This window comes from Nyctereutes procyonoides, unplaced genomic scaffold (assembly GCF_905146905.1).
Source record: "Nyctereutes procyonoides isolate TBG_1078 unplaced genomic scaffold, NYPRO_anot_genome, whole genome shotgun sequence".
Classification (NCBI taxonomy): domain Eukaryota; kingdom Metazoa; phylum Chordata; class Mammalia; order Carnivora; family Canidae; genus Nyctereutes; species Nyctereutes procyonoides.
In genome coordinates, this window is record NW_026575044.1 from 39,054,668 (window position 1) to 39,298,460 (window position 243,793).

At 38.2% G+C, this 243,793-nt stretch overlaps 1 protein-coding gene and 1 long non-coding RNA gene across 4 annotated transcripts; one reads left to right on the forward strand and one right to left on the reverse strand.

Annotated features, from left to right (window-relative positions):
• Window positions 1-103,477: 103,477 nt before the first annotated feature.
• On the reverse strand, window positions 103,478-242,835 carry MIB1 (MIB E3 ubiquitin protein ligase 1). The gene is made up of 21 exons (XM_055323758.1): window positions 242,482-242,835; window positions 221,814-221,985; window positions 216,092-216,221; window positions 208,566-208,670; window positions 206,029-206,095; window positions 204,484-204,688; window positions 193,628-193,811; window positions 186,268-186,412; window positions 184,359-184,492; window positions 179,893-180,000; window positions 162,954-163,151; window positions 155,335-155,486; window positions 133,933-134,065; window positions 130,559-130,645; window positions 128,661-128,822; window positions 124,888-125,069; window positions 122,754-122,946; window positions 115,879-115,957; window positions 112,739-112,852; window positions 111,313-111,413; window positions 103,478-107,812 (listed from the first exon to the last, which is right to left on the reverse strand). The coding sequence occupies exons 1-21, from the start codon at window positions 242,708-242,710 to the stop codon at window positions 107,672-107,674; spliced, it is 3,021 nt and encodes a 1,006-aa protein (XP_055179733.1). The 5' UTR covers window positions 242,711-242,835; the 3' UTR covers window positions 103,478-107,671.
• LOC129508735 (uncharacterized) lies at window positions 141,983-147,705 on the forward strand. 3 transcript variants are annotated; one of them, XR_008664232.1, is made up of 3 exons: window positions 141,983-142,231; window positions 142,629-142,760; window positions 143,929-147,705. It is a non-coding gene; the product is annotated as an uncharacterized LOC129508735 (long non-coding RNA). The 3 variants fall into 3 exon arrangements; XR_008664233.1 differs by having other exon boundaries at window positions 141,989-142,263; XR_008664231.1 differs by having other exon boundaries at window positions 141,989-142,212.
• Window positions 242,836-243,793: the final 958 nt, after the last annotated feature.

The window sequence follows — 243,793 nt, forward strand, 5'->3', positions numbered from 1 at the left end:
GGGCTTATGGCGTCACAGATAAGGAGTGTGGACAGCAGCAACAGATGGGTGACCTTGTTCTGCCTATTAACTGCTTTCCTTCCCGTCTGCTTTTCCACACCCCACTCCCTGATTTCATTTTCTAGTCCAAGGTTTTAACACCAGGAGGGGAAGGAATAATTAGCACAGCCAAGCCTTGGGAAAATGCTGTTTCAGGGCAATCCGCATGTGCTTCTCTGGATCCACAGCCTTCCAGCAGCAGCGGACGCCCACAGGAGGAGCAAGGCAGCCAGCCCGGCTCCCGGGGGCAGGGGGTAAGGTGTCTGCAGGGCCAGGCCTGCTGTCTGGGCTGAGGCCCTCGGGGTCGCGTGAACCCAGGTGGCCGAGGAAGTGAGGGAGCTCTGCTAATTCTCAGCTGTGCTAATTCAATCCCATTCGACAAACATTTATTGAGCGTTTATTAATGCTAGGATTCAAAGTCAGAAGCTGAGGATTGGAAGAGAAGTGGTGATATTTGTCCCCACCACCCACCAAAGAACCAGTCTGTTGGTTTGGGTTGACAGAGCCCAACGGGTGACCTGCCTAGGTGTCCTGCCTGGGGATCAGAAGGAAATTCCTGGAATAAACTAAAGCGAGAAATGGGCCCAAGAACTGAAAACTGGAGGGACCACTTGGCCCCGGGAAACTGGCTCAGAAAATGAGAAGGAGCCACAGCAGGCGAGGACAGGGAGAGGCTTGGAGGACCCGATGTTGTTCCTTATTATAAATATTCCATCCCATTACCACCTTAAGGATGTCTGCAGTTCTCATCTTGTAGGTGCTAATTTGTGGCTTGAAAATATGTTTTCCTGAGATAAATGTCATGTGGTAGGGGGTGTGTGAGTGTGTGTGTGTTTGTGTGTGTGTGGTTACTGTGCTTGAACAGCTACTGCCTCTAACCAGTTCCATCTTTGACTTACACCTTGAGTTTATTCACCACACACTTCTATTAATTCTATGCATCGAACTGGAAACCCACTGTGTAGAGTTTTGACGTATTTCAGACATGAGACAACTTCACTGGCTTATTTATGAGGAGTGTGATCATACGATGTACCCTACAGGTATTGCTCTAAAAATAATCTATCTCATATGTAAATTACTTTCCAAGTCAACGCTGCAGTAAATCCCTGGAAATTTTCAAACAAGGGAGTTTCATTTATTTGGCATTATTAGTTTACAATCTGTTCCACACAAGCGCCTGCACAAAACCTTTGTTTTAGATAAAATGTGCTTTCAAAAATAGAGTGTGCTGTCTCCTCTCTGCCTTCTAAAATAGAGTGTGCTGAACATTTTCTCCATGACTCACGGTATCATTAATTATATAATGATAGCACTTCAACATTGTACAAAACAGTGCCTCCAAGTGCTATTGAAGTGCACTGAGCTGTTTCCCTTTACACTGACACTGAATTTATTATTTTTTAAATTTAAGCTTATATTTTTTAATAATTTTTTTCTTCTTTCCCCCAATGTTAAACTGTAACTTTTAAAAATTGCTTTTAGCATTCCAAATTTATCGCATCCACTTTGCTGCTGACACTGATAACGATGACAACAATACTAATATTAATAGCTATTTATTAGGCAGTTACCATGTTACCTGGCACCGTGCTAAGCACTTCAGGAATATTTCTTCATTTAATCCTTGTAAGATCCCTATGAAGCAGATACTATTATTACTGTACATTGACAGATGAGGACACAGGTTTAGAGAGATAAATTAACTTGCCCTTCTTCACACAGCTGGAGGCAGGAGAGGAAGTTACACTGTCCAAATTCAGAGTTCATGCTGTTTACCACTCTGCTGTACTGACTCCTACTGTGGCCTGGCCTACAAGCCAATTAAAACCAGTTACAAGTATTTCCAAACTAAGAGTTCCTAGGCTCCAACTGAGGATCTATGATGTTCTCCAGTTTGTAAAGTCCCTGAGCTTTCATGGATGTCCTTTCTTTTCTATCATCTTTGTCCCCAGCATACTTGAAATAGCTAAGATTGCTGATAAAGTGAAGCTGGCTACCTAAGGTGCTTTGTTTTATTTTTCTGGAAAAACACCTTGCTTTTATATAGCACTAATCCTAGAATTTGTTCAGAAACATACATATTGAGCACCTTATTTATCTTCACAACATCTCTGACATATACTTTTGTTAACAGGCATTATTATGGCAGCTTTACAACTTTTTTAAAAGATTTTATTTATTTATTTATTATTTATTTATTTATTTATTTATTTATTCATGAGAGACGTAGGAAGAGGGAGAAGCAGGCTCCCTGTAAGGACCCTGATGAGGGACTCTATCCCGGTCCCCAGGATCATGCCCTGAGCCAAAGGCAGACGCTCAAGCACTGAGCCACCCAGGTGTCCCAGCTTTACAGCTTTTAAAATGAAGTTAGGAACACCAAACACTGAAATGAGAATTCTCTGGGCACCTGGGTGGTTCAGTCAGTTAAGCATCTGCCTTTGGTTCAGATCATGATCTCAGGGTCCTGGGATTGAGCCCTGTGTCAGGCTCCCGGCTCAGTGGGGAGTCTGCTTCTTCCTCTCCCTCCCCCTGCTCATTGTCTCTCTCTCAAATAAATAAATAAAATCTGGAACACCTGAGTGACTCAGTGGTTGAGTGTCTGCCTTCGGCTCAGGTCATGATCCCAGAATCCTGGGATCGAGTCCTTCATTAGGCTTCCCATGGGGACCCTGCTTCTCCCTCTGCCTATGTCTCTGCCTGTCTCTCATGAATAAATAAAACCTTTAAAAATTGTTTTAATTTTAAAAATCTTTTTAAAAATTAAATAAATAAAAATCCATAAGAAGCATGGATGTGCATGCTGATCCCAACATTTCCTTGACCCATTGTCCCAACTGTAGGACCACTTGGCCCTCAGAAGCCCAAGACCTACTCAGATACCATTAGGCAAATATTTGCTCTCCTTTTCTGTTCTTTTTCACGGTTTTCCACTGCTTCCACACTGCTTGCTGACGTAGGAGGACCCATGCCAGGTGCCAGAGGCAGCTTTCTTCCCTCCCATTCCTTCATGCATCTAGCTGCTGTAGAATCAGAAGGGGATGCAGACTTGGTGCATCAGATGGCCTTATCTCTTCACCTTCTCAGCAAATGGCTATCCCATCCTTCCAGTCCTCAGGCTAAGCCCTTAAAGTCATTCCTGACTCCTCTCTTTCTCATATGCCACATCCAATCCATCAGAAAATCCTGTCAACCCTACCCCTCAAAATAAGTCCAGAATCTGATTCCCCCTCTCCATGCCCCTGCTCACTACCTGATTCAGGCCACCGTCACCCTCTTGGTTATGGCAATGCCCTCCCAGGTAGCTCCCCACTCCCAACCATGCCTCCTCATTCTACGCTCCAGACAGTAGCCAGAGCAACTCTGCTGCAAGCGAAGGCAGATTGTGTCACTCGTCCACTCAAAACCTTCCCATGGCCCCAGCTAAGCAGAACTACTGCCACAGGCCTTTTGAAGGCCTGCATGTCCCTCACCTGGTCTCCTCCATCCACTCTGTCACCCTGCCCTCTCCTGTCACATGGCCTTCTCTAGTAAGAGTGGTGTGTATGTCCTTCCAGAATTCAGGTTTTGGTTTTGTTGAATCTCAAGCTTTTGACCTGAAAAGGAACACTACAGTGCAGTACAAAGAGCTGCCCAGCGGGCCTCGGAGGCCTTGGCGGTGTTTGGCTTTCCTCCCACAGCCGGCAAAGGGGCCTAAGCAGCCCCACCCTGGGCACTGGACGGTTCCCTCCATCAAGCAGGTGTGCTCCACCCGCCAGCGCCTGCCCCTCCCCTGCAGGCCACAGCAAACACTGGTGGCGACAGTCAGGACACACTTTCTTTTCCTGTTTGCTGTAGGTGGCAGCATGCCCAGGGCTGGCCCAGCACTGGCATTTCAGGGAGAAATTCCTGGCTGAAGAGACACCTAGAGAAAAAAAGGAGGCATGGAAATCCCTACAGGTTTCAACAGTTATCCTCCAAGGCCCACTGGAAAGAGGGCAGGTTAACAGGAAGGCTTGAGGGCTAGCTCAAGCCCCAGCAAAGCCCAAGTCAGACAGCTGGGCGTCAGGAGGCGGGAGTCCTCTGTAGGCCAGCCCCCCGCTAGGGGTCAACATCTGGGTGCCCAGGCAGCCAAGGCCAAGTTCTTTCCCTTGCCTCACCACTTCTCAGTGTCCAGGGTCAAGGAAGGGTCAGCCAGCTGGCAGATCAGGGCTCCTCCAGTTTTCTATCAGCCACATCCCACAGCACCTACACACAGTAGACGTCCCAAGCATGCTTGCCTGGGAGAGGAGTGTGTCAGAGCCAGCCCTCTTCCTGGCCCCCTGCTCTGACCCCCTTTCCCTTTGATTAGGAACCCAGACCCCACTCCCAGGTATTCTTCAAACCCATTCCTCCCAGTATACAAATGACTACTTCCCCTCTGCCTTCCGTCCTTTTGGAGGGACAAAAGGGCCCTGCACCCAGAAAAGCTGTCTCCTGGAGTCAAGAGAATTCCTGGAATGGGCAGGGACCTCGCCTGAGAAAGAGAAAGGAGAAGTGTAGGTAAAGGCAGAGGGGAGCAAGGGGAAGATCAAAGAGAGCCTGGACAGGGTCAGGAGGAGGGAGTGCTGGCAGGGAGACAAATGAGGCTCCCCAAGGGGTCAGCCGAGGGACAGGCGTGCCTCGGCTCAAATGCACAGTGTTGGTGCAGAAGCGCTTGGGGAAGACGGGTCACCGCAGAGACAATAGATGGAAAAGATAAGAGAAGGTGTAAATTAATGGAGAAAAGGGCTGGCCAGAGATAAGGATATCTCCCTCTAATTAAAAACGTACAACCTCTCCATCTCCAAGGTTGGTGGTGTCCCAGACTGTCCTGAATCTGAGCTGGGGTGGGAGCTGAGGCCCAGAAGGGGCAGAAATTGGGCCAGTTAATGATTAGCTCCTCACTGACTCAGCTTCACCCTCAGACAAGAGGAGTTACCTGAGAGGAAGCAAGTGGCTCACCTAACTCAGGAAGAGCTGTTGGGAACTTCTTGCTTTTCACGGCATCCTCACTGCTGAGGTTGGCCGGGATAGGTCCTTTCCTGATGTCTCAGGTTTTTGTTGTTTGTTGGTTGTTTTTGTTTCTGGTCCTAATATTCTAAGCTCCGCCTCAAACTCTGATTGTACTTGAACTTGATCTTGCCGGTTCCACATCCAAAAAAGGGTGCCCGGTTCGCAATTTCTGGCCAGACTCATCTGCCTGCAGTCAGAGCTAGTTAACTCACAGAATGGGAGAGACAGTAGATTCTAGAGCCAGGCTGCCCGGGGCCATGTCCTGCCTTGTCCACTCACTACCCGTGTGACTTAGTACAAGATACTTGACTTCTCAGGACACCTGGGTGGCTTAGTGGCTGAGCATCTGCCTTCGGCTCAGGTTGTGGTCTTGGGGCCCTGGGATCAAGTCCCGCGTCAGGCTGCTTCTCCCTCTGCCTATGTCTGCCTCTCTCTGTGTGTCTCTCATGAATAAATAAATAAAATCTTAAAAAAAAATGATACTTGACTTCTCACAGGCTGTCGTGTGTGCCAAGCACATTGTAAGCACTCAATAAATGCTAAGCTATCCTCATCACCATCATTGTCAATTCAATCAGTAACATTTTATCCCCTCCATGGGAGCCACAGGCCCATTTCCTGACTGAGCATGTCAGAGCCCTCTCATTCCCTCAGCACTGATGCCTGTGGACATACCCTAGGATGGACGTTTCAGAGGATGAGACAAAGGAACAAATAGTTCAGTTGTAAGTTGTGGGGGCAGGAGGAGGTAACTCCAGACACCCATGAATACTGTCTGGAAATTCCTGAATCCTCTCTCCCTCCTCACATCCAGTCCTTCACCAATCCTGTCTGGTGTACCTCCAGAATAAACCCTGCCTCCATTCACTTTCTTCCACCTCCCTGCTGCCCCCTCCAGTCAAGGCCACCATGATTTCCTCCACTTAGACTGCTACACTAGCCCTCTGACTGCCCCCCCACTTCAACTCCTACCTGCATCCCTAATCTGTTGTTCATGCAGAATGCACAGTGATATTTGAAAAGCTATGACTACAGAAACTACATCATTCTCTTGCTAGAGTCCCCTCCCCTCCCCCAGCCCTCAATGGCTTTTCCCTGCACTTCAGATAAAATCTCAAGTTCTTAGCTTCGTTAAAAGACCCTGTATGACTGGCCCCTGCCCACCTGTACAATCTCACCCAGAGCCACGCTCCTCCTTGTCTACCACACTCCAGCTTCGCTGGCTTCCTTTCGGTTCTTCAAACACCCTTTCCTCCTCTTCAAAGGCCCAACTCCTTTTCAAGTCTTAGCGTCAATGGCATGTCTTCAGAAAAGCCTTCTCTGGTCACCCTCTCTAAATAACTCCCCAACTCCTCCCTTTGACTCTGCTTCACAGCATCATATTCATTTTGTCCACTGTGTTTATTTTTATAACTAGATATTTACTTGTTTTTTCTTTTTGTCTCTGTCATGATGCTGCACTAATGTGAAAAAAGAGGCTTTTGTGAAGGATGAAAAACTGAGGAACATGAATAATTTATATCTCTAGTATTGGGGATTCTGGGAAGAAAGAAGGAAAAGGAAGGAGACAGGAAGAGAAAGCCATCAATTCCAAAACCGTTATTCAAGATGGCAGAGTGAAGATATCTCCATTTGCTTCTCTTCTCAAAATATTTTTTAATTCAAAAACACTGAAAACAAGAAACGAACACAAAATTAGAAATCCAATGCAAGTAAAAGATATTTAACTTCAGACAAAAATAAAAGAAGGACAAAATTGATGGAAGATCAGTTAATATAGAGGATAGGAATAAAAGGGCAAACAGAGGGTTTGTTTGAAAATTTGTGTAAGAAGCAGTCACTTCCCTACCTCTACATTCCAGTCAGGCAACTACTTCTCACCATAGCCATCTCCATAATGAAACTAAAAAGTCATTCTCTGGAGAAGTTAAACAGAACATTCTACTTTCAAATACAAGGAATTTCAGAAATATATAAAAAAGAGAGGGAAGTGTTACGGGCTGAATTGTGCCCCTTCAGAATCCATATGTTGAAGTCCCAACCCCCAGTATTTCAAAATGAGGCCATGAGGGTGGGACCAATATGACTGGTGTTCTTTTTTTTAAATTTTTATTTATTTATGATAGTCACAGAGAGAGAGAGAGAGAGACGCAGAGACATAGGCAGAGGGAGAAGCAGGCTCCATGCACCGGGAGCCCGACGTGGGATTCGATCCCGGGTCTCCAGGATCGCGCCCTGGGCCAAAGGCAGGCACTCAGAGTTCCCATGACTGGTGTTCTTATAAGAAAAAAAAGAGACAGCAAGGATGTACATGCACAGAGGAAAGATCATGTGAGGACACTGGGAGAAGGCAGCCATCTGCAAGTCAAAGAGAGAAGCCTCAGAAAAAAACAAACTTACCAGTGCCTTGATCTTGAACTTCTAGCCCTCAGAACTGTGAGAAAATAAATTTTTATTGTTTAAGCCATCCAGCCTGTGTTATTTTCTTATGGCAGCTCTAGTAAACTAATACAGGGAGGGAGGAAATTATCCAAAAATTGATAATATAAGAAAACTTGAGGAGCATCTGGTTGGCTCAGTAGATAGGACGTGCAACTCTTGATCCCAGGGTCATGAGTTCAAGCCCCATGTTGGGCATAGAGCTTAAAAAACAAAGAACTAATGAACAAATGAATGAAAGAAAGAAAGAAAAGAGAGAGAAAAGAGAGAGAGAAGAAGGAAGGAAGGGAGATAAAGACAACTTGAAGGACAAACTAAGTCTCTGGATCCGAGCACAAAGAATGAAGACAAAAACACAGCATCACTAAATTTTACAAATAAATGAATAGAAGATTCTAAAAGCTTCCAGAAAGGAACTATAGGTCATACTTAAGGGGTCATGTGTAAGAATGGAACGAAACTTTTTGACACCATCATTGAATGCTAGAGGATAATGAGATAAGGTCCTCAAAATTCTAAGTACAAATTATTTTCTACTTGGAATTTTTATACCCAGTCAAGTAGCAATCAAATGTGAGAGTAAAATAAAAACATATTTTAGATGTTAAAGAGAATGGGGGGGGAATGTACCCCCTACACACTCTTTCTCAAGAAGATACTAGGGAATATGTTCCACAAAAATGAAGTAAGTCAAAAGAGTAAAACCTGATCCAGCAAGGAAAGAATCCAGCAGAAAAGAGAAGGAATGTAATCCCTAACATGACAGTGAAGGGGAGTTGCATGACACTAGCTGTATAACTGCAGATCAACCTGAGCAACCATTTCAGATTGAAACAGAAAGTCAAAGACTCCAGTGGAAAATGTCAACAAGCACTTAGATTTAAAAGTAAAGGAGCTACTGATGAATGAGGGAAACTTACCCACTTAAAGAAAACTAAGTAGATAAAATAAATCAACCATGATTATCTCCAGGAAAAACAAAATTTGAACAGGAAAGGAAATGTAATCAGAATGCAGAATTTGGTTTAGCCATAAATAGGATTTATAAATCCATAATAATTAAAATCTGAATATGAATGCAATTAGAATTGGGATATAATTATATTCTGAGAATAAAAGAAGGAGAGAGGAATTTAAATGAGTTATTATTTCATAAAAGGAAGCCAGTGGTTGCTGTCTAGAACAGATTAATCAAGTATATCCGTATTTTTTTAAAGATTTTATTTATTTATTCATGAGAGACACAGAGCGGGGGGCAGAAACATAGGCAGAGGGAGACGCAGGCTCCATGCAGGGAGTCCGATATGGGACTCGATCCCAGAACTCCAGGATCATGCCCTGGGCCAAAGGCAGGCACCAAACCGCTGAGCCACCCATGGAGCCCTCAAGTATATCCATATTATTTAGAAATATGAATATAGGAGACAACCTTCTATTTCACCATAATTGAATAATAAGTTTTTTTTTAATTTTTTTATTTATTTATGATAGGCACACAGTGAGAGAGAGGGAGAGGCAGAGACATAGGCAGAGGGTGAAGCAGGCTCCATGCACTGGGAGCCCGACATGGGATTCGATCCTGGGTCTCCAGGATCGCGCCCTGGGCCAAAGGCAGGCGCTAAACCGCTGCGCCACCCAGGGATCCCGAATAATAAGTTTTGGACTTAGTTTACAAACTTAAACAGCTATAACACTAAAGAAAATATATGAAGCAACTTTTTTAGGCATTGGACAATAGCATAAGGTCCTTGAGAGAGAGGAAATACACAAAGTGAGCTCCACATTCATCCCAGTTTTCTTATGGGAGTACTTCCTAAACCAAGGCAAAGGGAAATAGAGCCAAATAGAAAGGAACAGTCTTTCTGAGACTCTATAAATAGCTGCTCTAGCTTAAGAATAAGGGCTTAGCCAAACCTACTGTAACAAAGACTTAAACTAAGCTTTAATATAATCCAACAGGAAAGTAACTGCCTTCCAGAACAAAATCCAATGCATTTTAAAAGAAAACAACAAATCTAGAGTGTCATAGAGTGTATCATGTCCAGTAAACCATCATAAAATATCAGACATGTGTAGAAGCAGGAAAGTATGACACATAATCTGGGGGAAATCTATAGAAACAAACTCAGAGATGACACAGATGTTGGAATTGGCAGGCAAGCCCCTGAAAACCATTATTATAAATATTTTTAAACATTATAAATCCAAAGATGGATACAATGAGAGAGCAGATGGCAGGAATCAGAGCAGAAAAAAAGAAAATTATGAAAAATAACCAATCAAAACTTATAGAACTGAAAAGAAATTAATATCATTTTCAAAATGGAAACCACCAGATGAGCTTAACAGTACATTGGAAATTATTGAATATAGCATTAGTGAACTTGAAGATAGGTCAATAGAAACTATCAATACAGAACAGAGAGTGGGGGAAAAAAGACTAAAAAACTGGATAAAGCTTCAATGACCAGTAGGATAAATATTAAGTGATCTTACATACAAGTAATTGGAATCTCAGCTGTAGGAGAGAGAGAGAGAAACTTTTGATATGAAATGGCCAAAAATTCCTAAATTTAATGAAAATGTCAACCAACATATTGAAGAATCTTTACAAGCCCCAGCTGGGATAAAAACAAAAAAACCCATGCCTAAGCACATCATGATTAACCTGTGGCAAGCTAAAGATAAAAAGAAAATCTTAGGGGTACCTGGATGATGCAGTCAGTTAAGCACTTGACTCTTGGTTTTGGCTCAGGTTGCGATCTCAGGGTTGTGATCTCAGGGCCATGATCTCAGGGTCAAGAGATCAAGCCCCACATCAGGCTCCATGATCAGCACAGAGTCTGCTTAAGACTCTTTTTCCCTCTCCCTCTGCCCCTCTCTCCTATCTCTCTCTAATATAAATAAATAAAATCTTTACAAAAGAGAGAAAATCTTAAAGTCAGCTGGGGAGTAGGGTAGAATGATACATGATAAACAAGGGAACAATTTATCATAAGAAAAAGGTGAGGGGGGGTAGAAAAAAAAAATGAGCCAGGAAACAATAAAATGGCATAAAGTACTAAAAGACAAAACCTGACAATCCAGAATTTCATATCCAGTGAAAATATCCTTTTAAAGTATAGGTAAAATAAAGACATTTTCAGACAAACAAAAGCTGAGAAAATTCATGACCAGCAGACTTACACTACAAGAAACATAAAATCTTCAGGATGAAGGGAAATGATACCAGATAGAAATAGATTTAGACTGAGAAATGAAGAGCTCTGAAAATAGTAAATATAAAAGATTTTTATGTAGATAAACATAAAATACTTTCTTCCTAGCTTTTAAATTTCTTTAAAAGATAATTGGCCATTTAGTGCAAAAATAATGACAATGTTCTGTGAATATATAGCATGTGTAAAAGTAAATGCATGCTATTTTGTGTAGCAAATGTATGATAAAGAGCAAAGGATAGGAGGAATGTATGGAAGTTTATTACTATTCTAAGATTCTTACATTATAAATAAGGTGGGAAAATATTAATAAAGGTATGTATAAATTAATGTTGCATAGTAACCATTTAAAAATAAAGACATAAAAAAATAAAGACATAGCTAAAAATCCAATGGAGGAGACAAAAATGGGATTTTAAAATATGGATGGATAAGAATAACAAAGAATAAATGGAACAGTGGAAAACAAATAGCATACTATTAGGTTTAAATCCAACCAAATCAATAATTACATTAAATGTAACTAGGCTAACACTCCAATTAAAAGGCAGAGATTAACATACTGGATAGAAAAATCAAGATGAACTACATGCTGTTTACAAAATAGACAAAACATAGAAATATGATGTAAGTAGCAAAAGAAAGAGAATAAAAAGTAGAAAGTAATTCCTCTGAGAAGGGAAAAGGGAAAAGAAAAAAACTATTCGTTTTTATTTGGCTTTTTTCTTTAAGATTTATTTATTTGTTTGTTTGTTTGTTTATTTGAGAGAAAGAGAATGAACAGGAGGGAGGGGCAGAGGTAGAGGGAGAAACAGACTCCTGGCTGAGCAGGAAACCCTACATGGGACTCCTGGGATCATGACATGAGTTGAAATCAAGAATTGGTATCTTAACCCACTAAGCCACCCAGGTGTGCCCCAAAACCATTGGTTTTTAATATAAATCCTTTTAACACTATGAGTGCTCTCAAAACATTTTCTTTGTAATGCCTTGAAAAATGGTTTTAGCAACTGAAGAAATTGTTCTGAAAGCACTTTACAAGTTGGATCTTATTCTTTATGATTTCTTTTTTTTTTCCTTTATGACTTCTGGGGGCATTTTGAAATTGCAGTGAGGTACAAAAAGAGAATATGAAAACCATTCTACCCAGAAAGGCAGATGGATCATGATTATGATGCTATTTTGTGCAAGACCCTGGGTTAAGCATTACATTATATTATAAAAATATAAGACATAAGTTAAAGATACCCACTCTTTTCCCTTTTCCCTCAGTGACAGAGTACAATAAATTATTTTTCTGATCATTAAACAATGCAATAGATTGTTATATTAATGGCCCCCAAAGAATCATGTATCCCTGTATTTATATCCTTGTATGAGCTCCTTCTACATTGATTCTGTGCTTGGATATGTGGTTTGCTTTGGCCAATGGGACGTTAGCAAACATAAACAGGGGCTTGAGTGGTGCTTGTGCATTGAAACTTGAACTCTCCTTCTTGCTGCTTTTGGAACACGGTAGCTTATAAAGAAGCTCTAGATAGCCTGCTGGAGATACACAACCCAACCGACAACCACTACTAACCAGCAGACATAAGAGTGAAGCAGTTTTAAACAATCTAGCTTCAGCCAAGCTGGTGGTGAGTCAACCTAAGTGAGACCAGCAGCAGAACTGTCCTACTGGGCCCACCAAAAATTGCTGCTGCACAAGATCATGAGTAAATAAAACAGTGGCTGTGTTGTGTGAATAAATTTGGCAGGTTGGTTATGCCACAATGGTTAACTGATACAGCTGTGATGATCTGGCTGTCATAGGAGCATAACAGTATGCCTTGATGCCCCATCTTTTCTTTTAAAAGATGCTAAAGATTTCCCAGGCAGTTTGGAATCCAGACTATTTTCCTTCAACACCTAACATGATCTGAATAGTAGGATTCAGTCTGTGACTTAAATTTGTATTTTAAAATTTTATTTAACTTTTGAATAGGTAATGCATAAACATGTTGAAAAATCTAATAATTCTACATTAATTCAGACAAAGAAACAAAACCATTAGGACACTCACACACACACACACACACACACACAGGCTTTTTATATCCAATTGCAGGTGCCAGTTAAGTAATTGCTGTAAGCTATTGTCTTCACATCTGTTGCTACAGTTTGAAGTCCACGGGCAGATGAATGTAAAGTGGGGAGAGCAGGGATAACCATGAACCCAAGGATGTGCTAGAACCCATGAAGATGGACAGAATTACATATCAATTCTCACTGCCTCTGATGTTTATGTCCTGCAGGAAAGGCCAGTGCCCTCATCATACAACTAAACTCAGAATTCAGAGTTGGCCCAGAAGTCAGAAAACCTGAAAAAGGACCCATGGAAAGGTAAGCCATTGCAAACCTCAATGCTGCTTCACACCCCTAAGGGCAGCCACAGGTAAGCAACCCTATACTGAGCTACAAAATATCTTCTACTTCACTTCCACCCTCCAAAGTTCACATGGTAATCTCTTTGGGGGCCTCCTTGTACTGGACCATACAAAAAGAAAATTCTGGAAGATATATTTTTCTTCCTGAAATATTCTATGCATCTAAATTCACACATATATCTAGTACTTGGTGTATTTTACACAAAAGGTCACATACTATGCACATTGATCAGCATCTTCCTTTTTTCTTTTTTTTTTTTTTAGCTAAACAAAATATCTTGGAAAATTTTCCATATCAACATAGGAATATTTGCCCTTTTTTGCTTTAATAATTGCATAATATAATACAGTGTGGATGTACCATGATCTGTTTAACTAGACCCTTATCAATGGGCATCCAGATTTTTTTTTAATTTTTCTATTTTAGATATTCCTACAAAGCCTCACACGTGTATGAATATTCTTTTTTTTGAATATTCTTATAATTAATGTTCATTGTCAATCTGGTATGGTATCAACCCAAACAGGCCAAGATGAGAGACTAATGGAGCCAGGCAGTGTACCGGAGCTGCAGTTGCAATGAAATGCCTTTCAGATACCCAATCCACTTTAATGTCCACCATTTGTAAATAGATTTTACACCTTTTGTGCATTTGTGACTTTTTCTATCTCGGTTCTTGGTCACTGGCTGTGTCTAAGACCATTCTGTAAAGTAAGCTAACCAGCAATTTAGTATTTATGAGATTACCCTCTAAAATGCTCATCACTGAAAATATTCTTCATGATATAAATGTAATCATCAAAAACAAAGTAACAAGGGACATCTAGATATCTCAGTCAGTTAAGCATTTGACTTTTTTTTATTTTTTTTAAAATTTATTTATTTATGATAGTCAGAGAGAGAGAGAGAGAGAGAGAGACAGAGAGAGAGAGAGAGACAGAGGGAGAAGCAGGCTCCATGCAACGGGAGCCCGATATGGGATTTGATCCCGGGTCTCCAGGATCGCGCCCTGGGCCAAAGGCAGGCGCCAAACCACTGCGCCACCCAAGGATCCCAGCATTTGACTCTTGATCTCAGCTCAGGTCTTCATCTCAGGATCATGAGTTCAGTCCCACATCAGGCTCCACATTGCACATGGAGCCTACTCACACACACACACACACACACACACACACACACACCACAAAGTAACATGAAAATCTATTGACAGATAAAACAAGTGGTTGACAGAGCCATGAAATCATTTCTTGTTCCACCATCTTAAAGTTCCATTTTTCAATGGCAGACCTTGCAACTGCCAGGTGGAAGACAAGCTGTTTGAGCAAAGAAATGTGAGACCCACAGAGAAAGAGAGATTGGCCAGTTTCTTTTTCTAAGAACACTTTCATTGATTTTTTTCCATTATTGAGTGTTTGCTTAAAGGCCCTTTCACCCTTCATCCCCAAGGGTTTTATAAATATCACATTTGTTTCATTCATACTTTAAAGATCTGGCCTTTTCTGGAGAAGAAATATTTTTCTTTTAGGAGCCATTGTTTTAAAGCATAAGCATAGAATCTCTTCACTCATAGCATAATGGTGGGCAGGGGGGATAAGACACATACACAAAAGAAAAATATTGAGCCACTTGGAATAGTACATCTCAGAGTGGTTTGTTATATTGTCCTAAGAAAACCCCTCAAAAAAGTGAGACACTGAAGAGGACAACCTCTCTGTCCTGCAGCACTCCACCTAACCACCTTGAGCCTTTCCTGATCCTCCGGATTCTTTCTGTTTCCAACAGCCTGTGTCTCTAGGAGGCATTCACTGGACAGCATGGCAGAAGATTCACATTACAGAGTCGAGATTTTGCATCAGAAAGGAGAGAAGTCTCAAGAAATAGTGTGAAGTCCCTTTGGCCAGGACAAAATATAGACACATGAAAATAGCTATCTTGAGAGAACCTGATTAAAGTTGGATTGGAGAATCCCTGAAATGCCAGATTTGCAAGAAGAGTGTGAAGGTATCTGTGCAAGCATAGGCCCCCCAAAGTGGTTCATTTGGAAAATGCCTAATCAGGAAATAATGTTAACAGCCATTTTATAAATGGATACACTCCAATCTGGATGAGGAATATTAGAATTAGTTCTTGAGAGTGGCTGAGTTCCAGATCTGTGCTTAAGTGATCTAGTGAGCCGAGCTACTTAACAGAGCTCAAAAGATTTACAAACACATTTGGAGCTCAGCAGAGCCAAAAACCAGCGGTGCTCCCCAGTCCCAGGCTCGGGCTCCTTCATGGAAAGGCTGGAGCAAAACTGAACCCTTGGCCCCTGGCCATGTAATGAATCAACTAGAATGAAAATGCCTCATGAGCTGAGTCCAAACAAGCTCCCATTGGGGCCTCTAGACCGGCTCCTAATTAATAGGCTCTTGGCCCACAAGCAAGAGTAAAAATATTTGCAACAATAAAAGGAAGACAGTGATCACAATGGAGGAGGGGGCTAACAAAGAGAGAAAAAGGGAAAATTATGATGGGAAGATGGATCCAGGTCTAAAGTTAGCTGGCTGAGCAGTAACTCAAACCTTTATTTATTTGTTTAAGTCAGATGTGAATAACTACATAAATTTGATTCCCAGTTTGGAAATTCAGTCTATACAGCAGAATATGAGAAAACAACAATGTTGACAGGATTGAAAATTACAGACAAAGACCCATCAATTAATAGTTTGGGATTGTCAGCTTAATGCACTACTGGTGTAGGGATTGGAAGAATCCACACAGAGAAGGGAGACACCAGGCTGAGAACTCTTGCCCCGAGAAGATGGCTCCTGAGCCCCAAAACTCTAAGATTTCCAAAGCTCAGAAGTCTTCTCTTTGCTTTTAGAGGATGTAGGACCACAGACCAAACAGGGCTTCAATGGAGCTGTGGTCCAAAGGGCTGGCAGATTAGAAGTGGTGAAGCCAAGAGCACAGAAAACAAGAGACTAACTTAAAATAATCAGGAATAAGACTTCGGAAAGTTTAGAATCTTCCATTCATTTTTATAGTTGATATGTTTTCCTGTTGCCCATCTTTTAGAATAAATTTTAGCATACTCCGGCCTGATAAGGCCCTCATGTTCCAGAAAAATTTGTAATAAAGAACGTTAGTCTTCAGAGACAGCAGTACAGTCAGTACAGACAGCAATTCAGACTTCTATCAACAATTGGCTGGTGTTCTAAAAATGTGTAAGTTGATTTTTTGAAATCTATAACACTTCTTATAATAGAAATGGTGTTACAAATGGAAATTAGGTCCTTGCACTAGCTCATAAAGCCTATTTAATAAAGTTCCTAAATATCATGTGTTCATTTACAATGAAAAATATGTAATACTGGAAAAGACTTTTTGGCAGATGATGATGTTTTAACTATGGGTTATGCTTGAAGTAAAATTACTAGGCTACCCTGGGAGATTAACTTGCGAAAGTGTTTTCAAGGCAAAAGGTGTTCTGAATTCCATCTTACAACTTGGAACTTGGGGGAAAGCTATACACATAAACACACACACGCCATGTGTGCTGCCACAGAACACACCCACTCAGGGAATACTTCTTGTTCTGGGGGATTCTAGTGAGAAAAAAAGCTGGTGGTTCTCATATGTAGGATATTTCCATGTTTGGGTTTTTCAATTTGAAAAAAGCCTATTTAACTTTTTAAATGGTAAATTCATATCTTTTTTTACATTTCCTCTAAATTGTATATTATTGGCATGCCAACTAGGCTAATCTTTCCATCAGGAAGGATGCTGGGAATTGTGCCTCTCAAGGTGCTAGGTCCTACTCCCAACTTAGTTCCTTACCAGCCATTTGACTTTGGATGGGCACTCTCACTTCCCTGGACCTTAATTCACTCAAATTTAAAAAATGAAAACAGCAACATCTGAAACATCATCCCTGTGGAGCTACAGTGAGCACCAAATGAAATGAAAATACTACCCTGTTTTTGTGTAATATCTTGAGTTTTTAAAATGTGTTCACGTGTTTTACTCTCTTGCCAACTCTGGAAGAAAATGAACTCTTTAGACTTTAACATCCTCCATGAAGCCAAAATAGAAAAAAATATATATAATAGTCCCAAGATAACTTGGCAACTTACACAGCCAACCACCACACCTCAGGCTGTTCCCACTGTTTATTGCCCTAACACAAGCTGGTATCAGGGAAAACACTATTTTTTGTTTCTTCTTCATCCCTAGTGAAAGTTCATAAAGGAGACCAAATTTTTTTTTTTTTTTGTGGAGAGCCTTATGCAGCATATTATCCTCACTCAAACACCTTTACAAATAAGTCTCCCTACATCTCCAGTGACACCCACAGGCTGTAACCCAGTTATACCCATTCAGGTATTATACATGTTTAATGCATTCCTATCAAAGAGCCCCTCTCCCTTTTGCCTGGTGACAACCTACAGGGCTGCCCTATGTCCATGATACATTAATTTTTTGCCTGACTTTCTCTGTGGTCACTCTCAACTCACACTTCAATGGAGACACACCAACTACACAAAGAAGCCATGACTCAAACAGCAGTCAGTGAGACCACACTCATCAGTGTAGCCACTTAGTTAATCATAAATCATCTTTATTCTCTCTTAGTCCTTAAGACCAGAGTTCGCCCTTCCCAAAGAAAGTCCACGTCCTCCCTTTGAGTAATGGGTTTGACAACCTCAACTCAAACACAAGCCTGCCCGTGCACAGACTTATCAGGGCTGCTTGGAATGGACAAGGGAAGGTGCAGAGGCAGAGAACAATGGCGCCCTGACTGGACAGGCAGGCGTTATCAGCCTGCCATCGGAACAGGGCCAGCACTTGTTTTTCTTTCTGTTGAGTGTGCGAGCTGGTTCCAGTGTACAGTACCAGGTAGTGTAAAAGGCTGCTGCTGGGCCCCTCTGTTTGTGAGGGCTGTTGACATAAGGTGGGGTACAAGTGATGTAGGTTGATTTCTGCCCTATTTTTCTGATAGCCATAAATGAAACTCTCTTGGGCAGGCCCCTTTGCCCAGAGCTTGGCAGTTCTATCTTTTTTGGAGATGAAGGTATTGTGCATGTTAAGCAGAACTTTGTGCTCCTCTCCAGTGGAATGATGTGCAAGGTCACCGGACAGAGCACGTTACAAAGAAAAGGTGCTTTAGTGAAACATCACATACGACTGGTATCAAGGACAAAAGGAAGTCAGAACTTAAAAATGGCCACAAAACTCGAGCTTATGGCTCTTCAGCCAAATTGTCTTCTCATCATGAATCCTACTAGACAAAGGGCCTGACACCCTCCCTAGACTTTGGCTTTAAGGCTAAATTGTGCCTTAAAATATTCCTCATCCCCTATAGTAATTCACATGACCAGGGGATTTGTAAGGGTTCTTACTGGAAGCAGTTTGGATTTTTCTGCCTATATCCCCCTGGGAGTAATAAATATTCCAATGCATGAAAGATACTTTACAGCCCACCTCACCCAATTCAGGGCCTCTTGGGATACATTTTAGCAACAAACCTTATTCCTAGCCTAAAATTATTTTTCCTACCTCAACTTCCCATTCTATTACAGTTCAGTATTTGTCACTTACTTGAAATTCTTATTGAAAGGGGGTGAATCTTAAGACAAAAATAAAATACTTCTAGAAAGGAGCTTTAGTGTCTTTCTGGAAACAGATTTCAGACAATCTTAGGGGACGTTTTTTCAAACTGAAGACATGATAGAGGGATTTGGAAATGGAACCAGGTTTTAGCAACATTGTGAGATCAAGAGGGGTGTGATTTCTTTGAAACACAAATACAAATCCCAAATCCAGGCCTTTTCTGAGTTAACCTGGGCTTTGGTCTCAGGCTGAAATCCCAGCTCCTTCACTTACAAGTAGTTAAACTGGACAGGCGACTCCAACTTTCTGAGTTTTCATGTACCACCTGTGAATATGTACCTCATAGGCACAAAGATCCACGAGCATCAGTGGGTTCATGCTTGTGACTGCAACCAGCCGAGCGCACAGGTGTTCCTCTCCTGTTTCCTCCTCTGCCTTCAGACTACTCTTTTCCTTATCCTACAGCAATGCATTTTCCTCAAAATTTAAGTCTCTCCTGCTGTTGGAAAGTTCATGTTTTGTCACTTTGCTCTCATGAAAGATCTGCATTAGTACCTGTTATTACGAACCAAAAGAAGTCCAGAAGGTTTTCACTTTTACAAAAGGCAAAGCCAAAATAGGGTTCAGGGTTTATTTTGCAGGAAGCCATTATAAAGGTGGTGAACACCCCGAGTCATGAGCTCGCAGCAAGAGCAGCCCCGCCAGGCTTTCCCCAAACTACACTCAGCCTCTCAGGATCCAGCTGCCATAGCTTTGAACCGTGTCTAGGAACATCTGTGCCTTATCTCCATTTATTGCATGCATCCATTAGCAAGATGTGTCCTAAGGTATCAGAAAAGCTTTAGAGAGGTTATTTTTTGGTTCTGAGGGCACCTCCAATTTTTTCCATATAAATGAGTGGCAATTGTTTCTTCACTTTATGCCATTTTAGCTTACAAAAGTTTTCATAGGAACACTCTACATTTGGGGATCCAGGGAAACCAATATATCAGAGAATCAGACCAGGAAACAAGTAGCACGTATGTTGTCACCAAATGGAAAGAACATTTCTTTGTGTGCTGCTATTTTAACATGGCAGCTAAAGCAGTGGCTAAGGGAAGAATTTATGCAGCCAGTCAGTCTGTGTTCAAATTCCAGCTCCATTTACAAGCTCTGGGCCTTGGGCCAATTACTAATCTCCCTACACCGTAGTTTCTTTATCTACAAACTGGGGGTAGTCCTATGCCCATCGTATATATTTGAAAAATCAAATGAGATAATGCCTTGATGCTTGACACATGACAAGCACTCAATTAATGTTAGCTATGGCTGATATTTATCACATTGTCATTATGGTGGTGGTGATTATTGTTGACTTTATTGTTGTTATCATCACCATTATCCAGACTGATATCAACAAGAAATTTATTCAACTTCTTAAATCTCAAACTTACAATCTTCCTATTTATTAATAGTAGTATTAATAATGACCTTCCCCTTTCTGCCTCTTGCAGGTCATCACTGTGATGAAAGTATGTATTATTACTGAATTAAGAAGAAACCTGTGCTAGGCAATTTCCATGTGTGGATTCATTGAATCCTCATAACAACTTATGAACTCAGGTACTTTTATTTTTCCAATTCATAGCCATAAAGAAAAGGCATAGTGAGAAGAGATCATTTAACCTGGTCACACTGTAAGTGGCACCCATGAGAAATCCTGAATCTAGCTAGCTGGGCCTCAGGGACAAAAATGATCAGAACAACGATGATCCCCCAAATGATCCTTTCCAGCTCCAACATCAATTTTCTAAAGTGATCACAATTTTGCTTTATTACCACCTGCTGTATAAGTGAATATATTATATTGGATCTAGCCTAATGTGACTTGGATCAAAGCTGTTGTCACTTTCATAAAAGTTTTTGCTCTAGCAAATTCTGTGTAAAGACACTCATTGTCGCTTATGTCTCTCCTCTTTTTGCTCCCACAGCCTTGAAAAAAATGCTTCTCCACCTCAGGTTCCTCACCGTTTCTCTATCCTTTCCACCTTGTCAACTTCTGCCTCCTGCCCACAGTCCTCAACCGCTCCTCCCCCTCCCCGTACCTTTCCCAGGACTGCCTTATTCTACCTGCCACCAGATCCTAAAGGCTATTACTCTGAATGTTATCAAGAGCCAATTCCAACCAGCAACACTGCTCTGAGACAGTCACTTCAAAAAAGGCTACAAATCAAGAATGCATCAATTGCTGCTCTTATCCTCCCCAAATAGATCCATACACTTGATTATTCCTTCTTTGAGAACAGAGATTCCTGAATTTTAACATGCACAGGAATTATCTGGAAATCTTGTTAAATGCAGATCTGATTCAGGGCTCCAGGTTGGGGCCTGAGATTCTGCATTTCTACAAGCTCCCGGGGATGTTGCAGGTCCCTGCTGGTCCCTGACCACACACCTTATCTTGATTATGCCTCTCAACAACCCTTCAACGAAAGCATGGTGCTCACATTTTACAGATGAGAAATGGGCTAAGAGAGGTTAAGAGACAGACCCAAGGCCCTGAGCCAGTGAGTAATGAGAGAGGGATCTGAAATTTGTCAGACCTCTCTGACTCCATAAACAACAAAAAAAGAAAAAAGAAAAAGAAATGTGTATACATACATAGAGGTATGTGTGTGTGTATGTGTGTATAATGAAATTGAAGATATGTAATTGTCCATCTCATTTCATTATTTTTCCCCATCTCATTTCAATAGCATGGAATGCTCATCGGTGACAAGAGAAAACTTTCAGTCCTGCACATTGCCAGTGCTTAATAAATATTAAATCGATAGGTGTGAGTCGGAATGTATAGCGACCTATTACACAGGAAGCCTACTCCTTTCATTAGAAGCAGGCCCCATGGAGGCCTTTCCAGAAGTTTTTCCTGGAGAACCTACACTTTGCTTATGTTACTGATTAAACTTATTGGCTCTAATACCTTATTTTCCTCTAGCAACGCAACCCCATAGAGAACCTCGCAAAGACGGGCATTTCATAATTAATTTGAATTATGAGAATAAGAGTGTGAATAATAGGGATCATTCATGGTGAGTCACCGCCATCTCACAGAGTGGAGCAGGATGTTGTGAAGTCAGCAAGAAAGGATGGAGCCTTTGCTTCTCCAAAGGGAAAAACCCCTGTGCAGCAGCCATAAGCTGGTCCAAAGTGGACACCCAAAAGCCTATGGCAGCCAAAAGGCTTTGGGGCACTGTAATCTAGTTGGAATATGTGTGTAGGGTGGGAGGGACCCCTGCCCAGGAGACAGAGTAGAGAAATGGGGGTGGGGAGTCCCTGCCAGATGGCAGGCTGATGACCTTGGGGCCAGAGAGTGGTAGTCACACAGTAGGCACACACACGACTTAGAAGAGGCAGCAGGCAGAGAAATTAGTAGTAAACAGAGCATCTCCAGTCAGGAAAAGTGGCGTTGAACCCCTAGATTCACCATTTAACAGGTAAAAAAGGGGGGGAAGAATCACAGCTGTTTGAGCCTTGGGACTTTCTGTAACTTGGGCATAATAATTGTCTTTTGTAGTATTCGTTCTGTAAGCCCCAATTTAAAATAATAATAATAAATAAAAGAACTAGATGAAGGGGAAGCTAATGGCACAGAGGGGTGGGATGATGGGCAGCTGGGCACCTGCCAGGCTCGGAAGCACTAGCCATTTTCAACGTGGTGATTCACATCCTGGTCCCAAGGTTGGTCCAAGGGACACTCAGGCAGCTATCCCACATCCAGTATATCCCCAAGGGGTAAGGCGGAGAGAGGAGATACAATAATCTAGAACTTTTGTAGGGGGTGGCAACCTCTCCAGTGACAACCTTGTCCCAGGGCCTCCCTGGTGACCAGCCTGGAATTAGGGAGAAAGGAACCAAGTGAAAACAGACCCAAAGAGGCAGAGATGTCAGCACCTCTCCGCAGGCACCCAGCCATCACTCCCTGCCCAGGGCATTCCAGTAGGGACATGGAGGAAGAAGTACAGACAGAGGGACCAGCTCCTATGGGGCAGGACACTTCTTCTCTTCGTGGGACATGAGCCAGGGGTCCAAGGGAAGGATATTCAGTTTGTCTTTTTTGCTGACAGATTCGATGAACAAACAGCACAAGGCCTCCCAGAACAATAAGCCTAAAACATGGCCAGGCCAAAAAGGATGTGAGCCCAGTGCTTCTGCTCCTGCTCCTGAGTACAAGGACCAAAGGCCACTTGGGTGAAAGGTCTGTTGCCTAGCTGAGAGTGACCTTCTGGGGCCCAGTCCTTGCTCCTTCAGGGTGGATTTCAAAGACTGCTGCAGGTTTCAGGCTCAGGCCTTCAAAGATTCATTATTCAGTTAGAAGTCAGATTGTTTAGAAAACAAACATTTCCTGCATCTCCATCCAAGTGGGATACGTTTGCATAATGACCCTACTTATCATCACAACAACCCTGTCATTTAGGTATTTTTAATCCCTATTTTACAAATAAAGACATTAAGGCCCAGAGAATTTGTTCTCAGTTCCAGGATTCTATCCCCACTTTCCCTCCTGCCCTGCCCACCATTTTTTCTAAGAAGCCACAATCAAAGCTTTCTTGCTTCCCTTTTTTTTCATAGCCACAGGCAACATCTAGGAACTTGTACAGACTTGTCCCTTCCTGCTGGGTTTGCCCTTCAAGACACACACCTAGAATTACCTCTTCCAACTGTTCCCAGGCTATTCCCAAGGAGAAATATTACTGCTAATAGGAATATTGGTACACGACCACCACCTAATAAAAATGGCTTTCATGTATTGAGCATCTACTGTGTGCTCAGTGCATGAGATTAGGTATATAATCTCACTGAATTCTTCAATTATACCTAGTTTATAGATTAAGATATCGAAACACGGAAAGATAATCCTACTTACCCAAGCTCACAGGAGTAGCAAGTAGTGAAAGTGGGATTTCAACCCATGAACTTTGAATCCAGACACGCACTACTAAGCACAGCCCGAACTGTTCTCTCTGTTTCCTGTCTTCATCATAAATGACAGAATGACATTTTGGAAACGATCAAAGCAGGGAATAAACATATGACAAACTTGTCCCTGGGCCTTTCCATGGGAACTGGTATCATCATCTGCCCAGTTGCACCAGTCAGGTATCTGAGTCATTTTGATTCAGTATATCTTTACATATCAGCATATTTTCTGATAACTGTGAAACAGGCAGTGTCTCATTTAAACTAACCTGTGATTATTCTATGCAAAAGAATTTGAATCCATTAAAATGGTGATTATTTTTCCTGAGCTGTAGACATTAGTCTCTATTCAGGCTTTAGCCATGAAACATGTCGCACCAAATCTAATTCTCCGCTGACAAGCGTCCCTTCTCTGAACAAGTGAACTATCCAGCCTAAATAAATAGAAACTTTTATGACTGGCCACATTGTTTTCACTTCTAAACAAACCTACAGGAAAGAACGCCCATTACCAATATATTTGTCAATTGTAAATTGCCATCATTAAAACCAACAAAGTTTAAACCTTTCAAGTGTTTGGAGTTAAGAATTTGGGGAGTTGGGATGGGGGCTGGGAGAGGAGGTAGCAATTTTTAAAAGAGTACGGAAGGAAACTCCATCTAATATAAGAAAAAAAAATCTTGATCTTTAAAGGACCCATGTATACCTCGCTGAGAACAGAAGGATGCAAAATAAAATTGTTATTCTGAAATTTATCGGCATGATGTTTTTCATAGAGGGTAGGGGAAAGGAAAAGAAACTGATCACCAGCTCAGAGGCCCCCATTTGGCAATGGGGAGTGCGCACCTCATCTAAGTGATCCTCGCAGTGTGGCTCAAAGCCAGGAGTGTCCCTCACTGTCTTAGCCCCTCTCATGTCCCCAAGACTCACCCTCCGCGCCCTCTGCAAAATGCACAGATTGATAAAAAGACACTGTCTGACCCTCCAGCCCTCTCCCGCCAGCCTCACCTTGTTTACTTTTATCCATATTGCAAATATTCCCTTTACTTAGCTGAGACCTTTCATTTTAAAGTGTTTGAAGCCAGGCAGCCTTCCGGTGTCAAAGACCTGAAGTGCTAGAAGAAGCTACCGGCGTGGTCATGGTTTGACTTTGAAGAAGTTCTTTGGCTCATAGTTTAAGAAGCCCTCCAAGCCTAGGAGAATGGAGTCGCCAAATAGACTAAGAACAGGGACTGTTCTGTGCTGAGTGTGACAGCACTGTTTGCTCTGTGGTTCCCTGTGTCCGTGAAATGGTTGATACCCACCTCCTAGAGCAACAAAAGTAGCCGACCCGAAAGTCTGCACAAAACCAAGCTGCTCAGGAAATACATAAAGCCCTTTTCTCTGAAAGCAGGGTTTTAAAATACTCACCAAATACTCTTACAGATTTTTTTTAACTTTTCATGCTACGGAGATGTCACGACCATGTGAGAGGGCATTGCACTCTCTAAGAGGCTGCTCCACTAAGTCTCTTACAAAATACTTAGTTATAACTTTATTTTGAGGAAGTACAAGGGGCAAGCTCCAAAACCAATAGCCATCTTAAAAAATAAATAAGTAAAGATGACAAGCCTTTGGTCCACAAATAATCAGATCAGGAGGTTTTACAGATATTAACATTTCTATCCTTTCCTTAATGCTTGTTTATTTAGCTGAAGGCCTGTATGTGTGTTCATTAGCATATCAGAAGAGCCTTGTTTTTTAACTTGCACAGTGATGAATTCTATATTTTCATTATTTTGGGTGGAGGGATGGTGGTGTTCAAGTATGATATGGTGGAAAGAGGAAGCGTTTCAAAAACAGAAGGACCTGTCAACTTCATTCAAATTCTGATCTGACCATTTCGGTCTTCTTGGTCTGCGCAGATTAATCTCACCCCTCTGGACCACAGTCTATTTTTCTGCAAATTTGATGTAACAGGGTTGTAGTGGTGATAAAATAGCATATGTCAGGGCCTGCAGTGCAACAAGAGCCCCATACCTTTCCCAACCCTTCCTGCGGTAAGCATCCCTAAGAAGTGGTCACACCTGGTTTTGGAGTCTCCCAGCACCCGCAAGAATCTGGTTCACGTGAGAGGCCTGATCACTCAGGGTGGTGCGGCCAGGCCCAGCATTGCAGAGATTCCTTCTATTATTCCCAAATTCTTCTCATTTTTTTACCATTCTCTGTCCTTTTCCCCAGGTCAACGGAAAGGGTATGGTCTCCACAATAAAAAAAAGTCTTATTTTTTTTCCATGGGCCTGTTGAATACTCCCTAATTGCCCCTCTGCATCCCCCAGAAATGATGTAAGCACTCCTAAGGAATTCCTCACCAGCGTTCTTATCTTTCCTTGCTGAAACCGGGTTGGTCAGGACAACTATTTTTGCGGGATTGATAAAAACAAGATGTGAAAACAAACAAATGTCTATGTGTTTGTGCTGTCTTTGGATTGTTACGGTCAAATTAGAGACCGTTGGTTTTAAGTTACATATTCCTTGTATCCTATCCTCTGAGTGCCAGCATTGATAATCTGTGGACGATGTGGTCTGGCCTGGCGCCCTGGGCCCCGATGTGCCCACGGTCAATCCGGAAGGGCCACCCTTCCCCCTGGCTTTGCAATCAGGACGTTGACAACCACCCAGCCAGCTACCCGTCAAAATCCCCGTTGGTGACTCTCTCCCCCAGTGAGCTGCCTCCCTTCCCCCACTTTCCCAAATATCTCGGGCATCTCAAACAAACCAATTACACTCAGGTTGTTTAAACAAACAGCAGCACAATCCCCTGGCCCAGAGCCCCAGCCCAGGGATTCCCTCGGGTCCACTCTCACCACCTCCCACCCCCCACCCCAAACCTCTTTCAGGCGAGCGTAGCCTCAGCAGAGACAATGACTCTGCGTTAACGGTGGGCACTTTTGCGCGTCCAAATGTTTGCAGACACTTGGTAAAGTGTCCCAGGCCAAGTTTCCGAAGGACAATACCTCCACGCTGCGTTTGTTTAAGCAGGCAATCCCAGATAAGAGGGGGTTGCCTCCCCTCTCCAAAAGCCAAGAATGCGAGACAGAGCCTGGAGGCAATACTGTGGGAGGTTGGGGCAAATTCCACTGGAACAGGGAATACATGAGTCTCTCTCTCCACTCCCACTCTCCCTGCAAAGAATAGACTTATCTACAGAGAATGGGAAACCTGGGCATTGGGGGCGATTTTTTTTTCTTTTTTTAAGTATTTCCCAAATAAGACAACTGGGACAGGAAAGGTACAATTTTCAATTCTCCAGCTAGGCTGGACCATGGAGGTACAGAGATCCCTGAAGAAGGACTGACTAGACTTTCCCCATTGGGCAGCCCACAGCATGTGAAATCCCAGTCAATGCCCTACACCACACAGCTCCTGTTGGCCTGCTGAAAAGATAAAGAACCTATATAATCTCCCAGCCTTTCCCTGCCAAACCTGTAGGGACCAAGTGGCATTGTCTACCAAATGGGTATTGTCTACAATTCGTTTACTGACTCCACAAATATTTATAGATTATCTACTTAGACCAAATCCACAATAGTACAGAAGTCAGGAACAAAGGAGAAGACTAGATTCACATATCATAGAAAGTGCCATGCATCTCAAGAGAGGAGCAAACAAAGATGCTCAAAGTTCAGAGAAGAGATGACTTCTGGCTGAGAAGAAGCAAGCTGAACAGAGAAAGCTTTTCAAGGAAGGTACTACCGGACTCAATCCTTGAGTAGCTGCCATCGATGGAGATGGGAGCCAGCTCAGTGATCTGGCTGTGAACAGGCTCTTCCCCACATATTTCTAAGTCTTACTACTTCTCCTTGGCCCTTTATCCATTAAAATAAAACTTCTTATATTTCTGAGTCACAGACCTAGAAACTCTCAACTCCCTCCAGGAAAAGGAACATGTACCAAATATAGCACACAATTTCAGAGGATGCCCAGATTTATCCAGAAGCTTCAGATTAAGAATTCCAACAATTGAATGTTGGTGTTGGCAGACGCATTTTTGATAGGAGGCTTGAGAGGAAACAAAATCTCCATCTATCTACCCTTTACATTGTCACTCATTTTTTTTTAGTGACATAATATATGTGATCTACAAAACTCTAAAGGAAAAAAAAGAAGGGCTTCTTCACTTCCCATATCATTTGAAAAGCCCATTGATCTGAAAACAACACCTTGGGCGGAACCAGAGAGTCGCCTGGAAATGAAGCTGTTATACTTCATGTACAAAAGCCTGTCTGACCTTTTGTATTTTCTTTGCAAATTCTGAAGTAGGTTTTTCAAAAGACCAGAAACCTACACTCTGAAAGTGTCTTTCACAAAAGAATCTATATCAAACTTCCACATTTCTCTTCTAAAAATCTGAGAGCCATGAATCTAGGTGCAGAGATCGTGACTTAATGGCATTTCCTCAAAATAGGACAGTGAGCGGCTCCTAGCCTTGTTCAGGTCCGCACACGATACATACTGTGTGCATGAAAAGAAAATCAATAATTGAGGAGTAGTTGAGAGGCTTTATGATGGAACAAATAGGACATTTTATACTACAGTTCATTCCAGAACACTATGCATAATTAAAATAGATGTTTTAAAGATTAATTTGATTCACTACTTAAAATATACACACCAGGCAAGCTCATAATTTAAATATATTCAATTCCAAATCCCGATAACACTGAAAAATACTTTTTTTTAAAGATTTTATTTATTTATTCATGAGAAACAGAGAGAGAGGTAGAGACACAGGCAGAGGGAGAAGCAGGCTCCATGCAGGGAGCCTGATGTGGGGACTCTATCCCAGGTCTCCAGGATCATGCCTTGGGCTGAAGGTGGCGCTAAAACGCTGAGCCACCCAGGCTGCCGAGAAAAATACTTTTAATTGAACTTTTACGTTGTACATTCACATCCAGTTGTAAGACGTTGCAGAGAGATCCTGTGGATCTACCCAATTTCCCTGACTGGTAATATCTTGCAAAACCATGGCACAATCTCATGACCTGGATATCGACATTACTACAGTGAAGAAACAGAACGGGTCTATCACCAGGATCACTCCTGTCACTCCTGTAGAGCTACATGTATTTGTCTTCCATCTCACCACCTCCTAAATGCCTGGTAATTATTCATCTGTTCTTCATTTCAATAATTTTGTCATTTCAGGAATGTTATATAAATGGAATCCTACAGTATACAACCTGTTGGCTTTTTGGCTCTCTTTTCCCATTCAAATAATGCCCTTGAGATATCTCCAAGCTGTTACGTGTATCAATCATCTATTTCTTTTTATTGCTAAATTATATTCCTTGGTATGGATGTGCCACAGTTTGTTTAATCATTCACATGTTGAAGGACATCTGAGTTGAGTTGTTTCCAGTTTGGTGCTATTAGAAGTAAAGCCATTATGATCATCCACAAAAAGGTTTTTGTGTAGATACCAGTTTTCATTTCTCTGAGATAAATGCCCAGGAATGTAATTGAATGTAATTTCAATTTCACTGAAATGCCCATTTTCTAATTGGATTGTTTGATGTTCTTACTGTTGAGTTTTGAGCATTCTTTATATATATTAGATACTAGTCCTTGGTCAGATATGTACCTTGCAAATATCTTATCCCAGCCCCTAGTTTATTTCTTTAATCTCTTCACGTGGTCTGTCACAGAGTAAGTTTTCAATTTTAATGAAGTACACTCTATCATTTTTTTAATAGATCGTGTTTTTGGTATTAACTCAAGTCTTTATCTAGCCCTAGATCTTGAAGATTTTCTTCTATGTTTTTGCCTAAAATTTGTATTTTGTGTAGTCTATGATCAATTTTGACTTAATTTTGTGTAATGTGTGAGACTTGGGTTGAGGTTCATTTTTTTGCCTATGGAGTAGGCAAAACTTTAGACTTCTTATTAGATAAGGCTATTTTTCAAAGCAGCAACTGAATCTTGGATTTGAAAGTCTTTTTCATCTGCTGTGTTGAAACAAAAAATGCCATCGGTTCTAAACTAATTGTTTAATGTTATATCTTCCTGAACCAGTGAGACTGTCCTCCAAATGAGAAAGAATTAGTAGCTAAACAGAGCAATCCATGGGAAGGTAAGGGTCTTTACTTTGCCAAATATCAATTAAGGAGGGCCCTAATCCATACCCCCTACTTTCACCTATCAATCTTAAAGAGCTAAGTGCAAGAAAAAACAAAGTTTAGCATCTTCTCCAAAATAGTCCCCAGTTGGTAAAGATGGTAAAATTGTGGAAATATTTTCCAGGAAACCTGGTAAGATCCAGAAGAGGGATAGGGACAGGAAGAGTTTTCCTTTCCTTCAATTGGGTCCCCAATTTTGATGACCACAATTTTTGTAACAGTGATCTATTAACTCACAGTGGGTTCTGAAAATTCCTTGATTGATTCTGCAGCGCAGGTGAGCTAGCTCTGCACATCCTGTGATCTGTATTTCCAAAAAAACTGTTCATTAACTCCAATAAAACACAGAAGCCTGTGTCTCTACCCTTTACTGGATTACTCAGAGTGAGATGGGTGCTGATTCACTTCCAGAGGCTCTGATGAGCAGGCCAGGGATGTTTTCCCAGTGGAGACCCACCCCTCTGCCCCCAGCCCCTCCTGCTCTTCCCCTCCCAGGATAAACACAAAGCAGAGACCAAGCTCCCAGTGGGATGACCTATAAGTGACCCTTGGACTGACCTAACACTCTGGTCACTCTCACCGACAGATTTGTTTATCTTGGAACCTTGGAGCCTCTGCACCCAAAAGCTTCAGCTCTAGACTCCAAGTCCTCCCAGGCGAGTTGTCATTCACAGTTTAAGAGCGTGTGGGACAGTTGCATGATAGCCTGAGTTTATTTACCAAAATCAGATGTTTATGCTGCCCAGCAATGAGTAGGAGCCATGGGCTGCTGAACTTAGTAATTGAAGAGCCAGCTAAACTCCTTCATCAGGCATTACATTAGTTCTTACACTAGAGAATTATCAGTGGATCCTGACAGCACATCTCCTTCTTGGAGATTAAAGGTTCCAGGGTAATCCGAATTTGGCATCTCTAGAGGAGGGGTATGTGGTTAGGCCATTCTGCTAGAGCTTATTTCACTGAAACAATAAGGAGCACAGCCACAACTGGGGCTAGGGAGAAGTTTGGGATTCTAACCACGGTGGCTCACACTGTGACTTGTCTGACAGGACTACAGGCAAAGTTTACACGAGATAGTGATATCGTGATATTTACCTAAAGAAAAGATACAGATGCTGTCTCTAGTTTGAGCACTGGATGGAGTGATCAATAAACCCAAACTCAAAGATAGGTGGAAAAATTTTACTAAATCACTTTTTAATAAATATTATTTTCCCAGATATGATCATTCACAGAACCCTAACTGACATGCAGAATCTGTACTCCTGGTCATATTTCAGTGGTAATCCCAATGGGATTAAACCTTTTCAGAGGATTGAACTCATTCTTACTCAAGCCCATCCCTACAGTTTCTTTTGGGATATTGTTTTCCAAGGACTGAGTAAGGCAAACATGTGAGACCAAACCAAGAAAGACAACAAAGTTGATTACAGAAATGGGCTTTTTTCCCCCTCCCAGCAGAAAATTTCATTTAGATCTGGATCTTCAAGGAATGCTTTTATTTGGAAAACCAGATGAGGAGAGGGAGAACTATTCCTTCCGAGGGCAGTGCAGAAGGAGGGCTCGCCTCCCCTTTTATCCCATTAAGTCCTGCTGGTCAGTGACTGAGAAGGCCCCTCTATTATCAGCCTTGGCTTAAATAAACCTTCTGCCTCTGCACCCAGCCGCCTCCCTCCATGCTGCAGGCCCATCCATCACTGTCACCTTTGCAGAGTGGCTGCCATGACAGTTCATGATCATTAACCAGCCCTGGTGTGCTTTGTGTTAAAGTTAAGACACATCAAACGCAGAAAAGCCACAGTTCCTTAAAGTTACAGGAGACACGGATGCTCTAGGCAGACGTCTGCCAAACTTGACACACAGCTTTGACAAAAGGTGAAAATGAGCCCTGAGTAAAAATGCCTCAGTATCCCTTCTCACCCCCTGCCCCCACCCACTCTGGGAGTTGGAAGGGTCAGGGACCTGGGAAAAGGAGCAGTGTGCCAATAGGGTGCTAGAGCCCTGATAAAGAGAACGTGAGCAAAAGACACAGAAACTCGGCTTTCTAAATCATCATCACCCCAACTGCCGGGCAAAGGGGCCCCTTCTGTGCCAGGGCCCCCCTACCCCCACAACAGAAAGCCCACTCCCAGAGAGAATACTCACAGGAAATTATCTCCCTGCTATCCTTGGCATACTCATCTTCTGAACCATTTCATAAGCTTCTTACCCATAGGCCAAGTGTCTGAAAGGAATGTCTCTATTTCTCAAAGATGTATAATATGTAAATAACAGGGTGCATGAAAGACTTGTGTGTATTTGGGTGATCCTGCTTACATTTCATTATTTCTCTCTGGGCCCACTGTTTAATTAAGACATTTGCTTTTCTTATCATGACTTTTCTGCAACAAGGCCCAGCTTAGGGAAATGACCTTGAGAGGCAGTTTGAGAAAGCAAAGGAGTTGGCTCTGCCAGCCAGTATTTCAAAATTAAATAACAAAGAGAAATAAACAAGCAGTCCATAACCACCCTGCCACCAATATGAAGGAATATGCATGCAACTTTTCATTCAAATGGCACTTATTCAGTCCCTCCCATGTGTCCCAGGGTTATAAAGAGCAAAAAAAGAGGCTTATAGCTCTTAAGACAGACAAATATAATATTTACAATGGAGATAGGTACTGAGGAAGCAGAGAATGAAGAGGGTATCAGGACAGGATGCATCAAGGACTTCCAGCAGGTGTGGCCAACTGGCTGGGTCTTGAGGTATGAGCAAAAGTTCAACAGAGAAGGGGGAGGTACACAAAACAGCACAAAAAAGGTACAAAATTAATGATTGCTAGCATTTACTAAGCCTGTACTAAAGTCCAGGCAGTATGCCCCGCTTGTTATAGATCTGCACGGCAGCCATTGGCCACAGGTGGTATTGAACACTAGAAATGAGGTCGGTCTGAATTGAGATATACACATCTGTATAAAATAATAGACAATTTCTTTTTATATATATAATAAATTTATTTTGTATTGGTGTTCAATTTACCAACATACAGAATAACACCCAGTGCTCATCCCGTCAAGTGCCCCCCTCAGTGCCCATCACCCATCCACCCCCACCCCCTGCCCTCCTCCCCTACCGCCACCCCTAGTTCATTTCCCAGAGTTAGGAGTCTTTATGTTCAATAACAGACAATTTCAATAATAAAGTACAAAGAAAAGAATGTAGCATATCTCAGTAATAATTTTATATTGATCACATGTTGAAATAATATATTAGATATAACAGGTTAAATAAGATACATTATTAAAGTTAATTTCCCCTGTTTTTGTTTTTTCAAGTGGTTACTAAAAAAAAAAAAAAAAAAACACAAACATGGCTCATATTTGTGGCTCCTGCTCTATTTCTGTTGTTGTACAGACTGTCTTTAATCTTCCCAACAACCATATGAGTTTTGTGTCTTCACTTTTCAGATGAGAGAATGAAGGCCTGGGGACGTTCACTACCATGCCCCTTGCTGGTAGGCAGCAGGAAAGAGGTTTTCAAAGGTTCAGCTCCTGTGGGCAGTTCTCAGTGGGAAGCACGTAGACCTGGAAGTGGAGGAGAGGGGAGGGAGGATGAACTGACAGAGCAAAGCAATTTCATTTGCTGTATTTGTGTGTTTGTGTAGTTTAAAACTTCAAACAATATAAAGGAACAAAGTGGCACACAAGGGTCCCTCAACCCCAACCCATTTGCCATGGTTTTCTTGGTTTCCCTGGGCGGTGCTCAAGGTGTAACAATTATATATATTTGTACTATATGCATATATATGTCATACAACATATATATGTATGCATTATACACATAACAAGTGTATTTATATATTGATTTTGTGTGTGTGTGTACAAAATCTTCTGTCTTGTACAAATGGTGTGGCTCCTCTTTTAGCTATTTGTATATGGAACTAATGAAATTTTGCTTAAGAAAGGGTTCTTTTGCTTTAAAAACCCTTTTTTTTTAAAAAAAAAAAAGGTTTTATTTCTTTATTTTGAGAGAGAGACTGCAGGGGGAGAGGCAGAGGGGGAGGGAGACAGAGAGAATCCAAGCAGACTTCTCACTCTGAGCAGAGCCTGAGGCAGGGTTTCATCTCACAACCCTGAGATCATGACCCAAGCCAAAATCAAGAGTCGAATGCTTAACTACCTGAGCCGCCCAGTCACCCCTAAAACCCTTTTGAAGCTATTTATATAGTCTCTGAGGCCTCTCTGAGTGCAAAAATCCTTTGACTTTGGAGCATAACTTTATTGTTTGGTCTTGCTCTTCCACCATATTTTGGTCATTGGTTTGATTTATTTGGTGTGAAATTCTCTGCCAAGAATAAGGCCCTTCACTGCAGTGTTGCTCCTATGGGAAAATAAGATTTAGTTTATAATAAGTGACTCTCAAATATAGAGTTGTTCCTTCGAACAGAAAATGTTCAGTTGCATAGCATTCTTCCCAAATGTATTTATGAGTACACTGGAAATTGAAACACATTTTTTTTCACTTAAAAAGAAGAAGCAGGCTTCTGCTTTATCCTGTGTATCAATATGTTCAAATCCTAGCCCCTACTTTTTAATAGTGCAGTGGCCCTAGGTGCATTGTTTAACTTCTCTCTGTTAGTTTTCTCAAGGAAAACATAAGATAATATCTACCTCACAGGATTAGGAAAAATAAATGAATAGTACGTCTAAAGGTGCTTAGTTTAGCTCCCTAAATATAATAAACACTAAATAAATCTGATTTATTATCACTATTATTACTGTACTTCTATTTATTTATTTTTTTAAATTATTTATTTATTTATTCATAGAGACACACACACAGAGAGAGAGAGAGAGGCGCAGAGACACAGGCAGAGGGAGAAGCAGGCTCCACGCAGGGAGCCCAATGTGGGACTCGATCCCAGGTCTCCAGGATCACGCCTTAGGCTGCAGGCGGCGCTAAACCGCTGGGCCACCAGGGCTGCCCTGTACTTCTATTTATTGACCCTTACTAGGTACATGACATGTAATATGAGTAAATTTTATTATCCATCTCATAGTACTATTTTATGGATTAAATAAAAAAAAACATATTAAACCTTTCTAGTATGGGGCATTGTAAGCATTTAGTGTTCTACTATATCCTTAAAACTTGTATCTTGTAAACTATGACCTTTAAATTATGATAGCATGATGTTATAGCTGTATACTTGAAAGTGTAAAAATTAATCACATTATCAAGCTTAAATTCTTAATGTTATTCTAAATGGTTGCTACTCTATGGGAGCATTCAAGCATCATGTTCAGCTTTTTTTTTCTTTTAATAAGGATTTTTAAAAGACTTTATTTATTTATTTATTTATTTATTTATTTATTTATTTATTTATTCATGAGTGACACAGAGAGAGAGAGAGGCAGAGACCAGAGGGAGAAGTTGGCTCCCTGTGAGGAGCCCGATGCAAGACTTCATCTCAGAACGCCAGGATCAATCATGCCTTGAACCAAAGGCAGACAGATGCTTAACCACTGAGCCACCCAGGTGTCCCTCATGTTTGGCTTTCAAGCTTATAAAGGTGATACTTAATATATCAAATCAATACTTAATACACCAAAGAGTATACATGGCTTTTCCATGTCTCTCAAAGTCCTCATGCGTAGCATCTCCTTAATTAAAACCTTCATCATACCTAAGACCAGATCAATTCTGGATACTGTTTCACAGCTAGAGAAACTTCAATGCTACATCATCTATGGACATAATTTAAATCTTCAACAAGCTCCTCACCTAGACTTAGGAAAATCGTCCTCAAAACCTGGCTCTGGTTTGTAACTATGTCTAAAAAGCCTGCCTGTGGCTCATGGTGATCCAGAGCAGAAATGGAGTACTTCAGGAACAATAGGCCAATGGTCCCAGCAGGCCCTGAGGAGCCACTGCACGGCTCAGTGGCCTGTATGTCACTCTTGCTAAGGGTCATGTGGTGCAAAGTGGCTTACATAACTACTTCCTGACTTTGGGTATTATTATATTTTTATTTACCAACAGGGAAACGAATTACTGTATTTTCTACTGACTGTATTTTGAAAGGATAAACCTAGAGGCAAGAATCAACGGGCCGGGGTTGGAGACTCCTAAGATAAAGGGTCATTGGGCCAGTGCTGCCCCTGTTTTTACACCTGGCTGTGCCAAGAGATTGGGTCCAGGAGGGGGCTACTGGACTGTGGTTAGACAGCACTGAGGGTATTGGCCCAAAATCTTAATAAAATATTACCCTAAGGGAGACATAACTCTGTGGAAAGCATGACAAATGGACCTTGATGAAACCCTAAAAGGTGGAACAAGGGGAAAGATTCTTTTCTTTTCTGCTCTTATACTGCAAACACAGCCAAATGTGAACTTCAGGTGTCTTGAAAACAAACCCTGAGAAGCCTGTATCCAAAAGGAGAGACATCAAGTTCCTGAATGAGTGATAAGGCTTTTACTGACATTACGACATTCCCTTCTGGGGTCTCCCCCAGTGCCATTGTGGACTTACTGTGTTTGTACCTTTCGTCCCAAAGGGATTCTCACAAGTCCTAACAGCATCCCCCTGAGGCAGGTGAGGAGAAGTGCTCACAGTTTCCCAGCGTAAAGGCTCTGCTGGAGACCACAGGGCGAGTAAGAAGGCAAAGGGGAGACACTGCCCCTACTGTTGCCAAAGGGAATCACCAAGCCTCTGCCCAATACCAACCTGACCAGAGGGGAGAGGTTAACAGTCCGGAGGCAAGCCTTACCTCTGGGTGGTGGGCCCTCCTCTCAGAGCCATTCCTCCCACTGGACAGGCTCAGAGGAAACAAAGAAAGCCACTAAACATGTTGCTTCAGCACCTAGCCAATCACACCCACCATTACACACTTTTGATGAACCTAGAAATGGATATAACCATTTTGGAGGAAATTTGGCAGTGGCTACCAAAATGTGAACAGGTGTTTCTTTTGACTCGGCAATTCTAGAAATGCCCTCTTCCAGCATACTTACCAGAGGGTATAAGAATATCCCCTACAGCATTTATATTTACTGTCGCTTCTTTTTGTAAAAGCAAAACAACTAAAAACAATCTAAATGCTTATCAATAAAAGGATAAGCTTAAATAAATCATGATGCATATAAATCTATGCAGTTGTTAAAAGGATTGAAATTAATCTATACAGAAAGACAGGGGAAGATAGTTGAGATTGTTCTAAAAACAAATTCAAGACTAATAAATCATGCTTTGCCGCTCCTGCAGTTACACTATTTGCATGATAATAGAAGCCAAGGGTGCCTGGAGCAAAAAGAAGTGAGTCTTGGTGAATGGAATTTGCAGATATCCTGAAGCTACAATCAAGGCCTTGGCAGGGACAGACATTCCCACGGGAGACAGAAGTCACCCTGTGGAGGGAGCCACTGTTCTGCTGACCCTAAGTGAGGCTTCTTTGGTTTCTTGGGGGGTGAGGGACCAAGGCGGCCTCCGGAGAATAGGATCAGATTATGAGCAAAGCCTGATTGTGGTTCATAACACTTCATTGTCTCCTGTACCTGCTGTTATTTGGTTATTTTTAAGAGGGTAATTAGCACCCTCAAACCCACCATCCAAAATCAAAGCAAGTCACTGGATCATAACCCTCATCAATTCAGATGACCCCATCCTAGCCCTCTTTTTCCCCACCTGCACTCCTATTCACCATGCCCTCACTCTCCTAACTATATTGACTATATATAGGTTTTCTTTTAAATTTTTTTATTTATTTATTCATGAGAGACACACAGAGAGAGGCAGAAACATAAGCAGAGGGAGAAGCAGGCTCCCTGCAGGGAGCCCAATCAGGGACTCCATCCCAGCACCAGGGATCACGACCTGAGCCAAAGGCAGACCCTCAACCACTGAGCCACCCAGGCATCCTGACTATTTATGTTTTAAAGTATATACTTTTATTTTAGCTTTTGATTATAAAAATGGAGTGTTATGCTGTTTGTAATCTTTTGGAATTTATCACTTCACTTAATATAGCTAAGCTTCATTCACATTGCTGTATGTGGTTCATACATTTGACTGCTGTATAATATTTATTCATCTATTCTCATGGTGTTTCCAGTTCTTTGCTGTTGTGAATAGCACTGCTTGAACAGACTTGTGCATTACTATTACTGTTATTATATTATGCAAGGATTGTTTTTTGGCATATATCATGGAGTAGAATTGCTTGGTCATAAAGTTTATAAATGTTCCACATTAGTAAACAATGCCAAGCAGATTTTCAAAGTGGTTGTACCAATTTACACTCCCACTGCCCATGTGTTAGAGATCCTTTTTTGAGATTACCATCCTCTCCAACATTCGATTTTGTGAGACTTCCTAATTTTTGCCAATTGAAAGGATGTGAAATGTTGTCACAGTGGACTTGTTTTGCATTTTGCTGACCACTGAGAATACTGGTTATCTCTGTGTATGTATGTTGGCCACGTGTATCTTCTCTGTGAAACTCCCACTTGTGTCTTTTGCATCGAAAGTCTTTTATTAGATTGTTTGTGGCCTAAGTAAATCCTGTTGCTGTCTGACATGGAAATTCCAGGGAAACTTTTTTTAAAAGATCTATTTATTTGGGGTGGGGGTATGCAGAGGGAGAGACTCTCCAGCAGACTCCCTGCTGGGCGCAGAGCCCATGCAGGGCTCTGTCTCATGACCCTGAGATCCTGACCTGAACCAAAACCAAGAGTTGAAAGCTCAACCGACTGAGCCACCCAGTCATCCCCACTGCCAGGGGAAACATTTGTAAATACAACTCATTTTCACCTGCCAGGAGACAGAGCCCGAGGGATGCACAAAATTGTAAGAAGTTGGTCTTGATAGAGTTCAGCTGAAGTCTGAGCATGACATTCTGAGCAGCCAGGGACACGGGAGCTGAGTGGGGCTGGCAGATTAGGCCAGCTACACAAATTCTTCCCCTTTCCTGCCTCACTACCTACAGCGGCGGCAAATCCCCGGCGCCCTGTGCCAGGTGCTTCCCTGCACTTTCCACAGCACCCTGCCAGGAGCCCTCAGCACCTCAATGTTTAGTGACAGCAGAATAGCAAGTTCAGATTTCTATCCAAGTCATTTGGCAACCAAAGCAATAGCTTCAGCGCTGCTCTCCAGCCATTAGGAGAGGAATTTCCAGAGGTTTCTAAGTAGTGAGGGAAGAACAACACACAGAGACACAAATTTTCCTAGTCAGACACAGGAAACTGCTGGTCAAGTTCTTTTAAGAAAATAGATTGAAATTCAAGAGATAAGAAAATAGGAAGCATGGAGCACATCCCAGCTCTGCTCTGGACCACACCATTTTAAGCATCCCAAATCACCCTGACAGCCATTCAGCCTTTGCAGCTCATCCACACTTCCAGGAGCCCCACAGGGCCTCCTACACAGAGGCCCTCATTCGGATCTGAAGGGGTCACTTCCTGTTCTTCCCCACATCTCCTGTCCCAGTCTTGTCTACCAGCTGTCATCTTTCTTTAACTATCATTTAATTTCCTCCTAACAACCACATAGGTCTGGCTCCCCATCCCAGTCCTGCAGACTCCCATTCTCATTCCTCCCTGTTTTGCCAACACTTGACATCAGCCTGTCTTCTCTGGCCATAAGCGAGGGGAGGTCAGGGTAACCTGCCCTTGACTTAGTTCCTGTGCACTGTGTCAAAGGAACTCAAATGTTCTCACACACACACACACACACACACACACACACACAACCCAGAAAAAACAACAAAAAAAAGTTACTATGTGAGGTGATAGTGGGAGTCCTTTCACACTAACAAATCATCACACTGTACACTTTCTTTCTTCATTAATTCACTTATTTATTTTTAAAGATTTTATTTTTGAGTAATCCCTGACACAAACATGGGGCCCAAACCCACAACCCAGAGATCAAGAGTTGCATGCTCTACTGACCGAACCAGCCAGGTGCCCCACATTGCACACTTTAAATATATTACAATTTCATTTGTCAATCATACCTCAGTAAAGCTGAAAAAATTTTAAAAACAAAACAACGGCAGCCTCAGAGGGGACATGAGTCACTGAAAGGCAAAGGTAATGCTCAAATTTATGATGAAGTCTTTGGTTTTCTTAACTTTAAGTAGAAATTATAAAAGAAAATGCCTTGGAAGGGTGCTTGGGTGGATCAGTCAATGAAGTGTCTGCTTTCGGCTCTGGTCAAGATCCCAGGGTTCTGGGATTGAGCCCTGCATTGGGCTCCCTGCTTAGCAGGGAGTATGCATCTCCTTCTTCTGCTGCTTCTCCTCCTGCTTGTGCTCTCTCTCACTCACTCTCTTGCCCCCTCTCTCAAATAAATAGATAAAATCTTTTAAAAAGAAAGAAAGAAAGAAGAAAGAAAAGGAAAGGAAAGGAAGAAAGAAAGAAAGAAAGAAAGAAAGAAAGAAAGAAAGAAAGAAAGAAAAGAAAGGAAGGAAGAAGAAAGAAAGAGAAAGAAGAAAGGAAAGGAAAGGAAAAGAAAGGAAAGGAAAGGAAAGGAAAGGAAAGGAAAGGAAAGGAAAGGAAAGAAAGAAAGAAAGAAAGAAAGAAAGAAAGAAAAGAAAGAAAGAGAAAGAAAGGAAGGAAGGAAGGAAGGAAGAAGAAGAAGAAGAAGAAGAAAGAGAAAGAAGAAAAGAAAGAAAGAAAGAAAGAAAGAAAGAAAGAAAGAAAGAAAGAAAGAAGAAAATGCTTTGAGTAGTGGTGTGTGCGTGTGCCCACATGTGCTTTTTTATTGTAGTAAAATATACATAACATATAATTTACCATTTAATCATTTGTAAGTGTACAATTTAGTGGCATTAAGTACATTCACACTATTGTGCAACCATCACCACCATGCACCTCCAGAACTTTTTCATCATCCCTAACTGAAATTCTGTCCCCATGAAACACTAACTAACACTCTATTCTCACCTGCCCCAGCCCCGGGCAGCCACCATTTCCCTTTCTGTCTATGGATCTGACTCATCTATGGACTTCATGTAAGGGATTCAGACAATATCTGTGTCCTTTTGTGTCTGGCTCCTTTCACTTAACGAAATCTTTCCCAGATTCATTTATGTTGTAGCATGTATCAGAATTCCATTCCTTTTTAAAGCTGAATGATAATTCATTGTGCCTATCTACCATAACTTGTTTATCCATTCATCTATTGATGGACATTTGAGTTGTTTACATGTTTGTCTATTATGAGCAATACTGCTATGAACATGGTGTATAAGTATCTGTTTGATGAGTAGTGTTTTTAAACATTTAAAATTATGTTTTCCTCTAATGTACAAACTACTTAGTACCTATGAAAAGATAGTAAGAACTGTCCAACAGGTTAAGTCATCCCATTGCCATGAGGTCAGTTTTAGGATAGGAGCCAAGAACTATGCACTCTCTGGGTTCTGCACAGCTCCCATGGTGCTTGGCATCAGAAGACACATCCAATCAATGAGGACTGCTGGGGATGCAGGTGACACATTATGTGGGTGCCTGCCGAAGCTAGATTTCACAAAGAGCCAGTGAGACTCAGGTTATCAGTTCTTGTCATGGCCTGGCCTTGTCAAAGGGTTATTTAGCCCTTATTTTGATTAGTCAAGTACTTTATAATCCATTTACTAATAAATCTTTTTCATCATCAACAGCCATCACCACTTTGTGGAAATATAGTATTTAGGGAGGGAACCAATTGTATGTGGGGTTTATAAGCAAATATGGGTGCAGTGACAAAGACCAAACCTGCTTTGCTCTTGGGAAATAATGTTTCAATTTAGCCGGGCATAAATATCAAATTTGCTGTTCTGTTAGTGAAGCTATAGCACTGAGGCTGGCATGCAGCCCACTGTACCTGGTCATGGTATTAAGAACCCACCATCTAAAAGAATGGCATTAAAAGCCATGAGTCTGCTTTGACTCCTCTCTACACCCTCCCCCCAAATCCTTAGAGTTTAGAGCAAGGAGGTAGGAGGGCACTGGAGTAAGGAGTGCAACCATAACAGCTGATCCCCATTTGCTGAGCAACCTGCCCCAGCAACTCATAATACTGTCAAATAATGCCAGATATGGGGCTTTCAAATCCCCCTACAAACTGCAATTTTCCCAACCTTTTACAGCTCCTTGGCATATATGATTATACAGAACTTTAAATCCATTTTCTGAAATGAGCATCTATTATATTTTAAATGAAACAAATGTAATAACATTTTATCTGAATCCTTTTTAACATATAAAAATGACTTACATTAGTGATCCAATTAATTTCTATGCCACATATATTACATTATGCATTTTATAAGCTATTTCACAAATTTAAGAATCACTGTGCATACATTAGCTATACTTACATTGTTATTTTTCTTTTTTTTGCTACAATATTCCCATTACACATTTCCATATCATACATGGAACTAGTGAATTTTCTTATCAATTTTATTTATATATTTCTGACCTAAAAATTGGGCACCAGAGGTAGCAAGCGTCTGCCAGAAAGTTCACTTATACAAAAATTATGACCCATTCTTCCATTACCTGAATGGAAACTAAAAAAACAATAAAAGAGAACAAAGAACAGTAACAGAGAATCTGTACCTTGCAGATGATGAATAGCCAAATCTTAATGACCTTATTCAATACACTTATTTGTTCATTAAGCATTTATTCATGACTTTTTCAGCATGAGGCAAGTTACCAAGATGAGTAAGAACCTTGTCCCAAGGAACCTCACCATCCAGTGACTCTATATACCAGCAGTTAGCAAACTGGCCCATGGCCAAATCCACCTCACATCTTGTTTTTGTAAATTAAGTTTTACTGGAACACAGCCACATTCATTAGTTTATGTATTATTTGTGATAGTGTTCATGCTACAACAGCAAGGTAGAGTAGCTGCAACAAAGACCATATGGCCCTTAAATATAAAATAATTACTATTTAGCCCTTTACAAAAAAAGCTTGCAAATTCTTGTTCTTGAGGAAAGAGCTACCCTTAAATTTTTTAAAGTTCTGAGAAGACTTGGTCCCATTCCCAAATGCTCTGAAAATTCAGAGAAAATGTTCTTGCTACTCAAAGTGCCATCCACAGATCCACACCATCAGCATCAGGCAGGTACTTAGAAATGCAGAATTCCAGGTCCCATCCCAGGCCCTACTGAATCAGAGTCTGTGATTGAACAGAATTTCCAGGAGATTCATATATACATTAGAGCTTGAGAAGCACTGTTGTGTTAGCGTTCTCCAGAGAAACAGTACCAATAGGAGGTGTGTGTGTGTATATATATATAGAGAGAGATTTATTTCAAGAAATTGCATCACTTGATAGTGGGGGCTGGCAAGTCTGAAATCTGTAGAGCAGCAGGCAACCTAGAGATTCCAGCAGGAGTTGATGTTGCAGTCTTGAGTGGAAGGCAGTCTGGAAACAAGATTCTTTCTTTTTCTGGGGACCTCAATCTTTTCTCTTTAGGCCTTCAACTGATTGGATGAGGCCCACCCACATTATGGAGGGAAATCTGCTTTACTCAGAGTCTACTTACTCAACCATTAGTCACATCTAAAGAATATCTTCACAGTGATACTTGGACTGGTGTTTCACCAAACAACTAGGCACCATAGTCTAGCCGAGTTGATACATAAAATTAACCATCATACTTTTCTGGGTAGAAAACAGAGAATTTGAATCCTTATACCATTATAGATGGAAAACCTAGAGGTCAAGAGGACTAGGGATAGACCTGTGACCCCTATGTGAATTTGGAGAAAGTAGGTTCTCCATACCATCAAAATCCCCTCTTAGAATCTACCTCAGGCATGCATATTTCCTCCTATGCCCCATACCAAGTATTTCACATGTTAGAAAGAGATTAACACTGGATCCATATACACAAAGTCTTCAGGAAGTAACTAGAGTTAAATGAGATCATATGGATGGGATCCTGATTTGATAGGACTAGTGTCCTTGTAAGAAGAGGAAGAGACAACTAGGGATGTAGGTCCACAGGGAAAAGGCAATGTGAGGACATCATAGAGAGAAGATAGCTATCTACAAGCTGAGGAGCAAGTTCCTACCAGAAACCAAATCTTGCCAACATCTGGATCTTGGGTTTCTAGTCTCCAGAAACTGAGAGAAAATAAATTTGTTATTTAGGCTACTCAGTCTGTGATATTTTGTTATGGCAACCCTAATAGATTAATGTTCTACTGAAAGCGTGGTTCATGAGCCAGCAGCATTAGGATTGCCCGATAACTTGCTGGAAATACAGAATCTCAGACTCCATCCCCAATCATTGGAACCAGAATCTGAATTTTTACAAGGTCCCCAGGTGCTATGAGGAGCTCTCTTTTAGAGCACAGGCCAACTTTCAAGAGGATGGAGCACATTTGTCAGGTATTGATAAGAAAAATGGGGGAAGGGAAAAAGAGAGGAGTATGGTGGGGTGGAGAAGTTAAGAGGCTTTGCCTGGGGGCCTCTATCTCCTCAGGGAGGTCACACATCAATAGCTGGGGCACCTGGGTAGCTCAGTGGTTGAGCGTCTGCCTTTGGCTCAGGTCATGATCCTGGGGTCCTGGGATCAAGTCTTGCATCAAATTCCCTGCAGGGAGCCTGTTTTTCCCTCTGTTTATGTCTCTGCCTATGTCTCTGCCTCTCTCTGTGTGTGTCTCTCATGAGTAAATAAATAAAATCTTTTAAAAAATCAATAGCTAATGCCAGAGAGAGCCCTAGAATTCAAATAGTCAGCCCCAGAGGGCTTTTCTCTTTCTGATCCTAATGATTAGAATCACTGCTTTTCAGGACTGCAGGTGATCCTTCAGAAAATAGGTAGCTCACATCCTTGAGAGAGACACTATCCTTGACAGCCACTCAGTGGGGATAACAGGGCTTCCTCACTCCTAATCTAAAGCCCTATGCTATACTGTTTAATTCATCATAAATTCTAGCAAATAGTTACAATTCCAACAGTCCCATGAGTGGAGGGGTGTGTGTGTGTGTGTGTGTGTGTGTGTGTGTGTGTGAGGGTGTGTGTGTTTTTGTTTTTGTTTTTGTTTCTAAATGCAGAGAAGCCAGTCCTGAATAGGTCTTGGGAAAGGAGAGAAATCCGTCTGGGTCCCACGGACTGGAGGGGTGAACACACGCTCTAATATCAACCACATGTTCTTTGCACGTCTGATAGGGATCCTGCACTTCTCACTGCAAGTTTTCTACTAAAGGTTACCATATGCCATAGGAATGTTTCACCACCACGAATTGGCCATATAAGCGGAGAGCTTTAAATTACTGCATGGTCAGAGTGAGTTAATCTATGCCTTGATTATCTGTGTGTCTGGCTATCTAAAGACGTCCCTGGCATGGAACTGTAACTCATGACTGATTTGCTAATTTGAAATATAGATGTGTGCCTCCCTTCCTATCCCCCTCCTTGCACACACACACACACACACTCACACACTTCGATGTACATTACAGTGGAATTTGCAAATGGATTGAATATATTCTCAAATCTGTCCTCCTTTAATCCCTATAGATATATTGCTGCCTGGAAGTTGGGGAATTACCATGCAGCTGGAAGTCACAGAGAGGAAGCTTACAGAAGGAAAAAGGGGTTGGAGAAGATGGTGGAGAAGGGCAGATGAGAAGTAGGTGAAAATTAAGTAGCTGTTGCTTCAGTTGAAAACTCATGCTGCCTGGGAGCTGGACTGAAAAAAGGTTCTCAAATGGGCTATTCTATAGTCAAGTCTCAGCTTTGCCTCCCGGTGAGTGAGAGAACTGAGGCAAGTCATTTAATCTCTGGGTCTCAGTTTACTCACCTGCGAACATGGGAGCAATGACTTTCTTGAAGAATTCTTTCAAGAATTAAATGAAAAGATACAGAAAATGCACATGGTAAGCTTTTGGTCAATGGTGATTTTCTTTCTTTCCTTCCAACCTTCTTCTGAAACTGAGTTGATTTCCACACACGATGTTGGTGGGATGAGGTTCTTTTTGCCCTCCCAGTGGGAGAGACTCTGCATGGACTCATGAGATGTCTTCAGGGACACTGATTGTTTTTGCTTTGATTGTTCTCTTGAGCTACTTGGCATTTTTTTACAGTTATCAGAAAGCAGAATTACCACAAGTGATAAACAATGAAGATCAGTTAATAAAAAATAAAACCAAACAACAATAATATGACTGTTGCTAGTAAACTGAAAATGTAGGTGATCTTTGTAGCTGAATGTTTCATATACTTTGAACAGACATCCCAAGGTCTGGCTATTCCTGTTGACATACATTTAGAAGATAGCACTTGCAGACACCTTCAGAATCAGTAGGAGATTTTTTTTAATCCCAACAATATATTTTTAGAGGAGCCTTGGCAAATAGGGCCTCTCCAAGTAGAGCATGTTAAAATTTGCTCTATTATTTCAGGTGTCAAAGACACTTAGATGAGAAATAAAGTCCCTCCTTGCATAAAGATTCATGCTGGCTCTTGGTCAGCTTTGTGGCTCTCTGAGTGGAGGGGTGGTCTAACTGAACCAAGCTGGAGAAGAACGTGAGCCTGTTAGCCCATCCCTGGACTTCAGGACTTGGAAATCCAGAGCCTCTCTCATAAAGGAGCTGGAGTCAACAAAGAACCCAACGGAAATACACATGTGCCTCTTTCATCTACTTCTGCCAACTTGTTCCCTCAATCACCAGAACATAAAAGTAATACTATTCCTTGGACCCCTAACTACATGCCAGAAATATGTGTTAACTCATTCAACCCTCAACCCAGTCCTATGAGGTAGGAAATATTGTGTTTGTTACACAGGTTAAAAATTGAGACTCAGAGAAGTTAATAAACTTGCCCAAGCTCAGCCTGCAGTAAATGATGGCCTGGGAGTCAAATTCAAGTTTAGCAAGATGCCGCTGTTCCCCAGATCAGAGAGTTTTAGTTTATAACTGTTTTACAAATTTATTGTATTTTCCTGATCTTTCTTTTTCCTTCAGATAGGATGACATCTAGGATTCTTTCACCTAACTCAGAAGTGGCCTTTACTTAAATCAGAAGTATCAACGCCTTCACCTAAATCAGAAATGGCTACCCACTTTATGCTAAGGAGCTTTGGTGATCTTATTCCATTTTGTAAACATTCTTGCTTTTTTTTTTAATATCTACATTTCATCTTCTTGCTTTCACTTCCCCAATCTCACAAAGCTGCTGCTGTTGGTCACCGTCTGCTACAAATTCATTCATTTGTTTGAATGTCCACTGAGGGTCTGCTCTGAGTCAAGCACTGTGTTCTTCCCTGGAAAGACAAATATTAATCAGTTCCCATTCTCAAGGTGCTTCCAACCTGGTGAGGATGGCAGGCATGTAAACGGACTATTTCTATGGAGTTTTATACTCTCATGGCCACTATTATACACTTTTTAAAAAGATTTTTATTTATTTGTTTGAGAGAGAGACAGAGCCAGAGAGAGAAAGAGCACAAGCAGGGGGAGCAGTAGGGATTGAGGAAGCCCGAAGTGGGGTTCAATCCCAGGACCATGGAATCGTGACTCAAGCCAAAGGCAGATGCTTAACTGACTGAGCCACCTAAGTGCCCTATTATACACTTATATACACTCTTATACAGTTATGGTCAAAGCTAAAGAAACATAGAAGATCCAGAAATGACATCAGCTTGGAAGCATTGGTGAGTAGTTGGTTCATAATGGTCAAAAAAGTGATGCTCAGGTATCAAGGTAGGAGGCAAACATTTCAGTAGAAGGCATGATGAGAAGGCATGATAGGGCCTGGAGTATTTCAGGGATTAACTCTGTGACTTTGGGACATGGGGTGTAGAGGTACGCAGGTGAGGGGAGAAGTGTTGTCCAGGCCAAGTATGGAAGGTTCAGCTCTACACTGTGGGCAAGGAGGTGCCACAGGCTTTACAAGGGGAACACCATGATGAGTTTCTCCTCCTCCTCCCCCTCCCCCTCCCCCTTCTTCTTCTTCTTCTTCTTCTTCTTCTTCTTCTTCTTCTTCTTCTTCTTCTTCTTTTCTTCTTCTTTTAAATAGACTCCATGCCCAGCATGGAGCCCAATGTGGGGCTTGAAATCATGACCTCGAGATCAAGACCTGAGCTAAGATCAAGAGTTAGATACTTAACCAAATGAACTACCCAGGTGCCCTGAAATTCTTTTAGGAATATCCCCAGGTAGCCCTGAGAGCTCTTGCCAAGACAGGGAGGGATGAGAGAGAAATTGAAGACATGGCCATGCATTCATCCAGACACTGGATGGGCTTGCTTAGAGGGGATAAAGGTGGGGGACCGCATATGAAGACATTTCTAGTTAGCATTGGCAGGATGGACAGTGCCCTGAATGTGAAGGATTCAGGAGCTGTAAGGCCAATTCTGACATGTCTTACTTGGGAGTCTGGTGGATTGTGACAATATTGAATGAAATAAGGCATCTATAGGAAGAGTAGGTTTGGATGATTAGGGAATGGGGTAAAGATTGTGACATAGAAAAGAAAAAAAAAAGTAAGTACTGATGCCTGGGTTCTACTCACAGAGATCTTGGTATAATTTGTCTGGAGGATAGCCTGGACATTGGGATATTTTATTTAATCTTTTTAGGTGATTCTAATGAGAAACTGAGTTGAGAAGTACTATTATGAAAATTGAAAAAGAGAAAATGGAATTCTCAGAAACACCACAACTTAAAAGGCAAGAAGGATAGCCTACCTGTCCATTTAGAGGGTACTGATCAAATTAACTATGTGATTCAAAACTCAGCCCCAGGTTCCAGGTAAGGTGGATTAAGCACACTTATCCTGTCCCTCCCACTGAACGCAGTTGTAAATCCAGGGAGAATGCATGGCCAGCAGTTTGAGGTCTCTGTAAGGTAAATAGTAGCAGATGGATTGGACAGGAAGACCAGACGTCAAAGTACCTCTGAATCTATGCTGAGTTTACCTTACTATTAGCTTTGGTGTTGCCCAGTCTAGACTTAAGGTATCCTGAAACTGGAAGTGTACTCCAAGAAACTCTCTGGTTCTGGCTTAAGGAACAGAAAAGTGGTATTTTAATGTTCAAAGAGAATGGGAGAAAGTCTCAACACTTTCTGGGTTTTCTTGTGGCTGGAGGAGTAAAAAGGGTACCCCAGGAATCAGAAAGTACTGGGGACATTGTAGAGAAGGAAGAGTTTGGGGAAGTGACCTGATCAAGTTATTTATAAATCCATGGGTTCACCCCTAAGTGTATGAATCTGACTGTAAACAGTATACCAAAAGCTTCTAGATGGAACTATAAACGGAGATAGACCACCAACCCACATCCCACACTGGCCACCAGGTGGCACACATGCAGGACAGATCTAAAGAGCACTGCAGACTTTAAAAGTGGAGCTCACTGGGGAAACTACAGTTCACAGAAGGCTGATTGAAACTTACAGCCTGACCCCAGCCAGGTCAATTGCTTATTAAAGTAAAAAATCACTATTTTTCATTCGATGTAAATAAGACCCAGGGCTCATAATATTAAAAAGTGCCCAGAATCCAGAACAGAATTACTTGACATATAAAGAACCAGAAAAATCTCAACTTGCATGCTGATGATGTTGATGTTGGAATTTCCTGAAAAAGACTTTAAAGCAGCTATTATAATATGATCTAACAAGTAGGGACAAATCTCCTTTAAACAAATGGAAGATAGGCAGTCCCAGCAAAGAACAGGAAAATATAAATAAAATCAAATAGAAGTTTTAGAACTAAAGAATATTATAACTGAAACTTTTTAATAAGATTTTAAGTAATCTCTACACCTATCACAGGGCTCAAATCTACAACCCCAAGATCAAGAGTTTCTGTTCTCCCAATTGAGTCCGTAATAACTAAAATTTTAAAACTCACTGATGGGTTCAATGGCAGAATGGAGATGACATAAGAGTCAGTGAACGTAAAGACAGATTGGAGTCTGCTCAAAGATTTTATCTCTCTATATATATTCAACTGCCCCTTCTACTGCTCATACACACTTTCTTCCTGTATAAAAAATAAATAGATAAATCGCTAAAAAAAAAAAAAAACAGGAATCTCGGTGACAATATCAAAAAGCCTAACACTTGTGTCATTAGAATCCTAAAAATAGAAAAAGTACAATGTAGAAAACAATTTTTTTTAAAAGAAACACTGATTAAAAACTCCCCAGGATGCCTGGGTAGCTCAGCAGTTGAGCATCTGCCTTCAGCTCAGGGTGTGATCCTGGGGTCCCGGAACCGAGTCCCACAATTGGGCTCCCCAGAGGGAGACTGCTTCTCCCTCTGCCTGTGTCTATGCCCCTCTCTCTCTGTGGCCTCTCATGAATAAATAAATAAAATCTTGAAAAAAAAAACTCCCCAAATTTGGCAAAACATGTAAAACCTGCAGATTGGAGAAGCTCAGGAAATCATAAACAGGATAAACCTAAAAAAAAAAACAAACAACCAAAAACCCATGCCCAGAAACATAATCAAACTACTAAAAACTCGAGACAAAAATGAAATCTATGCAGGCAACTAGAAAGAAACAACATATCACTTATAAGGAGCAATGAAGCAATGACCCCAATAATTGCAGGCATCTCTTTCAGAAATGGAAGCCAAAAGAAAGGGGGAGAGCATTTTAACAACACTGAAAGGAAACAATGGTCAACCCACAATTCTATATCCAGTAAAAATATACTTCAGAAATGCAGGTACAATAAAGGTCTTAGAGCTAAGAAAGAATTTGTTGCCTACAGATCTCTAAAAGTATACTCTTCAAGCAGAACGGCAACGATACCAGGTGGAAACTTAGAATATCAGGAATGAAGGAAGAGTAACAGATATGGTGAATGCATGAGTAAATATAAGATACTTTTTTCTCTCAAGTTTTTCTTTTTTAAACAAGGATTTTATTTTACTTTATTTTTTTTTAATTTTTATTTATTTATGATAGTCACACAGAGAGAGAGAGAGGCAGAGACACAGGCAGAGGGAGAAGCAGGCTCCATGCACCGGGAGCCCGACGTGGGATTCGATCCCGGGTCTCCAGTATCGCGCCCTGGGCCAAAGGCAGGCGCCAAACCACTGCGCCACCCAGGGATCCCTCTCTCAAGTTTTTAAAACTCGGGAAGCCCAGGTGGCTCAGCGGTTTAGTGCCGCCTTCAGTCCTGAAGTGTCTGTGTGTCTGTCATGAATAAATAAATAAAATATTTTTTAAAAAAGTTTTTAAAACTCTACTTGATGGTTGAAAACCAAAGATATGACACGGGTACAATGTATATAGGTATAATACCGAAAACAACTATAAAATGAAGTCAGGAGAGTATAGGCACAATATGGTAAAGTTTCTACATTCCATTTGAAGTGGTAAAATACCATGAAAAGGTAAGGATGTATTTTGTAATTCCTAGAGCAATCACAAAAAAAAATTACACAAAGAAATATAGTAACACACACACACAGTCACATAGGCATACTAAAAAAATGAACTAGACTACTAAAAATATTCAAATAACCCAAAAGAAAACATGAGATGGAAAACAGAAGAACAAAAAACAGGGGAAAAAAAGCAGGCAATACATGGTAGGCTTAAATCCAAACATAAATAGTCTAAGCAAATCAATTGAAAGAGATTGGTAGGATGGATTTTTTTTTTAAATGATCCAATTATGTGCTGTTTTATTTTTTTAATATTTTATTTATTTATTCATGAGAGACACAGAGAGAGAGAGGCAGAGACACAGGCAGAGGGAGAAGCAGGCTTCATGCAGGGAGCCCGATGTGGGACTCCATCCCGGGTCCCCAGAATCACGTCCTGTGCCAAAGGGAGGTGCTCAACTGCTGAGCCACCCTGGCATCCCTAATTATGTGCTGTTTTAAAAGAAGATCACTTAGGAGGACGCCTGGGTGGCCCAGTGGTTGAGCGTCTATCTTCGGCTCACGGATGGAGTCCCACATCAGGCTCTCTGCAGGAAGCCTGTTTCTCCCTCTGACTGTGTCTCTGCCTCTCTCTCTCTCTCTGTCTCTCATGAATAAATAAATGAAACCTTAAAAAAAGAAACAAGAAAGAAAGTTACTTAGCATCTATCCCAGAAATATGAAAACTTAAGTCCACACAAAAACCTGTATGTTAATGATTATAGCAGTGTTGTTTACAATAGCTCCAAACTAGAAACAACTCCAAGGTCCTTCAGCCAGTGAATGGTTTAAAAACTCTGGTACATCCATCCATACCTTGGACTACTACTCAGCAAAGAAATGAGCTGCTGATACATACAAATTGGATAGGTCTTAAGGGAATTATGCTGAGTGAATAAAGCCCATCTCTAAAGGTTACATACTATATAATCATATTTATATAGCCCTCTTGAAATGACAATTGTAGAGATGGAGAGAGACTAATAGGAGCCAAGGGTTGGGGAGTAGGATGGGAAGGAGATGGCTATAGCATAAAGGGCCTTTGTGATGGAGCAGTTTTGTGTATTAACTGTGGTGGTGGTCACATGCATCTATATATGATAAAATTCCACAGAACTAAACACACACACACACACACACACACACACACACACACACACACCATTGCACATAAAACTGGTGAATCTGAAAAAAAGATCAGTGGATGGGGCAGCCCGGGTGGCTCAGTGGTTTAGCGCCGACTTCAGCCCAGGGTGTGATCCTGGAGACCCAGGATTGAGTCCCACATCGGGCTCCCAGCATGGAGCCTGCTTCTCCCTCTGCCTGTGTCTCTGCTTCTCTCTCTCTCTCTCTCTGTGTGTGTGTGTGTGTCTCATGAATAAATAAATAAAATATTTTTTAAAAAAAGATCAGTGGATGATATTGAAGTCAATTTTCTGGTTGTGTTATGTAAGATTGCAAGATGTTACCATTGGATGGAACTGGGTTAAGTCTATTAGTTTGCTAGGCTGCTGTAACTTTGTGGCTTAAATAATAGAAATTTATGGTGGCTTAAATAATAGAAATTTATGGTTTCCAAGCTCTGAAGACTAGAATCCAAAATCAAGTTGTCAACAAGGTTGGTTTCTTCTGAGGGCTGTGAGGGAGAATCAGTTCCAGGTCTCTTACAGATGTTGTCTTCTGTGTCTTCATATCGTTTTGCCTGTATGCGTGTCTCTGTGTTTACATTTTCCCCATTTATGAGGACACCAGTCATACTGGGTTAAGGACCACTCTAATGACCTCAGTTTAACTTGATTACTTCTACAAAGACCCAGTCTGGAGACATGTTCTGATGTCCTGCAGGGTCAACATATGAATTTTGTAGGGGACACAGCTCAAACTGTTAGAGGTATATGGATCTTTCTGTACTATTTCTTACAACTTGCCTGAATTTACAATTATTTTAAAATAAAAAGGGCTTAAAGAATAAAAAAAATAGGGGAAAGAGGAAAAAGATGAGAAGAATTGAAGTCCTATGAAACATTCTCTGAACATAATGGAATTAGACTGGAAATCAATAAGAGAAAAATGTCCAAATACTTTGAAATTAAGCAGCTTACTTCTACATAAACCTTTGGTGAAGGAAGAAGTCTCAGGAAAAATCAAAAAGATATATTGAGCTGCAAGATAATAAAAAAAACATACCATGTCAAAATTCATAAGATACAACTAAAGCAATGCTTAGAGAGAAATGTATAGCATTAAATGCTTATATTAAATAAACTATGCTATATATAAGCTGTGGCATATCATAGATATTAAAATATTGAAGCTATGGAGAGAATGTTAGTATGTATTATTGGATGTAAAACAGTAAAAATTATATAGACAGTTCTACCTTTGATGGGAAAGAGAAATAAAAGTGGAATAACTCACATCTGATTGTTTCTACATAAAGAACCACTGGTAGGATATGCAATGAACTAATTAAAGTAGCTATCTGTATGGGTAGAGGGAAACAGAGCAGAAAGGGCAGAGGTAGGAGTAAGATTTTTGAATGTATACTTTGTTTATTGCTTTCCATATTTTAAAAAATGGAGAGGAAATTCACATAAAATAAAATCAACCATTTTAAAGTGCAGAACTCAGTGGCATTTAGTACCTTCACAATATCATCCAATACCACCTTTACCAAGTTGCAAAACATTTCATCACCCCCAAAAGAAAACCTAGTACCCATTAAACAGTCATTCCTCATTCTCTTTTCCCTAGACCCTGGTAACCATCAACCTGCTTCCATTCCATCTCCAATATTCTGTATAAATGGAATCATACAATATTTGTTTTTTGTATGTATCTAGCTTCTTTCATTTAGCATGTTTTCAAGGTTCATCCACATGGTAGCATGCATCAATACTTAATTCCTTTCTATAATGGAATAGTATTCCATTGTACGTAAGTACCACATTTTGTTCATCCATTTCTCTGTTGATGGATCTTTTGGATACTGTGAATAATGCTGCTATGAACATTCTTGTACAAGTTTCTGTTAGAGTCCCTGCTCTCAATTATTTGGGATATATACATCTAGGAGAGTAGTTGCTGGATAATATGGCAATTCTATGTTTAACTTTTTGAGGAACCACCAAACCATTGTTTTCCACAGTGGCTGTACCATTCTACATCCTCATAGCATTATACTAGGGTTCCAATTTCTCTACACCCTTACCAAGATTTGTTATTTTCTGTATTTTTTGTCACAGCCATCCTAGTGGATATAAAGTGGCATCTCTTGGTTTTGATTTGTATTTCCCTAATAACTAATAATGTTGAGCATTTTCTCATGAGCCTATTGGTCATCTGGATATCTCCTTTGATATTCTTTTCTTTTTGTGAACTCTATGAAATATACTACCTATTAGAAACAAAAAGTAAATCAATTTTTAAAAGGCAAAAAGGTAAAAGGCAGAAGAGAAGGAGAAAATAGACCACTGTGGTAGAAAGAATTACAGTCCCCAAAGATGTCCACCTTCTAATTCTTGAAACTTGTAAATGTGTCACCTTACCTGGCAAAAAGGACTCTGCAGATGTGATTAGGTTAAGGATCGTATAATGGGAAGATAATCCTGGATTCTTGGGGTGAGATGATGTAATCACAATTGACCTCATAAGGGATAAGGCAGAAGGTCAGAGTCAGAAAAGGAGACATGATGATGCAAGCAGAGGTCAGAGAGAGACAGAGACAGAGGGACTCGAAGATGGAGGAAGGGGGTCACAAGCCAAGAAATACAGGTGGCTTCTAGAAGTGAAAAAAACAAAGACACGGGTTCTTCCCTGGAGCCTCCAGAAGGAATGCAGCCTGCTGATACATAAGATTTAAGACTTCTAACTTCCAGAATTATAAGGTAATGTATTTGTGTTGTTTTAAGGCACTGAGTTTGTGGTAATTTGTTACCACAGCCAGAGAAAACTAATACAACCATGAATGTCCTGCTCCCTCCAGAACAAAGCATCGCCTGAGCCTCCTCATCAATGCTTCCCTCTCAGGAAACACAGCTGAGTCTCACATGTCTTCTGAATCCTTGAAGGAAACAATGAACCACAGATGGCCAAGTTGCATTGTCCTACAAGATGTGAAAGATGTCGATAACAAAGCAACCCAAGATCTGTCTCCTACACATCTCCAGAGGGAACGGTGAGCTCTAGGTCTTGTTGGATAAATGTATATGACAGAAAGGACCCAAAAGTCTTGTAAGGACCATAAGAAATCATTACCCTCATGGAGATTGAGCAAGATCTGCGGAAACCAAAGCCAGTGAACTTCTTTTTTTATGCCCACTGGCCATGTTATCACCCTCAGGTGGCAACTGCAAGGCCAAGAAGTTTAAGAGCTGCCCTCCGTTTCATTCCATCTCTCTACCCTTTTGCCAGAGTTCAGCTGTAAATGGCAGCTCCTGCCCATCCACAGGTCATTCATCAGCAGATATGTCTGCATGTGGTTTTGTTTCACGTTCTTCTTCTTTCAAAGCCTTGAATATGCTTCACATCTAATGCAGGTAATATGTTCATTTCATGGAGTTGGCCCATGGAGGGTAACTCCACGTGATAAAAGACACACCAGGCTGGGTGGTGGGTCCAAATAGCTGATGGCCTATAAATTTTTTCCAGCTCTTTCTATCTCAGATGGATGAGGATATCACCATCACTATCACCACCTTCACAGAAAAGATAGCTTTGGATCTAGGCCAGCTCTGACATAAAAATCCACTTAGAACTTACTGAAGAAACACTTGAAGAATGTGAATCTATGACCAGGGGATAGGCCTGAATAAAACAATGTAATATTTCTTAGAACCCAAAAGATAATGGTTACTATTTACCCAGGTTGGGTTGTGGGGAGTACTCTGTATCTGCCCTAAGGAAACATTCTCTAGAATGTGGAATGTGGTTATTTTATAGGAACAGTAACAATATTTATTGGGCACCTGCTGCAGTACTCCTGTGATTCTCTCAGCAGCATGACTTCCTCTTCCAGACATGAAGTTTGGGCGGGATTTACTCACCCTCAGCTCAAGTTGTGAGCCCTCATTGGTTAGAGCCAATACCTCATTTCCTCCCCCTCGCAGTGATTGATTCAGGGATAAGCACCAATGCGGACCTCAGCCAATCGACATTTGGCATTTCATAGCACGGGCTTAAGGTGTGACAGCACATAAACAAAGGTAGCTTTATTAGTAGTAAGCTCAGAATTTTTGATCTGCAGTTGAGAGAGAAGCATTCCTTCTTTCTAGGATGAGGAAGCATACAATCCCATCCAGTGAGGGCATCCATCTTGCAAGAAGGGTGGAAGCAGTCTAGGATCAAGCCAATATTTTAAAGGGCCTTGGCAATAGGATGGGGCAGCTGGATTGAAACAACCCTGAAGGCTGCCATCTGAGTTTTCAATGACATAAAGCCATACACTCCTTTTTATTTAGGCCTGTGTGTGTTAGGGTTCTTTTTCTGCTTCCAGCTGACCCCATCTTAACTAACGCACTGTGTGTCAGGCACTGAGGGAGGGGCTTTCACACAATCTGTCTCAATTCTTCTTCACCATGGTGCAGTGATGGAGATTTTATCATCCTCTTTTTCCAGATGTCAGGTGTTCTCTCCAACTTCAAACTGTTGATGAGGGTGAAGTCACCATTTGGTCTCAGGTCTGCCCACCTCTCAGACCTCTGCTTTCTATCATGTTTTCTTGGCTTCTACTGTAATACCTATGGGCACAGTGTTTCAGGGTGACTCCCCAGTACCACTCTACAAAAATTCTACAGGTAAGTCCCAGGAGCGATTGTTTCTATCATCATAGAAGCTGCTGTATTCATATTTGGCATCTTGTTTCAGTAGATGGATATTGCTCATAAGTGTTGATGAATCACTATAAAAATAGCAAGTAATAAATCCCTTATTACAGAGGCACTGCAGGAAGATTGCAAAGCATTCTTGTTGGCATTTTAGTCAGCAGAACCTAACTCCAAGATCCCAAAGTACACCTCTGTCTAATTTGAATATAACTAACTTCATTTTTTTTAAGATTTTATTTTTAAGTAATCTCTCCACCCAGCGTGAGGCTCAAACTTACAACCTCAAGATCAAGAGTCACATGCTCTACCAACTGAGCCACGCAGGCTCCCCTACCTAACTCTAAATATAAACCTGCTACATAAGAAGTCATTTAAAATTGTTTTCCGGGATCCCTGGGTGGCACAGGGGTTTGGCGCCTGCCTTTGGCCCAGGGCACAATCCTGGAGACCCGGGATCGAATCCCACGTCGGGCTCCCGGTGCATGGAGCCTGCTTCTCCCTCTGCCTATGTCTCTGACTCTCTCTCTCTCTGTGTGTGACTATCATAAATAAAAAATTAAAAAAAAATAAAATAAAATTGTTTTCCCATTTGAATATTGGGAGTTCATGACATGAATATACTTAAATTTGGAGAAAATCTGTGAGTAGGATGAGACTTGGAGGAAAAATAACTTGAATAAAAGCTAAGGGCTCCGTTCTTTGCAACATGGGACCCTGCAATCAGACCACACTAGTGATGAAAACAGAGCTTTGTATAATGGGGGCTGATCCTGTCCTTGGATCATTTAGTCACAGTTCCTAATAGGAAAACAAATAAACAAAAAAAATCCCACTCTAAAATGCACACATGTACATATAATTCCTTGAACAACATCCAAGGAGTTTTTCAGCTTGCTCAGAAAGAAAATGGCTTCAGAGGACATTGATCCAAACCAAAAATCAGCTGTAAAGTACTCTTCAACAGCCCACTCCCAGCTTCCACTTGGCATCGCCACTGATAATTGTGCCTCATTTCATGATGCCTAACCCTATTTCAGACATTTTTATCTGATCCAAAGTGTCTTGTAGGTTGAATCCAAATCTGTATCTCCCCAAGAAATAGGCACGGAAGTTAGACAGACCTGAGTTCAAATGACTGTTCTAACAATACCTCCTGGGTGACCTTGGGCATTTCTCAAATTCCAGGTTCCCTCGATATAAAAATGTAGATGGTGGGACACCTGAGTGGCTCAGTGGTTGAGCCTCTGCCTTTGGTTCCGGTCATGATCCTGAGGTCCTGGGATCAAGTCCTGCATCAGACTCCCTGCGGGGAGCCTGCTTCTCCCTCTGCCTATGTCTCTGCCTCTCTCTCTGTGTCTCTCATAAATAGATAAAATACTTTTAAAAATGGAGGTAGTAATTCCTACCTCTGACCATTAACAGAAGGTTTAAAAGAGATAATACACATAAAATGCATGACAGCTATTCCTGATGCAATGAGCCTCAACAAGTGATAGCAATTATCAGCGATCATGGAGCACTCTCTTGAGGTTGAGGAGGGTTGCCAGAGGTAGTAAATAAAAATACAGAACACCCAATGAAATTTGAATTTCAGATAAATAACCAATAATTTTTAATGTAATTATGTTTCATGTAATATTTGGAGCATACTTACAGTAAAATATTACCCATTGTTTATCTGAAATTCCAGTTTCACTTTGCATCTGGTATTTTATCTGGTAACCCTGCTTTTGAGCCAGTGGGACCACCAAAGTTAAAGCAGGGGTGGGACAATGAGAGAACGAATCACAAATCATGAGGTCAGAGAGGGGAGACTATAAAGGAACAGAGATATGGCTGCAAACCCACAAACCATGTGCAAAGGCTTTCACCTCAGGGTACCTGTTGCCTACTGTGGAACCAGCCCCAGGGGCTTAAATGGATATTGAGCTGTATGGAGAAGTCCACAATTCACAATGGTTCATTGCCTTTCCCTTCAAAGATTTTTCCTCCTGGGGAAAAAAAAATCAATCTTAATGATCACTGCTTAAGTTGGATCACCATATAATTTACTATTTAGAACTCTTAATTAACTAAGGAAACTCCAGCACAAAAACTTATCAAGTGTCTGCTTTTTCCAGACTTTCATTCAACTTTTGAAATATTTATCAGGCACATGTATTGTCTCAGCTATAGTAATCATGGTGGAAAACATAAACTGAGGACAAAACAGGACCCCGCCTTCAAGGACTCAAGTCATTGTCTGGTGCAATGGTCTCCAACATTTTAAAAACTTATTCACCCCCTCAGTTAATAAAAACTGAGCAGATACCCCCAGTTTGTGCAAATGTATTTATATTTATCATTATGTGATTATTTATAGTAATCATATATAATCATATATATCCTATTATATAATAGTACATGATCTATTATATTTGTGCATATATGTAAGTACACAAAATATATAATAAAACACATTTACTTATTTATATTTATATACTTAAAAGAATACATTTTTTTTAAGAATACATTCTTGTATAAATAAAACATACATATAAGGGCACCTGGGTGGTTCGGTGATTTTGCTTCTGCCTTTGGCTCAGTCGTGATCCCAGGGTCCTGGGATCAAGTCCTGTATGGGGCTCCCTTCAGGGAACCTGCTTCTCCCTCTGCCTATGTCTCTGCCTCTCGCTGTATCTCTCAGGAATAAATAAAATATTAAACAAAACAAAACATATATATAAATAAACGTGAAAAGGAGATGATAAACAATATAAGTGTAAGTTATAGTATTTTCTTCCCTCTCCCCACCATCAACTCTTTTGCTTACCCACTGGCATGTTCCAGTCCCAATTTGGAAGACACTGGGCTAGTGGATAAGAAACACCTGTAAGCAAAGAATTTCCATACAGGGTGATAAGTCCCATAGTCGGGACATTAAAAGAAAACAAAAGAAGGAGTAATGGCGGCTATCAATGCACAGTAACCTCTTGGTGAGATGAAAGATACACAAAGCTTTGCCCACAGATGTGGAAGGCAGGGGGTGATATCCAGGCAAAGAAAACAGCCTTCTCAAAAATATGAAGGAGGGTAATATACCCAGAGAACCAGGAACCACTGGGTATGGTTTAAGGATATAGCATAGTTGGTAAAAGAAGAGTCAAATGCCATAAGAAGAGTAGGGTCCCGAGTATGCAATACAGATGTGGTCTAGCAAATGCTGTGAACCTGAACTGTGAAATGATTTGCTCACATTTATATACTGGAAAGACTACTCTGATAAATGAAATCTTAGAAAGTTGAATTAAAGCAATATATCACATAATAGATTATTACGTTCAATGAGCATTTATCCTAGGATTACCCAGGTGGTTTCATATTTAAAAATCTATTAACATGGAAACATTTTTAATAAAAAATATTCATCCCAATAGTTGCAAAAATCTATTCAATAGATTTCCAACTTGAAATACTAACACACTCTTTTTTTTTTTTTTTTAGAGAGAGTGAGAGAGCAGGGGAGGGGCAGAAGAAGGAGAGAGAGAATCCTAAACCAGCTCCATGCTCAGCAGCATGGAGCCTGACATGGGGCTCAAGCTCACAACCCAAAGATCATGATCCCAGCTGAAACCAAAAGCTAGATGCCTACCTGACTGCCACTTAGCCACCACCGCGCCCCACACACACTTTTTTTTTTAAAGATTTACTTATTTACTTGAGAGAGAGAGAGAACAGGAGGATGGGAAGGGACAGAGGGAGAGAGAGAATCCTGAGCAAACTCTCTGCTGAGCATGGAGCCCAACACAGGGCTCTATCCCCAGACCCCGAGATCAAGACCCCAGCCAAAACCAAGATTAGATGCTCAACTGACTGAGCCACCCAGATATCTCATCTTTTTTTTTTGAAGTATAATCAATCTACAATATTATATTTACGATAATCTTAAACAATAAAGACCATGTATCTTAAATACATAGCCAATATTTATTAAAAGTATATCCAGGGCCCCTGGGTGACTCAGTCCACTGAGTGACCAACTCTTGATTTCACCTCAGGTCATAATCTCAGTATCATGAGATTAAGCCCCGAGTTGGGCTCTGCACTCATAGAGGAATCTGCTTTTCTCTCTCTCTCTCTTTGCTCCTCTCCCTTGCCCCTCCTCACGTCTGGCATGACCCCCACCTCACCCAGTCTCTGAGGCCCTGTCTCCTAGGCCCCAACTCCCAGGCCCTGTCTGGTCTACGTCCCACTCATTCCTGGTTCACCCTGACTCCCTATTTGAAATCATCCCTTGTTGTGGCCATGGTTTGGAGTTTCAGGAACAATCTGTAGAAATGATTTCTATTCTCTCCTGGTCCCTGATCCTGAGGTTGTGAAGACCTTTGGAATTCTAATACTTACAGACACCTGGCCCATATGCCCCTGAGCAGGATTTCTGCATGTGCGATAGCAACAAGATGCATGTTAAAAGAGGCTGTTACTCCAGAAAAATACCATCTCCTCCCCTTCAGTAGCCATTCTTCACCTCAGCTAGGACACCTTGACATTTGGGGTGGAGGAAGTGGGATGACAGGAGGCAGATTGGGGAGCAGGTAACAGAGGCTAGAGGCGACTGGAGAAGGGGACTTATCTGTGATTTTCCCCAGGTGATTAGGTGTGGGCCTGCTCTGTAGGTGTGGTTGTCAGATCTCAGTGCCAGGCTCTCCTCTGGGATAATAATGAGCTGACACCTTGGGCTAAGGGGACAGCTCTTCAGAGGAAGTGGGGGAGGCAGCCCACTTCCCCAAGGAAGGAGCCTGAGTGACAGACACTTTTCAGAGAACTACCAACACCAATGTGCTCTCACAACCATCTTTCCCAGAGAAGGCCTCGAACTCTGGAATTGGGAGTCTGGAGAGAGGTGGGAAACCCAAGGCCTCTCATGAATTATGACCCGGAAAGGCTTGCCACTCTCCAGCCTTTCCCCCTCAGACACTGGCCTCATTGTTGACGAGGAATTTGGCAGTTACTCTAAAGTGGCTAAAATTTGGCACATCCGCCAAGGCCTTTCCTGGTCAGATCAGGTGACTGTTGCGGTGAGCTCCATCGAGAAAGAAAGGATTACGGGCCACCTCCCCACCCCTTGGAGGCAGGTGAGAGAAAATCCATTTAACTGACCAGCCACTGTCAGTTTACAAATAAAACATAAACTATAAAAGCTGTCTTTGTTCAACTGAGGCAGCCATCCTGGCGGGGAGGTCAGATTAGCAATTTGTCCTTTGTTTGAGGATTAGCAGAGCTTCATTGTTTTGATGTTTATTTACAATTTGCATCTTCTAGCAGTTTCCACCCAACTCAAGGCCCCAACTCCCCTGTGTCCCTGCTCATTTTACCTCTGCTGCCAAGGGGCTAACAAAGCTGGGTAAGAGCCTGCCCCACAGGAAACTCCTGCAAACCCCTCTTCCCTTTCCTTCTGCTCAGGCTCAAACTCCTTGGCCTGCTCTTGGCTGCAGAGTGAAAATTAAAGTCCTGGTGGAGGAGAAAAGACGGTTCATCCAGACAAAGGGACTCTTCTCCTCACCTGTAAATGTGCCATCTGTAACACAGAACTTCGAGGTCTCAATACTGTGAAATTCAGAGTGCTGTGGAATTCAGAGGCCAGTCGGTCCTCAGATGGTTGGGCAGGGCTCACCTCATTCTGCAGGACACGGTTTGAAACTTCTGGATTAAAATAAGGGGAGTCTTTATGCTTTCCGCTGGCTTTCCCAAATCAGGCTTTTCCTTTTCCTTATCCATCTTCCCAACGTGCCTTGTGTCCCACCAGATACTAACTCTGGCCCTCCTTCTATCCCCTTCCTTATTTTCTAAGCACCACCAGACATTCTGGAAAGACTTTTTAAATTTTTCATCGTGTTGTCTCACCACCTTTGGTAAGTCCTTGACAACTTGGCCTTCATTCAGTATTTTAGTTTTATTCTTCACTGACCTCCAGACAAAACTTTCAGCTCCTGTTAGCCTTAACTGCTTACTATCCTTAAGCAAGACTTGACAAGACCTACCTCCTTGTCCTGGTGCAGGCTGACCTTCACACTGAGGACACCAGCTTATCCACTGCAGCCAGCCCTAGGTCCACTTCAGCCTTTAGAGTCCAAAGCACCAAGTCTTCAAACTTGGCTATTCTGTGGCATCTTCCACAGACACTGTGTACACTGATGCTGGTGTGTGTGTGTGTGTGTGTGTGTGTGTGTGTGTGTGTGTGTTCGGGATTTACAGTTGTGAGCTCCTATTCTATAGGGCTTTGCCTGTTGAATCTTGGGCAGCCTAGGCTGACTGTATATCTCTCAAGATCCATGTTCCCTTGGCTTCTACCATGTACCCCAGGGGTAATATCATTGAAGCACTGTTTTCCCATTAGTCAGTTGGCTTGGGTGGGGTTATTCCTGGACCACGTTGGTACCATGAGTTTAAACCCCAACCACTTACGAGGCACCTATTGTTACATATTTTATTTCACCTCATTCCAAGCCAAGTTTCTCCTTGTCTTACTTTGCTGGAGGGCTATTTTCCCTTCTTGATTCAATCATTTCACTGGGAGTGTGGCCCCCTGGGTGTCCCAGAATTAGGCAGGTCTCAGATCCCCTCTGACTCGTGGGTAATAAAAGTCATGCCTCTAGGTTAGGGAGACCAGCACTCCTGTCCCAGGAGAGCCCCAACATTAACTTGAATGTCTAACATGTTGTTTTTCAGTTTCCTCTGTTTTCTTGTCTGTTTGTTTGTAACTTGGAGGTTTCCTTTACATTTTTATGAGCTCACTTATGCAATTTAAAATATTTGGGTTTTTTATCCAGAATTTTCAAGTGTTTTGTAGTGAGAAGGGGGCAGAGTTCAGACTCTTGTTTGCAATACATGTGTGATTATTTCTTCAATCACAGTATACATTCCCACATACGTTTCTTTGTATTACACAATCACCTCTAAAACTATGCCAAGCTCCTACCAAATGATCAACAAAAATTTGACAAATGAATGAAGAAATGAATGGCATTTATGCTATCTCCAGGAAGAAGGCCCTGCTTTAGAGTTCTGAGAATCCATCCTGACTTTCCCACTAACCAGCTCTATGACTTTGGACAAATCACTTCTCTGGACCTGATTTTCTCATGTGCAAATTGGAGATGCTCCTCCATCATAATAATGGGAGGATTCTTATGTATTTCGTGCAGTAACCTGGCTAGCTCTCAATTATCATGCAGGTCTGGAGGAGACACACTGAATGTTTTCTACTTAGTGATAAAGGCTAAGTTTGATCATTTAAAAAACCTCTTCTGTTATTAGTTAGAAAAGTCTTGCCAACACTTGCAGTTCTAGATTGGAACCAAAGAAACAAATACTTAGGAGTGCCTACTAAAGCTATCACATGCTTTTTAGTTCCCTCAAAAACCTGATCAATCGAGTGTCTTCTTTTCAGAGAACTTCAGAGAAATTAAACAACTTTCTAGGTTTTCCTAGTAAGGCAGAAAGAAGCATTTAAGCCTCGATCTATCTGACTTGTGTCAGATACCATAAGCTAATTACATGGTAGAAGGGCAAGTATCACGTACATCTGTAGCCTTAACTCCAGACAACTTGATTAAGTGATCATAGGAGCATGTATTTGAAGTAAAGACCAAAGTCTAACCCCCCAGTCTCCTCTGCCATCCCAAATCCCCACCAACCCCAGGCAGCCTAGTGTTCACAAATGCGCAGCTCCTTGAGCCATCCAGCAGTCCTGAAGACCTCCAAAGCTGTAATTGAGATGTTGTCCCAGCTTCCACTTTTTTTCGAGATGTTGTCAAGGATTTTGCCACCTATGACAGGAGACAAGAGGTCACTGAAGATGAGAAAAATAACAGGGGTCCATATATGCCCAAGTCCAGATTAAAAAGAAATCTACCTGAACTAACGTACCATATATTAGCCACATTCGCATGAGAAGATGTATTAGTAAACTGGGTAAGGGCAAGGCTTCAGATGCAGGCAGCCCTGGATTTTAATTCTGGCTCCACCACTTATTAGCAGAATGATCCAAATGAGTTACAGAGCCTTAGTTTCCTTACCTATAAAATGGGTATAAGGATATTCATCTCACAAGGTCACCGTAAGGAATAAAATAACATTTAAGTAAAATAACATGTGAGATGCTCTTACTACCACCTGACACTTAGTAAGCATTTAATAAATGGTAGCTATACTACCAATAATAATAGAAATTTTAAGAACTTTGCATAGATTTGTTCATAATTCTCAACATTCCTATGAAATAGAAACCATTATTTTGGTTTTACAAATGGAAAACTGAGGCACAGAGAGGTCAGGCAACTTGCCCAAGTTCCACATCTCATAAGCAGCAGAGATAGAATGTAAACAAATGTAGACAGTCCACACCTGCAGAATCCATACCATTGCTACACCACCTCTCTGTTCTCTTGTTGCCATTATCTTTATCATCATGTGTCAATACCATTAAACAATGGTGAAACTGAGGGAGGCAGAGAGAGATATAGACAGGAGAAGAAAACTAGAGCTCCATGTTCATCTGCTAGAGGGTCCTCAGATTAAGACAAGAGACCATAAGGTGGGGGTGAAAATCTGAGCACACCCAACCAAGCTTCCCAGAGTTCTGAGCCTCTAAAGCTAGGATGCCTACCTGTCCACAAATGAGATCTACACTCCAAAACAGATGAAACAGTCTACAGCCCTGAACAGGTTCATTCTTTGATCTCAGAAGCTAAGCAGGAGAGCACCTGGTTGGCTCAGTGATTGAGCATGTGCCTTTGGCTCAGGGTGTGATCCCAGGGTCCTGGGATGAGTCCTACATCGGGCTCCCCACAGGGAGCCTGCTTCTCCCTCTGCCTCTGTCTCTGCCTCTCTCTGTGGATCTCTCATGAATAAATAAATAAAATTAAAAAAAAAAAAGCTAAGCAGGGTGAGCCTTGGTTAGTACTTGGATGGGAGACAACCTAGTAATACTAGGTGCTATAGGCTTTAAAATAATAATAATAATAATAATAATAATAATAATAATAATAATAAAACAAGGACAGCCCGGGTGGCTCAGCAGTTTAGCGCCGCCTTCAGCCCAGGGCATGATCCTGGAGACTCAGGATCTAGTCCCACGTCGGGCTCCCTGCATGGAGCCTGCTTCTCCCTCTGCCTCTGTCTCTGCCTCTCTCTGTGTGTCTCTCATGAGTAAATAAATAAAATCCTTTAAATAAATAAAATAAAAAATAATAAAACCGTTCCATTAGGAAATAGTCCCCAAGTATGTGTGAGCAAATGTATCTTAGGTATTATATTAAGCACCACGTGAGGTTTCCAAAGATGTTTACCTAGGAGCTTCAACCTTAGAGGGGGAACATACCATCATCCATTAAAGCTAGTGCTTTAGAAAACGTCTTGGTGAAGACAGGATTCAGCTGGCCTTAAAAATGGGATGATCGATTGTGGACAAGTAAGAAATGTTCAGGTGGCACTTGGCAGGTTCCTTTTGTGCTCCCATCTCGCAGGCCTTATTTAAAAACACACACACACACATACACACACACATAAAACCAAAAAAACAACCTTTGGTTTACAGAATGGCCTGCTCAAGGCAGCTGTGGCAGGAGAATGACCCGAAGCCCATCCTAGGTCAGTCAAGTCACCTGGTCTGAAACAAAACAAATTTCTCACTTCCTTAAGAACATCACTGGGAAACACTAGGGTGAAAGGTTGATTTGGAAATAACTAGGTTTCTGGCCCTGGAATTTTTCTGACAAGATGGATTCAGGAAAAATAAATTAATCTGTGCAGCAGGGTCAGCTGTGGAATTGTGAAAGAATGCTGGCCTTCACTGCAGGAAGGGAAAGTGCTCCCAGGCCCTTCAATGAGGGCTCAGGGCTCCAGGAAACGCTGTGTCTTGGCCTCTGCCCCACCCCCTGGGCGCTGTGTCCTTTAACCGGGAGGGGGTGGGAAGGAGGGGACCCTCCCCACCCCCTCCCAGGTCTCCTGTGTCGCCCCAGACAGTGAATTCTCCTGTTTACTCTCACGGTGAAATCTTGGTCTTCTCTTAAGGTAGAAAGAATTAAGGTTGGAAATATTTTGTTTCAATAGATCTGAATGCAGATGCATCTTGGGAAATTCTAAAATTCAGCTTGAAGAAAATGGATTAAAATTATGCTTGATTAAAGCAAGAAAGTTGGACACTTTGAGAACCCCTCCTCCAGTGGTCATTCAATTTGTAAATATGTAATCACTTTATATTTCCTATGAACATCTATGTGTAATCAGTATCTTTACCTTCCCTGCAAAATGGTAAGAATTTTAGCACTCTCACCAATTCTTGCAGTACATTGATAACAGAAAAGATTTTGCTGATAGACCGCTTAGTATTTTATATTATGCAACACAGTAAAATCTTTCTTGAATTTTTTTTAACGTATTTTATTTATCTGAGAGAGAGTGAGAGAGATTGGGCACAAGCTGGGTGGGGAGCGAGAAGCAGATATTCCGCTGGGCAGAGAGCTGCTCCCAGTTCCATCCCAGGACCTGAGCCCAAGGCAGACTGAGCCACCCAGGCGCCCCTCTTTCTTGAATTAATTAAGAACTTTACTTCTTTGCTTACTAGCATTTTCTGTATCATGAGGTACAATAATACAGAAGTGTCAAATATACAATGACACATGAGTAGTTTTTTCTTTAGATTCATTTTTAATTTTCTTGCAGTACTTCCTTGGATTTTTTTTTTTCCTTTTCAAAATGGGCTTATGGGGAGTAAATAGGATTGGCATTGTCTTAGACCTCCTGTTAAGTTTTAATTATTTTAAAAATAAACTTTACTTTTTAGAACAGTTTTAGGTTTACAAAAAATCATGAGTATATTAGTTTCCATATATCCTGTGCCCACTTTCCCCTATTATTAACATCTAATATTAATGTTAACATTTGTTATAATTAATGAATCAATATTGATATATTATTAATAACTAAACTCTGTTTATATTCAGATTTCCTTAGTTTTAACTGATGTCTCCCCCCAAAAAAAGGCAAGGAAATTAAATTTAAAAAGTAGTAATTTAGAGTCTAAGAACTAGACTCCCCTTTCATTTTAATTCAGAAAGAGCCTCGGAAATGTGCAAAATGTTCATGTTTAACCATGTTTAAAATTCTATTTTTATTTATTTAGTACTGATTTCTTAACACCCAGTCTATTCAAGTCTAGCACCAGAAAACGGAAACTATATTTAAGGAAAATGAAAATCAACTACTTGCTCTGGAATGAAGATGCCCTCAGAACCATTCACTAAGCCCAACAGCCAGGCTGCTGTGAGGAGGATAATCACAATTCCTGAAGCAAAACCCAGGACCAGTCATCTGGCAGTGTGGCAGGAGAAGGGAACAATGAGTAATTCTCCTACCAGTTGCATCTACATTTACCCCTGGAATCTTCAGTAGAGACCAGAAGCCCCAGAGAAAAGAAAGGAAACCCAGAAAGAACAATAAGGATTTGGAGAAGCTAACTCATTTCCGTTGGAAAAGTCATTAGTGTGCAAGATAGAAAGTGTAATCCCTAAAATGCATCTGAATGACTAATTTAGTGAGATTAAAGAAAAAAAAAGATAGCCTATTGATTTATCTTTCAAATTTAGTAAATTACCCATCAGATTATTCAACACACTCCTGAACTGAAGAGTGAGGGTTAGTGGACACAAAGTTGGAAAGGAATACGTGGGCCCCTGTGGAAAGGTTCTCTCAGCTGGCTGAATGCACTGCTCCCCCAGGGAAGAAGGGACTGGAAGCCACAGCTACCTTACAACCCCAGATTCTCCAGATACTACAGCACAGCTCAGTGTGAATGCCAGAGTGGAACTGACAAAAAGCTGAAATTGGACAGATATATCTCACTGGGTAGTTTTTTTTTTTTTTTTCCTCATTGGTTCTTATATTTAAACAAGGATCTTTTTTTTTCATGGAGATAAAATTTGCATACACTAAAATTGACCCTTCTTCATGCACAGTTCTGTGACTTTTGCCAAATGTATCATGTAATCAGATTTCAATCAAAATAAAGAACAGCTCCATCAACCCAAAATCCTTCCCTAGACCCTTTCGTACACCAACACTCCTCCCTCTCCCCAGCTGTGGCAGCCACTGATCTGTTTTCTGTCCATACAATTTTACCTTTTCCAGAAAGTCATAAAAATGAGATCATATGGTCTATAGCTTTTAATGGTGGCTTTTTAAACTTAGCATCATGCCCTTGAGATTCAACAATGTTAGTGTCTATATCAGAAGTTAGTTTCTTTTTTCTTTCTCCTCCTCCTCCTCCTCCCCTCCTCCTCCTCCTCCTCCTTCTCCTCCTCTTCTCCTTCTTCTTCTTCTTCTTCTTCTTCTTCTGAGTCTACCAAGTCTGAATAATCTTTCACTAGTTGAGGAAATTTTGGGATTTTTTTTCCAGTTGGGGGCCAACGTTTACATAAAGGTTTTTGTGCGAATATAAGCTTTCACTTCACATGGTAAATACCTAGAAGTGTGATTGCTGAGATGTATGGTGAACCTTAAGTTTCACTTGGTGAGAAACTTCAGACTTGTGTTCCCCTCTGGTTGTACCAGTGTGCATTTCCCTCAACAGGGCATAGAAGTTTCAGTTGCTTCATCCTCATCAGCAGTTAGTAGTCAGGGAGGTTTGTTTTGGTCTCTAATGTGAGCCCTTCTAATAGCTGTGATACCTCTTTGTGGCTTTAACTTCCATTTCCCTGATGATAACTAATGATGATGAACATCTTTTCATGTGCTCATTTGCCAACATATATCTTCTTTAATAAAGTGTCTGAATCTTTTGCTCATTGTTTACTCAGTTTGTTCATTTTCTTATCATTGAGTTTTGAGACTCCTTTGCATATTCTGGATACAAATCCTTTACCACGCATGTGATTTGCAAATATTTTTCTCAGTCTGTAGCTTGTCCTCTCATTCCCTTAGCTGTGTGAAACAAGGATCTTTTTACTTCAAATCACACTAGGTTATGAAACAGAGCGAACAATTAGTCATAAAAGGGTGTGTAGTTTGTGTTTGCTTTACTACATTCATGATAGAGACCAGGAAAGTCGGTCAGCATGAATGGCCCTGGTTGTTCTTCTCTTTCCAGGGCAGCATCTTGCTCCCATTATGTCCAAGGATGCAGCACATGCACAAGCCCTGGTAGCTAGTGGACGCCCACTGGAGACTGTTGAGTGAATGAATGATGAATGAAGGGTGGGGCAACCAGGAGAGTACAATGGCCGATATAGGTGGAGAGAAAGGCAGGAGCCAGAACTTAACTACCAGGCTAAGAATTTTAAACCATATCCTGTGGCAATGGGAAGTGCCAAAGGATTTCAAGTAATGGAATAGAATTAGCATTTTTGGAAATGTCCTACTGAAAGTAGCATAGAGAATGGACAGATGGACAGGAAGAGGAGTGACACAAGCAGTGAGATTAATGAGAAGACCATTGAAATCTTCCGAGCATGAGGCGATAAATGGTTAAGATACAGATATAGCAGCAGGGGCCGAAAGCAAGGGGTAGATACAAAAGATATTAAGTTGACAGGATATCATTTTGTTCCCACATCATGTGTATTTGAAAACCTCTGACCAAGAATGAGAAAGAATGTTATGAGAAAGAATGCAACAATTTGGGTGGGTGGGGGGAGGGAACCCAATGTGTGTCATACAATTTTCCTCCTAGATCCCAAGCAAACTTAAACACATCTTCTCTTAAGTAGCCCCCCACTTGTCTTCACAGCTAAGTCTCTTTCCTTAAAAAAAAAAAATCCATTTGCTTTTTGTTTCCTCATCTCCATTTTATGCCTTTTGAGCTTGACATGTGAATGAATCACAATTAACTTTGAATTGGAAGCCCAAGTACATTCTACTAGGATAACAGCATTATCGAAATTAAGAAGGTAATTCAGTGATTCACATAGGATAGATTCAACAGGAATGTATGAAACAAGTAATCCCCTTTTTATGCTGCCTAATCAAATCCCGTAAGTCACTCTCCCCGCCCTTAACTGTTCAGTCAACAACTGCCCAAATACACACAAACATTGATATTTGAAGTATCAGGACTCAGAGTGTATATAGTCGGGATGTTGCCTTGCAGACATCTACTTTCAGTGGACTCTCCAAGAAAACAACAGAAAGTGTCAAGAGGTGGCTATTGCCCATAAGTAATCATATAATCATTTGCTACGACAGTAGGAAATCTTTAGGGAGACAATTATTATATTTCTAATTTAAGTGCCTTTGAGACAATGCCTTTGGCACCAGTCTTTTTCTGCCACCTATTGTTGATGGCCTGGTTCACTATCAAGATAACAACAGCTGGGAGGTTCTAGTCCTGGCACTGCTATTCATAACTCTGAAAAGTTACTTAATACCCCACCCCCACTGTCTCCATCTACAGATGAGATTGACCTAGAGCTGGATCATCTTTAAGGTTCCTGATTAAACAAGATTTTGGTTATAAACCTAACTTCGGAGGAAACCTCTTCATTTATTACCATTGATCTTAGTGAATTAGGGCAATAAATGTCTTTCTAAAGATTTAAAAGAGTGAATGCTCCTTTATTGTGCCAATGGGGCAAATCAATACTTTTGTTGATCCTTTACTATAATTAATCATCAGGAACAAAGAAAAAAATCTGGTGTCTGTTAACAAAGTCCCCTTTTTAAAAGAAATATCAGATGTATATTTGCATGCCAACCACAAATAAATATTTTGCTACCTAAAAGTCAAACAAAAGAACTCTATAATCATTCTTAAAATCTCTTCAGCCATCATTCCACCTCCATTACTTACTGAAGGAAATTTCCAAAGTCCCATCTAGAAGAAACTACAGCACACATGCACACACACACACACATACACACAAACTCAGAATAGTATGAACAATGTAACTTTTTTCCTCACAATACTCTCCAATTAAGAATTATTTTATAGGGTCTGTTCAATTTCCAGACTATAGAGATGTGATTTCAAGAGACATGATCATTAGACCAAAATCCCATTACAACTCTATTAAATACAGTTATATAGATACAGATAAATAGTTAGGTATAGTGATATTCAGATGTAGTTATATAGACTTTATAATAAGATTTCACCAGTACTTACCAGACAAAATCCAGGACCTGAATATTTATTTGACCTTAAGATGACATGTAGAAAAAATTTTAGAGTTATCCATGTCATATGGAGACACAAAACATTAAAAATTTTTATAGATTTATCTGTTCACTTTTTCCCCCTCTTATTATTTTCAGGTTTCCAACATTTCTTTAATAATTTTTCCCAACTCTAAAACTATATAAGTATTCTAAATTTTCTCCTAATATTTTTGTTTACATTTAAATCATTGTATCAGGAGCTTCTTTCTGCACATGATGTAACAAAGGAATAACACTTTTTGTCTTATGTGGAAATTGCTAGTTATGCAGTATTATTTATTACATAAATCATCTTGGGCATCCAGCTGCCTCAATAGGTGGAGCATGCAACTCTTGATCTCTGGGTTCTGAGTTTGAGCCCTATATTGGGTGTAGAGATTACTTAAGTAAAATCATTAGGGTGGCTCAGTGGTTCAGCGTATGCCTTCGGCTCAGGGTGTGATCTCAGGTCATGGGATTGACTCCTGCTTTGGGCTTCATGCAGGGAGCCTACTTCTCCCTCTGCCTATGACTCTGTCTCTCTCTCTACATCTCTCATGAATAAATAAATAAAATCTTTAAGAAAAAAAATGAAAAGAGTGAATTAATTTATAAATATCTGGACAGATAGCCATAAAGACTATGGTTTCTTTTGAAAAAAAAAAAAAACAAGTTGAGAATAATGATTTGATGGATAGAAACTTCTATAACAATATATTTGGGGGAAAATGTTTACATCAATGATTTTAGAGGTTAATGATAGGAGAGGAAGAATATTAACTTTATAGGTGCCTAAATTGCTTCATTTGCTGAAATAAGCAAATGTAAACTTTATGTATGTACATATGTATCATAAATAAAATATTATATTTTATTTTAAATAAAATGATGACAGATAAATTTATTTTTCATGCATCACCAAAGAGGTTGACAGCAATAGCCCACACTGTCCCATGTTAGAATAGCAACATGGGGGCAGCACTAATGTCCTGTTGGAATGAGGTACTGGTAAAAACGGATCTGGACTGACCCCATGGCTAGGATACTACCAACTGGTTTTACCCAGTGCCGCTTGTTTCTAAGAATTTAAAGAATAATTCTTGAAGCAGAGTTGCCTGGTGGAGATCATTCCTGGAAAAGGAACAATCAACAGTGGTTTTATGGTGCCTGGAGTTCTCTGCTCTGGAGTTTATTATTCCCCTCTCCCTAATACTTACAAAGAAGGACTTGTCCCAAGGTCTGGCCTTCATCCTTTACACCAAACACAATGCCAGAAAGAGCAGCTGTTATTCTCAGGTGAACACAAACTCATAAGCACAAATAAACAGATACCTGAGAAGAATTTCCTTAATTGACAAACAGTAAGCTAAACAATGCATACTAGGTAAAGCAGAATTGAAAAAAAAAATAGACCATTTAAAATGTGCATTGCATCTATACATAAGGAAATAATGGATTATATTAGAGCAATAAAGTAAGAATTAAATATCATAAGAAAAAAGTAGAAAAGTTAAATATAAAATGCATAAAAATTAAAAGAAGGAACACAATAGATTAAAAAAAATAACAGAGGAAAGAATCAGCAAAACTAGGTAGAAGAACTTTCTCAATAGGCAACAGGAAAAGATAAATACTACAAAAAAAGTTAAGAGATTTAAAAGATAGAATACATGTGAATATCTAATAAGAATATCAGAAGGAGAGAAATTGTTTTAATGAAAAGCAGGAAGAATGTCAAGAAATGATGAAGATAAATATACTAGAAATTTTAAAAAACCTAATTCACCAATCAAAAGATAGAGAATCTAGAAGTGGATTTTTAAAATAAAATTTAAATATATGTTGGCTACAAGAGAGCTACTTAAAACAAAAAGACACTGAAATATTAAAAAAAATAAAAAATAGATAAACCCATACTAAGAAAGTATGAACCAAGAAAAAATTGATGTAGCTATCTTAGCACTGAGAAAATAAAATTTAAGGGCAAAAAAAAAATCAGAAAAAGAAGGACAACATATACTGAAAAGGGGGAAATGAAAAGGAGATAAAGCCATCCAAAATGTAGGCACATAATAATACAATCTCAAAACAAATAAAGTAATAACTGACAGAATGATAAGGAAAAATACAGAAATTAACCATTATATATTGGAAATTTTAACACATCACTCTCAGGAATTAATAGGTAAAACAAAAAGAATATAAGATATATTGAAGATCAGAACAATATAGTTAACAACCACAAACTTTGATATATATATAACTCCACATTCAACAAACAGAAAACACATTCTTTTCATGTACATGTGGAACATTTGCAAAACCAGACTATTAGTTAGACCATTAGAGTGGCTTCAATAAATTCTGTCTCCAAATATAATATAATAAAATTACAAATGTGTTTCCTTAAAAGTAATATATATATTGAAACCAAAAAGCATAAGATAATGTTATGTTTTGCAATTAAATAACATTTTGAGCAACATTTCATTTAAGAGAAAATAAATATTTAGAATTAAATAATAATGAAGCATTATATGCCAAATTTTAGAGGACACAACTAAAGCAATACTAGAAGGAAATTTATATTTTTAAATACATTTATCAGAAAACAAGAAAGATTATAAGCACGTGAGATAGGAGTGCAACTCAAAAAACTGGAGAAAGTATAACAGAACAAATTCAAAGAATCAAGAAGAAAATGTAACCTTGATTCCAATATCAGATAAGGATATGATAAGGAAAGAAAAATTAGGAGTTCCTGGGTAGCTAAGTCAGTTAAGCCTCTGACTCTTGGTTTTGGCTTAGGTCATGATCTCAGGATCTTGAGATTAAGCCCCATGTCAGGCTCTATGCTCAGTGAGGAGTCTACTTGTCCTTCTCTCTCTGCTCCTCCCCAACCTCGAATAAGTAAATTTTTAAAATCTAAGAATGAAAAGAAAAGCAAAATTATAGGCCTCTCTCTTATGAACATAGTTGTAAAAATTTTTCTTATGAAAAATTATGAAGAACTATGTTCTCTTATGAACATAGTCGTAAAAAATTTTTTAAAGATTTTATTTATTTATTCATTTTAGAGAGAGTGTAAGCAGGGGAAGAAGCAGAGGGAGAGGAAGAAAGAATCTGAAGCAGACTCTGCACTAAGCACAGAGTGCTCGATCTCACAACTGGGAGATCATGACCTGAGCTGAAACCAAGAGTCAGATGCATAACTTTATAAATCCTCTCTGGAAGGTTTAAACTCTAATAAAGGAAGTACAAAAGGATCTGAATTAATAGGAAGATATTCCTTGCTCTTGGATGAATTTCCTGAATTCTCCTCCAAATTAATCTAAGCACTCAGTGCAATTCCAATTGGACTTTTTTTTAGGAATTCAATAAGCTTATTCAAAAATTTATATAGAAGTAGTCACTAAAATGGCTAACTGGCTTTATAAGAGATTGGAGAGAGGGACTTAGTCTAACTTATATTAAGATATACTGAAATTCCATTATAATAAATGCAGTGTAATATATTTATGAACAGACAAACTGACTAATGGGACAGAATTAGAGACTTCAGAGATAGACCCACACATACGTGGAAACTTAACATTTGATAAAGTTGGCGCCACAAATCAATGGTGGAAGGTCTGGATGTTCAGTAGATGCCTGGGGAAGACTTGCTGACTATAAGGAGAAAAAAGAAAATTCAATTCTCACCTAACACCAGAAACAAATGTGGACTCAAAATGATTACAAACCTAGGTATGAAAGGTAAAACTATAAAGTAGACAGAAGAAAATATAGGAGGAAATCTTTGTGACCCAGAGACAGATAGCTCCTTAAACAAAACTTCAAAAACATGAGCTATCAGGCAACTACAGAAAAATCAAACTTAATTACATCAAAATTAGGGATTTCTATTTATTTTTTTTAATTTTTATTTATTTATGATAGTCACAGAGAGAGAGAGAGAGAGAGAGAGAGAGAGGGAGGGAGAGACACAGGCAGAGGGAGAAGCAGACTCCATGCACCGGGAGCCTGATGTGGGATTCGATCCCGGGTCTCCAGGATCGCGCCCTGAGTCAAAGGCAGGCGCCAAACCGCTGCACCACCCAGGGATCCCTGGGATTTCTATTTAATAAAAGGTACTATAGACAAAATTAAAAGGAAGATGAAATGGGAAAAGATACTTGCAATGTCTAAAACCAACAAAGGATAAGTGTCTGTATATATGCATGAGATGATAGAAGTGAGGAATGTGGATGAAAGGAAGAATCAGATAATAAGAAATAGGACTGCCACAAACCTCTAGTGAAAATATGACATGATCTGAGAGTCATGGTTAACCTCATTCTGCATCTGAAATCCATGGGAAAAAAATACAGTTCACCAAATCTGAGACACTTTTTAATTGTAAGATGTCCCATTATTTTATGTTACTGAGGAAGAAAAATTACCAATTAAATGATAACACAATGCTTTCTTATCATGTAAATTTTAATATTATACTTTTACAAGTGCTTTTAAACCTAGTTGAAAAGATTTTTAAAATATTATCCTTGACATCTATAAAAAGAAAGGAAATATAAATGAAATAAATTGTTAAGGGTATTTCTAAAGCTCCTTTCCATATACTCAGAATCCAACTTTTTGAGTTACTTTTTAATTCAGACTCATCACTGCCTATGCCAAGCAGTTCCATTCTCATCCAGAGTGTTCACGATGTAACTTTTCTTAGAAGAGCCCATGAAATTGCTGACACTTGTGACTAAAAAGTGATGATTTCTTATGGTTCAACCTGATAAAAATGGTTCTTAATTACTTTTGGAAGCATCAAGAGATTGCAGTTGTCCTGTCATGCCACCAAGAATGCTACCCAAAGTCATTCATGTACAGGCAAGGAAAACACTCGTTGCAACTACCTGCTGGCCAAGAGCAACTGAAAGACAACCTGTGGATGATGAGTGGGGTTGTAATTTTGGAGGTGTTAAATGGGGGAAGGGAGTCTCTCTTAGAATCAATGAATACAGTAAAATGTTAATAATAAGTTGAAATAATCAATATAAATAATTTAAAAATAACATGAATAAGGAGGAATCATATTGTGGTTTGGAAGCATTCAGTAGAAGTTTCAAGTGTGGCAGATGCTGTCAGTGCCTCACCCATTACTCCCTGCACTCTGCTTTCCAGCATGTGTCTCCTACTATGTTCTGTATTCAGTCTGCTCCTGCTCACAGGGGAGGCCAAACTGTGGGGACCTAACACACCCCAGCTACAGGGAGTAGCTGTCAGTCAACAATGGATGGCAGTTAGGGAACAAGTATCTCAGCTTCCTCGACCTTCAAGGGAGTAACCCTGCAGCTGGTTCTTCATCTTCTCTGAGTTCCCCAGGGTGGTTGAGGTCCACTTGCCCCCACGAGTAGCTGGTTCAGACACATCCTAGAGTGACTTCCTTCTCTTCCCTTTGCTCCTTCTCCACATTCTGACTTGGCTTCCTGCACTCTCCTCCCAAATAAACCACTTGGACTCAAGTCCTTGTTTGAGGGTCTGTTTCTGGGGAGGTATAACCTAAGACAGTAAGCAAATCTCCAGGAACCTTGTAGCATTTGGCCATCACTTGACACAAAAAGATCATGAGCTTCCCTCTCCTACCCTCCCCAAGAGAACATCTTCTTCTTGCAAGCCTCCCATCCTCTCCATATAATCTATGCCCACTCCTCTCTTTGACTTCTCAGCTTCCGCCTCTCCTTCCCATTCTACCTCCCCCACCTTCCTATCCCTCCTCATATAAACTTGACTTTGCTTCTTTTCCCTCTAGAGCCTCTAAGATCTGCATTGTGGGATGCAGTGAGCAAAAAAAAAAAATCTCTATAAAGAGTTTCACCTCGGATGATAGAGAAGAGATGTGTTCACAAATTGTTTAAAAATCATTACATTTAATTAAATAACATTAAATGAACAAGCCATTCTATCCCTAAGGCACTCATGCTTAGTGGTCAACATACATCAGAGATGTTCAGACTGGGTCAGAATATAGGCAATGCCTGCGTGTAGCCTGCTGGCCAACAGCTCTCCTTAGGTGGTCAGGTAAAATTATCAGAAGGTACAGAGCTATGAAGATGTCAAAAGGCAACAGTGAGATATACAAATGGCCCACAAGCATATGAAAAGATGCTCAACATCATTAATCATTAAGGAAATGCAAATTAAAACCACAATGCCGCATGAGCTTAGTCACCTCCCCCTAGCATAGCAAAATATTACAGACTGGGTGGCTTATCAACAACAAATATTCATTTCACACTGTTCTAGAGGCTGGAAGGCCAAGAATCAGGGTGCCAGCAAGGCAGGTTTTGTTAAGGGTGCTTGTCTAGGCTGCGGACAGCTGATTTCTCGGTGTATCCATACAGGGTAGAAAGAGCAAGCTAGGTTTCTGGACTCCTTATAAGAATAAGGACACAGACCCCAAAACAAGGGCTTCACCCTCATAGCCCGATTACCTCTCAAAGGGCCCATCACACTGGGATTGTGGTTTCCACATTCGAATCAGCAGGGTGGACAAATAACTCAATAGCAGGTATCCTTTCACATCTATTAGGATGGTTACTTAAAAGAAACACACACACACAGAAAATAAGGAAGTGTTGTAAGGATGTAGAGAAATAAAAACAACAGTGCACTGTTGGTAAAGTTGTAAAATGGTGCAGTTGCTATAGAAAACACTGTGTTGGTTCCTCAAAAAACTAAAAAAAGAATGATAGTATGATCTAGCAGTCCCACTTCTGGGTACCCAAAATAATTGAAAACAGGGACTAGAACAGATATTTTGTACACTTGTGTTCGCAGCATTATTCACCATAGCTAAAACATGGAAGCAACACAAATACCCATCAATGAATGAATGGATAAATGAAATATGGCGTGTTCATACAATGAAATATTATCCAGCCTTAAAAAGAATGGAAATCCTATCACATGCTGCAACATGGATGATGGCCATTGAGACATTATGCTGAATGAAATAACCCAGTCATTGAAGGACAAACACTGCATGACACCACTTATGTGAGGAATCTAAAGTAGTCAAACTCATTGAAACAGAGTAAAATATTGCTTATCAGGGGCTGGAGGGGAGGGAGAAATCAGGAACTGTTGGTTAATGGATCTAGAGTTTCAGATTTGCAAAATGAAAAATTCTGGAGACAGGTGTGATATACTTAACAGTGTGATATACTTAACATTACTGAGCTGTATACTTAAAAATGGCTGAGGTGGTAAATGTTATGCGATGTGTATTTTACTGCAATTTAAAATAAAAATAAGGGGTGCCTGAGTGGCTGAGTGGTTGAGCGTCTGCCTTTGGTTCAGGGTGTGATCCCAGGGTCCTGGGATTGAGTCCAACATCAGGCTCCCCGGAGGGAGCCTGCTTCTCCCTCTGCCTATGTTTCTGCCTCTCTCTGTGTGCCTCTTATGAATAAATAAGTAAAATCTTTTTAATGAATAAAATAAAATAAAAATAAAAAACTAAGGTACCTTTTGAACTGGGAGTGTGGGGACAAGCAAGGGGCGAGGGTCAGCAGAAAAGTTAAAAACTTTTTTTTAAAGACTTTATTTATTTATTCATGAGAGACACAGAGACAGAGGCAGAGACACAGGTAGAGGGAGAAGCAGGCACCCTGTGAGGAGCCCAATGTGGGACTTGATCCCAGGACCCCGGATCACCACCTGAGCCAAAGGCAAATGCTCAACCACTGAGCCACCGAGGCACCCTTTAAAAACATTTCTTATCCTCTATTCTGCAATTCTTTCTTAGTATTAATAAATAGAAAAATAAATGAACCCCTGAGTTACTCCAGGCACAAGCTCTGGACAAGGTCTCAGCATAAAGCAATAACGAACACAGTACAAAAGCTCTTGTGAGCAGGGATGATTTCTTATGCTTGTTTTCTGCTCCCCAAAGCTCTAATTATCTAGTGCATAAAGGTAATATGGGCTAGTTTGCTTTTTTCCTCTCTTCCTAACAGAAGAGAAAAAACTCATAGAAAGGGAGATTATGTCAAACATATTTGGTTGGAAATCTCTTATTAAAAAAAAACCCACTAAAACAAATATCTTTTTTGTTATAATGATCTAGTAATATAAAAGGACACAAAATTAAAAGCACACAATGGCTTATTGCTGCACCTGAACCAAAGGTAATGTTTATCAAATTATTAAAGAAGCACTTATGATAACCTACGATATTAGAGATAGTGTTGTGTCTATGAAGCTTAATGTGTTGGTCTCAGGGGTACTGCCACAGAGACTCACCCTCACCCCCTCTTTGCTGGCACAAATGGATTTGACTACACAGATGAGCTTGTCCACAAGTGCCATATTTAACAAAAGAACAATATGTATTTATTCCCAAAATTTTGATTAAAAAATAAAATAAAACAAACATCTTTGCATTTCCATCCCACCAGGGAATAGAGTTTTAATGAACACACGAAGCAACTAGGTGACATCTTTATCAGCCCTCATAAACCTTGATTGAACACACAGCGATAAGGCCTGTTTAAACTATCCTCCTGATAACAGGCCTGGAGTCAGCACTGGCCTTAGCAACCAGCCCAGCAAAGAGGCCTCTCCAAAACCCAGAGTTCAGGCCCACTAGGGCCTAGGGAAGCTGCAAAAATCCTAAGCTCCAGGCAGCTGGTTTATTTGGGGGTGACAGCAAGGTGGTGGGTAGGTGGGTGCGGGCCAGTCACCCTGGCTTTCTTGGAAGGAGACTCTCTCCAACCAGTTTTGGCACCTGGGGGTGAGGAGCCTGGAGAGAAAAGGGTGTTTTAAGCCCTAGTGACCTTTAGCATTTACATCTGCAAACACAGAGGACTACAGAGCGGTGATTTTAAAGGATTTGGGAATGGCCAGCTCTGGTTTTCTTTCCACCAGCGTCATAAATGAATGAAAGGTACAGACATCTGAAAAGAGCTGGGAGCCATGGGACCTTTCTAATAAGCTGTGAGTCTCATTCCTGCAGCCCTTTCCTTTTATGCTCTAGCACCTCTGATCACTCACTTGCTACTTGGAATCCCAGCCCCATACCTCCTAGCCTTCGCAGTCCAGAACCCACAGCGTCCCCCACAGGCTGCAGCAGCCAGCACTGGTGGTGGGGTGGGGTGGGGGGGTGGTGGTGGTGGGGTTGGGGGGGGGAGGTGGGGAGGTGGGGAGGTCTTCTTGTGAACCATTGAAGACTTTGTCCAAGCAGCCTCACCCAGAGGATGTCACCCCCTCACCCTCGGAAGCAGGCTGAAGACCACCCTCACAGGCAGCAGCAGGAAGTGCTCTGGATCTCAGGAGCTGTCGCCCCTGGGCTGGCCCCAGCCCATTCCTACCAACTGGCCCTCTTTGGGTACAGCTTGTAACTTCCCTGGGTCTCGCTTTCTTCAACTGAAAGAAGAGATAGTTGGACTGAAAAGTCTTTCAGAAATCTTCCAGGCCTACAATTAAATGGGAAGCATTTGCCATTTTCCCCTAAACGCCCTCTCCCTCAATTTTTTGATAACATTTAATCACCAGAGTGGATTATCTTATAGGTCAGGATGAAGTATACACTAGGTCATTTCCTACATCACCAAGATTATCAGTTTTCGTAATAAGCTCCAACACATGGATGACAATAAAATTTCCCCTATTCCCCCTCTTTCCCCCTCATTAGACTTGCCCCCAATAAGGGCAAAGATGGGCCCCCAAAGATGCCTTCCTGAAAGTCAGTAACTATAGTTTTGGCAGAACAGTAGTGAAAGGAAGCTGTACCAGCTGGTAAATTCCACTGTGTCCTATGGAAAACACCTGGCCTGTATGTGTTCGAGGACTTGCATCTTCAGAGGAGGTTGCAAAGGAACTCAAGTTCTTTTGACCCAGGAGGCAAATAGGAAGATCATCTCTAGGGAAACTAGATTTGATACGCTATCTTTTGAGCTGTACCTGCCCATGTTCCTGGCCAGCAATTTCTCTTGAACATTTACATGGGATTTTATATTTAAAAAGAGGTTTCCCATCACTTTGCTGTAAATCTACATCCCCACAACGATAGTATGGTTAATATTATTTGTGATTTTTTCCCTATAAAGAAGGGATTTTTGCAATAAGGAGAGAGAAAAGGCAAGCAAAATGACAAACTAACAAACACTGAGGCAAATATTTTGGTTTTATTTTTTTTTAAAAGATTTTATTTATTTATTCATGAGAGACACACAGAGAGAGAGAGGCAGAGACACAGGCAGAGGGAGAAGCAGGCTCCATGCAGGGAGCCCGACGTGGGACTCGATCCCAGGTCTCCAGGATCAGGCCCTGGACTGAAGGCGGCACCAAACCGCTGAGCCACCCGGGCTGCCCAATATTTTGGTTTTATAGGTAATAATCTTACACACAGAAGTATACTGCATGTATTTTCCAAACCCATAAGTAGCACATGAGATGTGATGACCATGAATGTGCTTTTGAGGGGATGAGGCAAGAGAGCTGAAACCTCAACTGTCTGGAGCAACTTCATGTAGTCAACAAACCTATAGGAGGTCCTGGGATCCATTCCATAGAGTAGAGAAGCAGGGGCAATCAGCACGCTCATATACTGAACCATCATAATATTCGTGCATCAAAAGGGAAAAGAAGTAGACCTCAGTGGAGTACCAATTAATCTATACTATTTCCTTATATACCTCCTTGCATTCAGAGAGCCTACCTTTTTTTTTTCCTTAACCATTTCTAGATTTAGGGTGATGATATAATTTATCATCCAAACCAGAAAGTTGAAAAAAGGACCATATTAATAACTACAATTGGTATCTACTAGGTCTGGCCAAGGCAAGTAGGACCTCTGGTTGCTCTATGGCCACACCTGGGACATGATCCCTCTCCCTGAGATGCCATGGTTCCCACAACTCAACCTAGATTATTTTATCAGATTTTCCTTTTGTCTATCAAAGTGTAATATGTCCAGGTCTGGACTATTATAATTTTTATTTATTCCTTCCTTCAACAACTATTACTGATCTACCATGTGGGAGGCAATGTGGTATCTGCTGGTCCCCTACAGGAGCTGATAGTAGAGTCAGGCATAGGTCAGGATTAGAGTGCTGGCTTCTCCTTACATACAGTGCCTAGCTTTTCTGAGCTTCAGGTGCCCTGCTCCATCAAATGGTGATAATAATGTAACGACTACATAGGATCATCATGAGAGTTAAATGAGTCCATGTATGTTAAGTGCTTGGCACAGAGGAAGTACTATGTAGGGTTACTATAGTCAACAACAGCCAACTATTTCTGACTTAACCACTTCATTCATAGCGAATTTTCTCACTACAGATGTAGCTAAGAACACAAAACACTCATTCATTCAGCTCACTAAATGGCCACCAGATGAGGACACTAGGAAAGACACAAAGCGTAAACAATGTAAATCCATGCATCTTGGGAATTCCTAATTAGAAATGAAAAGGACTACATGAGTACTTTTAAAAACTTGTGCCTAGTAACTCTGACTATACATTAGAATTGTATGAAAAGCCTTTTTTTAATTTTTATTTATTTATTTGAGAGAGAGAGACAGACAGAGGGAGAAGCAGGCTCTATGCAGGGAGCCCGATGTGGGACTGGATCCTAGGTCTCCAGGATCACGCCCTGGGGTGAAGGTGGCACTAAACCGCTGAGCCACTCAGGCTGCCCTAAAACGCTTTTAAGAAAAAGCAGGGACTCTATCACTTAACAACCAAATGAGATCCTCTAGGAGTAAAGCAAATAACGCCGAACATTAATAAAAGTAGTGTTTCACCTGTCAGTGAATTGTCCGTGATTAAGCTGTGAGGTCTTTGCAAAAGCCAGTAACAAACTATCGGTTAAGATCTTTTTGAGCGTTTACTATGTGCCAGGTACTGTACCAAGAGCTCCATGGGTTGGTTTGGTCCACGACGGCCTTGTGGAGGAAGAGTTTGGGCTGGGGCTGTGAACGATTGAAAGGAAGAAGTAGGGCTGTTTGTGATGCAAAGGAGAGAGAGAGAGAGAGTCTCAGCCCTGCAGGTGGAGTGTGCATTTTTGGATTGAGGACAGATAGAAGAATGAACAAATTTCAAAGTAAAGAAAGTACTTTTATTTCATGTGTAGTTCACATGTCCTCTGTAGATATTACTGAAAAAGAACATTCACCCAAAAATCTTAAACTGTGAAATGTATGGCTTCAATAAGCATTAAGTAGAGGCCAACCTATATTCTGTCTTCATGGGGCTTTGTGTAACTGACTATATTCATAACATAGCTACAGTGAGACTCCATGGAAAATAAAACAAGAGTAGATCTGAGTAAATTCCTTCCACTTTGCCCTTCCTATCTCCTGACCTCTGCTCTGTTCCCTACAAAACCAGCAGTAAGTTCTCAGGGATCAGCCTGGAAGCACAATTTGGAATCTTACATTTGACTTTTGGATAAACAAGAATAAAAGAATCAACAATCAGAGAGAGACAGAGAGACAGAGAGAGACAGATGATTAGATTTTAAGTTATAAAGATAAAATTAAAGCATGGCCTCATGCAGTGCAGCCTCTCTCTCTAAGAGGAGTTATATGAACTAGGGTATTAGTTAGAAATGGAACAACTGTGAGAAAGCCAAGATTACGCAGGAAGGAAATAGACCCATCATGTCACACCATAGGATTTTTTTTTAAAGATTTTTATTTATTTATTCATGAGAGACACAGAGAGAGGGAGAGAGGCAGAGACACAGGCAGAGGGAGAAGCAGGCTCCACGTAGGGAGCCTGAAGTGGGACTTGGTCCCAGGTCTCCAGGATCACGCCCTGAGCCCAAGGCGGCACTAAACTGCTGAGCCACCGGGGCTGCCACACCACAGGATTTTTAAGATCAAAATTTTTTATTCAGCCTTATTCCAGAAAAACCCAAACCTTCTCCCCAACTCCACCCCCCCATCCCTTCCACACAAGGCTGGATTAGACAGGCCTTTCTTGATTTGTTAGGCAACAGACTTTGCAGGCTCCTACAATGTGTAAGACCCCATTCAAGGCAAAGGGTGGAGGAGAGACTTTTGGCCCCCTGGGAGACATTCTTTTAATTAAGGATTTGAATTTCTTCTACCACCTTTGGCTGTGGCAGCAATCTGCCTTTTTTTTTCTATCACCTCTCTTTGATTAAAGTATTGGGGTAATCTTCTGACAGTACAATCCTTCATTTATTGTGCAAAGTCTGTGCTAGTTCATAGATCATCTTGACGCCACTATTAATAAAGAACACTGGAATTTCACATCATAGACTATAATGTGTCTACATGATCCTCCCTTAAGCAACTTTATGGATTAACCATTACCAGCATCCCCATTTTACCTATAAGAAGACTAAGGGTCAGAGTTTAAGTGGATAACTGAAGGCCACTGGTAAATGTGGTACAAAGTTTCAATTCTAAATCCCATTTTTTACTCTATGCTCTTTGAGGGAGTATTCAATTTTTTCAACTCATGTTGAGGTGAGCAGGATGCAGAGAGAAGCCACATTTCAGAAAGTTCATTCTGTTACCATCTGTTGGTATCTTCTTAAATCTCTTAACACCAGCACTCACAACTCAGAAGCATCTAAAAACTCTGTGTGTTCATGCTTTCCTTCTGTCCCTTCCTAGCATGGAGAACTGTGTTGGCTCTGCTTGCTAATCTCTAATACTCAATCTGCCCAGGGTAGACCCTGCAGAGGTGAGGAATCACCTCTCCCCACACAATGATGAATTATCCCAGCCATGTAATGGGACTTCAAGAGCCAAAAGAATAAAATCCAACAAATTTAGTAATCCTGTAACAATAACCAAAAAAGCAAACTCCAAGGATTATCAAGGGTCAGGCCCAAGCATGGAGACACTCCAGACTCTTTGGTGTCTTGGGATTCCCATGGAGACCTTCAGCTGTCCTTGCTGACTTTTCAGTCTGTAATGTCTTACAGATTTCAGGGCTGGCCTCTGACAGCTCTGACATATCTGAACTAAGGCTAACCTCAGCTCGTTACTTGAAAGCCTGATAAGTTATACTGTACCTGTCAAAGCCTTTCTCCTCCGAGACTCTTTCCCCTCTCCGATGGGGCAACAACAATAACAAAAAAAAAAAAAGGAGAAGAAGAGGAAAATGTATCTTCTTCATTTGACTGGCATAACCTCCTGTGCATAAATTGCTATTATGTTATTCTAAATCTTAATTCATAACCAAAAGAAAATACAGACCACTTAGTCGGGGAGAAAACATTATCAACTCAATTTCCTCCAATTTATAAGAGCTGTTGGCCTCTCTTGGAATATAAATTCTGTCTTGGGTAGGAGAGAGCAGAAACAAGGTCCGCGTCGTCAGGAAATAAAGACATATCAATTTGCCCCTCCAAAACATCAACAAATTTCTCTCTAATGTCCCCCAGAGTGGAAGTCACTCCTGCATATTGTCACTCTCTGTCATCCATGAGAGAGAAACTTGAACGCTCACCCCAGTCCCAAAGGCCATTTTCGTGATTTTGCCCATTGTTAGCTTGGGTCAGTGTCCCATAAGGAACCCAGATGGCATCGTGCGGAATCTTCCTGAGAGGGCCCTGGAAGAAAGAAAGAACCCACTTCTCCACTCATCTGTCCCCAGTTCTGACCAGTGAGGAGATCTTACTTTAGATTACAGAACAGGAAGGAATTTGAGGACTTAGCCAGATCCAGTCAGCACTGCAACAAGAATCCATTAGTTAGATCAGCAAAGACTTAGAAAAAGAATACCTCAAACAGTTTCTACTCATTGCTGTCTGCTGCCATAAGGCCTTGGAAAGATACTTTGTTTTTTTGTCACAATTCTTTACCTACAAAAAAAAGGGGGGAGCTTATACCTTTCTTTCAAGAGTACAGAAACAGGAAGGAATTTTAAACATGATCACAATGTAAGAACTACATAAATGTCACATGACAAATGATAACTGCAAATGATTTATTTCTCAGCAAATAAAATTACTTCAACTAGGCAAAGGCAATTACTAAAAGAAACTTGTAAGGAGTGCTGCCAGGTTAGGTCGGCAGAAGTATATGGACATGCCAGGGACATGGGGCTTCAGATGACACCCCTGCCCTCTACTCAAGAGACCTCACTTTCAGAATATTTTATGTTTCTTATCTGAATATAGTCTCATTTTAAAATTTAAACACAAAGCTTTTTAAAGCACCCCTTTTGCTCTCTACTACCCCTATTTCCATCTCTAGTCCCCACCAGCCCTATCTCTCTTCCAAAATGTAACTTCTATTAGCTATTTGCTGTGTGTCCTGCTGGGCCACGTTCAGGGCATTTACATACATGTGTGTATATAGTACCAGACTTTTAAATATACAGTTTATTACTCAAGGATTAAGGTATTTGACCTGAGGCACTTAAATATTAATGTGAACCTCTGGATAAAAATTTAATCTCTGCAGCTGGCTAGTGCCCTTTACACAGTAGAAGCTAACTCCAGGGTAATTACAAAAGAAATCAGTACTAGAGTTAACTCTCAATTATCTGGGGACTCATTTTCAAGACTGGGAACTCCTGAGGCCTCCCTGCTTTTGCAAGCCTACTTGGGGACCCACATCTTGGCTATTTTACCTCTTATCAGCATCTCACCCAGAAAGCAAACTGGTTAGATTCAAAAGACTCCAACTATAAATTGTCTTTACTTGTTATCTCTTTCATTGTTGCATTCAAAAGCAGAGAATTCGGAAATTATTTTTTCTCTGATGATCTAAAATAAGATTTAGGTTTATCTGCAAATTTTACTTACTCACACCCCACAGCGCCTTCCTCTGCTGCCCGCAAACACCACAGATAATCAAGATTTGGCTTTGGCTGAGATTTATAAGGGAACGTATCTGGATTTCCCTCTCTGCCCTGGTCTGCTAATGTCCAGTTGGCTGATGTTCAGGGCAAGATGCCAGGCCTATATTTTGGGGAAGGATCATCCAGAGAGATAGGGGCGGATGTGATTTGGCAGCTCTGTGAGATCTGGCATGTGATTTTACGTGCTGTGGTGTTATGTTTCTTAAACTCAGTACATGCACTTAGAAGGCTGTTCATCATCATCACAGAATATCCAGGCAGCACCTACTTGGCACCAGAGGCACTCCGAATGACTTTTTAAAATAATATTTTAACAAGAGGCCCAGGAAATGCATAATAGAGTGGCACTGCTTGGTACTACTAGGTTATGCTGATACTGGCATTTTTATTGGAAATTAGGATATTTTCCTGTTTCTACAGTTAGATGGAATTCTAGAAAAAACAAAAGATACATTTTATTTTTTATAAATATTTTTATTTATTTGTTCATGAGAGACACACAGAGAGAGGCAGAGACATAGGCAGAGGGAGAAGCAGGCTCCCTGGAGGCATCCTGATGTGGGACTCAATCCCATGACCCCGGGATCACCACCTAAGCCGAAGGCAGACACTCAACCACTAAGCCACCCAGGTGCCCAGCTAAAATACATTTATAATTGTTTTTAATTTATTCAGTGAAGACTATGGCAAGCACATATTTTGAAATAAAACAATATTTCTTGAGCTAATAAAAATCAAGATGAAAAAAGAAATTAATATTAGAACATTGTTTTTGGTCTTTTTGCACTTCTCATTTTCTTGTATAATTCACATATGAAGAAGAACAATTTCTTTTTTCTTTTTTTTTTTTTTTTGAGAGAGAGAGAGTGGGGAGGAAGAGGGACAAAAGGAGAGGGAGAGAGAGAATCTTAAGCAGGCTCCATGCCCAGCACAGAGCCTGATGTGGGGCTCAACCCCACGACCCTGAGATCATGACCTGAGCCGAAATCAAGAGTCAGCCGCTTAACTGACTGAGCCACCCAGGCGTCCTAAGGAAGAAGTTTTTACCTTCTCTTCCGAACAAAGCTGTCTTGCCTGCCCCTTACAAACCTTTCCAGGAATATTGATTGTCCACTTGAGATTGGGATTTCTGATTTGTGACGATAGGTTCTGGCAGCAGGTTTTGGGAAGAGGTATCTCCATACCATATGGTGAAACCCTAGTGCTTCATATAGCCAAATATGTTATTGTGTTGCTGTCATCGGAACAGATGCCCATGAATCACTCAAGAGAATGGGGTCCCACATATTTTTAAAAGGATCTAACTGGAGTCAGTTTTGTCAAAAGAAGTCAGTAAATATAGAGCAAATGTGGCTCCTTGCCCCTTAAAAATCATCAGGTAGCTTACAAGGCTCAAGATACATCGATGGAGTATATGGTTCATCTTCTGATTTTGGACAAGAAGTTTGGTTAAGAAAAGTAAAAAGTAACACTGAGCTGTCGGGAAATCGCCTTGCAGGGGGCTGAATTTCCTCCCGTGTCAAAAGAAGGGGGAAGGCAGATGACCTCAAAGGCCTCTTCAGTACAAGAATTCTCAGGCTGCCAGCAGGGTTTTCCCTACTTGGCCTTTTTCCCAGCAATAAAGTTATTAGAAGATTAGGAGGGGAGAAGGGCGAGTGAAATGAGAGGTCAGCATGGTTGGGAGAAAATGATTCGCTTTACTCAGTATCTTGTCCCCACACCGAGCCCAGCGTCGCTCCCAGGAGTCGCTTTGAGGAAACAGAAGCAAGGCTGGCATGAGCCTCTCTGGGTGTGGGTCTGTAGCATTTTGACTAACTGGTAACTATTTTCCCTTCTTCGTCACTATTTAAGTTCCTAAGAAAATAATTTCTTTGACTAAAAAATAAATAATAATAGGTATCTCCCACACTGTTGTGGGATTAAACGCAATATTCATATTTGCTAAACCCGTAATAGGGTGATTGGCTATAGGAAATGATAAATGTTGCTTAGTCTTTGGGTTGCATTAGTGACTGACAGCTCCCTTTTTGTATATTCTCTTTAATTTATGAAGCAATTTCACTTAACCGAATCTTTCAACACATATTTAATGAGTGCTTGCTATCATGTGCCAGACACTTTTCTGAACACTAAGAATCCATTGGTGACTGGGAGAGTCAAAGGCCCTACCCTCAGAATTCATGTTCTAGTTGGGGGAGAAAAGTAATAAACAAGAAAATAGGATAGGGTAGGGGACGAGGGTAGGTAAGGATGGGGATCTGTTATACAATATAGGGTCATCTGGAAAGGCCTCTCTAGTCAGGAGACAATTGAACAGACACCTAAAAGAAGTGGGGGAGACGGGGTGAGCCCTGTGAATATTCATGAGAAGGGCATTCTAGAGGGAGGGAACAGCAAATGCTAAAGGCCCTGGGGTAGAAAGGTGTTCGGAACATTCAAAAAAGAGAAAGGAGCCCATGTGCCGCAGCCAGGGGACGGGAATGGAATTAGTGATGAGAAGGAGGATGCATTAGGCCTGGAGCATGGAAGAATTGTTGTTGTTATTGTTGTTGTTGTTTTGTCAGAGTGTGATGCAAAGCTTTTGGAGGGTCCTAAGCACAGTCACTAATGCAACCCGAAGGCTAAGTAACATTTATCATTTCCTATAGCCAATCACCCTATTACTCATATTAGCAAATATGAGTATCATGTTTAATCCCACAACAGTGTGGGAGATACCTATTATTATTTATTTTTTAGTCAGACATTTAGTCTGATTTACACATTAGAAAGCTCACTTTAGCAGTAATGTGAAGAATAGGCTGAAAGGGGACAGCAAGCAGCAGAGGCCAGACAGGTAAGACTATTGTCATAATCCGACAAGAGGGCGTGGCTTTGTCCAGGTAGCAGGAGAAGCAGGAAGAAGCAGTCAGATTCGATTTTCAAGGTACAGCCAACAGGATTTGCTGACAGGTTGGAGTTAAGGAAAGAGAAAAGGAAAAAAAAATCAATCAAAAGACGATGAACACTGAGCTTTTGGATCTGGCAATGAGAAGGTAGAGTTGCCTTTTATCGAGATGGCAAAGACATTAACTCACAACTTCTCTGTCAGGCAGATATCGTGAATATTCCCATTTTACAGATGAGGAAGATGAGACACAGAGAGATTACCCAGATAAAGGGATCCTTATTCATTTAAGACATAGATAAGAACCCAGCAAATGGCAAAGCCTCATAAGCTCAGATCTTAAATTGAGTTAGTAGAGTAAAAGATTTTAAGTTTCATAAAAATCAGATAATGCTACTCTATTTCTGAAGTTACTTGTTGGTGTTAGATGCCCACCCAGTGCCAGGAGAGAAGATAACTTTCTGGAAGTCTTGGCACTTCCAGCTCTCTGGACAGGACTACTCATCAATCATGGAAAAGGAATAGGAATAAACAGAGCTCCTTCCTAAAAATACCAAACCTGCTACTGAATCCCCACACAAGTTCCATCATTAGGCTAAGAGAGAAGAAAGTTTAGAAGCTCCATAGCTTGGGATAGGGGTAAATTTAGACAGTGCAGGGATTTATCTGGACAAGGACATCTACAGGGACAGGATTTTTTTTAATTGTAGTTGTTGTACAATATATTACTTTCAGGTGTACAACACAGTGATTCAATATTTATACACACTAAAAAACCACCCCAAGTCTAGTTACCATGTGTCACCATACAAAGTTATTACAGTGTTACTGAATAATATTCCCTATGCTGTACTTTTCATGCCCACAATTTATTTATTTTAGAACTAAAAGTTTGTACCTCTTAATCTCCTTCGCCTATTTTGTCTATCCCTTTTACTCCTCTCTCCTCTGGCAACCACCAGTTTGTTCTCTGTATTTTTTAGTCTGTTTCTGTTTTGTTTTATTTTTTCATTTGTTTCAGCTTTTTGGATTCCACATCTAAGTGAAATCATATGGTATATGTCTTTCTCTGTCCTACTTCACTTAGCATAATACCCCCTAGTTTCATCCATGTTATCCAAATGGCAAGGTCTCATTCTCTTTTTACAGCTAAGTAACATTCCTTGTATATATGTACCACATCTTCTTTATCCATTCATCTGTCAATGGACACTTGGGTTGCTTTTATATCTTGGCTATTGTAAGTAATGCTGCAATGGACATGGGAGTGAGCATCCTTTCAAATTGGTGTTTTCATTTTCTTCTTATCAATATTCCAAAGGTATGTTTGATATATTTATCAGAAGATTGCTAGATCCTATAGTAGGTCTATTTTTTTTAAAGATCTTATTTATGTATTTGAGAGAAAGAGTGCACACACAAACGGGGTAGGAGGGGCAGAGGGAGAGGGAGACGCAGGCTCTCCACTGAGCAGGGAGCCAGATGCAGGGCTCCATCCTAGAACCCCGAGATCACGACCTGAGTCAAAAGTAGGCACTTAACTGTGTGGTCCCTGTAGGTCTATTTTTAATTTTTAGAGGAATCTCCATACTGTTCTCCATAGTGGCTGCACCAATTTACAGGACAGGATTTGGGAGACAGAGAAGAGAACCTGCACAGAGAAAACTGAATTCCAGCAATCACCCAGAATCCTTGCATATATAAATTCCACAGCCTTTTGATGTCATGCATTCTGTGAACACTCCATGTCCAGAGGAGGAGAGAGAGGCCAGGGGTAGGGGTGGGGGATCTTGACTAAGGGCTCCCACAGCCTGTGAGGGCAGTGCCAGCACTGAACCCAGGTCAGGGGGAGACTTGAATCTGCTTTTCCTACTTTTCTCTATTGCCTCCCAGGACAGAAACAGGAGAAGTGAAGGGCAGAAGTGCCAACATGTAGCATGACCACCTGCATCATGGGGTTCTGAGTTGGGTCCGAGTCCCAGTGCCCTCACACCTGGCTACCTCACAAAGTAAGACATTGGGGATGGGAGTGGGGGGTCAGTAGCTAGATTTGGACTACCATCTTGTCAAAAGTCAAATTTTCTAACTAGTTTACTGGAGAAGAAAAGTTTCTTCAAATATCGAGCTGCAGAGTATCTAAGAGCCCATTAGCAAAGTCCAGGGGGGTGGGGGTGGGGCTCCATTTGAATTCTTCAGAAGATAATTCTACCTTCTCCACCCACTTAGGGAGTCTCCGGGCCAGCTCAGGGGAAGCTGCCAAGAGATTTGGTCCTCAGAAAGGAGACAGAACTGCATCAATCAAATTAGTATTTATTCAGTGCTGACGTGCCCAGAGCTGTGATAGGCCAGCAAGAAACCCTGGTCCCTGTCACCAATTTGTTTATAATCTCACTAAACAGAGACGGACTCACATAAAATGCTTTGTAAGCAATCCACTAAGATTTAACTGAAGGCCAGCCCAGAATGGGTACTTAACAAATATTTGTTGCGGGAATTGTTTGTGAAAATGTGTAGGAGTTCAGAGAGGAGAGAGCCCTGGGCCTTGGGGCTGCTGGGAAGGCTTCGTGGCTCAGGGTCGGAATGTGGGATGTGTGCTGGATAGAGAAGGTTGTAAGCCAAGGGAAAAGTATGAACAAAGCTTTTATCACTATTGAGTCTTGGGAAAAGTGGATAATTGACACAAGAAGGCGGTATAATCTTAAGTCCCAGTTGCACACTCACTTCTGTTGTGCTATGGATGCCCCCGGTCCTTCTTACTGATACAAAGACCCATGCTCCCGGCCACTCGAAAATACACTTTGTCCAAAGCAGAGATGGCAATTTTAGGAGGTGTAGAGGAACCCTGTGACTTGCCTGACTAGCACCAGAGGGATCCTGTCACAGAATGAAGGTGTTCTTGCCAGCGGTGGGCTTCGATCGTTTCTCTGCTGTGTGCTGCGACCAGTCAGTCTGGCTGGGGTGGGGCTGAGTTCCCTAAGGATATGTACAGAGGGATATACCTTAAAACCAAAGAAGCTTACGCTGCAGGGCTCTCATTATACCGGCCCCGTCCAATGCCTGGAAAGAGTCCAACAGTGTGTTCATTCGGTCATGGTGTTTGTAAAATAGGCAAATAGTATGTATTTTTGCTGCAATCAGGTAAGATTGCTTTCTGTTGCCATTTCTGCTTTTCTTCCACTTCTCTGTGTCAGGTGGCCATGGGGTAGCCACTCCATTTTTGAGATGACATAGATGAGGATATATTAAAGACACATTTACTTGGCATTTAGTTGGATACGTTGATGAGGCTTGCAGTTATCTCTGCGTATACTTAAGTTATCACAAAGCTATCCTAGCATAGACATGGCTTCCAGGAACATTCCCATCTCTCTTGCTCCTGGTGTTGTGGTGTAATGGAGCAGGGCCAAGGCAGTATCGCAATAGGCTTGTGTCTCGTGGTGCCCGGCACTTGCAGGACACTGGGTGTACACGAGAAAATGGCCTGAAATGAATGCAGCCAGAAACTAGCTTGTGACAAATTCCTCCAGTCGTCCACAGAAATGGAAAGCCAAAGATTGGGTTCTCATTAACAATAGTCAAAATGGACATTCTCTTCTGCCAAGATGTGAGGGGAGAGCATTAGATGTATCAGGCAGTTCTGTTAGGAAATATGCCTTTCACCCTAAATTTGGAGATGTTTGTGGTCTTTTTTCTAATTATGATTTGTTGTGATTTATTCTCTCATTCTAACTAAAACCTTACTTTCATGTCTACATTTTTATTTATAACTCTCATTGTTTTTCTAAAGAGGGTGTCCTAAATTATAGGAGCTCCCAGTCTCTACAAGATCTTGAGCCACTTCTTCAATGTCTGTATTAGCTTATACACCTGAAAATTTCTCTTGCAGAACCATGGAAGACACAGATTCCTGTTTCTCTGGCAGAGAGGCAGGATGTTACAATGACTACAGGCAGAGACACAGGCCAGACCGCCAGGGTTCAAATGCCACATAAAGCATAAACCACAGTGCTTTCAAAGGCACTTATGAAGTGTTAAACATATTATTGCTTTAGACATGTCATCTCTTGTTCTAAATACTTATTCAGATACTAGAATTACAAGATATAGAATTTTTAAAAATACTTTGTAATCATATTTTATAATTAGTATATATTTTAGCAATTAAATTTTTTTTATTTTAGCAATTTTTAACCAAAACATCACTAAACTAATAGTAGAGAATTGAGCCTTTGTGCTCACTGCATTTGTTTCACACCTGGTAGCATGAGGATAGAGTTCAGGTGTCAAGCAAACTCAATATGGAAAAAGAAGCATGATAGAGAAGAGACTATATGAAGGTCAGAGGTCCCTTCAGTAATGGAATGATCCTTACTGTCCAGCTGCCAACCCCTGGAGTGGTTTAACCAGGAAGGAATGGGTCTTTAATTCATTAAGAGGATTTTACTGACCTCTTGTGGGAGAGAGAGGTTGGTGCATCTGATGGAGATCCCGGTTTGGGGAACTTGTTTTCCTACAATTCTTCAGGGGAAAATTCAAGGAGTAGAAAGGTGAAGTAAGTTACTAACTGCCCAGGTTCTTCCCATTCAACTTGAAATTCTCATTTCCAGTTCCTTCTCACATCAGTTTTTTTTCTGACACACTTCAGAGCTTTCATCAAATGCAGGAGGTATTGCTGTCAGAAATATGGCCCTTTGGTTGTTTTAAAAAAGGAAGGTAGGAAGAAAGGAAGGAAAGGAGGGAGGAAGGAAAGATAAAAAGAAAACCAATTTTGGATCCTAACACAGCTACTACCTAAATTAAAGAGTGTGAGCAATGTTTTTAATCTTTCTGAGCTCCCCATCCTCATAGGTAAAATGAAACTCATAGTGCTAGTGATTGAATCAGATGTGTATCAAGTGCCTGTGCTTGCACACAGTAGGCGATAAATGAATGTTTGTTGCTATCATTAAACAGAATGATGTCATATTTACTCATTACCTTGATGCTTGTAGACAGTTCCTTCACACTCCTGCATAGAACATGCCTTTAAAGGGTGCCTGGTAGTTCAGTGGGTTAAGCTTCTGCCTTCAGCTCAGGTCATGGTCCCAGGGTCTTGGGATTGGCCTTGCATGGAGCTCTCTGCTCACTGGGGAGAATGCTTCTCCTCCCTCTGCCTTCTCCTCTGCCTACCTGTGTACTCTCTGTCAAATAAATAAATAGCATCTTTAAAAAAACATATTTTTAAAAAGAAAAAATGGGATCTTCTCTTCCAAGAACAATTCTCTTAGTTGAAGCCAGGTTTGACACAGTCTCTGACAATACACAGATAAAGAACACTTTTTATCCAGGATGCTTTGTTTCCCTGGTGCAAGCAAAATTCTCCAGGAGGGATGGGGTTGGAGGGGCACAGAGAACCCCACCACCCTCCTCCCCAGGGGAGCCAGCAGGACAGTCCTGGGCTCTGGTGTGTTTCTTCATTTCTCTTCCCATAGAAATGCGGAAGATCCCACTCAGGAGTAAGTGCTCTTTGTTATAACTGGAAGGAAACAATCCTTATTTTCTCAACCTGCAGTTTGAGGTGAAGAAGAAGAAGAAGGGAGAAGAAGAAGGGAGAAGGAGAAGGGAGAAGGAGGAGGAGGAGGAGGAGGAGGAGGAGGAGAAGGAGGAGAAGGAGGAGAAGGAGGAGAAGGAGGAGAAGGAGGAGAAGGAGAAGGAGGAGAAGGAGGAGAAGGAGGAGAAGGAGGAGAAGGAGGAGAAGGAGGAGAAGGAGAAGAAGAAGAAGAAGAAGAAGAAGAAGCCCTTAGCATTTTTAGGGGGATGGGTTCTCCCAAGCCTGGAGGTAACAAGATAGAGAGAAGGAGCTTTAAATAAGCGCATAAGCTGACTGCTTTTACCCTACAGATGGTACCGAGGGCTGGGCAATACCTCTTCACTCTTCTGTCCTTTTCTTCCCTGGAGGACGGGAGATGGGGGTTAACGGATAACAGGAACAATTAAACTGGAGAGACTGGGCTAGAGGGAACCAACCAGCCTGGCTTTGAATAATTTGGTCAGACCCCTGGAATGATTCTCATAACTTTCCAGGCAACCTTGACCTTCCAACTCATTAAGTAGCCCAGAACTCTGGGTAGCCCAGAATCATGACTTTATAGACCACCATCCCACCAAAGTGCCTAAGTTCTGCAATAATAACCTCCCCTAACTTTCCCTTTGTGTCTCTCTACAGAGCAATAGGGGGAAAAAGTTCTATAAAATATTATTAAAATGTGAGAGGTTAGGTGGAGCCTTCATGCATAGTCAGCACATTTGTGTTTTATTTTTTAAAAGATTTTACTTATGAGAGAGAGAGCACACACACAAGCAGGGGAGGGGCAGAAGGAGAGGGAGAAACAGACACCCCACTGAGCAGGGAGCCCACCAAGGGGCTCAATCCAAGGACCCTGGGATCATGACCCAGGCTGAAGGCAGCCACTTAACCAACTGAGCCACCTACTCACTCCGGCATATTTGTGTTTTAAAAAAGAAATGGGGTATCAATATATTCATGTGTGTATTTCCTAATATTAAGATAAAAATAATGGAGAATAAGCCGTATTATTTATATGGGGAATGGAGGGCTGATGGGACAGGGATGGAAGGCCGACTTCTTTGAATATATTTTCATAGAACTCACTTTGGAACAAGGTATACATTTTACATAATTTAAAATGAAATTCAATAAATGAATATTTATTCATTAGAAGCAATTCTAATATCCAAAAGCAAAAGTAAACCTGTATACCCACTTGGGAGCATAACTACACATAAAGAGTTATTTTAGGAGACTTAAAACACAGTAATTTGACAAAATATCCCCAGTGAGATATACTCTAACTACAAAAAATTTTTTTTGATGTTTTCAGAAACTGTTGTTGTTACCATTGTCTTTGTGTAACAAAGAAAACACATTTTTTCATGATTGACTAGAGATATAGATATAAGATCAGTGAGCTTAAATAGCCAGTAGTCTTGAATTTGAATTAGAAATTTCAGCTTGAACTCATCACGTATTTTTCCTCAAAAATGTTCCTGGGGCGACTGGATAGCTCAGTCAGTTGAGTGCCTGACTCTTGATTTCACCTCATGATCTCAGGGTGGTAAGAGACCGCCACAGCAGGCTCCACAACCAGCGTGACATCTGCTTGACATTTTCTCTCTCCATCTCCCTCTGCACCTCCCCCTACTCACTCTGTCTCTGAACAAATCTTAAAATCCTAGCCCTTTCCATTGAAAAGGGCAAGAAACAATGCTTTTGCCAATATCACAGTGCCTTGATTACTCTTGAAGTCGAGTGTTTGTTCTAGGACTTTGTTCTTCCTCAGTATAGTGTTGGCTATTCTGGGTCTTTTGCCTTGCCATATAAGCTTCAGGATCAGTTTATAGCAAGGTCACAAGATATAAAGTTAATATACAAAAGTTAACTGCTTCTGTATGTACGAACAATGAAAAATTAAACACAGTATCATTTACATTAGCACCAAAACCTCTAAAATCTTCGGGTATAAATATAAGAAAATATGTACAAGAACTATATGAGGGAAAGTATAAGACTCTCAGGAGAGAAAAAATCTAAATAGAGAAATATTCCATGTTCATAAAGACTCAATATTGTTAAGATTTCACTTCATCCCAACTGATCTTAAGTCTCAATCAAAATTCTAGCAAATTATTTTATGGGTATCAACACTCATTAGTTCCGCAAGTTTTGTCAATTCTTTGGAAATTTCTACATAAACAATCATGTCATCTGCAAATATAGTTTCAATTTTTCCTTTCCAATCTGCATACCTTTTATTTCCTTATTCTTGCCTTCGCCAGGACTTTAGTACAACACTGACCAGGAGTGGTAAAGAGTGGAAATCCTTGCTTCATTCCCAACTTTTTTTTTTTCGTGAGAGACATTAGGCAGAGAGAGAAGCAGGATTACGACCAGAGCCGAAGACAGAAGCTTGACCACTGAGCCACAATAGGTGCCCCCTCATTCCCAACTTTAAGGGGAAAGCATCTAATTTCTCACCATTACATTTGATGTCGGCCGTAGGATTTTTATAGAAGTTCTTCATCAAATTTTCTTCTATTTTGAGAATTTTCATCATTAATAATAAGTTTTCCTTTGTATCATAAATGGGGATTTTGTCCAATGGTTTTTCTCATTCTATTGATTTGGTCATAATTTTTCTTTATCATGTTGAAGTGACGGATTACATTAATTTTTGAATGTTGAACCAAATCAGTATATCTGGAATAAATCCCACTTGGTATACTGGTGTATAATTCTTTTTATTTATATACTACTGGATTCAATTTGCTAACATTTTGTTGCAAATTTTTAAATATATGTTCATGAGAGATATTGGCCTATAGTTTTCCTTTCTTGTAATGTCTTTGTCTGATTTGATAGTTAATTAAGGAAATGTTGGCTTCTACTTTCTGGAAGAGACTGTAGAGTTGGTATAATTTCTCTCCTCAATGTTTGTGCTAAAATTCACCAGTGAATCCATCTGGGCCTGCTGCTTTTGGTTTTGAAAGGCAATTAATTAATTATTCAATTTCTCTTTTTTTTTAAGATTCGTGAGAGACGGGGGGGGGGGGGGGGGGGGCAGAGACATGGGCAGAGGGAGAAGCAGACTCCATCCCGGGTCTCCAGGATCAGGCCCTGGGGGCTGAAGGTGGCACTGAACCGCTGAGTCACCCGGGCTGCCCTGATTAAATTTATTTTTATTATTATTATTTTTTTAATAATAATTTTTTGTTGGTGTTCAATTTGCCAATATACAGAATAACATCCAGTACTCATCCCGTCAAGTACCCCCCTCAGTGCCCGTCACCCATTCACCCCACCCCCCACCCTCCTCCCCTTCCACCATCCCTAGTTCCTTTCCCAGAGTTAGGAGTCTTTATGTTTTGTCTCCCTTTCTGATCAATTTGTTTAATAGATACAGGTATATTCAGATTATTTCACCTTGTGTGTGTTTTGGTATATATTGTCTTTTAAGGAATTGGTCAATTTCATCTAAGTTATCAAGTTTGTGGGCTAGAGTTGTTTACTGTCCTGTTAATATCCATGAGTCTAGTAATTTGAGTCCTTTTTTTTGTTAGATAACCTGCCTAGAGGTTTATCAATTTTATTGATCTTTTCAAAGAATCAGCTTTTGGTTTCCTTGATTTTTCTGTTGAACTCCTGTCTTCAATTTCACTGATTTTTGCTGTTTTATTATTTCTTTTCTTCCGGTTACTTTGGATTTAGTTTACTCTTCTTTTTCTAGTTTCCTAAGGTGGAAGCTTAGATTAACCATTTATAATTCTTTTCCTAATGTTTCTATTCAATGTTATAAATTGCCTTCTGAGCTGCTTTCATTGCATCCCACAAATTTTGACAATTGTATTTTCAAAACATTTTCATTATTTAGTTCAAAACATTTTTATAATTTCTCTTAAGACTTCTTTGACCCATGTTATTTGGAAATGTGTTGTTTGAACCCCCAAGAATTTTGGGGTTTTCTGACTAGCTTTCTGTCAGATCTCTGGCCTCCAGAGCCATAAGATCATAAGCTTCTGTTGTTTTAAGCCACTACATTCATGGTAATTTTTATGGCTGCAATAGGAAACCACTACAATACTCTTGTGCTATACATACATACTGAGAGCATATAATCTTTTTGAACCTCAGTATTTCTTCCGTATGGCTTGGCCATGGTCAGGGTTCTCTGATTTGGTTGCTTCCCTAGTTCCCTGTTAAATCAGGGTTAGTTAGCATCACCCGTAAAAGCTTTTTCCAATCTGTAGGTCAATGTTCCACTTAAGATGTTAATTGTTCTGTAGAAAGGAAGAAGAGAGAAGGGAGGGTAATACTCTTAAATATATATGAAAAGTAAAGAATATTTGACTCGAAAAATCAGCCTTTCAGAAAGCTGCCATATCTGAGAATGCAAGAACCTGATATAAAGAGGAACCTAAAGCATGAACACATTACATTTGATTAGAGCATTAGTGCAAAGGCAGCGTTACCTAACAGTTTCATTGCTATGTCACCTATTCAGTGATCAATGGGCTCTGTTCTGGATCTGTCCTATCCTTTCATAATATTGTCCTTATAAGGTTTATTTCTGTGAGTTTACCAACTAGTTTTGTTTTAAAGGGGAAAAAAAAAACTATTTGTCAAATGATCATTCTTCAGCAATTACCTGAAAATAATTTTTGGTGTCCTACTTTAATCCATGCCTTCATTCTATCTTATAAACTGTCACTACTCTGTAATGCACCATTTAAACGTTTTCACTGTCCGTAAATTTGGGAAATACTACACTATAAGACTAACAAATAATTTGAACTTCTGTGAAGGATGAATAAAAAATATGATCAGATTTTGATAAAAAATATAAATCAGACGTTCTGAAATGTCTTTATTTTAAAAACCTATACAGTTTCAATTTAATAAAAAATATTGCCATGAAACATCTAATTATACAGCAACAGAAATACAGTTAGAGGTTATCCAAAAATAAATTCACAATTTTAAAGTTGGAATACATATGCTTTTTTCAAATAAACAATTAAAATATTTTGTTTCAGATGGTTTTCCTTCTTAAACATTCCAGATACACATACTGAATCTTTTGAACTAGAACCAGACAACCTCTCAATGAGAAATAATTGCTTCTATTAACTTGAAAAAAATAACTCCAAACCATTCAATTACTGATTTAGTCACAAAACACTAAAAAAGCCAAAGAAATCATTGCTTTAAAATGTTTATCTTTTGAAAATGAAATCTACATCTGAATTATGAAGAGGAATAAACTTTATATAGAAAAATTGAGTCTTCCTAACTGGTTGACTGATTTTCTATCAAATTTATCCTATGGAGACTACTTTCACAATATCCTGTGAGTGTTAAAATATGAAAAGGTTCTTTGGCCCTTTAGATAGAGGTACCTTAAATGTAAACAACTGTAATGACAGCCTTCTAGATGTGGGCACCTATGTCTTATGTTGAGTTGAAGATGTATGTCCTTGTTTTTCAAAGACATGGTAATTTCCTTTCCGATAATAGGTTTGATATATTGAGATATGTTTTCAATACCTTAAAAATCAAAATTCATATGAATACTTTCAAAAGATCAGAGAAAAGCACTATATAATATTACAGTGTAAGTTTTATTAATGGTAAATGTTTGCACTTATTTTTAAAAGCTTAGCTCTTGCTAAGTGTTTTTTTTAACAAAAGCTAAATAAGCAAGAATCATTTGCCATACAGAAACTATATTCACGAGCAAGACTTTAATCAAGTGGGAGCTAAAAAACACTGGAAAAAATACAAAGCAAAACATTCCTATGAGTCATTTAAACTGCTTTCTATCACACTGAATATACTGTATTTAGGATGACAAGCATACTGAAATTAACAGAACAATTTTGTGGATTCAGGCTAAATAAGACTAGCATTACGAAGAACATGCAATCCATGATTTCCTTAAAAAAAAAATTTTTAAACCAAATCACTTAATAAAAGATCTTTTGTTCATGAGAGGAAGACAATCTGTGTTTACCAAACAGACTCTCCTTTCATATTAAAATAGCAAACTGTATGAACCCTAGCTCTTCTTCCCAGGTGCTACCTATACATGACTTTGCATAATGACTTATAGAATTACTTTTCTGGTAACAGTGTCATGGCCATAAATAATCAGTTTAAAAAAAAACAAATATCAAGTGCAAATCTAGAAAACTTCCTTTAAAGAATTACCCAAACCCAGCACACATGCAGTATTGCTATTAACACAAGCTAAGCAATACATCTTATAAACGTGTGTGTGATGATGCACCCACACTAAAGACAGTCTTCTAAAAAGTTTTAGTAGTGTTGCCAAGTTAATAATTCTTTCAAGGCACTGAAGAATTATGTAGATGGATTTTCCAAAATATAATTAACAATTGCTTAAACTGTTACAAAGCCCTGAGTCAGAACTTCCAATAGCTTCCTGAAATTATAGATTTCAGACAAAATGGCCTGTTTATTTTATAGAAAATTACATGACCATTTTGCATTTTGGAGGAAAGAAGTCACGTTTATGAAACAAAGTCATGTAGACTGTACAGGAAAAGCAAAAATATTCAGCAATATTACCTTTCTTACACATTTTGTAGATGTCAGTCATAACCTGTAGTTATGGATTTACACGCAAAATTGATGTGGCAAGTCACCCTTCCTGTACCTACTGCTTAAATCCTCAAAAACATAAAAATTCCAATTTGAACCTTGGGTTCTCATCTCTTCCTTAGTCACAAAAAAGAGTAAAAGCTGGAAAAGTAATACTCTGACAGAAAAGGAGGTAGAAAATGCCAATGTAGCAACTTATGATTTTAATTCATCAGCTCCACTAACTCGTTCATATTTTCACACTCTAGTTTCATCCTCTACTAACCATTTATTAGTAAACTGAGTCTCAATCTAAAGGGTTTTCCCCCTCACTATAGCAAAGCAATGTACACGAGACAGCATTAAATAGTTTTTCCTCAAATTTAATGTTTTAAAGAAGTACAACTGTGATTATTAATACTGCTATAGTTTTTTATATATGTGTGTATATATAAATGTTAAAGTTCCAAGGCTATTATATAATTATCAAGTAATATCAGTAAGCATTCCTATCATAATATTCAAGCAAATAAAATTAGGTTGTGTTTTTGAGAGGAAAAAAATATTTTGAGACTGTTTCAAGGAGACTTAAAGACAACTGACATTTTTAACAAGGCACACAGTCTGTGAAAATCTATTACCTTCCCAATTCACTACAAATTTAAAACTGATTCTAATGTCTAAAATGTGTTCCCCCCTCCTCTGGCTCCAAACGAAGTAACAAACCCTTCCAATTAACAGACATTTAATACCAACTCAAATTATGATTAATAACAGCTGGGAGGAAGGGAATAAATTCTGTCATCCCTCAATCTTAGGAACTTAAGGTTGACCATGACTTTAAATCTTGCAAACACAATTAAGATAATTCAAGTTGTTTCTTGATTTACATTTAATGAAAACTCTATTCAACTGGGGGGAGGAGAGTTAACGGGTATGGAATTCTGCAAGGTGAGAAAGTTCTAGATAGCTGTTTAACAACATGAATATACTTAACACTATTGACCTATATACTTAAAGATAGTGAAGATGGTAAATTTCATGTTGCATCTCTACCACAATAAAAAAATACAAAAAATTCTATTCCAAAATCTCAATTTTTACACAAACTATTTTACTATATCATTTTAGACACTCTGACAGGATAGGTGCTTTTTCCTTTGGACTTTTTTAAAGCCAGACATATTAAACCATATAGTTTACAAAGCAACTGTCAATTAAATGACATTAAAAACTGGTTGAAAGACCTGTTTTATTATTCAATCAAGTATACTCTCTCTGCTTACTGCTTTGATGAAATCTACATGATTTTCTCAAATCCCTTTTTTCTCTAAATTCAAACACTGACAGCAACTCCTTACTCTCTATCCTACCCCATCACTAAGTCTCTTAGTTTGTAAGTGTAAATAATTCCTAGCTGAAAAGGGTTCAAAATTTATAACAAACAAGAACATGACCCAGCAAGCTTTGAAATTCGAATTGGACAAATCTTAAAGCAGCATGCATTTCAATATGCTAAAATGCTCTTACAGGCTAAAGCCATCAAAGATACAAATTTAAGAATGGTATTTTCAACGTCATTAATTAATTATATGTCTCAGTAACCAGCTGGTCAATTTGCAATGTATAAAATTACAAACATCTTGTCCAATTATGATTTGGCCAGCTAAGCTAAACATTTGTCTAATATACTATTCTTACACTAATACAAAATGATCTCTTGAAAAGCCTTTTTGCTCCCAACAAAATTAAATACATATATAGTATAAGCAGTATGAATGTTAAACTATGTGAACAAAAACGATTAGAATAGCACCATCTGGTTAAGTTGTGTATGTGTTTCAGGCAACAAAGCTGATAGTCTTAGAGTAGAGGAGAAAATGTGGTAGGACTGAAGGGGCAAAGAGGGAATCCAAATGCTACTTAATGACAACTCTTCTGAAACATTGGGAAGAAATGTTATCAGTACCTTTGGATCCCTTCTTGACTACAGATTTCTTCAAATGTACAACTGCTGCACTATAGATTCTGTGTGTGCTAAGATCCTGATCATTTTTCAATGTTGTGTATCTAGCCTCTGAGGCCCAATAAATACTTTTTCGAATGAATGAATGCTATGTTTTTTGTTTTTTTTTTTTTTGTTTTTTTAATGAGTCTAGGAAAAGTAAAAGCTCTTCTGAGGCACATGATAATGAGCTGATGAGAAGGAAACATACCTAACTGGGAAAGTGCTGCTGAGAGACATATAAGAGGTAGCATTTTCATAGTTAGAAGAAAGTCACTTAACTCAGTTCTTATCTTAATCTCACTCAAAAACACAAAATAAATTTAAAATAATTTTTCAGATACTTGAAACACAAATAGACATCTATTCATTAAACAAATTTCAAAGTGGTACAAATATAGAAAATTCACAAGTACACAGCATTGCAATCATAGTGACCTTATGATTTTTTGTAATAGTTTATGTTATTGTATTTTTAATGTCGAAGATACAAACTAGTCTGGAAAAGGAAATTACCTTTTAGGGATGTAAGTTTAAGCACTGCAAGCTCCTAAGACAAAAAGGACTTAAGTAAAGTAGAGCTCTAGACCATAAAATTCACTTGATGGCCGAACCATGCATGAGTCAGCCAGGTGTTCCCTCCTCTCCAACTGATCTAGTGGAAAAGAGATGGGCTGCCTATGGCATGGAAGAAGAAAAAAAAAATCCTGACTTTTGCTATTTTCAAATCTAAAAGAAAATAGTCTGTTTCTTTAAGTGAACATCATGTCAGATGTTCTATCTTTCTATAACTTTAAAATATGGCTTAAAAAATAGCCTCAGTGGCCCTTTATTAGATAACTGAATCCATATAAGTTTTCAAATTTAAAATTTATAAAAATTTTACTGTTGTAAATTCTAAGTTATTCAGCTAAACACAGATATGGAATTACCAAGACTATAAAATGAGTTAGCAAAAGCTCACCACTGTTTTCATCAGGACTTGCAAAGGCAGCAGTCATTAAATTGCCAGGAATATTCTTAAATTGAGTTGTTGTAAAAAAACAAAACAAAACCAACCAAACAAAAAAAGAAAAAAAAAAAGAACCAGAATCAAAGAACGGAAAAATAAACAAGATAACTACATCCTTACGAATAAGCTTATACATAGTATATAGTAGACACCACTGTAAACAGGTGATATTTTTATAATCTAGCAGCAATGACCCCAAAACACTTATTTATATGTAGATTCATCCTAGATAAAGTAAGACTACTCATTCAGAGGGAAAAGATCCGATGCTCTAGAATCGGTTTGAGTTAAAAAAAAAAAAAAACAACAACAAACTACAGATAATCAGACATATTTCTGTTAATGTCCTGGTCACTCTAAAGTAAGTATTTATTATTAGGTTACTTACTATGTCTTGGATACTACTGGCAATTTAACTAACATCCTCAATATGTAGGTAGGTATAAGGAGAGTGTTTTCTTTACAAGCCTTAGCAACTGAAAGAAAATAGAAGTAGGGCTTATGATGAAGGTAGAACCAGTAACACTGTCAGAATGAACAGATAAGGACAAGAAAAAGATTGCTTCCTTGGGACAATGCATTATCCTTCTCAGATCACTGTGGGTACTATTCAGTACATGAGAGAAGTTACATGGGAACCTCAGAGACCCAAATAGGGCAACATTATTTCACTGGTCAGATCAAGCCTGGATAAGGAACCACAGGGAAAACTGAGGTATACTTTTCACAGACTTTTTTTTAAAGGCTGGGAAACAGAACAGTGTATAAATTAATATGTATGAAAGGCAACTTTTAATGGTCAGTTAATAGGTACTCGTTTACTGGCCACTTCCCCCACCTCAGTTCCCCAGTATGACTGCTTATTTTTCCTTTTCATGTCAATAATCTTGAAACTGGCGATTTGATTCAAGTTAAACAATTTTCCTTTTAAGTCTAGAAATTAGGCTAAATGCAAAGTCACTACTCTCATTTCATGCTTTCATTCAAAGAATTCAGAATCAGTCATTTGCAGAACTTTTTTCTTAAAAAGATAATCCTCTCTTCAATATTAACCATGTAAAACCTGTATTATAATTTGTCACATGATACATGTGACCTAATGGTTTGCCTTGCCCCATTCATTTGATGTATGACTGCTTTGAGTACCTATGTCAACCCACTGTGTAAAATCATGATTATTGAAGGATAGCTGATCATAAGGAACTACATTTGTTGAGGCCTAACAAATTTATAAACTAGAAGAAAAAATGCAACAAAAACCAAAAAACAGGAGATCCTTAAAGGATTTTTCCCTTAGAAGTGACAAGTAAATTGCCTATGAATTACATGGATTTGATGTTTCAAATTAAAAGAACCAAAAACAAAAAACACAACTTCAAACACTGTTTTATAGAGGTTTTTTGTTCTGGCACATTTACAGTCTAATTACACTCTAGAAAAAAACTATGGTATTAAAAATCAATTCATTAGACCCTCCAACTAGCTTAATAGATTACTAAGAGCTCGTGACCAAATACTTCAGCTATGAAAACACACTGAGGTTCTTAATACAAAAGAATCCTTCGTTCAATAGCCTTGCGACAAATAGGACATTCACTCATTCGGTCTCCGCAGAGCTGGCATGTTCCATGGCCACATAGGAAAATCATATTCTTCAGCCGATCCAAACACACAGGGCACATGGTCTGGAATGTGAGATAACAAAGTAATAAACGCTGAAACATTTCATATTTTGAAACTGTGACATGTAACAACTTTGTAACATTTTCTTTTGTTGTTTCAATCTTTTGTCAGTCTAAAGTTTTAAAACTTTTTTAATTAAAAAAATTTTAAATAGTTACAATGTCATCCCTATAAAATAGAAATATTGGTTGTACTGTCAGGACTATATCAAAGGCACTACAAATAAATACTATATAAAACAAAAAATGCCAATGCCAAAATCTACTAGGAAATGGATAAAAACAGCCACTTGCAGCCTAAGTCAGATTCCCCAACTCTGGGTACTATGCTATTCTTGTATGAAACTATGACCGTATTATCAGGACTATTGGAGAGAGAGGGAGCAATGTAGAGATGTCCGTAAAACCACAGGACACACACTATGATACGATCTCAGCCCTATTGTCATTCCTACTTTAAAAACAAGGAAACTGGGACGCCTGGGTGGCTCCGCGGCTGGGCACCTGCTTTCAGTTCAGGTCCTGATCCCAGGATCCAGGATTGAGTCCTGCATGGGGCTCCCTACAAGGAGCGTGTTTCTCCCTCTGCCTATGTCTCTGCCTCTCTCTCTCAGTCTGTGTCTCTCATGAATAAATAAATAAATCTTAAAACAACAACAACAACAACAAAAAACATGAAACTGAGACTTCATGGGGCTAATAAACCCTTCCCCACAGCAGGCCACAATGTGAACTGGGGTCCTATGCCTCAGGGCTCTCACTCCAAAACATGCTTCACTGGATAATTTTCAATGTAGAACCCCCTTATGTTAAAAACCATAAGTCTTGGTTACATATTAATAAATGTAACCTCATGAACTCAGAAAAATTAGAAGAATGTTAGGTATACTTTTGTAAAAACACCCTAAGAAAAAGCTCATATATTCATTCACAAAAGAACATTTTATGCTTTATAAAAATATTTTACCTTAATATATCACAATACTTTGTTCTAAATTATACTTTTCCCCAAATAACACAGAAATGAAATAATTTAAAAAGGAGGTCTAGATTAATAAACTAGGCCTAAAGCCTACAAGAAAATGTAATGATCAACTTCAACAAAACCGGAGATCACTGTGGTGGGCAGGGGGAAAGAACTGTAATCTTTATTGTTAACCCCAGCCTTCTAGTGCATGTGCTGCTGAAGCGAGCACAAACCCCAGCCTTCTAAATTTTCACACTTATCTAAAAGTTTGAGAAACAAAGCTGTAGAATATTACATATTTTTTTATTTTAAAAAAGCCAAACGAAGCACTGGGTGTTATGCTATTATGTTGGCATATTTAACTCCAATAAAAAATACATACAAAATAAGTAAATAAATAAATATTCTGGGGGGAAAAAAGCCAAACGTGCCTTCTAGTGCCATTTAAATAGTTTCTTTTGCATTAAATTTTCACGAGTTATATACAGTTAATTAATAGCTCTTATTTCCAAAAGTAAACATATCTATGCAGCCTAGGTTAAGTTTCTTTGAGATTAATATATACTTATTACTATGTGAAATTACACTGGAGTAATAAAAAGATTGGAGATTTAAATTTTAAAAAGGATTATTTAGCTGCTTTGTCTTGGTAACCTTGAAGGATTCCCTGTAAGAAATCCCATCAATCCTCAGAAAATGAATCTTCTTGTGACTGTTTAAATATTTTAGTAATGAAATATGGTCATGACGATTATTTACAGAAGACACTTCTTTGGAGTGCTAAACTTGGATAAAGGTAGAGCTGAATTTTTCAGGATCCATAGTAAGGCTCAGAAGCTGTCACTGTTCACTTTAAGAACAATTTTAATTCACAATTAGGGGATGAAATGGTTTTTTTTTTGCAGAAGATATATTCAAAAATCAGTTTTACCTTCCAATAAGTATCTTAGTGAAAAAGAAATGAGTTTCTAAGGAGCTTCAAGATTTTTGAAATGTTCTAATTTTATATTAGAATGAGCTAAATATGTTCCTATTTTTATGTTCCTACATAAGAACTGGAAAATCCATGTTTATCTTTACTTATTCATTACACAGTAAGTTTTACTGGTGCGAGATTTCAAAAGAAACCTAGCTCAGTCACAGAGTTGTCATCTTTTCAGATGAGTGTTTAAATTCCTAGTAAATATACATGTCTAATTCTAAATTACTGTATCTACCCATATTACTTATATCACAAGGGTCATTAGTTATCCTGACTCATTATTATGTCACTTTCTTATAAATTCAGTACAAAGACAAGAGAGATGATTAACAACTGTATGGCAACACTGATGTGATACCCAAACTATAGAAATAATACCCTGTGCTTCTCAATTCTTTGGATCTGATTTAATTGCTGGGACTAATGGTAAAGTGGGGACGAGGAGGCGGGGGACAGACTTTCTTACTATATATGTAAAAAGTTTTAACTAACTTCTTTATTTTACTGTTGCTGCTATTAAATATTGAGTAGATAAAAGCGCACATCTGTTGGCATGTATAAGTATGAAGAACAAGTTTAAAGGATAGAATGCTACCCTTTCTTTTGAAGCCCCTCCATATATCCTGTCGAATCTTTTCCATCTACCCCTCACTGATACCCACTATTCTAAATATTGCATTCTTCTTTCCTTTGCTTTTCTTTATGGGGTGGTGTGTGTGTGTGTGTGTGTGTGTGTGTGTGAGAGAGAGAGAGAGAGAGAGAGAGAGAGAGAGAGAGAATATATTTTCCTTTCTACTGAAGTATCACATCTATACAGAAATGTGCACAAATCATAAACGTACAGCTTGATAACAGTTCACAAACTGATCAGATGTATGTAATCAGCACTTTATGTACCTCTCTATAAAAAAACTTCCTCGTGCTCCCTTCCAGCCATCCCAGCCAAGAAAACTACTACGCTTGATTAAACACATCTGTACTTTTTTTTTTACAAGTTTGCATCCCAAAACAATATCTTACTTACTTATACTATCTATTATAATGACAAACTTTTCCAAAGTATTTTTAGTAATTTATATTCCCATCAGCAGTGTGTGAGTTATGCTGCTATGTATTCTAACACTTTGTATTGACAATTTCTAACGCTGAGTTTTCCATGCTGTCAGGTAGGTGAGAAAAGGCACCTCACTGTAGTTTTAGTTTTCATTTCTTCTTCTTTTTTAATGTAAGTTCTATGCCCAAAATGGGGCCTGGACTCACGACCCCAAGAGTCCTAACTGCTCTACTAAATGAGTCAGCCAGGTGCCCCAATTTTCATTTCTTGATTACTAATATGGTTGAATACTTTTCATGTTTATTGGTCACCTGTGTATTTCTTCTTTTAGAAAGTGCCTGATTAAATAAATCTTCAAATCATAATACTTTTTGCAAATATTCAAATATATAACTGACATCCTAATATGAACCTCACTTACTACATAAACGTTAGTTTTACAGGAAAATATTAAATCTCATTCTTTGAATCATCATTTACCATAAAGAAATCATTATTACCTGCTCTTTAATGTCCTGTAACTGCTGCTGCAGCTTTTGCACATCAGCATTGACATTGGTATTATCCTTGTCCTTTTGTAACACTGGAATATTTCCACTTGCTACAATATGAGTAAAATATTTTAATGTTATGACTTTTTTGACACATCAATGAATTTTTTATTTCTAAAATTATTACCACTTTATTAGAAACACAAGACTATTAATAAAATCCTCCTTAAAAATTTTTCTCATTCATGAACAATAAGATACATACACATTATACTCCTTCATTTATAGTCTTCAGAAAGAAATAAATTTGCACATTATTCTCTATTTATATTTAATTCAGCTAGACAACAATCAACACACAGATGTTTGGGTTTTCCAAGGCTCTACTTGGTTCCTTTAGCAAGCTCACAAATACATTTTATGCTTGTTTTCTCTGTTCTCATGTTGTACACAAACCCAAGGATGGAGGCAGCACAGCATTTTTAAGCTAGTTTTGGCAGCAGTAATTATAAAGTCTGTTAGGTGACATTTATGAGAACACACAAAAACCTAGGCTTCTTCCTTTATGCCCAACCCTCCTTGCTATTGATTGGAGAAGAGGAACTCCATGCAAGGAAAGCTGTGACCATCAGTGGGTCTGCTAAATGGAGGGAAATTTTTTTTTCCAACTTTTTTTTTGTTTTTTGTTTTGTTTTGTTTTGATTTTTTGTTTCCAACTTTTATTACTCTCTAGATTTTTACTTTTTTAACTCTAGTTAATTTGTCCCTGGGATTTTTATTCAACTCTACTGGTGATAAAGACCAAAAGCCCTGAGCAAAAGTGGTTACACTAAAGTTATTCCTCATGTGTACACAGAAAAAGAAATCAAAGATACAACCCAAGCTTGTATCTAGAGCAAAGATGAAAAATACTTTTATACAGCTATTGTATTAAAAAGGTTGAAAGTAAATAATTTACTTTTCACCTTTCTACTTCTTGAGTTATACTTCAGTATATGTACAGTTACTCTGTCCCAAATAAATACTATTCTATAGAATACTGACATGCACTAGGTAAAACCTGCTACACAAAGGAATGATGTGTTAATACTTGTGTAACTGAAAAAAAAATTGTAATATGCTGTTCTGCCAAGATACACTAAATTTAATCTTAAAAGAGCATATTTTCTTTAAGCAAGAATACAATGATTTTCTTTATATCATACATGGAAAGTTTCTTAAAAAATAAATGCTTATAGTTCTATGATCATAATGCAAGCTAGAAAAATGTAATTTCAAGTTTCCTGTAACAAGAGCAAAACCCCACCCATTCCTCTGTAGATTCAGGTCACATACCTTGTGCTTTACAAGGCAAAGGTGTACTACACGTAAGACAAATGTTCATGGAAGTTCCAAAGAGAAGGAAGTAAGAAAAAGCTCAAGAGAATACACTTACAGATGTCATCACTGGCATCTTCTGAACTTTTCCCTCCACAACACATAATGAAAGGCACTCTTCGTTCAACTACTGCCCGACACTGCACACACTTTTTCATCAGGCTAGCACAGTCTGGAAAATAACAATAGGATACTTCTTATAAGAGACAAAACAAATAAGAGGGTTGCCTTTCTCTGCTCATTTTTGTAACTCAAATTTCACACTGAGATAAACATTAAACAAATTCTATGCATACACGATTCTACCTTTGTAAAATGTTATCAACCTATGAATGTATATTCTCCACAGGCAACCTCTAGAAGAGAGAAGCCCACTGTTATGAAAATAATTTCATTTTCTAATACATTAGAATAAATTGTTAAAGAGATTTTTGTGTTTTCTTAAATAAAATACTTCAAGATCTTAAGGTTGAATATAAAGGAGGGAGATAATTTTCTTAGGTTTAGCTAATAAAGAACTATAAAATTGCTCACATTATTTTCTAAACATACTTTCTATTATGAATAGCTTGTCTCTAAAACTCCTAAAACATGTTGAAGAATTCTCTTCCTTCTCTATCAAGTTGATGTAATCTAATAAGGAAATGGTTTAATAATTACTTTTTTAATGTAGCAATCAAGAACATATAAAAAATGTGTCAAAATGGACTTTCTGATATTTATATATCAGAGGAATGCTCTCTCATTCCAAAAAAGAAATACCTAGGCACAATTACAGGTTGTGGACTGTTAATTCTACATCTAAAGTTGCTAATTACAAAATAACATATAGTGCTTCAATATATCCTTTCCCATTAGCATTTACTATAGAAGTATACTCCTTAGTCTATGTACCAAGTGTTTTTATCATTTAAAAAACATGGAAAATATATGACAACTGTGACAGGTATCTAGGGATAATTTATGAACAAACACTAAACTTTAATAAGGCACAAAACCACTGACATGGACAAGATAAGGCATATACTCCTACTAGTGTTTAGGACAGACAAGGAATATCAAGGTTGATCTCATGTCAAGGACTAAACAGAGATGGGTCTGATGCTGGCTTATGCATGATGCACTAGGTAGGAGTAGAAATCTCATTTGAGATTTGTCTTCAATCTGAAGGCAGATTTTTTTCTTAAATTTAAAGGATTAATTTAAATGCCTCAATACATAATCACAAATATCTCAAATTCTTTTAAGTTAGGTTGTTATATTTCTTCTATAAAATGTTTCTTCCTTCTGTCCAAAACAAATACAACCTCTCCTTCCTCTGTCCTGTCAAGGACATTTTATACTCTTCAAGGTTCCAATATTCTGCTTAACATTATTGGGATGGAAGTAATGGACTAAGTGCTTCACTGTACATTCCTAGAAAGAGGGGCATTTTCCACCTCAATTTTATCTTCCCAAGCAAATAAATGTTTAACAATGTGTCTGTACAATGGAGAAAACAATCTACTTCTTACAGTTTTTCTGAAGATCAATGAGGAAACACTAAAAGAGATTAAAATATCTGGTACAAGGGATGCCTGGGTGGCTTAGTCGGTTAAGGGTCTGACTCTTGATTTCGGCTCAGGTGATGATCTCAGGGTGATGAGATCGAGCCCCACACTGGGATCCGTGCTGGGTGTGGAGCCTGCTTAAGATTCTCTCTCTCCTTCTGCCCCTCCCTTGACAGTCATGCTCTCTTAAAAAAAAAAAAAAGTGTCTAGAGGCGCCTGGGTGGCTCAGGCAGTTAAGTATCTGCTTTTATCTCAGGTCATGATCCCAGGGTTCTAGATTGAGACCCACATCAAGCCCTCTGATCAGTGGGGAGCCTTTCTCCCTCCCCTGCTCCCCCTGCTTATTCACTTTCTTTCTGTCAAACAAATAAATAAAATCTTTATTTAAAAATGTCTGGTAAGAGTTCAGAACTTAATAAAAGCTGCTACTCTTGTTACATGTAAATACAAAGACAATGTAAAATCTTTGGGAAACTTCCCGGGAAAGTACTGCAGTAAGGCTTGAAAATATTATCAACTACTCATTATAACTAGCTTTTTAATTCTCTGTAGGTCTCAGTTAGGTCCATGACAAGGGCCAGCAAACTATAGCCTACAAACCAAACCCAATCAGGTGCTTGTTTTTGCTCATTTTTTTTTTCAGGAGGCTCCACACCCAAAGTACAGCCCTAGGCACAGGGGCTTGAACTTACAACCCTGAGATCGAGACCTGAACTGATATTAAGAGTCAGATGCTTACATGATTAACAGACTGAGCCATCCAGGCACCCCTACCCCATGCCTGTTTTGTAAGTAAAGTTTTAATGAAAAGCAGTCCCGCCTTTCATTGACATGTTGTCTATGGTTGTCTTTGCACTGTGACAGCAGAGTTAAATAACAGGAAAGAGTTAAGTGGGGTGCCTAAGTGGCTCAGTGGTTGAGCTTCTGCCTTTGGCTCAGGGTGTGATCCCAGAGCTCAGGATGGAGTCACGCATCAAGCCCCCCACAGAGAGCCTGCTTCTCTCTCTGCCTACGTCTCTGCCTCTGTGTGTCTCTCATGAATAAAATCTTAAAACAAAAACAAAAACAAAAAAAGACAAAGAAAGAGGCAAATGTTGAACAGTACATGAATTTGAAAAGAACAAGGGGAGATATAAAAAGCAAAGGCCTAAGAGATATTTTAAAACATCACTTGAACTTTAATATATTCTCCCAAAGAGACCTATCAGCTCTTCTGACATAAAGACGAAGAAAGGTTAACAAGGCCAGACATTATAGCCCCAAATAGTTGCTATAGGTGATTCAGTAGGAGGGGGAAGTTGCAGAAGAGGCGATATCACGGTGAAGATAAATGAAGATGTGCTACTTTATATGTGAAAAGGGCTAGACTAAAGGTTTCAAAATTCATTTTTGGAAATAAATTTCTATTGTGTTTGAGAAGAGATCATCTTGTGCTGATTCATATGAAATCAAAATGTGAATCGGTAGAACAAGGAGAGACATAGGTGACATTATACGTATAGTACAGAGGAAGACACAGAAAGTACTGGAGAGGCCCACCAATGTTTTATATTCATAGGTTATTAAAAAAAAAAAACCTCCAAGTTATAATTTGTTTCATTTTCTATTTTTATAAAAACACTGAGTAAGTTTTGTTTAGGCTACTTACTCTCACAAGCACACATGTGTCCACAGGGTTGAAAAAGAACAGCTGCTTTCTTGTCAGAGCATACCACACATTCTTCAATCTACAAAAAAGACATTATACCACAAGTGTGAACATCTACAGATAAATCTCATAACTCTAACAGTGCATTTTGTATCCAAGTGTATTTCCTCTATAAGGCAGCAGTCTCAGCACAGGAAGCAATATGCATTCCTCCTCTGTCCTCTACTCTCTTGGTTACTCATGTTTCCACCTTTATATACCCTGGCCCTTCACAGGTCCTATGTCAATGTTGATCTCGCTCTGTCCCAAAGAATGATAAAGAAAACTTCATTTCCTTTGTGGTGAGAAAGACCAGAAAAGACTTTAATTAAAAAAAAAAAAAACAAAAAACACTATTTCGACATAAAATTAAAAAAAGTATAAAAATAAGATAAGCTAGATTTCTAATATTAATAAAAAACCCAGCCAGATTCACAGAATGCTAGATCCCAAGTGGTATTTTTCTGTCTATCTACATCTGAGGAACTTTTCCGGGACTTGGTCAGTTCCCCCATGCTGGTGGGAGATCATGGCTTTAGGCTGCTCTTTCTACCTAATCTCTAAAGCCACAAGTCTTACACAACCTGTTCAGAATTTCCCTCAATTTTACCTCCTCTTCATCTCCACTTCATCTGAGTGTTGAGTGCATAGCTATTTCTTAACATTGGCTCTTGGCTTTTCTCACCCCCATCCTGTCCCACTGCCCTTGCTTCACATCCATCTGTCACCTGTTCTCCTTCTTTCTGATACACACTGACATTTACATTCACCCATATCTTGCGCCATTTAATATTACTGTACAAAAAGGATCACTCACCTATCATTTCACTTAAGTATTGCATACATGCTCTCTCTATGGGCTTTCCTAACTTATACCTTGCATGTACATAGAATTTCTGTAGCTGAGTAACAGGAGAAAACCGTTAAGACGTGGCTGGTCGAGATCTTTGTATTCCTGGATTCAAATTGCAGCTCCAATAATAACAAATTATCTAAAATATTGTTGGGCCACAGCTCTTTTTATCTGAATGATAAAGAATAACCTTTCTTCATGGGGTAGTAAAGGATAAATGAGATATTATGTGTGGAGTGTTTATTTCAAAATCAAACATAAAATCAGTGTCCAATGCATGATAATTCTCTTCTCCTCTCTATATAATGATGTGCTATTTCTTTAAAAGATTTCCTTTTTTTTCTTTAAAAGATTTCCAATGCAATTGTTTATACATCTCAATTGTAAATAAAGAGTTTAAAATAATCTAGCAAATTGATTTAAACAGTCATTTACTTACCAAATCCCCTAATATATATGAAGAAAATCTTTGTAGCCTTAGCTTTTTTCCCCTTTGAATTTTTTCCTCAGGTTATTTTTTTCCCCCCTCAGATTATATTCCCAGGAATGGAATTACTAAGTAAAGCATGTTTATTATAACGGCTCATAAATTTTTTTTTTATATAAATTAATTTTTATTGGTGTTCAATTTACCAACATACAGAATAACACCCAGTGCTCATCCCATCAAGTGTACCCCTCAGTGCCCGTCACCCATTCACCCCCACCCCCCGCCCTCCTCCCCCTCCACCACCCCTAGTTCATTTCCCAGAGTTAGAAGTCTTTATGTTCTGTCTCCCTTTCTGATATTTCTCACACATTTCTTCTCCCTTCCCTTATATTCCCTTTCACTATTATTCATATTCCCCAAATGAATGAGAACATACACTGTTTGTCCTTCTCCGGTTACTGTGGCCAAGTTCAAAAAGGGTGTTGCCTGAGTTCTCCTCTGGGATTTTCATGGAATCTTGTCTCACATTTAGATCTTTCATCTATTTTGAGTTTATCTTTGTGTATGGTGCAAGAGAGTGGTCCAGTTTCATTCTTCTGCATGTGGATGTCCAATTTTCCCAGCACCATTTATTGAAGAGACTGTCTTTCTTCCAGTGGATCGTCTTTCCTCCTTTATCGTATATTAGTTGACCATAAAGTTCAGGGTCCACTTCTGGGTTCTCTGTTCTGTTCCATTGATCTATATGTCTGTTTTTGTGCCAGTACCACACTGTCTTGATGACCACAGCTTTGTAGTACAACCTGAAATCTGGCATTGTGATGCCCCCAGATATGGTTTTCTTTTTTAAAATTCCCCTGGCTGTTTGGGGTCTTTTCTGATTCCACACAAATCTTAAAATAATTTGTTCTAAGTCTCTGAAGAAAGTCCATGGTATTTTGATAGGGATTGCATTATACGTGTAAATTGCCCTGGGTAACATTGACATTTTCACAATATTAATTCTGCCAATCCATGAGCATGGAATATTTTTCCATCTCTTTGTGTCTTCCTCAATTTCTTTCAGAAGTGTTCTATAGTTTTTAGGGTATATTTTGAGAACCATTTGAATGGTAAATGGTTCTCCACCCTTTTATTTTCAGGTTGTAGGTGTCCTTCCGTCTAAAATGAGTCTCTTGTAGACAGCAAATAGATGGGTCCTGCTTTTTTATCCAGTCTGAAACCCTGCGCCTTTTGATGGGGTCATTAAGCCCGTTCACGTTCAGAGTTACTATTGACAGATATGAGTTTTAGTGTCATCATGATATCTATTTAGTCCTTGTTTTTGTGGATTGTTCCACTGAACTTCTTCTTAAAGGGGAATTTTAAGAGTCCCCCTTAAAATTTCTTGCAGAGCTGGTTTGGAGGTCACATATTCTTTCAGTTCCTGCCTGTCTTGGAAGCTCTTTATCTCTCCTTCCATTTTGAATGAGAGCCTTGCTGGATAAAGTATTCTTGGTTGCATGTTCTTCTCATTTAGGACCCTGAATATATCCTGCCAGCCCTTTCTGGCCTGCCAGGTCTCTGTGGAGAGGTCTGCTGTTACCCTAATATTCCTCCCCATGAAAGTCAGGGACTTCTTGTCTCTTGCTGCTTTAAGGATCTTCTCTTTATCTTTGGAATTTGCAAGCTTCACTATTAAATGTCGAGGTGTTGAACGGTTTTTATTGATTTTAGGGGGGGGATCTCTCTATTTCCTGGATCTGAATGCCTGTTTCCCTTCCCAGATTGGGAAAGTTTTCAGCTAGGATTTGTTCAAATACATATTCTGGCCCTCTGGCCCTTTCGGCGCCCTCGGGAACCCCAATTAAACGTAGGTTTTTCTTCCTTAGGCTGTCATTTATTTCCCTTAATCTGTCTTCATGGTCCCTTAATTGTTTGTCTCTTTTTTCCTCAGTTTCCCTCTTTGCCATTAACTTGTCTTCTATGTCACTCACTCGTTCTTCCACCTCGTTAACCCTCGTCGTTAGGACTTCTAGTTTGGATTGCATCTCATTCAATTGATTTTTAATTTCTGCCTGATTGGATCTAAATTCTGCAGTCATGAAGTCTCGTGAGTCCTTAATGCTTTTTTCTAGAGCCACCAGTAGCTGTATAATAGTGCTTCTGAATTGGCTTTCTGACATTAAAGTGTAATCCAGATTTTGTAACTCTGTGGGAGAGAGGGCTGTTTCTGATTCTTTCTTTTGAGGTGAGGTTTTCCTTCTAGTCATTTTGCTCAGTGCAGAGTGGCCAAAAACAAGTTGTATTGGAACACGGGGCAGTATCACTGGTCCGTCCAGCTGGTCTTCTGGGGGAGGGGCCTGCTGTGCTGATTTTCAGGTGTTAGCACTTCGGGGAGCTGCTCTGCCCCTGCCTGCTGCAGGGCTCAGCGGGGGTTGTTTACCCCGTGAGGCCCCAGGAGGAACAGCCGCAGTTGCTATGGCAACTCTGGAAGCCTGGATTCAGCCTCCCCAGGAACTACAGGGCTCGGGGCTCGGGGCTCGGGGCTCTCGGCTCTCCGTCCGCAGGGCCTGGAGGCTCCGGGGCGGGGCCGCTGATCTGCTCAGCTCGGGGCAGGAGCATCCTCGCTGTCCTGGGCCCTCCCGGCCTCTGCCTGTCCCGGGGGGGAAGCGGGATCCTGGGCTGTGTCCCGGCGCCCTGTGCTCCGGGGCCTGCGCTGTTGGATTCGCGCTACCGCCCCGCAGCCCCCTCCGCGGAGCCGCCGCCCGAGCCCCCCCCCCCCCCCCCCCCCCGAGCTGCTCCGTGCGCGCTGCAGCCCTTAGGGAGCTCGGCGCACTCTCCGGGGGCGCAGGTGTCTGTTAGTGTCCCTGGGAGCCCGAGGGCATCCCCGCCCTCCTGGGTCCTGCTCTAACTCCCTGCGAGCCCCTTTCCCGCCCGGGAAGGTTGGTGCAGCTCCTGCTTCTCCGGGACGGGGCTCTCCTGTCCTGGGGACACTCGCCCCGGCCTCAGCCCGGCTCCTCGCGGGGCCCCTCCCCCTCGGAGGCCTTTTGTGTCTTTATTTCTTTTTCCCCGTCTTCCTACCTTGATAGAAGCGCGAACTCTTCTCACTGTAGCGTTCCAGCTGGTCTCTCTTTACATCTCAGGCCGAATTCGTAGATTTTCAGGATGATTTGAAGGTTATCTAGGTAATTTGGTGGGGACAGGAGATTTGGGGACCCTGCTCTTCCGCCATCTTGCCCCTCCTCCGGTTAATGGTAATTCATAATTTTTTATTTATATTTCTTTAATTTCTAAAGTGATGAGGCTTGTTTATTCCCCCTTCCTCTCTAAATACTAGTTTTGTAATTTGTTTCATCTTTAATGAAGATGTTCATTATCCTTTAACCACTTGGGGTCACTATTTCTTTATATTCAAAGGCTCTGCAGCTAGCCTGTCAGATCTATTTGGTGGGTATATTACTTTTTCTACTTTTCTCCAGGTTTGAAAATTTCATAATTTGAAAGTCAATGTGACAGCCCCCTAATTCTTGGAATTCAGAAGTGGTCTAAAAAGGAATGACAGCATATTCCTCCCTCTAGCTCTCTGTTGCATCAATCTTCCTTCTGTAGACACTTCTAAATTATGTCTGTGTATCATCACACAGGGGAAAGAAAAGGACTTAAGAATCAAGAGACCTGGGCAGCCCTGGTGGTGCAGCGGTTTAGCGCCGCCTGCAGCCCGGGGTGTGATCCTGGAGACCCGGGATAGTGTCCCACATCGGGTTCCCTGCATGGGGCCTGCTTCTCCCTCTGCCTGTGTCTCTTGCCACTCTCTCTCTCTTTCTATGTCTCTATGACTAAATAAATTTTTTAAAAATCTAAAAAGAAAAAAAAAAAAGAATCAAGAGACCTGCATTTAATATTCTGGGTATGCTTCTCTGAGCTTCAGTTTTTTCAACTGTGAATCCTAGAGCTGGACTAGATGACCAGTAAGGAGTTATTCTGTATCTAAGACTTTGCTGCTGGCAGGCAATGTGGGGCTCTCAACTCATTTTACATCTCTCTTAAAGCACCTACAACATCCTATATGGCAGAGTAGCTTTTAATCTAAGTCATAGTTTACCAGCAGATTACATATTTTTAAGAAGGGAATTATATACACTTCACTCTTGACTATAAAGCAAGTGCTCAATAAAGATTTGTTGAAATAATGCTTAATCTACACAAAAAGTTTCAAATCCAACAGCAGATTATACAGATCAATCGAAAAATAAGAGAATGGCTGAAATTCTTTCTGATGCAGTCCTAAACTGTTGTTTAGTGAGCAGGTAACTAAATCAAATTATAAGTACCAAGTAGAATGATCTTCATCAATTAAGTACAGATGACACAGATATAACACATATAAAATGCCAACAGAGTACCTGCAGACAGTTAAGTGTGAGTTCACCCTTCCCACCTTGACAAAGGGACTCAGCAGCTATGTGCCTAATGCTGCTACTCCAGGATCTCCTATCCAAAAATAACTTCCCTGTACTTTTTCTTGTGCCAAAAATTCTTCTTCTGGATCATAGAAAACATCCAGTCTTAGAAGGTTCCCTATGAAAATGTAAAAAGTCCTGGCAACATAACACCTTTTAAGTTACTGTCAGCTAATTCATTATAAGAATTAATGCTAGCTCCTTTCTAATTAATGAAGGTAAATGAATAGCTTAAGAAACATCAGGGGAAAATAAAGCAAATAAAAAGAAAGGAATAAAAAAAAGAGTACAAACTTCATAAGTGAAACCAAAAAAAACCAAACATATCTTCTGGTTTAAACTACTCACCTTAAAAGAAATCATTTGTAAGAAACTTGAATCTCATTTTACCCACACATACGAAAAAACTAAAAGGAAAATCAATTATTTCAGTACAAACCAAATGGGTAAGATGGTACAGTTATGATAAAGCACTAAGTTACACAGAAAAAGAATGAAACCGGAAACCCAGAAAATACTACTTCTCAAAAAGCAGAGTCAGACAAGATAAAAAGTTCAGAGTGGATACAGAATTGGCTTTAACAACAGGATGATCAGACTTTATTTGCCTCTTGGTAGGACACAATACAAAGTGAGTAGCATCATCTGTGAGAATTTCTTGCCAAAAATGTTTAAGCTGACTCTAAACAAGACATTAGATCTAACTTCCAATTTACAGGAAACACAGAGAATAAAGAAACAAACAACACCGTGATAAAACAAATCCAAAATGTGTGACATTTTCCCAAATGACGACAACAAAACAACTGGTCAAATATGAGTCCATGTACTCAAAAAAACAATAAAAAATGGAATTAAGTACATCTTTAGGTTATAAGAGCCTTTGACAGCAAAAGAGTAGATCAATTTTATTTTTAACTTCTATAGTTTACACTTAAATAAGGAAACTCAAAACTGTTCTCTTGATAAATATATAAATTATACATTCTTGTATTTAAATCATTCTTAGAAAGACTGAAATTTAATATATGGCATCATATAATCTTATTTATTATTTATAGTCTCAAAGAACTTCATAAAATGATAAATTATTGTATTAAAAATATATTACCTTTGTCCTGGACTGAACTTGTTCTTTACAGATGAGGCATTTCTTGACTCGTGGAGAACATAAAGAACAGGTAGCAATATGTCCACATGGGCCAAAAAGAGTATCTCTCTTCATATCTGAACACACCATGCACTCTTCCAAAGTTTCAGAATCATTACTAATCATAGAAGGACTTCGAGAACCCACCTGGCCACTAATAAAAGAAAATATTTATAATCAATCCTATCAGAATATTTATATTAATTAAAATGCTTTTAAAAAAATCGACGGCATCATTAGTATACATAAAACAGCTTTAGTTATGTTAAAAAAATTAAGCTGTAACATCCATATAAGAAATAGTATATGCTATAGTTTTCTATTTATATACACCTCTGCATCTTTATGTACTTCTAATACTATTCAGATTTCAAACTGAATAGCTCACCCAATGGAAAAGGGTGAATCTTCTTCTAACAGAGAAATCAAAAACATTACTCACAAAAAAATTAACATAAACACAGTTTCACTCAGAATCTGTTTTATCTATAACAGACCCAGCAGAGAAGGGCAGAGAAATAAAACAAAAATTCTACCTAGAGCCCACATTAGTTTCCCTAACTACAGGCAGAATGAAGCATCATCAAAGTCCATAACTGACATGGCACTGTGGAAAACATGCCATTGCAGCTGCTGTTCAGACATTTCTCTAAATGTATCCTTGGGGAGCAGAAAACTTTACTATGGAAAGACAGAACTCATCTATAAATAAATAGATACAGGGATCCCTGGGTGGCGCAGCGATTTAGCGCCTGCCTTTGGCCCAGGGCGCGATCCTGGAGACCCGGGATCGAATCCCACGTCGGGCTCCTGGTGCATGGAGCCTGCTTCTCCCTCTGCCTATGTCTCTGCCTCTCTCTCTCTCTCTCTGTGTGTGTGTGACTATCATAAATAAATAAAAATTTAAAAAAAATAGATACAAGACACAGAAGTACATATATAAGACCAACTACAGCTATAAAAAGAGGATACGATTTTACGATTTCTACCACAATCTTCAGAAACTCACGAATACCCATGCATGCACACCCAAAGGGACTTTATCTTATACACCGGTGTTAGTTATTACTGCAGAAATTATAGTGCATTCTATATTTTTTGATGCACACTGTCATTTTGAATAGGATTTTATGTTCCTTAAGGATACACTTAGAGAAATACATATACCTCATTATGTTAATTTCCCCATTAACACAGCTCTATGTATGGATTCCAAAGAGAAGCCATTTATCACTATACCCAAATTATAAAAGAGGCAAGAGAACACAAGATTAAAGGACAACTACTGAAATGTTCAGTGACAAGAACCAAGTATAAAGGGCAATAATAGATACACAGTACCATTTAGATTAAAAAAAAAATGTAACGAAATATACATCTTTGTATGTCTACAGTATCTCATAAGAAAATCAGTTGCATTATAAATAACTAAAATCACTGATATATTTTACTTTTAGAAAAGACAAGTATGAAATCATTTTTAGAGACAACTCTATCAGGAATTGGTTCTTTCTTTCTTTTTTTTAAATTCCTTTTTATTGAGTTCAATTTGCCAACATATAGCATTACACCCAGTGCTCATCCCATCAAGTGCCCCCCTCAGGAATTGGTTCTTTCATGTGTTCATTCTTTCAAATTCTTTCAATCCTTCAGTGATACTTAAGTGAATACCTGTCAGGCAATGTGCAGAGTGCTAGAATTACTAAATTATCACAGGGTTTTTGTAAGATACACCTTACTGGTGAGCATGTAAAAAAGTCTATTAAAAGTTTTAAATACATCTAACATTAATCACAGCAACTTCACTAGTAAGGCTTTTTCTTATAAATTCCTCTAATATGTAGGAGTACTGGAAGATCAAACTGGTTTAGAAAAGTTTCTTAGCATTTATTATGCATAAAGCATCATATTCAGTAATGTAGAAAATACCACATAAGAGACATAGTGCCTGTAGGAAAATTTTTAAGGAAGAAAGGGTCAACACAAAGATGATGAGCAAAGACAAAGACATTTTCAAGTAATCAAGTCCTCCATTATGAAACCACATGGTACTTTATACAGAGAGAATATTTTTATGATAATAAATGATACAAACCTGACTTTTTCCTTATGACACTTTGCCAGTGCTTTGCAGAGACTTGGATCAGGACAGAGATCAAGCGGCGATTGACCTTTCTTATTTCGAATGCTAAGATCAGCACCATTGGCAGCCAAAAAACAGGCAATAGACGCTGCACTCTTCTTCTCTGCCCCCTGGGTACCAAGTCCCATTATTAACTGAAATCAAATGAAAAGTCATGATTTTCTCCTTGAGAATCAATTCTCACCACCAAATATGTGTGTGCATGTATTATACAAAATAGACACATTATTATACAAAAATACATGTCTGGAAAGAACTAATGGCTTACACAGATATGGTGGGCCTTTATGAGTTGCAGTCCTAATATCTATTCCCCTCTTCACTCCAGTTTTCTCAGGTATATAGCTTGAGAACTCTCTAGTTTTACAGGTGGACCAAAGAAGGCTAAGGTCAGTCAGATATCCACCTCATCTATGTGATTAGTTCAGGGATGACAAAATCACGTCAATTAGGCCAATAAAACCCTAGAACAGGACTTCTGATTAACATATTGAGGAAATAGTAGTCCCTTCTCTATTTATTTATTCATTCATGAGACACACACACACACACACAGAGGCAGAGACATAGGCAGAGGGAGGAGTAGGCTTCCTGCAAGGAGCCCAATGTGGAACTTGATCCCAGGACCCCAGGATCATATCCTGAGCTGAAGGCAGATGCTCAACTGCTGAGCCACCCAGGCATCCCAGTAGTCCCTTCTCTACTCAATTTAGCTCTGGAGGTGCTAATAACGAACATGAAATAGTAAGATGAGAGATGAGAGAGAGATGAGGCTCAGTTTCTTGGTTCCAATACCAAGGAACTGAGCCAAAAAATGGAAGAGGAAATAAATCAGGTTCTGATGTCATATGAGCTACTGATTCAAACATGTTCTCAAACATCCATAGAGCATCTACAATGGACCAACTACTACTTTTAGCACTTTCCATGAATTCACTCATTTAATCTTTATAATAACTATATGGAGGTAATTATTCCACTCCTTTATAAAATGAGAAAGGAAGCACACAGGAGTTAAGAGAATTTACCAATGGTTATATAGAAAGGCAGCAATTCTCAAACACCTTGGTCTCAGAACCCCTTCACATTCTTAAAAATGATTCTAAAATTCACATGGAAAGGTGAAAGACTTAGAATACTCAAACGACTTTGAAAAAGGAGAAAAAAGTTGGAGGACTTTTACCTGAATTGAATGATTATTGTAAAGCTAAAGTAATAAAGACAGAGGGTTGGTATCACATAGTTAAAGACACAGATTAAAAGAAGAGAATACAGGATCCAGAAAGGCTCACATATATGGTTAACTGATTTGTAATAAAAGCACAACAGGCAACTCAGTAGAAAAGGTCTCTTCAACAAATGGTGGTCAAATAACTGGAACATCCATAAGACAAAAAATGAACTCGTATTCATACTTCATACCATATATAAAAATTAACTGAGGGACGCCTGGGTGGCTCAGTGGTTTAGTGTCTGACTTTGGCTTAAGGCGTGATCCTGGGGTCCTGGAATCAAGTCCCACATCGGGTTTCCTGCATGGAGCCTGCTTCTCCCTCTGCCTGTGTCTCTACCTCTCTCTCTCTTTCATGAGTAAATGAAATAAAATAAAAATTAACTCCAAATGAAACACAGTCTGATGTAAGACCTAAATGTGAGACAGAATCCAACAAAATCCTAGAGAACACAGGTAGCAAACTCTTTGATTTCGGCCACAGCAACTTCTTGCTAGACATGTCTCCAGAGTCAAGGGAAACAAAAACAAAAATGAACTACTAGGACTTCATGAGGACAAAAAGCTTTTGCACAGCAAGGGAAACCATCAACAAAACTAAACGGCAATCTACCAAATGGGAGAAGATACTTGCAAATGACAAAGGGCTAGAATCCAAAATCTATAAAGAATTCATCAAATTCAACATTCAAAAAATAAAAAATCCAGTTAAGAAATGAGTAGAAGACATGAACAGACATTTCTCTGAAGAAGACAAATGGCCAACAGACACATGAAAAAAAGGCTCAAATCAGGCATTATCAGGGAAATACAAATCAAAACCACAATGAGATACTACCTCACACCAGTCAGAATGGCTAAAATTAACAAGTCAAGAGACAAGAGTTGTTGGTGAGGATGTGGATAAAGACAGAACTCTCTTACACTGCTGGGGGGAATGCAAACTGGTACAGCCACTCTGGAAAAACAGTAGGAGGTTCCTCAAAAAGTTAAAAATACAACTACCCTATGACCCAGCAAGTGCACAACTAGATATCTATCCAAAGGATGCAAACATAGTGCAAAGGGGCACCTATACCCCAATATTTATAACAGCAATGTCCATAATAGCCAAGCTATGGAAAAAGCCCAGATGTCCATCGATGGAAAAATGGATAAAGATGATGCAGTGTGTATACAAACACAAACACACACACACACACACACACACACACACACACACACACACACACACGTAATATTACTCAGCCATCAATAAGAATGAAATCTTGCCACTTGAAATGGCCTGGCTAGAACTAGAGGGTATTATGCTAAGTGAAGTCAGTCAGTCAGAGAAAGACAAGTACTGTATGATTTCACTTATATGTAGAATTTAAAAAACAAAACTGATGAACACAGGTGAAAGGTAGGAAAAATAAAATAGGTTAAAAACAGAGAGAGACAAACCATAGGAGACTCTGAACTATTATAGAGAACAAACTGTGGATTGCTGGAGGGGAAAAGGGTAGAAGGATGGAATAAACTGGGTGATGGGCATTAAGGAGGGCACTTGATGTAAGGAGCACAGGTGTTATAGAAGACTGACAAATCACTAAATTCTACCCTGAAATTAATGATATACGATATGTTAACTTGATTTCAAAAGGAAAAAAAAAAGAATCATAGTTCTAAATGTAACAGCTAAAACTTAATAAACTTCTAGTACAAAAGAGGAGAAAACCTTAGTGAACCTGGGTTTAGCAAAGATTTTTCAGAAAGGACACAAAACACAAACAATGAAAGAAAAATTTATAAATCAGACTTCATCAAAATTAAGAATTTCTGGGGATACCTAGGTGGCTCAGCGGTTAAGTGCCTGCTTCAGCTCAGGGCGTGATCCTGAAGTTCCGGGACCGAGTCTACATCAGGCTCCCTGTATGGAGCCTGCTTCTCCCTCTGCCTATTCTCTGCCACCCGCCCTGTGTCTCTCATGAATAAATAAAATCTTAAAAAAAAAAAAATTAAGAATTTCTGCTCTTCCAAAAACACTATTGTAAGAATGAAAAGACAAGCCAGATGATGAGAAAGTATGTGCAAATCCCGTATCTGATACAGAATTTGAATTCAGACTCTTAAAACTCAATAGTAAGAAAACAGTTCAACAATGCACAAAAAATGTGAACAGATACCTCATCGAATACATACGACTGACAAGCAAGTGAAAAGATGTTCAATATCAATGACTGCTGAGTCATTAGGGAAATGTAAATCAAAACCCCAACATACCACTACACACCCATATAAATGGCTAAAGTTAAAAAAATAACCCAACAACTTTCAATAGAATTAGAAACAATATAGCCAGAATTAACTATTACTTAGTCCATAAACTAAGTTTCTACATATGCAGTTCTAATAAAATATTTTATCAGAAACAGATTAAATTAACCACAAATATAGATCTTGCATTAAAAGATACTTCCAGTAGTACAGAATTAAAGATTAATTTACTCACTGTGTTTTTGGATGGCTCCCATGCAGCATCTACCTTCCCCACATCTTGCATATCTTGGAGCTGACGCAGCTGAGACAAGGTATGATGCCTCAGAGCTTCATGCAAAGGAGTATCCCCATCCTTATCCTGAATATCTAATTTGGCACCTGCACGGACCAAAAGCTAAAAGAGAAAGACATCTTATTTTGCTAAGGTCTCTCTGGCTGATAAGAAATTACTACATATTTAAAGTAACAGAGACAAAATCAGAGAGGGAGACAAACCATAAGAGGCTCTTAACTATAGGAAATGAACTGAGGGTTACTGGAGGGGGAGGGGTTAGGGGATGGGGTGATGGATATTAAGGTGGACACTTGATGGAATGAGCACTGGGTGTTATATACAACTGATAAATCATTGAACTCCACCTCTGAAACTAATAATACACTATATGTTATTTAATTGAATTTAAATAAAATAAATTTTGATAAATAAAGTAACACTGACAGATCCCTGGCCCTACCTGAAGGTAGTGATCTCAGAGTCGTGGGTCTACTTAGAATTCATTCTCCCTCTCCCTGGACCCCTCCTTCCCCTGCTCGCTCTAGCTCTCTCTCTCAAAGGAATAAATAAAATTTGTAATAATAAATACATCTTTAAAAATTAAAAAGATTTTGTCAAGTAATTTCTACACCCAATGTGGGGCTCAAATCCACAACCCCAAAATCAAGAGTTTCATGCTCTACTGACTGAGCCAGCCATTATCCCCCCTTTTTCTCCTTTTAATTGCAGATATGTGAATTGGGATATTTTAAGTACTTCCAATAGGACCAAATCATAAATGTTCACAATTCTACTACTACTTAAAGATATTAACTTATTTCAAGCAAGTTATTTATTCTATTCTCTTTGTGGTTAATTTTCTCCAAATGTACAGTCATAAGGAAAGTCCAAAAATCACAGATAAATGAAAATATTTTTAGCAAGAGGAATTTTAGGTAACAATGTGAAGTGTGTGCTAAACTACTGAGGTATTGATATAACTCAAAAATATCTTAATAAATATAACTTTATATTTAAGACTTTACTTATAGTGCTTTATTGATTTTCCTAATCCTTTCTACAAATGCTGTCAGGGTTTTAAAAAAACACAACAGAAGACAATCTCAAGCATATGGTCTTACCTGTCTTGGCAAATTATCATTTGTTGGTGGTTTTCCTTTTTTTTACTTTGTTCCCAAAAGTTTACATAAAATGTCACTCTAGGACAGTGTTTCTCAAATTTGAACATGCATGAGAATTACCTGGAGGACTTGTTAAACCACAGATTGCTAGTTCCCACCCCTGGAGGTTCTGATTTGGTCGGTCTGAGGTGGGGCCCAAGAATTTTCTACCAAGGTCCCAGGTGATGCTGATGCTGCTGGTTCAGCTTCTAAACTTTAAGAATCACTGCTCTACAAAAAAATTTTAAACCGATAATCTTTCAAATATTTTCCCTGGAATATCAGATTAGTCAAATAAAAATATATATTTCAGTTTTTTTGGAATCTGTGCAGTAAACGTCCAACCTAAGCTTTTAATTATAGTTCACTCTCAATTACACAAATTAAGAGGAAATGTACTTTTTAAAAGCCAGTTTATATGTTACCATGAAATTCTCTGATTTAATATTTTGGGAAGTCGCAAGTCTGGCAACAAAATTATACAACAGACCTTGAATATCAGTTTTAAGATTTTTTTCCCCTATTATAAATTAAAAACTCTTTACCCAACTAATGCAAAATATTAGCCTAAAATCATAATTTTTACAACCAACTATGCTTTTTGAAAGATCTAACCATGTATAATTTTCAAGACCTTCTAGAAATCTATCTAAAAACATAATTATCAGGTAAGATTCTTCTTAGTAAATACTTTACCCTCACAATCTGGGTGTGCTGTCGTTCAACAGCAAGGTGTAGGGCAGTCTGTTGGTTCACATTCTGGATATCCAGATTAGCATTACCCTGAAAAAGAAGAATGAAGTTTACATACTCAAAATTTGACAACCCTGGACACTAAAACTGTAACTCTTCATTAGGAATAAACAACACAGAACACTGTTGACCACTCTCCTCCCTTCTAGCTACAGCAACATTGTTCTCATAACAGTAGCTGGCGATACAGCAAGAATTAGATGGGGCAATAAACTTTCTGAGACAGGACAGCAAGTTTACAATAATTACTTATTATGGTGACTCCATCTAGGAACAGTTAAAAAAACAAAGTTCAGTACAGAGCTCAAACACAGCTCCCTCTCAATCTCCATTATATAGCAACAGAGGTAATTACCTCCTTTTAATTGTAAATAATATTTCCTGAAGTTCTATTAGTGAGTCTTCATATTGGATTTAGATTTACTTTAATGACCTAATAAGGTCACCTCCTCTTGCTGCATGACTGAGCTCTTATTCAGTGAAAAGGAACTTCGCTGGAGGGTGAGAAGACAATGCTTAATTAGTACATAAAAATACTTACTAAAGGGAAAGCACAATGTCCTACCAGGGTCCTGGGATAGTCAAAGCACTATTTGAGAACAGTTGATGCCAAGGACAGAGGAAAGGAACTGAAAAGCAAAAGTCCTAAACTTATATAATGGCACAAGGGGACCTAGAGCTTCTAGAACTTAAGAGGCATTCTGCTATTTCACAATCATTTCCTCGGCTCTAACACAGTCATAGTGCAACTTATTTCACAGGGTCAATATGATGATGGGATTAAGGGTGGGCTGCCTCAAAATAATGCCACTTTGGCATATTGATTATTTTGAATTAAAGTTACTTAAGAAATAGCCAGAGCAAGGACACTCTGACCTTCCTTCGTTCCCCTGAAAGCAGAAAATAAATTCCCCATGTGAAGGCTATCCCTTCCTGCATCTGGAGGGTAGAGGGCATCCTTATTGCCAGATATAAGAAATTAAGGACCAAGAATTACTATCTAAACTTTGTTACTTCATTTATTTATTTTCTACCCCAAGTGCAAACCCCTTTGTGTATTCTCCACAAATTATTATTTGTTTAAAAGGTATAAAAAGTTGCCTCACTTTGGAGAGTCTCATATTTTTCTGAGCTCCCACGTATACAAAATTAAATGTGTTTTTCTCCTATTGTTATGTCTCATGTCAATTTAATTATTAGACCAGCCAAAGAACCTAGAACGGAAGAAAAAAATTTCCTCCTCTCCAGTAAAGATTCAGAAAAAAAGCATGTAAAACCACCCTATATACAATGTCTTGTGTAATAATTTTAAAAATTAAATTAAGAAAAGGGCTACAGATCCGTAAGATAAACTTTATCATTCTGTTTACATCTTAGAACCATTCATGCCCTCTGAATACAACTCTGAAACCCCACCTGTGCCCTTGCTTGGGGTATTAGGTAGAGTTGAAACTCCAATAATGCTATGACATATTCTGGAAGATTGGAGTTTCTGATTTGTTTTTATTATTTATATTTCTCTGGGTGTCATCAGGAAGAACTTGATCTCAGCTTGTTTTCTTACCATGCCTGTTCTCATTAAATGCACAAAGTGAGAGATTTTCTTTTTTAAGTTCCTGAACTTTTCCATCATTAGATTTTCCAAAGTAGTATTCACTGTACGGAGGTACTATAATTCCTTTATCTAGAGAGTAGTTCATGAACATCGGGCCCACTTCCAGTTTGAGGTTATTACACGTAAAGCTGCTAAAAATATTGTGCACTAAAGTATTTGTGAGGAAATATGTCCTCAGTTCTCTTGAGTACATACCTAGAAGGGGGGCTACCAGATTGCATAGTAAATACATGCATAATTTTATTAAAAACTGCCAAAACTTTCAAACTTTCAAAGTGGCTGCTCTAAAAAATACTAGCAATGTCTGAATTCTAATTGCTCCACATCCCAACCAACATTTGGTTAATCTTAGTCATTTTCATTGATAGTTAGTAGTAGTACTAGAAGCAGATTAGTATTATTTCACTGTGGTTGTAATTTCTAATATGTGATTATTGAAGCAAAATCACAGGAAATATGGTCAACATCAAAAAATAACTATTTCCATTTATTTGTAATATACAATTAGAAACTGAAAATTCAAACAATACAATTTACAACAGCATGAAAGAAACGAGTTAAGATAAATTTGGGGGGAAAAAAGGTTCAATCTAAAATGTGCAGTGCAACCAGAATGTCAAGACTTTTTAATGGAAACTAGTAATCCGATTCTAAAATTTATAGGGACATTCAAAAATCTAAAATATTGAAGTAACTCTCAGAAAAAAGAACAAAGAACAAAGTTGGAAGAGTTACTTTAACGGATCTCAAGACCTAACTAAAAACAATAATCAAGACAGTGTGACACTGGCATATCGTCAGTTATCTGTATTTTGCATTGAAAAGGAAATTATCACAATTAACAATACTTTAAGAATAGTAACCTTAATAATAAAGGCTTATTAGTCAATGGTACTGGTGACAGATGATAGCTACACTTGGGGTGAGCAGAGCATAATGAATAGCATCCCAATGGTCAAATCACTATGCTGCTGTACACCTGAAACTAATGAAACACTGTGTGTCAGCTATACTTCAATGTGATGCTAATTACACATAATGAACAATTTATTAAATGTTCCTGCTATTTCATCTTCTTAACTAGACTAAGTTCTGTGAATCAGAGATCACAGATAATTCTTTGGTAACTTCAGTGCTTCTATATGGCATATGCTTCATTGAAGTATTTAAAAACTAAAACATCATAGAACTATAGTAAATAAATTCCCCCAAAATCCAATCTCATAAAAATGTGGTGTCCTCTTATCTCAAAGATGAATCAAATGACTGAAGTGAACCTGCTGCTATCCAGTCACAGATTCCTGGAGTCCAGCAGTAGGCATGAACTGAATCCCCAAGTCCTGGCTGTAGCCTGGTGTTATCTGACAGCAACTGGCCACACTAGCTTAGATACCAACATAATGGTTCTTGGCCTTATGGCTGATGGATACTTCTAACAACAGTGGTAGCGATTCTGGAAAATCACTTATGCCTATTTCATGGAACCAATCTAGGAACACTGTAGAAGGGAATAAAATCGGGCTACACACACACAGACCACTACCCTCCATTTAAGAGTGTTAGGCAGAAGAATGAAGTGCACCATATCTGAATTTCCATAATCATGGGATTTTACTGTAACCTATCAATAGGTAGTTGATGAAGTAATAAACGAATGGCAACAGTCCAAAATTGTTAAAAATTATGGCACAGCTTTTCCTACCTGATGTACCAACAGTTCAGCCACTTCTACATGATTGTTAAGTGCAGCCAGATGTAAGGCAGTATAACCATCATCTTTCTTCTCATCCACAATCCATGGTCTTGGTAATTTAGACAGTAAAACACGCATTGCACTGAAAGTCAAGTTTACATGATTTTGAGATTTACATAATTTGATATTTAAATATTTCACTATTTTCTTTAGAAAAAATGTTCAAAGAAAACTTTTTTTTTCAAAGAAAACTTCTGAAATCAAATAAAAACATTCTTCTTTAAAGAAAATTATGCACTGAGAGAAACATGAATTGTATTTTTTTCTAAATCTCTAATGTGCAGCTTTTTGATGCTTTAGGAGGTAAAAAAACTATCACCATTTAGGGAATAGAATCAAACTAGAATAGGAGTGTTACAAAAGGAAAAACCTAATGAGAGAAAAAAAAAAAAAAACAAAGGAGAAAGAAATAGATCCAAACATGGACAATTTATGGTCTTGTGGAAACTCTTAGGTTCAACTTGAATATTATCTATTAATGAAAGAGTAAATAAAGAAAAGCCAGGTTAACAACAACAAAGTAGGAATAATAGTGATAAAAAGACAAATTTCACTTTTTAACTGGTAACTGGTAGATTATCATGAACTGTAGTTAAAAATCTGATATATATCATTTAGCAATGCTAAATCCAGTTGGTATCAAAACACACAAAATGGTAATTACATTATTTAAAATTTTGGGATCAATAACAACATATTTCCAGAGCAAGAAAGTTATTCTAAAGAACATCAAAAAGTAAAGCATAAAAGAGGAGGAGAAGTCATTATCAGAAGTGATGCTTCTTCAAAAAATAAACTATTGGGACTACATCAAAATAAACTTTGCACAGCAAAGGAAACTATCAACAAAACAAAAAGGCAACCTCCTCAATGGGAGAAGATATATGCAAATGATATATCTGAGAAGAGATTAATATCCAAAATATGTGAAGAATTTACACAACACCAAAAAAACCAATTTGATCAAAAAAATGGGCAGAGGACCTGAACATTTTTCCAAAGTCATACAGATGGCCAACAGACATATGAAAAGATGTTCAACATTACTAATCATCAGGGAAATGTAAATGAAAACCACAATGAGACATCACTTTATACCCGTCAGAATGGCTAAAATCAGAGACAAGAAATAACGTGTTGGTGAGGAGGTAGAGAAAAAGGAACCCTCTAGTGTACTGCTGGTGGGAATATAAATTTGTACGGCCAGTGTGGAAAAAAATATGTTCTTCAAAAAATTAAAAATAAAAGCATCATATGATCCAGTAAGTACACTCCTGTTTACTGCAACATTACTTACAAGAGCCAAGATATGGAAGCAATCCAAGTGTCCACTGACAGACAAAATGGATAAAGAAGATGTGGTATATATACACAATGGAATATTACCCAGCCATAAAAGAAAAAAAAGGATGAGGTCTTACCATCTGTGACAACAAGGATGGACCTAAAGGATATTATGCTAAGGGAAATGAGTCAGGTAGAGAATACTACATGATTTAACTTACATGTCAAATCTAAAAAACAAATGAATACACAAACAGCAGAATCAGACTTATAAATACAGAGAATAAACTGATGGTTGCCAGAAGGGAGGGGAGTAGTTAGAGAGGGGGAGATACGGGCTTCCAGTTACTGGATGAATGAGTCACAAGGGTCAAGGGTACAGCACAGAGAATATAGTCAATGATATTTAATAGCACTGTATGGGGACAGATGGCAGCTACACTTGCAGTGAGCACAGCATAACATATATAGATGTTCAACACTATGCTGCACATGTGAAGTACATCATATGTCAACTACACTCAACTAAAAAAAATTATTTTTAAAGAAATACCTAGCCCACTCCCAAAAAAGAAAAGTAAAATTAAAAGCAACTTTTCTTACCATATACCAGTAACTGCTTAACAGAAAGATTTTATGCAGAAAACTCCTAACTTCGAAAAATCCTCCCTTAATATATGTATCCACTATTTTGTTTAAGACTGAGAAAATGACTACTCCTATAAAGAGTGTTGGACTTGGCATGGACCTGATATACACATATTAGACATTAGGGGTTTTCCCACTCCTAACAAAAGACATAAAAACTGAAACACTTTTAAATTTGTGCCAACAAGGGGGTGGAGGGGAGCAAGCATAATTACAAGTATTAAGCTTTACATCCAAAAATTATTAAAAAGCCTTTCTCTGCCGTATTCAATTAATGTTTATGATAAATAAAATATAAAGGAACATGAAAAAATTATAATAAATAAAATTGTGCCAACAGAGTATTAAAAGACAAGAAATGATAATAAGACACATATTGGGATAGTTTTTTAGGTGATACATATGAAAGATAAATTTTGAAATAGAGAAATGTTACAAACATATGGAGAAATAGGCTGAAGATGTAGAATAAGAGTGTATAAATGAAACTGTAGGCCTATAAAATGAGAATAAGGCCTAACAAGACCCAGAACATATTTCTTTAACATAATGGTCTATGAATCCCATATAGGAAGCCCAAGAAATCTCAAAACAGTCTCTGGAAGATCCAAGTACTTTTTTTTTTTTTAATGATTTTATTTATTTATTCATGAGAGACACACACACACAAAAAGAGAGAGAGAGAGAGAGAGAGAGAGAGAGAGAGAGAGAGAAACAGAGACAGGCAGCGGGAGAAGCAGGCTCCATGCAGGGAGCCCGACACAGGACTCGATCCTGGGTCTCCAGGATCACATCCTGGGCTGAAGGCGGCACTAAACCGCTAAGCCACCCGGGCTGCCCAGATCCAAGAACTTCTAAAACTGTATTCAAATTTGGAAGTTTACAGCTTTTATCAGATTTTAAAATAGGTCTGTAACCCAAAGTATACAGAGAATCACAACTTAAACACAGCTTTTAGTGGTTGTTACTAAAGTCATAATCACTGCTTTGTGGTGACAAAATTATTTCAAAACCTATGGAAAAGTATGGACATATTTATATGTCCCAGAGAAATGCACATATCTATAGCTCTGCCTACAATTTTGAAAGAGTCTACAAACCCTTAAATCCCATTTGTGGATCTCACAGAAAGCTCAGGTTTCCTATTTTAGTTCGTTTACAGTAATTGTGAGTATTCTGATCTTCCTCCTTAGGTAGACTAAAATAAGATACTAGATATTGGGGTGCCTAGCTGGCTCAGTGGTAGACTATGTGACTCTTAATCTCAGGGTTGTAAGTTGGAGCCCCACATTGGGTGATTACTTAAAAATAAAATCTTTAAAAAACGAGAGATACTAGATACTATGTAACTTTGACTCAGATTCTTAACAGGGAAAAAAAACTGGTACCACATTGTACTACTGGATGTTTGGATTTGGCATAATCATGGTGCCAAAACATTATCAAGAACTCTACACATATGTATGTAAGAAATGACCATGTAAGAAATGAATTTATAAGGCTTTTATGATTCTTTTGGAGAGTTTAGAAGATATAAGCAATAAATCACGCAGAAAAAAACTTTTATTAAAAATAAAGTGAATTCATAAGATAGTAATGTAAACACTTATTGATTTAAACAAAAACTGATAGGATTATGTTGAGAGAAATGGTGTAAGAGACAATGTCAATAGTTTTAAAACTTCATTTCTCATGACATGACATCAGTAGATATTATCTACAATTGATAAATTAGGAAAACTGCAGGATAAGCTGGAAGTTACTGAATAGGGAGGGTATTGGGGGAAGCAAAGGGATGAAGAGGGATAAAGCAGAACACATTTTTTCATTATAAGCTTTGTAGTAGTATTTGACTTAGCTATGTATATATGTATCAGATTTTTAAAATTTAAGTCAAAACACTAGAATAATATTTAGGCTTACTATATTAACATCTTTTAACTTGCTACTTTAGTTCTTATAGCCAAACTATACAAATATGACGTAAGTTTTACATTATAAAGTGTGGTTCATGCTACTTTCACGAAGTTTTTTTTTTTTTTTTTAGTCACATTACTGAATATCCTTGAGAAGATGGTTCTTGTGAAACCATGTTTCCCACTATCTTCCATTCCTGTTTCAGAAGTACCTTCCCATATTATGCTGCCAATAACTCAGAGAAAAGAAAGAGAAAGAGGAGCAGTTTCCTTCTCTGAGCCTAAGCTATCCACTGACATGTGGATGTCCAAGCCATCATAACTTGTCCTTCTGGGCTTGTATTTCCTAAGTGAACAAGTGAGAGAAAGCTGAAGTCTCTCAGAAAGAAGAGCCATGGCTCAGAAGGTTAGTAAGGCATTTAAACAGAAATAGAGACTTATTTTTGAAAACCTACTCTCTCTACTATCTCATATCTCACTACCTTATGTCTTCTTGCCTTTTCCTCTCAGTACAAAATGTGTAAATGAACTGTCAGGGCAAAAGAAAGATGGTAATTCCAAGCTACTGTTACAAGTAACAAAAATGATCCCAGTCCCTTCTATATTACATTCTATAAAGTAAATCAAATCCTTATACTAAAATGCAAAATTCAGATTTTCAGAGATCATGTTTTCACTTCAGAACCAATCCATTCTGTTAATTAGTCCTACTTCTGTAGGGTGGACAGTCTGAGAAACCCATAATCCAACCAGGAAAGCCACTGTCAGCTAGCCCCTGCAGTGCTGTAGTTCCTGAAGAGGAGACTTATGCTACAAGCACTCAAGTCCACAGAGTTGCTGAGATCAGGGTGTGACCAGTTCGACGCATCAATAATTTGATTAAGTCAAAACTCTCACCTGTGGAGCACAGTGTATGAGATTTGGAGGTATTTTTCCTAATGCCCATACACTCTTCTTTATTTCTCAATCTAGTTGTTTTCCAAGAGGTTAAGGACATGGATGGTTTAAAGGTAAGATCTTACTACCAGTTAAGCAGGCATTTGTGAACAGTGCCAAAGAAGCATTAAGTTCCGGAACAACTAATAGTGGTGCCTAGCATAATCCCTGGCACATGGTAATACTCAAAACGTTTGCTGAATGATGAACAAATGAGTTCTAAGTTGAGGGGACAAGCAGCTGTCTACATTGGTATGTAGCAGTCAAATGGCACTGGGTCCATTTTTAGGGCCTGCCATGTTTTACAATCTTTCTTCAGAGACAGGCAATGTTTTCCAAATGAATCCAAGTAGCTGAAGTGTGGAGGCCTTACTATTAGAATTACTTAATGTAAAAACACATTAGAATCGCTGAATAGCACATATTAAGTGTTCAATAAATGCTTGCTAAATAAATTAATGAAACAATCCCTTAAATAATAAAGCCAGAATTCATAAAGGAATCTACTAAAAGTTGATCAATCCCAAGCAGAAGTTCTTTAGGGCATACTAAATGCAAACCAGTATGTGATATTCTACACATATTTTTGTTCGATACCCACCCCTATCTGAATGGATGCAGACAAGAAACCTGAGAGGATGTATACTCAAAATCTATCCATGGTAATCACTTTAATAAATGAATATGGCTGTTTTTTATTTTCTTTCACCTACTTTTAACTAGTGAATAGATGTTTTTAATTTTTTTAATGTGCTCCCCCCTCAACTTTTTTTGACAGTACCACAATTAAAAAGCTCATTAATGGGCAGCCCAGGTGGCGCAGCGGTTTAGTGCCGCCTGCAGCCCGGGGCGTGATCCTGGAGACCCTGGATCGAGCTGGATCGAGTCCCACGTCAGGCTCCCTGAATGGAACCTGCTTCTCCCTCTGCCTGTGTCTCTGCGCCTCTCTCTCTCTCTATGAATAAATAAAATCTTAAAAAAAAACTCATTAATTTAGCTTAATTTCATTAAGTGGAAATTTAGTAATGTAGCAGAATTTAGCTCAAAATGAAAAAGAGATATACAACAATTCAAGCTGCAGAAGAGTTGAATAGCTGAATACTCAAGTATTCTGATACTAAAGACAACCAAAATTATCTCTTAAATGACCAGTCAGTTCCTATTTCTCCTTCTATGTTATAGGCCAGGGTCCCATTTTAATTATCTTTATATCCCCTTTGTATGCCTAGTAAAAGGAGCTCAAAGTTCTGTTAACTGGAACGAAAGAAGAAACAATCATTTTTCTGAATATAATGGAGGCATTAGCAGCCTATTACATTTTTGGTATACTCTCAAGCCCCCAAGAATGGTAGGTAATTCCCTAACTGGTTTGTTTCATTATTAAAAACAAGAGCAGCAGCATACTGTTGTGGTAAAGAGCTTACAGTCTGAAGCCAAACTATTTGGGTTCAAATTCTGGCATTAGCAAACTAAATGGCTGGTGACTTGAGTAGGTTACTTAACTGTGATGCCTCGGTTTCTTCATCTATAAAACATGAGAAGAATCATAGATCTTATCTCAAAGAAGTTACTATGAAAATTGAAAAGGGCTTAGAAGAGTGCCCAGCACTTCATGTGTTTGCTTTAAAAACAAAACAACAACCTTTCACTGCTACAAAATGGTTTTAGGAAATAATGAGGTGATTTAGAAACCTGAAAATTAACCTATCTTAATCTGAGACATGTATCATCTCACAATATGTGTAAAAGTATTCCAATATCTAGTAAAGCTGGCTTTTCAAAACTGCCAAATGTCTACAGAAGCACTGCTTTAAAATAGCCATCCAAAATAATTCACCTGCTATGGTATTAAATGCTAAAGACAAAAAGAATGTCAAGGACAAACTTCCCTCATAGGAGAATGAACTTAAAAAACTGGTAACAGTTTTTCTTAATTTTTAACTGAATCAGTACTTACCAGAATACTGTATTTGAATTAAGAACAAGAACAAGGTATAGGTTTAGTTTAGGAAAGAAACCTGTTTGTTTGTTCTTGGGCATTTTTAGGTTTGTAAAATCCTAAAACTGTATCTCCATAAGTACGTTAGATTTGATGTAATAATATTCTTTTCTCCTTAGTTAAAAAAAAAAAAGCAAATTTCAACATTACACTTTATTGTGAATATGCTATAAAAATTTAGAGCAAAAGCATTTTTCCTTTGAAGCATATACTATTATGTGGCAACATTACAGATTAGATTAATGACTAATTTCAGTCTCTGGTAAAGTAGAAAGGATCATGCCTAAATGTTATTTCAGAAAATTTAAAAGGAATGGCAATGTCAAAGGAAGGAAAAAAATACTTCACATTTAAAAATGAAATAGAATTAATAAAAGTGCATTTTAATAGCTCTGTATGTAAATAGTTTCAATATAAAAGTACATGATTACTTAAAAGCATTTTAGACCGTTTCTCATCTAAGCACTACAAAAAATTAACTGAAACTGACACTGAATTAAAAGTTTTAAGTAGCATTTTTCCAAGATTTCATTTACATACTACTCTTTTCTTCCTTAATGATTTCTTTCCATCTTTAATACACAGGTTCCATTTACCATTTCTACATATTTTCCATTCAAATATTATTTCTTAAATTTAAAAAGCATGTTTAGCAACAACTAGCTCTAAAGATAACCCTGCAAAATCTCTTCAGGCCTTTAGTTATGTAAAATACCATCATTCATAATATATTTACCAACAAAAATTAGGTTATGAAATATATTTTGGCAACAGAAGGATTTTACTTGTTCCAGGTCTGTCTAAAGACTGTCTTGCAACTAGCCAGGGTAATATTTTTCCTCTTCTTTTTTTCTCTGCAGTGCTTCTAAGTATAGTGACAGCTGCATCAGGCTTTCCTAGTCTCAGCGCAAGCTCAGTGAAAATCTGGGAAATGCAAGTGGAAACATGAGAGACCGCTTTATTTGGCAGTGCTTTAAAAAAAAAAAAGGCAGAACAAATGGCAAAGCAGTGTTGTGGACCGCAGGATGAACAATCAATAGGCAGAAAGCAAGATAGAGGCTTCCTCAGCTTTTGGATCGACAATCGACAGCTGAGAGACTATTTTTTGCTATGGTTGACTAAATATGGTCAGGGAAGAGAGAGGCACAAGAGAGCCTGTTTGCCTGGGAGTGCATGTTTCAAATGCTTAGCTGCCTATAAAGCTGTAACAGTTTAGCCTGTGGCCACTGAGAGAAGAATATAAGTTAAACCTCTGTAGTGACCATGTGGAAGTCCTGACCTTGCTTGCAGACTTGACCTCTGGATATGACAAGGTGGCTTCAATACAGATCTACCAATTAATCCTGGAAACTAAAAACCAAAAACCAAAAAAATCAAAAAAACAACTTCACAGCAAGAAAGATACAGAATATTTCCTGAGAAGTCAGAAGAACCCAATGTATTCTGGTGGGCAAAGGAAAATAGGGTGAATGTTTACCGTTACTTGGGGGGAGTGAGGTGTGTTTTGGTTTTTGTCTGTCTTTTTTGGATTATAAAATTAACTTCCTCTACAACTTTCTCCCCTCTTCTGAAGCATTTCATCTGAAAAATAAGTGAGGTTCATTTTCTTGGCCATTATACCAACCCTCCTTGGTGGTTTAACTTTCTGTACAGCAGATACAAGGTACTCGTATCTGTGCAATACTGGTAATAGGATCTTCCAAATCAAATAGCCAAATTTCATTCAATTTTATTTTTTTAAGGTGAAGGGAAGGGAGAGGAAAAAGATGGCTTATTTGTTTTTGTTTGTTCATTTGTTTTTCAAATGTATCTTAAAAGGTGAGGTTCTGTATTCACTGATACGGTCCCCTTGCTTCCCTCAGCTCATGGAAAGAAGTGCTGAATCAGCGAATAGAGTGAAGGAACAATCAAGAGGAGATGGCTGCTGCTGATGTGACTATCTAGGTCATTATCTTTCTTCCTCCTGCAAATGCTGCATGGCACTAAGCTTACAGGTAATAGAGCACCACAAGGCCTGCACTTTTAAGGATGCTTATGACTTTCTGCATGCTTACCAATTACTGATGTGATAAATGCTTTTATTGTTAAAGTCTATCTGGGCATTACCTAATTTCATAGTTCAAGTAAACAGCTTATATAGCGTAAAAAGGAATGTTATTCAAGTATCTTGGCAGATAATTCTTGATCTCAAAAATGCATAAATCCATTATTGTCAATGACATCATTAAGGAGTTAGTCTTTCTTGTTTCAGATTAAATGATGATTTTGCATCCTTAGTAAATCACACTCTGCTCCCAAAGTATGCTACCTTTTAAAAACTATTAACTATTTCAAGATTTAGTCAACCAAGAGACTTGGCAGATTACAAAATAATTTTTAAAGCTAACTTTAAGTTGGTCACAAAATAAATTAGAATGTGCATGGTAAGTTACCCTAATGCTGCATTGCTGAAACTGCTGTAGTGCTGGGCCTTCTACTGCTACGTTCTGATTTGCTCTCTATGAACTGCACTAACTTTTTATTACAGGCTGCAGAAATTCTACTTTCCTTGCGGTTGTGTTTTCTCCTTTCCTAAATATGAACATTTCTTACGGTGTTCTTTTAAATTAACCTCTTAATACCACAAATGTTAAAGGCAACTCACCAACTATAATGTCTTATCAAGCTAAATGATCAAGCTCAAACCCCCGTGCTCATAGGCTAACACCTTTCAGTTCTTTTCAGTGAGACTTTAGAAAAGTTGACTATCTTGGTAGTTATCCTTTATATTAAAAAATAATAATCAAAAGAACCCAACTCCCCCAAATTACATATTTATCCAACTATTCGAATGTGTATTCAACCCAAACAAAAGCACCAAAATGCAAAGTTCAGTTAAGTAACTAATTAAGACAAAGGAAGGACAAAGAAGTTTTCAAAATAATCATGAATTCCTTATCGATGACCTTTAAAAAAAATAATTCATCATCTTTAAAAATTCAGTTTACTCACACTCTAAAAAGATCTAGTTTTTCTCCTTGTTCTTTCAACTTTACTTTTTTTTTTCTTTCAACTTTAGACACAATATCAGAATAAGTACTAATTGGTTAATTGGTTAAGTTTTGGTAAGATATATAGTCTGTAAAAAGAATGTGCACTGAGTTCATTACTATCTACTTGTAGGATCTAGAAGCAAACTACAAAATAAGAAGAAATTCGCTCTGAAGACTATGAAGAAACACTAGGCTGATCTTACAAGTTTCTGAAATATATTCTGTAAAAACTCCACTGATTTTATGAATCTCTGGCAAAAACAACCAGACCAGGACAAAGTTCAACAGATAACTGGTTAGTGTTTAGAAGTGTCTATGTCCACCAAGAACAAGGAGCCACAAATGGCACTAATGCCATGCTTCAGGTAAATCTGTTATAGTTTAGTCTTTGATAGTCTCTGCAAATGATCTACCACTGTTCTGTATCAGTAAGCTGTATGTTTTACTAACAAATGGGAAAAATAAAATATTTCATGTTTCTACAGCTAACAACTTAGTAAAACCTACTCAGAGTACATACTTCTTTATGTACCCATATGAACATACAATGCTATGGAATGTAAAGAAGTATGTATTTTTGGTAGGCAATAAACTGCCAGGAGGGAACTACACTGCAGCTAAAATAAGCCTTTGCTTCTTTCTATGTGAATGACTATCATACGGTAAATTAACCTAATATCTAAGAAATGACCTTTGGCGATACACCACAAAAATGTACCTCCTACTTTTAGATGGAAACTAAATGCTGCAAAGATTTCTACTTTGTGAAGAGAAAAAAGTTTAACTAAGGAGATTAAATATCAAAATTATCATGAAACTCTTTTTAAATCTTTTAAGTTTAAAATATACTATTGTTTTACATTTTTAAATTAAGTACTTACATGACTACAATTTGAATACAGAAAAGAAGCTAGTATTACCAGAACAAAAGAGGAAGGGATACACATGACCTATTTTCTGTCTCTACAATTGGATCTTAATTGAAATATATCATATTAGTAGGATCAACTGATTTGTTAAGATTAAAATATAACAAAAACTGATATCATTACATTTTAACAATTGTTCTTCATAGTTTAATAAATTTATAGTCTGCTAACAGAAGAATTTCTGAAGCAAGTTTTGTTTGTTGTTTTAGGCTTTCTGTTTTGAAAGCTATCATAGTTGTAATTCGAAAAGACTATCTTTTAAGTAACATTCTACTCTTCAAAAATAAAAAGTGGTGTTGTCTTCAAGTTAAATAGGTCCTTAGCCCAGTCTTTGTTTTAAATGCTGTTAGTACTTAAAGATTTATGCATGAAAAATGACAAAATTCTGGGCCTCAGTTGTAGGTTAACAGGGCACATTGCTAACAGATTGCCAAATATTTAAAAGAAATTAGTTTATTATATTATCCTTGAATTTGCTTTCTCCAAAGCAGTACATAAAATGAAAATGCTATAGTTAAGAAATCAATTTACACAGAATAATCATCTTTCACTGGTACTGGGCAACAGCAATTCAATTTTGACAAACATGATAGGCCCACCCACTATTTGTAGTGTGTTGGAGATACCAAAATACTTTTTTTATATCTTACACAAAATTTATTTTGTATAATATATACTTAATAAAACTCATAAATAATAAAGCTACTGGCAATACTTTACAAGCAGTACCTGTTTCAAGCTACTATGACAGATTCAGAAAAAAAGAAATACTAATATTCATATACTCTAATCATTCCTTATTACAAGTATTATTTCAACTGTAATATTCAGACATGTATAAAGAGCATAATGATATTTGAAAATTTTTATGTGTCCCAAGTTGAAGAGAATGTCCATAAGGTTAACAACTATGGTTATCACTGAAAATATGTATCTCAAAATTACAGGTTCCCCTACAAAACAACTCAAAAGGCATTACTATACTCATGTTTTATAACATTATAAAATTATAGAACATTGTAAAATTGTAGAACAATTATATTCATTATTTTATAGGCACAATAAAAATGTTTAATAATTACTTTAAAACATCCTGGTGACAAAGAATCTCACTGCTATAATGTTAAGAGTACATAATCCTCAGAAAATGAAATGACAACATCTGTTATTCATTTTAAGAGGCAAAATTATATACTGATTCTAGTGCCTACAAGTTAAATGAACATATCTAAGTATTTTCAATCATTCTAAAATGTCACATCCATCACTTAGATCAGCTGTTCATTTTTAACTGAGTACATAGTAAACTCTGGGCATCTGCTGACACTGGTGTAACTCAAACATTTCAACTGTCTCTCTGACAGGGATAACAGATGCTGACATTATCAAATGCTGTACTATTTTTTTTCCATGGCCTCTCCTTGCCCCGATATGGCCAGTATATGAAACTGAACTGTCATCCAAAAGCACACTTGAGCAACTGGATCTGCTAAACAGCTCCCATATAACTAGTAAAAATAGAAGCCAGTTTTATTGCTATCTTCAGCACTTAAGTCCAGGCAATTTAACACCTGTTTCATTTCTATTAGAATAAATGGAAAGAATTGTAGTTACATTAATTTCACCAGCAGCATACTTACCAACCAACAGATGCAGAATATACTTAATATGAGAACTGTCTGAATATTGCCTAAATTACTGTTGAGCTTCTCCTCATTTACTTCAAAACAATAACTTGTTTCTTTATTTTTCAAAGTTCTTACTTTATAGGCAAACTGTAATATCTCAAACTTTTATTTTTGCAAAATATCTTTATATTTCAAAAGATATCCCTTCCCTGATACTGAAACACAACACTAAAACCACATTATAACAAAAATTTGCTGTACTTACTTTTAAAATATTACTCATGTAGATTTTAATACTCAAATTCACTGATTATAGCTATGCACCACAAGTCCATGCATTATTAAGCTGATAATAGAAGGGACTGGGCAATCTGTACCCAAAATGATGGAGAATTCAGTCAGGGAAATAGACCTTAAAAAAAGGTTAATATACTAACCTATGATTAGTAACACTACATTAGCAAAAACAAAGAAAAAAGCTGGTATGTGTGGTAGTTCCTTTCAACAGAAGTCCAAGCAATACACCAAATATACATGTGATCTATTTATAAACCAAAGGGCAAAGGTACTTTCTTAAGGCCACTCATATTCCTCCACCCCCTCCCTGTCAGCAGTTTGCTATCAGTCCTCAAATATAATACTAAATAAAGGAGCAGTGGGAAGAAAGGTAGCACTACCAGTAAGTACTCTTCCCTAACCTATTAGCATACTTGCTTGGTTCACCACCTAACGATAAATACAAAATAGTACATAGAAATACATTAAGGTCTGTTTGTTCCTTTAAATGCTGGTTTTAAAACAGATTATTATCTACATTTAAAAATTATGCAAAGGTATACATTGATAATTCCTTAATGCGACAACAAAATGTTAATGTGCACAGACTTCTACTCTGTTCAAGTGGGAAATAGTAGGAAAAGTGTCTCAAAATAGAAAAGTTTATATGTAATGACTAAAGAGTACTGTCTCTAATATTTGTAGAAAATCCATAACCATAACTGTACAAATAAAGAGCATTTCAATTCTTTTGTATCCCAAACTAGCAGCACTGCAATGCTTTGCTAGAGCTGGTAAAATGGAACCAAATCGCCTCTTCAATGGATTTGGTCCCCTTCAACCAGCTGTAGCTATGCATTGATTACTACAGGACAGCCAACGTTTCCATTTATGAATTTCATCACATGTTGACTAATTTCAGTTTATTTAAATTATTCAGGCTGTGGTTTAAATCAAATAATTTGTTACTGTTAAGTCTCCTTGGGAGAACCATAGTGGTTAACAATGTTTATAAAAGGTTTTATGAAAAATGTGTAGATGACTTAAGGATTGCAAATAAAATATTTTTACTTATTTACAGTCTCGGTATTACATTTTTTTATCCTTCAAAAAAGAAATGGTAATGAAATGTAGCCTATGCTGCATAATAAAAAAAACAAACAAACACATTTCCTTCAAAGGAAGAAAATATTTGGGAAGGTCGCCCAAAACCTACGTGAAACCATAAAGGGAACACCACAGTGTGGTTCAGTTCACATGGACATGTACAGATTTTAAATTAAAGAAAAATATAACATTAAATATAATACTCTAGAAATGTTGGGTCATGATCCTAGGATTAGCATTTAATTTTACTGCTATTTACCTGAATATTGATAGATAAGGTGAAAAAGGAAATGAATGATTCTACAGAATATCTTATGGAGAGACTGAAACAGTTTCTAGTTCTTCCAACCCCAAAACAAAAATTTTTACCCTTCAGAAAAGAAAGGAAACGCTAAGTATCACTGCTTTTTACGATGTAGGTATTCCACCTCTCCATACTTGTTTCCTTATTTGTAAGATGAAGACCTCTTCTAATAATAACATCCTGTGACTCTCCTCATTGTCTTCTTTGTCCTTTGCAAATATATATATATGCACATAAGCCTCCTCTCTCAGTGGAGAGAAAAAAAATGACAAGGTATCCAACATTCTTCTATTTTTCTTACTGCCTGCAATACAACTACAGGTGATATAATGTTCTTTAACACATGGAAACAAGCATTTCAGTAATTAATGGGGAGTTACTGCCACCAAGTAGTAGTTTAAAAATACAATGTTCAAATAATCTTCAATAGAGCACTCCTCTACTTCAAAGTGAAGATCACCCCTTAAAAGGACGTAGGCAAAGGAAAGTATATATAGAAATAAATCTTATCACTTCATTCAAGTTATTAAGCCTTCATGCTCATATTAATCACATTTCAATTAATCACATTAAATATATTTATGTATTATAAAGCACATCATGTTTGAAGAGTGGATGCATGGCACATATAAGAGAAACTGGACACACTATAAGTATAGTAACATTTAATACACTCAGCTATGGCCTGGATTATCAAATCTTCATATATTCAACATAGTCTCATTTACCACGCCTTATTTCAGAATTTAAAAAGTTAAAGGTATCATACATTCTAAATGGAAAATTATGAGTTGTTCTCATATTCAGTGAGATTTAGTATGTCCTTTTGTGGGAATAAGCACATAAAAAATGCCTGTGAAGTTATCTTAGCACTAACCTAAAAACACAAGTATATCACATCATGTGGTTCACTCATATTTTCCTGTTACTTTTACTTTTCGTAAAAGTAAAATTTATATTAAAGAAAAACTTATATTAATATGTTTTACTTTAATGAGAAGTTTATATTTATATGAAAGAAAATTTATATTAAAGAAAAATTTGTGAATAACACTACATGAGGTTACATTATAATACTGTTAACAATACCTCCAAAATATCTATCTGATATCAGTATCTCCAAAATACTTGGCTGGTTTTTGGCCAGTTCTGCAGAGAATACCACTAATTTATTTTCATGCCTCTAAAGGAGATCTAAAAACTTAAGGACAGGGATCCCTGGGTGGCGCAGCGGTTTGGCGCCTGCCTTTGGCCCAGGGTGCGATCCTGGATACCCGGGATCGAATCCCACGTCGGACTCCCGGTGCATGGAGCCTGCTTCTCCCTCTGCCTGTGTCTCTGCCTCTCTCTCTCTCTCTCTCTCTCTCTGTGTGACTATCATAAATAAAAAAAAAATAAAATAAAATAAAAAATAAAAACTTAAGGACAGTCAAAAATGCAATATCCTCACAGAAAGTATCTAAGTAATGTGCCAATTAATGCTAATCCAACAAAATTAATTTTCATTTTCAACAACAGAAATGCTTCCTGCTCTTCATTTAAAACTGAAATTTCACCTGTTACAAAAAAGGTGAAATTTCACATATTACAAAAAAAGGTAATATAGGGGGATCCCTGGGTGGCTCAGCGGTTTGGCGCCCGGCCCAGGGTGTGATTCTGGGGTCTCAGGATCGGGTCCCGCATTGGGTTCACTGCACAGAGCCTGCTTCTCCCTCTGCCTGTGTCTTTGCCTCTCTCACTCTCTCTCTCTCTGTGTCTCTCATGAATAAATAAATTAAATCTTTTTTTTTTAAAAAAAGGCAATATAACTAAAGCCTAGGGAAAGTATCTCTAAATACTAAAAATAAGAAAAAGCATAGTCCTTGGTTAAGATTTCTGAAATAAAAAAAAAAACTATATTAAGATATATTGTAACTGCTATTCTAAATGCTCCAAATTTTATAAACCATGATACTAACATACTCAGTGTCTCAGAATGAAAAGCTTACATTGTCTCCCAGAATTCTGAAAGAAAAGAAATGGCTTTATAACTCTCTTAATGTCTGTATTTCATTTACTGTTATACCATGAGGAAACATTAAGATCAGCTTTGAAATCCAGAATCTGCATTGATTTGAGATTTTGAAATCTAGATTTCAAAGTATATTCTTCAAAAATACTGGACATCTAGACATATTTTTGAAAACCAGGGAAATTATATTTTCTTTTTAAAAAGTACAACCAATAAATAACTACTGTATTAACTTATTACTGAAAAATTATTACTGCTTACTAATGGCAAAGCTAAGAAATAGAATGCTACTTGAGTTCCACGTGTATACACATGTACATATAAATTTTGGAAACTTTTCCATATTGCAAACCATAATAATTTGAAATAATTGTAAGTAAATGTGCTGATATTAAGTTACATTCACAATGATGTAAATGATTTTCTGTAGAAATAATATGTGTATTCTAATAAAAGAAAAACCTCAAAATTAGCTAAAAATTACACTAACTGAAGTACCATGAATTGAAATTAAAATGGACTATACATGAAGTTCAACAATTAAGCCAAGTATACTAAGGAAGTATAACTGTAGTTTAAAACAAAGATTACAAAGAACAAATTAAAATGTCACAATCCAAGTTAACAGATTAAGTTATATGAGTTTTTAAAAAAGTTATATGAATTAAAAAGTGCTTATAAAGGGGAAAATGTTGGCACATATTAATCATATCTAATATTTTTTCAAAAATGTTAGTTTTATCAGGTTCCAGAAATAATAAATGAACTATATCTGGTTTTCTCAAATAAGTGTTAAGGCCAAGACTTTCTAAAAAAATTCTGAGTAGACCAAAAATGATTCTTTCTGTTTTTTGACAACACTGATCAGTACAAAGAAAGAAAAGCATATTTTGAGAAAAAAAATTATCTGATATGAAAAAAAGAACTCAAAACGATCTTAATTTGCAATTTCAATTGATATATAAGTTGTATTATCTTCTGGTACTCTTTCGTGTCCAATTAAAATCACACTCTTTACCTGGTAATCTAACATTACAACTGCATAAAATGTCTTAAGGAAATAGAAATAAAAAACAGTTATGTAGCTTTAACTAAACCACCACTTTGCTGCAGAATAAAAATGGCTTTTTTCCCTTTTTTTAATGCTACCTGACACCAATTATTTAATTGAAAGAATCACCATTATAAATTTTCAGAGGAATTCTCAAGATATATGCAAGAATTGAAGAAATGTAACTAGTATCCTCTCTCCTCTTTGTATAGTTTTATTAGCATTATTAAATATACTACCCCTATTCCCAGTAAAGTGAAATAATTCAAAATATTTAAAAGTTACTCATTTCCTAAACTCTTCAATTTTCAGTTTATCTTAAACTTTATGATTTAATATAAGCTAAATTCCCTCAATAAAATCTCTCTCTTTTAAAAAAAGATTTCATTTACTTATTTGAGGGTGGGGAGAGGGCACGAGCAGGAGGAGGGGCAGAGGGAGAGGAAGAAGCAGACTCCTTATTGAGCAGGGAGCCTGACATGGGGCTTGATCCCAGGACCCTGAGATCATGACCCAAGCTGAAGGCAGACACTTAACCGTCTGAGCCACCCAGGCGTCCAAATAAAATCTCTTTTGACTATTCTAATTTGAAATAATTGCTGTTTGAACGCCTAACAGTTTCTCTACAGAATCTGTAACTAGTCATATAACATCTTATATCTAGCACTGTCTTGACTGTCAAATTAAGACTAACATTTAACAAATCCGTATCACAAAGCATTGTGGGAGATACAGATGAATAGGAGCGCCCACAATTTTAACAGAAAGAAACACAGAAATACCACAGATACCACAGATAGAAAGTGCAGCAAAATAAGAAAAAAGAAGTATAGGGCAAATAGAAAATGATTCCATTGATGAGATCTAGGAGCTCTGAAAAAAAGACAGTCAAAATCAAGAAGAAAAGAGGATTAAGAGCATCCTGACAAAAGAAAATGCTTAAATAAAAGAAGAAAACAGACAAAATATTTTAGAAAAGGGGAACAGCATATAGCTAAAGAGCAAAGTAAGAAGAGGGAATTTAATTAATGGGAGATAAAGTTAGAAAGACAGGCTTAAGACACACCACAAGTAAGTATGAAAGCCAAGTTCAAGGTGTACAAATTTTATTCTATGTACAACAGGAAGCAACTAAAGATTTGGGAATAGGGGAGAGGAGCCATTATACCTATGCCTTTAGAATGTAAGTTGGTAACTGTATGAAAGTTAAATCAGAGATAAGACTAAAATCAGAAAGAACAATTAGAAAGATACTATAATAGTTTTAGTAAAAGTGGTGAGTAATTAGATTAGCAACAATGGGAATAGGAAGCATAGAATAGACTGGAAAAAGGCTAGTAGAATAAATGGAATTTGATAACTAACTATAAGTTAAGAATTAGTGAGAGAGTAGTCAAAGATAATCCTAAACTAAGAGGCAGCAAGGGGAATGATGGATATACATTCTTAATTAAATCATTCATTGTCCATGTGTTTGTCTTGAAACCGTAATACAGACCATAGTTCAGAAAAAATAATACAAGAAAGTTAAGAGCTATTATTCTTTTTTCTTTTTTAAGTAGGCTCCATGCCCAGTGTGCAGTTCCACACAAAGTTGAACTCACGACCCTGAGATCAAGACGTGAACAGAGATCAAGAGTCAGACACTTAACCAACTAAGCCACCCAGGTGCCCCCTAAGAGCTATTATTAAGTCAGATTCTTGGGGCGCCTGTGTGGCTCAGCGGTTGAGCGCCTCCCTCTGGCCCAGGACGTGATTCTGGAGTCACGGGATCCGCACAGGGAGCCTGCTTCTCTCATGAATAAAAAAAAAGATTTTATTTATTTATTCATGAAAGACACAGAGAGAGAGGCAGAGACACAGGCAAAGAGAGAAGTAAAGTAGGCTCCCTGCGGGAAGCCCGATGTGGGACTCAATCCCGGGACCCCAACCTGAGCCAAAGGCAGATGCTCAACCACTGAGCCATCCAGGTGCCCCTAAATAAATAAAATCTTAAAAAAAGGGATCCCTGGGTGGCGCAGCGGTTTAGCGCTTGCCTTTGGCCTAGGGCACGATCCTGGAGACCCGGGATCGAATCCCACGTCGGGCTCCCGGTGTATGGAGCCTGCTTCTCCCTCTGCCTGTGTCTCTGCCTCTCTTTCTCTCTCTGTGTGACTATCATAAATAATTAAAAATTTAAGAAAAAAAATCTTAAAAAAAAAAACCGTCAGATTCTTGCTCAACTTCTAGCTGCTTCATAAGTCAGCTATGTGATCTTGAATAAGTAAATTCATCTCTTTATAAGCTTCATATTCTTTTCTATAAAAAGAGGATATTAACACCTGCCTCAAAAAGCTGTTGAAAGGATTAAAGGAGATAATGCATGCAAACCACTTAGCAGAGGCCTTGCCTGGGTAAGTGCTATCTATCATCATCGTCTATCTGAGAGGCAGGAAACATATAATACTATTTTGTCACCTTCACAATGCCAAAAAGTATGAAGTGTTCAAATATTTATAATTTGGAAAACAAATCAAGACACAATCTAAAATATGGTCATTTATTTCCTCCCACATTATGTACCCATTTTTAGGGGCATCAACAAGCAATAGCAGGAAAATCCTTTTGTTCTCTGTGCTCACCCTCTAGTGGTGATCCTAAGAAGCTAAAAAATAGCAAAAACTACAATACACGATATAAAAATGCAATATGGAACCAGAAGACAAGAATATATGGGGATGTAATATAGTTAATATTGTATTGTATATTTCAAAGTTGGTAAGTGAGTAAATCTTATAAGTTCTTATCACAAAAAAAATTATTTGTAATCATATGTGGTGAAGGATGTTAACCAATCATTTCATAACATATTCATGTATCAAATCATTATATTATGCAATTGAAACTAACAATATCATATGTCAATTATATCTCACTTTTAAAAAAAGAATTCAGGATAGATTAAACTAAGTAAACTTCAGAGTGAACTGCTAGCTCCCTCAGTCAAGATACACAGACTTAATTCAACTATAAACAAAAGACATCTAATACAGAATTTTCTAAAATGCTTCTCAAGAGTTAAGCATTTATTATTCACAGAAAGCTCTAGATTAAAAAAAACTAAGTTTTCTTGTTCTGTGAGACTTTGCAGATCCTTAAAGTTCTTTGATTTCCCAGAAGCTTTTCTCAAACTATACTCAGCAGATACTGCTTTTTAGTGTACTAACACTATTGTTAACAGCTGGGGAATTACTACACTAGAAGATTATATAATTATATTATTAATAAGGAATTAGGTACTTAATTATTTAGCCACAAGTTAAAAAAAATAATAGGGTGGCTGGGGAGGGCCCAGTCGGTAAGTGCCTGACTCTTCACTTCAACTCAGGTCTTGATCTCAGGGTCTTGAGGTCAAGCCCCAAGTTGGGCACCACACTGGACACAGAGCCTACTTCAAAAACAAAACAAAACATGTAAATGGATAACATAAGATGAAAGGACACAGTGAGAATGATCTTTAAGAAACATAAACCTCAGGGATCCCTGGGTGGCTCAGCGGTTTAGCGCCTGTCTTTGGCCCAGGGCGCGATCCTGGAGTCCCGGGATTGAGTCCCACGTCAGGCTCCCAGCATGGAGCCTGCTTCTCCCTCCTCCTGTGTCTCTGGCTCTCTCTCTCTCTCTCTCTCTCTCTCTCTCTCTCTCTCTCTCTCTCTGTCTATCACAAATAAATAAATCTTTAAAAAAAAGAAAAGAAAAAGAAACATAAAACCTCAGGGATCCCTGTATGGCTCAGGGGTTTAGCCCCTGCCTTTGGCCCAGGGCATGATCCTAGAGTCCCAGGGTCAAGTCCCACATCAGGCTCCCTACATGGAGCCTGCTTCTCCATCTGCCTGTGTCTCTGCCCACCCCCCACCCACAGTGTGTCTCTCATGAATAAATAAAGTCTTTAAAAAAAAAAGGAAAGAAACTTCAAAATGGAATGTATTTTAATTAAATCTTTAAATATAAGTATTCTTGATACTTTATAACCATATTTAATATATTTCAAAGTCACCTCATAATACTTGTATTAATTTAATAAAAAATAAATAAAACTAATCTATTTGGTGAAGACATAACTTTCACAGCCTTTAAAATGATTTATAAAATACTAAAATAAGCCATTATTTCCTCATCAGTATCAGAAAGAGAACCAGTACTAGGAAACTATTTTTAAACTGCATATAAAATAGTAAAAGATGTGATCTTTACCTGGGATTTCCTCTTAGCGCAGCATGGTGTAGAGCATTAAATCCATTATTGTTTGTAATGGTAACATCTGCTCCAGCTTCTAGAAGAACTGCCAGAATGTCATCACGTTTCTTACTTATTGCATCATGAAGAGGAGTATCCCCTTCAGAATCCTTTTTTTAATTTGAAGAGACATTCATTAGTTCTTGCACCAAACATCACATGCAATATTAATATATATATATATATAATATATATATATATATACTTAACTACTAAACAGAAGATATATACTTAACTACTAAACAGAAGCCATATCCAAAAACCTTCAATAAAACATCCCGTCTTAAATTGTAAGATGCAGGCAAGAAATGTTAGCCTCATTATAGTAAATAAACTCATACTCAGTCTAGAACACAATAAACATGTAGCCTACCAAAGAAAAGGAAAAATAAAATTCAAAACGTGCTCAAATATGATTTAGCTAATTACAAAAATTAATGAAGTGAAAAAAGCTGCCCCCAAAATTCATTCCTACTACACCATATTCCTATTAGAACTGTTATGCCCTAAAATTTCAAAACAAAACTATACCAGTCTTGGGGCCATAGAGCAATGAATTAAAAATCAATAGTTTTCAACCTTGGCTGCACATTTAGAATCTGTAGGGGATGGGGCACCTGGGTGGCTCAGTTAAGCATCTGCCTTTGGTTCGAGTCATGATTCCAGGGCCCTCATAACAAATTCCTAACCCAAATTCAATCCAATCAGGCACTCTCAAGTCTGTCTAATGTCACTAAAAATTCAGTCTTCAACTTGAGATAGGCTCTTAATATGGCTGGAATAAGCTTCTATAAGCCCTGATCTGTCCTTCCTTCTTGTCCCCACGGTAGCTATTCCAAACATTTATCACTCTTCTTAATGATCTTTTGTAGACTTACTACTCCACATTCACTCTGAACAAATGACTATTTCCCATTTCAGACCAAAAACAATCAACAGGTATAAATTCTCTCTCCTTCAACAGATTAACACCCTCTAATTCCTCCTCCACCCTCCAATTCTATAATCCACTTAGAGGCTTTAAATTCTAAACCATGCCAGTTCCAAAATGCTGTACCTCAGAAATATCAATCTCCGATAACCATCTAGCTGAACAAAATCTCCAATTCTTTCAGTTCTCAAATCCTCAGTCCTATTGCTCCTATTTTATTTCTTCATTGCTTCTCTGATACCAATCCAATCTAATTCATCTGGTTGCTAAGACTGTGGATAGGAATTATCTCTTAGATGACTCTCGCCTCAAAAATTAGGTATTACTAGAGGAGTCCAAGAAGGTGGAGGAGTCCAAGACAGGAGAGGAATAGGAGACCTTAGCTTCCTCAGGTTCCAGGAATTCAGATAGACACCTATCAAATTATTCTGAACACTTGCCAACTCAACCAGAGATCTAAGAAAAGAATAGCTGCAACTCTACAAATAGTAAATCGACCACTTTCTTCAAGGTAGGAGGTAAATCCAAGGCGATATATGGGAAGACATATATCGCTTATATATAGACCTCGGTGGTCTATCTTGGCAGCCAGCATCGGAAAGTGATATAACAGCACAAAATGAGAACATCTAGATGTCTGCTCCAGTGAGGGATGTCCTGGCCTGAAAGGTGTTTAGGTGGCAAAGGATGGAATCCTAGGTGGGACACTGTGGTCTCAGGATCATCAGGGTCACAGGAAGACTGGAGGTGCCTGAGTGCAGAAGAGTTTCCCAGGCATCAGAGCGGAGAAGCCAGCTGACATCAGAGACCCCAGGAGTCAGATCTTAGCTCGGGGATGCCATAAACCACGAACCACAGAACAGTCAGGCAACCATTTCCTGAGGAGGGACCCAGCAAGCAGCAGAACCTCCATGAGAACCTCCTACAGAAGTCTGCAGGGTTTGGAGACTCAAAACAGGGTCATATGCCTGAGATAGAAACTCTCAGTCACAGGCTGGGTGAACAGTTTGGCCAGAGACCAAACAGACAGGAGTGATTGGCTGCTTTTCCTTGAGGGCACAATGAGGAGTGGGGCTGGGAGCTCTGGGCTCCAAGGCTGGAGACTGGAAGGCCCATTTTCATTCTTATCTTCTAAAGTGATGGGGAGGGGATCCCTGGGTGGCTCAGTGGCTCAGCGGTTTAGTGCCTGCCTTTGGCCCAGGGCGCAATCCTGGAGTCCTGGGACCGAGTCCCACGTTGGGCTCCCGGCATGGAGCCTGCTTCTCCCTCTGCCTGTGTCTCTGCCTCTCTCTATATATATCCAGGTCTATCATAAATAAATAAATAAATAAATCTTTAAAAAAAAAAATAAAGTGATGGGGAAAGCCTTCAGGGTACAAAAGCCACCTAGAGCAATCAGAGCACATAACTTAGCCTGGATCCCTATCAAGGGCAATACAACTGCACTAGGGTGGGGGTGAGGATGGGGGGTGGGAGACAAACACAGGATGAATGGGATGGACAGAAACAGAATCGGTACAGAATTTGAGAGATAAGTGATACCATAAACCAACATAACATTAGAATAATTGGGATCCCAAAAGAAGAGGAAAGGGGAGGCAGAAGGTATACTGAAGCAAATTATAGTGGAGAAGTTCCCTAATCTGAGGAAGGAAAGAGGCATTCAAGTCCAGGAGGCACAGAGAACCTCCTTTAAAATCAATAAAAATAGGTCAACAACCATAGTGAAACTTGCAAATCTCAGAAATAAAGAGAAAATCCTGAAAGCAGTTCAAGACAAGAGGTCCATAACCTACAAGGATAGAAACATTAGACTGGCAGAAGACTTATCCACAGAGACTTGGCAGGCCAGAAAAGACTGGCATGATATATTCGGGTGCTAAATGAAAAAACATGTAGCCAAGAATACTTTATCCAGCTAGGATATCATTCAAAATAGGAGAGATAAAAAGCTTTTGGGACAAACAGCAACTAAAAAAATTTGTGATCACTAAACCAGCCCTGCAAGATATATTAAAAGGGATCCTTTAAACGAAGAGAGCCCTCAAAAGTAACAAAGACCAGAAAGCAACAGAGACAATATACAGAAGCAGTGACTTTACAGGTAATACGATGGCCCTAAATGATTTCATCTCTTTCAATAATTACTCTGAATATAAATGGAGTAAACGCCTCAATCAAAAGGCACAGGCCATAAGATTGGATTAAAAAGCAAGACCCATAGATATGCTATCTGCAAGAGACTTATTTTAGATCCAAAGACATCTCCAGATTGAAAGTGAGGAAGCAGAAAACCATTTATCATGCTAATAGACATAAAAAAAAAAACTGTGGTGGCAATTGTTAAATCAGAAAAATGAGATTTTAAACCAAAGACTAATAAGAGATAAGGACATCGTTAAAGGGTTTATCTAACAAGAAGATCTAACAATTGTAAATATTTATGTCCCTCACATGGGAGCAGCCAATTATATAAACCAATTAATAACAAAACTAAAGAAACACATTGATAATAATACAACAATAGTATGAGACTTTAACACCCCATTCACTGCAGTGGACAGATCATCTAAACAGAAATTCAACAAGGAAACAAGGGCTTTGAATGACACACTGGACTAGATGAAGTTCAGAGATATATTCAGAGCATTTCATCCTAAAGCAGAATACACATCCTTCCCGAGTGCACATGGAACACTTTCCAGAATAGATCACATCCTAGATCACAAGTCAGGTCTCAACCAGTAACAAAAGACTGGGATCATTTCCTGCATATTTTCATATCATAAGGCTTTGAAACTGGAACTCAATCACAAGAGGAAATTTAGAAAGAACTCAAATACATGGAAACTAAAGAACATCCTACTGAAGAATGAATGGGTCAACCAGGAAATTAAAGAATTTTTTAAATTCATAGAAACAAATGAAAATGAAAACAGAACTGTTCAAAACCTTTGAGATCCAGCAAAGATGGTCCTAAGAGGAAAGTATACATTAATACAAGCCTCTCTCAAGAAAAAAAGAAAGGTTTCATATACACAACCTAACCTTACACCTAAAGGAGCTGGGGAAAGAACAGCAAACAAAGCATAAACTCAGCAAGAGAAGAGAATTAAAGATTAGAGCAGAACTCAATGAAATAGAAACTGACAGAACAGTAGAACAGATAAACGAAACTAGGAACTGGTTCTCTGAAAGAATAAGATCAATAAAACACTGGCCAGACTTACCAAAAAGAAAAGAGAAAGGATCCAAATAAATAAAATCATGAATGAAAGAGATCACAACCAACACCAAAGAAATACAAACAATTATAAGAACGTATTATGAGCAACGGTACGCCAACAAATTTGGCAATCTGGAAGAAATGGATGCATCCTAGAGACCTATAAACTGCCAAAACTGGAACAGGAAGAAATAGAAAACCTGAACTGACCCATAATCAGGAAGGAAGTTGATGCAGTAATCAAAAATCTCCCAACAAACAAGAGTCTAGGGCCGGATGGCTTCCCAGGGGAATTCTACCAAACATTAAAGAATTGTTATGTTTCTGAAGCTGTTTCAAAAAATAGAAATGGATGGAAAACTTCCAAACTCTTTCTATGAGGCCAGCATTACTTGATCCCAAAACCAGATAAAGATCTCACCAAAAAGAATTACAGACCAATATTCCTGATGAACATGGATGCAAAAATTCTCCCCAAAATACTAGCCAATAGGATCTAACGGTACATTAAAAAGATTATTCACCATGACCAAATGGGATTTATTCCTTAGCTGCAAGGGTGGCTTAAAATCCACAAATAAATCAATGTGATACACTTTTTTTAATAAAAGAAAGAATAAGAACCATATGATCTTCTCAATAGCTGCAGAAAAAGCATGTGACGAAGTACAGCATCCTTTCTTGGTTAAAACTCTTCACAGTGAAGAGACAGAGGGAACATATCTCGGTATCATAAAAGCCATATATGAAAAGCCCATAGTGAACATTATTCTCAATGGGGAAAAACTGAGAGCTGTTCCCCTAAGGTCAGGAACATAAAAGGGATGTCCATTATTACCACTGCCGTTCAACATAGTACTAGAAGTCCTAGCCTCAGCAACCAGACAACAAAAAGGAATAAAAGACATGTCAACTGGCAAAGAAAAAGTCAAACTCACACTCTTCACAGATGACATAATATTCTATGGGGAAAACCCAAAAGACTCCACCTCAAAATTGCTAGAACTCATGCAGAAATTCAGCAAAGTTGCAGGTTACAAAATCAATGCACAGAAATCAGTTCCATTTCTATACAGTAATGATGAGACAGAAGAAAGAGAAGTTAAGGAGCCAATTCCATTTGCAATTGCACCCCAAACCATAAGATACCTAGGAATAACCTAACCAAAGAAGCAAATAATCTATACTCAGAAAACTATAGAACATACATGAAATAAACTGAGGAATACACAAAGAAATGGAAAAACATTCCACACTCATGGACTGGAAGAACAAATATTGTTAAAATGTCTATGTTACCTGGAGCAACCTATACATTCAATGCAATTCCTATCAAAATACCAATTTTTTTCACAGAGCTTGAACAAATAACCCTAAAATTTGTATGGAACCAGAAAAGAACCCAAATAGCCAAAGGAGTATTGAAAACTAAAACTAGTGACATCACAATGCCAGACTTGAAGCTCTACTACAAAGCTGAAATCATCAAGACAGCAAGGTATTGGCACAAAAATAGACATAGATCAATGAAACAGAATGGAGAACCCGGAAATGGACCCTCAACTCTATGGTCAATTCATCTTCGACAAAGCAGGAAAGAACAGCCAATGGAAAAAAAACAAAACAAAACAAGTCTCTTCAACAAACGGTGTTGAGAAAATTGGACAGTCACATGCAGAAGAATGACACTGGACCATTTCCTCAAACCATACACAAAAATAGACTCAAAATAGATGAAAGATATAAATGTGAGACAGGAACCCATCAAAATTCTAGAGGAAAACACAGGCAGCAACCTCTGTGACCTTCATCACAGCAACTTCTAGCTAGACAAGTTCCAAAGATAAGGGAAACAAAGGTAAGAATGAACTATTAGGACTTCATCAAGATAAAAAGCTTTTGAACAGCAAAGGAAACAGTAGACAAAACCAAAAGACAATCGAGAGAATAGAAGATATTTATTAATGTCTTATCAGAAAAGGGCTAGTATCCAAAATCTATAAAGAACTCATCAAACTCAACATCCAAAAAACAATTTTAATCAGAAATGGGCAGAAGACATGAACAGATTTCTCCAAAGAAGACATACAAATACCAAAGGACACATGAAAAAATGCTCAACATCACCCAGCATCAGGAAAATACAAATCAAAACCACAATGAGATGCCACCCCACACCAGTCGACTAAAATGAACAAGTCAGGAAACAACAGTTGTTGGCAAGGATGCAGAGAAAGGGGAAGCCTCTTACACTACTGGTAGAAATGCAAGTTGGTGCAGCCACTCTGGAAAACAGTATGGAGGTTCCTCAAAAAGTTGAAAATAGAGCTACACTATGACCCAGCAAGTGCACTACTAGGTATCTATCCAAAGAATGCAAACATAGTGATCCAAAGGGGCACCTATACCCAACGTTTTTTAACAGCAATGTCTATAATAGCCAAACTATGGAAATAGCTAGGAGTCAATCAACAGATGAATAAAGAAGATGTAATACACACACACACACACACACACACACAAAATATGGAATATTACTCAACCATCAAAAAGAATGATATCTTGCCACTCGAAACAACCTGAATAGAACTAGAGGGTATTATGCTAAGTGAAAACATCAATCAGGTAAGACAATTATCATATAAACTTTTTCACATGTGGAATTTACAAAATAAAGTATCATATAGAAAGAGAAGAAAAAATAAAACAAGATGAAATCAGACAGGAAGACAAACCATAAGAGATTCCTAATCATAGGAAACAAACTGAGGGTTAAAAAGGGATGGGGTAACTAGGTGATGGACCTTAAGGAGGGTATGTGATGTAAAGAGCACTGGTTATTACATAAGACTGATAAATCACTGACCTCCACCTCTGAAATTAAGAATAGATAATATGTTAATTAATTGAACTTAAATTTTTAAAAAAATTTTAAAAATAGGTCCTACTGAAAATCAACTCTTCAATCCTATATATTTTCCAAAACAGAAAATCTTCCTAATGACTAGATCAAGACTCTAAGATAAATTAGGCTACAATTAAAATAATTTAGATAATTATAAAATAACTATCATGAAATGCAGCCCATTATACTTCCTTAAGCTGCTGAAGCTCACTGTCATGATCAGTAAAGTTGAATCAAATTAATTCAAGCTGGTATTTCTGCAAGGAAGTCTCTATCCCCACCCTCCAGTATAAAACCAATCCACTCACATTTTCCTTAAAAAGGCTTTTTTTTTTTTTTTAAAGGCTTTTCTAAGAAGAATAGCTGCCAATTTTATCACAGTCTATGCCTTTGGTATCATTTACAATGGCTAATCAAACAAAAACATGTGGATAACAAAGGAATGCTTACCATAGAACTCAATATTTCCCTTTAACAGAATCCTAGCAACACCAGCAGAATATACGTCATTTTACCTGGAGACTAGGATGACAGCCAAAGTCCAATAAAGTCTTCACAACCTGAAGATGGCCTTTATTGACAGCAATATGAAGTGGCGTCTGTCGCCGCTTGTTGCGAGCATTCAAGTCAGCACTGCCCCGGTGCAGTACTTCTATAACAGCACCTTCATCTCCAAAAGCTGCATGGTGAACGGCTCTATCTCCATCTTTATCCTAAACATCAGCATTTAAATATGAATTAGTGAGTGAATAAGAAAGAAAAATAAGACCTGAAGCTATAATTCATCAAGAACCAAATTAATGTGAGAAGAGAAAACACAATATGGAGCCCACTAGAAATTCACTTGAATAGTGATTAACTCCAAAGATAAATGATGAACCTGGAACAATACACTATGTCACATATATACTGGACCAATACTTATATCAGAAGTAGTCTGATCTTTCATTACTCCTAATTTACCAGGAATGATGGTAAGTCAATGCTAGGAAAACGTTAAATTATGACGCAACTATATATATTTTTATATTTGAACAATTTTACAAAGGCTTTCTAATGACATAAAAATTATATAAACATTAGTTGAATGACTACAAAAAAAAAAAGAAAGGATGCCAACTATGATCTCAATGAACTTTGAGAGAAATATAACATATTAACATTGGTGATATCTAGCTGGTGAGCATATACTTTTCTGTATATTCAAGAACAAAAAAAATTAAGTATACCTTAAAAGCTAAAAATGAAACACAAATCAGCATAACTTCATATATCTGAAATTCCAAAACTATTTCAGAAGAATCCAGCAAGTATGAGAATCCAGCAAGTATGCCTTACCTTTTATAATAGGTCTATTTTTGGAGATGAGAAGTAAAGAAAGACTCAATTGCTTAAAGTTTTTTAAAGTGTAAGAAACTTTTTTTTTTTTTTTAAGAGTGTATGTGTGTGAGCAGGGGCAAAGGATGCAGAAGGGGGAGAGAGAATCCCAAGTTGACTCTGCAGAGCCCAGTGTAGGGCTTAATCTCACAACCCTGAGATATGACCTGGGCTGAAATCAAGAGTCCAATGCTTAACTAAGCCATACAGGCACCCCTGTAGGAAACTACTTTTTAAAGGGAGATATAAAATGCCTGTAGTGCACCATGAAGATAATATATGTAGTGCACATCAAAAAAAAAAAAGTCCCATTACTTTGCTAGATACAGAGATGGATATTATAAGGATACTATATTCCAAACTACATCTCAAATTTTAACACCAGAAGTAAGCATGTTTTAAGCCTTTCTCTAGAACACTGGTTCCCAACCCACAGTCCTACCCCTTGTGGACTCTAGTTTTAGCAAGTGGTTTGAAATCCGTATAGTACTCAGGATTATGTGAACTACTTTTCACAGATGTAAATTAAAAACAAAACAACAGTTCATTCAAAACTGCTGAATTCAAAATATTTTCTCAGACAGATAGTTAAAGTAAAACCGCTCTTCTAGGAGTCCACAGCAATTTGACAACCATCCTTGAAAAGGTAGGAAACTGGGGATCCCTGGCTGGCTCAGTGGTTTAGCGCCTGCCATCAGCCCAGGGCGTGATCCTGGAGTCCCGGAATTGAGTCCCGAGTCCCGCATCTGGCTCTCTGCATGGAGCCTGCTTCTCCCTCTGCCTGTGTCTCTGCCTCTCTCTGTCTCTTTCATGAATAAGTAAATAAAATCTTAAAAAAAAAAAAAAAAAAAAAAAAAAGGAAAGAAAGAAAAGGTAGGAAACTATGACTCAGCAGTACTTCTTCCTAATAACCTAGCTAAGCCAAAGCAGGAGGTTTTGTTACCTGTCAACTTGAGCATCAAGGGAACTGGCACACTACGACATCAAAGATTTAAGATTCAACTCATGTGCCTTTGAGTAGCACTGTATTTAAACAACCCAGAGAAACAAGTTTTTTTACAAAAGAAAATTCTATGTTTATATGTACATGTGTGTGAGAGACAGATCAATCTCTCCAGTAGTATGTTTCAGAATCTTAGATTTAAGCTCTTCCTACCCTTCAATTTAGATGTTTTGTTACAATTTTTAAGCCAATCTAAGTGGTTCTTCTGTTAAAAGGAACATCAACTCCACTAACACTGAATAAAAACAGGAACTATTTATGAAATGTACCACATATTTATAGCTGTTAGAAAACTTACTGAAACACTGTTATGCAGGTCCTATTCAACAAATTATGTGGGGAAAAAAAACTAAGAAAAACCTCTAATATATATGTGTGTGTGTGTGTGTGTGTGTGTGTGTCAAAAAGATATACATGAGAAATAAAGAATTTGGAACATATATACACTAGAAAATAACAAATTTATTTCATTTTTCTTCCAAATATAAAACCTCAGCTGCACAAGGATCTTAATAGGTTTTGTTGCTTAGTTCTGAATCCATCTTAAGTATTTCAAATAAAACTAATTTTAAAAGTTCATTGTTATGACTCTGATGCTGGCACCAAATGAGAGTTGAGGGACAATATTACAGCTGACCTCAATAAAGTTATCTGATTTGTGCAGGGGCCTCAAATTAAATCTAAAACTGATCTTGGTTCTTTCTACCCTCTTATCCCCTTTTCTGTGAACTCTGCAAAATCTGCTCTCATTCTAATCCTCCCTAGCTCAGCTGATAGAACCACAGACCATATCAAAATCCTATCTGTAAGTCATACTCACCTACTTCTGTTCCTGAGCCACAATACATAAAAGAACCAAATTCTATGGCTGTTACTACTGAATTTAAGATCAGATCTCCTCTCTCTTCTCCGGTTCTACCACTCATTTAGGCCTTGATTCTCACTCACCTAGCTTATTGCCATTGCTTACCTCTGCCTCCACTTTATCTTACCCCAACCTATTCTTCACTCACACACACACACACACACACACACACACACACACACACACACACACACTTTTTAGTTTAGTTTAAAACTCTTTAATGTAACTCTACTATATACAGAACAAACTTCATTTAAATAAAGCCTACTTCTGTAGACCACATCTGCTGCCATTGTGGTCTCACATATAAAACCCTACCTTACCAACTTATTTGAAACCCTATGTTCATGCACAATTTATTTGACCTCGGACTTCAATGCTCTTATTCATCACCTTGTTGGCTTAGAATAGACATCCTTTATAATTCAGCTCAGGCAACTCCTCTCCTATGAACCCTCCCCTCTCACAAAATTAACTTATCTCTCTTATTATCACACAGTAGTATAATTATTTGTTTCCAAGCACATTCATCTTCAATATCTTTATTCCCAGAATGCACTATAGTACCTACGAGCTAGTAGGAACCAAAATGGGTATTGAGTTCAATTTTTTTTAAAGATTTATTTATTTATGATAGACATAGAGAGAGACAGAGAGAGAAAAAGAGAGAGAGAGAGAGAGAGAGAGAGAGAGAGAGAGGCAGACACAGGAGGAGGGAGAAGCAGGCTCCATGCCGGGAGCCCGATGTGGGACTCGACCCCGGGACTCCAGGACCACGCCCTGGGCCAAAGGCAGACGCCAAACCACTGGCCACCCAGGGATCCCCGTGAGTTCATTTTTTAATATGCCTTAGTTACAATCATGTTTTTAAAACGATTTTTTATTGTGGCAAAATACAAGTAACATACAATTTACCATCTTAACCATTTTTAAGTATAAAGTGATTATTAACCACTTTAATTATAAAGTGCTTATATTAAACACATTCATATTGTTATGCACCCATCACCAACATCCATCTCTAGAACTCTTCATTTTACAAAACTGAAACTATACATTTTACACAGTATTTCTCCATTGCCCTTCTCCCCAACCCCTAGAAACCATCATTCTACTTTCTATCTCTATGATTTTTGAATGCTCTAGGTACTTCACATAAATGGAAGCATACAGTACTTGCATTTTTGCAATTGGCATCATGTCCTCAAGATTCATCTACATTGTAACATGAGTCAGAATTTCCTTCCTTTCTAAAACTAAATAATATTCCATTGTATGTATACATCACATTTTGTTTGGCCATTCACACATTATGGACACTTGGGTTGTTTCCAGGCTTTAGCTATTGTAAATAATGCTATGAATATGGGTATACAATATTTCTTGGAGGCCCTACTTTCAACTCCTCTGGGTATATAACTCAGAAATAGAATTGCTGGATCATATAGTAATTCTATTTTTTAACATACCACAATACTGCTTTTCACAGCAGCTACTTTACATTCCCACCAACAGCCCAGAAGGGTTCGAATTTCTCTACATCCTCACCAAGTTATTTTGTTTTTTTTTTTTTTTTAATAGTAGCCATCTGACTAGGTGTGAGGTGATATTTCATTATGGTTTTGATTTGCATTTCCCTAATGATTTGTGATATTTAGCATCTTTTCATATGCTTATGAGCCATCTATATATATTCTTTGAGAAATGTCTACTCAAGTCCTTTGCTCAGTTGTGTATCAGGTTTTTGTAGTTGCTGAGTTTTAAGAATTCTCTGTATATTCTGAACATCAACCCATTATCAGACATACAATTTGCCAGTATTGTCTCACATTCTGTAAGTAGTCTTTTCATGGTTGATACTGTCCTTTGGTGCACAGTTTTTAATTTTCAGGAAATCCAATTTGTCTATTTCTTTTTTTGATGCCTGTGCCTTCAGTGTCATATCCAACAAATCATTGCCAAATCCAAATTTAGAAGCTTTGCCTTACGTTTTCTTCGAAGAATTTTATACTTTTGGCTTTTAAATTTAGGTCTTTGACCTACTGAGTTAATTTCCGTAGACAATGTTAGGTAAGGGTCCAACTTCATTCTTTTGTACATAGATAATCTTTTTTCCCAGCACCATTTATTGAAAAGACTGCCCTTTCATCCCCACTGAAGGTCTTGGCACCCCTGTCAAAAATTATTTGACCATGTATGCAAGGATATGTTACTGGACTCTTAATTCCATTCTGTGGGTTTATATATCTGTGTTTATTTTACGCCAGTACCAAACTGTTTTTATTGTTGTAGCTTTGCAGTAAGTTTTATGAGTTTTCTAAATTGGTTACTCTTTTTCAACATGGGTTTGGCTACCTGGAGGTACCTTGATAGGACATACTGAATTGTAAGGTGGATTTTTTCATTTCTGCAAAAAATATCACTGAGATTTTGACAAGGTTTGCACTGAATCTGTATATCAGTTTGGACAGTATTAATGTAACAACACAAATTCTTCCAATCCATGAACATGAAATATGTTTCCAGTTACTTATGTCTTCTTTAATTTCCTTCAGCAGTGTTTTATAGTTTTCACTGTACAAATCTTTCACCGCTTTGGTTAAATTAATTCCTAAGGTTTTATTGTTTTGTTTTGTTACTATTTTTGATGCTATTGTAAATGGAGTTGTTTTCTTAATATTCTCTATTGATTGTTGATGGTTAATGTACTGAAATGCAACTAGCTTTTGATTGACTTTCTACGTTGCTTTGCTGAGTATCTTAATTAGTTCTAAAAGTCTTGTAAGGAACTTTATGGTTTTCTACATATAGGATCATATAATCTGCAGAGATAATTTTATTTCTTCCTTTCCAATGTGAATGCCTTTTATTTCTTTATCTTGCCTAATTACTCTGGCTAGGACTTCCAGTACCATGTTGAATAGGAGTAGAAAAATGAGCATCCTTATCTTTTTCCTGATCCTAAAGAATAAGTTTTCAGTTTTTCATATATGACTTTTATTATGTAAAGATACTTCTATTCCTAGTTTGCTCTTTTTTGTTTATCATCATAAAAGGGCATTAAATTTAATCAAATGCTTTTTCTTCATCAACTGAGATGGTCACATAATTTTTCCCTTTTAGTTTGTTAGTGTGGTATATCACATTAATCCATTGTTTATGTATACTAAACCATCCTCCATTCCAGGAATAAATTTAAATTAATCATGGTGTATAATCCTTTAAATATGTAGAATTTGGTTAGTATTTTATTGAGGAATCTTACATCAGTATTCATAAAGGATATTGGTTTGCAGTTTTCTTATAGTATCTTTGGCTGTAATATTAGGGTAATGGTGGCTTCACAGACTGTTTCTCTTTCTTTGATATTTTGGAAAATTTTGAGAACAAATGTTGTTACTTCTTCTTTAAATGGTAAAATATATCAGTGAATCAATCAAGTCCAGGGCTTTTGTCAGGTGATTTTTTATTACTGATTCAATTTTCTTACTAGTTATAGGTATATTCAAATTTCTTATATTTTCATTTCAATCTTAGTAGGTTTTGTGTTTCTAGGTATTTGTCCAGTTCATGTAGGTTATGCTATTTGTTGGCATACAACTGTTTACAGTGCTCTCTTATAAACCTTTCTATTTCTGTAGTATTGGTATGTCCCCACTTTCATTTCTCAGTTTTAGTAATTTGAGTCTTTTTAAGTTGAGTCTTTTTTCTTAAACAGTCTAGCCAAATAAATGTTTATCAGTTCTGTTAATCAAAGAACCAACTTGTGGTTTCACTGATTTTCTCTATTGCTTTTCTATTCTCCATTTAACTCTGCTCAGATATTTATTATTTCATTCCTTCTGCTATCTTTGAATTTAATTTTTTTCTAGTTCCTTAAGTTGTCAAGTTAGGTTTATGATTTGCAATCAATTCTTTAAACGTAACCATTTATAGTTATAAATTTCCCCTTTGGCACTACTTTCACTATATCCCACAGGTTTGTTTGTTTTTAAGATCTTAATTGAGAGAGTGAGCATGATGGGGATGGAGGGTCAACAGGAGAAGGAGAAGCAGATTCCCCAGTGAGCAGGGAGCCTGACGCGGAGCTCAATCCCAGGGACCCGGGATCATGACCTGAGCCAAAGGCAGATGCTTGACTGAGTCACCCAGGTGCCCCCTCACAGATTTTGGTATCTTCTGCTTTTGTTTTCATCTCTAAGTATTGTCTCATTTCCCTCACAATTTCTTTGATCCATTCATTGCTTAAAAGTATGTTATTTCATTTCCACAAATGTGTGATTTTTCCAGTTTTTCTTGCATTATTGATTTCTAACTTGATTACACTGTGGTCAAAGAAAATACTTTGTAAGGCATCTACCTTTTTAAATCTAGTGAGATTTAATTTGTGACTTAATATACAGTCTACTGCAAAGAATATATCAGATACACTTGAGAAGAATGAATAAATGAATATGCTATTGTTAGGTATTGAGAGTAGGATACAAATTATGTAGAAGTCTCAAACTATTATTGTAAAAATGTCTTTTTTTCTTTGTCAATTTTTTTCATATATTTGTATGGTCTATTTTTAAGTATATAAATATTTATAATTGCTGTATCTTCCTGCTGTATTAACTTTTTATTAATATACAATGTCCTCCTTTGTCTCTTACAATCTTCATGATTTAACATCTGTTTTGTCTAGAATTGGTATAGCTATCCCTGCCCTCTTTTGGTTACTATATGCATTAATATCTTTTTCTATCCTTGCACTTTAAACCTATTTGTATCTATACATCTAAAGTGAGTCTCCTATACACAAATTATATTAGATCAATTTTTAATCCATTCTGCCAGTCTCTTATAGTTTAATCCACCTATATTTAAAGTAATTATTGATAAAGAGGGGTGCCTGGGTGGCTCAGTCAGTTAAGCATTTGCCTTCAATTTAGGTCATGATCTCAGGGTCCTGGGATCAAGCCCCACCTCTCCATTGGGCTCCTTGCTCAATGAAGAGTCTGCTTCTCCCTCTCCCTACGGCTCCCACTACTGATACTCTCTCTCAAATAAATAAAATCTTTAAAAATAACTACTGATAAGGAATAACTTACTTTTGTCATTTTTCTGTAAGTTTTCTTGATGCTGTATAGCTACTATTGCCTCATTTCCTACATTATTGTCATATTTAGTTGATATTTTGAAGTAAAAAAAAAAAACATTTTACTTAGCTTTAATAACACATAAAAACTCATTTACAGCTCCATCTGCAATCCTTTCAATTATTGTTATAAAATTACAACTTTGTACATTGTGTACTCAGAAACAAATAATTTTTTAAATCCATCAGTTCCAATCAATCAAACAATAAATCCATCAGTTCCTTAAACTATGTAGAAAACAAAATGTGGATTTACAAGCCAAAGCTACAATCCTGCTAATTTTAGACTAATAACTTTTTAAATATATTAGTCTCTTAAATCATGTGGGAAACAGAGGAATTATAAACCACTGTTAAAATAATGCTATCTTCTAAAACTGCCTACATATTTTACTTTTACTGACATTTTACTTCCTCATATGGCTTCAAGTTACTAGCTAATGTTCCTTCTTTCTTTAAAGATTTTATTTATTTATTTATTTATTTATTTATTTATTTATTTATTTGAGAGAGAGAGAGAGAGAGAGAGAGAGAGAGAGAGAGAGAGAGAGAGAGAGAGAAAGAGAGCACACCAGGGAGAGAGGGAGAAGCAGGCTTCTCATTGAGCAGGGAGCCCCATACAGATGCAGAGCTCAATCCCAGGACTCTCTGAGATCATGACCTGAACCAAAGGCAGATGCTTAACTGACTGACCCATCGAGGCACCCTGATCTAATATTCTTTCATTTCAACCTGCAGCCTCCCTTTGAGATTTCTTGCAAGACAGGTCTAGTGGTAACAAATTCCTTGAGTTTGGGGGAATGTTTTAACTTCTCTATCACTTTTGAAGGAGAGTTTCGCTAGATACAGGATTCTTAGTTGACAGGTTGTTTTTTTCTTTTTAAGCACTTTGAATACATCAGTTTGCCACAATCTTCTGGCCTCCAAAGTTTCTGCTGAAAATCTTACAAGGATCCCTTGTAAGTAACAAGTCACCTTTCTTGTTGCTTTCAACATTTTCTGCTCATGGCTTTTAGAAGATTATAATGTGCCCCAGTATGGGTCTGAGTTCACCCTACTTGGAATTCACTGTGCTTCTTGGATGTTTATAGTCAAGTCTTTCATCAAATTTGGGAAGTTTTTGGTCATAGTTCCTTTGAATAATCTGCCACTTCCCCTCTCCCCGACTCCACCCCACACAATCCTGTCTCCTTCTCAAACTGCCACAATGCATACAATGGTCCACATGATAGTGTCCCACATGTTTCCTAAGGTTCTATTCATTTTTTTTCCAATCTTTTTTCCTTCTATTCTCCAGACTCCATTAATTTTTATTGCCTTATCATACAGCTCACTGGTTCTTTCTTCTGTCTGGTTAAATCTGCCTTTGAATTCCTCCATGAATTTTTTTTTAAGATTTTATTTATTTATTCATGAGAGACACAGAGAGAGAAGCAGAGACATAGGCAGAAGGAGAAGCAGGCTCCCTGCAAGGAGCCCAATGTGGGACTCGATCCTGGAGCCCGGGATCATGCCCTGAGCCAAAGGCAGACAGACATTCAACCACTGAGCCACCCAGGCATCCCTCCTCCATGAATTTTTGATTTCAGGCTCTTGTACTTTCCAGCTTTAGAATTTCTTTTTGGTTTGTTCTTTAGTTATCTATGTCTTCATTGATTTTTCCATTTTGTTCATATATCATTTTCTTGGTTTCTTCTCTTTAGTTAGTTCTTGGGGCATCTTTAAGATAACTGTTTTACAGTCTTTGTCTTACAAGTCTACATCTGGTTTCTTTCCTCAAGTAGTTTCTGTTGGCTTATTTTTCTTCCTTTAAATGGATTATACTTTCCTATTTCTTTGTATGCCTTGTGATTTTTTTTTGTTGAAAGTTGGACATTTGATTCTAATAACATGGTAACTCTGGAAATTAGATTCTTCTCCTTTTGCAAGGTCTGCTGTTTGTTTTTGTTTTGTTTTTTATTATATTAGGCTGTCTTTGTGCTTACAGCCTGAGGTGTAAACTTAAGGTCTTTGCAATGACTAATTTCTCATATATGTGGTGGTTTCTGAATATCCTTAGTCTAATGCCAGGCTCCCACAAGGAGAAAAAGAAAAAAATGGGGGGGTGTAGATGTGGTACCAATTCTCAAACCTTCTGAAGTCACTTCAGCCAAGGGGAAATGGCTTACAACAATGGGAGGATACAACAATGGCTGCCCACCTCTGTATCTGCACCTTCATGATTAGAAGCAGCAATCAGTGATCAGAACACAGATCCCAGCATTGTAAAAAAAAAAAAAAGGGGGGGGGGGTCTGTTGCCCATTCTGGCCCTGCAAGCTGATCTGGGAACATAAACACAGCTGCCTGTCACTGGGCTAGAGAGTAAGGTATAGGTAGTTCCTGCTGAACTAAGAGCTAAAATTCACAAAAAAAAATTAACCACAATTAACCTCTAAGTCTTCCTTTGGACATAGGAAACTTCAATAGAATCCAGAGTTCTGACATAGTTCCATCAGAAAGAATTCTGTCAGGAATGCCTGAGTAGTTCAGTCAATTAAAGCATCTGCCTTCGGCTCTGGTCATGATCCCAGGATCCTGGGATCGAATCTCACATCGGGCTCCCTGCTCAGTGGGGAACCTGCTTCTTCCTCTCCCTCTTCTGCTCCCCTGCTTGTGCTCTCTCACTCTCTTGCTCATTCTTTCAAATAAGTAAATAGAGCAGCCCTTGTGGCCCAGGGGTTTAGCACCGCCTTCAGCCCGGGGTGTGATCCTGGAGACCTGGGATCAAGTCCATGTCGAGCTCCCTGCATGGAGCCTGCTTCTCCCTCTGTCTGTGTCTCTCCCTCTCCCTCCCTCCCTCTCTCTCTCTGTGTCTGTCATGAATAAATAAATCTTTAAAAAATAAATAAACAAATAAATAAATAAAATTTTTTGAAAAAAATCTTCAAAAGAAAGAATTCTGCCAGTCATTTTTTATTATCTAGGTAAGGAGATGAATTTCTATTTCATATGCTATATATTTCCAGAATCTTCTCAGTAACCACCATGATTTTTCACATCAATGGAATTAAACATTTCCTGAATATACTGACACTTTCAATAAATTTTATTTACTGACACTTTCAACTATTTTATTACTCCTAGATATAATAAATAATATTGTATTTCCTCTTCTTTTTCCTAAACCTCATGCAATTCATCAAGATCCTAAGTATTCTGAGCACACTAAAACTTCAATACCATTGTTTCGAAGTGGTGTATTCTGCTTGATTCATTCAATACATTCTGCTTGAGTGCCTACTACAAGCTCAGTATTGTTCTGGACAGTGAGGATATAGCAGTGGGCAAGTTAAAGTTCCTACTCTCATACAGTTTATATTCTAGTTGGGGAGACAGAACATTATAAACAAAATAAGTAAATAAAACGTAAATGCTAGGTAGTAAAAAGCCCAAAGAAAAAATATCACAGGTAAGAAGGATTAGATAGGACAGAACAGCGAAAGGATGGCCTCCCAGGATAGGTCTGATTTATTAACATGAATCCTCAGATGTACTACGTACATCAATTCCTAGAGCTATTTTGGAGGTTACTATCCTGATTCTTGTTTTTAAGAGAAGAATTTCCTTAAACTGACTAGTCTTGAAGCCTACTTGCCCTTTCCTTCTTAGTTTTACATTTACATAAAATATTCTACAGTTTTGCTTCCATCACTAGGTAAGAATCAGCAGAATGAATATGTTTCTTAAGAAATCATATTCTCTGCCTTCTGCCACTTGGAAAGAAACAATCAAACAAAAGCAGTAAGAACACCATAGATTCCCTTGGTGGTGTTGTATACTATAAATAGTATCTTAATTACTTACCATACTCCACACTCCAACCTTTTAAGTTATTATCATATATAAGGAAACTGAAGCTTACACCTATTAAACTTTTTGCCCAGTATCACTTTAGACAGCAACAATACCATTAAAACTTGGGTTTTCTCACAAAATTCAGTATTGTTCTCTACTATTAGTCCTCTTCTTCAAAACAGTTTTCATTAACCTTAAATGATAAAACTGCTCCAAGTTTCCTGACAACTGCAGTATATATTTGTACTGCATTTGAAAACTTATTGTTAAAGGACATACTTTTTTAAACTGATCTTCTATTCAATCTTCCACACTTTTTTTAATTATACTTCATCAGTGGGGGTGAGGGTGAATACTGAGTCCTTGCAGGATCCAAAATTAGCTCAACTATAAAAACATATGTAAGATCTCACAGTCCTATTAGCTCACCTATAAAAACATAGGTAAGATCTCACAGGTGCCTTTACCTATATAAGGAGGAAACAGAATGTGGGACGCCTACGTGGCTCAACAGCTGAGTGTCTGCCTTTGGCGTGGGGCATGATCCTCCACATCGGGCTTCCTGCATGGAGCCTGCTTCTCCCTCTGCCTGTGTCTCTGCCTCTCTGTGTGTCTTTCATGATTAATAAATAAAATCTTTATTTTTTTTTAATTTTTTAATTACTTATGATAGTCACACAGAGAGAGAGAGAGAGAGAGAGAGAGAGAGAGAGGCAGAGACACAGGCAGAAGGAGAAGCAGGCTCCATGCACCGGGAGCCCGATATGGGATTCGATCCCGGGTCTCCAGGATCGCGCCCTGGGCCAAAGGCAGGCGCCAAACCGCTGCGCCACCCAGGGATCCCTAAATAAAATCTTTAAAAAGAAAAAAAAAAGGAAACAATGTAATGTAATATAATCCTACATTATTTAGTAGGTCATACATGGAGATAACTTTCCAAAATAGCGGAGATCTCCCTAAGAAAAAGAAGTAGGAAAAAAAGATGTAATCTGGTATATTAGATATAATATACACCAATAATTTAGTTTAATAACAGCTTAAATCAACTAAAAAAAATGCAATAGTCATCTATAATAGGGGCAAGTAACCTTTTCTGTGAAGGACCAGAAAGTATTTTAGGTTTTACAAATCACACAGTCTTGTCACAGCTATTCAATTCTGCAGTTGTAACATGAAAGCAGCCATACACAATAAATAAATGACTGTGTTTTATTCCAATAATACTTGACAATATAAAATAGTTTTCAACCCCTAATCTATACTATCTTAAGCTTGCCTCCTAAAGCAGATGAAGAAATCTCATTACAGAATGAAATAACTAGAGAACAAAATGTATTATTCTCTTTATTCTTCAGCTAACCTCAAAACTTTTAATACAATTAGATTTTTTAAAATCACTGTTAATTATCATTGCTTTTATGTCTGGTAAAGCTATAATGAAGTTTAAGAAAAATAGCACTTATCTTTTAGGATATATACTAAAATATTTACAGATGAAATAAGGTATCTAATCTGCTTCAGTATAATTCAGTAGAGGGAATAGAGAGGGAGGAAGGTACAAATAAGCCAAAATTGGCCATGAAAATAACTGAAGTGGGGTGATGAATACAGGATTCATTATACTATTCTACTTTTATAAATATTTAAAACTTCCAATAATAAATTAATGATGACAAATCACTTTATAAAAAAGCCAGCAAATGATGAATCACAAATTTAAGTGCATTTTGTAAAAGGAAATATTTCCTCTATCTTTTAAACCAGGGTTTCTCAACTTTGGCACTATTTACAGTTTGGGCCAGATAGTTCTTTGTTGTGGGAGCTCTCCAGTGCACTATGAGATGTTTAGTAGCATCCTTCATTTCTACACCATAGATGTCAATAGTATTCCCACCACCACGCTCCCCACCAGTCGTGACAATTAAAAATTTCCAGACATTTCCTAATGTCCCCCTGTGGGACAAAAATGCTCCCAGTTGAGAACTACTATTCTAAAAAAACTATATTGCTATTTCTAATAAATTCTTAAAATCCAGAAAAATGATACTTAGATGATTTTTTTGTTTTAGCAATTAGGCTGTGAATTGTACTTATATTTTAACCTAATTTTTAAATGTAGTTTTTTTCTTTGCCAATTAGGAAGCTGTGTTATTTACTTAACCTGATGTATAAATATCCCTTTCTCACACTATTTCTACAAATTACATCTACAATGGTTTTTAATTTATTTTTTTAAATTTTTTATTTAAATCAATTTAGTTAGCATATACTATATTATTAACTTCGAGGGCAGAATTCAGTGATTCAACAGCTGCATAACACCCAGTGTAGTTTTTTCCTTTATAGATGTTATTTATTTAGTCATGAGAGACACACAGAGAGAGAGGCAAAGACACAGAGGGAGAAGCAGGCCCCTCAGAGGTAGCCTGATGTGGGACTCAATCCCAAGACTCCAGACTCAGGACCACACCCTGAGTCAAAGGGCAGAGGCACAACCCGAGCCATCCAGGCGTCCCACACCCAGTGTACTTTACATCAAGTGCCCATTATCCAATTAACCTATCTCACAACCTATGAGAAAAAAAAAACCTATTTTTTTTTTTAATCTTCACAAACCCAAGCTTTATTGACAGTCACAGGCCACCAGGACAAGCTCTGAGGTGCAGGGCCCCTGCCCTTTACCCACTTTCCTGGCTGGGGCAGCAAGGTGAGGCCACTCCCATGGTGCTGAGACAAGGGAGCAGGGCCTTTCTGGCAGCACCGGGATGGGGGGGCGGTGGCGACCTCAGGCCCTGAACAGAACTGACCCAGAGCCTGCACTCCGCAAGTCCTACATGAATATACTGCATGAGTGTAGTCCCTTTGACTACAATGGTTTTTAAAACCGAAAATGCACAAAATGGAAATCTGAATGAGGAGGTATGGATAAAGTCCAAATGTATCCCGCTGATCTAGTAACAGATCTAGTTTTCAAACTTTCTAAAAGAAATTTGCAAACACTTAGCTTACTGAGCCACACTTCACCTCCAATCTTAACAGATTTATAATAATCACTAACCATTTGTTTTGTATTTGAGTTCAGTAAAGGAACAGTGCCAACTTTGTCCCCAACACCACAGCTGCACCGCCATTGTGCACAACCTCTCATGTGAACAAAAGTCTTTAGAAACACAAATGGGCTAGAGTCTCATGTTGTCAGTTTTATCAATTAAATTCTGAATCAGAAAACATACTTTATAAAAAATCAGGCCAAAAATTTTGATTTTTGGCCTCTTGTGTTATTAGCTATAATCAATCAGAAGAGCTTTGGTATTTTAGGAGTTGTTGCTATTGTAGTTTCCAGATGCATTAAATAAAGAAATGAGATATCTGGGGTGTCTGGATGCTTAGTTAGTTTAGTATCTGCCTTCAGTTCCAGTCATGATCCCAGGGTCCTGAGACTGAGCCCCAGGTTGGGCTACCTGCTCAGCAGGAAGTCTGCTTCTCCCTCTCCCTCTACCCCTCCTCCCTGCTTATGCTTTCTCTGTCTCTCAAATAAATAAAAACTTAAAAAAAAAGGGCGAGGTGGAATTCAACTTAGGGAATTTCATTCCATTTCCCTAAGCCAGACTAAAATAACACAATAAAGTAATTTTCTTCTATTTACAATATACTATATTTAAATTAAGTCTTTCTTTCATTACCAAAAAAAATCTTGTAACATACACTGGTGTTTCTAAAATCATAACCAAGAAATATGTGACTTAAAAATTACTACTGTGAAAACAAAATCAAATCATAAAATTCATTCATAAAGACATTACAGTAATTAAACTATCATAGTTTATAGATATCTACCTACTAATTTAAAAATTCAAGTATTTTTAAGACAATAGAAAATTCCATCAAAAATTACTTATTTACAACCACAACACCAAAGATTATTTAGTAGCTATCCAACAAATCAAAATACATTCAATCTGAGAAAAAAAGCAAAAATAATAGAAGGCTTCTCTTTTCAAATATGTATCTTTAAAATTTTTTAATGAATAAAAACAGGCTGGTCCACTAATTTAGCCCTCAGAAATTCAAGTCCTTTAAGCTTCCTCAGATGGGAGTATCATTTGGACAAAATGACAACTTTCTATCTGGTCTAAATTTGATAGGATTTGACTTATTTCTAAATAATCTTCCACTTGACTACAACAAATGTGATTTTAATACATTTTTTCAATAATGAGGTTATAATTTACTATAATAAAGGAAGACATCCTTCACAACACACATAGAGATCCTCAACTGAAATTCCAATGACAGTAAAAAATATTCATTTCCCTTTTAAAAGACTATACTCTAAGGAGCACCTGGGTGGCTCAGCTGGTTGACCATCTGTCTGCCTTCAGCTCAGGTCATGATCCCAGTGTCAAGCCCCACATTGGAGCTCCTTGCTCAGCAGGGAGCTTGCCTCTCACTTTCCTTCTGCATATCACTGCCCCTGCTTGTGCTCTTTCTCTGTGTCAAATAAATAAAATCTTAAAAAAAAAAAAAAAGAATATACTCTAAATTAAATTAAGCATATATAGGGGTGCCTGGGTGGCTCAGTTGGTTAAGTGTCTGCTTATGATTCAGGTCATGATCCCAGAATCCTGGGATTGAGCCCCGCCATGTCTGACCCTGCTTCTCCCTCTCTCTCCTGCTCATGCTCTCTCTTGCTCACTACCTCTCTCTGTCAAATTAAAAATTAGTTAATAATTAAGCATATATACACACACATAATGATAAATACGTCCTGTAAAATTTTCAAAGATCTACATTTAGGTCAAGCAACAATAAGACTAAACAAATTCTAATTTACTGATTCCCTTATTAGAGGGAAAACAAAAAACAAAAAAAGGCCTCTGAGTGCCACTGATCAGTGAAAATCTTGACCTATATGATCTATATATTCCCCTTCCCTCAACTTCTTCAGAATGATTCTTGGATGAACACAACTGGGCTCCTAGCAGCAGGATGGTCCAACCATAGTAAAGGAAAACTCAACTCCTATCTTCTCTTAGGATTATGTCTACAATATTGAGAGATCAGAGAAAAACAAGAAATACTTCAAGTTACCTCTTGTCAAATTTTTCTTTTCAGTCAGAAGAGCCTTAGGTGATTATTAAATTTTAGGAATGAAACCAATTCATCTTATAATAAAGAAGTATTTCTAGGACATTGATTTTTACTTAAGTATTTCTCAAGCTTAATTTAATTACCTCCGCTTCTACATCCACGTTTTGCTTCAAAAGTAATTTCAAAATGTCAACATGTCCATTCTGACTAGCAGCTTGCATAGCTGTGTGACCAGCACATTGTCCATTTACCTAAATGAGAAGAAAGGATGAAGGATTGTCACAAATCACAAGAAGCCAATACAGTATAGGTTTAAATCCAGCACATTGAAAAAATAAATAAATCTAGCACACTGTATGATTCTTAGAAAATAATTTAGGTTGGTGTGCCGTATATCCTAGTATACAGATCACCAGAAACTTTTCTGTAATTTAGAGAAGGGAAACAGACATTTTTTCTTTTTTTTAAGATGAAAGTTCCATTGTTCAAAGAGCTATGAAACAACTGTTTTAGCCAATCTGCACAGCTGAAAAAAAAGAAAGGAACTGAGGGAGAAAAGTAAATTCTATTAGTTTTGTATATTTACTTCTATTTGAATTATTAAAGCTCAGAGTCTGTATTTCAATGAGAAAAAAGCAATGAAGTGAATGGAAAACTTTTGGAAAAGATATTGTCCACTATTTAAATAAATTCAATTCAACAAATATATTGAATATTGTCAGTAAATTATCATGAGGAATACATACATGAATTAGCAGGGTAGCTATACTTAACTATGACATTCTAAAGTAATAATTTCCAACCTTTTCTTCACTTCAGATGTTGTGTAAATGCATAATTTCCCCATGACATACTTAAGGCTAAGTATAATTCATTAAAGCCACCCCATTCACTCCCATCCATAAGACTGTAACAAGATGGGGGTACCTAGGCAGCTCAGTTGGTTAAGCAGCTGACATCGTCTTAGGTTATGATCTCAAGGTCCTGGGATACAACCCCGCATTGGGCTCCATGTTCAGTGGGCAGTCTACTTCTCCCTCTACCTCTGCCCCTCTACCCCACTGCTCACACGCATGCACTCGCTTTTAAGTAAGAAAGGGAAAGCTAACATTAGAAAACAATAAAAACACATGTCTGAAAAGGACAAAGCAGACTGACTTTATAGAGAAAAGGAATACAAAACCTGGGAACCTCACACGCAGTCAAAGCCTGCAAAAGCAAGTACATCAGAGGGTTAACATAAGAAAAACCCCAAACAGAAGTCTAATGTGAAATGGCCACACTCTAGGGCACTCTTCTCAAACTCAAGGACAGGACGTTGGCTGCCATGCTCCTAGTCCATAGACAGAAAAATGCCTTCCTCTCTTGAACAACTGAATAGTCATGGAGAAGAACAGACCTCTACATGACAGCATTTAAAGACCCCAAAAGCTCCACCACATGCAAGCACCATAATGCAAAGTCAGTCACTAAGTCCTATCCAAGCAAAAAGAACTACCAGTAAGCTTTTTAAGGTCTTATTCAGATATGAATGGTCAACCAAAGATCAGAGATTTGAGGAAGACCTCAAAAATTTTTAAAAACCACACACAAAACAACTCAAAAAAAGAAAAAAAAAAAGACACTGAAGAAACAAATGAGAGAAAAAAAGAAAACTTTTGAGAAACTTCAGTTAGAGATATTCAAGAATCCTTTTTATCTAAAAATCAAGAGGATGCTATGAAAAACAAGAAGCTAAAGGTAAAAAAAAATCCCATTAGAAGAGCCTGAAGTTGGGATCCCTGGGTGGCGCAGCGGTTTGGCGCCTGCCTTTGGCCCAGGGCGCGATCCTGGAGACCCGGGATCGAATCCCACGTCGGGCTCCCGGTGCATGGAGCCTGCTTCTCCCTCTGCCTGTGTCTCTGCCTCTCTCTCTCTCTGTGACTATCATAAATAAATAAAAAATTAAAAAAAATTAAAAAAAAAAAAAAAAGAAGAGCCTGAAGTTGAGCAAATATATAAGCAGGAGAACAGCTTTTCAGTATTGTGAGACTTAAAGACCATATCCTTTTTTTTTTAAAGACCATATCCTTATGTATTTATTTTCAGTACAATTATACCTCAATAAAACTTGTTTTAAAAAGTATATTCTTTTAAGTGTGTTTTAATTAAAGGTTGGATGAATACTTGTGTTCATTACCTTTCAACATTTTGCTAAAACAAGAGTAAAGTTTTATTTTCCTTGAAGCCTCAAACCACAAAGATAATTAGAACTAGAAAAACAACACACCCACACCCGGGTGCAAGCACCTATACAGGAAGCTAAAATGCAGCCCCTAAACCTCCTATGCGAAAAACCTAGAAGCAACCCTTCTACCAAGGAAGGTAGGTATTATGCTATCAAAAAGCTCAGGTACTGACTGGATACCTCTTGATACGGGGATAATGTGGTGGTTAGTGCTAAACACAAAAATATTGGCTGATAGTTTGTTTAAAAAGCATTTAGATCCCTGGATTCCCTTACTCTGCTCAGCTGAGCTAGTGGTCCACTCTGATGCTAGCAGAAGCCTTAAAGTTTATTCTCTGGAAAGAGTAAAATATTTCTAGCCTACAGAAACCAAGCACTGTTATCAGTGGGGCAAAGTACTAAAATCAGAAGTTTTATGTAAATATTTACATGCTGAATGCTGAGAATCCAGTCCCTCTTCCCTTATTCACTATTCCTGAGGTTGGCAGCCAGGTTTACACCTTCTCTGCAGGAGAATTAAGACCTTTCTGGGGAGTCAGACCAGACCAAGAAAAAAGACCTAATGGCCAATGCCAGAAGTAATCCAAGGAAAATCTAGACACAAACTGTATATATACCCTTCATAAAAATTAACCCAACACAAATCACAGACTTAAATGTAAAATACAAAACTATCACTCCTACAAAATCACAGATCGTATCTTTGATGTTGCATCTAAAAAGTCATCACCATATCCAAAGTCACTTATGTTTTCTCCTATGTTATCATCTTTCAGAAGTAGAAATGAACACATACACGACATGCCTGAATGTCTTGGAGATTAGACAACTATAGAAATTTTCAGAAGAATTAGTTATAGCAATATGGATTACAAACAAATAAGAAACCTTATGTCTGAAGTTAAGAGGGACTGATTAAGGAAAAACTACAAGTGAACTTCCTGGAATAAAGGAAATGTTCTACACCTAGTAGCGGTGTGAATTACGTGGATGTATGCATTTGTCAAAACTGACTGATCCATGTATTTCATTATATGTAAATTACACATCAATATTTTTAAGTAAAAGAACAATTATGAACATGAAGGAAGCAAATAGTTATATAGAAAAATACAACCTAGCACCATCCACTGGTCAGATATGAATGTCATTTAAGTAATAATATGCACAATTAATTTTAATCTTAACAAAGTTACCATACAACCTAACCACATTAAGAAGCTGAGAGAGGAATGTGTGTGTGCATGGAGGGAATGGGCTGGAAGTAGAAAAGAAAGCTGAATTCTCATCTTCACAGTTAAATTACCAAAAGATTACTCCTAAAACATAAAAATCAAGAAGAAAACAATATAACTATGTTATTGGAAGATGTGGAGGTAAACATTTGAAGAAAATCAAGTGAAAGAGGTGAAAATAGTTGCCCCTAAAGGATGAGTCAACAGAACTGAGATAGGAATGTTTTTCATAATGAACCTTGTATAATTATTTTTTGCCTTTAAATTCCCTTTAAAACTACATTTTAAATTTTAGTTTTAAAAAAACTAATTAAATGAAGAAAAAATTAAGTATAATAAAATGTAAATCTGCTTGAATATAAAAAATATTTAGTACTTTGATATCTGAAACAAATTATTTGTTTATTTGTTTGATTTGTTGATATATCTCACAATCATGAAACCACTGTGTTACGCTGCCACAAATGACATCTCCCTAATAACTGAAATGCCACATGAGCTCCTTGGAATATGATGTTGTGCCACTCCAATTACAATCTCTGGGCCAGCACTGAACATCCTATTGGTGCCAGTATGGTAGCAATAACAAAGCCAATGAATGACTAACTAGAACTAAAATGGCCCACCTAAAATATGGCTTGTGTGAATGATAAAATAAACTATTAAGATTTACAAAATGCATAACCTCTAGTTTATCTGCATTATAAACTAAAAATAGTCAACTTTCACTGGAAAAGGTTTAGATTAAATGTTTTGAGAAGAGGTATAGAACACTGCTTATAAAACTTATTAAAAGATATTTAAAAGACATGGTATGAGGACATTTCCATGAGAAATGGGAAAGGACAATGATCACTCAAAAACTTAAGTGTAAAAAAAAATAAAAATTTAAATGAAAAAAAACTTAAATGTAAATTTTGTCAATTATAAATTCAAAAGGTCACAGTGTTAAAATAAGAAAATCTCATTATCTTTTAGAAAAGTACTTGAAGAATGATGTCCAGTGTTGTCTTTAAAATACCTGAGAAAAACAAAGGAGGACTACATGAAGCACATGTGGAAAAATCCCAATAATTATTGAACTGTGTAATGTTCATTATACTATGCGATTTTTGTGTAGGCTTCAAATAATTTTTAAAATGCTCACATCCACATCTGGTCTTTTTAGCAAATCTTCCACTTTAGCAACATCCCCATTGGCAGCAGCTTTAACTAATTCTTCATTGAGGTCACCAGATTCTTGGGTTTCAAATAATTTCTTCAAGAGTTGAGAGAGTCTTTCTGTAAAACATCAGATAAAGTGGCTAATATAGGGAGAATCTCAAACCTTAATTACTAACAGACAAGCATTACTCACATATCTGTAATATATACTTTTCCTTTTTTATTATTGCTATCATTAACGTTATTTTTGTACTATACTACAGATATTACTCATGAAAGTTTTAATTACCATATAAACCTGCATTAAATTCTAACCTGTAGCATTCCCAGTTTTCTCCAATTAATGTATTTCAAGTTATAATTTCAGAAAAAGTAGAGCATTACATACAAATAACAATTCAAGATTTAGCAGTCATACCAAAGATAATCACAAATGAACACTCTTCCATGGGAGTATCAGAACAATACAAACTTCCTTTCAGGTTTTAACATACCATATTGATTCTTGGAGCTCAATGCTATAGACCATAGAAGAAATCAATAAATCAATGATTATGATTCAAAAGCAATGTAATCCCTATAATATGTGGGGAAATGTCTTAGGGACAAATCAACTTTCTGTTGAAAATGGTCATCTAAATGTTAACATACTTCAACAGGTGTCACCTGATTCGTACTGACTAAAACAAAAAAAGAACTAGGGATATATTTACACAGACTCTTTCATAAGATTTTTTTTTCTAAGTAGCATTAATCAGTAGAGAAACTACCCAGCAGTTCTATTCCTTAATTCTTGGATCTACTTAGTGGAAAGCAATCACAAAGTGAGGCAGAGGACCAACACCAAGTCCACATTATTTGATCAGGATATTAACTATGTCTCATTCTTTGAATTTGTAGGTAGTCAGCCCACTATGATGTCATCTAACCTCAAGGTAAGAAATAAATACCACCTGATTTAAATTTTAAGCACACTAGCAAATTACATCAGGAAAGAAGAGACAGCAACAGAGTAGTAGAAAGCAGTATAAAATTAGGTTGGCAGTCACCCAATGTTCTCCTTTTACTTTCTTAAAATTTAGTTATAGCTCTACTTTCTTTTCTGAATGACAATACACAGTAACTTATAATTTGTTCTAGTATGAATTGAGGCTCTGTATATAAAGCTGGAGCACAGGGAGAGAACACTGTCATGAGTCTACCCAATCGTCCACCTTATTTACATTTCAAAATGATTTTCTACTTATTATACATTTCTATATGTATAATAATTAGTACTAAATACTAAGAAAAAAATATGGCTGGTATATAAAAATATCCAGGAAGAAAGCCTTCTGCTAGCAATAATGTTGAAAATAAAAAGAGAAAAAAGCAGTCTAAGAAAGTCATGTTTCTTGGCAGAAGTTCCAACTAAAAAGTACAACACTGAATTTCAGTTATCTCAGATTTGATGTGGAAAGCCCTTGATATGGCACCCAAGAAAAAGTACCTATTTATGGAAATTTTCCAGAGTATACCTCAGCCAGAACAAAAACTATTCATTATATGAAAAAAAAAAAAAATCTTTAGCGAAAGTGTAAATGTTAGTGAACATTCAAGTGAGGTCATGTGATTTGGGAGAAAACTAAGAACACACATCATTAGCTGTACATGATAATCAAGGAATTAATGAAAGTTCTAATGTAAACCATATTACTTTTAGAGACCCAACAATACGAGATGCCTAGGTGGCTCAGTGGTTGAGCATCTTTGGCTCAGGGTGTGATCCTGGAGTCCCGGGATCAAGTACTGCATCGGGCTCCCTGCGGGGAACCTGCCTCTCTCTCTCTGTCTCTCATGAATAAATAAATAAAATCTTAAAAATAAATAAATACCCAACAACACAAACATACCACCAGATGCATTGCTAATGGCTGATCCTGCAGATGCCACCTTGGAAACTGCTGCTGGATTATATGTCCAAGATGTTCCACAAACTTCCACCTTTAAATCACTGTCTGAATAAATCTGTTGTACTCGGCCAACTTTACCTAAAGTCTTTCAAAAGAAAAAAAAAAAAAATCAGTTCATGTTCCCAAGTCTAAAGTACATACCATAAAGAAATCAATCATCAGTTCTTACATGTTTAAAGTATTAATTTTCCTTTGCTCCTAATGAAGAAATTGTTAAAGGACAACATATTCAAATGGGTTATTTGTTAGTTGCAAACTTTAAAGAGTATCTTTAAAAAATATTTTCATCAACAAAGCCACTATACTTCCACAAGAATATAAAATCAAAAATAAATAAATGAAAAACAAATGAGTCTATCATTCATAAGAAGTCACAATATTTTGCTTTTTGATAACCTTTTAACCTTTTAACCTCTAACCTTTTAACTCCATAATATCTTACACCTTGAGAATTTGTAAATCAAGTAGTCCAAAAGTCATCATCGATCTAGCCTAAAAAAATAAAATCTGATTTCTAAAACAAACTATACTTTAACCAAAAAGGGAATCAATATTCATTCCAAGACAAAAGAATATAGTACCATTATGTATGGGAAAAGAGGAAGCCTGGGTGGCTTACTTGGTTAAGCATCCAACTTGATTTCAACTCAGATCATGATCTCAGGGTTGTGGGATGGAGCCTTGCGTGGGGGCTCCGTGCTCAGCAGGGAGTCTGCTTGAGATTCTCTCCTTCTCCCTCTGTCCCTTCTCCCCATGCACTCTCTCTCTAAAATAAATAAATAGGGGATCCTTGGGTGGCTTAGTGGTTTAGCGCCTGCCTTCAGCCCCGGGCGTGATCCTGGAGTCCCAGGATCGACTCCCAGGATCAAGGCCCATGTCGAGCTCCCTGCATGGAGCCTGCTTCTCCCTCTGCCTTTGTCTCTGCCTCTCTCTCTGTCTGTGCCTCTCATGAATGAATGAATGAATGAATGAATGAATGAATGAATAAATAAATAAATAAATAAATAAATAAATAAATAAATACCTAATAAATAAATAAAACAAAATAAAATAGATTTTTTAAAAAATGTATTTATATTCTTGAGGGCAATTGGGTCCAGAACACAATCAACAGCAACTCTTAAAAACAAAACAAAAAAAACAGCAACTCTTACCATGTGGCAGGTACTGTTCTAAGAGCTTTAAACGAATTAACTCACCTAACATACATAACCCAGAGAGTAAAGTGCTTATCATTAGCCCCAATTTCAAATTCCAGTCTAAAACCCATTCTCTTAAGCACAACAGGAGAGCAAATCACAACACTAGAAAACTGGTAAAGAACAGTGATAAGATCTTACTTCCTAACACAAAGTAGACTGCCCCTCAGTGTTTTATCCTTTACCCTCTCCACAGCATTTGACCCCAAATACTTGAAACTATTCCCTTGATTTCCAGATGACAGTCTAACCTTTCTGCCTGTTCCTTCTCTTTCTCTACTCCCTGGCTTCTTGTCCTCTTTCAGATTCCTAAATCTATTCACTCACCCAAATTTTATTCCTTAGTTTTTTACTCTTCTTCCTTAAAAGTTTAATCCACTTTGACAACTATCACCTTATTTTGAAAAACTCCAAAATATACATATCTAACTTTATTTATCCCTCTCCCTGCCCTCTTACATCAATTTTAACTTCTAATTAGACATTTTCTCTTGAAATTTTCCATCATCTCAAACTCTGAGGCTGCATTCTTTGTTTTTTTCCCCTTAAATGCTTTTTGGGGTTTTTTTAAGATTTTATTTATTTATTCATGACAGACACAGAGAGAGAGAGAGAGAGAGAGAGAGAGAGACAGAGACAGAGACAGAGACAGAGACACAGGCAGAGGGAGAAGCAGGCTCCATGCAGGGAGCCCGACGTGGGACTCGATCCCGGGCCTCCAGGATCACACCCCGGGCTGAAGGTGGCACTAAACCGCTGAGCCAGAGGGGCTGCCCTCCCCTTAAATGTCTAATTGTGGAAAGTCTAAAACATACAAAAGTACACAATAGTATTTTGAATCTGTACCCATCAACTATTTTTAACAATTTTCAGCTCATGGCCAATCTTGTTTTCCCCTACCTATTCTCCCTTCCTGTATTATTAATCATGCAAACATTTTTTAAAAAACAAAACTACAATACTACTACCAACCCTTCCCAAATTATCAATTAATTCTGTTGATATCATAAAATACCAGCATTCAAATTTCCAATTGCCTCATAAATGGTAAATTTTTTCAGTCTGCTTAAATGAAGTTTCAAATAAAGTTTATACATATATTTTTCTTTCCCAGTTATTTGTTGAAGAAACAGGGTTATCTGTCCTATGAAGTTTCTTACAATCTCAATTTTGCTATTGGTATAATTAATAAGTTCATCTGTCTCTGCATTTGTTTGATAAGGAGCACTCCAAGTTGGCTGCTGGATCCTTTTAACATGATCTAGAAATCTTTAATAGCTTCATTGCTATCTGTTCTGAGGCTCATCTTGTTCACTTCCTGACAAAGAGCTAGAATTAGCCACTTCTCCAAGACTGTTTCTTTACAGAGGGAAAGGCTATTTCAAGACTGTAATCTGGGCACGAAGGCTGGTTACTGTTACTAGAATGGTTATTGTTTCTAGGTCTTTTCATGGGCAGAGCTAGGAAATAGTGATGGGAGGGTGTTTTGTCTTAAAGATAAAATAAATCATAAGTAAAAACACTTTTCCAATTCAAACTCAAGACTACAGGGTTTTTTGTAGCCTCTTTTATGTTACATATGTATCTCCTTTTCCTACTCTGATCATTCTGGCTCTCAAGGTCACCAGGGATAACAGAATTAAAATTACCATATAACTACTCACTTGTTTTTTTGTCATCTCACACATACAACAATCTCAGGATAATAATACTATCACAAACAATAAGATCTCTAAAAATTGTTAAAAATTGCTTTTTATATGCAGTTCTTTAGAGTTTTCTTAAAAAGACACAAAGATAAATTACTGTGTTTCAAAATCACTTGTACTTTTCTCTCTGTATGGTTATGCCAATAAGATACACATTTAGGTTTACTTACTTCATTTTACTTTCCACTTTAAGGAATTTAATTTTGCTTTATAATTACGTAAAATATTTATGTGGCTTCAAATAAAATCTATAAAACAAGACATATTCAAAGACATTTTCCTTCTACCTTTATTCCCTATACTACATTCCTTTTTAAGATATGAAACACAGTTTAAAAAAAAAAAACACGTTTTTTAACTTAATGGTTAATCCTTCCACCATTTGCTTTCTTTCCACATAAACTCTGCATTGTCCTAAATAGTTATATTTATAATAATATTAATATATAATTTATATACATATAAAACTTTATCCCTCTAAAAAAAAAAGAGTCAGAGTGATTGAGTGAGTCAACTCATTCCCCAGTATGTACAATACTGAAATTAGTCACTCATGGTCTTACCCTTACCTTCTTTCTCCTTCAAGATTTTGATTTAAAATAATAGTATTTAGTTCCAGTGAATAACTAAAAGGCAATCAGCTTACTAAACTTTCCATATGCTCCCTTCATTCCCACTCCATTTTTTGACAGTTGTACTTAATCTGTGTTGACAGAGCATATAACCATTATATAGACCCTACCCCTTCAACTATCATTTAATCTTAGTTCAACGAATACATACATATTTAATGATCACTATCAGCCCCTTCAGTTGATCTCTCTCCCGACATCTTGGCTGCCTGAGACATTTTCTAATAGATTAATCAGAAAAAGCTAATGGGAACAAGATTCTCTGAATTCTTAATTGTTCATATCAATTTGTAGGCTTTATACTTTATTTTTTTGGCTTTTTTTTTTTTGGCTTTATACTTTAAAGTCAGCTTGGTTATATATAAAACTCTTAGCTTTCAGTTTTGTTCCTTGAATACCTTAAATGTTATTTCATTTGAAATCATAAAGCACTGAGACCAGATTTTCTTTCCTTTATAAGTAAAACTTGACCTTTTTTCCTAGATATCAAAGAATTTTTTTCTTTTCCTGAAGATTCAGTTATTTTATCAGAATATGGTTCAGTGTTTTGTGTTCTCAGTTTTCCCAGGTATGCAATGGGTCCTTTTCATATTTAGCTTTAAATCTTTTAATTTGGGGACATTTTTTCTGGAATCATAAATTACTGCAGTTGTTTAATTCCTTTGCTTTGGCTTTTGTCTTTCCTTTTCCACAAGGACTCCTAATATACATCTATTAGATGCTCTATATCTGTCACTTTACCTGAAATACTTTCATCTTTTTTATTTTAAGTTTTTTCCCCCTTTTTACCTTTTGTTCTTCTTAGGGCATTACCTGTCATATTTATTTGATCTGTGTTGTGTCAAGCTTACTCATTTTTCTGAAATTATCTTCCTTTTCTTTTTAATTCTTTCCTAAGTTCTATTACCTCATTTCTAATCATGATCCATTTTCTTCATTCATCTTTTATCATTCTGTTAGCTCATTTTGAGTCATAAGATTTTAGTTTTTTGTGCATATCTTTCTAGTGTACTTCCATTTGTCTATAAAGAAGTTATGCTATTCCTTACTGTCTTTTTTTCAGTAATAACTGTGTATTGGGATCTGATTATGATCCCTTCCAACTTTTATCTTTCCTTTGCCCCGACTGTCTCTATCCTAAAAATTTAGTTTCTACTCTCAGCACTCTCTACTTAATGGAGGGCTCTACCCAGGAAGAGCACTATGGCTGGTTAGTTTTGAGTGTTTACAGACCCAGGTTGCTCCAACTCCTTCAAACTTTAGCATGGACCTATTACCCTCACCCCAAAATGTAGTTTGCAAGAACCCTCCCCGGGTCAGCTATCATTTCCACATAGTCTACCTACACTAGCTAATGAATACTTGTTAACTATGCTGGAGCACCCCTGTTCTCAGGGCCAGCCAATGCTCCATTCTCTCTGTTGCCAGACAAACAGCTGTTGACTTAGGAGCAGTGTTTTGTCACTAATCATTCATATTTTAGGGTTCGACAGGCTACTCTGTTACCTGGTTTTGATATAGATGTTTGTGGCTTTCTTTTTTTTTGGGTATGCTAATCTAGTTGTTGACTATTTTTCTCAGAATGATTTGGGAATATTAAAATTCTATGCCACCACCACTGGAATCCCAGAATTCTCCTCTAGATATAATCTACAGGTTTTGCTTATAGAGCAGCCTACTATGGGAGATAGATGACTTAGGCTTAGAAGTAAAACAGGGGATCCCTGGGTGGCTCAGCGGTTTGGCGCCTGCCTTTAGCCCAGGGCGCGATCCTGCAGTCCCGGGATCGAGTCCCGCGTCGAGCTCCCGGCATGGAGCCTGTTCTCCCTCTGCCTGTGTCTCTCTCTCTCCCTCTCTCTCTCTGTGTCCATCATAAATAAATAAATAAATAAATAAATAAATAAATAAATAAATAGATAGATAGATAGATAGATAGATAAATAAATAAATCTTTTAAAAAAAAAACAAAAAGAAGTAAAACAGATTTGGGTTCCAATTTCAGCTCAGAATCTTAGCTCTGATTTCCTCATCCTTAAAACAAAGAGGTCATACCACCACCTGTTTATAATATTCCTAGGACAAATAGTCTGCATATGTATATATGTGTGTACACATGTATATGTGTGTGCATGTATGTATATATTCATCATTTAGCACAGTTCTTACAATAACTGGGCACTCCAAACACATAAGCTGCTATATATATAAGATGTCACTGCTAAGGGGAAAAAACAAAAACACCTTGACCTAAAAAAAAAAAAAAAAAAAAAAAAAAAACCTTAAAATAGTGTATATAGCTCCTATGAAAGTACATCAAAAGATTACATTTAGGTAACACTATACTATAGTGAGGCTTAAAGACAATCAATACTTTTTTTTAACCAACTTTGATATCAAAAGCAAAAAAGATCATATACAAATTAATTTTTAGACAAAAATAAAGATTCTAAAATACAGCTCCTGTAAAACATACAGCTATCACTTAGTCGCTAACTAAAGCAAAAAAAATGTCAGCAGCATCTGCAAACTATGAAATGTCTTCAAATGAAAGCACCATAACAATAGATTTCTTTTTGTTTCATTCACTATTACATCCTTGAAGCCTAATAGCCACATTGTTTGTATGAAAATATCTGCTGAAGGAGTAAGGCATACATGAAGGAAGGGAGGGGGCACTGGAAAGGATGAGAGGGGGCAGAGGGTTAGATGAGCCAGGAGATGGGGCTAAACAGGAAGAGGAGCTGCTAACCAGGACAGAGCACTAGACAACACAGCAGGGTTGGTGGGATGAGACATGAAGATGGATGGGAGGGGAGGTATTTGGTACAAGGAGGAGGCAGTGAATGGGATGGGACTAGAGGAACAGGAGAGGACAAGTTCTGTGACTGGATGAGACAGAAGCAGGGGTAGCAAAGTGGAGGATTAAATAGGAGGACACAGCAAAGTGAGAGGAAATGGGATATAGGGCAAGTAAGTATGGGAGGACAGCAGGAAGAACAGAAGAGCAAGGTATAGATGGAGAAAGAGGATGGATGCAAAGTGGGAAGAACAAATTTTTCTCTTGTTGCTGAAGATTTGGTGAAAAATGTATTGAATAAATTACATATTAAACTGTAACTCTTTGGGAGCAAAGCCACCTCAGAAGGCACACATTCAGAGTTGTTCTTTCACTCTCTGAGTTTTAGAGAGGCAGACCGCCAAGTGAGGAAAGCAGCAGTGGTCTAGCACTGCTAGTAACTGGATGAGCACGCACCTCTCATTCTGGGGTTAAGTATCAGGAAAGTCTCCGTTGCCTTCTACCTACATTTCAATCTCCACTAACAAGTCTTGCAAAAACTATTAACTGTAGCCATATTTGGACCTTCCTGGGCTAATTTAACTGGAATAAATTAGAAAATAAAAGGCATTAAGTATGCCTAGCTGCCAGTGAAGAATTCTCCAAGGAGTATGCTAATTTAGTTTCCAAAATTAAGGTATTTTTTTAAAAACTACTAAAGCGGGATCCCTGGGTGGCGCAGCGGTTTGGCGCCTGCCTTTGGCCCAGGGCGCGATTCTGGAGACCCCGGATCGAATCCCATGTTGGGCTCCCAGTGCATGGAGCCTGCTTCTCCCTCTGCCTATGTCTCTGCCTCTCTCTCTCTCTCTCTCTGTGACTATCATAAAATAAATTAAAAAAAATTTAAAAACTACTAAAGCATAATATAATTCCTAGTCTAAAACTATATTATTCCGAGTCTTAAACTATTTTAGATATACTTACTGGGAGCATAGCTTCAGCCCATTCTCCATGTCCTCTCTGTAGAAGTTTGATTCTTTCCAGATCATAACAAACTTGTACAAGATCACCCACTTGAAACTGTGAGGTACCTCCTTCTGCACCCTGAGCAGCATCTCCACTTCGGACAATGTTTGCTTTAGTGAGAACAGCAGGATTGAAGGTCCACCTAAAAATCAAGCCAAAACTCAAAATGGGTAAGTTTACTTAATTTTAATACAACCTTCTTAAATACTGAAGGGAAAAAAATCCTGTAACACATCAACAGAGTAAAGCAATCCTTTGCAATGACATCCTGAATTGTATGTATTTCTTTTTATAATTTTATTATCTGAATTTAAGAAAAGGCTTAGCTGCAATAAAATGATATACTTCTGTCTAGTTTAACTTGCATGTTTTAAAAATTGTTATAAGGGTGCTTGGGTGGCTCAGGTAAGCATCTGCCTTCAACTCAGGTCATGATCTCAGGGTCCTGCAATCAAGCCTGCACCGGGCTCCCTACTCATCGAGGGGTCTGCTTCTCCCTCTCCTTCTGGCCCTCAACTCCCAAACCTCCCTGCTGCTCCTGCTCTGTCTCACTCTCTCTCAAATAAATACAAATATTTTTAAAAATTGTTATACAATACACACTCATTGTTAAATACTAAAACATTTCAGAAACATAAAGTGAAAGTGAAATTTCTACTTCATACAAACAGACCTGGATCAGCATTCCCTATCCCACTACTAACCACTATTAATATCATCGTGGTGCCAACCACACTTCAATTAAAAAAAAAAAGTCTAATGAAATCAGGACAAAAATATCCCACTGTGGGGATCCCTGGATGGCGCAGCGGTTTGGCGCCTGCCTTTGGCCCAGGGCGCGATCCTGGAGACCCAGGGTCGAATCCCACATCGGGCTCCTGGTGCATGGAGCCTGCTTCTCCCTCTGCCTGTGTCTCTGCCCCTCTCTCTCTCTCTATGACTATCATAAATAAAATAATAAAAAAAAAATCCCACTGTGTATCCCTGAGATTTTCTTTTAGTGAGCTAATATTTATAATGTAGACAGACAGTTGTTTCCTTTTTCACAAACAAGAGATTTTATAAGTATCTCTTCTTCAGTGTCGTAGATATAAATCAACTTTTTTCAATTCAGTGGCTACAGTAGTCCATTGCAACGTTATACACTAATGCATTTAGCCATTCTCCTACTATCATTTAGTATTTTCAAGGAATGCCTAGGTGGTTTAGCGGTCGCACAGCTGCCTTCAGCTCAGGTCGTGATCCCAGGATCCAGGATCGAGTCCCACATCGGGCTCCTAAGAAGAGCCTGCTTCTCCCTCTGCCTATGTCTCTGCCTCTCTCTCTCTCATGAATAAATAAATAAATCTTTTAAAAAATAAATAAATAGGGGATCCCTGGGTGGCTCAGTGGTTTGGCGCCTGCCTTTGGCCCAGGGCGCGATCCTGGAGTCCCGGGATCGAGTCCCACGTTGGGCTCCCAGCATGGAGCCTGCTTCTCCCTCCTCCTGTGTCTCTGTCTCTCTATGTCTATCATAAGTAAGTAAGTAAGTAAGTAAGTAAGTAAGTAAATAAATAAATAAATAAATAAATAGTCAATAAATAAATAACAAATAAATAATAAAGTATTTTCACTATTACAAACAATACTTTAAAGAACATCCCTATATGTACATCTTTGTGCACATGGGGTCAGTGTTTCATTAGTGATTCTTAAAAAGCCACCGGATCACAGTATGCATTTGTTTATAATTTCGATAGAGCCAAATTGCCCTAGAGAGTGACCATTTCACCATACCATTAATAATCTCAAGGGTAAAAACTGTATCTAGTTTTAACTGGTCACACATGGGCATTTCACATAATTGTAATCACCGTCTCAAAACAAATCTGAATTCTGATTTCTTCTTTGCTGCACATAAGCATTTTTCTATGTTGCTACCATCTTTATAACCATCATTTTATGGACTACTTAATATTTTATAAAATAGACGTACCACAACATATAACACATTTCCCCCAGTCTTATTATGTCACTCCATAGAAGAAAGGTTCCCCAAATAAGCTTTTACGATATGGCATATTATTCCTCCTCCCCTTAATTCAAATGGTCATTAGCATATAAATAACTCTGAGAGATTATAACATATAAAAACTTATTAAGTTCCCATAATCAAGTAAACTTTTATTTCTAAAGCAACCACAAAGAGAAAGAAGTGCCTCTACCAGTTAAGAATAAAAATCAGATATGCCAGGCGCCTGAGTGGTTTAGTCAGTTAAGCACCTGCCTTCGGCTCAGGTCATGATCCCAGAGTCCTGGGATCAAGCAGCGGGTTGGGCTCCCTGCTCAGTGGGGAGCCTGCTTCTCTCTCTCTCCCTCTGCCCCTTCCCCTGCTCACATTCTCTCACACTCTGCTCTCTTTTTCAAATAAATAAAATCCTTAAAAAATATATCAGATATGCAAACATTCCTTTTTAGCCTTACAATCACAGAGCTTTTTCCCCTGTTCCCAATACTCCAACATTTATTAGACCTATTACAGCCTGAACACACCACTACTTCTTCCAGTCCTTCCCTCTGTCTACGGTGCTTCCCTCCCTGATGGACATGGACTCCATCTTTTAAACTTGCTCCAAAGGTAACTTTCTCTCACTGAAGTTTCTTTTGATTTGCCTCACTGAAATTAGCACTCTTCTTTTGCACCTTCAGAATACCCCGAATACTCATCTATCATGACTACTCACAACATTTTAATGCAGTTATTTCTGGTTTTGTCTACCCAAACCAAAAGGGAAACCCCTTCAAAGCAGGGGACCACAGGGTGGGTGCCTGAATGAGTCAGTCAGTTTAGCGCCTGACTTCAGCTCAGGCTCATGATCTTGGGGTCCTGGGATTGAGCCCCATGTCAGGCTCCCTACTCAGAGGGGAGCCTGTTTCTCCCTGTCCTCCCCACTCATGCTCTTGGTCATACCTCTTTGTGTATCTCTCTCAGGTAAATATCTTTAAGAAGAAAAAAGCAACAAAAAAAAATTATTTTCTAGAATTCAAATATCAAGTCACTATTAACACTATTAACACATTGCCTGAGAAAGAATTTTGACCAAGAATTTGGCAAGTAATAATCCCAATTTAACATTTCCAAACAACAAACAAGGTAACACAAAATGTTAGTAAAAAGTAACACTAAATGTTTACACACTAATCTGAATTTAAGATTGTTTCCTTCCCTATTTATTAACAGCTTTGAGATCTAATTCCTATACCATGCAATTCACTAATTTAAAGTGTTAAACTCAGGGGTTTTAGTATATTCAGTCTTGTACACCCGAGTATTATCTAATTTCATTTTCATCACCACAAAGACACTCCAAAACATTAGTTGTTGATCCACATTTACCCCTCACCGCAGCCCTTAACTAGTAATATATTTCATTTCTACATTTTTGTCTATTCTGGATATTTTATATAAATCACATAATCCGTGACCTTTTTTGACTGGCTTCTTTCAGTAAGCATAATACTTTCAAGATTTATCTATGTTGCAGCACATGTCAGTATTCCATTCTTTTTTATAGCTGAATAATAGTCCATTATATTGATACATATTTTGTTTATCCATTCATCAGTTAATTGACATGTGGGTTGTTCCATATTTTGGCTGTTATGAATAATGCTTTTATAAACATTCACATATAGGTTTTTGTGTGGACACATGTTTTCAGTTATCTTGAGTATAAACCTAAGTGTGGACCAGCTGGATCATATGCTAACTCTAACATTTTGAGGATCTACCAAACTGTTTTCCAAAGCATCAAGACCACTTCACATTCCTACTATCAATGTATAAGGATATGGTTCTAATTTCTCCACACCCTCACCAACACTTTAATTATATACTTTTTTTAATTCTAGCCATTCTAGTTTGTGAAGTGGTATTTCATTGTGGTTTTAAATTACATTTCCCCAGTAACTAATAATGTTGAGCATATTTTTATAGGTGTTAACTCCTACCTCCTACTGTGACTGTATTAAGAAATTGGACCTTTAAGGAAATAATTAAGATTAAATGAGGTCATAAAGGTGGGGCACTAATCCACCAGGACTGAGGTCTTTGTAACAAGAGGAACAGATGTGGGAAATGTCTTTCTCTGAGCATGTACAGAGAAGAGGCCATGTGAGGACATAGTAGGAAGGCAACCTACTACAAGCCAGGAAGTAGTCTCAACAGAAACCAACCCTGATGGAACTTTGAACTTGGACTTCCAGCCTCCAGAATGGTAAGAAAATTAATTTCTGTTGTTTAAGCCACTCAATCTGTAGTATTTTGTTACAGCAACTTTAGCAAACTAACACAATGCACTTAATGGTCATCTCCATATTTTTTTTTCATCTCCATATTTTCTTTGGAAAAATGTCTATTCAAATCCTTTGCCCATTTTTTAAATGAGTTGTTTTTTATTGATAAATTATAAGAGTTCTTTATATATTCTAGATACAATTTCCAAATCGGACACATGATTTGCAAATATTTTTTTCCTATTCCATGGTGGTCTTTTCACTTTCTTGATAGTTTCCTTCAAACACAAAATTTCCAATTTTGATGATATCTAATTTACTCACTTTTTCTTTGATTGTTTTGCTTTGGAGGTCACATGTGAGAAACTATCATCTAATCCAAGGTCACATAGATTTATACTTATGTTTTGTTCTAGAAATTTTATAGTTTTAGTTCTTACATTTAGGCCTGTGATTCATTTTTTATGTCCTATTTCTATATGGTGTGTAGCAGGGGTCCAATTTCATGCTTTCCATGTTGATAACTAACTGACTCAACACCGTTTTCTTTTCATTGCAGCTTTATTTATTTATTTGAGGTATAACTGACATACAACATTATATTAGTATAAGGTGTACAACATAATGATCAGATAGATATTTGTATGAATTTAAGGTGTACAACATAATGATCAGATATTTGTATGAGTATACCTCATTTTATTGCACTGCATAGATACGATGTTTTTATAAATCAAAGGTTTGTGGCAACCTTGTGGGAGCAAGGCTATTGATGCCATTATTCCAACAGCATTTGTTCAATCCCTATCTATCACATTTTAGTAATTCTCAGTTTTCAAAATTTTTCATTATATTTGTTATGATGATCTGTGACCAGTGATCTTTGTTTTTGTTTGTTCTTTTGTTGTGATCAGTGATCTTCAATATTACTGCCATTGACTCGGGGAACCACAAACCATACCCATATATTACAGAGAAGTTAACCTATAAATGTTTGTGTTTGCCTGCTACAAAAACCAGAAGTTTATCATCTTTCTCTCTCCTCCAGTCTCCCTATTGTCTGAGAACAATACTGAAATTAGGCCAATTAATTACCCTACGATGGCCTCTAAGTGTTCACATGCAATGAAGAAAGTCTTATTGCTGAAACGGAGAAAGTTTGAGTAGTTTGGATAGAAGATCAAACCAGCCGCAATATCCCGTTAAGGTAAAGCCTAACCTGAGCAAAACCCTGATTCTCTAATTCTGTGAAGGCTGAGAGAGGAAGCTGCAGGAGAAAAGTCTAAAGCTAGCAAAGTGTGGTTCATGAGGTTTAAGGAAAGAAGCCATCTCCATGAGATCAAAATGCAAGGTGAAGCTGCAAGTACTGTTACAGAAGTAGCAGCAAGAGGGGCACCTGGATGGCTCAGTGGTTGAGCGTCTGCCTTCAGCTCTGGTCGTGATCCTAGGATCCTGGATCGAGTCCTGCACAGGCTCCTCACAGGAGCCTCCCCTGGAGCCTGCCTCTCCCCCTGCCTATATCTCTGCCTCTCTTTTTCTGTGTCTCTCATGAATAAACCTATAAAATCTTTAAAAAGAAAAAAAAAAGTTGCAGTAAGTGATCCAGAAGATCTTGGTAAGGTAATTCATGCTAAACAACAGATTTTCAATATAGACAAAACAGCCTTCTATTGGAAGAAGATGCTATCCAGACTTCTCACAGCTAAAGAGAAGTACCAATGCTTCAAAGCTTTTAAGGACACACTGACTTTCTTGTTAGGGGCTAATGCAGCTGGTGGCGTTAGCTGAAGCCAATGTCATTGACCATTCTGAAAATTTGGGCCCTGAAGAATTATGCTAAATCTACTCTGCCTGTGCTCTATAAAAGGAATAATAAAAAAAATAAATTTTAAAAAAATTTTAAAAAAGGAATACTAAAGCCTGGATGATTGCATGTTTGTTTACAATATGGCTGACTGAATATTGTAAGCCCACTGATGAAACCTACTACTCAGGGGAAAAAAAAAATCCCTTAGAAATTTTATTGCACTGACAATGCATATGGCCAACCCCATTGTAATGGAGATGTACAAGGAGATGAATGCTGTTTTCATGCCTGCTAATATAATGTCCATCCTGCAGACCATGGATTAAGGAATACTTTTGGCTTTCAAATCTTAGAATTTAAAAAATACATTTTGGGGGGCACCTAGGTGGCTCATTTGGTTAAGTGTCCAACTCTTGATTTTGCCTCAAATCATGATCCCAGGGTTGTAAGACTGAGGCCTACATTGGGCACCCTGCCAACATGGAGTCTATTTGGATTCTCTGTCTCCCTGTGCCCCTGTCCCCTCCCCTCATCCTCTCTCCCTCTAAAATAAGTAAATCTTCAAAAATAAAATATAAATAAAAATTAAATGAAAAATAAATAAAAATAAAAGTACATTTTTGTAAGGCTGTATCTATCATAGTGATTCCTCCAATGGAATTTGGCAAAGTAAATCAAAAATCTTTGGGAAAGGATCTGCCATTCTAAATGCCATTAAGAACATTCGTGATTCATGCAAAGAGGTCAAAATATCAATTGTAGTAACAGGAATTTGGAGGAAGTGGAGTCAAACCCTCATGGATGATTTTGAGGGGTTCAAGACTTCTCTTGAGGTATGGAAGGAAGTCACTAGAGATGTGGTGGAAATAGCAAGAGAACTAGAATTAGAAGTGGAACCTGAAGATGTGACTGCATTGCTGCAATCTCATGATAAAACTTTCACAAATGAGGAGTTGTTTCTTATGGATGAGCAAAGAAAGTGGCTTCTTGAGAAGGAATTAATTCCTGGTAAAGATGATGTGAAGACTGTTGAAATGACAACAAAGGATTTAGAAATTACATAAATTTGGTTTACAGGGCAAAAGCAGGCTTTGGGAAGACTAATTCCAACTCTGAAAGAAGTTCTACTGTGGGTCAAACAGCACTGCATGCCACAGAGTCAATCAGTGCAGCAAACGTCATTGCTGTCATAAGAAACTGCCAAAGCCACAGCAATCTTCAGCAACTACCACCCTGATCAGGCAGCAGCCATAGACGTTAACGTGAGCACCAAAAGATTACAACTCACAGAAAGCTCAGATCCTAATTAGACTTTTTTAGCAATTAAGTATTTAAAGTATAATCGCACATTTAATAGACTACAGTATTGTAAAAATAAATTTTAAATGTTAAATGTAAATGTTATTGTATAAACATAACTTTTATACACATGGGGAAACCAAAACTTCATTTGACTTGTCTTGTTACCGTGGTCTAGAACGGAATCTACAATATCTGCAAGCTATGCCTGCATATATTGTCAGCATCATTTACTGAAGAGACTATTCTTTCCCATTGAATTGAGTTGGACCCTTGTCAAAAAAATCAAATGATTTTTTTTTAAATATTTTATTTATTGGGATCCCTGGGTGGCACAGCGGTTTGGCACCTGCCTTTGGCCCAGGGCACGATCCTAGAGACCCGGGATCGAATCCCACGTCGGGCTCCCGGTGCATGGAGCCTGCTTCTCCCTCTGCCTGTGTCTCTGCCTCTCTGTGTAACTATCATGAATAAATAAATAAAATCTTAAAAAAAAAATTTTTTTTATTTATTTACACGAAAGACACACAGAGAGAGGCAGAGACATAGGCAGAGGGAGAAGCAGGCTCCCGGCGGGGAACCCAATGCACCACTTAATCCCAGGACCCCGGGATCACGCCCTGAGCCAAAGGCAGACACTCAACTACTAAGCCACCCAGGTGCCCTACGTGTCTATCTTATGTCAGTAATATACTGTCTTGGTTACTGTAGCTTTATCATAAATTTTGAAATTAGGAAGTGTGAGTCCTCCAATTTTGTTTTTCTTAAAATTTTTTTGGCTATTCTGGGTCATTTGAATTTCCATATGAAATAGAGAATTGGGATGCCAATTTCTATAAAAATAGGCACTAGGGTTTTGATACGAGCTGCCTTAAATTTGACTAGTTTGAGAAAAACTGCCATGTGTTATAGGCTGAAGTATGTCCTCCAAAAAGATATATTGAAATCCTAATCCCCAATACCTCTGAATGTGACGTTATTTAAAACAGGGTCTTTGCAGATATAATCAAGTTAAAAGGAAGTCATGCTTGATTAGGGTGGGCCATAAATCCAATGAGTGGTATCCTGATAAGTCATGTGAAATCAGCTTTGGTCATTTTCTATGTAAAAGATTTTAGAATTCTCATGAATTCAGCTAACTTCTTTCTATGTCTCTCCAGGGTTCTTTCCTCATGGATGGTTAAGCTACAAATATTGACTTGCCCGAAATAAAATAGTGGGGCTGGGGGATTGTTTATGTGGTTCTTGGTCTCAAATAATTTTATACAACTATCTGAGCCTGACCGATGAGAGACTGATTTGAATGCATTTCAAACTAAAATCTGTACCCAGGAGAAAAAAAAAAAAAAAAGAGGTCACTGGGCAGAAGGGGGCGCCAAACCGCTGAGCCACCCGGGCTGCCCAACTTTTTTTTTTTTTTTTTTTTTTAAGTAATCTCTAGGGCAGCCCGGGTGGCTCAGCGGTTTGGCGCCGCCTTTGGCTCCAGGCGTGATCCTGGGGACCCAGGATCAAGTCCCGCGTCGGGCTCCCTGCATGGAGCCTGCTTCTCCCTCTGCCTGTGTGTCTGTCTGTCTGTCTCTCTCTCTCTCGTGAATAAATAAATAAAATATTTTAAAAAAATAAAAATAAAAAAAAAAATAAAGTAATCTCTACAGGGGCGCTATGTGGCTCAGTCAGTTAAGCATCTACCTTCAGCTCAGGTAATGATCCCAGAGTCACCGTTGAGCCCCACATCAGCATTTCTGTTCAGTGGGTAATCTGCTTCTCCCTCTGCCCCTCCCCCTAATCGTGCACATGTGCACACACTCTCTCTCTTAACTAAATAAAGAAAAATTTTTAAAATCTCTACATCCAGTGTGGGGCTCAGACCCAAGACCCTGAGATCAAGAGTCGCGTGCTCTACCAATTGAGCTAGCCAGGCTCTCCAAGTCTTGCACTTCTTGAGCTAAACCAATTAAGTATTTTATTCTTTGTGATGCTACTATAAATGAAACTGTTTTCTTAATTTCATTTTCAAATTGTTCAGTGCTAGTATACAAAAATACAATTGACTTATCTACATTGATTTTGTATCCTGCAACTTTGGGAACTCATTTTATCAGTTACTAGTTTTTTGTGGATTCCTTAGGTTTTTCTGTGTACAAGATCATGTCATCTGTGAATAAATATAGTCTAACTCCTTCTTTTATCTTATTTCTTTCTTTTTATTGCCTAATGTCCCTTTTTCTTGCCTAACCGTCTCTCTAGAACAATACCGAATAAAAGTGGAGAGGGCTGACATTTTTATTTTGTTCCTGTTCTTAAGGGAAAAGTATTCAATCTCTCACCAATTGGGTATGATGTTAGCTATGGGTTTTCATAGACACCCTTTACCAAGCTGAAGAAGTTCCCTATTACTACTTTAATTAGTGTTTTTATCATGAAAAAGAGTTGGATTTTGTCAATGCTTTTTCTTCATCTCTTGGTATGACCACGTGTATCCTTAAGATTTAAACACAATTAGAGCTAATTCTATACTCTCGTAAGCAACTTAACATTAATTTTCTTCATTCTGACAAGTAATTCTTCCACTGAAGAGTCTCCATTAGTTACTTTATGTATATATAAGTAACAAAGCTTTGACAATTACTCAATTTACTGCTTTTGCTTTAAAATACAACTATACTAGTAAACTGAATATATTTTAGACCTTAAGAGCAAATAAATATAAATATATATATATACATAAATTTTTTAAAAGAGCAAATAAATGAAAGGCTCCAAGAAACCTGCAACCTAGAGGTAAAACAAATCATCATTTTCAACAATAACAGGAGACCTAAACAGAAGATAGCATATGCATATATACCATGTAGAGCAGAATATGAGAGGAGGTTTCCAAAACACATAAACTTAGTATTTATAGGATACAGAGGAGTTAATCCAGACAAAGAGGCAGAAAAAGGTATTCTGCATGGAGGAAGTTGTATGTGCAAAGATATAGTGAGGAAATGCATGCAATTATACGTTGCTAATAAGGACTGGTGCATGCACACATCTGTGGCAACAAAAAGCTATGTTACCAAGAGAGGACTCTGGAAACAGGCCAGAGTTCTAATTTTATTCTTCTCATTCAGGGTAAATTGATACAGTCCATTATGAACAAAGAACATTTTAGCTATATTTGACCTAACACTGATACAATGTATTCTGCTCCAGCAGGGGAAAAAAAGTGCACAGAACATATATCAAAAATATATACATTCACATACATACCACACACACACTTAAAACATTTGTTCCCCTCCACTTTACCAACATATTCTGGATTTTTATCTACTCAGAGCTAGCTTTAAGGAATCTTTAATTATAGCATATAATTTGCTTCCTCTAAGGCTCTTTCCTCTATATACTAACTTTATTTGCCATTTAAATATTTAAAAATATCACCAACCTATTGCCACTGGGATACTGTACTACAATGTCATGATCTTCATCAATGCCACAAACAGTTCCAGTTGTAGTTAAAGTCTCAAACATGCCATCAGTCCATCCTCCATGACCGTGCTGCAAAGACTGTACAATTTCTAGGTCAAGATCTATATTTACCAGGTCACCAATCTGCAATCCACCAGGATTCCTGTTGCCATTTTGCTCACCTGTAATTGCAAAGAGTTGACAAAGGAAAACCACAGCAACATCATGCAACTGCATTATTTTTTAAAGAACAAGCTCTAGATATTTTAATCTAATCTTAAAATGTTTTGAGACTATACTTTATCAGATTCTAGAGCTAGAGAACTTAAAACTAAGAAAGAAAACAATCAGACTCACAGCTTAAAATAATCTGATGATTTGTAACAGCAACTGAACAAGTGTAAAATCTATTAGACTATGCAACCCTATATCAAAGTACAAAGTTCAAAAAAAAAAAGTACAAAGTTCTAGGTTTTGAAAATAGTCATTTTTCTGTATGGATGACTTGTTGGTTATCCCTGCAATAACTACACTACAATTAGACAGTTATTGAGATTCAATAAGTAACAATAGCCATAATAACTAGAGAATCTGAAAGAACCTTGAAATTGTTTTCTTCTCTGAATGACTTAGTACTAGTTTTTACCAAATGGCCCTTGTGATTTTTTCTTACAGAACATTTCTAAATATTTAAAAGCCCATTCCCTAAAATATTTTCAAAGCTAGTTCTGGGATAAAGGATTCATAATCATAAACTACCACAATGAGGATATCCAAAGTATGTATGTTGATTCTACACTTTTCCTGTGAAGGCAAGACGCAAAACAAGGAAGTTTTCTAAAAGCAAGAAAAACGGATGATCTTGTCAAAAATATAAGTATTTTGTCTACAATATCCTTTAAAAAAAAAAAAAATCAGGATACCCTGCAGGAAAACAGCATTTTTTGGCCAAAAGGGAAATCAAAGTATTTAAAAAGAGAAACACAGAGTTCACATGAAAAGATGAGCATTCAAAAACTAAAGCCTTAATTAGAAGAATGTGGTAAATGTTTACTGTGGCAACAATAAAGAATCTACAATATGAAGATAGTTTTGTTTTATCCTTTTTTTAATGACATATGAAAATTATAATTATTATATAACCTTAATTTTCTAACTACTTTTGTATTTAGAAGGCAATTTTACAAAAATTCTAAGGAATTTATAAGCATTAAATTGCCAGATTCTATTATTAATATGTAAGAAATACTGATAACTCTAACACAATTTTTCAACAATATTTTATAACTAAAAGACAAAGGATTCAAATGTATTATGACATAAAAGTGGTATATCAATTCACAAGACATGACAACTTTTTCAGGGTCTACATAAATTAAAAAATAAGAACAAATGCTTTAAAAACCAAAATAAAACCGAAAAAGTTATATCTTTAACTTTTTTTAAAATCCAATTTAAACATTTTCTGATTTCACAAACTCTGATACATTATTTAGTAATTTTCACTAGTCTCTTGACTCACCTAGCACAGGGCAGTGATCTCTGTAGAAAGAACCTCCTTTGGCATCCTGGACACACTTGAGGTCAGACTAAGAAGAAAAGAAACCAGAAAAATCACGCTTGAAAACTTCAAGTATAGCTCAGTACCTAAAATAGGCAAAAATGTTCATTCAGAATACACCCTCAGCAAAAGTTAAGAGTAGCTCTAGGTTAACAATCACACTAAACACTGCTCTTGAAAGTATCCATCAAAAATTAAAATCCTGATCTCCAGATAGGTCATACTTCATTTACTTTTAGCTTACCTTTAAAATTCAAAATTAAAATGCCTGGATCTTTACCATTAAAATATTTTCAAAAACACATAAGACCTCAACAAATACCTATTATTTAAAATGTTCAAAACACATTCTGTTTTAAAGATACTTTTATGAAAAAAGAGCTCAAATCATTTGCTCTTTTCAATTTTATGACATACACAAGGCAAGTATTAACTCACTAAATAAAGAAAATTATCCAAAACTAAACAGCCAGAAAATAGAAAAGGATAGGACCAAATTCAGTCTTCTGATTCCTTAGCCAGTTAAGTTTACATAAACTTTAGTCCTTAGTTCGTAACTTGGTCAATTCAAGTTCCTTCTCACTTAGTTTTTAGAATTATTATTTAAGTATTTGAATGGGGAGGCAGTTGTGATATAATCAACAGTACAGAAAATGTGAAATTAGAAGAGCAATCTTGGGAGTTACTATGAAAATTTAGATTTAAAAGTGCCTAATAGTATAAGGGATCAGTATATACTTACTGTATTAAGGAGCTACTTTACAGACAGACAAACACACACACACACACACACACACACACTTTTCAACTCTCTGACAGCCTCCTTTGCCACTACAACATCACATTTAGCTCAGTCCTAATCAGAAAGACACAGGTGTCAAATTGTTTTAATGTGATACTTTCACCCAGCAATTTCACTTCCAGGAATTGATTCTAAAGAAATATACCCGGAGATGTGCAAAAATATATGTACAAGGATGCTGACTGAAAGAATGCATGCAACAATTAAAAAAAGACCACCTAGATACCATCAACAGAAACCTTATTAAATATATAATGGCATAACTGTACAGAGGAGTACTACTCAGCCATCAAAAAGAATCTACATATATACTACTCGTTAAGTACCTCTACATATATAACTTCTAAGGCTTCATCTGAAGCAAGTTAGAAATTAGAATCCCCCCAAAATCCACAATTTACAAACAGAAGGAGGCATCAAAATACTAATGGAAAACTAAAAAAGAACGCTATATACAAGTATTAAACCTGGCAAATCAAGTATTTGTTTAGATTCACACTGTGACTTACATGGAATAAATTAAAAGCAAAGAGATAGTGGAATATTTTTCCCCTCCTACCAAGGGGCACAAAACAGTTGGGAAATAATGAAATTTAAAGAATTCTTTGAAGGAGGAATGTATTCAAGATGGAAAAGATATAAAAAGCATTAATATTCTGGCATTAATATTTAGTTATACTCCATAAATTAAATAACCAAGGTCAACATTTCAACAGTGATCCATGAAATGCAGAAATATAGAGCAATCCATTGAATGAACCACCAGAGCGGTTTTTGTTGTTGTTTTTGTTTTGTTGTTTTGTTTGTTGTTGTTGCAGGCATAACTCATTGATTTATTTTATGAATAAATAAGAAAAAAAGCCACTGGCTGGAAAGAATAGTGGAGATTTGTTTTCCAGTATTCTTTGATTTGGACTTCCCCACCCCCCACACCCTGTTATAACTGAGCTCACTTCCCACTGGTAGTCCAAAATGATGACTCTTTCCACCAGGCCTTACCGCCGCCTCTCCAGTTCAGAGGAAATAGTGTCGGGCCTGAGGCTCAACAGTCTTTATCCTACTCTGGTTCCAGCTTCAGGTACCCAAACATATGCCTTTGGTCACTGGAGGCTCTTACACAGCACCAGCTGGTGCTCTGGCTTATTATCCTAAGCAATCAAGTAATTTAAAATGTTTTAGGTCAATCATTTTCAATTACCAATACTACTCTTTAAAAATACAGAGGGAAAAATATATCCTTAAAAACAACTTTAACACCTATAATTTATACTTTTATTAGCTACCAGAGTTAGGATATAAATATTCTATAAAAACCTCATTATAATACTATACTCTGTGTCCATGCCACAGAGCAGCCTCTTTCAGAAAGATTATAAATCTTGATAGATTTTAGTAAATAAGCTCCTAGGGTGGATTTATAAGGGATTAGCTCTACACAATCTATATTAAGTTACCCAAATATTAACTGAGGACAAAATCATATTTACTATTAAATAGTGTAAACAAATGTACTAAAAATGTAGAGTTTATAATACATCCTCACTTTACAGAATTTTTTCCTATTGCAAATTCATGATTCAGATAGCTGTATTCTGACAAAAGAATATGACCAAAGAGAAAAAAGAGAATACAATAAGAGCAACTTTTATTTCCCTTCTTCCATCTATCCAAAATTTTTATCTTTTGTGATTCTTACCATGCCCTCAAAGCCAACTCTGTAAAGGTTCTTAGCACCATTATCCCAGAGAACATAAGCTGCACTATGTGGGCTTGATGCACTCCAGTCCTGGATTTCTGTTACCTAAGAGAATTGTCAGAGAAAACAATTTTTTAAAAGGGGAAGGGAGAATTTAGGTCTCTTATATTTAAAATCTTAATTATCATTTCAGCTATTATCCTGTCTAACAGGATCATGAAAAATACTTGTCAAACATACGTCATTTCTTTTTTTTTATCTTTATTTTTTTAACAGTTTTCTTTCTTTTTAAGATTTTATTTATTTATTCATGAGATACAGAGAGAGAGAGAGAGAGAGAGAGAGAGAGAGAGAGAGGCAGAGACACAGGCAGAGGGAGAAGCAGGCTCCATGCAGGGAGCCCGAAGTGGGACTAGATCCCGGGTCTCCAGGATCACACCTTGGGCTAAAGGCGGCGCTAAACCGCTGAGCCACCCGGGCTGCCCACATACGTCATTTCTAACATATAACTGAATTATAACTAAAGACATTTTTCAGAATTATAAGGTAATTTCTAAAATCACTATAGAAATTTTGAGGCTTAGTGATTACAGTAATAGATTACTGGAAAACAGACAATTCAATACAAAACTTTAAATTTTGATTCTTAAAGGGTTCCTTTTAAGAATAGTATATTATCTCAAACCCATTATCCATCAGAAAATTTAAAATCTTTGACCAGGTATCCAGAATGATTCCAGATAAATCTGCTCTCTTGTCAGCTAAAAACTGAGAGGCACAAGGCTCAAAGCCAGTATTTAAGAAAACTTGAGTTGATGTTGCTCCTCCAAGCACTATATTCTTCAGCTGTCCCACAAGGCAAGCCATCTAAGCTAAAACACCATACCTACAATGGAAATTCAGACACAATCTCTAGGCCCCACATCCAAAAGACTAATGAATAAGCTCTTTTGACATAAAATAAAAACCAACCAACCAACCAACTGGGGTTGCTACTGCTTAAGGGCCAAGATCCAACTGCATAAAAATGATACACAGCAGAGCACCCAGGTGGCTCAATTGATTAAATGTCTGCTTTCAGCTCAGGTCATGATCCCAGGGTCCTGGGACGGAGCCCTCATCCTGGAGCCTGTTTCTCCTTCTCCCTCTGCCACTTCCCCCATTTGTCCTCTCTCACTCTCTCTCAAATAAATAAATAAAATTTTTCAAAACAACAAACAATACACAATGAATGCTAAACTTGGGTATTCTCAAACTAGTCTAGAGCTAAGAATGGGGAGTTACACATGTGCAACTCATTTCTTTTCTCCATCTTGACACTTAAAATCAGCCATGCTTTACAGTTACTTAGAATGCCAGGCTTATGTTAAATATAATTTTTAAGGCATGACCTTAAAATATAATTTTAAAGCATAACCTTATTTCAAAGAAGATATATAATCACTCTTCCTTGTTTTTACCCTGTACTAAAAAAATCATTTTGTAAGCTACACTTATGATGCTTTTGTAAAGATAAAAAGGCTTTAAGATTGATCAAAGATTAATTTTTGAGAAATATTTCAAAATGTTGAGTCCGTTCTTTTAAATTTTGAAATAAATCATACAAAATATAACATGTAAACTTTAAAGAATAAAAAATAAAATGAATACCAGCCTATGAAAAAGAACACTACCAGTACTTTCCAAGTCCACTGTGTACCTCCCATCAAGCCATCCTTCTGACCTCTCAACAGTTAACTATCACCTTGAATTTACAGTTCATCACTGCATTGCTTTCCTTAATGATTTGCACAACTAACCACTACATAACATTATAAAGCAACAACTTCTAACACTTTAAGTAAAATATGCAATCTTTAGTAAAGTATTCCTTCTGATTCTAAAACTACTTCATTTGTTTTAAAAATGCAATGCTAGGCGCAGTTAGGTGGCTCAACTGGTTGAGTATCCAACTCTTCCTTTCAGCTCAGGGTGTAATCTTGGGGTCATGGGATCAGGTCCAGAGTCAGGCTCAGTGCTGGGCGTGGAGCCTGTTTAAGATTCTCTCTCTCTCTCTCCCTCTGTCCGTCCCCCCACACTTGCACATACTCTAAAATAAATCAATCTTTTAAAAAATGCAATGCTAGATCAAGTAAGACTGTATTTTTATAAGGGGCACAAAAAAATTTGACTAAAAAACAAAGATTTATATTTCAAATTCATCTTATGTTTCAAATTATGTGGGATATTAGCAAGTTCATTAATTAAGCTCTGAATCCTAAATGAAATTCCTTCATTTGTTAAAATGATCTGACTTATTATTGAGGGGGAAACAAAGTGGGAGGCTTGAGAAAATTACTACATTAATTTCACAATTTTAATTCTGATTCATAAAGATGTGCAGAATAGCTGCTAAAAACCATCAGGTAAAAGGTTGCTAAGGTACCCTATAAAAGAATTAAACTTAAAAAAAAAAAAAAAAAAGACAAACCTGCCTCCACTGATAAATCTTAACATCACTATCAGTAAGATAATCCGACTTTACATGCCCTGATGTGATGCAATAGAGAGCAGAGCACCACTTAAGAGGTTCTCTCGCCAAAACAAATTGAATCCTAATCAAGCCTTTAACAACTAGTTTATAAGAAACTCAAGAATTGGAGGAACAAGAAAAGAATACCATAAAGAATCAATTAGACAAATCTAAAGAACCTGATTTCGGGCAGCCCCGATGGCCCAGGGGTTTGGCGCCACCTTCAGCCTGGGGCGTGATCCTGGAGACCCGGGATCGAGTCCCATGTCAGGTTCCCTGCATGGAGCCTGCTTCTCCCTCTGCCTGTGTCTCTGCCTCTCTCTCTCTCTCTGTCATGAATAAATAAATAAAATCTTTAAAAAATAAATAAATAAAGAAAGAACCTGATTTCTTCAACAAATAAATGGAATTTTTAAAAAAATATTGACAATTTTTGATGTTGGATTATGGGTGCAGAGGAATTTGCTATACCGTTCTTTCTACTCTGATCTATGTTTGAAATTCTCCATAGTGAAAGTGTTTTAGGGGTGCCTGGGTAGCTTAGTCAGCTGAGCATCTGATTCCTGATTTCAGCTCTGGTCATAATCTCTGGATTGTGAAATCAAGCCCTACATCGGGCTCTGTGCTCAACACAGAGTCTGCCTGAGATTCTCTCTCTCCTTTTGCCCCTCCCCCACTCACACACACACTCTCAAATTTTTTTTTAAAAAAAGTTTTCTGGAAAGAAATATATCTAATGTGCATATATAAAATACAACTGACACATATTCAAAAGGATTTTAACACATATTCAATATTCCAAAGCATTTGTAAAATGAAAACAGTCTTCAAATACTAACAAAGTAGTGGTACTTAAGAAGCCCTTTAAGAATACATTACATGCTTCCATGGTGTCTTTGCATCATGTTTGCCAAAAGCTACACTTGACATGTTTATTTTTATGTGTGAATTTTATTATCGCCATGCAATCACAGGACATGTTGGCATGGGATGGGCCAAAGACCAAGAGCGTGCATCAGTCTCAGCCTGGGCTGGTATCTACCCCTTAATATAGCTCATCATGGCCATTTAGTTGAGTACATATAGCAATGAAAGTGAGGTGAGAATCTTGAACCTCACACACAAGGGAAGAAAAAAGAGATAAGAAAAGAAGACACTATACACCACTCATGTAGATTAATCAGGGAGCTGGGACAGAGCAGCCTACACTGAAGGGAAAATGGGGACTCCAAAAAGCTCTTCATATACACACTCAGGCAAAAATAAAAGTCAGACAATTAAAAACTGCATTTGATATCAAACACGCTTAAATAGACTTATCATGATATTAAGTTCCCTTAGTCACAGTATGAAATGGTTTCATTTATTTTTCCTCATTTTGTTCTCAAAATGCAACATGGATTAAATCGTAACAAATCAAAAATGTAATAATGATCACTCAAAGCTTCAAAAATGCCTACTTTTTATCCCACAAAAAGTGCCAAAATAACAGAAACTCAAAGTTCCATCTATAATGTGGCTTCAGACTTCAACTACTGCCTTCAAAAGCTGATGAAACAATAATTTCCAACCTTCTGACCATATAATTAATTGTGGGGAAAAATATAGTTAAAAAAATTTTTAGGGGGCAGCCCGGGTGGCTCAGCGGTTTGGTGCCTGCCTTCGGCCCAGGGCATGATCCTGGAGACCTGGGATCGAGTCCCACATGGGGCTCCCTGCATGGAACCTGCTTCACCCTCTGCCTGTGCCTCTGCCTCTCTCTCTGTGTGTCTCTCATGAATAAATAAATAAAATGTTAAAAAAAAAAAAAAAGTAACGCATCTTAAAAAAAAATTTTAGAAAATATTAAAAATTTACTTCTCATGCACTCATTCAAAAGAAGTTATTAGAAGTATACTCTTTCAAAACAAAGAGCAAGCTAAGTAAGATGATATAATAGGATATAGGAAACAGGAGATCCAGCCAGGAAAGAGGCAAAGGCACCTGCTGGGCACCAAGTATAGAGCATGTTCTGTCCAAAAACAGCCACGGGCTGGACATGCTGAAAGGTATCACCAAGATTCCCATTGCCACTATACCATTTTATTGACCCAAGGACTGACCTGACCAAGTTGAGCCTGACCCAAATTCTCAGTTGCATTTGGCTTGTTTGGACTAATAATGAAGTTCCCACTCTTCCCTGCACCCCTATTCCCTGACACCTAGATCAGTTAAGGTCTCTCATCTCACACCACAGAACGGTCTGCTTTGACCTACTCCTAAAACTTTGACATGGCCCATGGTAAGCTTAGAAGCAAAAAATACAGAGTAACTCATCCCCTCTGACTGTATGCCTCTCCAAGGCTCACCATCTGGCCTGTACTTCTGCCCTGCTTAAGGTCCTTCGTGAAGCCCCGTATTTCCTAGGATCTTGCCCACTGACTACCCTAGGACTCTTTTCAACTTCCAGGGAAGCAAGACAGGTTAAACCAGAGACTATTCAGTTTATATTGTCCTGGGAGCTTTAATCTAAAAGTGACAATTCTACTCTAGCCTTACAATAACTAAATTTGTGCTTGATACTGGGTCTTTTCAAAAATGAAATCCTAGGGCAGCACGGGTGGCTCAGCAGTTCATCACTGCCTTCAGCTCAGGGCCTGATCCTGGAGACTCAGGATGGACTCCCACGTTGGGCTTCCTGCATGGAGCCTGCTTCTCCCTCTGCCTATGTCTCTGTCCCCGCCCCCCCCCCCCTGTGTCTCACATGAATAAATAAAATCTTAAAAAAAAAAAAATGAAATCCTAAATGTTGTGGGACACAACACTGTGTCCTGTCCTACAACAATAAAGAAAAACCATGGAATAAAGACAGCAGAAATCCGTTATCTTGGGGGACTTACAACTGTGAAAGGGTAAAAAGTAGTCTTTTAGGGATGCCCAGGTGGCTCAGCGGTTAAGTATCTGCCTTTGGCTCAGGGCATGATCCTGGAGTCCCGGGATCAAGTCCCATATCAGGCTCCCTGAATGGAGCCTGCTTCTCCCTCAGCTTGTGTCTCTGCCTCTTTCTCGTTGTGTCTCTCATGAATAAATAAATAAAATCTTAAAAAAAAAAAAAAAAGTACTCTTTTAAAGGTACTCATTCTATTCTCTAATCTGTATGAGAACAAAACTGTTCATTTTACCATTATTCTTTAAACTTTCGCATATTTTATACATTCTTCTGTATGATACAGAACTGCTATAAATGGTTATGAAAGTTGTTCACTGCATAAGGGTAAGGAGTAGAATAGGGCTGACATCCAGCCCATGCTCCACTTACCAAGACCTATGCACTGGGGCAATGGTGTTCCTGCCCCACCCACAAATCAGTGCCTTCTCTTGCATTGGGCTTGCCATGCATGTCCCCATAGCATTCCATCCATCTAGAGGTGACACCTTTTCCAAATTCACACTGCTCTACTTTTCTTTGCAGTGCAGTGCTCCTCAAATTTTGATATGCATATAAATGACCCAGGCAATCTTTCTGTAGATGAAGATCCTGATTTAGAAGGTCTGGAAGAAAGAGGACCTACTACCTATTACATTTCTAACAAGCTGTCAGGAACACCTTAAGCTGCTGGTCCACAGCCCCTACTAGTCACAAAATTTAGATGTATATTTTTTCCCTATCAAATCTAATTAAAATGTAGGTTTCAGGAGAGTAGGAACTTTGTCTCTTTTGTCCAGTACCATATCCCTGATGTTTGGAAGAGAATCTTGCATATCCTAAGTGTTCAATAAATATTTACCAAATTAAACAAAAAGCAAAGTTTGCTTCCTTACTAAAAATCTAAGTGCTTAAAATATAATGGCTAAAACAAATCTGTATGACTTCCAAACATTAAAATTAGACCTTATTATTTAAAATGAAATGACTGTGTCTCTGCCTCTCTCTCTCTCTGTGTGTGTGACTATCATAAATAAATAAAAATTAAAAAAAAAATTTTTTTAAAAAAGGGATCCCTGGGTGGCGCAGCGGTTTAGTGCCTGCCTTTGGCCCGGGGCGTGATCCTGGAGACCCGGGATCGAATCCCACGTCGGGCTCCCGGTGCATGGAGCCTGCTTCTCCCTCTGCCTGTGTCTCTGCCTCTCTCTCTCTCTCTCTCTCTCTGTGTGACTATCATAAATAAATAAAAATTAAAAAAAAAATTAAAATGAAATGAACATAATACTCAACAATTTATAAAACATGTATTAGAAAAAAAAAGATGTATTTGAAAAAAACATCTAAAAATTTTATATTCAAAATTACCCCAATATCTAAGTTACCCCAATATCTCTGGCTATCCCACCCCAATTAAACAAGCTACACAAAATTCCCTTTTTTTTTCCTTAAGATTTTATTTACTTATTCATGAGAGACACAGAGAGAGAGGCAGAGACATAGGCAGAGGGAGAAGCAGGCTCCTCACAGGGAGTCTGATGTGGGACTTGATCCCCAGACCCGGGATCATGCCCTGAGCTAAAGGCAGACGCTCAACTACTGAGCCACTCAGGTGTCTCCAAAATTCCCTTCAGAATAACTGCTATAATTAACTCCTGGCTAATTACCTGAGAAGGGTAACAGAGTTAAATAGACTAGATAACAAAAGTAGCTATTACACACCCCGAGAAACAGACTTTCAAGGGAATGAAATATAAAACAAGTAAACTCAAATGAAATCTTAGTAACAAAAAAGTCAAACGGATGACATACTGTTTAAGGAGGACTGGCCCAAACAGGATACTCAGAAATACATTCTGAGCAGCAAAATGGCAATATGAAACCTCAAAGTAAAAGGTAAAATCTACTCAACAACTTTCTGGATGAATGTCAATATTTACAATGTGGCAGAAACAATCTTTTTTTCTTCCAGAAAAAAAAGAAATGAAGATTTTAAAAACTGTTACTGGCATAAGAAAAAATGGGCCAAGAAATTCAATGATACTAATAAAAATCTCCTGAACATAAAATATTCTAGAATAACATGATGAATTAATAAAAAAAAAATTTCACCTTTCCCCTACGTCCATTTCCTCCATCCTGATCTTCCCACTGCCAGTCCACTCCTCGTACCACTCTGGCACCAGCAAAGATCCCTCTGGCTGTAATCTTCTTAGATTTTCTACGAGACTCTAAAAGAACCCTAAAAATAAAAGTATTTATTTTAAAATTATACAAAAATAGGTTACATTTATATTTTGGGGGGGGGGGGTTGGGGTAATAATGATCCCAAGCAGGCTCCACAATCAACACAGAGCCCAATGCCAGGCTGGATCTCACGACCCTAAGATCATGACTTGAGCTGAAATCAGAAGTTGGATGCCTGACTCACCCAGGTGCCCTGCCTGTAATTTTTTAAGATTTTTACATTTATTTTAGAGAGACAGCCAGCAAGCCCGGGGGGGGGGGGGGGGGGGGGGGAAGCAGAGGGACAGGGAAAGGAAGAGAATCTCAAGCAGACTCCTCACTGAGTTAAGAGTCTGATGTGGGGCTCAATACCACAACTCTGAGATCATGACCTGAGCTAAAACCAGGTCAGATGTTCAACCAAGTCACCCAGGCACCCCAATTTATTTTTAAAAATAAAATTATAAAAATGATTGTTTTAAAAACACAAAAGATTTTTCTTTGTTCTAGTTAATACCTTAACAGCATGATACATAAATACCTTTACGTTCCACAGGTGATGATGATAATGACAGTAGTAATTAGAATAGTATCTAATATTTACTGAGCTTTTACTAAGAGTAAAAGCTTACAAAAGTGTAAAAGTCTGTTATATTCCTTAAGAGAAGCAATTGTTATTTTATCCATTTATACATTTTACAAATGAGGAAACAAGAGTCTCAAAGAGGTAAGTGATTTACCCAAGGTCACAAGAGCTAAATAATAATGAAATGGAATGAAATCAACATATGAATCCAGGGGAGGGGCAAGATGGCGGAAGAGCAGGGTCCCCAAATCACCTGTCCCCACCAAATTACCTAGATAACCTTCAAACCATCCTGAAAATCTACGAATTCGGCCTGAGCTGTAAAGAGAGACCAGCTGGAATGCTACAGTGAGAAAAGTTCGCGCTTCTATCCAGGTAGGAAGACGGGGAAAAAGAAATAAAGAAACAAAAGGCCTCCGAGGGGGAGGGGCCCCGCGAGGAGCCGGGCTGAGGCCGGGGCGAGTGTCCCCAGGACAGGAGAGCCCTGTCCCGGAGAAGCAGGAGCTGCACCAACCTTCCGGGGGGGGCGGGGGGGGGGGGGGGGGGGAAGGGGCCCGCAGGGAGTTAGAGCAGGACCCAGGAGGGCGGGGATGCCCTCGGGCTCCCGGGGACACTAACAGACACCTGCGCCCCGGGGAGTGCGCCGAGCTCCCTTAAGGGCTGCAGCACGCACGGTGGGGCCGGAGCAGCTCGGAGGGGCTCGGGCGGCGGCTCCGCGGAGGGGGCTGCGGGGCGGGAGCGCGAATCCACCAGCGCAGGCCCCGGAGCACAGGGCGCCGGGACACAGCCCAGGATCCGGCCTCCCCCTGGGACAGGCAGAGGCCGGGAGGACCCAGGACAGCGAGGACGCTCCTGCCCCGAGCTGAGCAGATCAGCGGCCCCGCCCCGGAGCCTCCAGGCCCTGCGGACGGAGAGCCGAGAGCCCCGAGCCCCGTAGTTCCTGCGGAGGCTGAATCCAGGCTTCCAGAGTTGCCATAGCAACTGCGGCTGTTCCTCCTGGTGCCCCACGGGGTAAACAACCCCCGCTGAGCCCTGCAGCAGGCAGGGGCAGAGCAGCTCCCCGAAGTGCTAACACCTGAAAATCAGCACAGCAGGCCCCTCCCCCAGAAGACCAGCTAGATGGACCAGTGATACTCCCCCGTGTTCCAATACAACTTGTTTTTGGCCACTCTGCACTGAGCAAAATGACTAGAAGGAAAACCTCACCTCAAAAGAAAGAATCAGAAACAGCCCTCGCTCCCACAGAGTTACAAAATCTGGATTACACTTTAATGTCAGAAAGCCAATTCAGAAGCACTATTATACAGCTACTGGTGGCTCTAGAAAAAAGCATTAAGGACTCACGAGACTTCATGACTGCAGAATTTAGATCCAATCAGGCAGAAATTAAAAATCAATTGAATGAGATGCAATCCAAACTAGAAGTCCTAACGACGAGGGTTAACGAGGTGGAAGAACGAGTGAGTGACATAGAAGACAAGTTAATGGCAAAGAGGGAAACTGAGGAAAAAAGAGACAAACAATTAAGGGACCATGAAGACAGATTAAGGGAAATAAATGACAGCCTAAGGAAGAAAAACCTACGTTTAATTGGGGTTCCTGAGGGCGCTGAAAGGGACAGAGGGCCAGAATACGTATTTGAACAAATCCTAGCTGAAAACTTTCCCAATCTGGGAAGGGAAACAGGCATTCAGATCCAGGAAATAGAGAGATCCCCCCCTAAAATCAATAAAAACAGTTCAACACCTCGACATTTAATAGTGAAGCTTGCAAATTCCAAAGATAAAGAGAAGATCCTTAAAGCAGCAAGAGACAAGAAGTCCCTGACTTTCATGGGGAGGAATATTAGGGTAACAGCAGACCTCTCCACAGAGACCTGGCAGGCCAGAAAGGGCTGGCAGGATATATTCAGGGTCCTAAATGAGAAGAACATGCAACCAAGAATACTTTATCCAGCAAGGCTCTCATTCAAAATGGAAGGAGAGATAAAGAGCTTCCAAGACAGGCAGGAACTGAAAGAATATGTGACCTCCAAACCAGCTCTGCAAGAAATTTTAAGGGGGACTCTTAAAATTCCCCTTTAAGAAGAAGTTCAGTGGAACAATCCACAAAAACAAGGACTAAATAGATATCATGATGACACTAAACTCATATCTGTCAATAGTAACTCTGAACGTGAACGGGCTTAATGACCCCATCAAAAGGCGCAGGGTTTCAGACTGGATAAAAAAGCAGGACCCATCTATTTGCTGTCTACAAGAGACTCATTTTAGACGGAAGGACACCTACAACCTGAAAATAAAAGGGTGGAGAACCATTTACCATTCAAATGGTTCTCAAAATATACCCTAAAAACTATAGAACACTTCTGAAAGAAATTGAGGAAGACACAAAGAGATGGAAAAATATTCCATGCTCATGGATTGGCAGAATTAATATTGTGAAAATGTCAATGTTACCCAGGGCAATTTACACGTATAATGCAATCCCTATCAAAATACCATGGACTTTCTTCAGAGACTTAGAACAAATTATTTTAAGATTTGTGTGGAATCAGAAAAGACCCCAAACAGCCAGGGGAATTTTAAAAAAGAAAACCATATCTGGGGGCATCACAATGCCAGATTTCAGGTTGTACTACAAAGCTGTGGTCATCAAGACAGTGTGGTACTGGCACAAAAACAGACATATAGATCAATGGAACAGAACAGAGAACCCAGAAGTGGACCCTGAACTTTATGGTCAACTAATATACGATAAAGGAGGAAAGACGATCCACTGGAAGAAAGACAGTCTCTTCAATAAATGGTGCTGGGAAAATTGGACATCCACATGCAGAAGAATGAAACTGGACCACTCTCTTGCACCATACACAAAGATAAACTCAAAATAGATGAAAGATCTAAATGTGAGACAAGATTCCATGAAAATCCCAGAGGAGAACTCAGGCAACACCCTTTTTGAACTTGGCCACAGTAACCGGAGAAGGACAAACAGTGTATGTTCTCATTCATTTGGGGAATATGAATAATAGTGAAAGGGAATATAAGGGAAGGGAGAAGAAATGTGTGAGAAATATCAGAAAGGGAGACAGAACATAAAGACTTCTAACTCTGGGAAATGAACTAGGGGTGGTGGAGGGGGAGGAGGGCGGGGGGTGGGGGTGAATGGGTGACGGGCACTGAGGGGTACACTTGATGGGATGAGCACTGGGTGTTATTCTGTATGTTGGTAAATTGAACACCAATAAAAATTAATTTACAAAATTAAAAAAAAAAAACATATGAATCCAGTCTAACCTCTTCAGAGTATTACTATATCCTTCACCACTTTAGAAGTGGCAAACTCCTATCCTTACAGGGAAGTAGCATATATTAAGGCCCAAAAGATAACACCACAGTAATGACAAATGGCAAGTGACACTTGATCCGAGGCACAGGAAGACAAAAGGTAGTGGCAAGGGAACTCAAGACTATGATTTGTCTAATGGGTACAGATGCTCCTGTCATCCAACTGTTAACCATGAACAAATCCCCAATGCGGCCAGTCTTTGGTGTGTGTATGTGCATGTGCACATGTGTTCAAAATTTTAGAGCACAGTATAGCCAAGTAAAATACATCAGTGGCCTGGATTTGATCCAACACTAACTTGTCTCCAAAGTAGTGACTTACAAAGGACTATGGACCTTGAAAGAATTCTATACTCAATAATCTGGACCAGCAAGGTTCTCCAAGGCCATCTTTCCCTTATTCTCCTATATCCTTCTCATTCATAAAATCAAAAAGGTTTGGGGTTTTTCCTTTTGTTTTGCTAATTTTATCTCGTTATTCTATTCAGTTTTAAAATATCTTTATTATGCTCTAACTTTAAAAATTATAAGCAAAAGACAATAAACAACGTGTTCAAAACTATTCAGTTAATAAAGAGCAGGACCAGAATTTGAACTGGGATAATCTGATACCCAAACCCATTTTTCTACTACTCCTGCTGCCGCCCTAGGACTGGTTAGATTCTTGCTCCTATACATTATTCTTATCTATCTACATGAAAAGATTCAATCACCTGAAATTCTGTACTAATTCACTATCAATATTAACCTCTCTTTGCTAAGACACTTAGTATTAAGTGTCTTAATACTAATAATCTCTATATATAGTCCAAAATATCACATGATAATCACTGCTGGTCAAGTAATCCCTTAGCTTATAAACTCCTTAAAAAGAAAAAAAGAAAAAGGGAAAGTGCCTGGAAGCATCTGCCTTTGGCTCCAGTCATGATCCCAGGGTCCTGGAATCAAGCCCAACATCAGGCTCACTGCTCAGCAGGGAGTCTCCTTCTCCTCTCCCTCTGCTTGTGCTCTCTCCCTCTAACAAATAATTAAATAAAATCTGTAAAAGAAAAAAAAAACACACTATTTTAAGGGTACCTGGGTGGCCTTAGTCAGTTGACCATTTGACTCTTGATTTCAGCTCAGGTCATGATCTCAGGGTCATGAGACTGAACCCTGCTTCCTGCTCTGTGTATAGTGGGGAGTCTGCTTGGATTCTCTCTCTCTCCCTCTAAATAAATAGATCTTTTTTAAAAAGAAATATTGTGTTTTAGTCATCTTCAAATTTACACAAGCATAAGAGGGGCTACATAGTCTTAATAATCGCCTATTGATTCAATCAATGGGCCCTTAGTGTTCATCTGGTAGTGATTAACAGAATAGAATGCACAGTAAGAAGAAAATAATCAGCCTCTCTTGGGCTGCCCTTGCATTTCCAAATATTAAGGAATGCCAAGTCTCCCTGCTAGACAAAGAAGAGCTCAAATTATCCTGAAAATACATACAGCTCCAACTTCACAGAACTCTTTTCTCACTCTGTGGCAGGCCTGGTCCATATCTAGCCTCTTATTTCCTACATCCTGATATTAAGCTAGCTGTCAAGCCACTTCCAAATCCTATTTTTAAGTGGAATAGTATAAAAAATTGAATATACACAAGGAATTTTAACTAAAGAAAAAACTGTTTACCCTACCTCTCACTTCCTGGTGTAGTAATTCTATAAAAGCGATGTCTTAAGTGATGTTTATCTCCATGGTAACAAACAGTGCACAAATCATAATTTGTACATTCTGCACATTTCCATCGAATGCCAATGATTGGTTGCTGGCGGCAGGTATCACACATGGTTCCATCATGCTTGATACCTATTAAAACAAAGATACATGCTTGCATTAATTACAAATATTATTTACCTGAATACTGTTCCCTGGGGGAAAGATAAGAACAGAGCATTTTGCAAAGTAATTCAAAAAGGTAGGAAATAATATTTCAAATGTACCATACATAGTTTCAAGACAACATATTTTAAGTGTTTTCATCAGTATAAATTATAGACTAAACATTTTCTATCACTTCTTTCTTCACTAGTTAAGAGTACTTCTTGATAGCAATGTCTTTGCTGTCATCCACAAACAAACTTACATTCAATCTAGTGACAGAAAGAAGAATCATTTACCACTAAGTAGATATGGTAAAACCACATCAAAAACCCAGAATCTCTTAAAGAATTTCAACCTACTCTCCAGGTAAACAATTATGCCAAAAGAAAAAGCAAGTTTAGCCTCATGATATCACAGAAACAAACTATCAATTTAAGCATCTATCCCTGGATATTGCCAAACTCTCCATCCCAAAAAAACAAACTTTAGGAAAGGATTACCAAATAAGTTTTTCAGTGTACAAAGAAACAATATACTATAGTCGAAATTGCTCGTTTGTTTTCCTACAGAACAAGAAGTAATAAAGTCTAGAAAAAGGAAATAAACATTTGGCAATATGACTTCCACTAAAAATGATACATGAATGACAAAGACAATTAGAACTATAAAAGGTACCACTATTAAAGTAATGCAAATAACATTTTAATGTAACAAAATTGGGGATAATGCTTCTTTACTATCTGTTATAGTTAGAAATTAAAACTAGAAGTTTTTTGGGATGCCTGGGTGGCTCAGTAGTTGAGAGTCTGCCTTTGGCTCAGGGCGTGATCCTGCGGTCCTGGGATCAAGTCCCTCATCAGGCTTCCTGCATGGAGCCTGCTTCTCCCTCTGCCTACCTCTGCAGCTCTCTGTGCCTCTCATGAATAAATAGATAAAATCTAAAACAAACAAACAAATAAATAAATAAATAGAAGTTTTTAAACAATGTGGGGCCTGTGAACATTAGTGTCACTATGTTATGGTACGTATCAAGCCCAATACTGAATTACAAAGCAAGGGCTATATTGCCATACAACACTAACACTCTCCTGGATTTGAGTTCTGGCTTTCACTAGCTATCGTTGTGCACCTGAAAGACTCATTTTAACTCAAGTATTTACATATAAAATAATAGCATTTACTTCAAGCAGAGAAGACAAGGTTTAGATGAAACAAGATTGCTCATGTTGAAGGTGGGTAATAGGGACGTTCATTATATAATTCCCTATTTTGTTTAAGTTTAGTAATTTTCCATGATTAAATAAAAGGAGTCTCTAGTTCTCAGAAACTCCGTTCCCTTTGGAGGAGGCATTGTGTTATTTAAAGATAAGGGCTGTTCTGAGAATCAAATAAGAAAGTGCTATTTAGGGGATCCCTGAGTGGCTCAACGGTTTAGCGCCTGCTGTCAGCCCAGGGCCTGATCCTGGAGACCCAGGATGGAGTCCCACATCAGGCTCCCTGCATGGAGCCTGCTTCTCCCTCTGCCTGTGTCTCTGCCTCTCTCTGTGTGTCTCTCATGAAGAAAGAAAAGAAAGAAAAGAAAGAAAAGAAAGAAGGAAAGGAAAGGAAAGGAAAGGAAAGGAAAGGAAAGGAAAGGAAAGGAAAGGAAAGGAAAGGAAAGGAAAGGAAAGGAAAGGAAAGGAAAGGAAAGGAAAGGAAAGGAAAGGAAAGGAAAGGAAAGGAAAGGAAAGGAAAGGAAAGGAAAGGAAAGGAAAGGAAAGGAAAGGACGAACACACTGGAACACTGGAACACAAAAGTAGTAAAGTTATTACTAAACTTTAGAAGAACTAACACATTATTGCTGTTTCCTGATAAGGAAAAGAAAAAAACCCACTTTCCATACTCAAGTTTAAAATCTTATTAGGTAACCAGATTTTAAATAAAAAGTCGAACACAAAGATAAACGTGTACTTGAGCTGAGATGGTTAAATGAAAAGGGGGTGGGAGGAAGTAGAAGGAAGTTGGGATCCCTACTGAACTACAAAAGAGCACGACACCCAACACCAAATACTTTTCCCATGCAATGATTCCACAGTTTCCTGCCACACAAATGCTTGATTTCAGGGATAGGGAAGATAAGCAGACATCAGTACCTACTGATTTCATTCACTATTTCACTGCTACTGTGGGCAGGCCCTCTGCTGCTTTCAAATATCATTCCTGATGTAGTATGGAGAACAGAAAGGAAGAAAATTAAAGTGGCTGGAGAAAAGGGGTCAAATTATAAGAAATTTACATAACAATCCATGTGAAAATAATGGTACTTTAAGGATAAAACTAGTAGAAGCGGAGGAAAAAAAAAACAGAGTCAGGAGCAATTTAGGAGTTGGTGGTTATGGGTTAGAAAACAAAAATTATAAAATGTAACCCCAAAAAGTATAAATGAGATCATTCAAGAGAAAACAAATAGATAAGAGATATTGAGGAACAAATAGTACAATAAATTGAAATCAAGAACTGCTCTACTTTAAAAAAACAAAAAACAAAAAACAGAAACAGAGCCATTAACAATACATACAAGCATACATACATAAATAAGCATATACTTAAAATTCCAAGTCCAGACCTCTATTAATAGACACTCATCTAAGAAACAAAATGAAAAAAGAATCAGGACAAGTTTTCTAGAAATACTTGATGAGTAGACCTTTCAAAGGAAGAAAGAAGAAATCTCAGAAGAGCACAGCATGTGTTCAATGAACCAGAAGGAGCTTCATTTGTTTGGCAAAAATGTGAAACACTGTCAGAGACTTAGAGATAAATTTTAGTCAGGCTGGGAAATAACAAGACGTGATTTCTGACTTGCAGGTTTGTTTGGGTTTTTTTGTTTTTTGTTTTTTGTTTTTTTGACTTGCAAGTTTAAATGGTCTCAGTAAATGGTAAAAACAAGGATATTTAAGAAACTAGTTCTCTTAACTTATTTGCTAGGAAATATCAGGAATTAATTTAAAATACTCTGGGATCAATACTCTCATCTATAAATTGAGAAAATACTTCCTTTTATATGTGTTATGGTTTGAAAGTGTTCTCCTCCCCCTAAAATTCATATGTTGAAGCCCTAACCCTCAATGTGCTGATATCTGAGGGGAAACCTATGAGAGATAACTAGGTTTAGAAGAGATAATGAGGATGGGGCCTGCATAACGAGATTAGTGTCCTTAAAAGAAGAGAAAAAAGCTAAGCAGTCTCTCTCTCTGCCACAAGAGGACACAAGGGGGAAGGCAGCAAGCCAGGAAGACACCTCTCATCAGGGAACTGAATTAGCCGGCACCTTGATCTTGGACTGCTCAGCCTCCAGAACTACAAGAAATAAATTCCTGTTAACCAACCACCCACTCTAGTAGTTTGTTACGGTAGCCCAAGCCGACAGAGACAATTTAGAAAGGGACCTTATGATGCTAAAGTGATTTCCAGAGGTAAAAACACTTTGAAAGGCTTTAAAGGAAAATGCAAATATAAAAAAAATTATACTGTATTTAATTTAATCTTAACACAGAATTTATTAAATGTACTAATCATCTACTTAAATAACTTGATCAAAATCATCATATATCCCAAGCAAATTTGGCAACTTATACAGAAAATCAAAAAACTTTTAAATTCTCAATTTCCCGGAAACTACTTAGAGGGAATATTCAATTATTCATGTGATTTTAGCAAATTACCTACCTTCTCTATGGCAATTCTCTCATTACTGTTTTATCTCAGGTTTTCCCCCAAAACTTGATTTACCTGCAGTTATATATGTCTTCTCAGTTCCTTTTAAAATGTTTTCACTCCAGCGCAGCAACAGTGCACACAACTGCCACGCAGGATAGTCCTACAAACCAGCAGATCCACTACTACTCAACAGTCCCACAACCCGTTAGATCCACTACTCACCAGTATACTATCCTATGGCTAATTAAGTCTGACTGCATCAACCATGAAAATGATCACCAGTGATAGACACAAAAGAAATTATACTCTAAACTGAATGTCTACTAAAATTAAAACCACAGGTTTAAAGCCATACAACTCAAACCTACTACCATTTACTAGTATTACACACTTCAGTCATGTAGAACATAAATCAAAGGTGAAATACAACCATTATCTATTCTTTTTTGAGAATACAAATGAATTCACAAAAAAAAGTATGTTTTTTATCACATAAAGATTTTCTTAAGGTACCAAATAATCCATAAACTGGGTAATCATCTCTTGAGTTACTAAGAATTTACTATATTTTACTTTAAATCAATACATAATTCTTTATAATGTTCATTTTGAAAAAAAATCTACAATTATTCTTGTAGTTATTATTTCCCAACACAAATAGCAAATGTTTACAAAGTTAAGAAATTATTCTAGCTCACACAGATATTTCTTAAAGTAAATTCTAAAATCAATCAAGAGATAGAAATGACAAATATCATAACAATGTCTGACACAGGACTATTAAACTGAATTTTAAATTTTTATACAACTGCAACTTATAATAAGAAATAGCAATTCACCATATGAGTTTTTTAAAATTCACAGATTTTAATAATGAAATACAAGTGTATCTTTGTTCTTTATGTAAATTTTATACCAGTTAGATTCCTGAAAAACTAAGTACATATTTACAGTGGAGGAATGGTGTGGCAGATTATGTTTTTCAAAGGGGACCATACCAATATATATCCATCTTAACTACTTTTGTGACAATGTGATAATGACAGAAGACTATTAAGAGGAGGGTTTCTTTTCCCTCCCACTGAACCTGGACATTGGCAACTGCCGTGATGAACATAAGGAAGCAGAAGTAACACTACGTGACTTCTGAGGTTAGATCATAAAAGACAACGCAGGTGCCACTTGTCTGTCTTTCTCTCTCCCTCAGAATTCAGACCCTGCATGCCTTGAGAGTTCTTCATTCTAAGTCTGGCTACCCTGAAGATGACTATGATAGAGGAGAACAGGGAGAGGGCCGCATAGAGATAGAAGGAGATGCCCAAGGAAACCTGGCTATGCCAGCCCCTCCACGGTCTGACACTTTAAGCTAAGGCCCCAGACATTGCAGAGCAGAGACCAACTGTTCACCAAACTGTCTCCAAATCTCCAATCCATGGAAGCCATGAACATATAAATTGTTTCACACCACTAGGTTTTGGGGTAATCTATAACCATTTTCACTGAAACAAAGTAAGTTTTTTTTAAAGTATGAACTTTATTATAGTTCACACAGCACAACATACCAAAAACAAACTAAAGATAAATAAGCTAAATATGAAGACAGAAAATCATAAAAGTGCTAGAAAAAAAGTTGAACATATTTTACAATTTTGAGTAGTCTAAGATAACGTAAAACCTAGAATTCACACACATGTCCACATGAGCACCCAATATACAGATAGAGAAAATCTGAAAACCTACCCCAAACGGCTGACAGGGTTCAGGATACAGGAGGATAAGGGATGATCACTTTCATGTTTTATTCTATATACTTTAGAACTGTTTAGTTTTATTATAAGCATATTATTTTCTTAAGATTTTATTTATTTATTTGAGTGAGAGAGTTAGTGAAAGGGGGGGGGGGTAGCAGCAGAGGGAAAGGAAAAAACAGGCTCTCCGCTGTTTTATCAGGGAGCCTGACGTGGGGCTCGATTCTAGGACCCTGGGATCATGACTGGAGCCAAAGTCAGATGCTTAACTGACTGAGCCACTCAGGTGCCCATAAATATATTATTTTCATGATTTATTTTAAACACAAAAAACAAGTCCAATTTCATCCTCTCAAATTGGCACTGATTAAAAATAATACATGCATGTGAAGAATGAGCCAGTCAGATTTTGCTGAGAAGGAACTATAAATTAAGACAATCTTTGCGAAAGGTATTTGCAAAATGATTCAAATGCCTTAAGGCTCTGACCCTGCCTTCAAGTTTTTTAAAAAGTACATCCAAAGATACTAAGTTGTTTGTAGATAAAAACAAAAATTTAACATAACCTACATCAAAACTATGTGGCTAAAAAAAAAAAAAAAAAAAAACTATGTGGCTATTTATGCGTAAGCTATGGTAATTCATAGAAATTCCATGCAATTAAACCATGTTGTAGAAGAAATATTACTGACATGATAAACTTCATTTTTTTCCACAAACTCATTATTATTTTATAAAGTAGTTTGCAAAACTATAGTATACCATTATATAAGATACATAATACACTTGCACAGAAAAACCAGAAAGATAATCCCCCCAAAATATACTGGTGGGATTACCCTTTGTGGTTTCCTAAATCTTCTACACTAAGTGTATATTAATTCCAGGTAGCAGCTGAGTGAGGAGGAGCATTTAATATGAGCTTGTCACCAGAGATGCTAATGTAAATAACCTATAAATTAAAATAAAACAAAAACATATTTACAGCAAATATTTACAGAAACCAACTTTCCAATACTCCAGAAATAGAATATGTAACTACTTCTTTGAAGTTTTTATCTTTTAACCCTTTACACTAACAACTATTTCACGAAAAGAAAGCATATGCTTTATCTGACTACACTCCTCATTGGTACATGCTTGCAGTCACAGGCTAACCTGTCTTACCCCAGGAAAACACCATGACCAAAATACCATAATTGATATCAAATGTCAGTAACAGTAAGTGTCCACACAGTAGTTTCTGAATAGATCTAAAGTAGGCTCCTATGTCATCACAAAAAGTAAAATGCACTAAACAAATTAGTATCCACTGTGCACGTAGAGGTTAACCTTAACTATGCAGCTCTTCAAATAAGTGTAGATTGATGAGGGCAAAGAGAAAATGTATCCCAACCCCCTGATCTGACCAAAAATGAAAAGTCCAGTTTTCAGCTACTCTTACTGACTTATTTTTCATCTCTAAGCTCATTTTCCACAAAGCACAATGATAACAACATTCCTGAGCTCATAATCTAAGTATAAGTTTTCTTTAAAAGGAGCCATTTTAATCACACAATAACTGGTTAAAAAAAAAAAACCCTACAATTCATGGTTTTAAAGAATACTTCAAGAAAACCATTAATGCACACAAAAGCACATCCAAATCCTTTCTTGGTTCTCACATTTCAAATGCCAACAAAGCTACTGAACAGCTGTGAAACAGACTAAGGCTGAGAATTGGAAAAAGTAAACAAAGCAGTCAACTCCACCATCAAAATAAGCACTACAGAATTTTTAATGAGAATGCAATTGACTTTAAAACAAAAGTTGATATTTAAAGAAAATACAAAAAGGAGAAAGGGTATTTAATAAACAAAACGAACATTTTACTGATCTCTTACATCAGTGGCTTGTTTCCCCTTACTACATCCACCCAATCCATTCTCATCTAAAACCATTCCCTCCCAGTATAAACCTCCTTAGCCTTGGCAAGTGTTATTCCTTAAAATGTTCATTTCATAAAACTTAATTCCCTAACTAAACCTATTAGTCCTTTTTCTCCTTCCTATAGAATACCATATTACCCTCGAGACTTAATGCTCTTCTCCTTTGCTACCCTTTATAAAGACATCTGCCACCATTAAATGAACCACCTGATGATAGCTTTTGACTCATTCTACCAATGCTCAAATGACCATCTGCTCTACATTTTAATGGCGTTTCATCTAAATTCAAAAACTTAGATAATTTACATAGCTTAGGTCTTTTTGTTGGAAAATTTTATGAGAACAATAAATCATGCTGGTCAAGATCAATGACCACAGTTCTTAAGAAAGGCAAGGAAAACAGCTCAGAATCACAAAGCACGGATTTATTTAAGTAAAATGTTAAATTTCTAGTTAGAAAAGATGATTGAAAGAGAGAACTAAAATTCTCACTACAAGCAGTACACTCTACAAAAAGCACTTCAACATGGAACAAAAACACCTAAATTATCACTTTGTGTAATAGCAAAAGAAAAAAGTAAACAAAATAATTGTTCATTAACAAAAGAATGGAAACATATATTAGGTATAGAATGGAATACCTAAAAATTAATGTTCAATAGTCACACAATTCAACAGAAATGAATCCTTCAACCATAATGCTGAATTTTTAAAAACTATACAGGAATACAAAATGTTGCAAATTAAGTACTATATATAGTTTACAGGTACATAAAAACGTAGCATAAATGTTAAAAAACCCAAAAGTGGTAACAAATTTCTGGATAATGGTTACCTTAAAAGAGGAGGGAAAGTAATAAAATTGGGTAGAAGTACATAGGGCATTTTATTTTTAGATGGGTTCACAAGTATTTACCACTCATTAATCTACTTGGATATCTTACCTATTAAGCAATAAATTCTAAAACATTTTTAAAATTAAAAAAATCCTAATAGACTAATATGGCACCTAGTTAATCTTCTAAATTTGTGCCCGAATTGAAAGATTTCACCTAATGTTAAAAATAATAATTTACAAGTCATTAGCCTGTATTTAAACATAATTAATTACTTATTGTGGCATAAGTATTGATGTCACTCAACCAAACAAGAAATCCTATCTCTGATTTAAGTATTCATTCAACTTTAACCCCAAATCAATGTAACAAAAAGTATTATAGAGATTAAAGAGATTTAACCAACAATAGTATGAATCTTACTCTCCTCCCTGAAACTTCAAACTACTTACTGGTTTAGAAACTGTCTCAACAATAATTAAAATTCCTAATGAGGGTAAGGCCTTTGTGACCTGCCAGCTGCTTGGTATATCCCACATTCCTTTCTCTTGAGAAATACTAAATTAATGAAAATAAGATTGTTATTATTAATAATACTGGCCACTATTCATTATCGCATCAAGCTAATGTGCTTCACACACATCTTACTTAACTTTCCCAACAATACTAAAAGGTAGGCATTATGATCCCCATGTATAGATGAAGATATTGAGACTCAGGTAAGTAACCTATCTGAAGTCACACATTTGTAAGTGACAGGCTCAAATTCAAACCTAGGTGGGTCTGATTACAAAGCTTGACCTTCTTATTAAGGTCTTCGCTCCAACAGGGTTTTTTTCTCCAATTGATCTTATTTAAAGAATAGTTACAGGGACACCTGGGTGGCAGTTGAGTGTCTGCCTTCAGCTCAGGGAGTGATCCCGTCCTGCATGGGGCTCCCCACGGGGAGCCTGCTTCTCCCTCAGCCTAGGTTTCTGCCTCTCTCATGAGTAACTAAATAAAATCTTTTAAAAATAAAGAATAATTACATATCTAGGACATCATGTTCCCCATTCAACCTTTTAGATTCAAAATACTGTAAGTTATTGAGTCCTATCCTAGTAGTCAAGCTGTTATAATTATCATTAGCCCTGCAAAACTCTTAAAAATCAAATAAATTTTTTTTAGTACAAAAGTTTCCATCTCATTTCTTGCCTTTTTAGGAACAAAATTATCATCAAGAAGATAAATCTGGGATCCCTGGGTGGCGCAGCGGTTTGGCGCCTGCCTTTGGCCCAGGGCGCGATCCTGGAGACCCGGGATCGAATCCCGCGTCGGGCTCCCAGTGCATGGAGCCTGCTTCTCCCTCTGCCTGTGTCTCTGCCTCTCTCTCTCTCTCTCTGTGTGTGACTATCATAAATAAAATGAAAATTTAAAAAAAAATTTAAAAAAAAAAAAAAAAGAAGATAAATCTACCCCGGAGAAAACCAAATACCCCTATCATGAATGTGCTTACAGAATATAAACCAATTCTTACCAATGCAATTACCTACAAAGGTAAATGTGCTTTAAAAAAAAAGAAAAAAGTATTCCAAAATGATAAATGAATGTCTGGACTATCTGCTATGTTCCCTTACCTCCTCCACTAAATTAAATCCCACCTTATCTTAGTTGTATTCTATCAATTCATGTACAAGCCAGTTATACAGAATTCAGAACCCATTTTCCCTTCAAAACAGTTTTAAAGATAAGTACTAGACTATTTCACAAGAATCTGTTTACACAGATAAAAACTGTTAAAATTAACAAAAACTGTCAACAAAGTGGACTTAGAGGGAATACACCTCAACACAATTGAGGTCATATATGATAAACCCATAACTAACATCATATTCAATACTCTAATATCAAAAACAAGACAAAAATGTCCACCTTGCCCCTTTTATTCAAGATAGTACTGAAAATCCTAACCACAGCAAAGAAAAACGAAAGAAAAGGCATCCAAATTGATAAGGAATTCATCATTATCTGCAGATTACCTACCATACACAGAAAACCCTTACAATGCCACCAAAAAACTATTAGGACTAATAAATGGATCCAGCAAAGTTACAGGATGCAAAATTAATATACAGAAATCTGTTGCACTAATAACACTAATAATGAAGTAGCAGAAAGAGAAATTAAGAAAACAATCCCTTTTACAAATGTATCAAAAGGAATAAAAACCTGCAAATAAAATTCAACCGAGGTGAAAGACTTGAGACTTGAACACAGAATATTGTAAAATATTGATGAAAGAAACTGAAGGCAATAGAAATAAACAGAAAAAGACATTGTGCCCATAGCCTGGAAGAATTAATATTGTTGAAATGTTCATAATACCTAAAATAATCCACAGACTTAATGCAATCCTTATTAAAATACCAACAGCATTTTTCACAGAGGTAGAATAATACTAAAACCATATGGAATCATGAAAGATCCCAAATAGCCAAAGTAATCTTCAGAAAGAAGAAACAAAGCTGAAGATATCACAATCTCAGATTTCAAGTGATACTACAAAGTAATAGTAATCAAAACACTACATACAGTGCTGGCACGAAAATAGACACTGATCAATGGAACAGAATAGAGAGTCCAGAAATAAACCCCCGCTTATACGGTCAATTAATTTACAACAAAAGAGGCAAGAATATACAATGGAGTCTCCTCCATCAATGGGTGTTGGGACAACTAGAAAACTAGACAGCTACAGGAAAAAGAATGAAAATGGACACCATACATGAAAACAAACTCAAACTGGATTAAACATCTAAATATAAGACCCAAAATCATAGAACTTATGGGAAAAAAACTTAGGCAGTAATCCCTTGGACATGAGCTTTAGTAACATTTTTTTGGATGTCTCCTCCCTCAAGCAAAGGAAACATAAGCAAAAAAAACTATTGGGTCTACATCATACTAAAAGGCTTTTACAGCAAAGGAAACCATCAACATAACAAGAAGGCAACCTACTGAATGGGAGAAGATATTTGCAAATGATATAGCTGATAAAAGGTTAATATCCAAAATATATAAATAACACATGCAATTAAACAGTAAAACAAACCAATTAAATAGGCAGAATCCCTGAATAGACATTTTTCAAAAGAAGTACAGATGGCTAATAGACATATGAAAAGATGCTCAGCATCACTAATCATCTAGAAATGCAAGTCAAAACAACAATAAGATATCACCTCACACCAGTAAGAATGGCTGGTATCAAAAAGAAAATAACAAATGTTGGCAAGGATGTGATGAAAAGGGAATTCTCATGCACTGTTGGTGGGAACGTAAGCTGGTGGAACCAGTATGGAAAACACTATGGAGGTTCCTCAAAAAAAATCAAAAATAGAACTACCATATAATCCAGTAATTCCACTCCTGGGTATTACCCAAAGAAAATGAAAACACTAATTCAAAAAGATATGTGCACCACTATCTTTACTGCAGCATTATTTACAATAGCCAAAATAAAGATGTAACTTGCATGTCTATTAACAGACGAATGAATAATGATGTGTGTATATATACACACACAAACACACACACACACACACAATGGAGAATTAATTACTCAGACCTTGAAAGAATGAAGTCTTGCCCTTCACAACAACATGGGTGGATCTAAAGGGTATTACACTAAGTAAAACAGCTCATACAGAAAAAGACAAATATTTGATTTCACTTATACATGAACCTTAAAAAAAAATGAAAAAACCAACAACAAAAAGGGAAAGAAACTCATACAGAACAAACTAGTGGTTGCCAAAAGGGAAAGGTGTAGGGGGACTGGCAAAAAATAGGTGAAGGGGTTTAAGAGATACAAACCACCAGTGACAAAATAAAGAACTTACAGAGATGAAAAGTACAATGTAGGGAATATAGTCAATAATATAGTAATAACTTCGGTGACAGATGATAATTACGTTCAGTATGGTGAATACTGAGTAATGAAAGAACTGCTCAATCACTGTTGTACACCTAAAGCTAATATAACATTGTATGTCAATTTTATTTCATTTAAAAAAAACGAAAATGCTATGTTCCTAGGTCCAATGGAGATGTTCTATCACTGTAATCCAGACATGATGGTAAAAGAGGCAAGCTGAATGATATGGGGACAAATGAAAATAAATGAGTTTAAGAAGATGAGGAATAGGGCAGCCCCAGTGGCGCAGCGGTTTAGCGCTGCCTGCAGCCCGGGGTGTGATCCTGGAGACCCCGGATCAAGTCCCACATCGGGCTCCCCGCATGGAGCCTGCTTCTCCCTCTGCCTGTGTCTCTGCCTCTCTCTCTCTCTCTCTCTCTCTTTCTCTGCCTCTATGAATAAATAAAATCTTAAAAAAAAAAAAAAGATGAGGAATATTCTTTTTTAAAAAGCCATTTTCCTATAAGTACTTAAAATGCCTAAGTTCCTGCTAGGTGACTTAGAGCAATGGTTTCCCCAAGTGAGGTATACAACTCAGGGGATACAGAACACGATCCTTTGAAATGCAAGAGAAAATGGAAGTCCACAATGTCTTACCTATAATTACAAACTCTAAGTGTTTTGAAAGTTAGCAGCAAACTCACTTAGTGATAAACCTTGATCTGAAAAAACAAAAGGCTATATATAGTAGGTGGTCTTTATCATCCCCTTAGTGTAATTATTCACATGCTTCCCTGCAGAAATATTAATTTATTTGATTACATGGTCCAGATGTGGACTTCAAAGTGGGTGTTTCGTACTGTGTCGCAAACATATATTATAGTTCTAAAATCCAAAAGTATAAACTCGACTCCCAAGCATTCTAAAAAAGGGGTTGTAGACTTTCACAAAAACTTTTTTTTTTTCCTAAAAATCTAGGAGTGAGATTTTTACTAACTGTAAATTAGTCAGCTGACACTAGCACCCTCAGAGGACCTATACAAAAATTCACACATCACACAAGGAACACAGGTGTACTGAAGGTGAGTGAGAGACTGAGAGTAACCAGGCCCCACCATTGTTGCTCACCTCTGGCACATTAAGACATGCTGCAGCTTTTTTGTGCCTAATCAATTGGATTTGTGGAAGGTATGCTAATGACACACGTTGATTATCTTGAGACAAAGTGCTTAAGAGGCAAAATTAATGAGTTCCATATTTTTCAGTTACAAAATAAATGCAAAATAAATATTTCAAATTGCACACATTTTCTGGAATGAAAAAGATGTTGGTGGTAAGCTTTCTGTAAGATTTTTTAATTATACCGATTTAATATGTCCCAGGTAGAGATGATGTAAGAAAGTAAGTGCTGTCCAAATGAAACTAGAGTAAACAAGATGTAAATTGATGTTTGGAGATGTTTCTATCATTATATATAGTCTTTAATATTAAATTATGTGTATCACCAATAAATTTTCATATTCACATCCTTAAAACAAAGTAATATTTTACCTCATTTTAAGTTCAGAAAATTCAGAATTCATTGATTTAAAATATACTAAGTAAAACATTCATACATAAGAAATGATTAGCATCAGAAAAGATGGAAAATTACTTGCTAAATTTCAATAAAAACTTTATACATAACTGGTAATGGAATAGAAAAATAGAATTAAAATTTAGTAAACAGTATTAGGGTCCAATCAGGAGATAGAAACCACACCAATTCACCACTTATAGGGCAGCTCTGGTGGCTCAGCGGTTTAGCGCCGCCTTCAGCCCAGGGCATGATCCTGGAGACCTGGGATGGAGTTCCACATCAGAGAGCCTGCTTCTCCCTTGGCCTGTGTCTCTGCCTGTCTGTGTCTCTCATGAATAAATAAAATCTTAAAAAAAAAAAAATCACTTCTAGAAAGAGGGAAACGAAAAAAAAAATGGGAAACAACAACAAAAATATACTAAAATGTAAGAGGCTTAAAAAACGGGTCCCATAGGGCTAGGATCCAGAACTTAATGAAAGGAGGGGTTGTGACTGGTTGGTGCTGGTGTCAGTGAGTGGGGACACACTAAGGATATTTCTGGTTATACTGGAATCAAATACTGACACTGAAATTCTGATGGATGAGATGATACCAAAAGCAAGCAAGCAAAACAGAAAAAAACAAGTCTCTTCTCCCACTTCAACCTTCCAGTCATCCCCTACTGGCAGAACCAACAAGGACCCAGCTGGCAAAAAAGAAAATGCAGAGTCCTATTCCAGCCTCATAGAGTAGAAGCCAAGACATAAGAGCTTAATAACCAGGATAATATACTCAGAAATACACTTCTTCCCTGTGGATCAACTATCTATCTTCAAGAGGTCTCCTAAAAGCTACAGCATCTAGCAAAATCAAGAATGGAAACAAGGTCAATTTAGATTTATTTGATTTACTAACATATTAAACTAAGATTTTCAGAAACAGTGAAAAAAATCATATTGCTCCCATTTTTTAAAAAAAGAATATTCTGAGAAGCAAAATACCAAAATACCACCCTGGTGGTTGGATCCTTTCTGTCTAGGTGTTTATCCTTTTTCTACGTATATTTTTCATAATTTTTCATAAAATTTGCATAAAAAGCATAGTATTATCTACAGTATCTTTTTAAAACTTACTTTTTTACTTCACATATATTTGGTAAATATACACTAATTCTTTCACTTTAACTGCTAATATTTTATTGTATGAGACTCGTGTAACATGATAAATTATTCTACATATAATCTTTTAGTAGTTATCAAATTATTGCTTTTATAAACAATACTGCAATTAGTTTCTTTTTATATACCTTTTTACGGATTTGTGCCTGAGGATCTCCTAGACATACACTTAGAAGATTTCCTTAGTTGCAGAATATGTGCATTGTGAAGTTACAAGATTGGCAAATTGCTTCTTAAATTGGTTTTATCAATTTACTATCCCACTAATAACCTGAGAGTTCTGATTTCCCATATTCTTTATCAATACATCCTATTTCTAGTCTTTCAATTTTTGTCAATCTGACCAGGGTGAAAGTTATCGTTTTTAAATTTGTATCTCCAGGTTAGCTCTGAATTAGTTCTATGAATAGTTATTAGCTCTTTACTCTTAACATCAAGTCAAATTTTCAAAGCTAGAAGGAAATTTGTATTTAAAATTATTTAACCCAGGGCAGGCCGGGTGGTTCAGTGGTTTAGCGCCACCTTCTGCCCAGGGCGTGATCCTGGAGACCCAGGATCAAGTCCCATATCAGGCTCCCTGCATGGAGCCTGCTTCTCCCTCTGCCTGTGTCTCTGCCTCTCTCTCTCTCTATATATATATATATATAGATGATATATATATATATATATCATGAATAAATAAAATATTTTAAAAATACTAAAAAAATAAAATATTTTAAAAATAAATACAATTATTTAATACACTGATCTCATACATAAAATATCTCATTTTAAGATTTTACTTATTTATTCATGAGAGACACAGGCAGAGGAAGAAGCAGTCCCCACGCTGGGAGCCAGACTCGGGACCCGATCCCGGAACCCCAGGATCACACCCCGGGCCGAAGGCAGGTGCTCAACCACTGAGCCACCCAGGGATCCCCTGGCTTCTAATTTCTAACAAAATTTTCGCCTACACCTGGTAATGTAATTACTTATGTTGCCCCTAACCATATACTTAAAAGCAAATATTAATAGGCTAATTCTTCTCAAAAACAAAAGAAGCTTTACAAAAGAGGTAAGTTTTCAGTAATTTGAAATACTGGGTAAGATCTGATAGTTAAATAGATATGACAATGTCATATACTCTCCCAAGGGCAGAGCTTGACTTCAACAGTGCAGCATGACTAGAACTTTGAGCTGCTGCTTGGAACAAAGAAAATCTAAAAGATTAAGAACGCTGATAGAGTAAAAAAATAATACCACGAGAGTAAAGACTGACCAACTGGAGCTAGAGAATCTGACAGCCTCACATGCAGCTCAAAGTTCTAGTCATGCTGCACTGTAGCATCTCAAAGTAATTGAGATTTTAGATTGGATCCTGAACCCGTAAAAGGACATTAGTGGGACAACTGGTGAAATCTGAATAAGGTCTGTAGATTAGTTAATAACCAATGTTATTTTTCTGTTTATAATTTTTGTAAACCTGAAATTACTTCAAAAAGGTTAAATTTATTATTTTAACTACTATGTAAAAATCAGAACTATACGTAATATTTAATAAATCTTGAGAATGTAATAAGGTACCAATAAACATCAATTATCAAATATCTTGAAGGAAAAAGAGAAAAGAAAATTGAAAGTAGTAGGATAGTCCTGGGGTAAAGCCAGATCTAAGAGCTTGTTTGTGATTTATTCAATCCTTTAAGGGAAAAAAAAAAAAAACTGAAGAAATTAAATCCTAGGAATTAAAATACATTTCAACAGCACTGCATAAGGCTAGAGCTACCCTGCATCTAGAAATGCTTTTAAAATGTCTGCTAAGGGGCAGCCGCGGTGGCGCAGCGGTTTAGCGCCGCCTGCAGCCCGGGGTGTGATCCTGGAGATCCGGATCGAGTCTCACGTCAGGCTTCCCCGCAAGAGGGAGCCTGCTTGTGTCTCTGCCTCTCTCTCGCTCTCTCTGAATAAATAAATAAATAAATCTTAAAAAAAAAAAAAAGTCTGCTAAAAGAATCAGATGAACAAGATGAATTGTTACACACAGCAAATTAAATGTGTAAAATTGGGACACCTGGGTGGCTCAGTGGTTTAGAGTTTGTCTTTGGCTCAGGTCGTAATCCTGGGGTCCTGGGATCAAGTTTCGCATCTCCCTGCGGGAAGCCTGCCTCTCCCTCTGCCTATGTCTCTGTGTCTCTCATTAATAAATAAATATTTTTTAAATAAATAGGTAAAATTATCTTGTAAATTAAACTGAGATTTTTAAAACAATTACTTCTAAAAACATCTTTTATATAAGATAATGAAACTATTCATGACAGATGTACTTCATACTACAAAGCATACAGACAACATTAATAACCCTTCAAAAACTGCTGTAGTATAGGATTTGTTACACTTTACCCTAGAAAGATATTTAAATTTCCCCATAAACCTGCAATTACTGATACCAAAATGACTCCAAATTATGGAATTGTGGTCAAACTTTAGCTTGAGGTAGCAAAGATAAAATTTTAAGAGTGTGCAGAAACAGGTATATGCCTCATACAGTATAACATGTCGGAGTGTAAACTAGTAAAATGTCTTTGGACATTAATTAGTCAATATCTATCAAAATGTTAAATATGTGTATCCCTTGATACAGCAATTCCACATCAGAAGTACTCAGCACATATGCACAGAATTTATTCATTGCATCATTGTAAATAAGACCTGAAACAATATAAATGCCCATGAAGAAAGCACTAGTTAAGTATGACATCCAGTCACTGGAATATTATGCAGTTATGAAAGAATAAGGTAGACCTACATGTGCTAACATGGAATAACTGACAATATACACTATTAAGTGAAAGAAACCAAAGTGCAAAAGAGACTATAGCTTATTACCATTTGTACTTTAAAAAGATAGATTAACAGTATATTAATAAACATGCCTGCAATAAATAGAGTATTATGTAAGAACACACAAGAAACTGATAACAATGGCTGTCCCTTTTTGTACCGTTGAATCTTTTCTTTGGGACACGCATATACATCTTTTTCAAATATTTAAATAGCCAGCTAGGAAACACAATTTTATGAATTATCTGTTCAAAAAAACTGAGCTGGCTTGTGTTTCCTTTTTGTTGCTGCTAATAATAAATATGAACCCATTTCAGATTCATTAGGCTTTGTCAAACTCAACGATAAAGCCTTAGAAGTAGCTTATTTATGAATCAACTCAAAACGTATTAAAGACTTTAAAGTTAGGATCTGAAACCATAAAACTCCTAGAAGAAAACAGAGGCAGTAAGCTCTTTAACAATGACTGTGGCAATGATTTTTTTGGACTTGATGCCAAAAGCAAAAGCACCAAAAATGAAAATAAACAAGTGGGACTTCATCAAACTAAAAAACCACTGCACAGCAAAGGAAAGCATCAACAAAATGAAAGAGCAACTTACTGAATGTGAAAAAATATTTGCAAATAATACATAGAAGGGATTAATATCTAAAATACATAAAAACTCATATAATGCAACAGCAAAAAAAAATCTGATTTAAAAATGGACAGAGGATCTGAATATTTTTTCAAAAAAGACATATGGATGGTCAACAGACACGTGAAAAAATGCTCAACATTACTAATCATCATAAAAACACAAATCAAAATCATAGTGAGATATCACCTCACACTTGCTAAAATGGCTACTATCAAAAAGACAAGAAATAACAAGGATTGGCAAGGATGTGGACAAAACCAAGGATGTTTGTTTACTGTTGGTGGGAACATAAATTAGTATAAACCAATATGGAAAGCAGTATGGAGGTTCCTCAAAAGATTAAAAACAGAACTCCAGGGCAGCCGGGTGGCTCGGCGGTTTAGTGCCACCTTCAGCCCAGGGCCTGATCCTGGAGACCTGGGATCAAGTCCCACGTCCGGCTCCCTGCATGGAGCCTGCTTCTCCCTCTGCCTGTGTCTCTGCCTCCCTCTCTCTCTCTCTCTCTCTCTCTCTGTGTGTGTGTGTGTCTCATGAATGAATAAATAAAATCTTAAAAAAAAAAAAAAAAAGAAAGAAAGAAAAATGGAACTCCCAGAGGATCCAGCAATACTTCTGGGTATCTACCTAAAGAAAACAGTAACCCAAAAAGATTAATCTATCCTCATGTTCACTGCAGCATTATTTACAATAGCCAAGACAAGGAAACAATCTAAAAGTCCAACAACAATGAATGAATAAGGAAAATATGGCACATATATATATAATGGAATATTACTTAGCTATAAAAAAAGAATTAAATCCTGCCATTTGCAACAACATGGACGGATCTAGAGAACACTGTGCCAAGTGAAATAAAACAAAGAGATATACCATATAATCTCAAATATACATGGAATCTGAAAAAAAAAAGTTCATAGGTACAAATAGCAGATTGGTGGTTGTCAGAGGTGGGAGTAGGTGAAATGGGTGAAGGATGTCAAAAGGTACAAAATTCCAGTTATAAAATAAAGTCATGGGATGTAATGTACAGCATGGTGACTACAATTAATAACACTATCACATATTTGAAAGTTGTTAAAATAGTAAATCTTAAAAGTTCTCGTCACAAAGGGAAAAAAATCTTATTAACTATGTATGATGATGGATACTAACTAGACTTACTGTGATAATTTCGCAATATATACAAACAAATCTTTATCTTGTACACAGAAGACTAATATATGTCAATGATACCTCAGTTTTTTAAAAGTAGCTTATTTATGCATTCAGAAAAGTAACAAATTTTATGTTTTAACTACTTTCTACTAAATAGAGTATCGAGGACAAATCTGTTAAAATGTTTTGATTAAAATAATCCAATAAAGTTAGATCTTTATTTTATGAGCACAAACCTTCTTCCGTTTACCACATTGCATAAAAGTCTTAGAGTCAGATCCCTGAAATTTTGTGAATCGAGGACCTTGACTCATTGTGCATGAACGGCGAAGTCCCTGATATGACTTTACATACGAGATGGGCTATTAGCGACCAAAAAAAAAAAAAAAAAAAAAAGGGCAGGTGTCTGCTCCACTTGGAAAAAGTATTTAACACAAGGAAATGGCTCAACAGCTTAGAGAGTGTTTTTCCTTCTATGGGTAATGAAACAATGTAGACGAAAAATCATTCCACAAGGCCCCAATTAACATTCAGCTCCGTTCTGTGTGTTACAGGAGGTAACGCACACACACACCGTATCTCAGCGAATCCGAGCTACAAGAGGCCCCTCGGCAATCGTAACCCGTCAACTAAACACCATATGGCTCGGCAGGCCTCTCTCCAGACAGTGATCACTCGGTGGCTGATTAATTTCAATGGCTTATTAGCCGGGCCTCTCCAGACCCTGTCCCTAGAGGAGGAGGAGGGGACCAGTCTGTTGTCTTCCCGGCGCTTTGTGCCTTCCAGGCTTGAAAGCATCCTGGTGACGGTGCTGCCACCATTTCCCGTGGGGGTGGCGGGGTCTGTTCTCCAAGTTTTCGTCCACCAGGTACTGGACCTAATAACATCCCTGTGGCTGTCCCCCGCTCTCCTGCGGGCTCCCCGCAGGCTGCCCGACGCCCAGCCGGCCTCGCCCCTCCTCCACCGGCGCGCCGCCCGGGGGGGGGGGGGGGGGCGGGGGGGTCAGGGGACCAAGACTTACCCGTGGGCGCGCTGTCCAGGATGCGCAGGTCGTAGGCCCCGGAGCAGCGGTAGTTGGCGGCGGTGCCGTTGTCCCACACCACCACCACCTCCTCGGGGCTCTCGAAGCTCCGCACCGTGCCCACATGGCCTTCGCCGCCGTCCTGCTTCCCCCACTTCCAGTCCGGGCCGCGCACTACCCGGGCCCCGACCCCTTCCACCATCACCCGGTTATTCCGGGAGTTACTCATTGGGGCCCGGGCGGTGGGCTCCGCCGCCGCCGCCGCCGCCGCCGCCGCCGCCGGGGGCCCCGTGAGGGAGTTGGGCCCGGGCCGGCCTCTCGGCGCCGGCGGGAGCGGCAGCGAGCCCCGGGGTACGTGGGAATAGTTCACGGGGGCGGCGGCGCGGTCCCCGGCAAGCCCGCAGACGCTCTCGAGCCGCCGCCGCCGCCGCCGCGCCCCCCGCTCGGACTGGAGGCCTGACCGCAGCGGCTCCGAGGCGGCGGCGGCGGCGTTGGCGGCGGCGGCGTTGGCGGCTGCGGCGGGCGGGCAGAGGGGAGGGGGCCGTGGGCGGGGACTGCCCCGCTTCCTCCGGGCTCCCCGGCCGGGCTACAGCGACGGCCGCCAGGAAACCACGCTCTCCCCCGGCCGGGAGCGCGGGGAGCGCAGGGGGCCGGGGGAGGCTAGCCCGGGGGGAACGGCGAGGCCGGCGGGGAGCAAGCTTAACCGCCTGCCTTTTTTCTCCCCGAGCCCCTCGCTCCGGGGTGGGCGCCCGAGCGCCGGCGCCGCCGCGTCCTCCCCCGCGGGCAGCGGTGGTACCTCCCGGCGTCCGGCGAGCGCCCGGGCCCACGGGCCCCCTTCTCTCTGCCCCCGCGCACGCCGCCGCGCTCCGCCTCGCCACAGAGTCCCCGCCGGGCGAGAGCGGCTCCACATCCGGATACCGACGCACTCAAGGCTGGAGCGGCACCTTCTCGGACTAGGAGAGGGAGCCTCAGCGACAGTAGGGCGGGAGGGACTTTAGAGAGTCGCGCGACTGGAGAAAGAAAGGAGGAGAAAACCGATCCCCAAGCGTCTCTCCAGGGCCCGACGGGAGAGCGCATGCGCCGCGTCCGGAAAGCGCGGCGGGAGGGGGCGGCGACGGCCGGCGGGAGCCTGAGGGGCGGGAGGGGCGGCGCGCCGGGGCCGTGGCCGGACGGGGTGGGGCGGCGCGCCCCATTGGCTGGGAGGAAAGGGAAAGGGGCGGGGCCGGAGCCCGTCCACTGGCCCGGGGGTGGGGCTGGAGGAAGTGTACGCGAGGTTGCGGGACGACGCCGGCGCGGGGACCCCGTGGCTGGG

Bases quoted from the DNA above. Each gene is read 5' to 3' on its own strand.
- MIB1 (XM_055323758.1), bottom strand. From the start codon at position 242,710: ATGAGTAACTCCCGGAATAACCGGGTGATGGTGGAAGGGGTCGGGGCC. The intron at 186,413-193,627 runs GTAAGTATATCT...TTCTTTTGAAAG, and splicing joins GGGCTGAAGCTATGCTCCCA to ACTTTAGGTAAAGTTGGCCG. The intron at 107,813-111,312 runs GTAATAATGATT...CTCACATTCCAG, and splicing joins TACAGGACATTAAAGAGCAG to ACCATGTGCCCTGTGTGTTT.